At 41.3% G+C, this 279,229-nt stretch overlaps 1 protein-coding gene and 3 long non-coding RNA genes across 9 annotated transcripts; 2 read left to right on the forward strand and 2 right to left on the reverse strand.

Annotated features, from left to right (window-relative positions):
• Positions 1 to 11,595: 11,595 nt before the first annotated feature.
• LOC139081152 (uncharacterized) lies at positions 11,596 to 194,479 on the forward strand. Of its 6 annotated transcripts, none has more exons than XR_011536213.1 (5): positions 11,596 to 11,684; positions 190,951 to 191,036; positions 191,505 to 191,613; positions 193,084 to 193,210; positions 194,360 to 194,479. It is a non-coding gene; the product is annotated as an uncharacterized lncRNA (long non-coding RNA). The 6 variants fall into 6 exon arrangements; XR_011536209.1 differs by lacking the exon at positions 11,596 to 11,684 and adding an exon at positions 12,561 to 12,660; XR_011536208.1 differs by lacking the exon at positions 11,596 to 11,684 and adding an exon at positions 188,769 to 188,861.
• Positions 99,955 to 102,085, reverse strand: LOC139081153 (uncharacterized). Its single transcript, XR_011536214.1, has 2 exons — positions 101,946 to 102,085; positions 99,955 to 100,046 (listed from the first exon to the last, which is right to left on the reverse strand). It is a non-coding gene; the product is annotated as an uncharacterized lncRNA (long non-coding RNA).
• A 40,997-nt stretch (positions 194,480 to 235,476) lies between the features above and the next one.
• LOC139081201 (uncharacterized) lies at positions 235,477 to 238,828 on the reverse strand. Its single transcript, XR_011536326.1, has 2 exons — positions 238,448 to 238,828; positions 235,477 to 237,171 (listed from the first exon to the last, which is right to left on the reverse strand). It is a non-coding gene; the product is annotated as an uncharacterized lncRNA (long non-coding RNA).
• A 585-nt stretch (positions 238,829 to 239,413) lies between these two features.
• On the forward strand, positions 239,414 to 241,856 carry USP27X (ubiquitin specific peptidase 27 X-linked). Its single transcript, XM_008507096.2, has one exon. The coding sequence runs from the start codon at positions 239,668 to 239,670 to the stop codon at positions 240,967 to 240,969; it is 1,302 nt and encodes a 433-aa protein (XP_008505318.2). The 5' UTR covers positions 239,414 to 239,667; the 3' UTR covers positions 240,970 to 241,856.
• The last annotated feature ends 37,373 nt before the right edge of the window (positions 241,857 to 279,229 follow it).

Raw genomic sequence — 279,229 nt, forward strand, 5'->3', positions numbered from 1 at the left:
ATTTGACACAGTTGATCATCTCCTCAACCTTGAAATCCTTTCTTCACTTGGTTTCGAGGACACCACACTCTCCTAGTTTTCCTCTTTCCTCACTGGCCACTCTTCTAGAACAGTGCCTGGCACATAGTGGGTGCTCAATAAATACCTATTGAATGAAATAAATGGAGGAACAAACAAATGTGTGTGGGAAAATGCAGAGACATCGCTAGAGAACTTAGTTGGTCATTCAGTGGTTACAAGCTTAGTTCAGTTCTGCAATTGTTGACTGACCACCTCTGCTCTGCTCTGAGGACACACAGGAAGGAGCTTACAGTCTCGTGGGGGAAGACAGACACAGAGAAAGTATTTCAGTGCAGTAAGGTTAGTGCATTAACAATGATGGATCCAGTGTGCTGTTGGGGCCCCAGGACAGATGCCCAGCCCAGTGCGGGGACTCTGGACGTCTTCTTGGAGGATCTGGTGCCTGAACTGAGTTTTAAAAACACAAAGGAATCCACCAGGTAACGAAGGGGAAGAGAGGGCGGTCCATTCAGAAGGAATAGCATTGTAGAGGTCTGGAAGTGGAAAACAGCTAGTGAAAACAAATTCAATGCACCCATATTTCACTTGTCTTTCAGTGAAGACATTCCTACTTTGTTAAATATCGAAGTCCAGACATGTGTCTGTAGCCCTCCACGATGTGATAATTTGCTCAATGTCTAAAAAGTCAACTTTATGACAATTGGGTTGAAAAACTAAATAAAGTGGACAAATTACTACAGCCATATGACTTGCCAAAACTGTCTCCAAAAGAGAGGAAAACTTGAGTAGTGTTATAACCATTAAAACAGCAGAACCTGTAGCCAAAAGTTTTCCCATACAGAAACTCTGGGCCCAGATTGGCTTCACTGGTGAAACACTCAAGGGACAAATAATTCCAATTTTACAAAAGCAATTCCAGAGTGTAGAAAAAAAGAGAGCGTTCCTAGTTCATTTTATGGGGCTGATAGAACCTTGATACTAAAACCTGATGAATGAAAAAAGAATATTACAGAACAATCTCAAGAAAATAGATGCAAATATTTTAAACTAAATGATAACTGCCTGTCTTAGTCCTTTCAGGCTGCTGTAACAAAACAGTGTAGACCAGATGGCTAATAAACAATATTTATTTCTCACAGTTCTGGAGGCTGGGAAGTGCAAGATCAAGGGACTGGCAGATTTGGTGTCTGGTGAGGGCCCTCTTCCTGGTTCATAGACAGCTGTCTTCTTGCTGTGTCCTCACATGGTGAAGGGGCAAGGTTGCTCTATGGGGTCTCTTTTATAAAGGCACTAATCCCATTTGTGAGGGCTCCACCCTCATGACCTAATCACCTCTTAAAGGCCCTCTGTCCTAATACCTTCACATTGGGGATTAGGTTTCAACATATGAATTTTGAGGGGACACAAACTTTCAGTCTATAGCACTGCCTGAGTCCAATATATTAAAAAAGTATAATATGACCCAATTGGATTTACTTCAAAACTGCAATGTGTTTTAACATTTGAAACCAATAAGCATAATTTGCCTCATTAGCAGATTAAAGGAGAAAAACCATGATCATCTCAATAGATGTAGAGAGAGAGATAAAATTCGACATCTATTCATGATTTAAAAAATCTTAGATTAGTTGAATACATTTTCTTAACACAAAGGGTATCTACAAAGACTTGCAGTAAACTACATACAGTACTTAAAAGTAAAATATTAAGAGCTTTGACATTTGGAACGTCACAAGGATGCCTGCTGTCACCATTTCTTCTCAGCATTGTACTGTAGGTCTTAGCAAGCCAAATAAAGCAAGAAAAGAAAGAAAACATTTAAAGACTGGAAATGAAGAGTAGAATTGCCATTATTTGTAGATGATACCACTGTGTATATAGAAACTCCAAAATAATCCATGGATAAATTATTAGAATTATTAAGAATGTAAAAAGATTTCTGATACAAAATTCATATTTAAAAATCTATTGCTTTTATATGCTAACAACAAACAGAAAACTTTAATAAAGATACCATTTATGAACTACTTAGAGTAACAAAAGAGGGCAAGATCTTTCTGGAAAAAAATATAAAACCTTACTGAAACATTTTAAAAGACTAAATAGATATACATGTTCATCAAATGGAAGAGTCAATGTCTAAAGCTTTCAGTTACCTCTAAACTGTTTTGTAGGTTCAATGCAAATCCAGTCACAATTTCAGTAGATTTATGTGTGTGTGTGTTTAACAGGTTTAACAGTTAAGAAGGTGTGCAAGGGTAGACAAATGACCAATGAAAGACAAGTAGACCAACGAAAGAAAGTCTCAGGAACAGACCCACTCATATATAGACACAGAATAGGTGGCCAAGGAGGTATTGTGAGACCAGTGGAGAATGGTTGGACTTTCAATACATGGAACAATCAGTTATCTATATTGAAAAAATGAATTGGATCCTTACATCACAACACAAAAATAATTCTAGGTGGATTCAGAACCTAAATGTGAAAGGCAGAACCAAAGGGCTTTAAGAATTTAGTATAGAGGAATACCTTTGTATACTCATGGTAGAAAAGTTTTTCTTAAAGAAGACATGAAAGCGCTAAGCATAAATGACAATTATAAAACATTCAATTACATTAAAATTAAGAATGTCTGTTGATCAAAGAACACCATAAAGAGAGTGAAAACCACAAATAGGGAGAAGATAATTGAAACACATATAATTGATGAAAGGCTCAAACCTAGAATATATTAAAAACTACAAATAGAAAAACCAGATGTGCCAATAAGTGTATAAATAAATTGTATATTCACAGAATGGAATATTGTATAACGAGAATGAAAGATCTACCACTACATGGAGCATCCTGGATGAATCATACAGACATGATGTTGAGCAAAAGAAGCCCAACGCAAATGGTTACACACTGTATGACCCATTTACACAAAGTTCAAAAACAGGCAAGACGAACCCATTACTAGTGGTAAAATTATAAAGAAAAGCAAGAAAATGATTATCACCAAGTCATGATAGTGTTTACTTCTACGGGAGGAGGGGATATGATTGGGAAGGGATCCAGGAGACTTTTGGAATGGTAATAATAGTCTATTGCTTCACCTAGGTGCTTGTTCATGGATGTGCAATTCATTAATATTCATTAAAATGTAAATTTCTCGGGCAAAATAAGAAATTGCGACTAAAACAAAATGCAGTGAGAAATGAGAGTAACGTGGCTCTCCAGGACTCCTCCACACAGGCTCTGAGCAACTCGGTTTCCTTGTCTAGACTAGGAAGTGTAGGTGGCCTACTTCCTTCAGAACCTTCCCTGGGGTCAGGGTCTTGCCTTCAATCCTGGAAGTTACTGAGGCTCCCTCAGCCCTCTCTGTGGAAATCATGTTTTGGGAAATTATTTATTCTGTGTCTCCAGGCACCAGCTATGCAGTGGGGACATCGTCTTTCAGGGGATGGATAGGATCTGCCCATTTTGTCCTCAGACATTGGAGTCCATCTGCCCTTGGACCTCATTCGCACCCATAGTAACTGAGGACACATGGTTTTAGAGCCTGGCCAATCTTATTTAAAAGCCAGAACCACCAAGTCCTGGTTGTGTGACCTTGGGTGAGTAGCCTCAGTTCCTCATTCATAAAAGAGGGCTAAGTGCTCACTGGGCTTTGGGGAAAGCCATGGCCCTCACTCGAGACCGCATTTGATTGATCTAGTAATGCAGTCAGTGTAGCGGGGTGGGCAAGAGGAGGGGCTCTAGAGTGACACAGTCTAGGACTAAATTGCCACCATGTCACCACGGGCAAGTTCCTCAAGCTCTCTGTGTCTCCCTTTGCTCCTCTGTCATCATGGGTAACAACTTTCCCTCCTCACAGGGTTGCGTGAGGGTTGAGTGACATAACACGTCAGTCACCTAGGGCAATGCCTGGCACAGAGCAAGCACTGAGTAAACGTCAGCTGTTATCAGCCCCCTCTGGAACTCTTACAATCACTGTCACCTGTCCCCACGCTCAAGTGTGTGTATTATTATAGTGGTGGATAACGTGCAGGGTGAGGGTCTCCTTCTACCCCAGGCCCCTTCCCAGCCTGCCCCCTTGAGATCCCCACACACCCTCCCCAGGGGACGTGCACCCTCCTCAGTCTCCCCCATCTCTGAGGCTGACTGAGGGTACAGAACCACCACCTCATCCCAGGGCCACCACCTCATAGGGGCTGCAAGACTGGGCATTTCTGATAGCAGTGGAGGCCTGAGAGGGAAGAAGGAAGGAAGGGAGTGGGGAGGACATGTGTATCCCCGTCTAGTATTTCCTATTAATGATGTAACAAATTAACAGCAAACTTAGTGGCTTAAAACAACATGAATGTATTATCTTCCAGTTGTGGAGGTCAGAAGTCTCACAAGGTGCCCTCAGGGCTGCGTTCCTTTTGGAGGCTCTAGGGGATAACTCACTCCCTTGCCTTTCCCGGCTTCTACAGGCCTCCTGAAGGCCTTGGCTCGTGCCCCCTTCCTCCATCTTTAAAGAGCAGTAGCCAGTTGAATCTTTCACGTCAAATCACTCAGACTCTCCCTTTCCTGCCTTTCTCTTTCACTTATAAGGACTGCTGTGAGTACACCGGGCCCACCCAGATAATCCAGGATCGTCTCCCCATCTCAAAAAGCTTAAATTTAAGCACATCTGCAAAGTCCCTTTTGTCATGTAAGGTGACATATTCCAGGTCCCGTGGTTTAGGATGTGGACATCTTTTGGGGGCCATTATTCTACCTATCAAACACCCCCTCCCTCACCAGGCCTCTGTGGTGAATGCCAGTGTCCCCACAGAGGTGGACAGATGGGGCTTACCCTCGAAGGGAGCAAGGTGCCCATCCCGTGGGAAGAAGAGCATATCAACAGTTAATTAAGATCGAGTGATTCTTGTAATAGTAACAATAACAATACATCAGCATTTACCTCACAGTCACTCCGTGCCAGACACTGGCAGATGGCTTTCCATGAATCATGCTCTTCTCACACCAACTCCGTGATGTAAATTCAACTATTATCACCAGTGTACAGATGAGGAAACTGAGGCCCTGAGTGCCTTCTGTGTTCTCATCAGCCCAGAGCACAGTCCTTTGCAGGGGCCTTCCTGATCTTTTGGGATCCTCCTCCTCCTTGTTTTTTTTTGTAAGTATGGTTTTTGGTGAGGAAGATTGGCCCTGAGCTAATATCTGTTGCCAATCTTCCTCTTTTTTTTTCTCCCCAAAGCCCCAATACATAGTTGTAAGTCCTTCTAGTTCTTCTATGTGGGATGCCACCACAGCGTGGCTTGATGAGCAGTGTGTAGGTCCGCACCCAGGATCCAAACCGGCAAACCCTGGGCCACCAAAGTGGAGTGCCCAAACTTAACCACTACTCCACTGGGCCAGCCCCCGCCTCCTTGTTACTGGGCCCAGTATCTTCATCTTACTGTGGCCCCTGCTCTGAGCCCTCAGCCTGGCTGTCACCCAACCACATGGAGCAACCCTTGCACTTCCCATTCTGGATGTCTATGGTCCAGAGTGAGTCCAGGCCCAAATCTGAACTTCCTGCTAAGTCAACGTGGACTTTTCCTCTCATTCAGGGAAGCCTGACTGAAGCCTTGGTCTCATGGTGAGGTCTTGGTGTCACCAGGCACAGCTCAGCCGTGGACTGTCTACATTACAGCAACACCTGTCTTTGCCAGCAGGGAGCGTCTCATCTCCAAGGCCAAGAAGGCTTCAGAGAAGACAGAGGAGGGACAGAGGCTTAAAATTCACACCTGAGAAGGTACAGGCCTCTGGGTGCATGAGCTCCAGGCCTGAGTGTCCCTCGGAGCCTCCCTCTCTGCGTGTGGACAGCTGGGGACAGCCGGGGGCCAGCTCTGCCTCATCCTCCTGGAGGACCCTGGTCTTAGTGCTGTATAGAGTCTTCTGTAGCTGGCCTTTTCCCCCCACCTGCTCTTCTTCCTCTTACCGGAAGCTCATTTTCATGGTTAAAGAGAAGTTTTCATATTTTTAATCTTCTTTTTTCTCATTGAAAGTTTGCATTGTATACCTTTTTTCCCCACAAGATGGACTGGCTCTGTGGCCTGGACCCAGGGGCAGGTTAGGCCACAGCTCGGCCTGTCCCGAGGGCTTTGCCCTCGATCCTGAAGGCACTGGGGGCAGCTCCAACAGAGCCTGGGTGTTAGGAAAAGGCCGCTAAATTCTCATTTAGATCCTGGCCAGCTGCCAGCTCTGCCTCCACCCAGTCCCCTCCCAGGGCCTGAATGCTGGGTCTAGAACCCCTAGCTGGAGAGAGTAGATGCACCAGGGCTGCTGGTCTGGAGGAGACACGGCAGGGAGGGCCCCTCAGAGGAGGAGGCAGCAGAGAAACTCCGTACGGCGTCACGGGATATACGGCTGTGGGGTGAGGTTTGGCCCACCCACAACCTGCCCACTGATCTGCGTGGGGCTGCAGGCCCAGCTCCTGCCCTCTCTGGGCCTCACTCTCCTCACCCGCACAATGGGCACAATTACACTCCCAGCGTGCAAGGGATGCTCATGAATGGAGGGGGATCTGAAGCAATGAGAAGCAGATTTGGCCAAGAGGAGGAGGAGCTGCTCAGAGTCGGTGGGGAAGTACTGACTTGAGCCGCCTCAGCTATGGCCTCGGGCTGCTTTCTTGGAAGTACTCAGGGCAGTCAGGCAGGTGGGGGAGCTCTGAGATCAGAACCCTGGGCCAGGGACCAGTTGAGGTCCTCTCTGTAGTGCTCTGTGATGGCTGGCTGTCTGTGTCACAGGCTCCAGGTTTGTCCTCATCTCTGCCCTCAGGGAGCCCTGAGATGAGCTCAGTGCCCCATCTGCTGTCGTTAGAGCCGTGAGTCATCATCTTAACACCCCCGGTGAGCACTAGCGTCGCTTATCCAAATTGGGGCTCAGATGTTTTGAAGTGATTTCAATGACATGTCACACTTATTATAGCCGGAGTTTATTTAGTCATTCTTCTACTGGATGGTTAGGTTTACTAACCATTTGCTTGATTTACTTTTTTGCTACCCTAAACTAGCTGTAGTGAGCATTCTTCAACATACAGGTAAACCTGGGAGAGATACACGAATATTCTTATAGTAAAACTATTTGTAATAGCAAAAAACTGGAAACGACTCGATTAAACATCAACAGGAAATGCATAAATAAATTGTGTTCTATTGACACCATGGAATACTACACAGCTATGAGATGAAATGAACTAAACCACACACAGACAAAATATTAACTGAAAGAAGTCAGATACAGAGAGGACGTGCTATGGGATTCCCTTTATATATAAGCTCAAAAGCAAACAAAACTACCATTGAGGCATATATACACCTGTGTTACATACAGTTTTACAGAAAGCAAGGATTCCCACCTACTTGATTGACAAAATTTTTAAAAATTTAATTTTAAAAATTATCATACCATAAAATTGGCTTTGGAGGTTCTGTGAATGTTAACACACGTATAGATTCATGTAACCACCACCACATTCATGATACACGACTGTTCCATCACCTTACGGCATCCTCTTGTGCTGCCCCTTTCTAGTCATGCCCTCACACACAAATACGGTCAATTGATATTTTACAAAAGTCTGTCTATCCCTTTGCCAATACCACACTGTCTTGATAACTGTTTGTTGTTAGTGCCATCAAGTCGATTCCAACTCCTAGTGACCTAGTACGGCGGAGTAGAACTCTGCCCGGTCTTTTTGCGCCATCCTCTCACTTTCTGTGCTGTATCGGACAATAGTCCACTGCCATTCATAGGGTTTTCATGGCCAATCTTTTTGGAAGTGGGTGGCCAGGTCCTTCTTCCTAGTCTGTGTTAGTCTGGAAGCTCCATTGAAACCTGTCCACCACGGGTGACCCTGCTGGTATTTGAAATATGATGGCACAGCTTTCAGCATCACAGCAACAGGCAGCCGCCACAGTATAGCGACCAACAGACAGGTGGTGTGGTTCCTAGACCAGAAACAAACCCGGCCGTAGCAGTGAGTGCGCCCAATCTTAACCATTAGACTGCCAGGGCTGGCTTTGATTACTGTAGCTTTACAGCAATTCTTAAAATCCGAGTTAGTCCTCCAATTTTGTTCTTCCTTTTCAAAATTATTTTGACAATTCTAGTTCCTTTGTTTTTCCGCATACGTTTTAGAATCGATTAGTCTGTATCCACAGAAACACTCTGCTGGGATTTTGACTGGAATTACATTAAATCTGTAGATCAATTTGGGGACAACTGACACGTTAACTATATTGAATCTGTCAACCCATGAACATAGTGTCTCTTCATTTATTTAGGTCTTCTTTTATTTCTTTCATCAGCTTCTTATGGCTTTCAACATCCACAGATCCTGCACATGTTTTGTTGGATTTTTTGAGGAGCTACTGTAAAATAGTATTGTGTGTATGTGTGTTTCAAATTTTGGTTTTCTTTGTTCTATTGCTGGTGTTTCGAAATATGCTTGATTTTTGTGTGTTGAACTTGTATTCTGCTATGTTGCTAAACTCACTTATCAGTTCGAGTATCTTTTAACATAAATTCTGTGGATTTTTCTGCAGAGAACCATGTCATCTGAGAATCGGAGTGGTTTTATTTCTTCCTTCCCAATCTGCAAGCCGTTGATGTCTTTTTCTTGCTTCGCTGAACTGGCTAGGACTTCCAATACAGTGTTAAATAATAAGGATGAGAGCAGACATTCTTGCCTCATTCCCGATCTCAGGGAGGAAGCGGTGCGTATCTAATGAGCTGCCCTGGTAGACAACACTGCACACATGTTATCACGATTCATTGCTAGAGGAATGAATTGTGTGACTCCACTGGGAAAGGACTCTTTGAAGCTTGCACTGCTCTCCTCTGGACTTCACCCCATGCACTTTTTTCCCTTTGCTGATTTTTCTTAGTATTCTTAAGTTGCAATAAATTTTAGCCATGAGTATAGCCACATGCTGAGTTCTGTGAATCCTCTTTACAAATAACTGAACCTGGGGTGGTCTTGGGGAATCCCAACACAAGTGCACACACATTTTAGATTATTACGTATTCTTGGTGAATTTTTATCAGTTTGTAATATCTCTCTTTATGCCTGGTAATTTTTGTTCTGTAGTTTGTCAGATATCAGTGGAGTCACTTGAGCTTTCTTTTTATTAGTGTTTATCTGGTATATCTTTTTCCATCCTTTTATTTTAACCTACCTATATCATTATATTTGAAGTTAGTTTATTTTATATAGCATATAGTTGGGTCATCTTGCCTTTTTTTAAAGAAAAAAATCCATCTTTACAATCTTTCACTTTTACTTGCATTTAATGTAATTACTAGTATGGATTTATGTGTATCATTTGTTTTCTGTTTCTTTCCTCTGTTTTTTGTCTCTCTGCTTTCTTGCTTTCCTTTGGGTTATTTGAACATCTTTTAGTATTCTTTTTAAATTTATCTATTGTGCTTTTGACTGTATCTCTTTGTATGCTTTTTAAAGTGATTCGTCTGGGAACTAAAATATGCATACTTAAATCTTCATTGACTACTCAGAGTCAGTATTTTTACCATTTCCCATGGAAGTAGAAACCTTACCACCATATAGGTCCCTTTAGTCTCCCCTCTCTTTATGTTATAGTTATCTTATATATCACATCCACATACAGTGAAACCCCATGAGACAGTTTTAATTTTTGCTTTCAATCCTCAAATATACTTTAATTAATTCAAATTAAAGGAGAAGAATAGTCTATTATATCTGAGCAAATATTTACCCTTTTCTGCTGCTTTTCCTTCATTCCTGATGTCCAAGTTTCCTTTTGGTGTCATTTTTCTTCTGTCTGAAGAATTTCAATTGCATTCTTTTAGATCTGCTAACAATACATTCTCTTTGTTTTCCTTCATCTGTGAATGTCTTTTTTACACGTTCATTCCTGAAGGATACTTTGCTGAATGTAGAATTCTGGGTTGACAGTTATTTTCTTTCAGCACTTTAAAAATGTTGAGACACTTCCTACTGGCCTCCGTGATTTCTGATGAGAATTCTGCAGTCATTTGATTCATTGTTCCTCTATAAGTAATGCATCCTTCTTCTCTGGCTGCTTTCAAGATTATTTTTCTTCTTCTTCTTCTTTTTTGGTGAGGAAGATTGGCCCTGAGCTAACATCTATGCTGATCCTCTTCTATTTTTTTTTCTATGTGGGATGCTGCCATAGCATGGCTTGATGAGCAGTGTGTAGGTCTGTGCCCAGGATCTGAACCTGTGAACTTCAGGCTGCCCAAGCGGAGTGGGTGAACTTAACCACTATGCCACTGTGCCAGCCCAAGATTTTTTCTATGTCTTCAGTTTTCAGCAGTTTCATTATGATATGTCTAGGCACGGATTTTTTGGGGGAGTCTATCCTATTTGGTGTTTGCTGAGCTTCTTGAATCTGTAGGTTTATGTCTTTTGCCAAATTTGTGAAGTTTCCAGTGATTATTGCTTCAAAAAATATATTTTTAATCACTATACTTTTTCACTTTTTCTTCTGTTTCTGATGGTAAAAATTATGAGTGTTTTAGTATTTTCCCCTAAGTCCTTGAGATTCTGTTCATTTTTATTTCAATCTCTTTTTCTCTGAGTTGCTTGGATTGAATAATTTCTATTGCTCTATCTTCAAGTTCACTATTTTCTCGTCTCCATTCTACTACTGAACTCATCTGGTGAAGTTTTTATTTTATCATATTTTTTTACTTCTAAAATTTCCATTTGTTTCTTATTTAAATATTCTCTATTTTTTTTGGTGCCAAGACTCTATTTTTATGTTTATTTCAAAAGTGTTCATGGGGCTGGCCAGTGGCTGAGTGGTTGGGTTCCCACCCTCCGCTTCCGCAGCCCAGGATTTGGATCCTGGGCAACGACATGGCACCACTCATTAGGCCATGTTGAAGCGGCGTCCCACATGCCACAACTAGAAGGGCCCACAACTAAAATATACAACTATGTACTGGGGGCATTTGGGCAGAAAAAAGCAGGAAAAAAAAAAAGAAGATTGGCAACAGTTAGCTCAGGTGCCAATCTTTAAAAAAAATTAAAAAAAATGCTTGCTGAAGCATTTTTACAATAGTTGCTCTAAAGACTTAGATAATCCCAACACCTGTCTTCTCTGCGTTGGTGTGCATTGGTTGTCTTTCCCATGTGAGTTGAGATGTTCCTGGTTCTTCATATTCTGAGTAATTTTGAATTGTATGCTGGACATCTTGAATATTAGGTATGGACTCTTGGTCTTGTGTAAATCCTATGGAGTGTGTTGCCATTTCTGTTTTAGGAGGCATTCTCTTCACATGCAGCCACCATAGCTCTTGTCGTCGTGGCGGGGTCAGGACAAGGGAGGAAGGTGGGCCGTGGACGGGAAGGGGTCAGATGGAGTGGGGTGAGTCTTTTGGGGGCATTACTGGAGGTATCTGGGTCCTGGGGGCACCAGGAACTGCCAACACAGGACAGACTCGAGAGTCCTCAGGGGGGCCCGGGTGAGGGTCGGAGAACCCAGCCCGCCGGGCACAGGCGGACGCAATGCGCATGCCCGGTGCCGCGCTTTCCCAGCAGCCCTCAGCGTCCGGGGCGCGTAACGGTCGGGGCGCCGGGCTGTGCGGGTTAGTCTTGCGGTCGTGCTTCTTTCCTGTTGGCTGAGGCTCAGTCCGTAGGTCCACGGAGCAGTCCTTCCAGGAGTCTAACCATGAGTGAGTGTGAGGAGGGAGCCAGCGGGCTTCGGCAGGTCGGGGCGGCGTGGTTCCTGGCCCGGAGGAGGAAGGTCCTCGAGGTCGTCGTCCTTGTCCTCACAGGCATCGATCGCAGCCGCCATGACCTTTGTTGTGGCGGTGCCGGGACGGGACGAGGGAGGACGGTGGGCCGCGGAGGGGGGGTGGGTCCGAGGAAGACGGGGTGAGTCCTGGGGGCAGCTGGGACTGCCGACAGAGCACGGACTCCGGAGTCCTCAGTGGGGCCCTGGAGACTGGGCGGGGAATCCAGCCCGCCAAGCACACGCGGGACGCAGTGCGCATGACCAGTGCTGTGCCTTCGTATCGGCTGTCAGCGTTGGGGCTGCATAACCTTCTGGGCGCTGAGCTGTGCAGGTCGTGTCTTAAGTCGTGTGGGTTCTGTTTTGTTGGCTGAGACTGTCGGTAGGTCTGGAGATGAGTCCTCTTGGGAGTTTAAGTGTGAGTGAGTGTGAGGAGGGAGCCAGTGGGCTTTGGAAGATCTGGGTGGCGCGATGTGTGGTCCCCGAGGAGGAAGGCCTTCAAGGCCCTAGTCCTCCCGGGCATCGCAGCCGCCATGACCCTTGTCGTCGTAGTGGGCCAGGACAAGGCAGGACGGTGGGGCTGAGGATGGGACAGGGTCAGGTGGAGAGGGGGTGAGTCGTGGGGGCGTTACTGGAGGTATCTGGGTCCTGGGGGCACCAGGAACTGTTCATAGAGGACAGACTCGAGAGTCCTCAGGGGGGCCCGGGTGAGGGTCGGAGAACCCAGCCCGCCGGGCACAGGCGGACGCAACGCGCATGCCTGGTGCCGCGCTTTCCCAGCAGCCCTCAGCGTCCGGGGTGCGTAACGTTCCAGGCGCCGGGCTGTGCGGGTTCGTCTTGCGGTCGTGCTTCTTTCCTGTTGGCTGAGGCTCAGTCGGTAGGTCCGCGGAGCAGTCCTTCCAGGAGTCTAACCGTGAGTGAGTGTGAGGAGGGAGCCAGCGGGCTTCGGCAGGTCGGGGCGGCGTGGTTCCTGGCCCGGAGGAGGAAGGTCCTCGAGGTCGTCGTCCTTGTCCTCACAGGCATCGCAGCCGCCATGACCCTTGTCGTAGTGGTGCTGGGACGAGGGAGGACGGTGGGCCGCGGAAGGGGGGTCTCCGAGGAAGACGAGGTGAATCCAGGGGGCAGCCGGGACTGCCGACAGAGCACGGACTCCGGAGTCCTCGTGGGGCCTGGGCAGTGGGCGGGTTGGTAAATCTCCCGGTGCCAGCTGGTCTACTCTGCCCTTGGAGCGCGAAAACCGCCGCAGCCCGTATGGGAAGGCTTGAGACTTTCCCTGTGTTCCAACCGAACTTGGTGGAAGGGGGAAGAGTGGGCCTAGGAAATGGGAGTGTGACCAAAGCAGTGGTCACTCAGGTTGTCACTTTCCAGCGATGTTTTCCTAAATGTCTTCGCGGTGGGGAATCCAGTTGGGAAACCAAACCTCTTCAGAAATGTACTCCTGTCTTTTATCACGTGCCTTGAGGTGATTTCTTTGTTAGCTTGGTCATGACATGAACAGTTGGCTTTGCAAGCTGCCAGATTTAGTGTGATTGGAAAGCATGCCCATTTAAATTACCTTAAGACTTATTTTGTTGTTGTTATGTTTGTTTTTAAAAAAATTAATGAGGTCCCATTGGTTTACCTTGAGAGTTACTTTGAAAATATTTTCAATATTAAGAAAAAGTACACATCACCATTTGCCCACAGAAGTGGTCAAATATAGGTCTCCTCTTAAGTGCATTTTCCAAATCACAATATTCTGTTTTCAGTGTGGAATATGAGTGGGCGAATAACATTAACATTCCAACCTAGAGGAAGAAGAGATGATCAAGAATCTTCCCCGCTAGTTGGGCCTGTGGTTGTAAGTACTTTTACGTTTGATGCTTTTTATTAGTAGAAATTTATTTTTGTGCCAATGTTGTTGAACTCGTATAGATACACTGATAAAGGGTCTTCCATACCGATAAGGAACATTGATCCAGGAGAGTTACATTCTGGTATTGTCTGGATGGATGTTGTCATGTTCCTGGGCAGTACACCTGACGACGTCCTTCTCATGCTTGTTAACCATCGATTGCACACATCCATCCAAATGTAAATTAAAATAGCTTCCAAAGTCCTTGTGGGTAACTCTTTTCTTGGAGCAGCCTTTCTGTGGGAAGAGTAACTTCATTAGGAGTAAGTAATTGAATAGTTTTGGGGAAATCTCTTTAGATTTGCTTATGATCAAATATATCTGTGTATTCTGTATATTTATATTATTGACATGTATTGGTAACAAAATTTTTTTTAAACAAAACTTGTTATTTGCACACCCCCCCCCCCAGACCCAGCAGCCCGGTGATGTGCGACCTCAAGAAGAGGAACCACTAACTGAGAGTCAGGATGTTGCACCTGATCATGAGAAGGAAGATGAAGGCGCACTTGTGGTTCAAGGTGAAGGGAAAGGCAAGAAGAGCGCCTCTTGCATGTTTATGTGGGCGTGTTCATGCATTATGTTATACCAGTAACAAGAGGAAAGAAAACAATAGAAAGGGATCTCAAACATGGCCTGCAAATTGGCTGGAAAAGTAAACGGAGTGTACTTTGCAGCTTAGGGCAATACTGCATTGTAAGGAATTTCTCCCATTTTATAAATGAGCAAATTGAGGCTCAAGGATTGTATTTCTCAAAGAGCACTTGACTGTTGATTACAAAATCTGTATTTCATTCCAAAGTTTGTGTCTGCCTACCACCTATGTTGCTGTAAAAAAATGTGAATGATTTTACTTAAAATGCTTAAGACTCAATTGTCTGTACTGTAAGGGAGCTCGGTACTGGCCCAGAGGTAAATACAGTACAGCGGAGCAGGATGGAGACTCCAGAAAAGAGCTCAGTGAATGATAGGCACTGTTTCCTTTGATTGATATTGTGATGTGTAAGTTTGGTAAAAGCTGACTAATTCAGGATACTGGCATATAGGTAGCTGGCTTAGTATTATTTTTTAAGTGGCTTTTAAAAGGTGGGTAAATCATTCTATGGTTAGAAAAATCAAAAAGTGAATTTCCTAATATTAACATGAGACATAAATTATTTCTCCCAGATATATAGAGTATTTTGAAGCAAAATATTTACATAACTCAGGCCACTGTTAAAGGTTTCTGGAATATGACTGACAACAATGCCCATTCATGTGTTTCCACCCCACTTCCTTTATTCTCACTGTAAGACAATATATTTGCGATTGTTCACAAACAATTTTGCTGTTATTTTTGGTGCTTTGTTCTACATGGGATTCATTTATGGAACTTTACACTTAGGGCCTCTGGCTCTAAATAGAACTTTCTGGTTACCCCAGTAGGGGACAGGTGTCACACTATAAGATTTATCATAGGCCTGCAAATCCACTCAGCTAATCTTTCAGAAAATTGCATTTTAATTGTAATTGAAATCCTATCCATGCTGTAGACTTCATAGATAGCTGATGCTCACTGCTGTTTGTACCCTATGGCAAAATACAGGAATTATACATGTATTATGGTTTATCCTTATATTGTCATTTAAAATAAAGGTTTCATAATACAGGAAAACAAATATGGCGTCCATTCCTAGTTCCTGCTTATGCTGCAAAAATAACTCCTTATTGAACTGTACACTTAAAAATGGTTAAGATGGCGAATTTTATGTTCTGTGTTGTTAAACCACAATTAAAAATAACTCCTGTCTTCCTGAAGTACAATGTAGTTGTCATATATTCTTTTTAATTTTTACTTTATATTTCCAAAACAAAAAATTTACAGAAGTTACAAGAATAGTACAATTAATGCATATACTTTTCACCTAGATTCACTTATTAATAGTTTGTACCATATTGGTTTCATATCCTCTTCCCTCCCTCCCCATATACACACTTAGCGATATGTTTACTGTTATTAACGCTGAATCATTTAGATGAAGTTTCAGTATATCCTAAGAACAAAGAAAAAGTCATTCTCTTGGCTAACCACTGTACAATTATCAAAATCATGAAATTTGACAATGAGAAAATGCATTCATTTAATATGTAGTGTGTATTCAAATTTCCTCAATTGTCCCGATAATTTCCTTCATAGAATTTTTTTTGATCCAGAGTCCAGTCTAGGATCATGCATTGCATTTAGTTGTCATGTCTATTTAGTCTCCTTTAATCTGGACTAGTTCTTTTATTTTTCTTTGTCATTCATGGTACATTTCTGAAGAGGATGGACCAGTTGGTCTGGGAAATGTTTATCAATTTGGGCTTTTTCCTGTATTTTTTTGAGTTTTTTTTCACTCGGCATTTATAGGTGTCTACTCATGCCATGTAACATGCTAAGTACTCGTGAGAGACATGATTTCAACCTTCGGTTTACAGTCTAGTTAGACTCAAACAAATAACTAATAAGTAAAATCACAAGTACAATACACGTAAGTACACAGGGAGCGCCTGTGTTGTCTGAGGGCAGTCTTGGGAAAGGAAGAGGGTACTAGAATCCTGCTTTCCTAGTTTCTGGTAATAGACTCCAGAAATAATGCTCTTGCGATTCTTATGCATCACATTTATTACTACACAGCCTAAAACTTTTATTTAATAACACTGAGGGAATGGATATTATCACTTCCTTATTCATATCTCATGTTTTACTTCTTAAATTAATAAGCTTTTTATTTGCAAGGGCTTGCCCTGGAAACTAGTCAATAGGAACTGGCTCAGCCAAAGACTGGGCGTGAGCGTGGTGACGGTCCTGATGTCAAGGGAAAGAAACTCCCAAATCCAGAGCCCATGAAAATGCCGGAAGCAGGTGTGTTATCCATTAAGTGTGCAAATTGTAGAGTGTCTATTTTTCCACAATACTTTATTTTTAATAATATGGAAGTATGATTACTCCTACTATAACAGCAGAGTTCACATTTAAAGATGATTTCAAATGTACTTCAGACCTTAAATGCCTGACTTATAGACTAACAGGTATAGAAACAAATTGGGTCAAAGATATATTGAATTATAAAATAGGAAAGCATGTTCTTAATTTTAAGTATAGGTCCTTTAATCAACAGCTAATCATTTTCAGATACTCTTATAGAGATCTTCTTTTAACAAATACATAATGCGTTTGTGACACACATCAGTTTGTGTGAAATAGCTGAGGCCCTGAAGTAGGTTCTGGGACCAGCTCTAATATAATTTGTGTGACTCTGGACAAATCTCTTAACGTCTAAACCCGTCTTTGCTCTTATAAAAATGGTGAATTCAAATCAGATATTTAAAAATTATTTTAATGATTTTTGCGTACTCTGGTTCTGTTGAATAGAGTACAAAGATAATTTGCTTTGTGTGATTTGTTTCTCATAAATCATCAGAGCCTGGCCTGAGTCAAATTACAATATCTGAATTGAGGTTTCATGACTACTAAGAAAATGAACAAACACTCTGCTTGATGTTTGTTTTTCTGTCCAGAGTCCCGAGTGCCTGTTGTCAGACTCTGTCAGATTCTGAATTCTCTTGCCCTTAAAGAACAATTGCATTTTAAATCCTTTCCCCAATGAAGCCTCAAATGACTGAATAATAAAATGGCAAGACGTAGTCTAGTTTCTGGTTTCTGTGGCTGATCAAGTAGAGAGAGTGCGTAGTCACTGATGCTCAAGGCGGCTGTGAGTAGGATGCCCATGCCAAGCACACGCCCTGTCCCCGCTGTTGGTCTTAAGGAGCCACTGTTCCTAATCAAAATGTGGACACGGTGATACCATCACCTCTCATCATATCAAAAGTGGCATCTTAGAAGTTTCTGCCTTGAGACATCTAGTGATAAGATTTGAAGTTCGAAGACCATAACCTTAATAATTCCCGAGTAATCAACTTAAGTATGTTTTACATATGTGTTTTCCCAGTTGCTGACTATTAATTACAAAGAGCTTTTTTTTTTTTTTAAAGATTGGCACCTCAGCTAACATCTGTTGCCAATCTTTTTCTTTTTTTTTCTTCTCCCCAAAGCCTTAGTACACAGTTGTATATTCTGGTTCTGCTGTGTGGGATGCCACCTCAGCATGGCTTGATGAGCGGGGCTAGGTCCGTGCCCAGGATCCGAACCTGCGAACCCCAGGCTGCTGAAGTGGAGCACGTGAACTTAACCAGTCGGCCATGGGCCTGGCCCCAATTGGAAGAGCTTCTGAATTTCAAGGAAGCACTTGATGTTTAGGGAAGAAATTACCTTGCATTAGTCTTCTAAAGTTTTTTACTGTACATGGCTGGACCATTCTATTAGACTATTGACATTAAGAGAGAGTTTTCAGATTACTTCCAGGAACCTATTGGACATGGCTAGAATGTACTCATAGGAAGATCATAGCCTTAAATACGTATGTTATTAAAAAAAGATAAATTACGTGAGCATCTAATATAAAAAAATAATAAAAAGCAACAAAAAAGAAAAAGATTCTTTTTTTTTTAAAATATTTTTTACCTTTTTCTCCCCAAAGCCCCCTGGTACATAGTTGTATATTCTTCATTGTGGGTCCTTCTAGTTGTGGCATGTGGGACGCTGCCTCAGCGTGGTCTGATGAGCAGTGCCATGTCCGCACCCAGGATTTGAACCAACGAAACACTGGGCCACCTGCAGTGGAGTGCACGAACTTAACCACTCGGCCACGGGGCCAGCCCTGAGATTCTTAATAAAAGATATATATGAATCATTGGGAGAAGGAAAAATAATCCAACTAATAAATAGATCAAAGAGATAGCTCTTTGAGAAAATATTTATGAATAGAGGATCTACTAGTTTACATAATCTTGAAGAAAATAAAGGTCAAGTATATATAATAAGGAATATGAACAAGACACTAATAGATATTGAGTATGTTATATAATTATATATATTTATCTGTGTATTTGGCTTTCCAAGTTTTTTTCTTTCTTTCTTTTTCTCCCCCCACTGTCCTTCCTTTTTCTTTTTTGGCCAGACTGTGAGAAATGGTACTATTTCTCCTTGACAATTTGATGTTACCTTTGATGGTAATGGCTTAAAACTAGTGTGACCGTATAATTTATTGTACAAACTGGAACGGTTTTCAGTGTGTAGTGAGTCACTATTCATAAGTACAGCAGGAGTCTAGTTGAAAACAGGGACAAATGCTTGCCCTGCTTATAAGGGCTAAACTAGCTCAAAGAAACAGTTTTGCACTTTTCCACACTAGGAGCCAAAACAAACGTAATGCCAGCCTTTCTGTTTATTTCACTCAAGCAATTCCAAATGTGATATTACTGTTGTAGATATCCTACATGTATTCAGAATATTTTTTCAAATCAAGATATTTAAATGATTCTTTTGAAAGGTTTCTTTCGTTTCTTAGTTTTTTCATTTGTTGTTTGGGTGGATTTTTACTAAAAGTATAAAGAATTTTTGCTTTCTCCTTAAAACTACCTCTGAATAGATGCATTCATTGGGTTTAACCTGTTCTGAACTTGAGCAGTCTCTGTTTCTTTGCACCACTAGAGAGCGGTGTGTTTAACAGATTTTGTTAGTGTGCCTCAGAGTCTCGCTTCAAAGGCTCTGCAGACGTTTGACTGGATATAAGCCGAAGGGTCACCCTTAGGGTTCTGCTTTTAGTCCATTCTATAAAACTAAGACTGTCGCGTCCTTTGTACGCCTTTAGTGTCATCTAAATAAAGTTCTAAGTAATGTTCCCCACTGTTATGTTTGTCTTACAGGTGAGGGGCAACCACAGGTTTAAAGGACGACAAGCTGAAACCACACAGGCTGTTCTTGCGTTGGAAATTTGACTGTTAAAATTCTCTCAATAAAGTTTGCAATTTTGTCCAAAGAAGTCTTGCACATCTTTTGTTAAGTTTATTCCTAGGTATTTGATGCTATTGGAAATTGTATCTTCTTCTGAAATTTTATATTTTGTTTGAGCTAGTATAGAGAGATGTAATTTTTGCATGTTGCTTTTTCTATCCAGCAACCTTGCTAAATTTATGCTTAATTCCAAAAGTTTATCTTTAGATCCTTTTCATCTTTCAACATATATAGTCATACCATCTTTGAATAATAATAACAATTTTGTTCCTGCCATTTTAAACATTATATCTTTTATTTCCTTTTCTCATTTTACGGCATTGGGCAGACGCACCCAGTACAATGTTGAATAGAACTGGTGATAGTGGACATCCTTGTCTTAGCCCTGATCAGAAATGGGAAATCGTCCACATTTCACTGTGATGTTTACTGTCCCTTTTTGTAGATACACTTAATCAGAGTAAAGTCATTCTATTCCTAGTTTTCTGAGAGTATTCATCTTGAATGTATGTGGAATTACATCAGACACTTATGGTACATTTATTGAGATGATCATAAGATTTTTTCCTCTATTAATCTGTTAATGTGGTGAATTACATTGATAAGTTTCTGTGTTTAAGCCAACTTTAAATTCCTAAAGCTAACACAATTTGGTCATGAGTAATCTATGTCCTAATAATTTGTTTAGGATTTTTATGTATGTCCTGATGGGTGACCTTAGTCTGTACTTTTATTTCATGTACTCTCTTTCTTGGATTTTTTTATCAAGATTACACTAGCTTCAGAAAATGAATTGGTATGTAGAAGCTCTTTTTCTATTCTCTGGAACTTATGTCTCTGTAGGGCTCTGAGGAATGTAGGGCTAGGCTTTCCGATGTTCAGCCATGTCTAGATTGTGTCTCTTTCTTTTACTATGGGACCCTACTTAACGGGCGGTGACTGAAGGGGAAGCTCCAGGTTCCCATCTCTTCATACTTTGTGAGGCGCCCATCTTCCCTGCCAGGTACCGCTAATGATGCTATCACTCTGAAAGCTACCTGCTCCTGTCTCTGCGCTGACATTAGTCTTCTATACACAGAAAGTTAAAAGTCATGGCTCTGTTAACTTGCCTAGATAGTTTTGATCTGTGCTGTGTGGTTGTAAATGGCTGACCAACCCTGGAGCTGTATGCATACAGTTATGACAATAGCTCCATTTATCGGGTTTTTAATCTAATGATAACAGAAATTATTATAAAAACTCACATTTATAGAGTGTGTACTGTTAACCACTTCTTTGTGTTAGATTCTGTACATGTCTGACCTCAAATCCTCACAAAGAGGATAAGTCAGAGTTTCCACAAAATTGACAGTCTCACTCTAGTGAGAAGCAGATTTGAGGATTCAAGTTCTAAGTTCAAAACCCTTGCTCTTTTCTCAGAATAAAAGCTCCTAAAAGGGTTGGCTACGGAAGAACTGATGGTGTATGTGATGACTTTAGTTGTAATTTGATGTTTTTATAAAATTATATATATAATTGTTTGACTTAAAAGGTTTTGTTCTTCCCTCGAAGAGAGGGTTTCCCAGTATGTGGCACACAGACCTCACGTGGTGTTCCAGGTGAAATCATTGATACAAAAACAAACATTTACAAACAATAGGCTTATCCTCTCATGCTACAGAAAAATGTAACTAGAATACTAAATCTATTTGGGACAGTTTATGGGGAGACAGAGAAAAGAACTTCTGCCGCAAGCGTCATGGCAAAATGCCACAACTCCCCTGCAAACACGCCTGTTCTTCAAAGTTCTTCAGAGGTGGGGAGGGAGCAGCCACAAATCTCTTTATTTCCTCTATAGATTCCTCCATTGGCCTGACAGTCACAGACCTCACTCAAAGCCCCGCAACTGCTTGAGTCTAGCCTTATACCCCTGTTACTATACAAAATGGCAGCAAGTTACATCTCTGAGCCCTCATTTGTATCTTCACACGCCAAAAAACAGTTCTGAAAAAAAGGCCCTACTCAGAATCCAGCCTGGTTAAGGAGTGGCAGGGTATTATAAACGGTAATTATTTCTCCTTCTTACAGGGGTTTAAAAATATTTCCTAGCCCCGAAGGACTGAAAAATCTTTGGTTCAAATAACAAGTGAGACTAAATGTAGGGTATCCTAATTTGCCACAAAATATGTGCGAAGTCCCTAGGCTGTAGAGCTGGCTGAAAGGATTAGAACCTATGCAGAAGAGGAAAAGGAACCAGGGCAACCTGCTGAGGCAAAATGCCTTGCTCCTACCTACTCTGTCTCCTTACAGGCCATGGCATGGAATAGCCATAGGCCTCAATCCTGGCTCTGACACAGACAGACTGTGTGATGGTGGGAAAGGTGTCTACATCCTTTGGGTCTGTTTCCCCATTTCTAAAATAGGACTTACAATATTTACACTAAATGATTGCTATGAAGAATAAGTGAGATGACATACTGGTACATACGGTGTTTGCCATGGGGATACGATATATCACACTGGTGGGACAGACAGACACATAGATAGAAGAGCAGTTGAAGTGCAAAGGAGGAGCACAGGGAAGGGGCCTAGATAAAAAAAGCAGTGAGTGAGATGACCACAAAGCAGGAGGAAAACAAGGAGAGGAGACTTGTGAAGGTGAAAGAGGTCAACTGGGCCTTCCCATGTGCACTGATCACTGGGCTCACACACTCGATTTTGTTGATGTAAGGCTGGGTGACATCTATGCCTCACACTCACAACTAAAATAACCAGATTGGCAGTGTTGCATTTATTCACAAAGTATTTATTGATAGCCTTGTCTGTTTATCAGCCCTTTGTATATGGGAAGACTTTAGTGAATTAGCCAGCGCAGCCCCTAACTGAGGGCTGACCTGAGAAAGTAGCAGTAACCAAGATTCATTATAAATATAAAAGTAGGCAATACACTGCTACTAGATGCTTCTGGAAACAGTGTGGGGTAAAGGGCACAAGCTCCCTGTGCCAGAGAGCCCCAAGACCATCCTCAGGCCTGATGATCTGCTAGGACTCACAGGATTCAGAAGCTGTTATACTCATGGTTTGGTTTATTACAGTGAAAGGATGCACATTAGAATCAGCAAAGGGAAAAGGCGCATGGGGTGAAGTCCAGGAGAGACCAGGTGCAAGACTTCTTTCCTGGGTGTCCCTTCCCAGTAGAGTTGCATGGGTACATGCTTATATATTCTCCCAGCAATGATGTGCGACAACACGTGAAGTATTGCCAACCAGGGCAGCTCATCTGAGCCTTGGTGTCCACGGTTTTTATTAGGAGTCAGTCACATAGGCATGCTGAGCTTGTGTGACTGGCCTCAGCTACTCAGACCCCATCCCCCAGAGCAGAAACAGACATTCACCGTAAATCACATTGTTAGGATAAACTTACCTGGTACCACTGGTACAGCATGGCCTAAGGCATGAAGCATGCAAAAACTCCTATTGGGCAAAATATTCCAAGGGCTCAGAGGTTATCTCTTAGGGAGCCTGCCAAGGGCCAGTCCTGGAGATGGCTTTTCTTTGGAATGTGCAGAATTTGAGCAACCCAGGCCTGCTGAGTTAGCTCTGTCCTACGCAACCCCCTCTAAGAGAACAGAAGTTTGCAAAGAGAGATTTCCTATGATCTCTTATTTACAATGTATTATTTCCAGTAAACAAAATGATGGTTTAATAATGGTGTAGGGAGGAAAAATATATTTTTCCTCTATCCTTCTAAGTTCTTGGCTAGGGCCCCTGTAACAAAAGACGGATTAGCAAGAGAAAAGCATACAAATTTATTTAATCTAATGAGTTTCATTTGTTTGGGTTTTTTTTGTGAAGAATATTGGCCTTGAGCTAACATTTTTTGCCAGTCTTCCTCTATTTTTTGTATGTGGGACGCTGCCACAGCATGGCTTGATGAGCAGTGTGTAGGTCCACGCCTGGGATCTGAACCCACAAACCCTGGGCCGCCAAAGTGGAGCACATGAACTTAACCACTGCCTCACCAGGCTGGCCACTTAATATAATAAGTTTTATCTGACTCAAAGAAGTAGTTAAACCTGAGCATTTTATGCTAGATTTGATGAAGAGTGGAAAGTCATGGAAAAATGTGATAGAACAGAAAGGGTATGAGCCAAGTATAGTAAGCTAGGGGGAACAGCAAGGCCTGTTCCTTCGGATTCCTGTCAGTGTCCCTGTGTCTTCAGAGACAAGGATGCTCCTTTCCTCTGGGTGTAAGGAGGGCACCTCTCACACGAGGGTCTTACAACCTGCTTCAGGGAAAGGTCAGAAAGTCCTGTTTGCACCTGCCATTTCTCAAATACCTTCAGCTTGAAATATTCAATATGCTAAGGTGCCATATTTTGAGGTAGCATGTCCTGAACTCCATCATTGGCTATACTTGATTAAGTGAGTAGCATGTGTCATCATCACTCAGACAAACAAAACAAAACAAAAAACCAAACCCAAATCCCAAACCGCAAAAACCTTGTCTAAGCACCTGCTGAGAATCAGTCTCCTTGCTCTGTGCTAGGCAGGCTCTGAGGACACAGGAATGATTCATGCAGGATATAAGTTCTCAAAGAGCTCAGTGTTAATGAGCAGAGAACCATCCAGAAGATAGTGACAGAACAGGTGTGATGAGAGCCATGGCAGTGGAGAGCCAGGGGACACTCGGAACACAGAGGATAGCCTGTAGCCCAGGTGGTCAGGAAAGGATTCCCCCAGGGGAAGTTGTATGTTCTAGATGCTGCTTCATTATAAATACATTTCAATCCCTCTATTATTATTCCTCTTTCATTAAAAAAGCTCACTGCTCAATTATCCTCATTTTATAGATGAAGTAATTGAGGATAAGAGAAGTATCTTATTCAAGGTCAAATCACTAGTCCTTGGTGTGGCTAGTTTTCAACCCAGGACCCTTAGAACCCCTGTGTACTTCTCATTACAACCATGTTTTTGCTTTTATTATTGTCTTATGCCTTAATTCAAGTTCACCATAAATACTTTCTCTTGCTCTGCTTGTCTCATAAGTTATTTTTCTTTAATTAATCTGGAGTTTTCTTTTTTTGCAGCTTTATTGCCAAACTGCCAAAATATCTTTCAAAGTGGCTATACAATTTTACATCCCTACCAGCAGTGTGTGAGGGTTCTAGTTGCTCCACATCCTCACCAACACTTGGGGTGGCCAGTCTCTTTAATTGCAGCCATTCTGATAGGTGCATACTGATGTCTCCTTGAGGTTTTACTTTGCATTTCAACATGTTGAGCATATTCTCATGTGCTAAATTTCATCCATATATATTCTTCTCTGATCAAATTTCTTGTACATGTTTTATTGGATGGTTTGTCTTCTTTTTTCTTTTTAGGATTTATTATTTATTTTTATTTATTTATTTTTTTGGTATTCTGAAATTTTACAATAATATACCTATGTCTATGTCTTTATTCATTTGTGCTGGATACTCATGCCCTTCGTTTTTTAGGAGCATCCTTGCATTATTTCTTTGATAATTTTCTCTCCTTTTTTTCTGTTCTCAGTATCTGGAAATTTTCTTAATCTGATCCTAGACCACCTTTATTAAGACTTTAATCTTTTAAATTGTTTCACTACTTTTGTCTATTTATTCAACTTTCTGGAAGATTTGCTCAACTTGCTTTTTCAGGTCTTCCATTGAATGCTTTTTATTAACTACCTGATTTTAAAGAGAAATTTCTGAGAGATTTTTAGAAGTCTACTTTTCTTTCACTTCAATAACAACTTTTAAAAGATAAAAAGCAAAAAAAAAAAATCCACTTTTGTACTTTTTCTTAATGGATGCCTGGAATATAAACATACAGCTTAACCAATCAACTCTCCTTGTTGAGTTCTGATACAATATTATGACAACTTCTTACAAAATATTGGAAACTCATTCTTTCCCTCCCCAGTGGAAGGGTTTACGGAGCACTGGAGTTGTATGTTGCCCATAGACTTACAAGTCTTGACATCCCCCCAACATGACAATAATAACTTAAATGTTTTTGAAAAGGACAAAAGACAGCCTATGGGGAGCAGGAATTCTTAAGTTGTCTCAACTTTAATTGGAATGTTTTCACTGAGCTAATCTGAATTCATGGCAAGCTGAAACCAGGGAAAACTGGCTGATTTCTGTTATTCTCTCCAAGACACTTGATGACTGTCTTTGATTCAGAAATTTAGGTGAGGAGGCACTCAAAGGGAAGACAGAAAATACAGGCAATGAAGAAAGGAGAAAAGATTTTTTTTTCTTATAGAAATAGATAAATCCCTAATGTCCAGTCTGTTTAGTCTTGAGTCTCCTCATTAAAAGTATTTGGAAATCTCTTTTTATTGCTTAGGCCTTGGATCACAGAACTTTGTCAGGAGCTATGTGACTGGGTTTTCCCTCTCAGCCAAGGCACCTAGGGGAAGAGATATTTATTTAGGCCCTGGGTAAGGCACATAGTTGCACAGATTGGTCTATGTCACAGGGATATAGGCAATTACCTGCCTTCTCTGGGCCTGAGTGTCCTCATTGGTGACAGGGCTAACAGGGTTTTCTTCCCAGGGGCCTAGTGAGGATTAAGTGAGATGGCACTTAAGAAGTGCTTGGGATAAGCCACAAAAAAGAAGGAAATCCTGCCATTTGCAACAACATGAATGGACCTAGAGGGCATTATACTAAGTGAAATAAGTCAGACAGAGAAAGACAAATACTGTATGATCTCACTTATATGTGGAATCTCAAAAAACAAACTCATAGAAACAGAGAACAGACTGGTGGCTGCTGGAAGCAGGGGGTGTTCCTAAAAACCATCCAACTACATTATCTTCAATTTGCTTCTTTATATCAGGGAGAAGATTTCCAACTAAAACGGAGGTGGAGTTTGGGGGCTGGGGGATGAGTGAAGGGGGTCAAAAGGCACAAACTTCCAATTATAAAATAAATAAGTCATGGAGATGTAATGAACAACATGGTGACTATAGTTAACAATACTGTATTGTGTATTCGAAAGTCACTAAGAGAGTAGATCTTAAAAGTTCTCATCACAAGAAAAACATTGTAACTATGTGAGATGATGGATGTTAACTAAACCTATTGTGGTAGTCATTTAACAATAACATGCATATATCAAATCATTATGTTGTACACTTTAAACATATACAATAAACATATACAATGTTATATACTAATTATATCTCAACAAAGCTGGAAAATAAAGAAGTGGTTAGGATACCTCAAATCAGATAGATCTAGGATTACCTAAAACAAAGTTACTCTTTAAATTTAAAATTTGAAATTTCATAACATTTTTACCATATCTCATCAAATCTGAGATGCTATAGATTGTGTGTCACACTATTATTTTAGGTAACCCTGAAGAAAGAAAAGATGCTGCTAATTAAACTATGACCTGCTACCCTCTCATCTCAGTGATTGTAAGATGCATTCCTGGAGTGATGTCAGCATCATGGTGGAATGAGCTGTTCCCTTAGGTTCTCCCCGCTAAGATACAGTGAAAAGGATATTCATTAACCAACAGAGGACGTCCACACAACACAATAGACACCTGAGAGATCCACACACCCATATGTCTGAAGGTGGGGGTGTTGGACTCCCTGGGAGGCAGTGGAAGGAGGCAAGTGGATCTTCTCCCCCCTTTTCCAGCAGTAGTTATCTAGGGTGTGGGACCTCACACAGTGGCTGGCACATGACTCTGAAAGGAGAGAGGGGAGAAGGTAGCCCTCCACAGGATCGTTTTTGCTCCCAGAATTGCTTCCCAGCCCATGGGAACACACCACACACAGGTGGCTAAACCACCAAGGGGGCTCCCCCACCAAGCTGAGCAGGCCAGGTGGGCTGCCAGTGACTGCAGAGTGGGAGCTTGGGCAGGAAAGAAAGTGCCCCCTATTCCCCCATCCCACCTGGTGTGCCAGCTCGGCCAGTTGCCCAGGGCAGGGAATCTCTGCCAGATTGCCTGTGCCTGTGTGTGTGAAGTAACAGTGGCCAGATGTCGAAAGCCCTATTGGCACAACTTCCACCGGATGGGCACAACTGCCAAGAGTCATGGTGGGCTCAGAAAACATAGCTCCTGCTTCCCCAGTGGTGTCAGGTGGAATCTCTGACCAGATACTACCACTATGCACTGGCAAAGGTCCACCCCATAAAACAGTATGAAGAACTACATCAACACTCCAGACCAGAAGGAAAATGACAAGTACCCAGAAACCACTCCTGAAGTCACAGAAATTTACAATCTAAATGACAGAGACTTCAAAATAGTTATAAAGAAACTCAATGAGTTACAAGAAAACTCAGAAAGACAGTTCAATGAACTCAGGAATAAAATTAATGAACAGAGGGAATCCTTCAAAAGACAGATTGAACTCTAAAAAAAGAAAAAGAAAAACCAAACAGAAATGTTGGAGATGAAGACCACAATTAATGAGATAAAAAAAAATCTAGAATCCTTAAAAAACAGAGCTGACAATATAGAGGACAGTATTTGTAATTTAGAGGACAGAAATACAGAAATGCTTCAGGTGGAGGAGAGAGAACTAAAGACTAGAAAGAAATGAAGAAATTCTCCAAGAAATATCTGACTCAATTAGGAAATGCAACATAAGGATTATAGGTATTCCAGAGGAAGAAGTGAGGGAGACAAGAGCAGAGAGCTTGTTCAAAGATATAAGAGCTGAGAACTTCCTAAACCTGGGGATGGACCTCGAATTACATGTAAATTAAGCTAATAAAACTCCTAATTACTTCAGTGTAAAAAGACCTTCTCCAAGGCATACATTAGTAAAACTGGCAAGAGTCAATGACAAAGAAAAAATATTAAGGGCAGCAAGGCAGAAGAAAATAACCTACAAAGGAACTCCTATCAGGCTTTCAGCAGATTTCTCAGCAGAAAATTTGCAGGCTAAGAGAGGGAGGAATTATATGTCCAAAATTCTGAAAGACAAAAACTTTCAGCCATGAATATTCTATCCAGTGAAACTATCCTTCAGATACAATGGAGAAACAAAAACTTCCCCAGATAAACAAAAGCTGAGGGAGTTCATTGCCACAAGACCCTCCCCCCAACACACAAGAAATGATCAAGAAGGCCTTCATACCTGAAAAAACAGAAAGGACTTACAAGGCCTTGAGCACGCAGATACACAGACAAAATCAGAAAATTGCCTCTCTCTATCAGAACAGGTTAGCAAAAAATTATAACATCAAAGATAAAAGGAAAGAAAGCATAAAAAATAACTATAATCACTTCATTTTAACCACAAACTCACAACACAAAATGGAATAAGTTGTGACAACAATAATCTAGATGAGGAAGAGGAAAGGGATGGAACTTGCTTAGGCTAAGGAGATAAGAGGCTATGAGAAAATGGACTATCTCATCTACGAGATCTTTTATACAAACCTCACAGTAACCACTAAACACAAAATCAGAACAGAGATACAAATGATAAATTAAGAGAAAACTGAGAAAACCATCATAGAAAATCACCAAACTGAAATGGCCCTTGGAAATACACAGGGCGAGAAACAAGGGAAATACAGAAACAACTGGGAAATAAGAGATAAAATGGCAGCATTATGCCCTCATATATCAATAATCACTCTAAATGTAAACAGATTGAATTCTCCAATCAAAAGACACAGAGTGGATGGATGGATTAAAAAACAAAACCCAACAATATGCTGCCTCCAGCAAACACATCTCAGCTCTAAAGACAAACACAGGCTCAGAGTGAAGTGATGGAAGATGATACTCCAGGCTAACGGCAAGCAAAAGAAAGCAGGTGTTGCCGTACTTATATCAGAGAAAGTAGACTTAAAGATAAAAAAGGCAATGAGAGACAGAGAGGGGCAGTATATAATGATAAAAGGGACACTCCACCAAGAGGATGTAACACATAAATATATATGCACCTAACACAGGAGCACCAAAGTACATAAAGCAACTATTAACAGACCCAAAAGGAGAAATTAACAGCAACACAATAATAGTAGGGGATCCCATCACCCCACTGACATCAATGGATAGATCATCCAGACAGAAAGTCAACAAGGAAATAGTGGAATTAAACGAAAAACTAGACCAGATGGACTTCATAGATATATATAGAGAGCACTCCATCCAAAATCAGCAGAACACACATTCTTCTCAAGTGCACATGGAATATTCTCAAAGGTAGACATATGTTGGGAAACAAGGCAAGCCTCAATAAATTTAAGAAGATTGAAATCGTATCAAGCATCTTTTCCAACCACAATGCTATGAAACTAGAAATCAACTGCAAGAAAAAAGCTGGGAAAGTGACAAATATGTGGAGACTAAACAACATGCTACCAAAAAACCAATGGATCATTGAAGAAATTAAAGGAGGAATCAAACAATATCTGGAGACAAATGAAAATGAAAATACACCATACCAACTCATATGGGAGGTAGCAAAAGTGGTCCTAAGAGAGAAATTCATAGTAATACAGGCTCACCTTAAGAAACAAGAAAAATCTCAAATAAGTAATCTTAAACTACACCTAACAGAACTAGAAAAAGAAGAACAAACAAAGCCCAAAGTCAGCAGAAGGAGGGAAATAATAAAAATTAGAGCAGAAATAAATGAAATTGAAACAATAAAAAAAAAAACAGTAGAAGGGATAAATGAAACTAAGAGCTCCCAAAACTGAATCAAGAAGAAATAGAGAATCTGAACAGACTAATCACAAGTAAAGAGATTGAAACAGTAATCAAAAATCTCCCAAAAAACAAAAGTCCAGGACCACATGGCCTCTCTGGAGAATTCTACCAAACATTCAAAGAAGACTTAATATCTATCCTTCTCAAACTATTCCAAAAAATTGAAGAAGATAGAACACTTTCTAACTCATTCCACAAGACCAGTATCACCCTAACGCCAAAGCCAGAGAAGGACAACACAGAGATGGAAAATTACAGGCCAATGTTACTGATGAACATAGATGCAATAATCCTCAACAAAATATTGGCAAGCCTAATACAGCAATACATTAAGAGGATCATATACCACGATCAAGTGAGATTTATCCCAGCAATGCAGGAATGGTTCAACATCTGCAAATCAGTCAATGTGATACACCACATTAACAAAAGGAAGAATAAAAACCACATGATCATCTCAATAGATGTAGAGAAAGCATTTGACAAGATCCAACATTCATTTATGATAAAAACTCTCAATAAAATGGGTATAGAAAGAAAGTAGAAAGTATGACAAACCCACAGCCAATGTCATACTTAATGGTGAAAAACTAAAAGCCAACCCTCTGAGAACAGGAACAAGACAATGGTGCCCACCCTCACCACTGGTATTCAACATAGTACTGGAGGTTTTGGCCAGAGCAATTAGGCAAGAAAAAGAAATAAAAGGGATCCTAATGGCAAGGAAGAAGTGAAACTCTCACTGCTTGCAGATGACATGATTCTCTCTATATAGAAAACCCTAAAGAATCCACCAGAAAACTATTAGAAATAATCGACAACTACAGTAAAGTTGCAGGGTACAAAATCAACTTACAAAAATCAGTTGCAATTCTATATTCTAATAACAAGCTAACAGAAAGAGAAGTCAAGAATACAATCCCATTTACAACTGCAACGAAAAGAATAAAATATCTAGGAATAAATTTAATTAAGGAGGTGAAAGACCTATACGTTGAAAACTATAAGACATTATTGAAAGAAATCGAGGATGACATAAAGAAATGGAAAGATAGTCCATGCACACGGATTGGAAGAATAAACATAGTTAAAATGCCCATACTACCCAAAGCAATCTACAGATTCAATGCAATCCCAGTCAGAATCCCAATGACATTCTTCACAGAAATAGAACAAAGAATCCTAAAATCCATATGGAGCAACAAAAGATCCCGAATAGCTAAAGGAATCCTGAAAATCACAATCCCTGACTTCCAAATATACTACAAAGCTATAGTAATCAAAACAGTATGGTACTGATACAAAAACAGGCACACAGATCAATGGAACAGAATTGAAAGCCCAGAAATAAACCACACATCTATGGACAGCTAATCTTCAACAGGAGCCAAGAACATACAATGGAGAAAGGAAAGTCTCTTCAATAAACGATCTTGGGAAAACTGGACAGCCACATGCAAAAGAATGAAAGTAGACCATTATCTTATATACCATACACAAAAATTAACTCAAAATGGATTAAAGACTTGAAGGTAAGACGTGAAACCATAAAACTCCTAGAAGAAAATACAGGCAGCACACTCTTTGACTTCAGTCTTAGTAGCATCTTTTCGAATACCATATCTACTCAGACAAGGGAAATAAAAGAAAAAATAAACAAATGGGACTTCATCAGACTAAAGAGCTTCTGCAAGGCAAAGGAAACCAGGATCAAAACAAAAAGACAACCCACCAACTGGGAGAAAATATTTGCAAATCATGTATCTGACAGGGGGTTAATCTCCAAAATATATAAAGAATGCGCACAACTCAACAACAACAAAAAAAAAACAAACAACCTGATCAAAAAATGAGCAGAGGATATGAACAGGAATTTTTCCAAAGAAGATATACAGATGGCCAACAGGCACATGAAAAGATGTTCAACATCACTAATCTTTAGGGAAATGCAAATCAAAACTACAATGAGATATCACCTTACATCTGTTTGAATGGCTATAATCACTAAGACAAAAAATAGCAAATGTTGGAGAGGATGTGGAGAAAAGGGAACCCTCATACACTGCTGGTAGGAATGCAAATTGGTGTGGCCACATGGAAAACGGTATGGAGATTTCTCAAAAAATTAGAAATACCATACAACCCAGCTATCCCACTACTGGGTATTTATCCAAAGAAGTTGACATCAACAATTCAAAGAGACTTATGCACCCATATGTTCATTGCAGCGTTATTCACCATAGCCAAGACATGGAAGCAACCCAAGTGCCCACTGACTGATGAATGGATAAAGAAGATGTGGTGTGTATGTATATACAGTGGAATACTACTCAGCCACAAAAAGACAAAATCATCCCATTTGCAACAACATTGATAGATCTTGAGGGTATTATGTTAAGTGAAATAAGCCAGAAAGACAAAGACAAACACCGTATGATTTTACTCATATGTGGAAGATACACAAACACACGGACAAAGAGAATAGATTAGTGATTACCAGAGAGGAATGGGATTGGGGGTGGGCATAAGGGGTAAAGGGGCATATTTGTTTGGTGACTGACTAACAATAATGTACAACTGGAATTTCACAGTGTTATAATATATTATGACCTCAATTAAAATAAAAGATGCATTTTTGATTTCTGATACATTGAAACGTAAAAAAAGGGCATTTTAGAATTGATAAAATATGGTATTTTTCATTGTTTATTTTTACAGTTACCTTCTGTGGGAATATATTGTTTCTAATTTTGTGTAGTGATATAATCTTTTCAAAATATGTAAGAACAAAAGCGATTCAATACTACTAGTCTGAATGGAGTCTTGGCCCCTCAGCTTCTCCCAGCTGCCCAGAAGGGTCTCCCTGGGGTCAGAGGCAAAGAAACTCACACCCCTTAGTGCCCACCCTGAGGGCACTCCGGAAACCCACTCCAGGATGGAAGGGGCAAGGTTAATCCACTAAATAAGCATCTGCTCAGGGTTGCCCACGCTATGTCAGGTACATCCTGACTGCTGGAAACCTGGTAGTTACACAGGCACCACCGAAACCCTCAGGTGGCACAGTCTGGTGAGGGAGGCCGACACACACACACAAACACCACAGAAAGAAAAAGAAAAGGCACTGCAGTATGTGGTTCTGAGGATAGAACTCTGGATCCAGATAGCCTTGGTTCAAATCCTGGCTCCACGATTCCCCAGCTGTGTGACCTCTGGCAGGTTACTAAACCTCTCTGTTTCCCAGGTGCCTCACTTGTAAAACGGAGAAAACAACATTACCTACCTCATTAGGTTGTTGTGAGGAATATTACATGAGTTAACATTTGTAAAGAATTTAGAACAGGTCCTGACATATAATAAATGTTCAATAAGTGCTTGCTACAGAAAACATTTTAAAGCATTGAATTAGTAAGTTCATTGAAGCTCAAGAAGGGACACGGGTGAAATAGACATAATGGTGAAGCGGAAATGATAAGAACACCGCCCTTCAAAGTTTATCGTGCTTATTTCGTCACATCTTTCTTGAAGTGTGGTCCAAGGGCTAAGGCCTCATCCCTTAGCAGGGGGCCTGTCCCCTCCTCTATTCTGGATGGCACTCTGTTAATGTGGCCCCACGTCGTAAGATTTCCCTATGGCTCCCGGGGGTTCCTCCCCAAACTGACATGGAAGCCCCTTTCCCTGCCATGCAAGGGCCCAACTGGGTGTCAGGGCGTCACACAGGCCACCCCAGGAAGCCTGGCTCCCTCCAGACTGTTAGGACTGGGGATTCCTGTCCTCTCATTGGTGGTCTGGATGAGCTTCTCATTGCATCTTCATGCAAATCACAAAGGTAAATGTCAGCGCATTGCATTTGTGAGTGAATGGACGAAGCTGAAAGGAATGGTTCATCCGCTGCCTGCCGGCTCGGGAGCCAGTCCTCCCCCAGCCCAGTCATCAGAGAGAGCCCTGGGAGGGAGCGCGGAGGAGCCAGCCCCAAGGTAAACAGAGCCCAGCTCCCTCTCCTCCCCCAGGGATCAGGCGCGAGCCCCTTGGGGTCGGACACTTTCCTCTGCCCGCACACATGTTCCACCTGCTTTTCTCTGTTAACATCGTGTCCTGTGCAAGGCACGCCCCCTCAGCCCTGCAGGTACACACAGGTCCCATTCATTTCGTATCATATCCAGCAGGTGCTCTCTGGTGTAACATGAACTCCAATCATACTCTGCAAGTCACTAGCTATAAACGGTCATTTAGAGTCCTTCCCCTCCACCCCCGCCCTGTAGTTTGCTGGTACATCCTTGTGCACACAGCTATGTGCACATGTGTGAGTGTTTCTTTAGCACACAATCTTAGAAGTGGAATTGCTGAGTCAAAGGAGTCAGTCAGTCAACAAACACCTAATGAGTGCCTACTTTATGCCAGACACTGCTCTAGGCGTTGGGGAGACATCAGGGAACTAGAAAGCCACAAGTTCCTGCTGTGGTGGAGCTGACATTCCAGTAGAGGATGTTCCCAGTTTTTATTTTGATAGATGCTGCCACATTGCTGTCCAAATATGGACATCCTCAACCCACTCCTCAGGCAGGAGCTTTGAGGCAGGTGGATGGACTCCTTGCCCTTTGCCCTCTGCAAGATCTTCAGGGTCAGGGCCTCGGAAGGTCCATCTGGGGACGTGGGTGTGGAGTGGCGGGAGACAGAGATGGAAGTGTCGAGGGAATGGGAGGAGGCTGATAAGGGACGGCTCACCGGGCAAGTCTCCTTGACCACACCACTAGGGGGCCTACGGGACGTAGGGATGAAGAGTCGAGAATAAATTTGTCCTCCCAGCTTAGACCACTGTGGGAGGCACAGATGGAACAGTCGGCTCTGGGAGGTACCACTGGGTAGGAGGCGTCTATTTTGGAACAAACCACTCTGTGAGTTGGAGGGGACACTAAGGGCCGCTACCACCTCTGTGCAGGGAGTTCCAGCAGAAGCCCCTGATGGAGGCAGGAATGGCACTACTTTGACTGCCTGCAGCCCCCACTCATCCTCCCGGTTCCTATCTGAGTCCCAGGCAGGTATGCACTTTTGGACTGAGGCCTCCACCTCCCCCCCCGGCTTCAGCCTCAGCTTCTCGGGCTCCGCCCTTCTTGGTTCTTTGATTTTTGAATCGGTGGCTTGCGCGGGGGCAAGCGATTGGATCCAAGGAGAAGGGGGCGGGCGTCAAGGCTCGTTTTGGGATCCGATTGGCCAATGAGAGCTTTCACCGATTTCAAGCTTTTCCTGTGCGCCGAGGGGCCATTAGCCCCGCCCCTAGGCGCGCGCTGAGCTCTAATTGGCCGCTGGCTTGGCGCAGGAGCAAAGATTGCTTGGCCAGAGTTGCGGGCTGTGCGGGCGGGGCTTTAGGGATGGAGGCTGGTGCCAATTCCGTCACCGTACCTCAGTCCGTTCACTCCTCAAAGGGGCTGAAGATGACCTGTGCCGACTTCACAGAGATCGCTGGCTCGTAGTCATGCTCTGCCTCGTAGCGCAGCGTTGATGTGGTTTGACCTTGTGTGAGCAACTCTAGTTTCATGTTCGCCGTTCAACTCTAAACTCAGTCACAAGCCCAGCAGGCGCCTCTGCCTCCTTGCAGTGCATTCATTCATTTATTAATTCCCTCCATTGCTAAAACTGCATCTTCAGATTTGAGATTTAGAGACTACTTTATTAAGCAGAAGTCCTGCCCTGGTGGAGGACCCCTGATTCCAGGAACATAGAACAGGGCTCCTTAGAGAACCCAGCAGTTGGTGCTTTTGAGATTAAATATTTTCCCATGCGGGTTTCTTTTTGTTAATTCCAGAAGTACGTTAAGGACCTGGAACCAGGCTTATCTGGAATCTGTACTGCAACCTAGTTTTAAAACACAACAGAAATCTTTATCTAAAGGCAACAACAAACACTTGCATTTGCAGCATGTATTTCCACTATTTCCTCTTGTGATGCACAGGAAAGTGGGGAAAGCTACACAGTCCAAAAATAAATGTGGGAGTATGGGAGGAAAAGGCAAGCCCTAAAAGTGAATACAACATACACAAGGAACATAACTCTTGATCAAATTGATAACCCACAGAGACAAGTATTCTCCCAGATAACGTTCTCTGGCCGGGTCAATATTGGTCATCACACAGAGAAAGGGCTCCACGTGCACAGCCTTCAGGATTCAATTTTATTTTCTTTTTGTCAAGATTTCTGTTTGTTTTAATGAGGATGCTGTTATTTATCTGAAGCCAATTTCTCCAAGACAAGGCCAGACTGGACAAATAGTCTGTTTATATCAATTGCTTGTCTGGAATTGCCTAGAAATACAAGAGTCGGAACTCAGTAACAAGGTGGCTGGAGCAGTCTCACTCTCCTCCCAGGTGCCTTCACCATTCCTCCAGCCTCTGGAGTAGCCCAGGTGACTCTAGCTGCTGAGGGCCATAACCCAGAATGGTGCTTGTCATTAACCCCTTCTTAGAATCCCACTCTGATCTCTGTCTTTCCATATCGAAGTGGCTGCTGAGAAGTCACAACTTGTGGCTGCCTCTACTTACGACTGTCTGTCCTACTGGCCCTAATATGGCTCTAAAATCCCCACAATATACTCCTCTTCTGGAAAAAGCATAGGAACAGGACTGTTTTCATTGCTACTAGGAGCTATAAATAGCCTGGTTGATCAGATTAATGAGTCCCTTTCTTAGCACATGTCTAAGGGGATGTGACCCATAGGGATAATGAAGAATGGATTACTTTTAGTGGGCAGGGGAGTTTGATGGGGGAAAAGGTCCTGGAGGTTTTCTGGGGATCCAGGTCACAGTGAGAATTCACGTGCTTAATGGAGGAGAAGGAGGAAGGTGCAGGGGGGGTGCCAAAAGGGAGGAGGGAAAGCCCTGAAGGAACACAACATATTTTACAATTGATGATGATAATAATAATAATAATGTTTCCACATATTGAGGTATATGGGGAAGCCCTTCTGCTTTAACCCTGATTGGACCTAAAGCTTGTTTTTCCCAGAGCAGCCTGACTTACAGCCTGCCAAACACGCATTGTACATCTGCTTCCAACTTTTCCCAAAGCAAAGAAGGCACTCTTTAAAGATAGGGGTGTAATGTCCCCCTTTCTCTGACGCCAATACCAGCACTTCTTTGAAGATAAGCTTTTCTTCCCAGAGAACCAAGGTCAAGCCGACCTGCCGTGTCCGTGCTAAACTGCAGCAAAACATCTCCTTGTGACTTTGGGGAACGAATTGTATCCCTGTCATGCTTGATGTATGTTCTTTGTTCTGAAATGGTATATAACCACGCTGTGAACCTTGCTTCTCCGGAGTGCTTTCTTCCCTGGGGAAGATAACACTTCTGGGCTAGTCCTCAGCATTGGCTCAATAGCTATCACTCTGTCTTTCTAATCTATAGATTGGTTATTGATTATTTGCGTTGGCACAGTGTTACTGAAGTTGTTTCTCTTCCCTTTACATTCTTTGGTGTAGCTCCCTCTCTACGCATGACTCCACATGTTCCCAAGGAAAGGAACCCAGAAAATAAATTTTGCTTGAGATAATAGTAAAGACATCAATTGACTTCACACAGCTCTTAGTAAAGAACTGATTCTGTGTCCTGTCCAGGGGCTTGCACTTGTAAATTCCTATACTGCCTGTGAAATCTGTTAAGGTACAATTTTCAAAAAGTTAAAAACATGACTCTAATACAAATATAGAACCAATATGTGTGTTGCATGTTGTATTCTACAGAGACAGTAGGGGGCAAGACATTTATTAAGGACAAACATCTGCAGTGCTGGAGGCTGGAAGTCCAAAATCAGGGTGTCAGCATGGTCAGAGTCTGGTGAGAGCCCTCTTCTGGGTTGCAGACTGCCGTCTTCTCATTGTGTCCTCCCATGGCAGAAAGAGAGTGAGCTAGGTCTTTGGGCTCTTTTATAAGACCACTAATCCCACTCATGAGGGCTCCACTCTCATGACCTGTTCACCTCCCACAGCCCACCTCTAAAAACCATCACATCGGGATTAGGGTTTCAATATATGAATTTTGGGGGGACACAGACATTCAATCCATTGCAGTAGATATTGCCTGTCAGAGTGCCTTGTGTTGGGCCAAGCTGGCCCCACCTTTATCCCCCCTACCTTGCTCAGTCACTGCTTGTGGGATGTCCTGGGCAGGCTGTAACCTCAGGCCAGGTGACTCTCTGAAGCTGAGGCAGACCCTGAAGGAGCTTGAAGGGGGCTCGGGTGGTACATGTTTGTGTCTGCACAGCCTACCCCTCGTGCCACACGATCCACTTCTCCATATGTGATGGAGGAGCTGCTTCTCCAGAATTCTGGTGGGTTTCTGTTCCTGAAGGGCGACTTAGAAGAGGGAGATTAGTGGGATGAACTAGAGCCCCCGCCATTGTAGCTGGTCTTGGACGATTACACTGGCGGAGGAAAATATCCAGACTTTTTAAGGACTGTTGCACACTCACACAGTCTGAGTTGACATTGATATCTGGAGACTTGAAGTGTCATCGTGGCCCCACTATTAGAGTGGGGGTGTACAAGGACCAGGTAATAAATGGAGTCCTGGCCCAAGTCCAGCTGACAGTGAGCCTGTCTGCTGTATAGTTGGGCACTGAGTCCACAGTCCCAACCAGTGGTCGTTTTACCAGTCTTTGAATGTATAATTGGGATTGACATTATGGGTAGTTGGCACAACTTCTACATTGGCTCCTTCGCCTCTAGGGTAAGAGCTATGATAGTGGAGAAGGCTAAGTGGAAACCTCTGGAAATACCTGTATTTGTTTCCTGGGGCTGCTGTAACAAAGTACCACAAACTGGGTGGCTCACATAACAGAAATTTATTGCCCCACAGTTTTGGAGGCTAGGAGTACAAAATCAAGATGTCAGCATGGTAGGTTCCTTCTGAGGCTGTGAGAGAGAACCTGTTTGTGCCTCTTCCTAGATTCTGGCGACTGCTGGCAACCTTGGCGTTCCTTGGCTTCGGCCGTATCACCCCACGCCTGCCTTTATCTTCACGTGGCTTTCTTCCTGTGTTTGTGTGTGTGTCTGTCTTGTGTGTCAAATTTCCCCTTTTCATAAGGACACCAGTCGTTTTGGATTAAGGACCCACTCTACTCCACTATGACCACATCTTGACTAATTACATCTGAAAGAACCCTATTGCCACATAAGGTCACATTCTGAGGTACTGGGGGTTAGGACTTCAACATATGAATTTTAGGTGGACACAATTCAACCCCTAACACTACCCTTCACTCAGCAAAGATAATACATCAAAAGCAACATTGCATTCTGGGAGTATGGCCGAGATTAGTGCCACCTTTAAGGACGTAAAGGATGCAGGAATGGTGATCCCTGTCGTATCTCCATCTAATTTGCCAGTCTGGCTCCTGCAGAAACTGGCTGGATTCTGAAGGTTGGCAGTGGACTGCCATAAGCTCCAACAAATAGCAGCAGTCCCAGTGGCAGCCAGATATAGTCTCATTGCTAGAGAAGATTAATATGGCCTCAGGTACATGGTATGTGGCCCTCAATTTTGTTGAATACGTTCTCTTCTATCCCTATCAGATAATAAGATCAAAAACAGTTTACAGTCATACAGAACAGACAATAATATTAATTTACAGTTTTGCCCCAAAGCTTTTTTTTTAACTCTCCTGCCTTTTGTCATAATTAGTACAAGATAATCAGGACTGACTGGACACCTCAGAGAGCATCACATTGATTCATTACGTCAATTACCGTTGAGGTAGCCAGCATGCTGGAGGACTCGTTAAGACACATGCGCTTCAGAGGGTGAGAGATGAGCATTGTGAAAATTCAGGAAACTGTCACTTGCCTAAAAATGTTAGAAGTTCAGTGATCCGGAGCTCAGTGCCAGAAGGTGCCTTCCAAAGGGGAAGATGAATTATTGTATCTTGCATCTCTCACTATGGAGGAAGGACGATGCCTGGTGGAACTCTTCAGATTCTGCAGGCAGCTTATTTGACAACTGGGGTTATTGCTTTGGCCCATATGCCAGGTGACATAGAAGATTACCAGATCTGAATGGAACTCAGAGCAGGAAAGGGCCCCGTGGCAGGTTCAGGACGTAGTTCAAGCAGCTCTGGTGCTTGGTCTATGACCCAGCAGACACTAGGATGTTGGAAATATTAGTGGTGGGAAAAAATGGTGGAGTATTTGCAGCAAGCCCCAGTGGGACAATCCCAACTCAGACTCCTGGGGTTCTGGAGCAAGTCCATGACGTCTACAGAGGAGAATTATATGTTAAAAAAAAATAGGTCTTGAGCCAGCCCTGATGGCCTAGTGGTTAAAGTTTGGCACTTCCACTGCTTTGGGGGCCTGGGTTCGTTTCCCAGTCTCAGAACCACACCACTGGTCTGTCAGTTGCCATGCTGTGGCAGAGGCTCATATAGAAGAACTAGAAGGACTTACAACTAGGATAGACAGCCATGCACTGGGGCTTTGGGGAAAAAAACAATAGGTCCTGGCAAATCCTGACACATGCTACAACATGGATGAACCTTGAGGACATTATGCTAAGTGGAAGTAAGCCAGCCACAAGAAGACAAATACTGCATGATTCCACTTATATGAAGTTTCTAGAGGAGTCACATTCATAGAGATAGAAAGTGGGATGGTGATAGCCAGGGGTTGGGGGGAGGGGGATGAGGACTTGTTGTTTAACGGGTATAGAGTTTCGGTTTTGTAAGATGAAAAAGTTCTGGAGGTCTGTTGCACTACAATGTTAATATACTTATATTAACACTACTGAGCTGTACACTTAAATGGTTAAGATAGTGAAAAAAAGAGAGAGATTTTAGAATCTTGTAAATAAAAATGACACATTGTTCCTTCTATCAAAAGGAAAATAAAAGGTCCTGATATGTTGCTGGGCTCTGGCAGACACAGAATACTTGACCACGGAACACCAAGCAGTCATACATCTAGAACTGCCCATTGTGATCTGGGATTTTGAACGCGGTCAAGGAGGCCCTCTGGCTCTCACACCAGGCTTTCTTTTGTTTGTTATAGTTCAGTTGTCTAACCGCATTATCTTTTTGTAGAGCATCAGTGGTACTTAGCAATAGCATCCAATCCTTTTATCCTTGTATCCTTGTGTCTACTATTTCCCCCTTATGTCTCAAATGCCTGCTAAATCTTGTCCAGCAGTGCATTCTTTTCCACCTGAATACCCTTCTGACTCACCATCAGTGAGAGCTTTAACAATCGGACCACCATCTTGCACCAGAGACTGTCTGTGCTCCACCTGCCGCCAGGGATGGGACCCTCATTGCCAGCAGATGGCGAATGATCAAGCTCTAAATGCCCATCTTATCTCCTACTTTCCCAAACCACTCTGAGTATTATCTCACAAAGTGGTTCTCCAGAAGCAGTTGCTGAGATGGAGTTTGAGATATAAGATGCTTATGAGGGATTGATTCCTGTGCGGGGAAGCAGGAGGAAGCGGGATTGGGTGGAGGGACAGTTGAGCTGTGGTGCAGGCCCTGCAAAGCCTTGGCCGGCCCAGTGGGTAGCTCTGGAGCAAGAGTTGCCCGTCAGAGCACCCTTTTTGGGAGGAAAGACCGGGCTTTATACCTCTGTCTCACCCAGTCGCCAGATGTGGGCTGGCCTGGGCAGGGCATGACCTCGGGGAGGTGGGTCTCCAAAGCTGAGGGCCCCTACGACAGTTGGAGGTAGAGAGCTTCCTTGAAAGGGGGTCTGGGTGGTGCATCTCTGTGTTTACCACAAAATGTCAAATATTTTATTCAACTTATTATTGAAGAACCAGTAGTATGGAAAGCTAGTTCAAAAAGCACTTGAGGAACTGGGTTTGTGTAATCCTTTATATAAAAGAATATTAGATTAACATTGTTGGTTAAATACAAAGCTGGCTAATGTCTCACAGGGCAATAAAACCATCTCCTATGGGGTTATCTTTTCTACAGGACAGAAGTCATTTGTTTCTCTACTGGACAAATATCTACAAGTTAATATGAAACTTCACAGAGTCTGGGCTTTCAATCAATAGTAAATAGTCAAACAAAGGTACATTTCCCTAGAGAACTTTCAGTAATCCTAGGGAGACCGGTTAAACAATGCTTCAATATGACATTAAATAGACATACTGCTCTCCATTTGCCTTATTTCCAAGTTTTGGAATAAATTTTCTTAACATCTCTAAGGCAGAAGCTCTCCGCCTGTGGGAGAGCCAGCCTCCCCCTGCCCCTTACGGTTCTTCATCCATAAGCTGAACCTGCTGTGAAGTGCAGCTGTGATGGAAGGTTTGCGTTCTTGCCCTTGGAATTGGACCTTTATTTTCAATCAGGAACTGGCTGCTGTCTTCCAGGAGTTTTGAAGAGTTGAATACACAGCGCTTTCCATGGCACCCCAGAGTTTCCTTATCTCCTTTTCTCAAATCTTAGCAGTAAAACTGAAGCTAAGCTCCCTTTCTTGAGATCACAATTTCTTATTTTTATCAGAAACCTTCTCACAAAATGGTGGCTAAGGAAGACCTTCCGGCGGACCTCAACATCTCCTTAGACAGAAATTAATCTTTCTGTAAATCTACAGAAATTTCCTTTATAGCTCTTTTATCATCTTTTTACTCTTAAAAATCCTATCTGGGGTCGTGCCCACAGAATGGCCGTTCACAAATTCTTACTTACTGTATGTCTAATTCTCTGAACACATTTTGCATTTGTCATCATCTATGTTTTTCATGTTGTTCAGGTCACTAGTAGTATCTTCTTCCCACCTTACCCTCTGCCCCGGTTCTCCATACCTGTGCAAGTGCTCCTCATCTCTCAAGTTTCAGCACATCCTTCATTTCCTACACGAATAATATTTCCCCAAGGATCCTGTGTGCTCTTTGAAGGTAGTAGCTGTGTCCTTTATAATTTTTTACTGTCTCTTGAGGTAACGGACATACAATAAACTGCATACGTTTAAATTGTGCAATTTAATGAATCTTGTCATATATATGCAACATGAAACCATCACCACAATCAATATAGTGAACATACCCATCAGCCCCAAAGTAGCCTCACGCCCCTTTGCTATCCCTCCCCCCAGGCCTTCCCTGACACCCCCCCATGGATCTTCTTTCTATCAATATAGATTAGTTTGCATTTTCTAGAATTTTATATAAATGGAACCATGCAGTATGCATTCTTTTTTCTCTTTCACTCAGCATACTATTTTAAGATCCATCCAAGTTGTTGCATGTATCAATAGTTTGTGTATTTTTATTGCTGAATATTCCATTGTATGGATATACCACAATTATTTTATTGATTCATCTGTTGATAGACATTGGGTTGTTTCCAGTTTTTGGCTATTACAAATAAAACTACTGTGAACATTTGTGTCTTTGTGTGGACGTATGCTTTCATTTCTTTGGGGTAAATACCTAGGAGTGGGATGGCTGGATCATATGTGTATGTTTAACATTTTAAGAAACTCCCAAATAATTTTCCAAAGTGGCTGTATCATTTCACATTCCCAGCAGCGGTGTATGAGAGTTCCAGTTTTTCCACATCCTCAGTAGCATGCAGTATGGCCAGTCATTTTAATTTTAGCCTTTCTAATAGGTGTGTCCCTGTGGGACGGTACCTCACTGTGGTTTTAATTTGCATTTCCCTACTGACTAATGATGTTGAGCATCTTTCCGTGTGCTTTGTTTTCATCTGCTTATTTGCCAATTGAGTATCTTTTTTTGGTGAAGTTTCCTCTCATTCTTTGCCCATTTTTTTTATTAGGTTGCTTGTTTTCTCATTCTTAAGTTTTGAGAGGTCTTTATATATTCTAGATGCAAGTCCTTTATCAGATACATGATTTTCTCCCAGTCTGTGGCTTGTCATTTCAGTATCTTTTGAAAAGCACAAATGTTCAATTTTGATGAAGTCATATTTATTAACTTGCTATTTTAGGCTGATCCTTTTGGTGTCATATCTAAAAAGTCTTTACCTAATCCAAGGTCATAGAAGTTTTATCCTAGAAGTTTTATAGTTTGAGGTTTTATGTTTAGGTCTGTGATCCATTTTGAGTTATTTTTATGCGTGGTATGGGGTATGGATTGAGGTCCTTTGTTCTTTTTTTTTGCATACGGATATCCAATTATTCCACCACCATTTGTTGTAAAGATTATCCTTTCTCCACTGTATTTCCTTTGTACTTTTGTAAAATTTCAGTTGTACATGTCCATGTGAGTTTATTTCTAGACTCTATTCTGTCACATTGATCTTTTGTCTACCTTGATGCCCAGACGACACTCTTTTGATTCCTATAACTTTCTGTTGTAGGCAGAATGACATCCCAAAGATATCCATGCTCTAGCCCCTGAGCAAAGGGGACTTCGCAGATGTAATTAAGATTATGGACTTTAAGATAGGGAGATCCTTTTAGATTATTTGAGTGGGCCCAATCTAAGTACATAAGTTTTTAAAGCAGAGAATTTCTCTGGCTGGTGACAAAGAGATGAGGTGGAAGAGTCAGGCAGGAGAAATGAGGCAGAGATGGAGGAAGTCAGGGAGATTCCAAGAGTAAGAAGGATTCCAACACCATTGCTGACTCTGAGATGGAGGAGTCTACACGTGAGGACCAAAGAAAGGACTCTAGGAGCAAAGGGCAACTTCTAGCTGACAGTCAGCAAAGAAACAGAGGCTTCATTTCTACAATCATAAGGAACTAAGTTCTGCCGACAACCCGAATAAGCTTGGAAATAGATTCTTCTCTAGAGTTTCCAGTAAGTAACTGGACTTCTGACCTACAGAAACTGTGAGATAATACATTTGTGTTGTTTTATGTCGCCAACTTTGTGGTAATTTGCTATGGCAGCAATGGAAAACTAACACACTTTATGACGTCTTGAAATCAGGTGGTGATAGCCCTCTAACTTTGTTTTTCTTTTTCAAAGCTCTTTTGGCTATTTTCATTCCATTGCGCTTCCATATGAATTTTAGATTCTGCTTGTTAATTTCTACAAAAACAAGAAACTGCTGAGATTTTGACTGGATCGTGTCGAATCTATCTTGACTAAATTTTATTGAATCTATAGATCAGTCTGGTAACAATTGATATCTTAACAATATTGAGTATTCTGATCCATAGACAAGGTATAATTCTCCATTTATTGATGTCTTTTTTTTCCTAAAGATTGGCACCTGAGCTAACAACTGTTGCCAATCTTCTTTTTATGGCTTTTTCTCCCCAAATTCCCCCAGTACATAGTTGTACACTTTAGTTGTGGGCTCTTCTAGTTGTGGTGTGTGGGATGCCGCCACAACGTGGCTTGATGAGTGGTTCCATGTCCGCGCCCAGGATCCATGGACCGCAGAAGCGGAGCACGTGGACTTAACCACTTGGCCACGGGGCCGGCCCCTGATGTCTTCTTTAATTTCTCTCAGCAATGTTTTATAGTTTTCAGTGTGTAGGTCTTACACATCTTTTGTCAGATTTACCCCTAAATTTTTCATATTTTTGATGCTATTGTGAGTGGAATTGTTTTATTAATTCCATTTTTATTTATTTATTTGTTTGTTTATTTTATTTTATTTTATCTTTTTTGAGGAAGATTAGCCCTGAGCTAACTGCTGCCAATCTTCTTCTTTTTGTTGAGGAAGACTGGCCCTGAGCTAACATCCGTGCCCATCTTCCTCTACTTTATATGTGGGACGACTGCCACAGCATGGCTTGCCCAGCAGTGCCATGTCCATACCTGGGATCCAAACCGGCGAACCCCGGGCCGCCAGAGTGGAACGTGTGAACTTAACTGCTGTGCCACTGGGCCAGCCCCAATTTCATTTTTAAATTTGCTAAAATTTTGTTTATAATTTTGCATTTTGGTAGCTTTTTCATAGATTCCATTGTATTTTCTACATAGACGATCATGTAGATGATCATAATGACTTTTTACTTTCCATTCTGGATGACTTTTCTTTCTTTTTCTTACCTGATTGCAGTGGCTGGAACCTCCAGTACAATAGTGAATACAAGTGGCAAGAGTAGACATCCCTGTCTTATCCCTGATCTCAGGGAGAAAACATTCAGTCTTTCACCATTAAGTAGGGTGTTAGCTGTAGATTTTCCATAGATGCCTATTATTAAGTTGAGGAATTTTTATTCTATTCCTCATTTGCTGAGAGGTTTTTTTTTTTTTTTAATCAGAAATCAATGTTAAGGCTTTTTAAATGCTTTTTTCTACTTCTATTGAGATGATCATATTTTTTTTTCTCTTTTAGTTTGTTATATCGGAGAATTACATTGGTTTTCAAATGTTAAACCAGCTCTGCATTCCTGGGATAAACCCCAGCTGTCATGATGTATTGTCCTTTTAATATATTGTATTTGATGTGCTAAAATTTTGTTTAAAATTTTGTGTCATGATCACAAAAATATCAGTCTGTAGTTTTCTTTTCTAATAATGTCTTTGTCTGATTTTTGTATTGGGGTAATGTCGGCCTCATAGAGTGAGTTGGGAAGTATTTCCTTCTCTTCAGTTTTATGGAAGAGTTTGTGTAGAATTGGTATTATTTTTCCCCCCTTAAATATTTAGTAAAACTCACCAGTGAAGACATCAAGTTATCTATTTCTTCCTGAGTGAGTTCAGGTAATTTTTTCTTTCATTGAATTCATCTATTTCATCTAAATTGTCAAATTTATTGATATAAAGTTGTTAATAATATTCCCTTAATTATCCTTTTAATATCTGTAGAATTGGTAATGATGTCACCTCTCTCAGCCCTTTGAGAAAATCACCCTTTTTGAGGCAATGAGAAGAGAGCTATGGGAAATCTGCTCTCAGATCCATTCGGGGACCCCCTGATGATTCCCCAGACTGGGGGCTGGGCTGCTGTTATGGAGCCTGCAGGAAAGCAGGAACTTCTGGTTCTAGTTGCTTCTTACCAAAGCCTCGAGATGTTTGAAGGAGGTGAGGTGCTGGCATCAAGAAGGAGAGAGCTTTAGGGGCCGTCCCGGTGGCGCAGCAGTTAAGTGCGCATGTTCCACTCCGGGGGCCCGGGGTTCGCCAGTTTGGATCCCGGGTGCAGACATGGCACCACTTGGCATGTCACGCTGTGGCAGGCGTCCCACGTATAAAGCAGAGGAAGATGGGCATGGATGTTCGCTCAGGGCCAGTCTTCCTCAGCAAAAAGAGGAGGATCGGTAGCAGTTATCTCAGGGCTAATCTTCCTAAAAAAAAAAAGAAAAAAGAAGAAGAAGAGAGCTTTCGTGCGGGTTAGAGCATGGCACTGAATGAATAGCAGAATAGGCAACCACAGAGGAAAGTGTTGTCAGTATCCCAGAGAGATCCTGAAGGGCCAGACCCACCTGCAACGTGCCACGCAGCTACTTGGTACAGTTGAGGGGATGAAAAGATGTATGTGTCACGCTCTCTTCTCTCCATTTATCAGTCCAAGAGTGATAAACCATTCCAGGCAAATGCTCTGTAAGTCACCTTTTGATCATTTCCACAACCAGGATTTTGGGAGGACAGAATTAGTTGGTGCTTTTGAGCCAATCCTTGAAATGAGTTTCCATGCGAGGTCTCAAAAAGAATACCTAGGCAAGTGGAACAGCATTGACTTCCCCAAGGAGAGATACTGGGTTTACCAGATGGCATCAGCCTAGCTACTTTGCCGTTACCAGTCTCCCTGTTGTGTAGGTATTCAGTGCAGGACTGTGCTAACTGCTTTTCAGAAATGCTCTCACTTAATTCTTACAACATCCTTTGGGGAGGTGTGGGCCATTATTAGCCCTGTCTTACAGATTAGGAAACTGGGGCACACAGAGGACATGTGACTTGCTTTCAGGTCACACTACTAGTAGATGATGGAGCCAAGGCTTAAACCTTGTCTGTCTGTGTCCTGAAGCCTTTGTCCTTCATTAACAGTAACAGCTAGCTCTTAATGAGCACTTAGGTTCCGTTATAGACACTTCAGATGTGCTAACTCATTTTATCCTCACAGCAATACTGTCAGTTAGGTGCCATTATTTTCCCATTTTACAGAGAGGGAAACCGAGGTACAGAAAGGTTAGGTAACTTGCTCAAAGTTACATGGCTCATAAGTGCTTTGAAACCCTGGCAATCTAGTGCTGGAGCCCAAGTTCCTAAGCCCCATTCTGTAATGTCTTCCAAGGTCACATTACACGAAATGTTTGCCCAGCATCAACAGCCTGCTCTGCAGCATAACCTGAGTGTTAAGATGAGCCTTAGCAGAAGTGACGATGAGATTCCAACTCTACTGAGTTCTGCCACAAATCACATTGCTGGGTGATTTGCAGAGTCAGGAATATAACCCTGCTTGTCTGACCAGGGGTGGGGTGGGGTTAGCATGTAGAGAATAATCCAAGAGCCCTAAAAGGCCCTAACTGCTCGAAAACTTCTCTCTCTCTTCTATCTCCTGTGAATTACTCTTTGGACTAAAGTCTCTCTCCCTTAAGATCATAACTGAAGAAGAAATGTGGTGCTGGATTTACTCCTTAGCTGTGGTCAGCTTACTAGACTGGCCCTGAGGGTGTGGGATACAGGACAGGGCAGTTTGGATGAGGCAAGGAGAATGGGGAGGTCCTAGAAGGAAACACACCCAGGAGGCAGTGAGCAGGACACTGGGCACCGAGCAGGAAGAGTGAGGATGGAGAGGAAATCTGCTAAGAGAGGAAAGACTCTTTGGGGACTCCAAAGGAGGACAAATAGGAGACCCCCAGCACTCACCATTTCTTTCATCATTGCCCCAAGGCCTGACTCCGATCTGAGGAAGCCCTCATGCCCAGCACCCAGCTGGGGAGTAGGGGTAAATGGGCGCCACATACCATCAAAACCCAGCTGTGGAAGGAAAACAAAACCACCTTGTTCCTTTGTGAAGGAATTTCAGGCATATTCAGCTGGTGGCTTGGGGTTTTTGCAAGGGTAGTGACAAGTTAGAGCTTGTTTCTGGAGTTTCCCTGGGGTCTCACAAAAAGCTTGCTCTGCTAGGTGCCCAGAAGCCTGACTATTCTCAAGAGTAGAAGTGGCAACAACATGGACTGTATTTCTGATTCTATTTGCTGCTGTTTGCAGCGCTACATGCATCCCATCTTGTTGTGAGTATGGGCTGGGGGATGTGCATTTCAGTGGGATTTGTGAGCAACAGCCTTTGCAACATCAGCCTTTGCAACATTGCAGGTCCTGTTCCACTTTATGAGAAGCTTGGGGAGGGGGTATTCTGTCCCCGGGCTGAGGAGCCCCAGACCAACATGTCATTTATAGGCATACATGTCTAGATGCAGAGGGAAAGGAGCCATTTCTCCTGACCCTATGTCAGTGGGGCCGCCTGAGAGACCCTGTGCCTGGGCTCCAGTGCCTCCACCCTGAACCTTGGCTGAGCCCCACACAAATATATAGACCACAGCTGGGAATGCGGCCCCTCAAACTCTCCACCTTCACGTGGAACTCTTTGTAGCAGAGCCAAGAACTGTAAATTTGCCGGAACTTCAGTGGCCTCAGTACGAGTAGTGTCACTATTTGGGACCACTACTCTGTTCCTGCTGCTTCTCAACCTCCTGAGTGAAATCTGCAAGATATCCATGAAGCTTGATTTTAAGACGCCTGGGCTGTCATCTAGGTGGCATAAATGAGAGACGGTTGTCTAGGTGTGCCTTGGACACTGGTTACTCAGTGGTAGACTTTGTCCTGTTCAGTTCCCCATCTGCATCCAACTCTTCATGACCCTCTTGTAATCTCTTGATTACAGGGGACCTGAGGTCAGGGTGCTGAGTAGAATGGAGGGGGAGGAGCTTGGGAACTGATTTGGGGTTCAGAAGAGAACAATGTAAGCCCGCTGAACCAGCAAGGGAGGGAATTATCTCAAGCCTCAACCCAAGGTTTACTTCAGTTTTATTAAGCTCTAGCAATGCCTACTAGATTTCGCTCTTGCAGTGTAATACAGATTAATTTTTTTTCAGTTGGGATGAAATTTAGAACAACGTGTTTTTAGGACATAATCTTGCTTTGCCATCCCTATAACTTGCAAGTTTAACTTTCCTTTGGAAATTGCACATTGCTCTTTTCTAAGAAAAATATTGTAAGCTTAATTTTTTCCTACCATTTTATTGATTATAATTGATGTTCAATAAACTGCACATTTAAAGTGTACGTAATAAGATGAGTTTGGCATAGGTACACACCTGTGAAGCCATTGCCATGATCAGGATAGTGAACATATGCATCACCCCCAACAGTTTCCTCATGCCCCTTTGTAATCCCTCTTTCCCACCCGATCTTCCCACTGTCCCATCCCTGTGCAACCACCATCTGTTTTCTGTTTATATTTCCTAGAATTTTATATAAATGGAATCTTTTACAGCATACAAGCTTTTGTATACTGTATAGGCAGTATACAATCTTTTTCGTCTGGCTTCATTTACTCAGCATAATTATTTGGAGATTCATCCATATTATTGCTTTGATGTGCTAATTCCATAGCCCCATCTAGCAAGTCTTAAGTTTCCAATTTTATACTCTCATTCCCTTGGCTAAAGGCTCTGATAGCTTTTATAACACACACACTCTTGGGAAAATAAAATTTAGACATTATGAACCATGTACACTTCCAGGTGAAGATCTTGCCAGAATTTTTTCTGAGAATTGCTTTTGTTAGAAGTGTGGTAGGAGGAAGGCGGAAAGAATAAAGCTTCTAGCATCTGAGCGGTGTCCCTGAAGGAAACCAAGAAAGCCGGTGAGGGAGGCTCTGACCGCTGAAAACAAATGTTTCCGGCCTCCCAGTGTTGTAGAGAGCTAGCCCAGTACAGGGCTTTTTTCCATGAACTTCAACTTGCCTGCCACAAAGTTTTTCCATAGGTGCTCGCCCTCATTTGGATCTGGCCTGTAAATACCTGCCTAGTCTCACCAGATCCTGTAGCTTTATAATGCATCTTTTGTATAAAGATATATTGATAAATAAAAAACTTGCTGACTTGTGTATGAATTTCATGTAAGTTCTCTTTTTAAAGCATAGATTTAAATTTTATAGACCATATAATATGGATGTTGCTTTACTTTCTAAAATATGGTACTTTATTTAGAATGTTAGGATATGCCCTGTCTATTTTGTAGAACCATAATTATCTTGAAAAATTGTTTGTCGCATAAATATTTTCAAGAGCTCTGACTGTAATCCTAAAGTGGTTTCTAACCATTTTGAGAGGGGAGGAGCTGATCACTGTAATAAACACAGGAATTCGAGCATCCTAGTGGCCACTTTAGCCCTGAGAGGCCAGTTATGAAAGATGTGGAACAACTCCAGAGACCCAGGGGTGTGCAGGGGATGGTGGGTAGCAAGTGCCTAATAGAGCAACAGTAGCAAACTTTGGTAAGAGTATTGGCAACAGTCATCTTTATTTTAAAGCACTTAAACCCTACATCAGCGTCTCTCAGCCATGGCTCTATTGACATTTGGGGCCAGATCATGCTCTGTTGTGGGGCATCTGGGCACTGCAGGAGGTTTAGCAGCAGCCCTGGTCTCTACTCACTAGATGCCGGTGGCACCTCCCTGGTTATGACAATCAACAATGTCTCTAGATATTGCCGAATGTTCCCTGGGGGACAAAATCACCTCCTTGCTCCCAGTTGAGGACCACTGCCCTAGAGCAAAAGATTCTAAAAATTTTTTTTTCTGCTTTATCTCCTCAAACCCCCCCGTATATAGTTGTATATCTTAGTTGCAGGTCCTTCTAGTTGTGGGATGTGGGACATCGCCTCAACGTGGCCTGACGAGCGGTGCCATGTCTGCGCCCAGGATCCGAACCCTGGGCCACTGCAGCGGAGCGCGCAAACTTAACCACTCAGCCACGGAGCCGGCCCTAAGATTTTTAAATTGAAAAAAACCCTCAACTTTATTGAGATATAATTCACATACCATACAATTCACTTTTTAAAGTTTTTTTTTTAATGTATTCACAGGTCAAGCAACTATCACCACAATCTAATTTTAGAACAACTTTGTCTCCCCTAAAAGAAACCTTGTGCCCATTAGAAGTCATTCCTTACCTCCCCAACCCTGGCAACCACTAATTTACTTTCTGTCTCTATGGATTTGCCTATTCTGGACATTTCATATGAACAGAATCATACAATACACGACTCTTGTGACGGGCTTCTGTTACACAGCATAATATTTCCAAGGTTCACCTGTTTTTAGCACGTAGCAGCACTTCATTCCTTTTTAAGGCTGAATAACATCTCATTGCCTGGCTAAGCCCCATTTTGTTTATCCATTCATCAGCTGATGGACATTTGACTTGCATCTACCTTTTGGCTGTTATTAATAGTGCTGCTATGAACATTCATGTACAAGTTTTTGTGTGGACATATATTTTCATTTCTCTTGAATGAAATTGCTGAGTCACAAAAAGCACTTTTTTAAACAGTAAATTCTTCTTTTCGAGATACATCTTACGGCAAATCCCCAAATATAAGCTAAACTGAAGTGGAGTGTTTGAAGTGAGGTTAATTGCTGGCCTGGAGACGTCTCCACAGAGCAGGGGTGTGGGGAGGAAGGAGGCGTGGCAGGCTTCCTGGGGACAAAGCCTGCATACCTGTGCCTCAGAGACTTCCAAGACCTCTCAGCTAAATTTAAAAAAGTGAATGATTATCAACTAAGTTCAGACCTTTCATCAAGAAGGAGAAAAACGCAAAACAGTTTGGCAATTGCTGTCTGCTGATTTGTGCCTCGGGCACCTCCATGTTTAATCTCCCAGGATGAAACCTGACCCTTCCGTGTCTTGGCTTGTAACGCCTTTCCTGTTTGCTCTTTCCGTCCAGGCACAGTTCTACTGTCTGGATCTCTACTTTTATCTCCTCACTCTGTGATAATCACAGGTCCCTTAGTTGGTTCCTCTCCAGCCTCCAACTGGTTTCTCCTTCTCTGGCCCATCTAGCCTGCCCCAGCCAGGCTAAACTTTGGAACAGCACCATTTTGATTTGGTCTCCACCTTTCTGTCAACAACATGAATTCAAGTTAATTCATTTCAGTTCATTCATTCATCATCAGATATTTACGATGCCCAGAATTTACTGCGCTGGGAGTGTTGGAGGAGTTCCGGATATGCATTAGAGTCCCTGTCTTTCATTAGGACAGATAAGACAGTTACAAAATATCCATCTGGGAAGGTGGTATGTGGTAAGAGCCATTTGAACGGTACAAGCACAAAAATAGCTAGAGATCTTTGCCGGTGGGTGAGATTGGGGATGACTTTGTGAATGGGACAGCACTGAAGAATTGGTAGGAGTTCTTTATATAGAGATGGTGGTAGTAGAGGCTCTGGTGGAGAGGACGGCATGAGCAAGGGCACGGAAATAGGAAAGCACAGATGATATTCTGGGAATGATGAGTCAAATAATTGAAGTAGATGAGTAATGAAAAATCAAGTAGTACAGTTATATAGACCAAAGAGAGTGGAAGACTTTGAAAGCCAGGCCAGGGGGTTTGACCTTTGTGAAGTGGACATTGGAGAACAAATGACCTGGGGTTTCTCCGTTGTTATAGCCCCCCTGGCTTATTGTTAGGAGATGCTGTGCTGCAGTGGAAGGGGTTTGACCAGAAGGTTGGGGAACCCATGAACTGTCATGAACTCCCTTCATAATTTTGTCCAATTGCTTTATCTCTTTGGGCTTGATTTTCCTTATCAATAAATCAAAGGATATTGGACAAAACCATCTTGCCAGCATCTCTACTCCTGACTGTAAGCGTGGACCAAGAAGCCCTGATGCCGTTTGAAGACTTAGGGATGAGTTGGGCTAAGGGCTGTGGGGAGATAGCAAGGATCATCTGTGGGATTGCCATGGAGAAATGAGTCATATTTGGGAACACTGGAAAATAAGAAAATATTTGTCTCTAATCTATCTAGCTTCCCTCTTGCACATCTTTTTTTTCCTTTTAGTGGCTTCCTTCCCACCTTGAATCTAGAAAGTTATACAGCTCTCCAGGGATGAAGCACACGTACTTTGCCTCATCTTTGTATCCCTGGTTCACAGCACAGTGCCTTGCTCTTAGCCTCTCAGTAAGACTCTGCTGTATGAATAATTCCTTCCGCCCTCCATCAATACCTGCTCTCAGGAAGGAAATGTGTAAGCAAATTCATTCTAAGCCATAAATGGCTGATAATTATTTAAATTATGACCCATATACTAATACGAATTTTTCTTATGAATGGAAAAACAGTGCTAAAAACAAGATCCAGTTCTAGAGCTGGCATACATAGAACCGAGGGAGGTTTCAGGATGGTGGCAGTGACATTTCCAGCTGGGTTCTTAGTCACTATTATCCTTTTTTCTTAAAGTGACCCCTCCATTCCCACCTAGAGGCTAAATCTTGCTTCATTCTCTACAACAAATGCTGTCTGTTCTCAGCAGAAATTTCTGGAGCTCTATTTTAACATTCTGGGGCTCAGCATTGGGCTCTGCTTGCTTCTAAATTGGTTCTGGGTCTTTATAGCCCATTTTATAGAATTGGCTCCTGTCTTGTTTCTTTAGTCCGGGTATCTGCCATGACAATACACCCCCAGATGCTCTCAGATTAGAGCTCTGTACTTGTCTCTTTCTAGCATATCCTAACACCTTTCCACAATTTCTCTTTCCAGTGTATCCTAACACTTTTTCCCCAATCTGGCTAGCCATGGAGTCAAGTTTTGGTTTCCATAGCCAGTTCAGTACCCGTAGTCTTGCTCCCTGTTGTAAGATGTTCCTGAGGCTTACTGCCAACTGCTTAGACTCCCAAGAATCACTATCCCTGTATAGCCTGCTCCTTGATACCCTGCCACCATACCCTGGGAACTAGCCAGAATTCTTGGCACTTCAAATAGGAGCTTCCTCCACCCCGTCACTCAACTAACCTAACTACTGACCTGGACTACTCTCTGCCATTTGCTCCCACAGCTCCTGGACATTATATTCATCCTGCCTCCACATCTGAAGTTGAGCCAGCTCCCTTTTAAGGACAGCTTAGTGAGTCTATTTCTAGCCTCTGGCTTGTCTTAATTGAACTTACGCTGCCATGTCCTGGAAGATGGCAAACAAGGGCTCATTTATCTGGAGCTCCTGATGTCAGACCCTGGAGATAACAGCCTATCCTGCCAGGTTATGAAGAAAGCCACATGGCTAACTGTTTCTGTAGGAGTCACCTAGGCAACTGAGGCTGCCTTGTTGTCACAAGATAATAATCTTACATTTGGGTATTCTTCTCCAGTTAGATACCTTTTACTCGATTCAGCTCTGGGTTGCACTTGTCTAAAATTCTCTTCCTTGGCTTATAGGAAAGTTGGCTTAACTGCTGACTATGATGTTCCATCTGCCTCCTTGTATTATATGCTTACTGCGTTCAACTTAGGCAGAAATGAATTTCACTGGCAGAGGGGCCATATATCTGCACAGGGTGTGTAGATTCCAATATGGTGTAATTTCAAGCATTCACAGAAAGTTTTTACATCTGAGCATTACATCGACGTTAACTGTGCCATCATTATTTCCATCCAAGCTGTCCAATGGATATGGCTGAATTTCTACTCTATGTTTTCAAAGACTCAGAATGACCTGGATAGAAGGACACAGAAACAAGGCAAAAACTATAGTTAGTAATTATGATGACTGTTGGTCTTTTGGATCCTCTCTATCAAACACCAAAGATTTTAGAGGAATTTATTGGCTCATACAACTGGGAAATGCAGTGTTCTATGTTTTGTGGTACAGCTAGATCTAGGGACTCAAATAGCATTATCAGGGCTCTCCCACAGTATTTTCCTTGGGAGGCAAAAAAGGTCTTGGGGAGGACTGTGATTGGCTGATTTGTGTAATGTGCCCTCCCTTCATCCAGTACTATGCTGAGGAGGGAGGTCAATGCTGATTGGCCAGCTTAGATCACAGGAGGCCCAGCCCTATGGTCAGGAGGGGCCGGTGGTTTCAACTCCAACCAAACTGCAAGGATAATGGTTTCTCTGCAGGATAAAGGGGTTCTCATTCCAGACTGGGGTAAAGAGTCTCTGAGAACAATCATAGTCAGATGTCCATTTCAGGGATCAGGTGGATAAAGGGACCACATCACATATTTGCTTAGACCCAAACCCCTTTGGGTGATGCATTGCTCACTTCAGCGTCTTCTTTTAGAATTTAAAGGTGATAGTGGGGGTAAGCGCCCTGGGTCGTATCTCAGTGTGAAAGAGTTTGTTGGAAATGTTCCCCTTATCCAGGCGATAGAACATTTTGGAGAGCAAGTCAGAAAGCCTAAAATAGGAGGGTCTCAAAAAAGCAGAGAGGGATACCAAGAATGAGGTAGATACTCCTGGCCTGCCCTATGTTCTGGCCCAGGGCCAAGGGCCAGCCTGAGGATTCCCACGTCTGCATGTCAGTGGACGCTGGGTTCCGTTGCTCATCTTGGAGCAGCAGCATGCCGTGTGTTGGGGCCTGTCCTTCCCTGTTTGTCTACTCCCTCTCTCCTGAGTGCCTTTCCACTTCAGGAGCTATTCACAGCTCTTTCTTCAGGAGTCTCCTCTCTCCTCGGGCAAGATGGCTTTGTCCCATTGGCCCTGCAGAGTAGGCCATCCAAGGACAGTGGCACTTAACACATCTGGACAGAATTCATGATCACACCTTGATGAATGATGCCATTTTACTGAAAAGCACACTCTGCATGTCAATCTAAGGGCAGAAATTAAACTCTAAACCAACACAAACACATTACAAGTCAGTAGTGTCATTAAAAAGGACTGTATCATTAAAACATTTGTGTATTGTAGCTTAGGGGTTTAACCATGGTAAGACATTTTAGCTGTTTCTGGGGGATAAGTTTTGGATAAAAAGAAATTGAATGTTCTCTTCTCTTCCCACCAGAAACCCCATTCCTACCAATTTCTAAGAGCCAAACTGTCATTAGCTTCAGCAAACTAATAATGATTCTTAGTGGCTATGACCACTTCAGGGTTTTACTCTGATGGTATCCTTTCTATTCCTTGAAAATCGTATTTATCAGAATTACCTCTTTTGTGTCCTTTCCTTAATATCAAAGACTTTGCCATCAGTGTTGAAGGAAGGGGCCATCACACCTAAGCATTCATCAAGTTGTCAGAAGTATGTCTCCCCGGGCTACCTTTAATACGTTCTGTCTCAGAGCTTCTTGCTTTATTTCACAGGCGCTTCACTAACTTTTCATGCATAGAATCCCTTCATGACCAGGCTCTATAAAACACAGAGCAATTGGAATGTAAGAAACGTTGCTCACCCTTTCTACTCACAATACACATATTTCCCTTTCCTCAGCCCCTCACGCTTGATCTCCCCAGACAAACTCTTGTTCTCTCCCCAAACTCTGTGTGGCCTGGTTTTAGATGCCAGTAGACGAGACAACTGAGTGGGTCAGCAGTTAGATTGACATTTCCCCACCTCTGGCATTCAATTGTAACAGTGGTCTTTCTTTCTGAATTAATGGCCTGCTGTTGTCAGAACCAGAATCCTTCTGAATGTTGGGGTTTCTCTTGCCTTGATGCTGGGCAATTCACATGTAGCCCTCAAGAAAAATGGGGTGATGTTTGCTATGCGCTTCTGTCTGTTTGGCAGAGGAATAGCTTCTCAGTGACTCCTTAAGCCCTGCGGCTTAGGAGCAAGAGATCAGACTGACAGGAGGAACCTGTTGAATGCTGAAGAATTTGGAGACTGCCATCTCCAATTCAGAAGCCTTTCTGTGACAAGCTCAGACCTTAAATCCCTCAGAAATCCCAAGCTACTCTAATTATCTAAAGCTTACAATTATAATACTTTGAAAATTCTTCTTTAGTCCATTTATTCCAAGTTACCATGGCACAATGGCATGACTCTTTTCTTCATAAGAGAAACCTAGGCATACAGCAAGCATCAGGCAGATGTGGGAGCAGAGCAAACTTTGAGAATTGTAGACTAACTTCTGATGCACCATTTCTGTGTGGATGAAACCAATGGATCTTGGCGGAGATATTGAGACTGGGATGGCTCATGTTGGATGAGGATTGGAAGAAAATGTGGTGGTTGACACATTAACCCCTCCTTGTGAGGCCCCCCATTCTCCTGAGGCTCCCTCCTTCTGTCTCCTGAAGCATCCATGATACAGTTCAATATGCTCTCAGGGCAGGAAATCACCTAAAAAGCTGAGCTGGATAAAGCTATAGCTTGGAAGCAATTGCTTAAGGAATTTTTCCATCTCAGGGATATTTGTATTTTAGCAGTAGACTCTTTAAGACCAAAAAGAGTTTTTTTGGGATATATTTCTTAAAGTTTAAAGAAATTTTATTTTGAAATAATTATAGACACAGGAGATTGCAAAAATAGCACACTTTCAGTCTTCACCCAGCTTCCCCCAATGGTGACATCTTATATAGCTCTAGTATAATATGAAAACTAGGAAATTGACATTGGTACATTACTCTTAATTAGACTACAGATCACATTCAGTTTTCACCATTTTTTAAAACTGCATTTGTGTGTGCGTGTGCATGCGTGTGTGTAGATCTATGCCACTCCCACAATCAAGATACAGAACTGGTCCATCACCACAAAAGATCTCTCTCATGTTATCTGTTTGTATTCACTCTACCCCCAACTCTTCTCCAGACTGGCTGCACTATTTTACATTCCCACCAGCAATGTATGAAGATCCAGTTTCTCTGTGTCTTCACTAGCGTTTGGTATTTACCACTTTTTAAAAAAATTTCAACTGTTCTAATAGGTGCCTAGTGATATCTCCTTGTGGTCTTAATTTACATTTCCCTAATGGCTAGCGATGTTGAACATCTTTTCAGACTTTTATTAGCCACTCATATCTCCTCTTTGGTGAAATGTATGTTCATGTCTTTTGCCCAGATTCTAGTTGGGATTGCTTAATTTTTCACTGTTGAGTTCCGAAAGTTCTTTATGTATTCAAGATATAAGGCCTTTGTCACATGTGTGGTGGGCAAATATTTTCCCCCAGTTTGTAACTTGTCTTTTCATCTTCTTAACAGAGTCTTTCAATGAAACAACTGTCCTTAGTTTTGATAAAGTTCAATTCATTAATTTTTCCTTTTAAGGATTGTGCTTTTGGTGTGACGTCTAAGAGCTCTTCACCTGGTCCTAGGTCCCAAAGATTTTTTTCCTATGTTTTTTTTCCTAAAAGTTTTAGAGTTTTACATTAATTCCATGACTCATTTTGAGTTAATTGTGTAAGGTTTGAGGTTTAGGTCAAGGTTCATTTGTTTGCCTATGGATATCCACTTGCTCCAGCAGCAGTTTTTGAAAAGGCTATCCTTCCTCCATTGGATTGCTTTTGCATCTTTGTCTAAAATAAGTTGTGCGTATTTGTGTGGATCTATTTATGGGTTTTTGATTCTGTTCCATTGATCTATGTTGATCTCTCTGCTAATACAATAATTACCTTGATTACTGTAGCTATATAGTAAGCCATCAGGTAGAGTGATTCCTCCCAATTTGTTCTTCTTTTTAAAAATTGCTTTACTTTTAATATTTTAAAAATTAAATTAAAATAAAAAATTGTGTGTTTTATTTTAATATTGCTATTCTAGGGCTTGTGCATTTCCATATAAATTTTAGAATGAGCTTGTCTATGTCTACGAAAAACCTTGATAGGAACTGCATTAAACCTATAGATTTATTTGGAGAGAACTGACATCTCTACTATTTTGAGTCTTCCAATCCATGAACATGATGTGTCTCTCCATTTATTTAGGTCTTTGATTTCTTTCATCAGCATTTTGTAATTTTCAGCATACAGATCCTGTACATGCTTTTAGATTTATACCTAAGTGTTTCATTTTCTTTGGCACAATTGTAAATGGTATTGTGTTTTTAATTTCGGATTCCACAAGTTTGCTGTCAATATATAGAAATGCAATTAATTTCTGAGTGTTGATTTTGTATTCTGAAACCTTGTTGAACTCACTTATTTGTTCTAAGAGGGCTTTTCTGGGGTAGATTTCTTGGAATTTCCTATATAGACATCTGTGGATAGGGACTGTTTTATTTCTTCTTTTAAAAAACCTGTATCACTTTTATTTATTGTAGTCTTTTCTTTCTTTCTTTTTTTTTGAGAAAGATTAGCCCTGAACTAACATCTGCTGCCAATCCTTCTCTTTTTGCTGAGGAAGACTGGCCCTGAGCTAACATCCGTGCCCATCTTCCTCTACTTTATATGTGGGACCCCTGCCACAGCATGGCGTGCCAAACGGTGCTGTGTCCGCACCCGGGATCCGAACCAGCGAACCCTGGGCCGCTGAAGCAGAACATGTGAACTTAACCGCTGTGCCACCGGGCCGGCCCCATCTTTTTTTTTTCAAATTTTTTTGTTTTGGTCTTATTCCACTAGCTAAGGCTTCCAGTAATATACTGAATAAGATTGGTGAGGTACATACGCCCTTGCCTTGTTCTCTATCGTAGGAGTGAAGCATTCAGTCATTCACCATTAAGGACAATATTAACTGTACGTTTTTTGTAGATGCTCTTTATCCCCTCTATTCCTAGTTTGCAGAGAGTTTTCTAAAAAAAATCATGAATGGGTGTTGGATTTTGCAGATCCTTTTGCTGTCTCAATATCTCTTCTTGGTGACTTGATCCTTTTATCACTACATAATGTCTCTCTTTGTTTCTAGTAATTTTCTTTGCTCTGAAGTCTACTTTAATGCATTTTTGAAAAAATTAATGTTTGCATTGTATATATTTTTCTGTTCTTTCACTTTCCATCTACCTATGTGGTTGTATTTGAAGTGAGTTTCTTATAAGACAGTATATGGTTTGATTAATTTTTTTTATCCACTCTGCTAATCTCTGTCTTTTAATTGGCATATTTAAACTGTTTATATTTAAGGTAATTATTGACATATTAGGGCTTAAGTATGACACTTTATTATATTTATATAGTCATAAATGTGTTAACACTGAATATTTCTTTAACCACAAACCATGATATAACTATGCTGGGAAGATGGGAGGAGGGGAAACTTTTGTGTGCAAAATGCTGAAAGAAGAGAGGTAGACCTCCGCCTCCCATAGGAGGAAGTCCACTCATAATAAACACATTTGAAAATAAATACGATCTATCACTATAATAGTAGCACCGATGAATAGAGGTAAATAATTTAAGGAAATAGTTAAAAGGGTTCAATGTGGTTGCCTCTGGAGAATGAGAATCAGGGATGGGGAGGGGTGGATCAAGAAATTGCTTTTTTTAAAAGCCTCGTGGTAAGTACCATTTGACTTCTTAGAACTTTATAACTATATTACTCAATAAAAATGGAATTAGTAAATCTAAAGTTTAAAAATAATCAATTCTATTTTAGTGCAGTTTTCATCAACTCTGGCTGCCCATTGGACTCACTTAGGGGAACTTTTAAAAAATATTAATTTTCAAGGCACACTCTATAGCAATCAAGCTGGATCTGAGACTAAGGCATCAACATTCAAAAATTATTTCCCAGGTTATTCGAATGTGTATGTGGAGTTGAGGTAGTTATGGGTAGATTTTTGGTAAGATGTTAGTGGCAGTGAGAAAGGTAAAACATGAAGCTCTCGCCATTTTAAAATCAACCAGCTTATCGGAGATTGGTAGATCAGACACTCAGAAGGCCCCGCTTGAGGGAAAACAAACACAAGCTAAATATTTGTAAGTGGCGAAGCAGAGAGCTAAGGGGCATTAGAGCTGAAATTTAAGGCCTTCCTGGTTTACCTCACGTGATTAAAACTAACCAGAAGCCATGGCAATTACATTTTCTAAGTCCGCAGAGAGAATAAAAGCAGAAGGGAAGGAAAGAAGAAAACATAACTCCTAAATTAGGATATTTTTGAAATGGTTTATTATACAAAATGGCCCATGATACCTTCTCACGTCCTCTATTTGGGTCTCCATCGGCACTTGGCAGTCATAACTAAGGGACTCAGATACCAAGACAGAAGACATTGAAGCTGTGTCTGCAGAAGAACATGGTACAAGGACAGGAGACCAAAAGAAGGTCCATTTTGTGCAGGTGTCCAGAAGGATGTACATTCAGGAAGGCTGCAGAAGTTATAAGACATGCCTCATTCATCACAAGAGATGACTAGAAAATATGCCTTTAAATATAATCATATCATTTTTAAAAATCGTACAATTCAGTGTTTTTTAGTGTATTCACAAAGTTGTGCAACCATTACTACTGTCTAATTCTAGAACATTTTCATCGTCCTCCAAAGAAACTCTGTACCCATTAGCAGTCACTCTCCATTCTCCCCTCCTCCCAGGCCCTAGCAAACATTAATCTATTTTCTGTCTCTATGGATGTGCTTATTTTGGCCATTTCATATAAATGAAATTGTACAATAAGTAGCCTTTTGTGTCTGGCTTCTTTCGCTTTGCACAGTGTTTTCAAGGTTCAACTGTTTCACATCATGTATTAGTACTTCATTCTTTACTATGGCTGAATAATATTCCATTGTATTGACATACCACGGTGTGTTTATCCATTCATCAGCTGATGGACATTAGGCTATTTCCATTTTTGGCTATTGTGAATGGTGCTGCTATGAACATTCAAGTTTTTTGTGTGGACATAAATTTTTAATTCCTGTGAGTATATACCCAGGAGTAGAATGCTGGGTCATATGGTAATTCTATGTTTAACTTTTTTTATTTTTAAAGGTTCAAACATATACGAATTTATTTATTTTATTTTATTGTTTATTCTTTTTTCCTTTTTCTCCCCAAAGCCCCCCGGTACATAGTTGTATATTCTTTGTTGTGGATCCTTCCAGTTGTGGCACGTGGGACGCCGCCTCAGCGTGGTTTGATGAGCTGTGCGATGTCTGCATCCAGGATTCAAACCAACGAAACACTGGGCTGCCTGCAGCAGAGGGCGCAAACTTAACCACTCGGCCACGGGGCCAGCTCCTCTCTGTTTAACTTTTTGAGGAACTACTAAACTGTTTTCTATTGCAGCTGCACCACTTTACATTCCCACCAGCAATGTATGAGGGTTCCCATTTCTCTACCTCTTTGCCAATACTTGTTACTATCTGTCTTTCAAATTATAGCCATCCTAGTGGATGTGAAGTGGTATCTCATTGTAGTTTTGATTTGCATTTTCACTGATGACTAAGGATTTTGGCCATCTCTTCATGTTACTTGTTGGTCATTTGTGTGTCTTCTTTGGGGAAATGTCTATTCAGGTCCTTTGCCAAATCATCACCTCTGTCGCAAACTGCTGGGCAGGCCAAGCCACAACCTCTGCAGCAGTTGGCCTCAAACCATCAGGATTTCATCAACAACAGCCAGCTTCCCCGTTTTTGGCCCAAGCTTGCAACTCAGGACTGACCAGAGTAAGCCAAATCTGCTCCCCAAACCAATCAGAAGATGCCCTGCTTCAAGTTAGCCTACCTCCAGCTTCCCCTGCCAATAGCCTCCAATCAGGCCTGAGAGACTGAATATACAAATGGAAAATAGCCAGACCATATATAAAAATAGAACTTTGACCCACAACCTGCAGCAAGCTGCCCAGGAAACCAACCTCTTATCTACAATAAGCAACCCAGGAAGCCAGCCTGCTGTAAATCAGACCTGCAGGAAGCCAGATTGTTATCTCCAGCGACAATGCAGGAAGCTAAATGATAACTTTTGTAACAATCAGCACGTAATGGCAAAGACTTGATTAATAACTGACAGCTTCCCTAATTTCTGTCCCTGGTTCCAACTTAGGACCAATGGGAGAAAGCGAAACATGCACCCTAAACCAATCACATAGGGTGCCCTGCTTCTAGTTAGCCTGCCTCCAGCTTCCCCGGGCCAACAGCCTCCAATCAGAGCACTCCTGAAGCCTTCCCTTTTATCACGATGAAGCTTTCCCATTCCTCTGGCTGCCTTTGAGTCTCTGCCATAAGGCAAATGACAGCGTCTGACTCCCTTGCTGTAGCAAGCTCAGAATAAGTAGGCTTTGCTTTTCTCACTTGGTTGGTCTTCATTTATTTCCACAGGGCATACCTGAAGTCTTCCATTTTTTCACTATAAAGCTTTCCCACTCCTCTGCCTGCCTTTGAATCTCCTCCAAACACAAGTGATGGCGCCTGACTTCTTGCTATATAGCAAGGTGTGAAAAAATAGCCTCTTTTTGTTCTCATTTGGGTGGTCTTTGTTTATTTCCACAGTAGGGCTGCCAGATAAAATATAGGATGTGCAGTTAATGTGCAGTTAAATTTGAATTTCAGATAAACGACAAACAATTTTTTAGTATAACTATGTCCCAAATATTGGATAATTGTAATTTGCTAGATCTGGAACCCTAAGCATGTGTAAAAACATAAGTCCACACAGAATTCTCAGAGACGGGTATCAGATACTGGCTTTCTTAACACAAAGCAGCTGAATACTTCTGCTCAGCTAAACTCTCTGGTTTGTTAAGTGCCAATTAAATGACATTTCTATTTTCTGTTTTGCTTTGTTGTGTTTCTGTACCAGACCAGAGCTTATCCTCCAATCAATACATGCTTTGATTTGCCTTTGTCAGACTGGAGGACTGTCAAATTATTGTCTGGGTTTTAGCCCCAGACAATACGAGGCATTTCATTCTAAAGCCCTTTGCTCCATGTGTGTTAATTAGAATCGTTTCAATGGTCTCCGCTGCCAGTTTCCTTTGCTCTTCAATCTGAGTAATGTTAATTCAGTCGCCCAAGTCCCTGGAGATTTATTCAGGGTTAATTGCTGATTTATTTTTGTCCTGACCAGATGGCTCCAGGTTCCTTGATGATCAGGAGTCTTTTGGATTATCCTGTTTATCTTTCTCAGTGCCTAAGGTAAGGGTCGATCCTCATGAAGCACATTTGTCAGCAAGATAAGTAAGCCATTCACCACCACTGCTTTTGGGACACCATTACCAAAGATATTAGATTTAATATATGTTTTCATAAACTCCATAGCAAAAGCTGGAAGAGGATCATGGCTTGTTTTTTGATGCAGCCAGTGGAAAGATAGTGGCTGGCAGGACTCAGCAGAGAGGGGGGATCTCTACAGGGGCCTCTGAAGGCCCTGCCTGAGCCCTTCTTTGCCTTTAAGGAGGTGGACATGAAAAAGATAAGCAGAATATCTTTAATGAAACTAATCAACATGCAAAGGAAGATGTGATGTTTAAAGAGACAATAAATGAAAACTGACATATGCACTATTTCACTGTGAGATTGAAGAAGTCAATTCATCCAAAGAGAATACTTGGCTTTTGTTAAAAAGTAATCCCACATGTTCCCACACAATGAAAGCTCTTATATCAGCCCAGGATAAAGCTGAATACACTCTGGTTAGTGAAAGTTTTGAAACCTTGAAAAACTTGCAGGAAGCTGTCCAATATAGAGGTTTGTGGCATTTGGACTCACACACATGTGCATGTGTACACACGCACACACACACATGCACTGCAGAACACTTACAAATCCAAGAATTAAGAATTATCGTAGTCAGGGGCTTCAGTCACGAAAAATGTTTGTCATTCAAAATGCTGAATGTCGTTCAAAAGGCCTCATAATGAACACAGATTGTCAGGTTGTTGGCTCTCATCCCCAGATCACTTCCTCTTACGGCCTACCCATCCAATGAAGAACCCAAGAGAACTCTGAAAGCACGGCAGCTACTTGGCCTTTATCCTGGAGAAGCCAAATCAAGAATTTCTGACTTTTGGAGTCTAGCTAGCCTGCTATGTGCCTTGTTTTGGCTGGTCCTAGGGAACTCAAAGGTTAATAAAGCAGTGTGCTTGCCTCATAAGCCAATTAGAAGCTTTTGCCTACAAAAGCAATTATAACACAATGCTATCTGTGAAGAGTGCTGTATAAAGGTAAAAACATGCAATTGAGTGGCGGGCTAATAAATCTGAGACTACTTTCCCAATTTAATCTATACCTTGAAAGCTGAGAACAGCTGTGATAGGTAGAGGAGTTGTGTGTGTGTTTGGGAGGGCTATGAGTTGGGGGAGGGAGTTATGGTATATTCAGCATAAACAAAGATAGAAGCCAGAAAGTGCAAGGAATTTTTATGAAACTGGGAGCAAAGTGATGTTTTGCAACATGGTTGCAGAGGAGATGTGAGTGAAGACTAGAAAGGCAATGTCAACAATAGGTAACTGAAATCACGATGACAACCGCTCAATATTGCCTACTTCATATTGGCACTTCGCTAAAGCTTTTCATTCATCACATTTAAAGCACACAACTCTCTGAAGTAAGTATTGTTATTCCTATTTTACAGGTGAGGAAACTGAGGCACAGAGAGTTTATATAACTCAAGGTTTCAATCTAGGGTATTGGCCTGTGACACGTGGTGCTGAGGAACTCTGTTGGGTACCAGAAGGAGCTAAGACGGAGGGTTCCGATTATCTGGTTGGTCTGATTCTGCTCGTCCACAACTTCATGCATTCTTGCATTAAGTACCCTCACCCCCCCTTTGCCTTTCCACAGTTTATGCAAATTGTTAAGTTCCACCATGGCCATGTTCTTGAAGTATTGTGTGTATTTCTTCATGTGTGTATTTTATCTCCCCAACTCATCTATTTCTTTAAAGGAAGGAACCTTGTCTGTCCTTTTGTATCTTCCCCGGAGTGTGGAGCTTAACACACATGACAGCTGATTGATTGATTAGGATTCCATCAACCATTTCGCTTAAGTTCCTTCCTATCTGTAATCCTTATTGACTGCCCGATTGAATGCCTTCACCATCAACTTCATGTGGGCAGGCAGCTTTTCAGCATATGTGCCAGATGCAGTCCTGGGCACTGGGACTTTCATGACTTCACTAATTTTCTCTAGGTGTGTCTTGTATATTGCCATTTTACAAGATAAGGAAACTGAGGCTCACAAAGTTTAGGTAATGTGTCTAATAACTCAATGACATATTAATTATTAACACTGATTTACTCGAATACAAAAAACTAATAATAGATTGCTTTTATCTAACAAAGGATTTATCTACAAGAAAGATGAGCAAAGAAAGAGGAGAATCCACAGCCATATTTGGAAATGGTGAACTTTGCCTTCCTCTTGTTGGATAAGCTGGCACCCAGCAAAGGGACAGGTGGGGTTTTCTGTCCTTGGGCAGCAGACTGGATCCTCAAGGAAAACAAGTTCAGTTGATTATGGATTCCCTAGAAGCCCTTGGGAGTTTAACTCTGAGCAATGCATAACAGGTTGTGTCTGTGCTCTGTCCGTCACTGTCTTCAGTTAGGACCTCCACCTCAGCTCTGCCAGCCCTGCACCAGCAACCTTCCCAGAATTTCTCAACTACCCATCTCAGTCACTCAGCACCCGAGCTGGGTTGACTATGCAGGTTCCTTTTGATGCTGATCTTGAGTTAACTGCTGCTTTGGGATCATGGCTGTGCAGCAACATTTAAGAAGCTGAATGTTAGACAGTGGAGGAGGGAAAAAAGCCTCAGGACAATCATAATAATAAGAAATATTGAAATCCACTTCATATCCAATTTCTTAATTTGCCTGAGCCCAATCAGGAGAGCAATTCAGAAGGATTAGTTTGGTTAATATTAGGCAAGCAAGTGGCTTTTTAATTAATTGGTTAATTGTTCTACTTCTCCTAAAGTATTTATTCAGGTACAATAAGATGTGCTACCCATTGCCTAACTGCACCTTGGCTGGTGAGAAAATAAAAATTCTATCTGATAAATTTATGCCCATCTATTTTACTTCTAATGCTTCAGCTATTTCTTTTGCTATTTGAGCCAGAGTCTGATATAAATTATGGATAACATGATCTATTTCAGGAACTCTTAGCCAGAGTATAAATCCTTGCATAAATCAGTGAAATAGTGGCTTGGATACCTCCTGGTAATATAACACGTCAAAATGTTAATAAAATGAGAGCGCTGGGAAGTTCTGTTTTGAATGCTTAGAGAGGCCGAATGAGTATACCCAAAGTGTATGGCATATTTTAATGTGACAAGCATAGGAAATCCATTTGATTACACCAAAAGGAAATCCCAGGGGTGCACACTGAAAAGGAAGAAATGTGTTATTTATGGTATCATTGATGCTGGCTTACATGTACCCATGGGTGCATACCCTGGAGTTTAAATATAGTACTTACAGTTTAAAGGACCTGATATGGTCATGTCCAGTTCTAAGGCAGACTTTCATTGGTGTTTTTTCCCAGTAACCCCAGTCTCCTGACTGCAAATCATGGAAGGCTGTATCTGGTGATAATTCTCTTTGAGAATGCAGCTTGCACCTGTTGACCATATGATGTCGTTTTTGACAATATTTGATGAGCTCGAAGTGTTAATGAGGTGGAGCCTGAGAGAGGAGGAGTCACCACAGTCTCATGGGTCCTCCTGGAATCATTTCACATGAGGAGGGCCCCCAAGGATTTTGAGATGAAGATTGCACCATCATTAGATCTAATGGTTAGATTTTAAATCAGGGGAAATTCAACTCTTGTGCAAATTGGGATAATTTTTATTTTGAAAATCATTAGCTCATTTAATTTTGCCAAAATTTTACAGGTCAATATGAACAAGGAAGGTTTTGTTTTAATGGGCGTATCTTACACAGTTTCTTAAGTATTTCACCTGTAAAGTGAGGTTCTCTATCACTAGAGAATAATGAATATACTATCCAGTTGGGGAAAACAAAATCTATTATCTTTTTTTTGTGTGATGCAGTATTAGCCTTTTAGCAAGGGAAGATTTCAATCCAAGCATAAAACTAACAAACGTGTTGTCGGGGAGGAAAAACTTTTCTTCTGCCCTCTTAGATTTAGTCACTGAGGGCTTGCGAATTAAACTGAAAAAAATTAGCAAGAGAAAAAAACAGTTTATATACATGTGCAATGTGCATACATGTGAGAGTGCTCAGTGATAAGTAAACTCAAAGGAGTGGTTAGAATTTGGGGGCTTATATACCTAACTTAGTAGGGAAAAGAGAGGGGGCAGAAGAGGCTCTTATGGAAAGAACAAATAGGTTTCTTTATGAAAGACAAATGGTTTTTTAGGAGAACAAACATGAGATAAGAAAGTTTGTGATGTTTGTTTATGCAAATGTGAGTGACATTTCCCTCTTCTTCATGGCCATGAAACTTCCCTGGAGAGGAGATTTATGGTAGGTTTACTCTTGGTTGCTGCTTTTAGTCATACATGGGAAGCTCTGAGAAGGGGTCTTTCTGCATCTGTTGATTCTTAACTGCTTTCAGCTCTCCTTATGCCAAAGTGGCAGATTTTGACATGGCATATCCTAACCCCCTCAGTGTTATTCAAAATTTTGTGATTTGGGCTGAAGTGTAGCAGAATATGCCACCCTAAAATATGCCTTTTTGGCATTTAGATTATTTTGATCTGATTATTTTTTTAGGAAAAGGCAGACATAGGAGAATCTCTGAAAACAAGAAGTTACTCTTTTGTAAAGGAAATTAACATTTGCAAGGATGTCTCCCTCTCTGTACCAGGAAGCAAAGGATGACTAAATCACAAGAAACTCTCATCAATAGAGAATGCACTAGATTTAATTCTGCATAACAACCAAACTGTATTTTTCCTGGTAACCTCCCATAACTGGCCTCCTCCCTACCCCCAACGTCTTTCTTTTTCTTTAGCTGAAGATGGTATTTAAAAGGTGGTGGCTTGGGCCATTTTGGGGAGTTACCCAGTTTTCCTGGGTATCTCCCATGTATACAGGAAGTATAGCTGTTATTAAACTTCAGTTTGTTTTTCTCTTGTTAACCTGTCTTTTATTACAGGGTGGTCTCAGTCAAGAACCTAGAAGGGTAGAGGGAAAATTATTTTTCCTCCCCTCCAGGGCAATTGAATGAAATCCATTTGGAGGTGTTCAAATGGTTTTTGAGGCAGGGGTTCTGAGCTTTGCCTAGTTTTTCCTAGGTTATGATAATAAGGCAAGATTTGGCCACTTTTCTTGAGTAAAATTTCCTCACCAATATTTTTGTTAAGTTTGGACAAATTTGTCTTTACCATTGTGAATAATTCCACAGACAAAGTGGCAAACATCTGGAGCTGGTCTCTGGCAACATAAAGCATCCATCTTGGCAAAACCAATACGCATCATTGTACATGTGACAGTTTTGAGATGGCTACTATTTCTCTTCTTCTCAGAGGGCAGATTATCATATTTGAATAAGCCTTTCAGGATTCATGAAATCGGATTGAGCAAGTGTCTTTAGAATATCTTTGGTAGCAAAACCAGAAGGGACATAATTTTACATAATAGTCAGCTAGGAAATTCCCTTTTGCTTTAATTCCCTTTTTATATTTTCTTTAGAATAAGCTTCTGCTTATAACTGATACTTCATTTGGATATTGTATTGCCTCCAATAAATTATTAATTTTCCATTTTAAATGAGGTGCCTGAAGAAGTTAGAAAACCTCCTTGTTTACAAAAAGTACTCAAATCACGAACATCTCCAAAGATATATCTATTAATATAGATGTGTACTCAAATCTTTAGCAAAGTGACGGGCTTGTGATGGAGCTGTTGTTCAACTATTTGAGCAAAGTTATCTGTAAAGGAGCAACTTCAATAGCAGAATATTCAAAAGTTATAGCATAGCCAGCACAAAATATGCCTTGATTATTCTCAAGATGTGAGCCATCAACAAACATATCAGGGTTGTCTAGGGGGGTGGTTCTCAACCTTAGCTTACATCAGAAGCACCTGGAGGGCTTGTTAAACCATAGACCACTGGGCTCCACTCCCAGAGTTTCTGATTCAGAAGATCTGGAGTGGGGTCCAAGACTTTGCATTTCTAAAAAGTGCCGGATGATGCTGGGGACCACACTTGGGGAACCACTGCTGTAAAGGACCATCAGTCAGGTCAGGATGAAGACTACTTAGAACTTAGGTGGCTGATAGACAGCCATGAGATTCAGTCATTCAGAAGCAGAAGTAGGATATCAGCATTTAGATCAGAGCAACATTTAAGAGTTTTGTGTGAAGCAGACCACGGAAGAATTTCATAGGAGGCAATGTGACTAGCTGTTCTGAAGTGACAAGGCTTCTACCCCTAGGGAATCCATAGGGTCAGGAGAGGCTAAGAGATGTCTGCTGTAGCTTCCACCAGTCTAGCTGCTGCCCTACAGCATGGAAACAAGGTCTTGGTTGATGAGCCTTGATTACAAGGGCCAGAGATATAAGTGATGGTCTTGTGATAAGCCCTTGATTTATTTTTACTTTTTTATTGAGGTCACATTGGTTTATAACAGTAAATAAATTTCAGGTGTACATCATTATATTTCAGCTTCTGTATAGACTGCGTTGTGTTCACCACCAAAAGTCTAGTTTGCATCTATCACCATAAAGATATGCCCCTTTACCCCTTTTGCCCCCCCCAACCCCTTCCCCTCTGGTAACCACCAATCTGTTCTCTGTATCTATGTGTTTGTTTGTTTTTCTTCCACATATGAGTGAAATCATAGAGCATTTTTCTTTCTCTGTCTGACTTATTTGCTTAGAATAATACCTCAAGGTCCATCCATGTTGTCACAAATGGCAAGATTTCATCTTTTTTATGGCTGAGTAGTATTCCATTATATATATATATAATGTCTTCTTTATCCATTCATCTGTTGATGGGCACTTTAGGTTGCTTCTAAATCTTGGCTATTGTGAATAATGCTGCAATGAACATAGGGGTGCATATATCTTTTTGAATTAGTGTTTCGTGTTGTTTGATAAATACCCAGAAGTGGAATAGCTGGATCATAGGGTATTTCCATTTTTAATTTTTTGAGGAATCTCAATACTGCTTTCCATAGTGTCTGCACCAGTTTGTGTTCCCGCCAGCAGCGTATGAGGGTTCCCTTTTCTCCACATCTTCTCCAACACTTGTAATCCTTGTCTTTTTAATTATAGCCATTCCTATGGGTGTCAGGTTGATATCTCATTGTAGTTTTGATTGCATTTCCCTAATAATTAGCGATGTTGAACATCTTTTCATGTGCCTGTTGGCTATCTGTATATCTTCTTTGGAAAAATGTCTGATCAAATCCTCTGCCTATTTTTTGATTAGGTTGTTTGTTTTTTTTGTTGTTGAGTTGTATGAGTTCTTGATATATTTTGGATATTAACTCTTTATCAGATATATGATTTACAAATATCTTCTCCCAATCAGTAGGTTATTTTTCATTTTTCTGATGATTTCCTTTATTGTGCAGAAGCTTTTTAGTTTCATGTAGTTCCATTTGTTTATTTTTTCTTTTGTTTCTCTTGCCTGAGGAGACATATTAAAAAAGATACTACTAAGACTAATGTCAAAGGGTGTACTGCCCATGATTTCTTCTAGGAGTTTTATGGTTTCAGGTCTTACATTCAAGTCTTTAATCCATTTTGAGTTACGTTTTGTGTGTGGTGTAAGATAATGGTTTCCTTTCATTCTTTTGTATATGGCTGTCCAGTTTTCCAAACACCATTTATAGAAGAGACTTTCCTTTATCCATTGTATGTTCTAGGCGCCTTTGTCAAAAATTAGCTGTCTATAGATGTGTAGATTTATTTCTGGGATCTCAATTCTGTTCCATTGATCTTTGTGTCTCTTTTTGTACCAGTACAATGCTGTTTTGATTACTACAGCTTTGTAGTATATTTTGAAATTAGGGATTGTGATGCCTCCAGCCTCATTCTTTTTTCTCAGGATTGCTTTGGCTGTTTGGGGGCTTTTTTTGTGCCATATAAATTTTAGGATTCTTTGTTCTATTTGCATGAAAAATGTCATTGGAATTCTGATTGGAATTGCATTGAATCTGTAGACTGCTTTAGGTAATATGGACATTTTAATTATGTTCATTCTTCCAATTCATGAGCATGGAATATCTTTCTATTTCTTTGTCATCTTCAATTTCTTTCAACAATGTCTTATACATTTCAGTGTACAGGTCTTTCACCTCCTTGGTTAAATTTATTCCTAGGTATTTTATTATTTTTGTTGTGATTGTAGTCTTGATTTCTCTATCTGCTAGTTCATTTTTGTATGTTGACTTTGTACCCTGAAACTTTACTGTATCTGTTAATTATTTCTAATAGTTTTTTTGTGGCTTCTTTAGGGCTTTCTATATACAAAATTAGGTCATCCACAAATAGTGGCAGTTTTACTTCTTCCTTGCCAATTTGGATACCTTTTACTTCTTTTTCTTGCCTAATTGCTCTGGACAAAACCTCCAGTACTATGTTGAATAGGAGTGGTGAGAGTGGGCACACTTGTCTTGTTCCTGTTCTTAGAGGGATGGCTTTCAGTTTTTCACCATTGAGTATTATGTTGGTTGTGGGTTTGTCATATATGGCCTTTATTATGTCAAGGTGATTTCCTTCTGTGCCCATTTTGTTGAGAGTTTTTTTAATCATAAGTGGATGCTGTATCTTGTTGAATGCTTTCTCTGCATCTACAGAGATGATCATGTGATTTTTATTCTTCATTTTGTTAATGTGGTATATCACATTGACTGATTTGTGGATGTTGAACCATCCCTGTGTCCCTGGAATAAATTCCACTTGATCATGGTGTGTGATCCTTTTAATATATTGTTGTATTCGATTTGCTAATATTCTGTTGAGATTTTTGCATTTATGATCATCAGGGGTATTGGCCTGTAATTTTCCTTTTTTTGTGTTGTCCTTATCTGGTTTTGGTATTAGGGTAATGTTTGCCTCATAGAACGAGTTAGGAAGTGTTCCATCCTCTTCAATTTTTTGGAAGAATTTGAGAAGGATAGGTATTAAATCTTTGAATGTTTGGTAGAATTCACCAGAGAAGCCATCTGGGTCCTAGACTTTTTCTTTTCAGGAGGTTTTTGATTCCTCTTTCAATCTCTTTACTAGTGATGGATCTATTCAGATTCTTTATTTCTTCTTGATTCAGTTTTGGGAGGTTATATGATTCTAAAAATTTATCAGTTTCTGTGTATTCTGTATTTGTATTTCTGTGGTATTGTTGTAATTTCTCCTCTTTCACTTCTGATTTTATTTATTTGAGCTTCTCTCTTTTTTTCTTAGTGAGTCTGGCTAAGGGTTTGTTAATTTTGTTTATCTTTTCAGAGAATCAGCTCTCAGTTTCATTAATCTTTTCTACTGTGTTTTTAGTCTCTATTTCATTTATTTCTGCTCTGATTTTTACTATTCCTTCTTTATATTGACTTTGGGCTTTGTTTGTTCTTCTTTTTCTAGTTCTTTTAGATGTAATATTGTTTGTAGATTGTTTATTTGAGATTTTTCTTATTTCTTCAGGTAGGCCTGTATTGCTATAAACCTCCCTCTTAGTAACACTTTTGCTTCATACCATAGACTTTTGTATGTTGTGTTTTCATTTTCATTTGTCTCCAGGTGTTTTTTGATTTCTCCTTTGATTTCTTCATTGATCCAGTAGTTGTTCAGTAGCATGTAGTTTAGTCTCCACATATTTGTGACTTTTCCAGCTTCTTCTTGTAGTTGATTTCTAGTTTCATACCATTGTATTCAGAAAAGATTCTTGATATGATTTCAATCTTCTTAAATTTATTGAGACTTGTTCTGTTTACCAACATATGGTCTATCTTTGAGAATGTTCCATGTGTACTTGAAAAGAATGTGTATTCTGCTGCTTTTGGATGGAATGTTCTGTATGTATCTATTAAGTCCATCTGGCCTAGTGTTTCATTTAAGGCCAATGTTTCCTTGTTGACTCTCTGTCTGGATGATCTGTCCGTTGATGTTAGTTAGGTATTAAAGTCCCCTACTATTATTGTGTTGCTTTCAATTTCTCCCTTTAGATCCATTAATAGTTGCTTTATGTACTTTGGTGCTGCTATGTTAGGGGCATATATATTAATAAATGTTATTCTTCTTGGTGGATTGTCCCCTTTATCATTATATAATGTCCATCTTTGTCTCTGTTATCTTTTTTGGCTTGAAGTCTATTTTCTGATATAAGTATAGCTGCACCCACTTTGGTTGCTATTTGCTTTGAATACCATCTTTTATCCTTTCACTCTGAGCATATGTTTGTCTTTTTTTAATTTATTTTTTTATTACAGTAACATTGGGTTATAACATTATATAACTTTCAGGCATACATTGTAATATATTTCAAATTCTGTGAAGATTACATCATGTTCACCACCCAAAGACTAATTACAATCTATCACCACACACATGTGCCTAATCACTCCTTTCACCCTCCTCCCTCCCCCCTTCCCCTCTGGTAACCACTAATCCAATCTCTGTTGTTGTGTCTTTGTTTGTCACTGTTTTTATCTTCTACTTATGAGTGAGATCATACAGTATTTGACTTTCTCCCTCTCACTTATTTTACTAAGCATAATACTCTCAAGGTTTGTCCATATTGTCACAAATGGCTGGATTTCATCATTTCTTATGGCTGAGTAGTAGTCCATTGTGTATATATACCACATCTTCTTTATCCATTTGTTCCTTGATGGGCACCTAGGTTGCTTCCAAGTCTTGGCTGTTGTGAATAATGCTGTGATGAACACGGGGTGCATGTATCTTTATGTATTTGTGTTTTCATGTTCTTTGGATAAATACCAAGCAGTGGAATAGCTGGATTATATGGTAGATCTATTTGTAATTTTCTGAGGAAACTCCATACTGTTTTCCATAGTGGCTGCACCAATTTGCACTCCCACCAGCAGTGTACAAGTATTCCCTTTCCTCCATATCCTCTCCAACACTTATTGTTTCCTGTCTTGTTAATTATAGCCATTCTGATGGCAGTGAGGTGATGTCATATTGTATATTGTAGTTTTTTTTTTTTTAAGATTTTATTTTTCCTTTTGCTCCCCAAAGCCCCCTGGTACATAGTTGTGTATTTTTAGTTGTGGGTCCTTCTAATTGTGGTATGTGGGATGCTGCCTCAGCATGGCTTGATAAGTGGTGCCATGTCTGCACCCAGGATTTGAACTGGTAAAACCCTGGGCTACCGAAATGGAGCCTGCAAACTTAACCACTTGGCCATGGGGCCAGCCCCCACATTGTAGTTTTGATTTGCATTTCGCTGATAGTTGATGGTATTTAACATCTTTTCATGTGCCTGTTGGCCATCTGTATATCTTGTTTGGAGAAATGTCTGTTCAGATCTTTTGCCCAACTTTTAATTGGGTTGTTGGTTTTTTCTTGTTGAGATGTATGTGTTCTTTGTATGTTTTTGATATTAATCCCTTATCTGATATATGGTTTGCAAATATCTTATCCCAATTGTTAGGTTATCTTTTCATTTTGCTGATGGCTTCCTTTGCTGTGCAGAAGCTTTTTAGTTTGATGTAGTCCCATTTGTTTATTTTTTCTATTGTTTCCCTTGCCCAGTCAGACATGTTATTTGAAAAAAATGCTGCTAAGACTGATGTTGAAGAGCATACTGCCTATGTTTTCTTCTAGAAGTTTCATGGTTTCAGGTCTTACATTCAAGTCTTTAATTCATTCTGAGTTGATTTTTGTGCATGGTGTAAGGTAATGGTCTACATTCATTCTTTTGCATGTGGCTGTCCCATATGTTTGTCTTTATTCCTGAGATGGGTCTCCTGGAGGTAGCATATTTTTGTGTCTTGTTTTTTAATCCATCTAGCCACTCTGTGTCTTTTGACTGGTGAATTCAATCCATTTGCATTTAGGGTGATTATTGATATATGAGGACTTAATGTTGCCATTTTCTCTTTTGTTTTCTGGTTATTCTATATTTTTCCCTGTTTCTTTTTCCTTGTGTTTCTGTCTGCCATTTCAGTTTGGTGGTTTTCTGTGATGTGTTTCTCAATTTCCTCTTTTTTAATGTTTTGTGACTTTGCTCTGATTTTTTGTTTTGTGGTTATCATGAGATAAAAGAGCTCATAGATGGGATAGTCCTTTTTCTGCTGATAGCATCTTGTCTCCATTTGCCTATGTAGGTTCTGCCCTTTCCACTTCTCCTTCTAGGTTTTTGTTGTCATGAATTACCCCTTTTTGTATTGTGAGTTCATTAACAAATTGAAATTGTTATAGTTATTTTTAATGCTTTCTTTCCTTTTAGCCTTTATGTTATAATTGTTTACTAACCTATTCTGAAATAGAGTTGTAGTTTTCTGATTCTGTCTATTTATCACCTTGCTCAAAACTTTGTATACCTTTGCCTTTTCATTTCAGGAAGGAGAGCTCTTTTCAAGATTTCTTATAAGGCAGGTCTAGTGGCAATGAACTCCTTCAACTTTTGTTTGTCTGGGAAAGCCTTTATGTCTCCTTCATATTTGAAAGATAACTTTGCTGGATAGAGTATTCTTGGCTGACAGCATTTATCTTTCAATATTTTGAATATATCATTCCATTTTCTCCTGGCCTGTAGAGTTTCTACTGAGGAATTCACTGGTAGCCTAATGGGGGTTCCTTTGTAGGTTATTATTTTCTTCTCTCTGGCAGCCCTTAGTATTCTTTCTTTATCATTGCCTTTTGACAGTTTTAATGTAATGTGCCTAGGAGAAAGTCTTTTTGCATTAAGATAATTAGGTGTTCTATTAGCTTCATGTACTTGTATATCTAGTTCCTTCCCCAGGTTTGGGAAGTTCTTAGCTGTTATTTCTTTAAATAAGCTCTCTGCTCCTCTCTCCCTCTCTTCTCCTTCTGGGATACCCATTATCCTTGTGTTGCTTTTCCTAATTGAGTCAGATATTTCTCATAGAATTTCTCCATTTAAAATAAATCAGTTCTATCTCCTCTTCCACCTGAAGCATTTCTAGATTTCTATCTTTGGGCTCACAAATTCTTTCTTCCATATGGTCTGCTCTATTTCCAATGCTTTCTACTTTATTCTTCATCTCATTTATTGTGTTCTTCTCCAGCTCCAGAATTTCTGTGTAGTTCTTTTTTAGAGTTTCAACCTCTTTGGTGAAGTACTTTTTCTGTTCATTAATTTTATTCCTGAGCTAATTGAACTGTTGTTTTGAGTTTTCTTGTAGCTCCATTGAGTTTTTTCATGACATCTGTTTTGAATTCTCTATCAGTTAGATCACAGTCTTCCAGGACTGCAAGTTTGGTTTTTGGAGAATTGTCTTTTTTTTTTTTTTTTTGTGATGCCATGTTACTGTAATTTTTCATGGTTCTTGATGAGTTGTTCCTCTGCTCATGCATTTGTGGTAGTAAACAGCTTTCTTATTTCAGTAAGGCTTTTTTTTTTACTTTGATTCTGAGCTGCTTCTGGTTGTATTTGAGAGCCTGCACTTCCCACACTCCATTGCCTTTGCCAGAGGTGTCATCAGTGCCCTCACTGTGCTGCTTGTGCCTCTGAGGTTGCTGGTGCCTTGCTGCATATGATGTTTCTGTAGTCTCAGGTGTCATCACTGGGCTGGCAAGCACCTCTGTTTCTTCTGGGGTCATCTGGGTCACAGGTTACCATACTGTGGCAAGGGAGAGGGGAAGAGTGGGGCAGGAGCTGGGGTCAAGGGCACCTTCCCCATATCTGGGTTTGTTGGATCTACAGGCGCTGCTGCTATGGATTGGGGGGCTGAAGTTGCAGGCACCATTGCAGCTGGGAGGACCAGGGTCATGGGCTTTTGCTGTTGCCTGGCTCTCCACAGGCTCAGGTGCTGCTGCCATGTGTGCTGCCTGAACTGCTGCTCCCAGGTTTTCTAGGGGCTTGGCAACACAGCTTCTGGTGGTGCTGGGTTCACAGGTGTCACTACCACTGCTGGGTGGGCCGGGGTTGTGGGCAATACCACTACCACAATGGGAGGAGGGGAACCTGGATCATAAGCACTGCCAGCATTCCTGAACCCTCTGGTCTTGGGCATCTGTGTGGCTCCTGGAACCTCAGATCATGGGCACTATTGCTGCTGCCAGGGGCCTGGGGTCTTGTGTGTGGCCCCCACTGCTGGAAGGGCCAGTGTCGGGATGCCACTGCCAGGGGAGGGGAAGGGGGCTGAATTGTGAATGCTGCTGTGGTTCTTGCACCCTCTGGTCTCGAGTGCCAGTGTGATTCTTGGAACCTAAGGTCACAGGTGCTACCACTGCTGCTGTGGGGTATTGGGGTCTTGGATGCAGCCTTCACTGCTAGGAGGGCTGGGGTCAAAGGCACCACTGCCAGGGAAAGGGGCTCGGTCACAGATATTGTCATGGTTCCCAGAGCCTCTGGTTGTGGCCCCATAGCAGTTCCTGGTGCCTCTGGAAGCGTGGACTACCTGGGTTCCTGGGGCTTCTATTCTCGGCATTACCTCAGTTCCTTGGGCCTCTGGTCTCAGGCATGGCCACAGTTCCTAGAGCCTCCAGCCTTGGTAGTGTGGACACAGCTCTCTTGGTTCCACCACGTCCAGGAGGTCCAGTCTACCCACCTTCACATGTATAGATGTATGGATCTCTCAGGAGTTCTTGTGTGTTTGCAGGCAGTCCTTTGTTGGTCAATGGATGTCCTGCTGTTTGTAACTTAGAGAGGAGAGACAAAGGGAACTGCACCTGATGTTGATGTCCAAGCCCCTGATTTTTCAGCAAGTTTGCTTTCATGAGAAGAGCTTAACAGTTAGGAATGCCCAAAGTCAGGCTTGCTGTAAGGCCTGATCAGGGGAAGAAAAAGCCTGCTGTAATCTGAACTCCAAAGCAGGGACTCTGGGATGTTGGCCTTAGACAATTCATCAGTAGTAAGGTTTAGCAACAGTACCTGACTACAAGATAGGTCTCCAACAGTTGTTTTTTCTAAGATCAGTGTTTCTTCCGAAATTCTAATCATTAGACTCTAATGCAAGTGCATTAGCAGCTAGTGATTTCATGATAATATTAACCAAACAATAATTTGGATGTATTCTCTATCTTTGAGTAACAGCAAATCTATCTGATATGGTTATGAATGGAGATGTCATATATATGAATACTTCACACGTATGAAGTACATCTACCAAAAATATATTATACTTTGCCCTACATTTAGCAGATGATATTATACACAGGTCCAAACTCTTTTCTATTGACTTCTACTTTTTAAAACTGCCCAGCAATATAGTGATTCATTTTATTTGATTTACTCCTTTTTTTAATCTCTTCTCTCAGTTACACAGCAGCTGTCCCTTACCCTTCTGTCATCATGCCTGTTTCTAAGAGCCCACTCTTAGGTCATTGCTTCTAATCTGCTGTAGGAAGGGACTAGACAAGTAAGCTTGTTAGTAAGTGTTGTGTGGAGGGAGGAATTTCACATCTGAATAAGGGCCCGGGGCAATGAAACAGTGCAGCTTTAGAGCATGGGCTGTGTTAATGGCTGTTTCTGAGCTCCATCACTTTGCTTGGATGATTCCTGCCTCCCACCTTTGTAGAAGTGGCTGTCAGACAACCACCCCAGGAGGACATCACTGTGAAAATAAATTCCACCAGAGTCTTGTGCAAGGTCCTTGTCTGGGAATATCAAAGAAACACATGACTCTCTGGATTCTTGGGAATTCAATCTAACTGGGGATAGTAAATCCTCCCAAGAACAAAGAAACACCTCACTCATTCATCACATAAGGAGTAGTTCAACACTGAAGGAACACATAATAAAGATATCCTGGAAGAGATATGTACATAATCAATTTTCCTTTGCAGAAGTGACAGATATGCTTTGGTGGGAGCAGGAGAAGGCTGTTAAAATATAATTTTCAGAAAAAGGTAAAATCATGACTCTCATACAGATATAAAAATGAACATATGTTAAAGAATTAATTTTACTCCTATTAAAGAGAACTGGAGCCTGACAGTAGTTAAAGCAGTAAAAATAGACTTTATTCAGGAACTATTGCATTAGGGGAAAAGAGACCTCAGTATAGAACTGGGCTCAATTCTGAATACAACAAAGACAGCTGGGGATTTATAGCATAGGAACAGAATAAGGAGTCGGTGGAAGGAAAATTACTAAGAAGAGACATCAAGGGTAGAGATATTCTTGCTAAACTGACCTGACAGGATTCTTGCTGAAGGCAGGCATGACGATAGGATTATCAAGGATGGGAGCATTCTCGATAAACTGACTTATCAGGATTCTTGCTACAGTTGGGCTATGCAGGCACCCCAAGGATTCGGGGCCAACATCAAGGCATAGCTGAGAAGATGGCTCAGGGAAGCCTGACCAACTTGGTCAAGGACAAAGTCTTTGACACCTCTATGATATGAGAGAACCAAGCAGATGTTGTGACCAGTTCAAAGGAAAAGTCAAAATGGCACAGATTTATATAATGTAAAGAAATCTTGAAGTGAATTACAAATGTCCACAAAAATGGTTTGCCACAAAGGGGAGGAAGTTAATTAGAATTACTAACAAAAAGGGCAGAATTAACATATCTATCAGTTACCTATAGCTTACAAAGATTTGCAAAGTAGCTCAAAGACAATGAACAGGACAGACTCTAGAACTGGATAGCCCTTGCAGGATAACCCAGAAAGGCATCCTATAGATGATACAGAGTTTTCCGCCTAAACACAAATAGTTCTTTGCAAGGAGCTTCTGGCAAGGTGAATGGAAGGGTTAAGGGCAGGAAAGTTAGAGTAGGAATTTAGGAAGAGTAAGAATGTCACAAAAGGTTAACCCATTTAGTTGGACTTGCAATATGATCAGCATGAGGCGCAGTGATTTTTTTTAGGGTGAAAGAGTAGGTTTGACTTCAGATACTCTAAGTCTTTAATGCATGGAGTTCCTGTGTGTGCCTACTTAATTCTAATGGCTTTAGGATTCCTATCAGTGATTCTAGATGCTTCCAGATCCTGTGGCTACAGACCTTTTCAGTGAGCCAGGTATTCTCTGCAGTTGTTCATTATGAGGTTTTTTGAAAACTTTGGACAGCTTTGAACTGTATGGGGGGATGGGGAGAGAAAGAAGATGAGAAATTTGGTATATTTTATCTTTCTGTGTTGGCTTTTATTTTTAAAATAACTCTGTACTTCTTGTCAATTTCCCCCTCAGAATAGTTTTTCCTCTGCAAACTCTCTTTTTCTTCAATATTTTAATGGCTAAAACTTTGCTCGGGTGAGTCAAAAGGAGTGGTCAGAGCTTCAGGAACCACCTGCTGGAACAGAGGAACCAAGTTACATAGGAGGGGCCCCCAGAGGGGATAATAAGGTTAGAGGAGGAATGGGGATACAATTAAGCATGGTGGGGGGCAGGGGGGCTGTGGGAGGAGACATAAAAGACAAGACAGCTAGGAAGGCTCATCACAATAAATGGTTTAGTCAGGAAACGGGAGCCAAAGTTCCATTTTGGCTAGAATACGCCCATGCTAATTTTCCTCAAAAGCTTCCTGAATGCAGCTATACAGGAAGAAATTTTCCTTGACCCTCTTAGGGTCCCTGGGTGGGTCTGAAAATTAAACTGACAAAGACAGATTAATAGGAGAAAAGCACACACATTTATTTAATGTAAGTTTTATATGACTTGGGAGACTTTATAAGGAAATGAAGACCTGAAGAAACAGACCTGAGTATTTTTATGCTGGGTTTGATGAAGAGTAGACAGTCATGGAGGAACATGAGAGGTCAAGGAGTATGAGGTAAGTGTAGTAAACTGAAGGAAATTTAGCAAGGCCTGTTGGTTAGGATTTTGCTTGGCGTCCCTGTATCCTCAGAGATAAAGACGCTCCTTTCTTCTGGGTATAGGGAGGGCACTTCTCACATGAGGGTTTTAAAACCTGCTTCAGGGGAGAAGGGGGGGAAGGTGCTTCTGCTGTCTTCTCAAACTCCTTCAGCTTAAAATATTCAATATGCCAAGGTGCCATTTTTTGGAGTAGCATGTCCTGATCCCCATCACAGCCTAGAATCTTTGCTCCCTCTTTTATTCAAAAATAATTTTTTATTAAAAATAATCTTTATATTTTCTTCTACAACAGAATTCCCACAGAAACTTTAGGTTTTATAAGATTTGAGGGGATATTTATGAACACTCATTGGGTCATTTTCTTAAAATTGAGATAGAATTGACACATAACATTGTGTAAGTTTAGGGTGTACAACGTGTTGATTTGATACGTTTATATACTGCAGTATGATGACCACCATAGCGTTAGCTAACACCTCTATCACGTCACATTATTATCATTTCTTTTTTGTGGTCAGAACATTTAAGATCTAGTCTCTTAGGAATTTGAAGTATATAGTACAGCGTTGTTGACTATGATCACTATGCTGTGCATTAGATCTCCAAAACTTATTCATCCTACATAACTGCAACTTTGTACTCTTTGATCAACTTCTCCCCAACGCACCCCCCACCCCCCCCGCCCTCAGCCCCTGGTAACCGCTATTCTACTCTCTGTGTCTATGAGTTTGGCTTTTTTAGATTCCACATATAAGTGAGGTCATATAGTCTTTCTCTGTCTGACATCTCACTTAGCATAATGTCCTTAAGGTCCATTCATGTTGTTGCAAATGGCAAGATTTCCTTCCTTCTCATGGCTGAATAATATTCCATTGTGTATATATGTATGACATCTTCTTTATCCATTCGTCTGTTGATGGGCGCTTAGGTTGTTTCCATATATTGTCTATTATGAATAATGCTGTAACAAACGCGAGAGTGCAGACATCTTTTCAATATCTTATTTTCCTTTGCTTCAGATATATACCCCGGAGTAGGATTGCTGGATCATAGGGTAGTTCTATTTTTAATTTTTTGAGGAATCTCTATACCGTTTTTCATAGTGACTGTACCAATTTACATTCCCACCAACAGTGCACAAGGGTTCCCTTTTCTCATATCCTCACCAACACTTGTTCTCTCTTGTATTCTTGATAATAGCCATTCTAACAGGTGTGAGGTGATAGCTCACTGTGGTTTTGATTTGCATTTCCCTGATGATTAGTGATGTTGAGCACCTTATCACATACCTGTTGGCCATTTGAATGTCTTTCTTAGAAAAATGTCTATTCTATTCTGCTCACTTTTTAATTGGATTGTTTGGGGTTTTGGTTATTGAGTTGCATGAGTTCTTTACATTCTTTGGATATTAACCCCTTATCAGATATATGGTTTGCAAATATTTTCTCCCATTTCATAGGTTGTCTCAGTCATTTTTGGTTAGAGGACATTTCTCCTTTAATTTTTGTGAGTAGAGTAAGAAAAGCAACACAGAACTAAAATATAAAGCCACAAGGCTCAGATGCCATATTTGTGTCTTTGGCTCCATTTAGGCCATGGTCACACAGTGCCCTTGGAGTTCAGATGACACCTGATAAATACTATGGTCAGCTTCACTTTGAGTTCAGAAGTGATAAAGTCTCTCTCCTTGACCAAACTTTAGTCAAGCTCCTCTGAGTCCTCTTTTCAACTACACCTTGCCCTTGGGCCTTGTCCTTTGCCTGCCTAGTCCAGTTGTAGCAAGAATCCTGCTAAGTCAGTTTAGTGAGAATCTCTTGCTATCTCCTCACCCTGGTTTGCCTTCAGTAAGAATCCTGTTGAGTTGGTTTAGCAAGAATCCCCCTACACTTGATGTCTCTTTTCAGTAATTTTCCATCTATTGACCCCTTATTCTGATGATTGACTATAAATCCCCACTTGTCCTTGTTATATTTGGAGTTGAGCCCAATCTCTCTCCTCTACTGTGATAGTCTCGACACTTGAAGGGGTCCAGAATAAGTTACTGTGGCGTAAAAATCATTTCAAGAAGAAAGCATTTGAGTTCCTGAAATCTCTTATCTGCCTAAAAGCAGAACCTCCCAAAAGAACTCAACTGTCCCTCTTCCTGGGAACAACCAGGGAAGATTAACCCTTATCACTGGAGATGAGAGGTTCCACACCATGCCTAAACAGGCATTGTCTGCAAAGCTACCATATCTCCCATCTATTCTCCTAATGGCCCATTTATCTTCCCAAAAAGTCATTTGTTTTCCTGTAACTACCTTTTCCCCTTACCCCTTCCCCTATTAAGATGGTATTTAAGCCACAAATTCTAAATGCCTCCTTGAGTCACACTTTTCTGTGAACTCCTGTATGTACATACAGAAATAAAAATCTGTTTTTTCTCTTGCTAATCAGTTGTGGGAGAGGAAAAAAATCTGTTTCCTCTACCCATCCTAGGGTCATTGGCTGGAGTCCTGCTAATTGGACTGACAAAAGACAGATTAACAAGAGAAAACCAAACAGAAGCTTATTAATGTGTGCATTGTGCATACACATGAGAATATTCAGTGATGAGTAACTCAAAGGGGTAGTTAGAAATTGGGCTTATATAGCATCTTAACAAAAGAACAATACATTTTTAGAGAAGTGACAAAGGAAAGGAAAAGAACTTTGAGTTTCTAAGGGTGGAAAATTGTGGAAAGGTAAATATATGGGGGAAACAAATGGAAGACAAGGGCTGGTTAGTAACGTTTGTTATGTAGATTCCTCTGGTGCCCTCTCTGGGCTGACAAGAGTCTAGAGTTGTCTCTGGTGATTAACTTCTGTCCTTCCTGTTATAGAGGGGACGGGGGATCCCTTTACAAATTTTTGTCCTACTTTTAGGCAAATAGAGGGAGAGCAGAGAGCTTTTCTTGATCTGCTTCTTCTTAATTGCTTTCAGCTCAAAATAATTCTTGTGCCAAAGTGTATATTTTGGGATGGCATATTCTGCTACTGTTCACTGTATTTTGTAAGTTTAATTTGCAGGCTCCAAGCACTGAAACTAGAAGGACAGAGGGAAAGTTTTTCCTCTGTCAAATTAATAAACAGAAACTTCATTAAATTGGAGTCAGGAGGCCAAAAGGGGGAGCTCTCACGTCCTACATGGATAGCAGAGCCCAACAGGAAGAAGAAAGACTTCCTTTTTGACTGGCAAGGAACTCAGCCAACGAGAGACTGTCACAACTCGGCCAATGAAAAGCCACTACATCTGGAACTCTTTGTTTACAATAGCCCTCCCAACTTCCTCTTCCCCTCTAGAAAAGAGTTTCTCCTCCCTTTGCTGCTGGGGGACTTGCACATGGCTCGCTGTGGTTGTAGACTCTGAATTGCAATTTTTTGCTGATCTCAAATAAACTCATTTTTTGCTGGGGAAATAACTGGCTATTTAAGTTCAACTCACTGACAAACCTATTGCAATAGTCCTGAATAAAGTCTTCTTTACCATTTTAACGAGTGTTAGAATAATTTTTTCTTTAACAGAATGGATTTTAAGAGTCTATGTTACCTCCCACCTCAGCTTCTTCCTTTCCCTTGAAAAAAATCTTTTTATTATAAAAGCTTATTGTCATATCTCTGTATTATGCTACTGAGGGCATTAGGTCGTTTACATTGGCCAGCTCATTTTATTGAAGTAAATTCTGGTATTTTTTAAGCTGTTATTTTTGATGCCTTTGCTTACTGAGCCTTCCCAAACCTGAGATACTAAAGAGTGTAGAAAGAACAATTTCCACCCATTTCTCTTGCTTTTTTGAGTTGATAACAATGGTTCAAAACATATTTCAAGTTCCAGACAAACAGTATTTACTGAGAAATTAAGTGCAGAGTTATTTCCATGCTGGATTTTTTTTGGAATTCAATTTTATGCATTCATGCAAGGGTGACTTTTGAGCACCTGTTTGCCAGTCCTTGTGTTAGGCATTGGGATTAGAGTTGAGAATGAGACCAACATGGTCTCTGCCCTTCATAATGCCTCTAGTCTAGACTCGAGACAAATTAAAGCCCAGGCCTCTGTTCAGGCAATCTCTGTGGGCATGTGCCGTGTACTGAGATACAAACATGAGTAAAGACTCCTCCTAGCCTTTCAGGAGCTTCCCCTGTAGGGTAAACAGACCAAGACCCAGAAAGAGATGATTTCATTACATTAGGGTAAAGTCTAAATACAAAAAAGATATGGATAGAATTTTCAGCCAAGGCTCCTAAAGGAGGTGACACTCAAGATTGATAGGTAAAAAAAAGAAAGGAAAGGGTATAATAGAAGGAAAGTCATAAACAAAGTCTTTGAGGAAAGAAACAGCATGGTGTATAGGGAGAACTACAAAAATCCAGTATAACCATTAAAATGGAGCATGGGGTTCCTGGAGATGGTACTGAAGAGCAGGAAAAGCAAGGCCCTGGAAGTTCTTGTATGCCAGGCTTAGGCTTTTGCTTGTAGCCAATGAAGGGTTTTAACTACTGGAGTGACCAGGTTCCAGGTTAGCTTGGTGGATAAATCATTCTGGTCATACCATAGAGGACAGATTTAAGAAGGCTGTGCTGGTTATCTTCTGTGTACTCCCCTAGATTCACTTTCTGCTCTTTCTCTGTGCCCAAAAGGCTTTCACAGACTGCATCACCTGGGTTCTCAGAGTTCCAGTTATCTATAATTGCATAACAAACCACCCCAAACCTAGTGACATAAAGCATCACAATCATTTTTTATTATTTCTTACATATCTGGGGGTTGACTGGGCTCAGCTGGGCAGCTGTCAGTTGGGGGTCTCTCATGTGGTTTTAGTCAGACAGCTGACTGGTGCTGAAGTCATCTTGAAGGCTTCCTCACTCACTTGTCTGGTGGTTGTGCTGGCTGCCAGCTGAGGCTTCTGCAGGGGCTTTTGCCAGAATACAACCTATACGTGGGCTCTCTAGGTAGCTTGGGCTTCCTCACAGCATGGCTGTGTTCCAAGGGCAAGCATCCCAAGAGAGAGAGGCAGGCAGAAGCTGTATTGCTTTATGGCCTAGTTTGAGAAATTATGTAGCATTACTTCCGTCACATTCTATTTGTTAGAGGTGAGTCCTTAAGGCCAGCCCATATTTAAGTGGAGGAGAATTAGACTCCACCCCTTCATGAGAAACATTAAAAGAATTCGAAGACATTTAAAACCACTATATCCTCTAACTTCTGCTTGAATTTGGACAATGCATGTGTGGGAAGGGTGGGTGGGAAGAAGCGGACATCAGCAGATCAGAGTGTGGCTAGAGAGAGAGTTTGCGGGGGTATTTATCTGTCCACCCCTCACTCCCTCCCTGCCTGGTTGTGGATCCTTCATGACTGTGGTTCTCTACTCGCAGCCACAGCTCCTGTCTGCTGGCCCCTCTTCCACTGCTCTAGTTCTCACTGGGTTCTGGTCACATTGCTGTTTCCCCTTGCCTCTTCACATGTAGGGATGGTAATAGCTTCTCCCTGTTGCTGTTCCCTGGGTGTCTCACCCTCCTCAGTTGGTTCCTTTAACTCTGCCAAAATGTCTCTGAATGAACCATTAGTTCAACTCTTTAAATGTAGACACTTTGAATGAACCATATTTTTTATTGCCATGAAGCTGACTAAATCAAGGGGCCAAATTGGAGGTAGAGAGACTAGTTGGAAGGACGTTATAGTACTACAAGTGAGAAATGATAAAGGCCTGAGAGTAGTAGATGGACTCCAGATAGATTATTAAGTAAATTTTGCAAAACTTTGTGCTGGATCATAGATTATGGGAACTAGGTACTGTCAATGGCAAGAGGAGCAGATAGAAGATTAGGACAGATCAGGCAGTTACCAATGTTCAATGTTTTGGAGGTCACAAGGCAGAGCTGATGACTTCCGGAGCCAGAGATGCCCACATGAGCACTGATCCTAAGCCAGAAGTTGTTTGGCTCAGTCTTGTCTTCTTGTTAGAGTTGCAAGAATTAAATGAACACAAAAGTGCTCTGAATATTGTAAAGCACTATACATGTGTGAAATCCAATGGTAATTAGTATTATACTTATGATAATTATTATAATTCTTTCTGAGTATTCATATATCAAGATTAATAAGGGAATTTGAACTCAATTGAAGAAGTGATAGAAATGGTATTTCTCCATGACTCTTCTGGTTAAACTGGAGAGATTCTATAATTTAAAATCCCCTCTTTCCCACAAATGCTCATTCTTGTGTCTCTGTCTACTCTTTGTTCTTTTTCTTTAAGGAAGGGAACAATAACACAGATGATCCTCAACAATCATGTTAGTCTCCTTGCAATTTCTAACTCTCATTCTAGGGGGTGGATGCTGCCTCTGAGTAATTGTGAGTAAGCAATTTGACAGCGTATTTAGGAGGACCTACAGGTTGGTCCAAGGTGAACAATCAAGCAGATAATGCAGAGATCCAGTTAATATTCCCAATCCTTATATTTATAATTGTGATAAAATACACATAATATAAAATTTACCATCTCAACTATTTTTAAATGTACAGTTCATTAAGTACATTCACGCTGTTGTGCAACAGATCTCCAGAACTTTTTCATCTTCCCAAACTGAAACTCTGTACCCATTGAACACTAACTCCCCACTTTCCCCTACCCCCAGTCCCTGGCAAGTCACCATTCCACTTTCTGTCTACAAATTTGACTACTCTAAGTATCTCATATAAGTGAAATCATACAGTATTTGTCCTTTTGTGACTGGCTTCACTTAGCATATTGTCCTCAAGCTTCATCCGTGTTGCAGCGTGTGTCAGGATTTTCTTCCTTTTTAAGGCTGAATAATATTCCCTTGTATGTCTATATCACATTTTGTTTCTCTGTTCATTCTCAATGGACATTTGAGTTGCTTCTGCCTTCTGGTTATTGTAAATAATGCTGCTCTCCGCACTTTTATAGGGTCTTTATCCCAAATTTTGTGTGTGACGTATTTTTGGTATGTGTTCAGGTGTGGGGTCTCTGAAATCTTTGAGGGTCTATATACCAAGGTATGACTCGGAGGTATTTGGACTCTTTTTCACTATATGAGGTTTTAAAATGCTTTGATGGTCTATGTTCCAAGGTTTGAGTCTGAGGTAATTAGGTTCTGTAATCAGTGTCTGTGGTCACTGAGATCCTTCAGAGTCGGTGCTCCATGGTTTAGGTCTGATTTATTTGGGAGGTCTGGGTTTAGGGTCTGAAGTCTTAGAACTTTTAGAGCATCTGTCCAAATTTGGTTCTGAGGTATTTGGTGTTGGAAATCAGAGTGTGAGATCCTTGAACTCTCTGAGTATCTGTGCTCCAAAGTTTGAATCTGAGATATGTGGGGTTTGTGTTCAGGGTGTGCGGTCTCTGAAAACTTTGATGGTCTGTGTTTTAAGATATCAGTCTGAGGTGTTTGGAAATTTGTGTTTAGGGCCTCCTGTCTCCAAACTCTTGAGGCTCTGTCCCATCGTAGTGTTCGGGTATTTGAGTGTCTGTGTTCATGGTGTGAAGTCTCTGAATATTTGAGAGTTTGTTTTACAAGGTTTGAGGCTGAGGTATTTGTGCTTCTCTGTTTAAGGTGTGAGGTCTCTGAAATTTTAGATGGTCTGTTTTCTGAGTGTGGATCTGAGGATTTGGGGGTCTGCTTTCAGGGAGGGAGCTTTCCAAACTCTTGGAGGCTCTCATCCAAGGTTTGAATCTGATATATTTGAGATTTCTGTTCTAGGTGTGAAGTTCCTGAACTGTATGAGGCTTCATGTCGCAAGGTTTTAGTCTGAGGTATCTGGTGGCAGGGAGGTTTATAGTCAGGGTGTGAAGTCTCTGGATTCTTTGAGGCTCTCTCCTAAGGTTTGAATCTGAGGTATTTGGGGGTCTTTTTCAGGGTCTAATGTTTCAAACTACTTTGATGGTGTATGTTCTAAGGTTTAACTCTGAGGTATTTAGATGTCTGTGTTCAGGGTGTGAGGTCCCTAAATTCTTTGAGGATGTGTGTCCCACGGTTGGAGTCTTAGTTAACTAGGGGTCTTAGTTCATGGTGTGTGGTAAGTGAACTCTTTGAGGTTTTGTCCCATGGTTTGAATCTGAAGTATTATGGACTTCAAGTTCAGGATGTGAGTTTGTTGAAGTATTTCAGAGTCTGTTTTCTAAGTTTTGAGTCTGAGGTGTTTGGGTCTGCATTCAGCATTTGAATCCTCTGAACTCTTTGAGGGTCTGTGTCCCAAGTATTGAGTCTGAAGTATCTGGAAGTCCATGTTCTTGGTGTGAGGTCTACGAACTTTTTATTGTCTACAATATTTCAGCTTCTTCATTGAGTGTGTAAAGTTTCTAAACTCTTTGAGTGTGTTTATCCTCAAGATTCAGTGTGACGTATTTGGGGTCTGAGTTTAGGGTTTGTGCTTCCTAAATGCTTTGGTGATCTTTGTTCCAGGGTTTGAGTTTGAGGTACCTGGGGATCTGTGTCCAGGGCATTAGGTCTCTGAACTCATTGAGGGTTTGTGTTCCAAGTTTTGAATCTGAAGTATTTCTAGGGTCTTTATTCAAGATATGAGGTCTCTGAAATCTTTGAGAATCTGTTTTTCCAAGTTTATGTCTGAGGTAATTTGGAGTCTGTGTTCCGTGTATGAGGTCTCTGAAGTCTTTCAGGATCTGTTCCAAGGTTCAGCCTGAGGTACAGTATTTTGGTGTCTGTGTTCAGGGTGTGAGGTCTCTAAACTCTGAGAGTCTGTGTACCAAAATTTGAGACTTAATTGTCCATGTTACTCCGGTCAGGGTATGAGTCCTGAACTCCTCAAAGGTCTGCTCTTCAAGATTTGAGTCTGAGGCGTCTGAGAGGTCTGTGGTCAAGGTGTGAGGTTCCTGAAAATCTTCGAGGTTCTGTCTTTGAAGGTTTATATCTCAGGTTTTTGTGATGTGTTCAAGGTGAGAGGTCCCTGAACTTTTGAGGTCTATGTACCAAGTGTTAAGTCTTAAGTATTTAGTGTGCTCTGGTTAGGGTGTGAGTTCTCTGATTTCATTGGAATTCTATGCCCCAAGGATTGAGTTTGAGGCAATTGGGGGTCCATGATCAGGGTATGAAATCTCTAAAGTTTTAGAGGGTCTCTTCCCCAAGGGTTGAGTCTGAGGTATTTGGTGAGTCCGTATTCAGGATATGAGATCTCTGAAGTCTCTAAGGAGTCTGTGCTTCAATGTTTGAGTATGAGGTGTTTGGGTGTTCGTCTTCAAGGGGTGAGTTCTCTGACCTTGTAGACGTTCTATGTCCTAAGTTTTGTTTGAATTATTTGGAGTCTAAGTTCAGAATGTGAGGTCTTTGAACTTTTTCATTGTCTTTTTTTCAATTTTTAATCTGAGACTTTGGGATTTGTGTTCAAGATGTGAGGCCTTTGAACTCTTTGAGGGTATGTATCCTAAAGATTGTGTCTGAGGTATTTGGGGTTCAGGGGTTCAGACATTTCTTTCTTTTTTTTTTTCAAACATCTTTATATTCTACCTCTTTTTTTTTTTAGGAAGATTAGCCCTGAGCTAACATCTGCTGCCAATTCTCCTCTTTTTGCTGAGGAAGACTGGCCCTGAGGTAACATCCGTGCCCATCTTCCTCTACTTTATATGTAGGACGCCTACCACAGCATGGCCTGTCAAGTGGTGCCATGTCCGCACCTGGGATCCGAACTGGCAAACCCCGGGCCGCCAAAGCAGAACGTGTGCACTTAACCACTGCACCACCAGGCCAGCCCTGGGTGTGACATTTCTAAACCCTTTGATAGTCTGTGTTCCAAGGTTTAAGTCTGAGTTATTCAGGGGGTGGTTTTCAAGCCATGATGTCTCTGCACTCTATATGTTCTATTTCCCAATATTTTACTCAGAGATATTTAGGTATCTGTGTTCAGGGCATGGTCTGTGAATTCTCTGAGGGTCTATGTCCTCAGGTTTGAGTCTCAGGTAGATTTGGGTCTGTCTTCTTGGCATGAGGTCTCTGACCTCTTTAAGTATCTGCCCCAAGGTTTGAATCTGATGTGTTTGGAATTCTGTTTTTAGGGTATGATGTCTCTGAATTGTTTCATGATCTGTCCTAATGTTTAAGTTGAGGTATTTGGGCATCTATGTTCAAGATGTGAGGACTCTGAACTCTTTGAGGGCTTGTGTCTAGTAAAGGTCTGTCAAATGAGAATGAATCTAAAAAGGACCCAATCCTCACCTGAAGGTTGTCCTATCTATCTCACATATATTTCTCTGTTGAATTATGAAAAGCACCCACCTAAAATGGGAGAGCACACCCATTGGAGCAGCACAGAGCCACTCTGAAGCCCCAAATGCCACCCCACGGTGCAGTCTTTGGGTTCAATCCATGTGACAGGCTTCTCTGAGAACTTAAACCACCACTTAACACTGGAGCCTCTGGCATCTTGGAGAGGTTAACTTGGGGGTGGGTCTCAGACGACTAAGGAGCCATCTGAGCTCTGCTCGTTAGCAGATTGTGTGCTAATGATTTCTGGGGGCACAGCCCAAACTGAACCAAGAGAAAAATCAACACACTTAACACCTTAGCTAAAGCCAAAGCTAATATTACATGGAAATGTCCAAATGAATGCAGAGTCTAGTCCTGACAGCCCCAGTACTTGGCATCCAGCGGGTGTTCAATACATACAGGATAAATGAGTGAATCTGAGGGGCAGCAGAGTGTGGGACAAGAGCTCTTATTTGCCAGTAAAGGGCTCCGAGTGTACAGTCTAGCTCTGCCTCTTATATGTTATGTGACACTGTGTAGGTTAATTCATGCCTCTGAGCCTCAATGACATTTTTACCTGTAAAAAAGGCATCATCATACCTATCAGACAGGTTTATTGAGAGGTGTGAGGATGACTTATTTACACAAATGGAGGCCCTAGTGACAGTGCCTGGGCCAGAGCAAGGCAGTGCTGAAGGTCATTGTTAAGAAGAAATTATCACAACGCATGCTGCTAGGCACTGCTGTGCCCTTGGAGGCCATGAATGCATGGTGCTCACTCAACCAATGGTTTGCACTCCTCACTTCTGCACTTCTGAGGGCTGGCATTCATCTCCTGGAGCACCACACCAAACTTGAGCACATAATAACCACTCTCTTCCAAGATCAGCTATCATCATTTCTGCAGTAACTCCAACAGTCACAACACTGCACATATATTGTTTCTAATTCTTACAATAGTAAAACAAGGTAGGGATATGAGGTGCACTTAGAGATTTGGAAAGTGAGCTCAGAGAGGCTAATAAGTAACTGTCTTCAAGTTACATAGCCTGTAAAGGGCAGCAATAGGGGGAAGGGCTGCATCAAAACTCTTGCATGTCCATAGTAGATGCCCTCTCAGAAGGGACCACAAAACAGGACCCAGGAGTAAGTTTATATTTTTCAGCTAGTGTGTGGAGCCCCATTTTCAGAGCTACCCAAGATTGGATGAATTGAGACCAGTGAGAAACAATGCAGTGTCAAGAGACTGGAGTACGCTTATATTTCTTTTTCTGCTTTCAAGATTTTCTCTTTGGCTTTGGTTGTCAGTGTTTTTATTATGACATGCCTTGGTGTGGATTTCTTCATATTTATCCTACTTGTAGTTTGCTGAGCTTTATGGGTGTGTAGATTAATGGTTTGCATCATGTTTAGGAAATTTTCAGTAGTTATTTCTTCAAATAGTTTTTCTGTTCATTTCTCCCTCTCCTCTCCTTCTGGTACTCCCACTATTTTCATGTGGGTGCATGTTATTTTGTCCCATGAGTCTCTGAGGCTCTGCTCATTTTTCTTCATTCTTTTATTTTTTCTATTTTTCAGATTGTATAATCTTGAATGATCTATCTTCAAGTTCACTAATTCTTTTTTTCTGCCAGCTCAAATCTACTGTTGAGCCCCTCTGGTGATTTTCTTTTTCATTTCAGTTGTAATTTTCAACTCCAGAATTTCCATTTGGTTCTTTTTTCATAACTTCTATCTCTTTATTTATGTTCTTTATTTGATGAATCATTGTCATGAAACTTTCCTTTAATTGTTTACACATGGTTTCCTTTAATTCTTTGAACATATTTATAATAGCTGCTTTGAGGTCTTTGTCTTCTAAGTCCCACATCTGGGTTCCCTTAAGGTGGTTTCTGCTGCCTGTTTTTTTTTAACTGTACAAGAATCACACTCTCTTGTTTTGTTGCATGGCTCATAACTCTCTGTTGAACACTAGGCATTTTAGATAATATATTGTAGCAACTCTTGATTCTAATTTGCTTCACACTCCCTCTGAGGCTTCTTGATGTTGCTGTTTTTTTGTTAGTTTATTTGTTTAATGTCTTGCCTAGACTAATTCTATGAAGTATATTTTCCTTGCAGTATGCAGTCTCTGATGTCACTGCTCAGATTTTTTTCCTCCTTGTTTTTATTTTTAAGCCTAGTTTCCTAGAATATATTCTAGGTCAGCATAGCTTAATATTCAATCATGATTATTTAGAGGTTGTGCTTATGCTTCTTTAGCCAGTGATGGGGATCAGGACACACTATCCCAAAATATGGCACCTTGGCATACTGAATATTTTAAACTGAAAGACTGAGAAAATAGTAGAAACAGGAAGGTCACTCTGACCTTCACTTCACCCTTCTCCCCTGAAGCAGGTTATAAAACTCTCATGTGAGAGGTGCCCTCCCTATACCTGAGGAAAGGAGCATCCTTATCTTGAGGACAAGGGGACACCAAGAAGAATCCTAACAAACCGGCCTTGCTAAGTTTCCTTCAGTTTACTATACTTACCTCATACTCCTTGACCTCTCATGTTCCTCCACAACTGTCGACTTTTCATCAAACTTAGCATAAAAATACTCAGGTCTGTTTCTTTGGGTCTTCATTTCCTTATAAAGGCTCCTAAGTCACATAAAACTTACATTAAATAAATGTGTATGCTTTTCTCCTGTTAATCTGTCTTTGTCAGTTTAATTCTCAAACCCAGACAGGGACCCTAAGAGGGTTGAGGAAAACTTTCCTCCCCTAAACCAGTGTAGGGGAGGAAGACATTTCCTCTACCCACTCTGAGTCCTTCTGGCCAGATTACAAATTAAATTGACATGAGACAGAATAACAGGAGAAAATTAAACAAAGCTTTGTAACATGTATACGTGGGAGAGACTCAGGAAAACTGAGTAACTCACCAAAATGGTGGAAGCTTTCACCTTAAACACCATCCTCAGCTAAAGACAAAGGAGGATTTTGGGGGTTGAGGGAGCCAGTTATGGGAGATTACCAGAAAAGCACAGTAAACAAGAGTAAGGTTATCATGCAGATTTAGGTCCTTCCCTTCTGCATTGCTGAGAGTTTTTAGAGATAAGGTCATCCCCCCTTCTTCCTGGTACAGAGATGGAAATACCTTTACTGATGGAGATTTCCTTTACAAATGTAAATGTCTCTTAACAAAGGGTAACATCTACTTTTCAGAGTGTCTTTCATGTCTGAAGTTTTTTTGAGGAAGATTAGCCCTGAGCTAAGACCTGTGCCCATCTTCCTCTATTTTATATGTGGGATGCCTACCACAGCATGGCTTAGAAAGTGGTGCATAGGTCCACACCCTGGATCCGAACTGGCATACCCCAGGCCGCCAAAGCAGACCGTGCAAACTTAATCGCTGTGCCATGGGGCCAGCCCCTCATGTCTGCAGTTTTTAAAAGTAACCAGCTCCAAATAATCCTCATGCCAAAGAGATATACTTTGGGGTGGCCAATTCCAATCCCCCACAGTCCTGCCTTTGAAACTTTTAAGTTTCACAGTCCTTTGAAACTTTAGGAAGTTTCATAGTCCAGAAGCTGGGTGGTAGATTGTTTCATCTCACTGAACATATTTCTTAGTCCTGATAATAGATCAGTCCAGTTAAATTCATTTTAAAAGGCAGTGATGCAGGTGGCTCCCAAAGTTAGGCCTATATTGTGGAAGCAAGCAATCAGGTATCTAATAAGAAGTATTTATATGGAAATAAAAAAAAAAAACAAGGTTAATGGTTGGAGCAAATTATAAACCAGTTCCTGAGCCCAGGGAACAGCCAGTCAAGATCTCTAGATGTCAGGGTTGAAGCATCTTTTGCAGCTTGAGATTTCTGTGATGATGTCATTGGGTGTATCTTTCTGAGTGGCTTACAGCTTACACAAGCAACAGACATGAATCTCTTTTAAGTTTATATCAAGTTGTTCAGTTTCAGTTTGCAAAGCTTCAGGAAAAAGGGCAGGTTCAGTTCTCAATGATTCCAAATGAAAATGAGGGAAACAATTGAAAACATTAGTTTGGAGATTCGTAGCCAGATATTTAAGGGGACTAGAAGAATTCAGGATCCAGTCCAGTTCACAGATAGAAAATAAAACCCTCAAGGACAGTTATCAGAACTAGAACCTAAAATCCATGAATGTGTACTGTAGTTTTTATTGAAACATAACTTTTCTCTCTAAATCACCCTCATTTTTACCAAAGATAGCCAAATTAAGACTAACTGGTTTGCAAAGTAAGTTTAGTTTCAATAAACTTGGCCAAATTATTTACATAAGTACAGCAAGAATAGCCATTGGTCATATAGGCGCTTTTAAATCTGCTTTGCTAGAACTTCTTATAAGGAATCTCAGATTGAACTTTAAAGGCCTCTCAAGGCCAGGAAAGGAAGCCAAGGATTTGTCATCAGGCCTTGCCTGCACTACTTATATTTGGATGAATTCCTCTTTTCTCTTGAGTTTCCCAAAATATTTCAAGGTTCCAGGCATCTGCCAGATAAGTGAGCTTCCTTACTTACTAGGTAAGATTGCTGGAATCTCTGTAGACAAGGTATTAGGCCAATAGTTCCAAGGGGCTTTATTCCAGAAAGTCAACCTTATTCCTCGAAGGCTGTATTGTCATATCTGAGTCTGTACCTGTTTCTCTCAAATGTGACATTCCAGTCAAAGCCTTGGTAAGATAACCAATGTTTCCAATTGTGTCCTGTTATAAGGAGAATAGATTCTTATTGAACTTATGCAAATAACTATTTTGCCATGAAATAACCATACTCACTCACTCAGTAAGTTTCCAAATTCTGGAGGGATCGGATAGGGAGAAAAAGATAAATGTTTCAATTTTGTTTACAAAAACATAATTTACCAAATTGCTATAAGTCATAGTTAGAATAAGAGGAAACATTTTCCTTAAATCCTAAAACAAATCAAAACATTTAAAAAATCAGCCATATTTTAAACAAAAAATCCTAAAATTATAATCATCCTCATCAGTTCATTCAGTCCTGTGTAATCGATTTTTTGAATCTTAACCATCTGTTAGCAGTTTTATGGGGTCATCAGTTTCTCCATTAGAATTCCGTAATTTTTTAACTAGTTCAGTTTTATAATCTAAAAGTTTATCAGAAATGTGCATTCCAGAGTAAATGTCAGAGTCCTTTCCGTGAATCTCTCTGAAGATGAAACACATTTGCAAAAGATTCAGAGTAAAACAATAATTGTCTGCAAAGGACAAAAGACTCAAAAGGGCAACTGACAAACCTGGCTACTTCTGTGACATACATTTCAAGATAATAACTAGAATTATGGCTGACAACCAGGACAGATCAGAATGTTAGGAATGTTATATAATTTTTAAACACCTATATCAACAGCATTCACCCACATAATGCATACATCAGTTTATCGCCACTCATCTTACAGTGCTTCCCATGTCATTTAACATACCAAATAAGCCTAATTAGTGTAGTATTTTCCTCCTTATAGGAAGAGAAAATCTCTTTGAGAAGTCTCAGGGGCCCTCTGAAAATCCTCAGAGAAATTCTCTTCCTTCTTCCAAGTCAAAACAAAGCCTTTATTCAGGACTTGAACTTTTTTTTGGAGGGGGGCGCTTGTCAAAAGTATCAAAAGGTTTTAAAACATTTGGTCAAATACGAAACAAGGCTCACTCTATTCAATCAAAGTGACAACAGAAACAGTCAAGGGGAAACAGTTAAAACAGTCAAAAAATCTTAATAGAGAGACCTCAGTCTTTCTGAACATAGGAAATTATTTTAGTGAAACAGATTTTCTTTTAGGTAGACTTAGAGCAGGCCAAAAGCTCAAGAAAATTATCCTTTGAGAGAAAACCAAATTTTAATTTTTGCACCAGCTTATTTTTAACATTAAAACTAATTTACTTAATTGGATTTACTTTAATCTTAGTTAACTTGACCAGCATAAAACTCCTTTCAGAATTTCTCCTTCACAAACTTTCTATAACTTTCTTTTTACATTCAGAGTTTGTCCCATGCTTTTCTTCTTCCCTTTTAGTGCTTTAGGACAAATTTATCTTTCCTAACCCAACAAACGAAAATACTTCCATTTTTTTACCTTCTTTACTGAAAACATACATTTTACTTTCCTTGAATACAAAGATGTTTGTCTTATTTTTAGTAACTGTAATGACATATATTAATTAGAATTTTAACTCTCACAGACCCTAACAAAAACTAAAAGGGTAAGCAACTACGAACTGTCTTTTATATCAGTATTCTAAACACTTTTCATAATTTCTAGGAAACATGCTACTTCAAGTAATAAATCACAAGGCGTGTTTACTAATAGACCCAAACACTTTTAGCCTCTCTGCAACAAGAAGCCAAAAGTAGATGAACTTGCATTTAATAATTAGTCTAATATCTCATCTTATTTGGAAATGATCTAGATACTCAGTGAGTTTTATCATTTAAATTAACCTAGCAAAAGTTCAAAGTTTCAAGTTACCAAAGAGATTTTGGAAGTTATTTTAGATACACGTCATAACATAATTTTTGTTAAAAGTTCACCTAACACTCTTATCTTTTCCACATCTGTTTAGTTTACCTGTTTCCAATAATTATTTAGATTGCCCATAAAGACTTTGAGACATCAGACAAAATCAGCTATCATTTTAAGTTATCATGCTGATAACTTTGTAACGAGGAAAACATGAGGTGTTTTTTTAAACTAGTGAACCCAGGCTGCATGTCTGCATTGTATCCAATGCTGATAATTCTGAGAACATGTCTATTTTAATCAAACCAACAAACTAAAACAAGCTTTCATTTACCGAAGATTATTTCATATCATCTTAACTTGAGAGACACGTAAGCACTTACTAACGGTCAATTAAACCGAGCTCTTGATTTTGGCCATACCGTCCAGGGATAAAATATCACACATGGACACACATAAACACACAGGTAGACACAGACGGAGATGTTAAATTTTTGTTATGAATTAGGTGCAATACAAAACTCACCAGTTTCTGAGAAACATTTGCATTTCAAAAGAATGGCTCTCAGGTCCTAGAGAAAATGAGAGCAGAAAATTTACATCATAAAGGCACAGAGAAACCAGCCAGGTTTTCTTCAAGATGGAGTTTCTGGGGCATATTTGCCTTATCTGTTTCTAATGTCTCAATCTTTTGTCTCTATATCTAGGAGCATTTTGGGAGGAACAAGGTAGGCCCTGGGGTTGGCAAAAAGACAGGTGAACCTTAAACTGCCCTCTAGAACCATCCCTCTGGCCTTGCAGGGATTTGCAAGACAAAGATGGTTGCTTCCAATTCCCCAAAGAACTGGATTACAGCCTGAACATGAAGAAAGAGGCTGACTCACCCCCTCCAGCTACACCTTTCTAATTGCTTCTTTATATCAGGGAAATTTTTAACTTGAGGTGAATCAAATATTTGTATGTTCTAAAATCTTTCAGGACAATATATCACACCTTTAAATGTCTTACAGTCAGGCAGGGGAAACATTCCCCAGTGAGACAATGTCTATCCACACAATACAATCAAGCAAAAAGAGATACAATCACTTTACATAAAACCTGTAAATATATCAATTTTCTACAAAATTACATCTGAATTCCATCAACTCTTATACCTCTTATTATAGTTTTCATTAGGACTTTATCAATAGGTCTTGGTCTTATAATTTCGGATAGGGGAAACGTTCTCAGTCGGACATTTTAAAACATACTCAGGCAAAGTTGATATAACCTCTTTATAAAAAAATCAGCTCAACCATTCCAACCTGTATAATCTTATCAACACTTACACTTTTATATTTTCTCAATTCAATTGTAACCTGAGTCAGGCTCTTAAGACTAGTCATTTTTTTTGTGTGTGTATTTCCTTTTTAATTTGGCCTTTTCATAGCTACCAATAAAAATTATGATGGGAGCTCCCACAAATTTTTCTCCAGTTTAGAAGTTTTTCCAATTTAAATGATCCATCGTCTGGGCACATTGATGAGCAGGATCTTAACAGTGACTCATACCAACAAGCTTAACTATGGACACAAGAGGCATCCCCACAAGAGATCCAGAAAGTTCACTCCCAAAAATAGTCTAAGTAAAGGCCTTCATTGCACAGCAAGCAACGAAGGTTGAGACGACAAAGGCCCCTTATGAAAGCAATTGGGACCACTTGTGACAGACTCCCCTGAGAGCCGACACTGCCAGACAAAGAGAATGTGTCCCAGAACCCCAGTCTACTCGACTGGCTGCCAAGATGTGTGCTGGTACATGCATCCTCCAGATGGCGGAGACCGGAAAGGTCATAAAGCCAAGCTCTTAAGACACAGAACAAGACAGAAGAACGAAGCTCATCTAATATGCACATTACCAGCTTTAGCTAAGCCTTGGGTCTCTTGGAGCCAGAATACCACCTAGGAGGGAGGTGCCATGGGGTTGGGGTTTGTGTGTGTTTTACAGAGTACCTCGTCATTGCACGGACATTTTCCTGAAGTTGGCGGGGGAACTGTGTCATCTACCCTGTTCTGTGACTAACTCACCCTTTCACTTGAGAATTCTTGAGGTGGTGAGTGCCCTAATGGCTCTTAACTGCTCGACCCATGCCCACCAAAGTTGCAGCCTTTTTGGCTTCCAATATGCCCTTAGCAACAGCTTCCACCTATGCGCATATTCCCAGACAACAGGCTTATACGGATGCCTGTGCCTTAGGACAAACAACAAAAAAAGACAGAGACAAGGAAAAATACTATCTCTGGGAGGAAAAGGATCTACAACCAATGAGTAATCAATCAAATCCTAGAGTCACTGAGTCCAAGAAGCTAGCCTCACCAAAATTTTCTCCTGCTAATCTAAATTTAGAAACGCAAAAAAACCCCTCACTACTCTCACTTCCATTGGACCCTGCAGGCAGAGATCCAGGAGACTGATGTGGTAAGAATTCTTACCTTTTGCTGGTTCTTGTCAGGGGTCCAGGATCTCTTGGCTGCAGCAGTCCAGGAGTGAGCAGTGTCCAGGCAGTGAAATTTTATCCCGTTTAAGTTGCTAAACTGTAGGAGAGGAAGACATTTCCTCTACCCACTCTAAGTCCTTCTGGCCAGACTACAAATTAAATTGACATGAGACAGAATAACAGGAGAAAATTAAACAAGCTTTATAACATGTATACGTGGGAGAGACTCAGGAAAATTGAGTAACTCACCAAAATGGCAGAAGCTCTTACCTTAAATACCATCCTCAGCTAAAGACAAAGGAGGATGTTGGGGGTGGGAGGAGCCAGTTATGGGAGATTGCCAGAAAAGCACAGTAAACAAGAGTGAGGTTATTATGCAGATTTAAGTCCTTGCCTTCCACATTGATAAGAGTTTCTAGAGATAAGCTCATCCCCCTTCTTCCTGGTACAGAGAGGGAGACATCTTTACTGATGGAGATTTCCTTTACAAATGTAAATGTCTCTTAACAAAGGGTAACTTATACTTTTCAGAGTTTCTCTCAAGTCTGCAGTTTTTAAAAGTAATCAGCCCCAAATCATCCTCATGCCAAAGAAACATATCTTGGGGTGGCCAATTTCAGTCCCCCACACCAGTAAGGGATGAGGCCTTTGTTGATGGATCTGTGAGTGGTATGGGGGACACTTTACATTCTGCCACATTTTCTAGTGGAGACTAGTGGCTCTCATGTGCCCACAGGGGTTGCTCTTTAGTGGGTGCAGCCTGGCACATATGCACAGCTTCCCTGATCCCCAGGGAGATGTATGATCTTAATAGGGTACAATTGAGCTGTCTATTTCCCTGGTTCTCTGTTAAACTTCTAGCTGATTTGCTGTTTTGTCTTTTGGTACTGGTTTCAAAAACCTATTAGCCTTCTCTTAATTGTCTTACAGTAGTAAGATTATTACTGTTTTTGACTACACCTTAAGACATGAGTTCCTCGTTCAGGAGAGGAAAGTATTTTCCTTCTATCCTTCTAAGTTCTTGGCTGGGGCCCCTATCACAAAAGACAGATAAACAGGAGAAAAACAAACAAAAGTTTATTCCATGTATACCTCATGTATACATGGGAAGTATCCAGGGAAAAATGAGTCACTCAGAGATGGCTTAGAATTCAGGCCTAAATACCATCAACTAAAGACAAAAGAAAGAAAGGCGTAGGGGAAGCCAGTTATGGGGAGGTGGCCAGGAAAAGTATGGTAAACAAGGATAAGGTTTGTCATGGAAATTTAAGTCAGTGCTTTCTCCACTGATGAGAGTCTGTTGTGACTCAGAGTCATCCTTCCCTTCCTGGTACAGAGAGGGAGACACCCTGACAAATGGAGATTTGCTTTATAAATGGAAATGTCTTTTACAAAAGGGTAACTTCTACTCTGTTTTCAGAGCTTCTCCTGTGTCTGCTGTTTTTCAAAATAATCAGCTCAAAATACATATTCCAAATATACCAAACAGGTGTATTTGGGGGTGGATTTTCTGGTCTCCTATACTCAACACTTTTAAGTAAAATCAGCCCCTCAGCAGAGCTGTGGAGCTGCCAGTCCTCCAATCTTACCTCTCCCCTTGGGTAGAACCTCTGTGCTTCTGCACTAGAGACAGGGCTGGAGACAGGGATGGTGTCCTGCTTCTCCCAGAGTGACACCTCTGTCCTGCAAGTGGGAGCTGAAGGGACTATAGCCCCTGTCTTCTCTGCTTGCCCCTCCCTGCATAAAGCTTCCACCTTATGAGTGGGATCTGGGGCTGGTTGTTGCTCTTAGGACCCCAGCGTTGTCCTGCCTGGTGTACAGCCTCCACCCCATGAGTGGGGCTGGGAGGGGGAAGGGAGCTCTGCTCTTCTCTGTCATGGAATAGAGCTTCTGTAACACAGAGCTTGTGGGTGGGTGGTGGGGATGGATGAGAGATGCCTGTGACCTGCCCCTCCCAGGAAACTGTAGCCCTAAAACTGGGAGCTGTGGGTGAAGGGAGCCCCCATCTTCTCGGCTTGCTTTCCTGGAGTAAGAGCTTCTGTGACATGGAGCTGGGAGTGGGGGGTTGGAGGGGGAGAGAGGAAAGCAGTCGTGCCACAGACTCTCCCTGTTCTTACCAATTTTGTTAGATTTTTTTGAATAAATGTTTCTCATTTTGCTGTATGATCTTAGATCAACTTCCAGAAACATTAAATGGTTGTGTTTTATAATTTTCACCAGTTAAATATTTTTGTCTTTTTTTTTTAACTGGGGTGAGGGTCCACTGAGCTCCTCACACTGTCCAGAAGTCCCACTCCATCTCACTATTCTTGGTGAAAGCACCGTGATCCAAGTAAATTAACAGACAAAATGCAGCAAATATAACAAAGGCCTGCATTTAGCAAGACTTTTTACTATAATTGCATCCATGCCTCAGCTATACCTGCTGACACTGTTCTCTGTCCCATTGGTGACTCATGCTCTCTTTTGTCCTTGGAGGCTTGAGAACCTTTGTTTAAGGCCAGAGCAGCCTAAGACAAGTTGTCCTGAAACTGCCCACATGTGCACTCCTGCCTCTATCGCAAGAGTTCCTCACTTGCCCAAGGATAAAGCCATCACAAGCTGTAGTCCAGTTGTCAAGGAAAAGACACCCATGGCACTGTCATGAAGACCAGCCTGCATGCTGTTTCACCCCTTCCCCTTGCTCATGCCACACCTCGTCTCTTCAGTCACTCAGCAAATGGCTGTGGTGCATGGATGAAGCATGGCCCTGGGGCACAGCAGGGAAGCTCACAAAGTTCTGCTCTTGTGGGCTAACATGCTGTCTCCTAATGGGAATGAATTCTCTTCTACTTTTTGCCTTCCCATTCATCTGTGACCTAACTGACCATTTCCCAATTCTCTGAAATTCTACATTTCCTAAGATTAAAACCAAGCGTTCAACCTTTGTCACCGGATGCTCCTGTGGTGGATGAGCTCGCCTGGGCTTGCTCACTGTTCTCTGCAGCTTGATGCCTGTTCTGCAATGAAGAGATCCTGTCCTAGTTCTTTACTATCTCTAGAGCACCTGTCAGAATTTTGTTTTGGAATTTTTGTTTTTGAGGAAGATTAGACCTGAGCTAACATCTGCCACCAATCCTCCTCTTTTTGCTGAGGAAGTCTGGCCCTGAGCTAACATCCATGCCCATCTTCCTCTACTTTATATGTGGGGTGCCTACCACAGCATGGCTTGTCAAGAAGTGTGTAGGTCCATGCCCGGTATCTGAACCAGTAAACCCCAGCCTGCTGAAAGACAGCATGCAAACTTAACCTCTATGCCACTGGGCCGGCCCCTGTTTTGGAATTTTTTTTTTTTTGAGGAAGATTAGCCCTGTGCTAACATCTGTGTCCATCTTCCTCTACTTTATATGTGGGATGCCTGCCACAGCATGGCTTGATAAGCAGTGCATAGGTCCACACCAGGGATCTGAACCAGCGAACCCTGGGCCACCAAAGTGGAATGTGCAAACTTAACCACTGCGCCACCAGGCTGGCCCCCCTGGTTTGGAATCTTTTGACTGATTATCACATGTGTTATTCTGTCCTAAAACAGCTCCTACAGACAGTCTTAAGAAAATACCTTGCATTTGTATGGCACTTTAGTCATTTGTGTTAACATATGTTATCCTGGTGCATTCTTATGATAACTCTATGATTTGGTGAGGCAAGTAGGTATGGGTATTATTTCCTCTTTTACATAAGAGAGGGTTGATCCCACAAAAGGTAATTTCAGGGACTTTTCTAGAGTCACAAAGCACAAGAGTCCTAAAGTAAGAATGGATCTGAGGTTTCCCAGCTCCTAGCCTAATGCCTACTTCCTTCCACAGGACTCTAGAATTAGGAAATACACTCCCATCAAGAGCAATCAGGTTAAAACAGAATTTGCTGTGCTGAGAATTCTCAGTCACTTGAGATGAGGCAAGAGACATTCAGCTGTTGACTGAACTCTGTAGGTAATTTGCAGACTTCCATTTCCTTCCAGTGTCCTCCTCTACAAAATCAGTAGTGGAACAAATAGGGCTTCCCTCTAATCTTGGCATTTATTGTTGCTAGCAGTCATTCCAGCTCCACTGCCCAGCCGTATGGGTTCCCACCTTCTGGGCTGGCTTGCACTGTGATATTAAGTCACCAAACTTACCTCCTTTCACCTTGACTTTCTTATATGTAAAATGGGGCTAATACCCCTTTCCCTCCAGTATCCTTTTGTTGATACTTCAACAAATCATAGGTTATAATGTGGATGTTCTGGAATAATACACATTGACCCAAAAGTCAAGGACAAATGGAAGATCAAGACAAATGGAAAACCCCACTCTAGCTCCATCTCTGACAAGGATTATTCTCCAACTACCAAGTCGTGGAGTGATTTTTTGCTGTGTAGCCTTGCGGAGGACCTATGTCTGAATCTGTTAATTTGGCGCATAGCATTTATATACAGCCTTATGCTGATCACAATCTTGTTTCTCTTTCCTTATTGGATTATACTAATATATTTGCATACTCCACTATTTTTGAAGTAGTGCCTTCTACATTATCTCACACAATTCCTAAAATAACTCTTGTGACTTAGGCAGGCCAGGCGTCGTCATTTCCATTTCTCTCCCTGTAGCTTCTTCACCCCATCAGCACCAGTCACCTCATGGAGCCTCAGTGCACAACTTTTTCAGAAGTTAGCCTGGGAGAGCATAGCACTCTGTGCAGAGGAGGGGGTCTGAGAAACTTGAATGAATGAATGAATGAATTCGTGACTTCCTAGTAGCACCACTGTCACTTGGCAATAAAAAATAGAGGTTCTGACCTTTTTGTTTTTCTGCTTTACCTAAGTACAAAATGCTAAGGTTTAAAAAACACGAGCATATCTGACATTTGGGGAATGGGTACCATGAAAATTCTTACCATGTGATTACCTCCTTATTACATCAGTGTCATTTATTTTTACATAAAAGGGAAGAAATGGGCAACTGCAAGCTTTTTGTTTCTATTTAAAGCCTAGATGCTTTTAAGCAGCACTCGCTGATGTGGCTCAAGGCTGCCCCAGGAAGAGAAGCCCAAGGTGTCCTGGCCCACATGCCAATCTATGTCATCCTCTGGGATATACGGGACGTCCTGATTGATTCATATGTAAAGTTATAGGATCACCCGATAACCAGACCCCACCTGCTCTGATACCATTTTAACAACTTTTTTTACATGATCTTTCCTTTGTCTTATAAATAAATAACTCACATACCCATGCCTTATAAATTGAGCCCTACCCTCAATCCATTGCAGCTCTTCACTGCCCGTGGGTCCTGTCCCCATGCTATTCTCTGAATTAAAGAGCACTACTACCAGACCTTGAGAGTCCAAGAAGTCTTTCTGTTGACGACTCAGCTTGCCGAGCCCACATCATTTCTTCTGGTGTCCCGTACGGGGATCTTGCTTCACTGGCTTGTGAGCTGAAGTTCTGGCAAGTGTGCTTTTCTTCCTTGTGCCTTCCTCTTTTTCAAGGATGGATCTAAATTCACTTATTCATTGGAAACCTTCTTGGACAGCTGTATGAATCCAACTTTGCTGCCCGTGGCTACTCTATGGGGAAAACCATGGCATTCAGCCCAAAGAGAATTAGTATCTTAAGCCTGAGGGTGATGAAGAATGAATTAATCCATTCCCTCTTAATCCTATCTCTAATATATGAATTTTACATGGGCGCAGGTCGACCACTTAAGTCATTAGGACGGTCGCCAATCTCCAAGACTCTCATGGCAGGTTTCTTTTCCTAAGGCTGGATTGGGATTCCTCCCTATGGCTCCTGACCACATTCCAAACTGCAGGAAGGTCCCAATTGAGACTCCAGTCCAAGGAAAGTGCCAGACTCTAAGCTTTGGTTGAGTATGGGAACACCTTCCTGGGAGAACGGCTCCAGGACGCAATTGGGTAGAATGTCTCCCAGACCGGCAGAAAATTCTTCACTATTTTTCTCTATACTTCTTTTATCTCTGGGACTATTCATCAGGCATCTATTACTGCCAGGTATAATAGGGAAGATATACAAGGGATGCAATGCAGGGGGACGTCCACATCACCCTTTGCTATAGGAACCCCATGGGCAGAACAACGGGTAGGACACTGTCCTAGGTTCAGGGGGGATTTCAAGGTAATGGAACCTTTTCTTTCATCTCTCTTAAAGTTACAGTGGCCATTTTGGTCTCCTTTTGAGCTCTGCAACCGAGAAACAAAGAAATCTTTAAAGAGTCAAAGGCTCCATCTCTGGGAGTCCCCCCACTCTGGTTTCTGGACCTGATCACCCTGGCAACCCCAAGTGGGGTGCCCTCTCTTGGCAGTTGACTTGTTGAGTATTTTAGGCACCTACTGAGTCACTTATGAGGATAGGGGACCTGTGATTTGTTCTGTGAACTGTCCTGCTGGGTTGTGTGCCTGGCACAGGAACTGTTATGTGACCCTTATCTTGATAACCCTGGCGAAGAGGCCATGAGGGCAAGGCATAATCCCCTCTTTTCCTTTCTTTGTCTGTCTTGTTCGTCATCTTCTCTGTTGTCATCAAGTTGGGGTTAAGTTCAGGCTAGACCTGAATAGAACGTAGACCTTCTGTAAAATTGAAAACTTCAAAAAACTTTTTGCCAGGGACTTAACTCTCAACCCTGGCACTGGGAGCCCCAGTCCCCCAGCCCACTCCAGGCCTTCTCCTCCTGCTTCCCTGGCTTACCTGGTGCTGGCTCAGGGACTAAGTGCCCAGGCTGAGTGGGACTTGATTAAATCTTATAACTATGTTGATACTCGCAGTCGGGCTCTGCACCCTTCTCTGGCCGGCTGTCAACCAGACACTGATGGTGCTTTACCACCATGGGGAATGCCCCAAGCATCCCTGGAGACTCACCCCTTGGGTGCATTTTAACTAATTGGAAACACTTTCAACTGGATGGGTCATGCCCCAGAAACTCCATCTTGGAGAAAACTTGAGGGCTTTCTCTGTGCCTTTGTGATGTAGTTAACTCTAGGACTGAAAAAAAAGGGAAAAAGGAAAAACAGCCATAAGAGCGCCCTTGCCAAAAATCTAGCATCTTGAGTGTCTTCTCCACAAATATAGGTAAAAAGGCTTAAAACAAAATTTGGATTCATAACTGGTGAACTTTGTATTACTGTATCTGATTCATGGAAGTAATTTAAAAAAAAATAGCTGTGGAGACTCTGTGTTATGTATGTCTATATGTATGTCAGATGTGTGTGATATTTTTACTTCTGGATGGTATGGCCAAAATTAAGAGGTCTGTTTAATTGGCTTAAATTAAGTGCTTACATAAATTCTAAATGTAATAGAAATTAACCCAGTGTCTTTCAAGTTAACATGAGATAAATTAATCTTTGGTAAACAAAAGCTTGTTTAAGATTGTTGGTTTGGTTGAAATAGGCATGTCCTTAGAATTGTCAGTATTTCGATATGATGCAGACATGTAGCCTGGGTTTACTAGTCAAATAAGCTCATGTTGTCTTTTAGAAATTCATCAGCAAAATAATAGCTTTAAATGATAGCTAATTTTGTCTAATGTCTCATGAAGTTTTCATGGATAATCTGAACATAATTGTTGGAAACAAGTGATTTAAACAAATAAAAATGGGTAAGAGTTTTTGGGTACAATAATTATGTTTTATGGTCTGTATACTTGGGGGAAATAACAGCTTCCAAATTCTTTTTGGTAACTTAAAACTTTAGAGTTTTGCCAAGTTAAGTTAAATGATAAAAATCTGTTGAATATCTGGGTCATTTTTGGATAGGATAGAACACTGAAACATTATTGCTGAACATGTCTAAGTTTATGTACTTTTGGCTTCTTATTGCAGAGAGGCTAAAGGATGTCTGGATCTATTAGCAAACATACCTGTATTTTATTACTGTGAAGTAGCATGTTTCCTAGTAATTATGAAAAGTGTTTAAGATGCTGATATAAAAAGTGGTTCATAATTGCTCAGTTTTTTAGTTTTTACTAGGGTCTGTTAAGGGTTAAAAATTCTAATTAATATATGTAGTTAAAGCTACTGGAAATTAATAAGGAAAACAGCTCTGTAAGGAAATTAAAATGTATGTTATCAGTAAAGAGGGTACAAAGAATGGAAGTGTCTTTGTTTGTTGGATTAAGAAAGAAAAATTTGTCCTAAAGTACTAGAAGGGAAGAAAGAAAGCATGGGACAAATTCCAAATGTAAAAAGAAAGTTGTTAGAATGTTGTGAAGGAGAAATTCTGAAGGGAGTTTTATGCTGGTCAAGTTGGCTAAGATTAAAGTAAATCCAATTAATTGAGTTTTAATGCTAAAAATAAGCTGGTGGAAAAATCAAAATTTGGTTTTCTCTCTCAAAACGATAATTTTCTTGAACTTTTTGTCTGCTCCTGATAAAGAGGTTATAAAAGGTGTTTCTTTGAGTAAGTCTACCTAAAAGACAGAAAATCTATGTTTTGTTAAAATAATTCCGTATGTTCAGAAGACTGAGCTCTCTCTAAGATTTTTTGACTGTTTCTGTTGTCATTTTGAATATATACCTGAGCATTGTTTTGCAGTGAGCAAGTGTTTTAAAACCTTTTGATATTCTTGACAAGCTTCTCCCTCAAAAAAATATTCAAATCCTGAATGAAGGCTTTCTTTTGACCTGGTAGAAAGAAGAAAATTTCTCTGAGGATTTTGAGGGCCCCTGAGACTTCTCAAAGAAATTTGCTCTGTCTTCCTATAAGGAAGAAAATACTAAACTAATTAAGCTTATTTGGTCTATAAAACTACATGGGAAGCACTGTCAAAGAAGTGATGATAAACTTTCTTAGGTGGTATTATGTGGGTGAATGCTATTGATATAAATGTTTTAAAATTATATAACATTCCTAAAATTCTGATCTGTCCTGGTAGTCAGCCATAATTATAATTATTATCTTAAAGTGTTGTATGTAACAGAAATAACCAAGTTTCTTTGTCAATTGTCATTTTTAAGTCTTTTCTCATTTACCGACAGTTATTGTTTTACTCTGAAGCTTTTGCAAATATGTTTCATCTTCAGAGAGATTCATGGAAAGGACTCTGACATTTACTCTGGAATGTAAGTTTCTGATAAACTTTCAGATGGTAAAACTGAACTGGGTAAGAAATTACAGAATTCTAATGGAGAAACCGATGACCTCATAAATCTGCTAGCAGAAGATTAAGATCAAGAATTCATTATAAAGGACTGTATGAACTGATGAGGATGATTATAATTTTTTATGACTTTTGTTTGAAATATTGGTGTTTTTGATGTTTTGCTTTGTTTTCTCAGATTTAAGGAAATCTTTTTCTCTTTTCTCTTATGCTATGACTTTTAGCAATTTGGTGAAATTATACCTTTGTGAGCAGACTTGAAACATTTATCTTTTTCTCCTTACCTGATTCCTCCAGAGTTTGGAAACTTAGTGAGTGAGCATGGTTATTTCATGGCAAAATAGTTATTTGCATAAGTTCAATGAGAATCTGTTCTCCTTATGACAGGACGCATTTGGAAACATTGGTTATCTTACCAAGGCTTTGAGTGGAATGTCATATTTGAGAGAAACATACAGACTCAGATATGACAATACAGCCTTGAGGAGTATGGTTGACTTTCTGGAATAAAGCCCCTAGGAACTATTGGCCTGGAACCTTGTTTACAGAGATTCCAGAAATCTTACCTGGTAAGTAAGGAATGTCGCTTATCTGGCAGGTGCCTGGAACCTCGAAATATTCTGGGGGACCTCGAGAAGACAGGAATCCACCCAAATCTGTAGGTATTGCAGGAAAAATCTGATGCAAGTCCTTGGTTTGGCTTTTGTGGCCTCAAGATGTCTTTAAAGTTCAATCTGAGATTCCTCATAAAAAATTCCAGCAAAGCAGATTTAAAAGAGCCTATCTGATCAATTCCTATTCTTGCTGTACTTATGTAAATAATTTGACCAACTTTTATTGGAACTACACTTATTTTGCAAATGAGTTAATCTTAATTTGGCTATCTTTTGTAGAAATGAGGGTGATTTTAGAGAGAAAAATTATGTTTCAGTAGAAGTATAGTCTCTTCTCTTCTATAAGATTCATCTATTGATAATCATAATGTCTCCTTGTGGCCATCTGTGTCTGACACCTGGGAGCTCCCTGGCCACAATAAAACCTTTTCCTTCAACTCTACTTCCCAAATGCTAAATAAATTTGCCTTGTCACAGGTGGATCATAAACAACGAGTTCCTAAGGCAAAGTCCCCAACCTATCGATACACACAGGATGGACTATATCAAATTTGGAACGAATATATTTGGCTCACTCCTACTAGTGGTCAACTCAGTAAAAGGCCACTCTATGTTGGGAACAAACCAATCATACTTGTGATATGTGGCCTAATAGCACCCGACCTATGGGACAAATTCCCCGTTACATGTATTCTCATATAATAACCTTAAAAAATACTGATTGGTTTGGGACTGATTGGGATAGACAGCCCAGCATACATTGGTTAGCCCCTAACAGCACTCAGTGGTTATGTGGCTCCAACTTATGGCCTTGGTTGCCACCTGGATGGATTGGACGATGTACCCTAGGCTTCATCTGGATACAAGGTAGAACTATATTTACTATATCCTCCTGCTAACCTACCCAACCTACAAGAATGCTGGACCTATTCTGTCTTCCACTGGTATGATCACCTTGCCTCAATTTTCCTTCCCCAATTAGGAATTGAAAGTGTCATCTGGCACATGGAAGCCCTGAACAAATTTGCCATGAAGGCATTAAATGATACACAACATAGACTTTCGCTGCTTGATTTAGAAGTATCCCAAATGCATAGGATGGTCCTCCAAAACCGAATGGCACTGGATGTCTTGATGGCAACACAGGGGGGCACTTGTGCCATTATAAAAACTGAATGTTTTGTCTATATTCCTGGCTACCATCAAAATATCCCTGGCCTCCTATCTGATATGAGTCACAAAATGAAATCCATGTCTGACTCTACCTATCCCTAAATGATTGGTTGGACTCCTGGTCAGGTCCAGGTCTCCGGACTACTATCAAAGCCTTATTCATTGGGTTAATCATATTGCTTATATTTCTTATTATAATTTGTTGTCTATTTCATTGTCTTCCACATGTCAACAAAGTTTTGCCTCCTGGACCACTTCTCATCAAACGATTCTCTCATCTCCAGAGGATCTATATACCTTGTCAGCCTTGGACTCCGCGAGCGCAACCTTCCAGTTCACTGAACTTCCTGCCTGTACCCCTATGGCCCCATTTAGGGACAGCTCTGCTTGTACAGCCAGAAGTAGTTATAGAAGATGGACCCTTGTCCATATCCCCAAAGGATTTTGGGGCCAAATGGGTTCAGGGGGGATTTTATGATGAGGATCAAGGCTGCCCCAGGGAGAGAAGCCCAAGGCATCCTGGTCCACATGCCAATCTATACTATCCTCCGAGATGTACAGGACATCTTGACTGATTCAGGTTATAGGACCACCTGATAACCAGACCCCCCACCTGCTCTGATACCATTTTAACAACTTTTTTACATGATCTTTCCTTTGTCTTGTAAAGAAATAACTCACATACCCATGCCTTATAAATTGAGCCCTGTCCTCAACCCATTGCAGCTCTTCACTGCCCATGGGGCCTGTCCTCATGCTATTCTCTGAATTAAAGAGCACTACTACCAGACCTTGAGAGTCCAAGAAATCTTTCTTTTGACTCCTTGGCTTGCTGAGCAAGCATCACTTACTACTTTCTTTAAATGTGCTGAGAGGATGGAAAGCTTGGAGACCTGGAGGCCATCTTTCAGCTTTGCTTTGAAGGAACTATGCGATATTGTCTGAGATTTTGTGGGTTTTTTTCCCCAGGAGGTTAAAATAATACCTTTTTGTATAGTGTCTATGCCCATGAAATGAGAGATGTGTTTTAGAAACTTGAGGAGCAAAGGCAATTATTCAGATGATTCAGGCTAAAATTCATCCTGCCACGAAGGAGGAAAACAGAGTGTGCAGCTGGGCCTGAGCTATCTAGATTGTCGTTTGACTTTTCTCAAATTCACAGAATAAATTATTCCTTCACTTATGTTACTAAAGTACCTTTAGGAGCTCTATTAGTTTGTTAAGACTCATGAGTGAATCACTAATGACTTCAGACTACTGACCTTATAGCCAAAGAATAGCAGAGACTGGAGGAAGCTCTGAATCCCTGGAGTTTCTAGCTTTCTAAAGGACTTCCACCTTCCAAGGGCACCCCCTAAATTAGTATTGAAAGGGAAGGCAGGAGAAAAGGAGCACTCACTTGGCTGAGTACCCCAGAGTGCTGGACATTGTGCTGTGTTTTACATAACTTCTCCCCCCTTTAATTCTCATGACAATACTCTAAGATCAGAATTTACCGATGAGAAAACCATGGTTCAGAGAAATTAAAGTGCCCCAAACAGCTGGCCAACTGGGTGAGAACCCCTGAAACTTTGCTAGTTCCCAAAGCCCCCGAGCCATCTACTACAATTACATCTACTTCTCGAGCATTCTAGATATGACACAAGTTAGTTCATTAATAGTTAGATTCATTATTGAGCACCTACAGTGTGCAGGCATAAAAGCAGAAGCTGAAGACACTAAGATCAATAAGGTGAGGCTGGACCTGTCAAGGAATCTGATACAGTACTGAGTGAGCCTGATACACATCTTTACGACAGTAGTTGAATGTGAACAAATCGCTGTGAGATTGCAAAGGAGGCACTGATCAGCCGTTTCCTAGGAAAGCCTTTAAGGGCCACCATAGGAGGGAGCAGTCGAAAACCCTAGGGTCACCTGGACCCAGAGTCTATGCTCCTCCCGCACTAGGCCATGCAGTTAGATGGAGAACCCTCATATAGGTTAGTTCACAGTGAGAGGCAATACTGGAGACCAGAAGGAGTCTGGCATTTGAACACATGGGAGACTGGGCTCGAATCCCAGCTCTGGCATTTATCATGTGTGTCACATGGCACAAGTTATTCAACCTCTCCGAGTCTTGGGGCTTGCCTTTGTAAAAATATTAAGATAAAAATGCCAGCTTTATGGGATTGTTGTGAAGCAGAAATCTCAGGGTCCTTTATATTTTGGGCCTACTCTCTTCACAAGTGTGAAAATACATGCCAATTCCCACCTCAGGTCTTCCAGACAGAGGGCACTCTGAGGACACAATCGGTGGGAAACCAGGCCAATATGCTCTGCAACCTCGAGTGAAAAGAGAACAGGCCCAGGAGGCAGACAAGCAGGTGGGCACCATAAAGTAAATCAGAGAAAGATCAGCTCCCAGGTCTGGCCAGGATGCTCAGGTGTAACATCTCAATGATCTGTTGGAAAACAAAATGGGAATTATATTTGCCAGTGATAATGTTTGAGTCCTAATGAGGAGGGGCAGACCATTAATATTAACAAACTGGGGCCGGGAAGACAGACAGAAAGGGTTTAATATTCACTCTAGTCAGGAAGAAGGCCAGCCCTGGAATGAGGCACACTCCCCAAAGGTCCCAGGCTTTGCTCTCTGAGCTACTGAGACAGATGGTTACCATGCTGTGCTGCAGCTTGGAAAGGAGCTAATAAGACTGCAGATCACCTGTCCATGGGCCAGCAGTAGCATGTGTCAACCAAATAAGTGTTACCAGCTCTTAGTTAATATTAGCTCTGATATTGGTTCCCCTACAGTGAACCCAGCGTATATGGGGTTAAAACTAAAAGCACACATTCCGTTTTCCCTGGTTCTTTAGTTACACTCATATGTAAATATCCGTTTCTTTAACCTCTGACTCCATGAACTTTGCAACCAAATAGAAGTTACAAATTGTTAAAGCCCAGATGGCCTCAAGCTGGGCTCCCACTAAAGCTGTAGCTAATCACAGGTCCTTCAAGTTTCTTTTTTACAGAGAAACCAATGTCCAGAGAATATCAAGAAACCGAAGCTTCCCAGGCCCAACTCCTTGGCTTCCTGACATCAGAGTCTACCTTCCACCATGGAGATAAACAGCCAAGGACACTCCTCTGAGAAATCCTTTGTCTCCTCCACTGGAAGCAGCCCCAGACACAGGCTGATGGGAAAACACTGACCAAGAAATCCACGCCCCCTGCCCCTTTCCTACCTAAAACCCCAAATAAAAACCCCTATCTGTTTCCTAAAAGGGAGATAGCAATTCTGGAGGTACTAGCCCTTGCTGTGCTACCCCTGCCTGGCAAAGTAAAGCCTTTCCTTTTCCACTCAAGATTCTGTTCTTGTTATTTGGATTGGCATTGGGATGAGAGACCGAACTTTTGGTAACATAAGGAGGCCACTGCCCTTCTTACAACCATTCATCTGAAACTGTAGTTGTGATGTGGTGTTTGCTTCTCAGCTGGTTAATAGTGACACTGTCTCTTTATCTTGGCTAGGCTGCAACAGGGGACAGGGACCTGATTAACTGGTTGAAGGGAGATGCCTCTTGGGAAGGTCACAGGGAGACTGTGGTTGGGACAGGGAGACATGGGCACATGGGCACAGTGAGAAGATAGATACTCTCTGGGCTCTGCAGCACGGACCCTAGGTGAAGGGCACAGCCTAGGCTCCTGGATTTAGATGGATGGTGCAGGCAGGGGTGTATGAATATCTGAATTTTTGCCAAGCAAACAACAGTCTGGCTTTATAAGTGACCTTGGCCATAATTATAATTGTATTTGGGGATCCCCAAGAGGGGGTCCCTCTTAGGTTCAGTGATTTGCTAGGAGGACTCACAGAACTCAGCAAAGCTGTTATATTCATAGTTATGGTTTATACCAGTGAAAGGATACAGATTAAAATCAGCAATGGGAAAAAGCTCATAGGACAGAGTCTGGAAGAGACCAGGTGCAAGCTTCCAGTCGTTCTGTCCCAGTGAAGTTGTATGCACAGCACTTAATTCTCCCAGAAATGATGTGCAACAACATGTATGCAGTATTGTCAACCAGGAAAGCTCACAGGAGCCTTGGCGTACAGGGTTTTTACAGGGGGCCAATCATATAGGCATAGACATCCACATGACTGACCTTAGTGACTCAGTCTCCAGCTCCCCAGAGTTCAAACTGATACCACACAGCCCAAGGCCCCCACCATAAATCACACTGTTGGCATAAACTATCTGGCATGGCTAAGGCCTCAAATAAACAAAAACAGTTTTAACAGGAATGATAGTCCAAGCACTTAGAGGTTCTCCACCAAGAGCTGGGGGCAAATGACCAAATGTTTCTTTGGGGTTGCTACAGAGACCAACAAAAGTAGTGACTTTTATTTTTCTCCTTCAAGAAAGCATCATAAAAGAATAACAGTCCCACACAATTTGCAAAAAAGGCAATGGGTTTGATTTGTGATACTTGAAGGACTAACAAGACCTTCAGAACACCTTGGCCATGCATTTTAGTAAGTGAGTTTGGTCTCCTAGCATTTTGTTCATTTTGTGTATTTCAATTATTTTTTATCTTTGCTAATTCCTGGAAGTATGTTCTTCTCCTCATGCTTCCGCTGCTGTATTTGAAGTCACCCCCGCCCCTGTTGCTGGATCTCCTCTTCTCCTGTTCTACTCATCTTGCTAATTTCTAAGATCCCAGATGCAGAGCCAGGGAATGCATAGGAGACCACTGAGGGTCGGACCAGTCAGCATACAACGTCCTTTAAAGGGGGTGTGCGGACAACTGTGCTGGACTCTGAGTCACAAATCTTCTTTATATACACAAAGACTGGCAATTGCAGTATCTAAATGACAAGACAAGTTGCATTTCTTTCCTTTTCTCAAAGACACATCCTGAAACACTTATGAAGTCAAGGGAGGAGGCATATCCGCTTTTGTTTTTCCTTTTAAAAGTACTGCTGTCTTCTGCCCTCCTCCACCAACTCTCTCACAGTCCCAACATCATCATCTAATCATCTTTAAAATATAAATACTCACCCCTCCAAGGATCAAGAGGAGGAAAGAAAAAAGCAAAAGAGAAAGGGAAGATGCCAGGAAAGGCACTGACATCCTAAGGGAGAATTTGTTTTTCCTCAGGAGAACTGACTTACCAGAGAAAGCAAATTAAATTATCTTCCTCATCTTTGTGCTGTGACCTCATTAAAGTGCACATCACACACCAATACCCCTTGCTTTGTATTCAGAACATTAAACCAAAATTAATCTGTTGTCACAGGGAGTTAGTACGTTTGTTAATGGCGACTGACCAAAAGCCTGAATTGTTTAAGAAAAGCAGTTTTGGATATAAACAACAACAGAGAGAATTACCTAGTGGTCATGGAACATTCTCCTGCTTGCAGAGGAATAACACTTCCCATCCTTTGTTTCTCGGAACTTTGGCTCTGCTGTCTGAAGTGAGGTTTGAGTGCCTAGAGAGAAGAGGATCCTCAATTAATATGGAGCAGAACCTACACAGTCTCACCAATGCATTCATTTAGCTAGTGAGCATTTATTAAGCACTGATTTTGAGTCCAGACCCTTACCATACATTTTTCCATTCATACGGTTATTGGGAACATACGACTTGTGAGTATCTGCTGAGGAGACATTTATGAAAAATTCACGGTCACTGCGAAAATAAATCAGCAGCCATGTGTATGACACAGTGTGACCACACAGGGTGCTACAGGAGTATAGAGAAGGAGTGTCAAATGCGGCCTTGGGCAATCAAGGAAGGTGAGAAAGTGGTGTCTAAGCTGAACCCAGGAGGACTGCATACAACAGGTAGGGGTTAGCCTGGTGAAGAAGGTGGGCGATGCCATTTCAGGTGTAGGGAACGGCAGTGCAAAGGCCTGGGACTGAATTATGAGTGTAGAGAGCTTTGGGAGGCCATGCAGAGCCATTTTAGGAAGCTTTCTCTAGCTTCAACGTGGAAAGTTGACCGTGGAAAGTTGACCATGGAAAGGCAAGCCTGGAAAGAGAGAAACGAAGTTAGTGGTCTTCATGCCCCCTGTGAAGGATGGTTGTGGCTGGCTGGAAGGTAATGGAGTCAAGGATAGAGAGAAATCAACATCTTTAATATATATTTAGGAGAAGGAAGAGTCAACTAGATTGGCTGGGTGATTAGATGTGGAGCAGGGGCAGATGCGGGAAAGACAGAAGTCAAGTGCAGAGCTTCTGCCCTCCAGGAGCTTACAGAATGCTTGAAAGACATAACTTGTTAATGTAAATCTTGGGGGCCAGCCCCGTGGCTGAGTGGTTAAGTTCGTGTGCTCCGCTTGAGCCGCCTGAGGTTTGCAGGTTTGGATCCTGGGCGTGGACCTACACAGGTCTGCCATGTGTGGTGGCATCCCACATAGAAGAACTAGAATGACTTACAACTAGGATATGCAACTATGTACTGGGGCTTTGGGGAGAAAAAAAAGAAAAAAGAGGAAGTGGCAACAGATGTTAGCTCAGGGCCAATCTTACTCACCAAAAAAACCCCCAAAACCCTAAACCTTGGACATTTCAGGCAGTTTAATGTAGGGGAAAGCGTCTTGGCTTTGAAGTCAGCCAAACTTTCCTTGAATTCCTGTTACACCATTGATTAGCCACACGATAGAGATAGATCACTGGAACACACTGCATCTCAGTCTTCTTACTACCTTGCAGGTGCTTATGAGCATGTATCAAAAGTGTGTGGCACCTAAGAGATGTTCTATAAATATTAGTAAATATTTCTATAAAATAATCATTATAATGATTACTATAACATTAGGAAAATAGTACCAGATATGATTATGTAAAACTGTTAAAAACAAATATGAGTTAATATATATTTTTGGGGGGGATCAAATATATATTAAAGGATATTTTTGCTCCTAAAAGATTCTGAGGAAGAGAAAACTCCTTCTCTTGTGCAATTAGGACACCAAATAGAAATATGTATCATGTTTCTGAATATCTCTGGGCAATGGCTTCCAGACCTCCCTGGATCAACATTTTATCCCTATGATGGTCAGGAAGTTCTTTCACATATCTGACTGCAATCCCTCCTGTTTTATTTTAGCCTGTTTGCTTTTGTGCAATTCCCTTAGATTTCTTCTTGCTATTCCAAGTGTAGTTATTCTCTTGTTATGGCGTGGTTTATCAATGTTGTCTCAGATGTTTTTGTGCTGGGACTTTATATTGCTCTGATTTCCTAGCTCTGCCTAAAGAATATGTTAACTTATTTCCTGGAATTGGCATTATCTTCTCTACATACCTTGCTCATCACTTTTGTATTTAGAGAAACTATTTACACATTTAAATTCTTTTTCAAAATGTTCTGTTCTCCGATGGAAATGTTCTGGAATTAGATAGTGGCAACGGTTGCACAACATAGTGAATACACTAAAACCACTGAATTGTACTCTTTTAAATGGTGAATTTTATGTTATGTGAACTGTATCTCAATAAAAAAAGAAACAAAAAGATTTGGTTTAAAAAATGTTTCCTTCTCCTTCTAATGTCTTTTTGGTGCCCTAACTTGAGTTTGTCCCCTGGATCAAGGTATACGACCTGTGTTTCCATGTCAAACATTGCCCAAGCCATCTGTGGAAATGTTTATCCCCACTTTATAGAAGGGAACCTGAGTCAAAAAGAGTTGGCCTGATTGACCCAGAATCACCCAGCTACCAGACACACACACAGAACCGATCAGACAGCACAAGCTGGCCGCTGCAGGCCAACTGGACTTGACAATTTCTGTCTTTAGAGTGTTGGCAGCCTCCTTCTTCAGGGGGATCTGCAGCCAGCCCTTGTCTCTTGTATTTTTCCTTCTTCTGATCACATTTGCTTCCGGAAAGGATCTGGTCTACTTTCAGCACATATTTCAGAGCAGGTGCTGCCGCTGTCTGGGAGATTTTTGTTTAAATACACGTCTGTACTTGAGAATTGGAAGGAGTTGTTCCCTGTAGAGGAAAGCAGACACTAACAAGCTGGGGGGAAGCTCAGGGAGGGGACGGTCTGGGTCTTCCCCAGAGCTCTTCCAGTGCTGCCACATCACTTCCATCTATTCTGTCTCTACCTAAAGCCAACTGAACATCTGATAATGACTCCTTCTTCCCTATCAATGATGTTGACTCTGAGGCTACATTGCTCAGTGTGTGCGACACACACAGTGTATGAGGCCAGGTGGTCAGACAGACCCAGTCTCCAACCTCCCGCCCTCAGATTGCTGGCCGACCTTGGCCAGGTTATTCTGAGCTTCAGTATCCTCGTCTGCAGTCTGGCCACAGTGATCCCTATTTTATAGGATTGAATGGAAGCAAGTGTGGAGTTTCTAGCCTAGCAGAGCGCCCTGATCACAGGGCTTTGCAAATTCCCTTTCCTCCCTGCTTCTAAGTCAAAACCTCTGAGCATGGCCCATATTTTCATGGAAGTTCCTGTCTTCAGTCCTAGTCCCTGAGGCAAAAAAGAAAAAGAAAAAGAAAAAAAAAACCGAAAGTGATCTTGGGATGGCTACAATTTGTAATGAGTCAATGTGCCACAGGAAATCTTGGATCTGCTGCCTGTAGTGGGTTGAATTGTGTCCCTCAAAATGATATGTCCAAGTCCTCCACCAGTACTTGTGAATGTGAATTTATGTGAACATAGGCTCTTTGCAGAGGTAATTAAGTATGAGGCAATTAAGGTAATTAAGATGAGATCATCCTGGACTTAGGTTGGGCCCTAAATCCAATGATTGATGTCTTTATAAGAGAAAGGACAGAGAGGTTTGAGACAGAGACACAGAGGAGAAAACCTTGTGAACATAGAGGCAGATTGCAGTTATGTTGCTACAAGACAAGGAACGTCTGGGGCTACCCTAAGCTGGCAAGGGCAAGGGATGATTCTCCCCTAGAGCCTTGAGAGGGAGCGTGGGTCTGCTGACACCTTGATTTCAGACTTCTGGCCTCCAGAACTGTGAGAGAATAAATTTTGTTGTTTTAAGCCACCAAACAACAAGTTGTTAATTTGTTATGGCAGCCACAGGAAACTAATACATTGCCTGGAGGAAGGACAATTATTTGTGTGTTGACATGCCCAGAGAAACTAGTATGCGAGTTTGCTAGTGCATTCCCTTCTGGGTGGATCCAGAGCATCAGGAGAGGCAGGAAGCCTCCCAGCAGCCATCTGGTCTCTCTCCTCACCTCCAGGCAGAGCTGGCACCTGCAAATGAATGGTCTCACCCCACGCCAAGATTGCACGTGATGGAGTTACCAACTGTGCATTATGTGGGGGGCGTCTGTGCACTTCTTCACACGGAGGCAGAATACACACATGGCTCTACAAATGTTCTCCCAGAAAGGTCTGGCCTGAAGTGCAGTGGCAGGTGTGGTAATTGCATATCCTCAGGAACACAAATTGCCAGTTACCATAGAGTTAAGCAGTAGCTGACAACTTTCTTCTTTGACCAAAAGATTTCTTGAAATTGCTTTTGATGAAATAGGAACAACATTAACTTCCTTTTTATGCATTGTGTCTATCAATTGAAATGGAAGAAGAAAGCCATTACCAGCTTTCATAGATAGATAGATTGATTGAGATATTTACGGTTTTTCACAGAAGCAAATGGAAAGGAAAAGTTGCAATAGTAAGTGTACATACTTTGAGGGGAAGACAAATAAGAACAAGGCCCTGCTGGCTCACATGGACAGCTTTGTGTGTCTGTCTGCGGGGCTGTGGGGTTGTGTGTGCCAGAGAGAACCCGAGGTGGCCACCTCTTCCCAACTTCTGTCCCACAGACAGTTGCTTACCCCACCACTCCCCACTGGAATAAAATTATTTGAAATATATAGCATCAGAAAGTGCTAAGATGCACAGTGAGCCTATGTAGCAGTGATTTATGCTTATGAGGCCCTACAGCCAAATCAACAAGGAGGGAGCTGGGCTGCTGTGAGCGTCACAGTGGCTCAATTGTCTCCACACCAAAGGCAATACCACAGAGGCAGGGACATTTGTGCCATCCTACTTCCTGGAAGCCACTTTGCTACCTCAGCTCTAAGGTTTTCTTTGAAAAAAGAGGGAGTAGAATGTGTGCAAGTTTTGACAGTGAACTCAACCTTCTCTCCTCAGCAGAGCTACAGGGCCTACTTTCCAGAATGATCCCATCCGGCATTTAGATAACACTGGATTCAGTGCATTTCTCTCAGAGAGAGGTTATAAGTCAGGCCTCCACCCAGAGCAGAACACCCAGCTTGTTTTCTCACACAGAACTCTGAGTAGTACTCAGGCTGGACATGCTCCCATTTATTGCCCTTTACTGGCACAAATTCGTGTTTGGTAATAAGCAGGAAGTAGATCTGGTATGCATTGTGCCATCTTTAGCCAATCCCTGGATGAGTTTTCAAAATCTTATTGAAGGGGCTGGCCCCGTGGCCGAGTGGTAGAGTTCGTGCACTCTGCTTTCGCAGCCCAGGGTTTTGCTGGTTCGAATCCTGGGCGTGGACATGGCACAGCTCATCAAACCATGCTGAGGCAGCATCCTACATGCCACAACTAGAAGGACCCACAATTAAAAATATATACAACTATGTACTGGGGGTCTTTGGGGAGAAGAAGGAAAAATAAAATCTTGAAAAAAAATCTTATTGAAGAGAAATGTTTAGACAAGATCAGGGAGTTGGAACTCAGGTTTCTCTTTGAATTTTTGCTTAGGAGCAATCAAGGAAAACTGAATGCCTTTAGAGTTTTAGTCTTGTCCATGAAATATCTGACAATCCAGTCCGTGCGTTTGTGTGCACGCACACAAGTGTACATGTGCGCCCATACTGGAGGATACAGTGAGTGTTTGAGTACTTATATCTTGTAGCTACTGACGCAAGATCACTTAAAGACTTGAAATTTTTCATCCATACAAGTAATATATTAGTTCAAATTGAACAAAGTATGGAGAAGAGCCATAGCAATGATTGGAAGAATGAGGTGAGGTTAAAAGAATTTAGAGTGTGTAGCTCAGGGAAACTGCTGCTAAGGAGAGTTGGGAATGTGCCTCTGCCTCAGGGCTGTTAGTCCCCAAAGAGGAATTTGCAGGGCAGTAAAAGGGCACTACAGAGGAGCAAATGGGCAGAAAGGAGTTGGGGTGTGTCTTGGTCAGCTCAGGATGCCATAACAAAATACAATATACTGGGTGGCTCAAACTAAAGAAATTAACTTTCTTATAGTTCTGGAGGCCAGGTGCCTGAGATAAGGGTGTCAGCATGGTCAGTTTCTGGTGAGGACTCCCTTCCTGGCTTGCAGACGGCCACCTTCTTGTTGTGTGCTCACCTGGCCTCTTTTTCGTAAGTGCGGAGAGAGAGGGAGAAAGAGCTCTCTGGCGTCTCTTAGAAGGGCATTAATCCATTGGGTCAGAGCCCTGTTCTTATGACCTTATTTAACCTTAATAACCTCCTTGTAGGCCCCATCTCCAAATACTCTCACACTGGGGGTTAGGGCTTCAACATATCAATTTGGTGGGCATAGTTAGTCCATGGCAGAGTGGACACTATAGGCAGTGGAACAACCTACCAGGGGAACTGTGGGGACAATGACTCCATTCTTGGGGAAATAAAAGCTCATTGGGCTTATCCAGTTCCACAATATGCTGCAGGGAGGGCCTACTTCTGGCCCTTTGGAGATGTGAGGAAGGGAAGGGCAGACTAAAGGCTTTAGGGTGCTTGGGAAACATCATTTGATGAATGCTTTGATCTGGCAACCTGTGTCTCTCTCCTTCCTAATGAATACTAGTATATTCTTGTTAGACTGATACAACTAGGTTAGGAAGGAAGGAAGAAACTGGAGCTAGTAGGACTATGGGGTTGCAGCCACAACCCCCTGGGGGAAAAACGGGGACGGAGAAGCAATGCTTTCTCTTGATCATGCAAGCAGTTACTGGCAATTTGTTCCGGGCAGCAAAACTTCTGACATCATGACTCCAGGTGACTGTGTGATAACCAATCTAGGAACAGAAATAGAAAAGGTATTTTTTCTGCCTGAAAAAATGTTTTTCTATCATTTGATTTAAAGGCCAAAGGCTAGTCACCATGTCACTGAAATTAGAAAACGCTTATAAAATGCTCATCAAAGTTTTGAATTGAATGTGTGATAGAGAGGAAAGCTGGGCTAATTCAAATCCCTACCAGACCAGTCTTAAAGAGGTAAAATGAGATATAAAAATTATAACAGCAAACAGTCGTGTGGAAGCCACCACATTCAATGTTGTGAGCTCACAGGATAGCCACTAATTTTCATCTCTCTGATGGCTGAATGGGAATCAGACAGCGGCCAAAGGGGATGCAAAGAAATGTTCCTCTCTTACGATGATTGTGTAGATCTCATAAGCTTTTCAAACGGCATGTGGATCAGTGCTTCCTGGAGCCTGTACTAGCACACCTTCCTTCTGGTATCTTAAGAGAAATAATCTCCAGGCTTGGTAGAAGTCCTTGACCTTCTTGCTTAGAAAAGTGAGAGGCCAATGAATATTCACATCACTGTCTCACTTTCACCCTGATTTGCTAACCTGATCCTTGCCAAATTAGGCCTAAAAGAAAGCAGTTAGCACCTTGACCTTTCATTTCTAAACAAGTACCAACCTCTATATTAAGGGCTACACAAATATTTGTGTATTTATCATTGGGACACAGAACTGGTACATATCTCCAGGTGATCCTCTTCTCTTAGCATGTGTATTTATATATAAAGCGTAAATCATTTATAACGATATAGATAGAGAGATAGGTAGATCAGTTGCTGTGACGAACAGAGGAGCGAAAGAGAAACAAATTCATCAGGCTGGGTCACATCATGGGAGAACACAAGGCTGGAATGTAGGTTCCACCCTGTTGAAACACAGCTAGTCTGACCTTGGGAAGGGTTTCCTCTCATTGAGTCTCAGGGCCTCCATCTGCAAATCCGGAGAATGAATTCATCTTTACTAAGGACCCATGCAATCTTGTCATTCTGTAATCATAAGTACATTGATAAGATGCTCTTCTGTACATAGGCTGCCTTCTGTACATAGGCTGTGCATTCTGCTTTTATTTCCCATTTTGGTGATGGGGAATTTGAAGCCAGGCAAGGTTGTGAGAAGTGCAGAGCAATTGGTGATGGAATCTCATCTCTAATTCATGGCTTTGGTTCCTGGCTTCCTCTTGCATTAACTGCCTTTTAGGTTGTATGTTGGCATCATATTGGTCTGTTCAAAATGCCATTCTGAATGACACTATTGACTGGGCAGAAATGTTATATTATTAAAATATTTTGCAGAGTCTTCTTAATGAGACATATTCCTAGTGAGCAGAGATATTAGCAAGCATATAAGGCATATATAGTATTTCTTTGTTTGGTTCCTGCCTATTACCAAGAATTTCGAAGCAGTTCACACTAAAAACATAGGAATAGCGATCTTAACCACGCAGGAAGAAAATCCGGGCAGAGACGTCTTTGCGAATCATCCTAAAACTTAAGGCTGCCGAAAATAAACCTTTCCTTCTCTCTCCTTTTTTTCCCTTCTCCCTCTCTTCTTGATTTGTATTAAGTTTTCTCTGTTATTTTCTGTTTTCTATCTCTTTTTTCTTTCCTATCTACCTGGTGTGAGATGAATTGAGCCAGGTTTCTGAAACTTAAAGCCAAAAGCATCCTAATGGATACATCAGTTAATTCTCAAGGCAACTCACCAGGTATGAACTATTATTACCCCCATTTTACAGATGAAGAAACTGAGGCACGGAGGGGTTGAAAAAATTGCCTAAAGTCACACAACTGATAAATACATGGAGCCAGGATTTTGATCAAGCGTCTGAATCTAGTGGCTACACTATTAACCACTCTAGTCTATGCTGGTAAGTGTGAAGTCAGATTTTAAGCCAGGTCTGTTTGACTCAAACCCCACTGATCTTGACTACTAGACTATGCTATCTGTGATAAAATGATCATGATCATAATAGCAACAGCAGTAATAATTACTATATCTGACATTTCTTGAGCTTTTATAGTGCGCCAGCATTAGTCTATACAAATTAACTCATTTAATCTTCAAAAAACCCTATGAGGTGGGTACTACTATTGTTCTCGTTTTAGAAATGCTTACTTCTATTCATATTCATAAACTGAGGAACAGAGAATTTATTTTTAAGAATTTTAAATTAAGACATAATTCACATACCATAAAATTTACCCTTTTAAAGTGTAAAATTTAGTGATTTTTAGTATATCCACTATGTTGCACAACCATCACCACTATATAATTCTAGAACATTTTCATTACCCCAAAAAGAAAGCCCATAAGCATTAGCAGTCACTCTCTGTTCTCCCCTGCCTCAGCCCCTGGCAACCACTAATCTACTTTCTGTCTCTATGGATTTGCCCATTTTGGACATTTCGTATAAATGGAAGCATACAATATGTGGCCTTTTGTGTCTGACTTCTTTCACTTGGAATAGAGAAAAACAGCTACCGTTTACTGGTTGCCATGACTACCATGTCCTAAGCACTGTTATTCAGAGCTTTATGTGCATTATCTCTAATCCTCTCAATAACCTTGTGGCGGAGTAAAACTATTATCCTCATTTTAACGAGGAGACTGAGTCACCGAGCTGTTCAGTAACTCGCATAAAGTGCAACAGCTCATAATGGCAAAGTGAAAATGCAAGCCCAGGTCTATCTGTATCTAAATCCCATACCCTTTGCACTCTATCCCTCTGCCTCAAGGTCACATGAATGTGGGCTAGTAATGTGGTGGTCTTGAAGCCAGGGCAAAGGAGTCCATTCAGTCCGACGGTGGTGGAAAGTGCAGCCTCAAGCTCTCCTGGGCTTGGTGCCCAGTAGTGGGGTGCCGGGAGGGGGCACCTCCTTCTGAGTCTGTGCTCTAGACTTCAGCAAATTTGTCTGCTGAAGTCCTGCTTGACCTCTTCTCTCTGGAGCTCCCTTGAGGCCCCAGCTGCACTCTTTGGTTTCATTCACTTTGGACATGTAGGTTGAAGAGCTTGTATGGTAGAATTTCTGTATTTCTTTATCTGGCTTTGGGTTACACATAGAATCATGATGAAGCAACTCAAGACTTCTACAGAGGGGCCAGCCCAGTGGTGCAGCAGTTAAGTTCGCACGTTCCGCTTCGGCGGCCCTGGGTTCGCCGGTTCGGATCCTGGGTGCGGACCCATGGTACCGCTTGGCAAGGCATGCTGTGGTAGGCGTCCCACATATAAAGTAGAGGAAGATGGGCATGGATGTTAGCTCAGGGCCAGGCTTCCTCAGCAAAAAGAGAAGGATTGGCAGCAGTTAGCTCAGGGCTAATCTTCCTCGAAAAAAAAAATTAAAAAAAAGACTTCTACAGAGGGAAGAAAAAATATCAATGGAATTTCTTCAAGCATTCCCCAAAATCTGCAGCTTGGGCACATTTCCTTCTGGGGCTCACTGAATGGGCAACAGCCCCCTTTCTATGGAGGGACGCCTAAGGCTGACAGCTCATATATGCTTCCACAAGAGGAGGTTTTGGAGTTGCCCAATGTTTTGGTGCACAGAGACCCATTTATGCTCTTGACCTATACTGACACTTTTGTAAAGGTCTTCAAGGTGTGGGCTGGTGGGATCTGGGGTAACAGACTTTGAAAAGAGAGGATTGTATCTGATTGATAAAGCTGAGATTTGCACTGTGCAGTGGTGATAATTATTATTTGATGGCTTTGGAGGATTTCGTGTAAAAGAGAAAATCATATCTCAAAGATCAGATTCCTAGAATGTTAGAGCTGGAAGTGACCTTCAAGACTAAGTATTCAGCCCTTCTTTTTAGAGACAAATACAACTATCAAGTCCAAGAAAGGAGTGTGGCACAGAGCTGGAGTGTGTGTGGTATCCATGGGTGCCAATGGGACAGCCCACAGGGGTGACGGTGCTCTGGTTGCTTCACCTGGTGAAGCCTTGGCCTCAGTGATCCCTGAATTTCACTGATACACAAACATATCAGGTGGTGCCTGTTGTATCATAGACTCTTTTGGCCCTCAGTGCTGCCACATCACATTTTCTTTCATGAAATGTGCACAGAGTGGGCCCTGATCACCACCCAGAACAATGAGGATGATGATGACGGTGATGATGATGATGATGACAATGATGACATCATCTCAGAAAACCCACAGAGTGTTGGAAATGACTTGTGCTCTAGTGATTTGCAAGGATGCCTTGGGGTACCAGATCCCCCCAGCTGCCACCTCAAAGCCACCCAACTGATGTGCCCCCTTCTTCCTCTTAAAGGACCCAACACTACAACTAGCTCTCCCCGTGGACTAGCCCCAAGAGCTCTTTTTAAAATATGCTGTACAAAAGCAGATGTTTATATTAACACTTATGGACAATGAAGAATTAAGTAGTGTTTTCTATGCTCAGTATAAGAAGGCAGAAATGGACGCTATTTTTCTAGGAATAGTGCCTTCCAAACACGTTTATTTCAATGATTTAGAAAATGCAGGTCCAAATAGTTCATTTTTTCAGATTGTTGAAATGATTTGCTGGTACTGAGGCTAGAGGACTTTAAGAGTCACTGTTGAGTTCTCAGAGGAAGTAAGAAGCTGGCAGGAAAGAGGGTGTCTGGAGGGACATCTTTGTCTTTTTGACGTTGGGGACAGTGTGTCTCAGCTCTCCCTTTTAGCTTTTTATCTTGAGATAATTTTAGACTTATAAAAGGGTTGTGAAAATAGTACAGAGAGTTCCTGCAGGCCCTTCATCCAGCTTCCCCTTATGTTAACATCTTACATAACCATAGAATATTTATCAAAAGGAAGGCATTAACCTTGATACAATACAATTAACCAAACTACAAAATTTATTCAGGTTTCATAAATTTTTCCACTAACGTCCATTTTCTATTCCAGGGTCCAATCTAGGACTCCACATTGCATTTGTTGCCTTAGTCACATCATGTCTCCTCAGTCCCCTCCTGTCTGTGACACTTCCTCAGTCTTTCCTTGTCTTTCATGACCTTCACATTTTTGAAGATAGTGGTCAGGAATTTTGTAGAATATCCCTCAATTTGTGTTTGTCTGATGTCTGCTCATGATTAGAATAAGATAGAAATTTCTCATGATTAGATTAAAATAGATTGAAGTTAGGAGGGCCCTTTTGGGGCTAAACTTAAGAAAGGCAAGTTACTTTTCTCTGGCCTCCTGCACCCTCCCTCAATGCTCTCTGTTCATCCCAAGTTCTCTTCTTTCCGCCCTCAGTGGCCAGGACTTTATAAGCACTTGCTCCGTGTCCAACCCAATAGTGGAGGCATGGTGCACTGCAGAAGAAAGGTGACTTTTTTCTTTTCTTTTCTTTTCTTTTTTTACAAGTGTCCTCAAACTCTAGGAAGGAATTCCAACCTCGTATGTTGAGACCACAAGGGGGCAGCACAGTGCTCCTTTTGAAACTGAGCCGAGGGGCAACTCCTCCTGAAGCTGGGATTTATTACTACATCATTATTGTGTGAAAAACAGCGATGTCCTGGGGCTGGCCTAGTGGCATAATGGTTGGGTTCATGTACGCTCTGCTTTGGTGGCCTGGGGTTCGTAGATTCAGATCCTGGGTGTGGACCTACTACACAGCTCATCAAGTCATGCTGTGGCGGCATCCCATATACAAAATGGAGGAAGACTGGCACAGATATTAGCTCAGGGCTAATCTTCCTCAACAAAAACAAAAACAAAAAACCCCAATGATGTCCTATTAGCAAAATATTAAACTGGCAATGTTTGTACCAAATTCTGGGGAACCTTCCTCAGGTTGCCTCCCCAACTGGGTGATATGATGTTTCATCTCAGAGGTTCTGATATTTCTTGCTTTCGGTGGAGGGAGAAACAGTAACTCTTAGTATTCTGGAGTTTGCAGAAAGATGAGAAGTATTATGATATCATCAACATTATAGCTCAGAACATGATCCTTCCAATTTATGCCAGTGGCTAAGATTTGTTGTCTTTTTCTGATAGAAGTTGAGTGCTTTTTTTTCATAGCTCTATTGAGCATCAAAGCTAGAAGAAGTAGTTCACAGTTCTGCCATTTTACAGATGAGATCACTGAGGCCAGAGAGGGAAAACAACCAATTGCTCCCTCAATCAATGAAATCTTTATTGCCTGTTTTCTAGGTGCTCAGTTCTGTACTGGTTGGTATAAGGGAATAAAGGTTTATAGGACATAGTCCCTATCCTTAAAAAGCTTAAACATCTAGTATGGGAGTGATTACTACTCCATTTAAAGTGACAGTGAACAAGGCAGGACAGTGTGTTATGGTGTTCATGCTAAATGTCATAAGAATTCATAGACAAGTCCAGTAAAGGCTTGAAAAGGCCTTGAAGGGGAGGATCTTTAAAACTGAGCTGGAGCTTTAACAATTGATAGGATTTAGAGAGATAAAAAGGCAGACTGTGGAAGGCCCCAAAAGCTAGGCAGAAGAGGTTGGAGGATTTGGGGCACATGAGTGACATGAGGGAAGTAGTGTTTACAGAAGTTTAATCTGCCTGAGATGTGCAGTGGGACTAATTGTTGCTGACTAGAGAGTCATTGACAGGCAAGCGTGACATTTATTCTGGGTCCCCCAGAGGCAGCACCAAAGCACTGTGGTTCACCAGTGAGACTAGGAATCAGGGAGGAAAGGAAAACTGCTGTAAGGAGCAAGTGGGAGAGACATGTACAGGGCACATGTATCCCTGAGTGTTTCTTAAATTTTAATTGAAAAAGTATCTTGGTTAACATATTTGAAGTGCTTACTATGCGCCAGCCATTGCTTTATGTGCACTAGTTCACGTAATCTCTCTTCTATAGAGGAGGAAACTGAGGCTTTGAAAAGAAATCATTTCTCCAAAATCACAGGGCCAGCAAATAGCAAAGAAAAGTTTCTCAAATAGGCCCGTCTGATTTCAGAGCCCCTATCTGTCCTGACACTCTGCACACAGCTGCATTATTTCTTCTATGTTAAAGCCGGAGGAGCCTTTGGATTCTATTCCAAACTCTCATTTTAATGAAGAGCTGGCCAAAGCCCAAAAGAGGGAGAGTGGTACACCTAATCCCTAATCACTTAGCTCCTTGCAAAATCTCGGTGCCTCTGATGCTGGTTATCCCGGTGCTGGGGATGGAATGTCTGGTTCTGAATGCTTTGTGACTTGGGGAACGAACCCTCTCTAAAAGAGCTCAGCCCTTAGACTTTGCTGATTAGAATCAGAGTCCTCACATCCTTTGGTGACTCCTCCCTCTCCAGTTGTAACTAGAGATCTGACTCAGGAAGGGGCTGAAAGGGAGCTTTCCTGGCAGGAGCCCAGGACTGCATACTCCATGCACCTGGAGCTGGGAAGTCAGTGGTGGAGATGATGGGCATAGACGTCATTCCATCTTCGGATTTTGATTCCCATGACTCTGAAGGCTTTTCTGTTTGGCCAAGTGTCTTTTATAACATGGCCAATGTGTGTCCTCGGGCAAATTCCTTACCCTTTTTGAATGTCAGCATTTTCATTTGTAAAGTGAGAATAGTGATCATTCTTGCCTTTTTAGGGCTATAGGTGTGAGAATGAAATAGCTTTGGTTGAGTACACAGAGTAGGCCCTCAATGAATATTAGCTCTCTGAAATACCTTGGTAGGATAAGCAGCAGGTGGCAGAGTGGCAAGATCACTTACTTTGGAATCAGACAACACTGATGATACATTCAGAATCTAACTTGGGTGCGGTCTTTGGCAAAGCAGATAGTCTCTCATTTGAAAACGAAGGAGTTCATTCTAAATGGACCAAGTGGCAATCATTAAGAAGGCACATGGCCTGCAAAGCTGTGGGGAAGGAGAAGTAGACAAAAAAGGGAAAGGAAAAGGGAACTGTCCAGAAATCCACTTTACTTTTTTGCATCTCAAATATTTGCCAAAAACCTTTGTTTCATGGAGAACACAAGCCCCATAAAAATATAACTACAAACTACAGGTAGTTTTAGAGAAACTTAACCATAATAGTAGTGATAACATGCACCATTTATTGAAAGTCTGATATGACCAAGAACAGTGCTGGATGCTTTGCACAGAGTATGTCCATTTTTCCCTAAAAGTCCTGCAAGGTAAGAATTACTGAGCACAGTTTCCAGGTGAGGAAACCGAGTTTCAGATATGTTGAGCTAATGGTCCAGGTCCCGCAGAGAGGGAGCAGTGGAGATGAGATCCTAACTTGGGTTTCTTGGGCTTCAAATGGCTTGTTCTTTGCCCTATGCCTAGAAGTTTCTCATTTTCACTAGGTGCTGGCCTTTCAAGTCGGTCTGGTTAGGAGGCTACATTTATTTTCGGAAGCTATAGCCAGACCAGAAAGCCTTCCTTATGTTCCTTTTTTAGAAGTGGGTTTCAGAAATACACAAAGAAATCAGCCCTGCTCCTTTTCAGCCACAGTCTGTTTAGGGTCTAGTGGTATTTTACCTTTGGATTCCCTACCTTTTGGACCAGGTATGATTCTAAACATCATCTGAATAGTTCCAAAAATTAAAGTTCATACTCAAAAACACACTTTTGCCACAGTTTTAAATATTTGGAATACTTATGCTTTGATATTTGAAGGCAGTTTCAAAGAGAGGAGTTCCAGAGATGGCTTTAGTACTGGTAACACCATTGAGATCCTAAGATCACTGCTTTAAAAATGAACAAACCCGTGTGGAAGTTGAAGTACTGACATGGCAACTAAAAACAATATAATCCCTCCCCACCCATCTCCTACCCCCACCAAGGTATTCCATATCTGTAAAAGGAATGGGGTGTATACTGGTGTGTGTGTGTAGGGGAAGTCCTCCAACATAATGGACAACAGGAGACTAGGAGAGACATGTGGAGTTTCCCCCCAAATCTTCTACTACCTGAGTTCCTTGCCCTAAATCTAGACCAAAGTTTTTTTTTTTCTTCTTTTTTCGTGAGGAACATTGTCACTGAGCTAACACCGGTGCCAATCGTTGTCTATTTTTTGTATGTGGGATGCCACCACAGCATGGCTTAATGAGCAGTGTGTAGGTCTGCACCCAAGATCTGAACCCGAGAACCCTGGCCACGAAAGCGAAGCACGTGAACTTAACCACTATACCACGGGCTGGCCCCTAGACCAAAGGTGTTTAACCTGTATTTTTTGCCATATGAAATCTATCTGAGACCCTCCAGCTGCTGCTCTTATTGATATGGAAACAGGAGTAGGGGGAGGTCAAGCCTCACACACACAGACTCTCTCTAGCTGTGGGCAATAGGCCCGGGAAAGCTGCAGAGGACCTAGGAGGCGCTCGTAGGACATACTTTAAAAACCATTGCTGAGATAACTCATGAGGTTTCCTAGTGATTTTTTTCCATAAAGGATTCTTGTATATCAGTTCCCACACTGTTGGACTTCAGTTTCCTCACCTAAAAATGAAGAATCTCTAAGGTCTCTTAAAATTCTAATAATTTGGATTTCTAGTGTCATCTGATGACCAGGACTGGGCAATGAGGGCAAAAACCCTGCTGACAGACCCTCCCATACAGGGCTTCAACTCACTCCTGGTGGGGGCTGAGGGCCGTGCTCTGTGGAGTTGAAATGCACCACCTTTCCTCCTGGCTCCCTTCCTCCCTGCAGCTCCTAATGTATCAGAAGGCTCACTCCGTTATGCACAGGATTCCTCAGGAAGTCCCCTGTCATGGTCTATTGCTTTGGAATTGCTCAAGTGATGTATTGTGTTTCTTGCCTTGGCTCATTTCTTTCATTCAACAACAAAGATGGCAACTCCTGCCACGTAAACAGAATGCAATTAAATATGCCACAAATTATGCAGCACATTCAACAAGTATTTGCCTAGCACATATTACATGTTCATGAGGCAGCAGCTCCAAAAGGAGTTGAAAAACCAAAGTTCTGTCTACACTGTGGCCACTAACAGGCTATATGACCTGGAGCAAGTTACATTGTCTGGCACCAGAAATGTCCAGTTAGGGCTATATGAACCTTAAAGCTCAGGTTCCAGAATTCTCTTGATTTCTTTATTGCCTTAAACAAAGAAGTATATAAAAACATGTGTCTTAGGGGCCGGCCCCGGGGCCGAGTGGTTAAGTTTGCACGCTCTACTTTGGTGGCTCAGGGTTTCATGGGTTCAGATCCTGGGCGCAGACCTAGCACCGCTCACTGAGCCATGCTGAGGTGGTGTCCCACATAGCACAACCAGAAGGACCTACAACTAGAATATACAACTGTGTACTGGGGGGCTTTGGGGAGGAGAAGAAGAAGAAAAAAAGATTGGCAACAGATGTTAGCTCAGGTGCCAATATTTTAAAAAAAGAAAAAGGAAAAAAAGATGTGTCTTAGAAAAAGTAACATCATGCATAGCCTTGCTCCTGAAGAGGGGTGGAGAATTGGGTTGAAAGGCAGGTTGGGGCTACATTGTGAATGGCCTCGAAGGACAATTGATTGAAGATGTTTGGACATTAGCTTATTGCCATGGGAACCACTGAATGTTTTAGACCATGGTAGTAGTCCTGAGGAAACGTTTAGGTAATAAAAAAATAAATCCCCAGGAAGAAAGAGTAATAAGATAAGAACAGAATGGAATGAATCAGGAAGGTCTTCCTGGAAGAGTCTAAAAGATTTGAATTTTACGTCTTCTGCTATCACAGATGCATTTGTTTTGTTTTTAATAATGTAGCATTTAATATCATGATTTACAAGTTTTCAGTTAAAAAATAAAAAAGCGAGAAGGTTGAAGAACTCTGTTTCCTCCTTTTTACACTCTTTTTTGATAAATGGTGTATTTTAAATGTCTTCTCAGAAAGGAGGAGCCGTTCAGTATAAGCCTGTCAGCATTGCTGTCCCCAGGGAAGTAGGAACTCTAGAGGCTGAATGCTCCAGATCCTTTATGGGAATCTATTATGTTCGAGGGATAAAATAAAGTGATATGCTTAACATTTATTTAATAGAAGTAAGGGTTACTGACAACTTCTAAAACAAAGCCTGGCTCCACTCCTTGCCAAACTATTTACCCTTTCTATGCCTCCATTTTCTCATCTGCAGGACTGAGCTCATGAGAGCACCTACCTCACAGGGTTATGAGGATTCAGTAATGTAATTTTTTTAAAACTGGATTTTTCATTGTCCAATAAATGCTTATGGGAACACAGTTTAATTGTTTACAAAAAAAAAATAAATACAAACTTTTAGGATTATATTTATACCTTATACCAGAATAAATACCAGATGAATTAACAATGAACAGATGTTTTAAGATACTTAATATATAAAGCATCTTTACTGACAGAGGAGAAAAAGAACAGAAAAATGGGCTAAGGACACAGACAGTTCACCAAGTACAAACAGTTATTCTGTGAAGTACACAGCCCTTTAACTCGGAAATGTCACTTCTGAGGAAATGGGGACGCACAGGATGTACTCACAGAATTTCATTCTAAAACATTAACAGCATACATTGTGGAATTATGGCTGAGGGTTTTTAAAATTGACTTGGATCTTCTTCCTCTGCTTCTTCTAACAATAAATATGTATTACTTGTATAATAGTTCTTTTTTTTTTTTTTAAAAGAAAAGTGGTCCTGGACAAAATGGTGGAAATGAAGTTTTGCTTCACTTTGTGAAATCTGTTTCTTTTTCTACACCACCCGTTCCCTCTTGCCAGTCCAATTCTCCACATGGTTTCAAAGATTCAGCCCTGTTAGGCACACCTGGTTCCTAGTCAAAGTCACACACAGTTTCACCAGCTCTCAGCCATCATGGTACCTCTGAACTTTACCAACCGCCTCCACTACTCGTTGCTATTGGCTAAAAGGAGTGGATGTAGTTACAGGAGGCAATCACTATTAGTCTATAGATAAGTTAGGACACAATTTATGCTGATGAGGGAAAGGGGGTCAGTTGTTTCAACTTTGCATGGGAAAAATGGCACTGGTGCATTATGATCAGGTGATTCACATATCCTGAGTAAAGTGGCGCATTTCCAAAGGGATGCATTATGGGAAACACCTGGCGTTTCTGCCAGCTGCCTCCATGGCTATTCCCTTGGAGGACATGACAAGTCTATTAGAGTAGTCTTTCCAGCTGAGCCCTAGTGCAGCCTCAGAATCCTGACCCAGGATTCCAGAGCATAGTGCTTTACCCTAGCTCCTTAAAGTATGGCCTAGCTTGCTAGAGATGCAATTCTCAGGCCCCACTCCAAATTTACTGAATCAGAATCTGGGCCTCATTTTCAGGAATTCTTGCAGAGTATACAACTGTGGCACAGAATTACCTAAATATAACCCAAAGACCCACTGCATTGTTTTGTTGAGTGTGGTTTGAGGTCAGTTTGTATTAAATCATCTAAGATGTTTATTACAAAAGCTGATTCCTAGGTTCCTCCTGAGAACATAAGATGATGCCAGGAATCTATATTTTAAATAAATGCCCCAGAGAATTCTTGAATGTAAACTGGATGGGAGGAGGATGTTCAAATCTAACCTGGCTGGTCCTATGGAATGTAGTGCATTCCTTCTAACACACAGGGTGGACAGGGTCGGGTGGGGCTGGGGTGTCCCTGAGTATATGTTGATAAAGTTCCTGGCCTCGCTGGAGACAGGCCAACGGATAAATCACCCAGTGCGCAAATGTGGAAAACAAAGGCTGTAGAGTAATACACCATTTACTAGGCAGATGTAGCTTTGCTGAACTGTAACTCCAACATAATGATAATCATACCTGAATTGAAAAATCAAGGGGAGGATTCCATTAAAGTTTCTGGTGCGTGGTAGGCACTCAAGCTTTTGTGTCTATTGATGTATCCTATTATTTTCACTTATTCATCATTCTGAATATATGATAAATAATAAAAATAAATCACAGCTAATATTATTAATTATATACCAGGTACTATATGAAGCATTTTATATATATTATCTCATTTTTTCTTCACAATAACCCTACTGGGGTGATGCTATTATTCTCTTCCTTAGACAGAGGAAATTGAGACATGAGGAGGGGCCAAATATTCTGAAGGTCTCAGCCTAGACTCTGTCAAATATTCTAGGCAACACGTGAGCTTCGTGAAGGAAAATGATGTATGAGACAAGGTCTTGGAATAAAACTTTTTAGAATCTTGAAGCATGCCCACAAATAACTAAGATGAAGAAGTATCCGGAAGTTTCAAGGGGTACACAGAGAATGTCATACACTTTCAAAGGAAAAAGAGGTCACTTTCAAGTACAATGATCAGGGCAGATTTCATGAAGAAGGTGCGTCTTCAATGGAGCCTTAAAAGATGTAAAGGTCTTGGTAGGAAGAGATTAAATGAGTTACTACATGCAAAGTATAAAGCTCTTAAAAAGGATCTGGCATAGAGGAAATACTTAGTAAATATCAGGTATTATAATGTATCTTTACTACTGCTGTTACTATTATTATTAACATTACCCTTAGGGTGTGTGTGTGTGTGTGTGTGAATGTATTTTAACAGTTTATAATGTATATGGTGAGGGCTTCTACGGAAGTCACATGGTGGGTACAAATCTGCCAAATTCACCCCTCCGAATTCATCTGTCTCTCCAGGAGGTCATTTTGAGAAACTTCATCAAAGATCACTTTCCAGATATGAGTGCCCTCCTCCTGACATGCCAGTCTGGTCACTGTCCAAAAAGACCATGAGAGGTGTGTGTGATGTGACTTTTTGTAAACTCATCCACATCTTGCTGCCTAGACCATGTAGGTGACTACATGGAAGCAGGTGACTATTTCTTTCAGATCATCCCTTGGGATTGGGGGGTCACACCCGCTGTCCAGGAGGTCACAGGATCTCCCCTGAACTGCTTTGTGGAGATCTCATTGTGGGGAATTTCTTCTGTGTCTCTTGACATCAGACACAAAATAGGTCTCCATCTCACAGGGGATAGATACCTCCTGCCCATCTTGTCCTCACATGTTGATGTCCATCTAGCCTAAAGCCTCACTGACACCCCAAACAATCCAGGACTTGTAGGTTTGGGAGCCTGGTAGACCTCATTTCAACCCTGGAGCCCTGGTTTTGTGACCTTGGGCAAATCGCCTGTCCTCTCCGAGTCTCAGTAAAATGCCCGCCTTGGAGGATATCTGTACATCTTAGTGTTGCGTGCCAAGTGCCTGGCCCCCAGCCACCTTCAGCAAGAATTTTATGAGCACCTACTATATGCCTGGGTACCATTCTGGGTGCTGGGGATACAACAGAGAACAAACGAACAGAATCTTTGATTTCATAGAGTAGGTCGATAAATATATAGCACATCAGAGGGTGGCAAGTGCTACCTAGAAAGATAAGTGAGGGTCAGGGGAAAGGGTATACTGGGAGTGGGGGGATTATATTTAGGGTGGGCAGGGAAGGCCTCAGTGATAGGGTCACTTGAGCAGAGACCAGAGGGAAGTGACGCTAGAGAGTCACACTCGGACCTCAGGGTTTTTGTCCTGGATGCTTCCCCTGCCTGGCACACTCTACCCCAAATAGCCCCGTGGCTGACTCCCTCACCTCCTTCAGGTCTATCTGCTTCATATTTCCTTCTTGGAAAAATGCTTTCTCAGACATTTCCTCTGGAAAATATTTGCACACCACAGTTGGTCTCCACCCTCTCACCCTATTTAATTTCTCTCCATAGCACTCATCACCACTTGGCATATATTTATTATGTATTTGTTTAATTCCTGTCTCTAGAAGAGGGTTTGGCAAACTATAGCCCATGGGCCAAAACTGGCCCACTGTCTGTTTTTGTAGATAAAATTTTATTAGAATACAGCCACACTCGTCCCTTTACGTATTGTCTATGGCTGCTTTCACACTACAACAGCAGAGTTGAATAGTTGTGAAAGAGACAATATGACCCTGTTAGCTTAAACTATTGGCTATCTGGCCCTTCACAGAAAAAGTTTGCCGATCCCTGTTCTAGAATATAAGCCCCATAGAAGCAGGAACTTTGTTTTGTTCATAGCTGTATTCTCGGATCCTAGCACAGTGCTTGGCATACAGTGGACCCTCAATAAACATTAGTTTACTGAATTAGTGAAAGAATGTAGGAGAAGAGTGATTGGAATAACCAGAAAAATAGGCCAGGCTTGAATCAGATCTTGAACGCTGTGGTAAAGGGCTTTGCTGTTCTGACGGTGATGGCCGTGACCTAAGAGGAGAGTGAGTTCTCCTCTCTGAGTTCTGTCAGTGAAGAGGTTAGACAGCTATTTTTACCATGAGATGACTATTATTCATGACATCCTGTGTAAAGTATGGGCATGCAGGCACCATTTATGGGCATCTGCTACTATGAATCTACACAGAATAGAGGTTATTTAAAGGCAGGACACCTAGGGTCACAAAGTGCAGCGCATGACCCCTGCTTCCCCCACAAACTAGCTGTAGAGCCTGGAGAATTGAATGAACTTCTCCATACTTCAGCATTCCTCATCTTTAAAAGAGAATATTAACAGGCCCACCCTCATTGGGTTGTTTGTGGATTTAAGGGGTTAATTACGTAAAGTGTTTGGGTTAGTGTCTGGCACTTGATAAATTCTTAGTGAATATTAGCTGATATTAGTGGTTCTCCATTATTAACAACTTTCCATGATGACCCCTTATGTGGGTATTATTATAACAGTGTATAATGTTGTGTAGTAAAGAATTTAACTGTACCCAGAGAGAGGTCTGGACTTTGCCTTCAGCTTCTGGGAGGTAACCTCTAGGCCTTGGGATGTCACGCCTGATAGGAGAGTCTTTGCTTGGGAGTCTTTGTCCAGCCAGATAGTAACTATGTGATTTAGAGTTGGGGCTTTGAGCCACATCAACAATGTGATTTAGCGTGGGGGACTTGGTCCAGCCAGACACTAACTACGTGATATACGTGGAGACTCAGAGCCATACCAACAACATGATGCAGGGGGGAAGGCGGCTTTGGATCATGAAGCTTGACCTCCCGATGGGTGGAAACTGAGACAGCCATGTGAGCAGTCAACTGTGCCTACATGATGGAGCCCCATTGAAGACTCTGGACACCAAGGCTCAGGTGCATTTCCTGGGTGGCAACACTCCATGCTATTGTCACACATCGATTCCAGGAGAGCAACACTGCCCTGAGTCCATGGGGAGAGAACTTGAAGCTCTGCATTTGGTGTCCTCCCGGACCCTGCCCTGTTTGTCTCTTCCCTTGGCTGAATTTAATTTTAATCCGTATCATTTCCCTGTAATAATAAACTGTAAACATGAGTATAACAGCTTGCAGTAAGTTCTGTGAGACCTTCCAGCAAATTATTGAAACTGAGGGTGGTTTTGGGAATCCCCTTAACTTGCAATTGCTGTTAGTAGTGACAGTGGTCCTGTGTGGACTGCTCCTTCTAACTTTGCAGTTGGCTGTCTTTTGCAAATGTGCAGGGTGAGGGGCTCCACAGATCCCAGGTCCCTTCGCAGTCTGCCCACTTGAGAGGTGTTGGGTTCCCACACACCCTCCCCAGGGCACCTGCACCTTCCTCAGCCTCTCCCTGTCTCTGAGGCTGACAGAGGGGACCACCTTATCCCAGGGGCACATCGCATAGGGGCCTCAGGACTGGGTATTTCTGATGGAAATGGGGGTCTGGGAGAGAGGAGGATTCACGTTTCCCTTCTTTCTTTTCTAGACCTTTGTGGTGAATACCTCTGTTCTCATACTGGGGCCTCACACTGGGGCCACAGAGGTAGATAGACGGGGCCTACCCCAAGGGTAGTGAGGTCCCTATCTTGTAGGGGAGAAAAACACATCAATACATGATAATAACAATAATGAGAATATTAACCATTAATAAAACAGTTTGCTCCCCCTGTTCTTGTGCACACAGTTCTGTGCACACATGTAAGTGTTTCTTTAGGACACATTCTTAGAATTGCTGCATCAAGGAAGTCATTCATTCAACAGACACCTAATGAGCATGTGCTGTGCACCGAGCGCTGTTCTAGGCAGTGGGCAAGTGTTCTTCTCTTGGGAGTGAGGTCCCTAAGCCCTTTGCAATTTTTTCTCTAGAGTGTAGTAAGGACCCTGAGCAGCTTGAGGGTCTCTGTTCAGAGTTTGCAATATCTAAGCTGTTATGGGGTCTGTGTCCTGGGTATAACATCTCTGAACTGTGGGGGTCTGTGTCCTAGGGGGTGAGGTCTCTGAGCTGTTTGGGGGATTTTTTTCTCCAGTGCATGAGGTCTCTAAGATTTGGGGGGATCTTTTTCAGGGTATGAGTTTTCGTTTTTTCCAAGCTTTATTGAGATATAATTGACTTACAACATTGTGTAAGTTACAAGTGTACACCGTGTTGATTTGATACATTTATGTATTGGAAAATGATGATCACTATAGCATTAGCTAACATCTCCATCTTGTCATATAATTACCACTTCTTTTTTGTGGTGAGAACATCGAAGATTCGTTCTCTTAGCAACTTTCAGCTATATGATACAGTATTGTTAGATATAATCACCATGCTGTGCATTAGATCCCCAGAACTTATTCATCTTATAACTGGAAGCTTGTACTCTTTGACCAACATCTCCCCACTTCTCCCACTCCCCAGCACCTGGTAACCATCACTCTACTCTGTTTCTATGAGCTTGACTTTTTTTTTTTTTTTAATAATATACTAGCTTTTTTTTTTTTTAAAGATTTTATTTTTTCCTTTTTCTCCCCAAAGCCCCCCGTACATAGTTGTATATTCTTCGTTGTGGGTCCTTCTAGTTGTGGCATGTGGGACGCTGCCTCAGCGTGGTCTGATGAGCAGTGCCATGTCGGCGCCCAGGATTCGAACCAATGAAACACTGGGCCACCTGCAGCGGAGCGCGCGAACTTAACCACTCGGCCACGGGGCCAGCCCCTGAGCTTGACTTTTTAAAATCCCACATGTGAGTGTCTTTCTCTGTCTGACTTATTTCACTTATAGTGAATAACTGCCTAGAACAGCGCTCGGTACACAGCACATGCTCATTAGGTGTCTGTTGAATGAATGACTTCCTTGATGCAGCACTTCTAAGAATGTGTCCTAAAGAAACACTTACACATGTGCACAGAACTGTGTGCACAAGAACACAGTATACTGTGCTCTTGTGATATAGATAAATAAGTGATATATAGAGTATAGTGCCCTCAAGTTCCATCCAAGTTGCTGCAAATGGCAGGGTTTTCTTCTTTCTCATGGTTGAATTATATTCCATTATATATAATAGAATTATATATAATTTTTTTCACATGTTCTTTATCCATTCATCCATTGACAGACACTTAGGTTGTTTCCATATATTGGCTATTGTGACTAATGCTGCAATTGAACATAGGGTGCAGATGTCTCTTCAAGATCTCGTTTTCATTTCCTTTGGATACATACCCAGAAGTGGGATTACTGGATCATATGGTAGCTCTATTTTGAATTGTTTGAGGAACTTCCATACTGTTTTCTCTAGTGGAATGGTGACTGTACCAATTTACATTCCCACCAACAGTGCCCAAGGGTGCCATTTTCTCCACATCCTCACCAACACTTGTTATCTCTTGTCTTTTTGATGACAATCATTCTAACAGGTGTGAGGTGATAGCTCATTGTGGTTTTGGTTTGCATTTCTCAGCATGTGAGGTTTCCAAATGGTTTTGGGGATTTGTTTCACAGTGTGTGAGGTCTCTGAGTTCCTTGAGTGTCTGTGTCCCTGGGTGTAATGTTTCTGAACTGTTTGGGGGTCTGTATCCCAGGGTGTGAGATCTCTGCATTCTTGGAGAGTCTGTGTCACAGTATGTCAGGGATGTTGGCAGGTCTCTGTTGACATTATGAGCTGTTTGGCTATTTGGGGGGCTGTATCACAAGTTTGAGGTTTCCCAGCTATTTGGTGTGGTCTGGGTGCAAGATTGGCGGTCTCCAGACTCTTTGTGGGTTGTGTATCCAGGATTTGTGGTCCCTGAACTCAGAGTGTGAGTTCCCTGAGCTGTTTAGGGGTCTGTGTCAATGTGTGAGATTTATTGGCTGGTTGGATTCTTTGTTCTTGACGGCCCTGAACTGGTTGGCTGTTTTCCAGGGTGTGAGGTCTCTGGCTGCTTGGGAGTTTATATTCTTGGTGTATGGTCTGTGAGAGAGTTTCGGGTATGTGTCCAAGATATGTCTGTCTGCAGGTCTTGGAGATGTCTTTGTATCTATTTTCAGGCTGTGAGGTCTGAGGTCTGAGTGTGTCGTTTCTGAATGCTTTGGGTATTTGTGTTCGGCGGAGTGAATCCCCTGAGCCGTTTGAAGCTCTCTGTTTATGAGCTGTGTGGGCATCTTTGCCCAGAGTATGAGATCTCTGAGCAATTTGGGGGCCCATGTCCAAGGTGTGAGTTGTCTGAGCAGTTTGAGGGTCCTCATATCAGAATATGAGGTCTCTAAGTTGTTTGTTTGTTAAATGTTTAATGTCTGACTGCTGTTTGGGGATTTGTACTCACTAGTGAGGTCTCTGAACTCTTTGGTGGTCTGTGTTTCAAGGTATGAGTCTGAAATATTTCAAAGTCTGTGCTCAGGGTGTGAAATCTCCAAACTCTTTGAAGGTCTATGTTCCAAGTTTGAACCTACGGTATTTGGGGCACTGTATTTCAGGGTGTGAGGTCTCTGAACTCATTAAGGATGTGGGTTCCAAAGTTTGAGTCTGAAGTATTTCAAGTCTGTGTTTAGGGTGTGAGGCCTCTGAAATCCTTGATGTTTGTCCCAAGGTTTGAGTCTGAACATTTTTGGGGTCTGAGTTCAGGATCTGAGGTTTTAAGCCCTTGAACGATCTGTGTTCTAAGGTCTGAATCTGAGGTAATGGGGGATCTGTGTTCAGGACGTGTAGTTTATGAAGTCTTTGAGCATCTGTTTCTTGCAGTTTGAATACAGGATACCTGGGAGTCTGTTTCAGAGCATGAGGTCTCTGAACTCTTAAAGACGGAATGACAAGGCCTGAATTGGAGATATTTGCAGTCTGTATTCAGGCTGTGAGGTCTCCGAACTTTTAAAGGGTCTGTATCCAAAGGTTTTAGTGTGTTATTTGGGACCTCTGCCAAGGGTGTGAGGTCCTTGAACTTTAGAGGGTCTATATCCCAAAGATCATGTCTAAGGTGTTTGGGCATCTGTGTCCACGGTGTGAGGACAAATTTTTAGAGTGCCTGTGTTCCAAGTTTGGGTTGGAGGTGTTCGGGGTCTGAGTCAGTGTTTGATATCCTTGCTCTTTAAGGGTCTGTATTCCGTTTTGAGTCTGGAGTACTTAGAGGTCTGTGTTCAGAGTGCCAGGTCTCTGAACCCTTTGATGGTTTCTGTCCTGAGGTTTGAGTCTAAAGTATTTGTGCTCTGTGTTCAGAGTGTGAGGTTGCTGAACTCATTGAGAATCTCTGTTTCAAAGTTTGAGCCTTAAGTATTTAGTGTATGTTCAGGGTGTGATGTCTCTGAACTCTAAGGTCTGTGTCACCTTTCTGTTTAAGTCAGAGATATCTATGGGTCTGTTTTCGGGGTTTGTCTCTACATTCTCTGCGGGTCTATGTCCCAAAGTATGAGAGTGGGGTAACTGAGGGTCTGTGTTCAGAGCTTGAGGTCTCTCAACTCCTTAAGCATGTCCCAAAGTTTGCGTCTGAAGGAGTCTGTGTTCACGGTGTGAGGTCTCTGAAATCTGCGCAGTCTGCATTGTAAGTTTTGAATCTGAAGTACTTGTGGATCTGTGATCAGGGTATGAGATCCCTCAAATTTTTGTGGGTCTATGTTTTAATGTTTGAGTCTGAGGTATTTTCAGGTTTGTGTTTAGGGTGTGAAGTTTCTGAACTCCTTGAGAGTCTGTACCAAAGTTTGAATCTGAGGTATTTGGGGGTCTGTGTTCAGAGCTTGAGGTGTCTGAACTTTCAGATGGTCCTTATCTCAATATTTGAGTCTGAGGGATGTGGGTCTGAACTCTTTGATGATTTGTGTCCCAAGAATTGAGTCTGAGGTATTTGGGGCCCTTGTTCAGGCTTTGAGGTCTCTGATTTCTTCAAAAGTCTGAGTACTAAGGTTTTTATCTGGGGGGTCTCTGTTCCAATTTTTGAGTCTGAAGTATTTGGGGGTCCATATTCAGGGTGTGCTTTGGTTGAATTCACTGAGGTCTGTGTTCCAATGTTTGAGGTATGTGGGGGTCAGTTTCAGGATGCGAGGGTCTCTAAATTTTTATAAGACTTCATGTTCCAAAGTTTTAGCGTGAATCATTTGGTGTCTGAATTCAGCACGTGAAGTTTATGATTTTTAGAGGGCCTTTTCTCCCACTTTTTGACAGTGGTATGTGTGGTCTGTGTTCAGTGTATGAGGTCTCTGAGCTTTTTGAAAGTCTGAGTCCCAAGGTTTGAAATTGAGGTACTTGGGGGTTCAGTTCATGAGAGCTCTAAAATCTCTGAGGGTCTGTATTTTAATTTTTGAGTCCAATATATTTGGGAATTTGTATTCAGGGTGTGAGGTCTCTGAATTATTGAGGTTCTGTGTCCCATGGTATGCACCTGTTTGGGGGTCTTTTTCAGAGTGTCAGGTCTCTGAATTCTGGAGGATCTGGGTATAAGGTTTGACTCTGAAGTATTTGCGGATCTATGTTCAGGGTGTGAAGTTTCTGAACTCTTTGAGGATGTATCCCAGTGTATGAGTCTGATGTATTTAGGGTCTGTGTTCAGAGCTTCAGGTCTGTGAACTTCTACAGGGTCTGTATCCCAATATTTGAACTGAGATATTTGTGGGTCTGTGCTTAGGGTGTGAATTCTCTGAACTCTTTGAGGGTCTGAGTCCCAAGGTTTGAATCTGAGGTATATGTGTGTCTGTATTCATGGGCTGAATCCTCTGAACTATTTAAGGGTCTGTGTTCCACCGTTTGAGTTGAAGAATTTGGTTGTCTGTGTTTAAGATGTGAAGTCTCTGGGTTGTTTGAGAGCCTGTGTTCCAAGCTTTGAATATGAGTTACCTGGGGGTCTGTTTTCAGCATGCGAAGCCTCCAGAGTCTTTGGTGTCTGTGTTCCAAGGTTTGCAGTTGAGGTATTCTGAGGCCTGTATTCAGGGTGTGAGTTCTCTGAACTCACTGAGGTGTGGTCTCCCGAATTTGAGTCTGAGCTGTTTCAGGACTGCATCTGGGCGTGAGCTTTCTGACTCAGAATCTGTGTTCAGGGTGTGAAGTCTCTTAACTCATTGAGGGTCTGTGTTCCAAGACTGGAGGTCTTAGAACGCTTTGAGGCCAGTGTTTTAAGGTTTGAGTTTGAATACTGGGAATTTGTATTCAAGGTGTGATGTCTCTGATATCTAGATGGGGGTCCTTGTTCCAGAATATAAGGATGCTGAGGTGTTTAGGGCTTTGCGTTCAGGGTATGAGGTCTGTGATCTGTGTATAGGTTTCTGTCTGGTTTGAGATCTCTGGGCTATTTGGGAATTTGTTTTTAGCATGAGAAGTTTCTGAGCTCTTTTTGGTGTCTTTGTGCCGAGTGTGAAGTCTCTGTACTCTTAGATTGGTCTCAGAGTGTGAGGTCTCTGAGTACTTGGGAGCTCTTTAAGCCAGGGTTGGAGATGGGTTCCTGTTTGTGGGCCTGGTTCCAGAGCATGTAGTCTGGATGTTATTTTGGAATCTCTAAGGTATGAGTTCTTGGAGCTGTCTTTGGATTCACGTTTAAAGTGTAAGGTCTCTGAACATTTTTAGAATCTGAGTCCCAGGCTTTGAGGTTTCTAAATTCTTTGGAACACTGTGTCCCAGGGTGGCAGGCTCTTAGATTAGGGGATTCTTTGTCTAGGTTGTGAGGTCTTTGTCTTGCTTATGGGTCTGTGTGTCTGTATGCAAGGTGTGAGGTCTTTTAGCTTTAGAGTTCATTGTTCAGAGAATGAATTATGTGGAGTTTTGAAGGTCTCTGAACAGCATGGGAGTCTGTGTCCAGGGTGTAAAGTCCATGATTTCTTTTGTGGTCTGTGTCCCAGAGGGTGACATGTTTGAGCTGTTTCAGGGGTCTATCACCATGGTGTGAGTTGCCTAAGCACTTTGACAAAGTAGTCCAAGGTGTGACTTGTCCCTATTGTGGGTCTATTTCCCAATGTCTACAGTCTTTCACCTATTTGGAGAATCTGTGTTCAGGCTCTGAGGTTTGTAAATCTGCTTTTGGGTCTTTGCCCAGGATGTTAGGTCTCTGAACTGTTTGCCTCTTTCTTCATGTGAGGTCTTTCAGCTTTTTGGAGGTTTGTCTTCAGGGTGTGATGTCTCTGAGCTCTTTGGGGGTCTGTGCCCCAAGTTTTGAGGTCTCTGAGTCTTCTGGGTCTGCATGCTTGGTGTGAGATCTTAGAACTCTGTAGGGATCCTTGTCCCAGGGTGTAAGGATGCTGAGCTGTTTGGGAGTTTGTATTTACGGTGTGAGGTCTGTCCATTGTTTCAAGGTCTGTGTGCAGGACATGTGGTCTCTGAGTTCATTAGTCGTCTGAGTCTATGCACTGATTGTGGGTGAGGTCCCTGAGCTCCATGGGGGTCTCTCAGGCCGTATACAGTTCTGTGTCTAAGATGTAAGATCTATTTACTGTTCAGCAGTCGGATTCCTAGGGTGTGAGTTCTGTGGCTTTTAGGGGGTCTGAGGTCAAGGTGTGGATTCTCTGAGCTCTTTCTTTGGGAGGGTCTGTGTAAAGGGTTTGAGGACTCCAAGCTGTAAGGGTCCATTGTGAGCTTTCAAAGTATTTGATGGTCCCTTGTGTTTTCTGTGGCTGTTTCAAGGTCTGTGCCCCAGGATGCGAGGTATCTGAACTTTTGGTGAATCTGTTTAGCGTGCGAGGCTGTGAGATATTTGGAGGTCTATTCTGAGGGTGTGAGGTCCCTGAATTCTTTGGTGTTCTGTGTTTAGGATATGAGCTCTCTGAGCTGTTCACATGTCTGTGTCCCGAGCGTCAGTTGTTGGAGCTGCTTGGATGAAGTGGTGCATGGATAGCTCTCTGAGGTCTTCGAGGGTCTGTGTCCAGGATTTTAGGTCTCTCACCTGTTTAGGGATCTTCACCTAGGCTTGGAGGTCACTGAACTCTTTGGGGAATCTATTCCCCAGGTTGTGAGGTCTGTGGATACTTAGAGGGTCTATATCCCCGGTGTCAAATGGCCTAATTCTAAGAGCGTGTTTGTCCCAGGTGTGAGACCTCTGAGCTGTTTGGGTATGTGTGACCGAAGGTGTGATGTTAGTAGGCTGGCTGAGGGTCTGTGCCAGGGTATGAAGACTCTTTACTGTTTGGGACTTTCTGTTCTGGATGTGAAGTCTGTGAGCTGCTTAGGGGCCTGTGTCCAGTTCTGGGTGTGTGGTCTCTGTTATTTGTGGATCTGTATCCACAGTGTGAGGTCTATGGGGGTGTCCTTCCATAGTGTGGGGTCTCTAAGCTGCTTGGGGGTGTTTATCCCAAGGTATGAAGTCTAAGAACTGTTTTGAGGTCTAAATCTAGGGCATAAAGTTCTTTGTCTTCAGCTCCTGATGGACACTATCTTCATGATAATTGCTATCTCACTGCTGTGTGACATCTCAGTTGCCTAAACCTCTCGCAGCTTATCTGTCCTCATTTTTACCCAGGGAAATCCACACTCCCCTTAGAGTGACTGCTCTGAGGATTAAGTGTGCCGGGGCTTTGTGAAGCCCTTGGCACAGAGCCCAGGACCTCAGTGGCCTTCAACAAAGAGGCTCCCTTAATTATGTTTACTGCACTCTCACTTCACTCCTGACGAGATCAGCACCTACAGGTCCACGGGACAAGGTTTCTTCAGTGCAGGCAAAAGTTCTTTTTTGTCCTTCTGAAGGACATCTGTGTCTGTCCAGCGGGTGGCTGTCCTTCCTCACCCTGTCCTGGCTTTCCCCACGTCCATCCATTCATCTATCCCAGGATGGCCCAACCCCTCTTCTGACCCTTCCTGTGCCCCAGTCAGGGTGGGGGTAGGGGTGGTCCAGTGGACTCATGAATAATTCTGGACTGGTTTTGGGCCTGAGCAGGTATTTGTGTGAGGATTTTAATATTCTTGGAGCATGAGCTTGGGTTCTTTTGCTTCATCAGGTTGATGTTCAAGCCCCACCATTGTTAGAACTAAATAATAATAACCATTTTAATAGGTAATAAACTCACACATGTACACATTGTACAAAACACAAACGCAACAGGAAAGAATACAGTGAAAATGCTTCCTTCCCCTGCCCTATCATGGTGACCAGTTTCTTGTGAGTCTCTCCTGAGATGATCTCTGCACACACTAGCGTGTGTGTACACATGTGACCACCCACTCCCACTTCATTTTGTCCCCAAGTGGAGACATACTGTCTGTCCTCTGGTGGTCTCACTGAACAATGTGCTTTGGAGACTGTTCCTCAGCAGCCCATAGATTAACCTCTGCCCACTGTCCCCCATGTTGCGAGGATGAAAATCCACCATTTGCTCCTCATCCCCCATGCACGGACAAGCAGGCTGTCTCCTGTCTTCTGCTGTGACAAGCAGAACAATCAGATTATTATCATTGTTGAGTGCTGGTCTGAGAGGGGATTCCTTGAGCCCAGGGGTCTGTGAAAGAGGAGCCAAGTGAGGTGGCAAAAGCAGGCCTAATCCTCAAGATGACAGGAACACATCAGAAAGATGAGGGGGACTCTCTGCACATGGTTGAGAACCAGACTGGTCAGGGCAAGGAGAGAAACCTTCTGGGGGCTCTGAGGGAGGAGGGACTCACGTTGGATGCTTCAGAAGGTGGAGTGAGGGAGGAGACCCCAGTAAATCAGACCTCCCCCATTCCTGCACACATTGTTCCTGGCCTGCAGATGTGGAGACCCTGAGCCTGGGACCTGTTCCACACAGGAGTATGACCTCGAGTGACAAGACATTATTATTCTCAGAGAAGCAGGCAAGGACTCGGGTAAACTGGGATGCTCTCGTTATGCAGCCCTCAGGAGCTGGCTCTGTGGGGAGAGTGCCCCCTGTGAGGAAGCCTGTGCCACAGGCAACATGCTGGTCAGAGAGAGTTTATTTGTGTGTCCACATCTGTTCACACCTCTGGCCATGCCTTCTTCTCCACCCGTCTGTCATGAGCCACACCAACACCCAGGTCTAGAGCTCACGATTCTCTGAGACTTTTTTTTACAGACCTCCAGCCCCAAAGGCTTTAGCAGACCCAGTCCCAGCTGTTGGACTGTTGGAGTGTGTGTCCACTAGGGGAGGGTGAAGAACCCAAGATCCTAAGGTTGATAACAAAACTGAGTACCCACAGTGCTCCAGGATCCTGAGAATGGGCAGAGGGGATGTTCCACCTGGGGGCCTGACTCTCTGCCCACAACACCCTCCACAACTGTCCCACGGGCCCCCTTCAGCTCCTTAGTGCCCCCTGTTCTGCAGCAGCCCCAAGATGGGGGGGGTGGGGACAGGGAGAGGTCTCACTCCTCACCCACCACCTTCCTGGATCTTGGGGCCAGTGGCCTCTGGGCCTCATTACTCTCATCTCTATAATAGGGACAAGCCACCACTGTGTCTCAGCCACGTCTACCCTCCTTCCCCACTCAGGTCTAGGCCCTGGACTTCTGAGATAACACCTAACCCCAAGTGATGTCCAATATGATTCATGTTCTTATTGGTAAAAGGGCCAGACAAGAGCTCTACCACGCCACCTCGCAGAAATCCAACCTTCTTCAGCTGGCCCCAAATATCTGGCCCTTGCTCTGGGGCTGAGTGTAGAAGAGGGGAGAAGAGGAAATAAAACATGCTTAAGGGGACAACAAGGGATGATGTGAGGTATTGTATATTTTATTTGGGGTGATCATGAAGAGACTCTCAGATCAGGTGATGTTTGAACAGAGCCCTGAAAAAGAGTAGACAATGAGCCAAGTGCAGGGCTGTGTAAAGGATGGACTAGACACAGGGCCCAGCCACTGCAAAGACTCTGAAGCTTGATGGCCTTGGGCAGGAACATTGGGTTCCTCTTTTGGACCCTGGGCTTAAGTTCTGTGGAAGGGGCTCTGAACCACATGCTAGGATGAAGTTCTGACGCAAGGGACTGGAAGCTTGGTCTTTGTTTTCTATAAAATATTCAGGGTTTGGGACAATTCATTTCCAGACGCTGGGATGGGGAAACAGGAAGGGATAGTCTAGGGTGCATGAGGGTTGATGTGGATAGAGGACTCATTGGAGTGACTGGGAAGGGAGCTGCAGATGGAGCACTCCACTAGTGTAGCATGGTGGCAGAACACAAGGAGAGAAGAGTTCACTGGGAGGAGGGGCTACACTGGACCTGTGAACTGTAGGTCAGGGAGGAGGGGGAATCAACCCTATTCCTGGTGGAGGCAGGAATCTGACCACCTCATCCTCCAGGCTTCCACTTGGGATCTATGCAGACACCTGCTTTCCAGCTTTGGTGTTCATCTGCTCTGCAGCCTCCATCATGGTTCTCAGTACCCCTCTTCACCCATTTGTCCACTTTGAATTGGCCTTAAGACCATGAGCCCTGGGGCAGACATTGGCTCTGGGATGAGGGGAACAGGAATCAAGGACCCTCCTGGGCTCTCATTGGTCCTAAAGAACTTTCATGCCCCAGTTCTACCCAGCTGCAGGGGATCTCCAGAAGTCCCTGTAAGTCTCACCCGCTTCCTTGCATGCTGTGCTCTCACTGGCTCCTAGTTCGGTACAGGTGATTGGTTGCTGGGTAGGCCTTCACAACTAAGGAGACGGGGCTTTGGCACTGGAACGTGATAAGTGCTAGAAGCGATCTTGGAGCATCTGTGGTCCTCCTGTAAAGGATATTATCCCTGACTCCTCCCTGCACCCCTACCCCTGCAGGGATCAGATAGCTCATCAACCGCAGCCATGCTCTGGTCATGGGGGCTGACCTCGTGTGAACTCCTACAGTCATGTGTTCTCCATTCACCCCTAAACTCACCAGCCCAGCAGGCACCTCTGCCTCCAATAAGTCATCCCTGAAGTGCACTCATACATTCAACCATTCTCTTCTTTACTCGAAACAAAAATTGGATTTGTGCTTTAGGGTAACTTCACAGAAGTCACTTCCTTAGACAGGAATTCTGCCCTGGTGGGAGAAGTATGGCAGGCAGCCCAGGGTGCCAGATCCCAGGACACAGAGCCAAGAGGGGTCAGTTTGCAACAGAATGTGAGTGGGGGATGTGAGAGTGTGGGGGACAGGGCAAGGGGGGTGAGGAGATAAGAGGGAGGGAGGAAGAAGCAATACAGGCAGAAAGGACATGTTAAGAGACATCAGAGCAAAAGCCACACTTATAGATGCTTAATATAGGCCAAGCATTGTTTTTAGCAATGTATAGCAAAAGCCTAGAAGGAAATGAAGGGGATCATGGTATGCCACTCCAAAATATGCCACTTTGGCATAAGAATTATTTTGAGCTGAAGGCATCTGGATTTCTGAAATCCCTTATATGCTTAAAAGCAGAGCCTCTCTAAAGAACTCAATTGTCATAGATACCCTCCCTAGGAGCAACTCTTATCTTCTCTGAGAGAAAAGTCAAGTCAGCACCACATCCAAAAAGACATTGTCACAAGACTATTATGTCTCCCATCTATTCTCCTAAAGGCCCATTTATCTTTCCAAAAAGTCATTTGCTTTTCCATAAGTGCTCTTTCTCCCCCTCCCTTTTCCACACTACTTTAGGTATACAGACTTCAAATTCAACCTTCCCTTTGAGTTACTCATTAATGAATGCTCCCAAGCAATGCAGGTGTTAATAAACTTTTGTTTGTTTTTCTCTTGTTAATCTGTCTTTTGTCATTCTAATTTGTAGGGCCCCAGGCAGAGAACCTAAGAGTATAGGGGAAAGTTTTTCCTCTCTTGCAGAAAGTACACCATTTCTTAAGTGGTATTCTCAAGGGAGAAATTTTGGATAATTTTTTAATAATTATTTTCCTTATTTTATTTGCATTTTCTTAGTTTATATTAATTAGTCATTGTTTTGTTTATAACTTTAAAAAATTATTTTTATAAGTAGTTGTTCTCTTAGCCCTTTAAATGTTTTAGGGTAGCAAGTTGTTTTGTCATCTCTGTCAGGTTAGAATCAGTGCGTGACCAGGAATAGCATTTACAGCATAAGAAAGATTTGAGATGCGGTATTGACTGCTGGCAGGGGGAAGAATTGTGGAGGGGATGGAAGGTCAGCAAAAGTCTGCAAGTGTTTTGGAAAATGCCAAGGCTATAAAGACAAAACACAGGTCCCTAAGAACAGACTGCACACTACCAAGATAAGTGTCTTTATTAAGGCTTTCTAGACTTTCCCCCCAGTTTTGGCTCCAGTGGCTCATTTGATTAGGTTGCAGTATGCACAATGCAGTACTACTTGTGAGCAATGCTGAGATTGTGGGTTCAAGCCTCACCTAGAGCACTTTTACTTTAGCAATGCTGAGGTTGCGATCACCTGGAACACTTTTCTTGCTTTCTGGAAGGCTATAGATTGAGAAAGGAAAAAACAGGAAATCAGTACATAGTGAGATAGTTAGACCCAACTCTCCCCCCAACATCTGTAAAGCCATAAGTAGAAAGTGAAATATGATACCAGTTGTTGTGGCAGTGAATTATGAATTACAGGATTCAATTTGATCACTCTAAAAAGAAACGTGGAAGTGAATGCAAATATGAGAAAACACATTATTAGGGGGCAAATAAACTAAAACTGAGTTAGAAGGCTATTAGACTATTTTGGCAATTAAAGGGAGAGATGGTGATAAATGCTCCGGACTAAGTGGACATAGCAGACATGGAAAGAAATGGGCATATTTGACAGGTATTTGAAAAGTAAAATGGACAGACCTCGGCAAGGATTTGGACTTGGGTTAAAAGAGAGGGAGTTGTAAAATATTGGGACCAGGTTTCTGTTTTGGGTAATAAGATGGGTGATGGTGCTATCCGTTGACATGGAGGACACCGGAAAAGGACTGTTTGTAAAGAATTCCAAAATAGGAGTTTTTCTCAAAGGGATCACAGTTCAAATGGAAGTCAAAATGAGGGGTTTCTCTCATGATCTATAGTTACATGTCCCTGTGAGTTTGAGACCCTGTTCCTCTACACTCCTCATATCCTCAATTTCACGCAGCCCTGTAGTGCCAGTATTGTTTTCCGTATATGCTTTTCCTTTATAAATACATACACAGATAATACATGCATATGGCCTAGTGCCAAAGCTTCAAACAACATCTAAGTATATGGACAACATTAGGCCATTATCACCTATCCCATTCTCCCTCACCTCACAGGTGACAGGTGGAGTCAGTTATGGGTGTTTTATTCCAGACATTTTTCTCTGCACTCACACATCACACACACAAACAAGGTTCCATTATGAGCGGTACCCACTTGTCCTCCATTAATAATGTGTCATGAAGAAATCCTTCTGGCCAGTACAGATGGAGACCCCTCATTCTGTTTTGCAGCTTGCTTATGCTCCATGGTGTAACATGAACCCCCATTACTTACTTACCCTCCAATGTGCATTGGCTATTATGTTTTTACAGGTTGGTTGCTCCTTCTGTCTTGTGCACACAGCTCTGTGTGTATGTGAGGGTTTATTATACATTCTTAGAAGTAGGATTGCTTGGTCAAAGAGTGCAGTCATTCAACAAACCCTTATTGAGCACCTATTTTGTGGCTAGGGCTTGTTTTAGGAGTTGGGGAAACATCAGTGAACAAAACAGACAAATATCCCTAAGGATGGATTGACCATTTTTTTATTTTGATGAATGTTCCCACATTGTTACCTCTCATTGGTGCAGGGGAGTTAATGCCTGTTTACTGCTATCCTAAATACCACTCCTGGTTTGGGGTTTCTGCAGCAGATCAAAAATACTCAAATAATCCAAAAGAAGGCAAGAAAGGGGGAAGAGAACAGATAAGCAAACAAAAACAAAACAAAACAAAAACTAGAGGGGATAAACAGAACAACCTCCCTTCCCAATAACCTGATAGCCCTAAATACAACCCTGTCAATTATTACATTAAATGTTAATGGTATCAAAAATTCAATTAACATGCAGAGATGCACGGCGTGGATAAAAAGCAAGGCCCTACTAAACGCTACATACAAGACAGATACTTTAAATATAAAGATACAGAAAGTTCAAAAGCAAATGAATGGAAAAACTTACACTATCCACATGAAAAACATAAGAAAGATGGAGTGGATATTATAAATCAGATAAAATAGACTTGAAGACAGTATTACCACAGATAAAAGGGAAATGTTATAATGATAAAGGGGACAGTTCCTTAGAAAGATATAACAATTATAAATATGTATGTACCTAATAATAGAGTGTCAATATACATGAAGCAAAAATTGACAGAATCATAGTAGGAGATTTTAACACTCCTCTCTAGCTGATAGAATGGCTAGATCAAAAAAAAAACATCAGTAAAGACATAGAAGGTCTGAACAGCACTATCAACTACCTTGACCTAATTGACATCTATAGAACACTCCATCCAACAACTGTAGAATATACAGTCTTTTCAAGTGCACATGGTACATTTCACCACAATAGACCATAGGCTAGACCTTAAAACATATCTCAATACATTTTAAAGGACCAAGATAATACAAAATATGTTCTATGATTACAGTTGAATTAGATTAGAATTCAATTACGATATGATATACTGGAAACCCCCAAATATCTGGAAATTAAACAACATACTTTCAAATGATTCATGGATCAAAGATGAAATCACGGGGGAAATTAGAGAATATTTTGAGCCGAATGACAATAAAAGTAGAACAGGTCAAAATTTATGGGACTGAACTAAAGGAATACTTAGAGTGAAATTTATAGCTTTAAATGATAATATTAGAAAAGAAGTATATAAAATCAATAACCTAACATTTCCCTTTAAGAAGCTAGAAAGAGAAGAGCAAAGTTAATCCTTGGTAACAAGAAGGAAGGAAATAATAAAGAGCAGAAATCAACTGTATTGGAAACAGACAGTAGAGAACATTAATAAAATTGAAAGTCAGATCTTTGAAAAGATCAACAAAATTGACAGACCTCTAGCTAGACTGAAAAAGAAAACTAGGGAGAGGAAACAAATCACTGATATCAGGAACATACACGGGGTCATCAACAGAGACCCTACAGACATTAAAAGGATAACAGAGTTATCCCAGCTTGGGCCTAAGTGGCCATGCCTTATACCCCTATACTGATCAGTCACTAAATGTGGGCCACCCGGGGAAGGAGTGTCACCTTGAGTGAGGCAGCTCTCTGCAGTTGAGACAATCCCTGAAGAGGCTGACAACTGTCTGCCAATAGCACACCCAGCAGCTGAGGGACTTAAGCCCTTCATCAAAGGGGCATCTGGGTGGTGCATCACAGTGTCCACCCCAGGTACCTTTAGGAATGCTTCCTTTCAAACCAGTTTAACACTGTCAGTGACATGACAGAGTGACTTGAGGTAGAGAGGATTTTATAAAGGCATGATGACTTGTTAGAATAACAGATGAAAAATACCAGCATTAATATTTACCACTCACTGTGGGTCAGGCACCATGGTAGGAACCAAAGATACTGAGAGAAGATATAGTCCCTGTCTCTGCCCTCAGTGGGAGGAGGCACAGTAGACAGTGTGAAATGAAATCTCACATAAAATAGGTGTTATGATAATGCTGCAGGAATGAAGGAGGGTGAACAATTCACTTTGCCTTTGGCTAGTCATGGGGGTGTGTGTGAGTGGACTGGATTTCCAGAAAGGTTTCAGGTAACATTCTAGCATCTACAAGACCAAGAAGATTTTGTATGGGATGTGGCGTTTGAGGCGTTCTTTAAACATAGTCCTGATTTTTTTTTAATGTACTCAGAGTTAATTTGGTTTAGAAAATATGATATGCTTAAGAGTTCTTCTTCTAAAACAACTGCTAATGGAAGACATATCTGTGTTACTATAAACACTATATTTTTCCCAGAAACATTCTTCCTACCAATTATATGCTATGTTTTAAAAACAACCATTGCAATATCTTCAGGACAAACTTTTCTTTTTCTTGGAAGATATAATGGAAATCTATAACAAGCAAGGTTTATTTAGGATATTTTAATTTACAGACACTATTTTGGAAATGTGCTTAAGATGGAAAAAAATGAAGTTCCCTCCACCCTTTGGCTATGTATATATAGGACCTCTCAATAGGAAATGGCACTTCATTCAGTTACCTCAGATTCAAATCTTGGAACACAGAATCCCAAAGAATTCAGAGACCTCACACCATGAGTACAGACCCCTGAAACCTCACCTTCAACCTTGGAATGAAGGCCCTCAAAGATTGCAGAGACTTCACATCCTGAACGCAAACCGACAAATACCAAAGACGCTATCTCAAACACAAACACTTAATGAGTTCGGAGACCTCATACCTTGACAGGAACCCCTAAATACCTCAGATTAGAAACTTGAGACACAGAAACTCAAACACACCTCACACACTAAATGTAGGCTCCAAATACCTCAGAATCAAACTTGGGACAAAGACCCTGAAAGAGTTCAGACACCTCCCACACTGAATACAGACCTCCAATTACCTCATACCCCAAAATTCTGAAACACAGAATCTCAAAGACTTCAGAGACCACACATCCTGAATATAAACCTCAAATACCTCAGACTCAAATCTTGGGGCACAGACCCTCTAAAAGTTCAGAGACTTCACCCTGAACGGAGTCCTTAAGTATCTCAGACTCAAACCTTGGAAGAGGCTCTAAATGAGTTTAGAAACCTCATTTCCTAAAAACAGATCCCCAATTACTTCAGAATCAAATCTTGGCACACAGAATCCTCAAGAGCTCAGAGTCCTCACACCCAACACAGACCCCCAAAACCTCAGCATCAAACCTTGGAATATAGATCCTGAAAGAGTTCAGAGGCAATACACACTAAAAACTGACCACCTTGGGACAGAGCCTCAAAGAGTTCAAGTACTACACACATTCCATTAACTGAGATCTCCAGTTACATAGAATTGAAGGCTGAGGACATGACAAGGTTTCAAAAAATTTAGAGACCTCACACTCTAAACAAAGATACTTAAATAGCAAATAGCTCAGAGGCAAATCTTGAGACACAGAGTCCACAGATTTCAGAGACCTCCCAACCTAAACACAGACTCCCAAATACTTCAGACTAAAACTCTAGAACACAGACCCTCAAAGATTTCAGAGACCTCATATTCTGAATATGGACTAAACAAATACTTCAGACTCAAACCTCGGACACAGACCCCCTAAAAGTTCAAAGACTAATACTCTGAACGCAGTCCCTAAATATCTCAGTATCAGATCTTGGAAAGGGCCCTAAATGAGTTCAGAAATCTCACTCCCTGAACACAGACCTCCAATTACCTCCCAATCAAACATGGGAACACAACCCCAAGGGATTCAGAGACCTTAGACCACAAATACAGGTCCCCAAAACCTTAGCTTCAAAACTTGGGACACACAACCCCAAAGAATTCAGAGAGCTCCCAAGCTGAACACAGACAGCAAACACCTAAGATTTAAATCTTAGAAAACAGACCCTCAAAGATTTTCAGGGACCTAACACCTTAAACACAGATGCCCCAAACACCTCATACTGAATCTTCAGCACAGATCTTGAAAGAGTTCAGAGACCACAAATCCTGACCAGAGTACCAAATACTTAAGACTTAAAGCTTGATATACACACCCTCAAACATGCAGAGATGACACACCTGGCCTCAGATCCCCAAAGCCTCAGATTCAAACCACGAGACACGTACCCATTAAAAAATCCAGGGACTTCACACACTGAGTACAGACCACAAAAACCTGAGACTGAAACCTTGGAAAACAGACCCTCAAAGATTTTCAGGGACCTGATACCTTGAACACAGACTGCCCAACACCTCAGACTCAAATTTGGAAACACAGACCCTCAAAAAGTTCAGATAACTCACACCCTGACCAGAGTATGCCAAACATTTAAGTCTTGAAACTTGGCACATAGACCCTGAAAGGGTCCAGAGGCCTCACATACTGAACACAGACCCCCAAATACTTAAGACCAAAATGTAGAAAAACAGGCCCTCAAAGATTTCACAAACACCCAAATACCTAATACTAGAATCTGGGGCATAGCACATCTAAAAGTTCACAGTCTTTGTACCTTAAACTCAGTCTCTAATACCTCAGGCTCAAATTTTGGAAGAAGCCATAAATGAGTTCAGAAACCTTACTTCCTGAAAACTCCCCAATTACCTCAGAATCAAACCTTGGAACACAGACTCTGAAAGAAGTCAGAGACTTTATACCCTGAAAACAAATGACTAAATACCTCAGACTCAAATCTTGGGAGAAAGCCTCAAAGATTTGAGAGGTCACACCCTGAAAAGAGATCCCCAGGTACCTCAAACTCAAACTTTAGAACACAGACCCTCAAAGAACTCATATAAACCTCCCTCCTAAACTAAAGCCCCAATACCACACATCTCTTGGAACATAGGCCCTCAAAGTGTTCAGAGACATCATTTCCCAAATATAAACTCCTTTACCTCAGATTCAAACCTTGGGACACAGAACCCTACAGATTTCTGAGACTGCACATCTGGAACAATGCCCCAGTATCTAAGATTCTAAACCTTGGGAAGGAACCTCAAAGATGTCAGAGACCTCGCCCTCCAAAAGCAGACCCCAAATCCTCTACCCACACATGGGACACAGATGATTTAAAATTTCAGAGACTTTACACCTTGAAGAGAGACCCACAAAGTATTCAGAGAACCTGTACCCCGAGTGCAAACCTACAAACACCTCAGACTCAAACCTTGTGACATAGACTCTGAAGTGTTCAGAGACTTCACATCCTGAACACAAATGCTCAAATACCTGAAATCAAACAATGGGACAGACTGTCAAAGAGTTTAGAGACTTCATGCCCTGAACAGAGACTCTAACTACCTAAGACTCAAATCACGTGAGACAGATTCTCAAAGATTTCAGACTTAACACCTTTAACAGAGATTCTAAATACCGAGATACAAAATTTAGAGCAGATACTCAAAGATGTCAAGGACCTCATACTCCAAACTCAGACACCAAATACTTCAGATGAGAACTTGGGGCACAGACCCTCTGAGTTCAGAGACTGAACACCCTGAATACAGACCCACCCAAATAAATTAGACTTAAATCATGGAAAACATAATCTCACAGATTTCAGTGACCATAGGCCTGGATGATGGACCCTAAATATCTCAGTCTTCAACTTTGGAAACAGATCATCAAAGCCCTTAGAAATCCCACACCATGAACAAGACTCCAAATACCTCAGAGTCATACCTTAGGACACAGATTCCCAAAGATTTCAGAGATCTAACACCCCAAACACAGACTCTCAAACACCTCAGATTCACAACTTGGAGCAAAGACACTTAAAGAGTTCAAGGACCTCACATTCTAAATTTGGACCCCAAACACCTCAGACCCAAATATGAAACTCAGATCCTCTAAAAATTCATTTACCTCACACCTTGAACACAGACACCAAATAATTCAGACTCACAACTTGAAATGCACACTCTCAAAGAGTTGAGAGATATAAGACCTGGAACACAGACCACCTAATACCACAGGCTCAAATCTTTGGAAACAGGCCCTTTAAAAGTGCAGAGACCTCACACCCTGATCACAGAACCTCCCAAAATTTGGAGTCAATATTTGCAATAGAGAACCTTATGGAGTTCAAAGCCTCTCATCATGAACACAGACTAAATACCTAAATACCTCAGATTTAAATTTAAACCTTGGGACATACAGTCTCCTTTGTGAGGTTCCGAGACCTCATATCCTGAACACACACCGAAACACCTCACACAAAAACCTTGGGACACAGGTCCCTTAAAAGTTCAGAGACATCATACCTAGGACATTGACACCAAAATAGCTCATATTCAAACCTTGGGACACACACCTCAAAGTGTTCATGACTTCACACATAACTAAGAAACCCCCCAGCATGAAGACAGACCCTCCACATACCTCAGGCTAGATCCTTGTAACACAGATCCTCAGAGGTCAATGAATACCTCAGAGTCAAATCTTGTGATAGACCCTCAAAAAACTCAGAGACCTCATAGCCTGAGCATAGACCTCTAATGATCTCAGACATAAATTCAGCACACAGACATTCAAAGAATTCAGATCCCTTACATCTTCATCATACATACTCAAATCCTTTTGACTCAAACCTTGGAACACAGACAATCAAAGAGTTCAAACTCTGAACTCAGACCCGAAACACCTCAGATTCAATCTTTGGGACACAGACCCTCAAAAAGTTCAGAGATTTCCAACTCTGAACACAGTATCCAAAATACTTTAAATCAAATATTGGAACACAGGATCTCAAAGAATTCAGACTGCACACTCTGAACACCAAACCCCCAAATACCACAGATTCAATTGTTAGAATACAGATGCTCAATGATTTCAGAGACCTGACACAATGGACATAGTCCAAATACCTAAGACTCAAAACTTGGAACGTAGACCCTCGAAGAGTTAAGTATCTCACATCCCGATCCCAAAACACCCAAACACCAGTCTCAAACTATGGAATAGATTGCCAACAATTTCAGAGACATCACACATTGAAGATAGACCCCAAATACCTCATCTCAAATGTTGAGACAAAGACGGTCTAAAAGTTCAGAGCCCTCACATGCTGAACACAGATTCCCAAATATCTCAGACCTTAACCCTGTGAAACAGACCCCATCAAATTCCGAATGCTTCACTGCTTGAGCACCATACCTGGATACCCCAGATTTACACCTTGAAATAGAGACTGCAAAATGTTCAGAGACCTCATACCCTGAACACAGAAACAAATACATCCAACTCAAACCTTGGGACACAGACCCCGAAAGAATTAAGAGAACCCACAGCCTGACCACAAACCCTCATATACCACACAATCAAATCTTGGAACACAGACCCTTGAAGTGTCCAGAGACCTTACACTCAACCCAGACCAACAAATATCTCAGACTCCAACTTTGGAACACAGGCTGTCAAAGAGTTCAGAGATCGTACACATTGAACACTGAATGCCAAACACCTGGGAATAAATCCATGAAAAACAGATCATCCATGAGTTCAGAGGCCATGTGCACTTAACACAGATCCTCCATTGCCTCAGAATAAAACTTTGGTCAAAGATCATGAAAGTGTTTAGAAACTTCTAATCCTGAACTCACACGCCCATACATCAGAATTAAACCTTGGGAAAAACACATTGAAAGAGTTCAGAGACTTCTCATCTGAACACAGACTCCAAAATCCTTCAGATTCAGTCCCCGGAGCATGTACAATGAATTAAAACATCTCCCACTCCATGAACCAGAACTCCAAATATCTCTAATTCAAAACTTGGAACAAAGACCTACAAGGATTTTAGAGATTTACATTCTCAACACAAATCTTCAAATACCACACACTCAAATCTTGGAACACAAATTCTCAAAGTGTTCAGAGATCTCACGTTCCAAACACAGATCCCAAACACCACAGACTTCAACCTTACAACACAAACTCTGCAGTATTCTGCAGCCTTGCAACCTGAAGAAACACTTCCAAATATCTCAGACACAACATTTGGAACACAGGCCCTCAAGGAGTTCATAGATCTCACACCCAAAACATGAATTTCCAAATACCTGAGACTCAAACCTTGTGACAAAAACCCTCAAGGAGATTGGAAACCTAGAAACCTGAATGTAGGTCCCCTCAAATAGCTGAGACTCAAACTCGGGTCATCGAACCTCAACAAGGTCAGAGATCTCACTGACTGAACACAGAACTCGAATTCACTAAACACAGAACCTCTCATTCAAACTTTAAACCACAGATCCTAAAAGATTTGTGAGTGCTTATCACTCGAACATAGACCCTGACACAAGAAACTCAAAATATGGAATACAGCTGCTCAAAGCTTTCAGAAACCTGACATCTTAAACACAAACTTGCAAATATATCAAGTTGAAATCTTAGGACACAGACCTCAAAGACTTCAAAGACCTCACACTTTAAAGATGATCCCCAAATACCCCAGAGTCAATTCTAAGAAAAAGACCTTCAAGGACTCAGAGACCTTATACCTTGTACACACACCTTCAAAGATCTCAGACTCTGACCTTGCAACATAGTCCCTCAATGAGTTCAGAGACCACATGTCCTAGACACAGATTCCCAAATCCACCAGTTAAATGACAGACTTCCAAAATGTCCAGGGACATCACAGTCTAAACACAGATTCTCAAATACCTCAGACTCAAACCTTGGAACACAGACCTTTAAAGAATTCCAAGGCTTCCCAAACTGTACATCCTAAGACACACTCACAAATACATGAGACCTCACACCCTAACACAGATCTGCACATACATCAAGCTCAGAATTTTAGGACACAGATCCTCAAAGAGGTCGAAGACCTCACACTCTAAATAAAGACCTCCACATACTTTAGAATCAATTGTGCAAAAAAAGACCTTCAAAGAACCAGAGATTCTCACTCTAACAGATACCTCCAAATACCTCAGATCTTGTAACAGAGATGCTTAAAGAGTTCAGAGCTCTCACATCCTGAATACAGATGCCTAAACATGTTAATTAAAATTTTAATATACAGAACCTCAAAGAGTTCAGAACCCACAGTCTAAACACAGACTCCCAAACTTCAGACTCAAACCTTGGGACACAGAACCTCAGAAAGATCAAGGGCCTCACATCCTGAACTGAGACATCAAAAAACTCATAAGCAAATTTAGGACATAGATCCTTTGAGAGTTCAGAGACCTCTCGTCTCAAATGCCTCAGACTAAAACCTTGAAAACTAGACCCTCCATGAGTTCATAGAGCACACACTCCAAAATACTTCAGACTCAGACATTGGCAGACAGATTCTTAAATGAGATAAGGGGCTGTACACCCTCAATTCAGATCCCCAAATTCATAAGATTTAATCTTGGAACACAGACACACAAAGATTTCAGAGCCATCACAATTTGAACACAGATCCTAAATATTTCACACCCAAATCTTGGGACACAGCCCTCTAAAATTTTAGAGACCTAATGTCCTGAATCCAGCCTCCCAAATATCTCACTATCAACCCTTGGGAAACAGACTCTATAAAATTTCACATATGTCACAGCTTGAACAATGACAACCAATACCTCCAACTCAAATCTTGGAACACAGGCTCTGTGAGATTTTAGAGACTTCATACGGCGAACACAAATCTCCAGATACCATTGACTCAACAACTTGGAACACAGACCATCAAAGAGTTTAGAGACCTCCCATCTTGGATACAGAGCCCCAAGAGTTCGCACTCAAAATTGAAATGCATACACTCTAAAATTCAGAGATGTCATACCGGAACACATACCCACCATCACCTCAGACTGAAAATATGGGACACAGATCCTCAAGGTGTTCAGAGACCTAAAAGTCTGCACAGCAACCCTAAACACATCTAACTAAACTACCGAAATACAGACAATTATTACAGAGACCTAACTCACTGAACACAGCCCTCCCATTACCTCAGAGACTCAAACTTGGAACACAGATCATCAGTGTGTTTCGAGACCTCGAACTATGAACTGATGCCCCCACACGGAATCAAACCTTGGGACAAACTCCCTCAAAGAAGTCAGAAATCGCTCGCCCTGACTGAAGGCCCCAAAATACTTCAGATTCAAACCGTGCAGCATAGACAATAAGTCCACACATATCTCACTCCTTGAACACAGACCTGCAAATATCTCTGATTCTAACACTGGAACACAGGCCCTCAAAGAATTCAGAGACTTCATATCCAAACATAAATCCCCAAATGCCACAAACTTAAATCCTGGAACACAGACACTCCAAGAGTTCAGGAAATTCATACCTTGAGCAGAGACACCAAAAAGCTCAGAAGAAAACTTAGGACACAAACTCTCAAAGATTTCAGAGACCTCACACCATGAACACTGACCCAAACACCTCACACTCCAACCTTGGAACACAGACCCTGAAAGAGTTCTGTGGCCACTCAACCCGTACACACTCCTCCAAATACTTCAGACTCAATATTTGGAACCTGGTGCCCCAAATGTTCATAGACCTCAGACCCAGAACACGAACTTCCAAACACCTCAGACTCAAATGTTGTGACACAAAGCCTGAAAGAATTCAGAAGACCTCTTGACTGAACACAGTCTGCAAATTAACTCAGATTCAAATATTGATCACAGTCCCTCAACAAGTTAAGGGACCTCAGCCCTGCTCATAGAACCCATATACCTCATATTCAAATATTAAAACACAGGTCCTGAAGATTTGTGAATACCCACATCCTGAATACAGACCCATACCTTTAACTCAAGCTTAGGAACACAGACTCTCAAAGAGTTCAAGACTTTACACTCCAAACACAGACCACAGATACCTCAGATGCAATTCTGTGAATAAAAGACCTTCAGAGAGTTCAGAGACCTCATACTCTGAACATGGACCCCAAAACACTTTACACCTTAAACAGATTTAAACCTTGGAGCATAGACACTTAATAAATTCACACTCCTCTCACTCCTTGAACACAGTCCTGAAAGTATCTCAGAGTCAAACCCTGGAACACAGTCCCTCAAATAAGTCATAGGCTTCACATCTTAAATATAAATCCCCAAACACCACCCTCAAATACTAAACACAGAACCTCCCAGAGTTCAGAGTCCTCATACGCTGAAGAGAGACACTAAAACCTCAGAAGCAAACTCAGGCCAAAAACCCTAAAAGAGTTCAGAGACCTCACACTCTGAATACTGACCCAAACACCTCAGATGCCAACCTTGGAACACAGACCCTGAAAGAGTTCTGTACCTTGCAACTTGAATACACAATCCAAATATCTTAGATGCAATATTTGGAATGTAGACCTTCTAGAGTTCATAGACCTCATACGCAGAACAGGAATTTCCAAACACCTCAGACTCCAACCTTATGACACAAACCTTCAAAGAATTCAGAGATCTCACACTCTGAACACAGAATCCATATGCCTCATATTTAAATACTAAAACACAGATCCCAAAATATTTGTAAATGCTTATTGTGAATACAGACCCCAAATGCCTCAGACTCACTCACACGAAAAAAAAGATCTTCAAAAGGCAGAGACCTCACACTCTGAACACAGACCCCAAAATAATTCACATTCAAACACTGGAGCACACTTAATTAGCCCAGAGACCTCCAAACACATCTGATTCTAAAGTTAGAACACAGGCCCTCAAAGATTTCAGAGATTGCACATCCTGAACATAACTACCCAAATACCACACATGCAAATCTTGGAGTACTGATCCTCGAAGGTTTAGAGACTTTACACTCTGAACTTAGACACCAAAAAACCCCTCAGAAGCAAACTTAGGAAACAAACCTCAAAGAGGTCAGACATCTCCAACCTTGAAAAGAGACCCCAAACACCTCAGACTCCAACCTTGGGACACATATCATGAGAGTGTTCTGTATCATCACAACATGAACACATACCTCCAAACACTGGTAATTCAGTATTTGGAACCCAGAGCCTCAATGAATTCATAGACCTCATACTCAGTACTTCATCTTAGAAACACCTGAGACTCCAACCTCGGGCCACATACCTTCAATGAATTCGGAGAACCTACTCCTTCCAAAAATAACCCATATATGTCATATAAACATTAAAACACAGACCCTAAAAGATTTGTGAGTGCTCACACCCAGAACACAGACATAAAACACCTCAAATCTTGGAACACAGATCCTCAAAGATTTCACAGAACTGAAACTCTAAATACAGATGCACAAGTACATCAAATTCATTATCATGGGACACAGACTTCATAGGCCTCAAAGACTACACTCCAAATACAGATGTGCAAATACCTCAGACTCAATCCTATAAAAAAAGATCTTTGAAGAATCAGGTATCTCATACCCTGAATATGCACCACCAAACACCTACTCCAACCCGGCAACACAGACCCTCAAAGAGCTCATAACCCTCACACCCTAAACATAGACCCCAGAAGCTCAGATTCAAAATTTGTACCACAGACCCTCAGAGATTTCAGAGCCCTCACACTCTAAACACAAATCCCTAAATACATCAATTAAAACTTTAAGACACAGACCCTCAACGAGTTTAGAGATATCATACTCTAAATATAGAGTCCCAAACACCTCAGACTCACACTTTGGATCACAGAACCTCAAAAAAAAAAAAAAAAATCAAGGACCTCATGCCCTGAAATTAGATGTCAAATAACACAGAAGCAAACTTAGGACACATCTCCTCAAAGAGTTCAGAGACTTCACATCTTGAACACTTGCCCTAAACACCTTAGACAAAACCTTTGAAAAACAGACCCTCAACGAGTTCAGAGACCTCTCACTCTAAACACCAACCCCAAAATACTTCATACTTAGACAACTGAAGACAAACCCTCAATCATATTACAGTCTTCTAACCTTGAATGCAGAACCCCAAATGTCTTAGATTGAGCCTTGAAACACAGATAGAGGATACATGAAAACACAGACACTAAAAGAGCTGTGAGTGTTTACAACCTGAATATTGACTCCAAATACCCGAGACTCAAAATTGGAACACAGATTCTCAAAGGTTTCAGAGAACTCACACCCTGAACAAAGATCTGCAAATACACCAGACTCCACCCTTAGAACATAAATCCTTATAGAGTTCTAAGACCTTACATTCTAAATCCAGAACCCAATACCTCAGACTCAATCCTATGAAAAAACTACTTCAACAAATCAGAGGTCTCACAGTGTACAAACACTACAAAATAGCTCAAACTCCAACCTCACAATACAGACCCTCAAAGATTTTGGAGCTCTGCCACCCTGAATACAGACTTCCAAATAGCTCAGATTCAAAATCCGTACCAAAGACGTTCAACAATTTCAGAGCCCTCACACGCTAAACACGCATCTCCAAATACATCAATTACAATTTTAAGATACAAACTCTCAGTGAGTTCAGAGACATCACATTCTAAATAGAGTTCCAAACGCTTCAGACTTAAACCTCAAGACACAGAACCTCAAAAAAGACCCCTGAACTCACACACAAAATAACACAGAAGCAAACTTAGGACACAAGCCCTCAAAGGGATCAGAGATCTCACAGATTGAACACTTTCCCCAAATACCTCAGAGTAAAACTTTGAAAAATAGACCTTCAATGAGTTCAGAGACCTCTTACCCTGAACAGTCAGTCCAAAATACTTTATACTCAAACAACGGAAGACAAACCCTCAGTGATATCACAGACTTCGAGTCTGCATTCAGAACCCCAAATCCCTCAGATTTGGCCTTGGAACACACAGGGAAAGACTTTATAGACCTCACACTCTGAACACAGACGATAAACATCTCCCACTCAAACTTCAGAGACCTCACATGTTGAACTCAGACTCCCAAATATCTCAAGATTAATGCTTGGGAAACAGATCCCATAAAATTCCAGACACCTCGCAGCTTGAACACTGACACTCAATACCTCCTCCAACTCAAACACTGGAACACAGACAGTATAAGATGTCAGAGATTTCACACCCCCAATACAAGTCTCCTAATACCACAAACTCAACACTTGCAACAGAGACCCTAAAAGTATCCAGAGGCTTCACACCCTGCTCACTGACTTCCAAACACTTAAGACCAAAAGGCCGAAACAGAGTCGTTCAATAATTTCAGAGACCTAACACATGAACCCAGATCCCCTGTTACGTCAGACCGAAGCCTGAGAATGCAGATCATCAAAGTGTTTCAGAACTTCCAACCCTGAACTCACAGCCCCATAGAACATAATCAAAACCTTGGTACTAACACCCTTAAATTAAAGTACTGAGAGACTCCACACCCAGATCACAGACCCCCAAATACTTCAGCTCAAACCTTGGAGCACAGACAGTTAAATTCAGACACCTCTTATGCCTTGATCACAGGCCCCAGAACCCCTGATTCAAACCTTGGAACACAGACCCTGAAAGAATTCAGAGAGCTCACACCCTGAACATTGATCCCCACATACCTCACATTCAAACCTGAGGACACAGGCCTCAAACAGCTCTGAGAATGTACACACATAACATAGACCTTCAAATCCCTCACACTCAAACCTGAGAGACTCTCAAAATCTCAGACAGCCCTCTCCCTGAACACAGACCTCCCTCCCCAAATACCTCAGATCCAAACCTTTGAACATGGATTCTCAAGGAGTTCAGAGACCTCACATCCTGAACAGGGACGTCTAAACAACTCAGACAAAAGCTTGGAACCCAGATCTTAAGATTTCAAGGACCTCGCTCTTTGGACACAGAGAAAAAAATATCTCTGAAGCTTGGAATCCGAGCCTACAATTTCAAAGACTTCACATCTTGATCACGGACTCCCAACTACCTCAGATTCAAAATCTTACAGTGCAGACCCTGAAAAATTTCAGAGACCTCACACCCTGAACATAGAGCAGCAGTTACCTTAGACTCAAGTCTTTGGACTGATCATGAAAAATTTCAGAGAATATGAGCACATACCTCTAAGTGTTTCAAACTCAAAATGTGGAACATACGCCCCTTAGAGAGATCAGAGACCTCATACCCTGAACATGGACTTCCAAACACCTCAGGCAAAAAACTCGGAACAAAGACCTTCAAAGAACTCATGGACCTCACTTCCTGAATAAAGACCCCCAAATATCTCAGGCCCGAATGCAGGGCTCAAGACTTTCTAAAAGTTCAAAGACTACACGCCCTGAACCCAGGCCTCCTAATCCCTAAGACTAAAACCTTGGAACAGAAATTGAAAATCTTAGAGGCCTCAAACCCTGAATACAGACCCCTAAATAACTTAGGCTCAATAGTTGGGATACAGATCCTGTAAAAGTACAGAGACCTCATGCCACGAATGCGGACCTCCAAATATAAGAAACTTAAACTTTTGGAAACAGACCCTTATAGATTTCAGAGACTTCTCACCCTGAACAGAGACCTCCAAACACCTCAGACTCAAACTTTAAAACAAAGATACCAAAAAATTTGAGAGGCCCTACACCCTGAACACAGACCCACAATGACCTTAGATTCAAACCTTACAACACAAATCCTCGAAGACTTCAGAGGGCTCACACTGTGGATACAGATCACCAAATACTTTGGAGTCAAAACCTTGAGTCATAGACCTTAAAGAGTTCAGAGACCTCACACCTTGAACATAGACCTCCAAACCCCTCAGAATCAAACCTTAGAACAGAGACTCTCAAAATTTCAGAGACCTCGCACTCTGACTCTAGATGCCCAAATAACTCCAACTGAATCCTTGGGACACAGACCCTCCAAAATTTCACAGACTTCACACTCTGAAAATAGACCCCAAATACCTCATATTCAAAACTTGGGACACAGATCTTCTAAAAGTTCAGATTTCACATGATCAATACAGATCCCTGAATGTCTCAGACTTAAACCTTCAGACACAGACCTCCACTGATTTCAGACACATTTCTCACTGACCTGATACCTCCCAAAACCTCAGAGTTAAACCTTGAGTCACGGACCCAAAAACAGTTCAGAGACCTCACACTCCATACAGACTCCTGGTTGCCTCATATTCAAACACTGGGACAAACTCTGAAAGTCAGTGAGCTCATCCCTTGAGCACAGATTCCTAACTATCTCAGGCTCAAACTTCCAAACATATACCCTCAAAGAGTTGAAAGACCTTACAACCTGAATGCAGACAGCCAAATAACTCAGACAAAAAGCTTGCAACGCACACCCTCAGAGAGTTTAAGGACTTCACCCCTTGAACGAAGATCTTAAATACTTTAGACCCAAAGTTGGGACATAGACCCACTAAAACTTTACGGACTTCACACCTTGAATACAGACCCTCAAAGTATTCATAGACCTCATACCCTGAACATTCTCTCTATATTAATCAGACTAAACCTTAGGGCACACCTCAAAGATTTCAGTATCATACGGTGAACACAGACACCCAAATACCTCTAACCCAGACCTTGAGCCACAGATTCTCAGAGTTTGGAAACCTGATACCCTGACCACAGACCCACAATGACCTCAGATTCAAACCTTGAGCAGACCCTCAAAAAATTCAGGGAGCTCACCCCTGAGCACAGGCCCCTAAGTATCTCAGACTTAAACTGTGGAACCGTCGAAGAGTTCAGAGACATCACTCCTGAACATAGACTTCCAAACACTTCAGATAAAAAATTGGAAAACAGAACTTCAAAAACTTCAAGGCCCCAGTCCTTGAGCACGGACTTAAATACCTCAGACCAAAATTTGGGACAGATACCCTTCAAGATTTCAGAGACCTCACACCTTGATCAAAAAGCCCAAGTACCTCAGATTCAAATCTTACAACACAGATCTTCAAAATTTCAGAGACATTACACATTGAATATTGATCCACATAATTCAGACTCAAACCTTGGGATACAGACCTCGAAGAGTTCAGAGATCCCACCTCTTGAACACGAACTCCAAACACTTCAGACAAAATCTTGGAGCATAGGCATTCAAAGTGTTCAGGGGCCATACTCGAGCACAGATACCCAGATGACTCAAACCTAAACTTGGAACACAGACCCTCTAAAATTTCAGAGACCTCACATCCTGAATACAAATCCCCATGTGCCTCGTATTCAAACCTTATAAAACAGACCTCAAAGATCTGAAGGGCCTCACACCCTAAACACAGATAAAGAACACAGATTCTGAGGCCTCACACTCTTAACACTGAGAGCACATAACTCAGATTCGAACCGAGGGACCAGAAATGGTAAATATCTGGGTAAATATAATAGATAATTCTCCTCCTCCTGGGTTCTATAAAATATGTTTGGCACTTAAAAGTAAAATTTTAACATTGTCTGATGCAGTTCTCAATGTATGCAGATGTAATATATATAAGACAACTATAGCATAAAGAGGGGAGGCCTATAAGACGGCAAGGTTCCTACATTTCAACTTAAGTGATAAAACAGTGATTTTAAGTAGAATGTGAAAAGTATGTATTTTGTAATTCCTAGAGCAACCACTAGAAAACAAAGTCAAAATCATAACAGATATATTAAAATGGAATACTGAAAGTTTTAACCCAGAACAAGGCAGGAAAGGTGAACTAGGAATGAAAAACAGAGGGAACAAACAGAAAACAATAAAATTGTAGGTCTAAATCCAAACATGTCAATAATACATTAAATTTAAATGGTCTAAAAACATCAATTAAAAGAGATTGTCAAAATTAAGAACCGTGACCTAACTATATGCTGTCTGCAAATGTGACGATAGAGGTAGGATAAAAGTAAAAGGATGGTTGGTTTCAGCGCGGAGATACAGAGAGCTGGACAGAGGATCACTTCCATCCTTCACGACAAGAAAAAGCTGGACAAATCTCAAATTAAATACTTTTCTGGAAACCATCAATGAAGTGAGTTTTCTGGAAAACAACTAACCTGAAATCTGGAGAGCAGGTGCCTATAGGAAGACACAGCATCTAAGCATTTGATTATCTGGGACAGATGACTCCAAATGCCATGTAAATCGCTAAGAAAATTAAGGTAAAAATTTTTAACAAATTGCTAAAGGCTGAGTGTGGGCTAGTGTGAGAGTGTGAAGTTCTAGGGGCTGCAGATATGGGAATTTCACCCTTGCTTGTACGCTTTTACTCTAGAACACTACCAGGCACTGACAGGGGAAGTTGGGGAGAATCCTGAGAAAATTGAGGAAGGGATACAGGAGCCACGGCTGAAACTCTGCTCAGACCAGTCTCTTCAATCTCCCATACAAAACAAAAGCCCTAATTTGTATGCTGAGGACCATCAAAACCTGTTGTCTGCGGTCACTGGTGGAAACCCATTACAGCTGGGAGAAAAATATGGAGGCCGCCATTGAAACTCTGCTTGCTCATCTTCCCTATCTCCCCTAAGAAACAAAAGCCTTTATCTTTAGGGGGAAAGACATCAAAGCTGTATCCTATGTGCACAGGTGGAAACCTACCACAGCTGGGAGAAGGGAAGGGGGGGCGGCGGAAGAATCTCTATCCCTGGAGTAATAAGCGTGCTAGGCTCAGCACAATATCTGGAAAAGGGGCAGAAATACGTGTGAAGGCCACACACCTGAGACCCAGGTCCACAATGCCTGCCTAAGACTGAGGCTTATTCAGAACATCAGGGAACATACTTCCTTCCATTCCCTACCATGCTAACAAGCCTCCAATAAAAAAATAAACATGGGGGCCGCCCGGTGGTGCAGCGGTTAAGTGCGCACGTTCCACTTCGGGGCCCAGGGTTCACCGGTTCGGATCCGGGAGCGGACATGGCACTGCTTGGCAAGCCATGCTGTGGCAGGCGTCCCACGTATAAAGTAGAGGAAGATGGGCACACATGTTAGCTCAGGGCCAGTCTTCCTCAGCAAAAAGAGGACTGGCAGACGTTAGCTCAGGGCTAATCTTCCTCAAAAAAATAAAATAAAATAAAATAAAGAAAATAAACATGGAACACAGCTAAGAAAACTGTAAGAGAGAGACTTTCTCTGGGAAACAACTCAGTGCGAAGACTCAAAGCCAAGTCGGGAGAACAAAACAAGGCATCACTAGAAGGATTTGAAGGCTCTGGTGCACTGAGAGTAACCATAGCAGCAACAAACTTCAAATTTAAGTACAACTCCTGACTAGATTAACACTAAATCCTAGGAGAAGTACCCATACCAAAAGCCTAAGAGAAGTTACTGAGCGCTCTTCTCCAAACATGAAAAAACTTTACTTTAGTATTTACTGTCCTATACAACAGGTTAGACTTCCGACATGGAATTATTATGCATACAAAAAGGCAAGAAACAGTCTGAAGAGACAATCATCAGAACCAAACTCTGATATAATACAGATGATGAAACTGTCAGAGAATTTAAGATAATTGTAGTTAATATGTTAAAGGCTCTAATGAAAATTGGGGTGGGAGAGAGAGTCTTCTCTGCGGTTTTGATTAAGTCTCATTCTTAGGCAAGCACTATGGGTAGGTATCTTGGGGAAGTGGACTTCATAATGTTCCTGTCCTTCCTCCGTGGGTAGAGCCTTTTTCCCCCTATTCCCTTCTCTCAGCTGCATGGCTACCCACCCATGCACTCTGGCTACACCTTTTATGCCCTGGCTCCTGAAGATGGAAACTTTTGTTACTTAGGGGAGGTAGGGAAGACGGGTCGGGGCCAAGTTTCCTTGATGGCCTCCATTGCCTTCCCCTAGTTGCAGCAGAATTCTCCAACGCCTGCAGATGAAGCTTTTTTTTGATCTGTAAGGGAGATAGGGGAAATAGGTCTGGGAGGATTTAGGCAGTGGCTGCTGTTCTCCTCCTCTCGCCAGTACCATGTGGGACGTTTCTCTGGATCCTCTGTGTGACCCTAGTGGTATTCCTAGAGGAAAAGCCTGCAAGAGGGTGGAAGTCCCCTGGGAGCTTCACATTCTCATGCTAGCCCACACTTGGTCCTCAGGAATTCATCAAAATTTCTCGTTTAATCTTCATATTGGCTTCTGTCCATGGTAAGCAAATGCTCCAGTCCTGTGTCTCCCTGACGGTGCCTGTCTCCCTCCAGATTTTGCGATGGCATTTACTCTATGACCTCTGTTCTCTGATGAGTCCAAGAAAACTCATTAATTTGCAGTATATCCAGATTTTTTCTTGGATAGGATAGGCAACATCTTTCCAGCTCTCCATCTCTGAACTGAACTTCTGGGCCATATGGTATGTGTATATTTAACATTATAGGAAACTGTCAAACCATCTTCCAGAATGGCTGTATAATTTTGCATTCACGCCAGCAACAGACGAGAGATCCAGGGGTTCCACATCATCACCAGTACTTGGTATTGTCAATACTTTTTCTTTTAGTCATTTAATAGGTGTGTAATGGTATCTTTTGTGGTTGTAATTTGCATTTCCCAAATGGCCAATGATGTGGTATATCTTTTCATGTGCTAATTTTCCATCTGTATATCCTCTTTGGTTTAATGACCATGACTTTTGCCAATCTAGAAATTTATGTTTTCTTGTTATTGAGTTTGGAGAGTTCTTTATATATTCTGGATGGAAGTCCTTTGTCAGATATATGATTTGCAAATATTTTCTCCCTGTCTGTAGCTGCCTTTTTTTCTAAGTTAGTATTCTGTTGTTCTAAGAATATTGAAGGGGCCAGCCCCACAGCCGAGTGTTTAAGTTCCCACGCTCTGCTTTGGTGGCTCAGGGTTTCACCAGTTCAAATCCTGAGCATGGACATGGCACTGCTCATTAAGCCATGCTGAGGTGGCATCCCGCATGCCACAACTAGAAGGACCCACAACTAAAAAATACACAACTATGTACTGGGGGGCTTTGGGAGAAAAAGGAAAAAAATAAAATCTTTAAAAGAATGTTGAAGAGCCCTCATGAAAATTCAAACATCACATAGGACTTTGTAATACACACATACATCTTCAAAATCATGGCCTAATCCTCTCTAACTCTTGCATGATCATAAGCCAGTCACCTTATCTTGGACACTTTTAAGATACCTTGAACAAAGAATCAAGTGCTTTGTAGTTCTAAGGTCAGAATATTAGCCAGTAATGTGTTCAACCTTGTAAAGGGAAGATTATATCAATTCAAATTAATTCTCTTCTATGATAGAGGTGTGAAAATTAATAAAGGGAAACCTCATTTAAAATGGAGTCAGGAGGCCAGAAGGGGGAGCTCCCATGCAGTACCCTTCAATGTCAATTACAGGAAAGATAGTCAATCACAGACCCCAATAGAAAGTTGTCAACAGGAAAGAATCATCAATTACAGGAAGAAACGTACATTCCATCCCAAGCAGAAATCACTACCCCAGCAACTCAGCCAATAAGAAACCATCACCACCCTGAACTCTTGCTTTTCTCCAATGGACTTTTGTTCAAAACAACCCCTTGCAATTTCCTCCTTTTCCTCTATAAAATAACATTCCTCTCCTCGTTTGTTAGATTTGCCTATGGCCTGCCATAGCATGCACATCCCAAATTGCTATTCTTGAATAAACTCATTTTGTCGGTATGATAACTACCTGTTTTATTTTTAAGGTTAACAGAGGAAAAGGCCTTAAAGATAAAGAGAAACTAATAGATTTTCATTTATTCAGGACTAAGGTAGGCTTCTATTTATATCCTCTAGTCTTATTAACAATTAGTCCTATGGTTTAGAAATCAGACTCCAAGGGATCCAGAAGTTCTGTAGAGGAACCCCCCTAGAGGCTGCCTAAGAGAATGGGGGTTCAGGGACAGAGATGATGAGCCACCGAGAGCCTCTCCTCTCTGGCTTCAAGCACAGCAGCTCTGATTTTTTATTATTAGGTTTGGCAATATTTTTTGTTTAATAAACATTTTTATTTTGAAATGATTTTAGACTTACAGAACACTTGCAAAGATAATACAGAGAGTTCCTATAGACTTTTCACTCAGATTCACCTAATGTTAACATCTAATATAACCATGGCACATTTGTCAAAACTGAAAAATTAACATTCATATTATGCTTGGAGTACTGCTAACTAAACTACAGACTCTAGTCAGATTTAATTAATTTTCCCACTAATATTCTTTTAATCCAATCCAGGATACTACATTGCATTTAGAGAAGATTTTCTTTTCATTATTTTAACAGTGTCCTTTCACAAAGCAAAGGTTTTAAATTTTGATGAAGATTGATTTATCAATTTTTTCTTGTATGGATTGTGCTTTTAGTATCATGTCTAAGAATTCATGGACAAATCCAAGGTCTCCTAAGTTCTTTTTTTAAGTTCTATAGTTTCAAATTCTATGTTTAGATATATGATCCATTTTGTGTTAATTTTTGTATATGGTGTAAAGTTTAAGCAGAGGTTCATTTTTGTTGCATATCACCGTCCGCTTGTCCCCATACCATTTACTGAAAATAGTACCCTTTATCCACTGAATTGCTTTTGCACTTTTGTCAAAAAACAGTTGGCCACGGGGCCGGTGCCATGGCCAAGTGGTTAAGTTCGTGTGCTCTGCTGAGGTGGCCCAGGGTTCCACCACTTCGGATCCTGGGCACGGACATGGCACCATTCATCAAGCCACGTTGAGGTGGTGTCCCACATGCCGCAACTAGAAGGACCCACAACTCAAAATATACAACTATGTATCAGGGGGGCTTTGGGGAGAAAAAGGAAAAATAAAATCTTAAAAAAAAAATTGGCCATATTTGTGTGGGCCAATTTCTGTACTTTATTCTATCCCATTGATAAATGTGTCTTGATTATTGTCATTTTATAATCATTCTTAAAGTCAGATAGTTCGGCACCCAGATCTTAGTTTCTAAATACCATTTCTCAATAAAAGGAACTAAGAACCCTGGACAAATGGCTGATTCTAGGGCAGAAGGTGAACCTGTATTATCTTGCAGTGCCAGAAAGTAAGGGAAAGCTAAAAAACAAACAAACAAAAAAACTCCAAAACAACAAAAGAAGATGAAGTCCATGTCAAAAGTACATAAGAGCCAGTCTGAAAGGGGTCCCAATGACTAAACTAGAATTTGAGTCACAAAATACAGAACAATTGTATTGGAATAGAACCTAAAAAATAAAATAAATATCCTTGAGTCCATATCGATATAAATAAATGATTGAATAAATAAGTAAATGGGAGAAAAGGAACAAATTTTCCCTACAGAAGAATTTTAAATAATAAATGTAGAAGGAACGAGTGAAACAGAAAATCACTATTAGAACAGCACAGTAATAATTGCTCTAGGCAAGATCCATGGATTAATACTAAAATCACAGCCTCAAATTATTTTTGTCCAAATATTTATTAGTTCCTGTAGAGATTTTAACATATATCCACAAATTCTTTTATGTTCTTTCCTCCAAGGTGGAGCTTAACTCTCCTCCCCTTGAGTATGGGCTGGACTTAGTAATGAACTTTTTTTTTTTTTAAAGATTTTATTTTTTCCTTTTTCTCCCCAAAGCCCCAAGGTACATAGTCGTATATTCTTCGTTGTGGGTCCTTCTAGTTGTGGCATGTGGGACGCCGCCTCAGCGTGGTTTGATGAGCAGTGCCATGTCCGCGCCCAGGATTCGAAACAACCAAACACTGGGCCACCTGCTGCGGAGCGCACAAACTTAACCACTCCGCCACGGGGCCAGCCCCGAACTTTTTTTTTTTAAAGATTGGCCCTGAGCTAACATCTGTTGCCAATTTTTTTTCTTCTTCTCCCCAAAGTCCCCCAGCACATAGTTGTATATTCTAGTTGCAGGTCCTTCTAGTTATGCTATGTGGGATGCTGCTCCAGCATGGCCTGATGAGTGGTGCTAGGTCTATATCCAGGATCCAAACCGGCGAAACCCTGGGTCACTGAAGTGGAGCATGTGAACTTAACCACTTAGCCACGGGGCCAGCCCCAGTGATGCACTTCTAATGAAGAGAGTATGGAAAGGGAAAAATAGTAATTTTATAGTGGAGAAATCTGACAGACACCACCTTAACCAAGTGATCAAGGCTAACATCACCAGTAACAAGTCATATTTATATCGTGTATCCTCTGATATGATGTAATGAAGAGGGCATTTCACTTGAATGGTATTCTTCTCAAAAACTATTATTCTAGTTCAATCCTGAGAAAATATCAAACCCAAATTGAGGGACAGTCTGAAAATGACCCGATAAATACTCTACAAAACCAGGTAGTGTGATTCCTCCAACTTTCTTCTTTTTTTCAGAATTGCTTTAGCTATTGCAATTCTTTTGCCTTTCTTTATACGTTTTAGAACCAGCTTGTCTATATGTACAAAAAAATTCTGCTAGGATTTTATTCGGTGTTGTGTTAAAGGTCTGTATCAATTTGGAGATAGTTGGCATCTTTACTATGTTGGGTTTTCAAATCCATGAACACAATATGTATTCCCATTTACTTAGGTCTTCCTTGATTTCTTTGACCACTGTTTTGTAGTTTTCAATATACAGATCCTGTACATGTTTTGTGAGATTTACATCTAAGTATGTCAATGGTTTTGTGGGGGATCAGAATTGGCCACCCCAAAATGTGTCTCTTTGGCTTATTTTTAAGAACAAAAGACTCTGAAAAAAACTTTGACCTCCCACCAAAGAAAGAATTTAAAATAGAAGGGCCTGTTCCAGGGAGGAGCTGATACCATCAGATAAATGTAATGTAATGTAAAGTAAAACGTGTCTCTCAGGTCACATTGTCTATAGTTGGCCCATTTGCAGCTCCATCTCCATGTAAACTGCCTTCCTCCTCTTGAAGTCCCAAAGCACTACCCCCAACACCCTCCTTTGTCTTTAGCTAAAAATGGTATTTAAGGTGGTGACCTCAGCCATTCTGGCGAGATGCTCGGTTTTCCTGCATTTCTCCCATGAATACATGTTATAAACTTTTGTTTGATTTTCTCCTGTTATTCTGTCTCATGTCAATTTAATTCTTAGGCTATCCAGAAGGAGCTAGAGATGGTAGAGGAACTGTCTTCCTCCTCTACATTTTAAATGATTATAAATGTTTTTAAAAAATAATTTTGGTTTTCAATTGTACATTGCTCATGTATAGAAATTCAATTGCTTTTGGTGTGTTGGTCTTGTTTTCTGCTGTCTTTTAAACTCATTTATTAGTTCTAAGAGGGATTTTTTGGGTAGATTCCTTGGGATTTCCTATGTAGACAAACATGTCTGCAAATAGGGTGATTTTTATTTCTTCCTTTCTAAACTGAATGCCTTTTTTCTTTCTTATTCTTGCCTTATTATACTGTGGGGGATTGGCATTGGCCACCCCAAGATATGTGTCTTTGGCATGATAATCTGAGGATTATTTTGGGCTGATTACTTTTAAAAACTGCAGACATGAGAGAAACTCTGAAAAGTAGAAGTTACCCTCTGCTAAGAGACATTTACGTTTGTAAGGGAAATCTCCATCTGTAAAGGTGTCTCCCTCTCTGTACCAGGAAGAAAGGGGGATGACCTTCTCTCCAGAAACTCTTATCAATGTGGAAGGCAAGGACTTAAATCTGCATAATAACCTTACTCTTGTTTACTGTGCTTTTCTGGTAATCTCCCATAACTGACTCCCCCCACTCCCAACATCCTCCTTTGTCTTTAGCTGAGGATGGTATTTAAGGTGAGAGCTTCTGCCATTTTGGCGAGTTGCTTGGTTTTCCCTGAGTCTCTCCCACGTATACATGTTATAAAGCTTTGTTTAATTTTCTTCTGCTATTCTGTCTCATGTCAATTTAATTTGTAGTCTAGCCAGAAGGACCGAGAGTGGATAGAGGAAATGTCTTCCTCCCCTACAATACTGATTAAGACTTCCAGCATGTTGTTGAATAGGAGTGGGGAGAATGGAAATTTTTGCCTCATTCATGATCTTCGGAGGACAGCATTCAGTCTTTTAACATCAAATATGATGTTAGTTGTAGGATTTTTGTAGATACGCTTTACCAAATTCAGGAAATTTCCTTCTAGTTCTAGTTGGCTGAGAGTTTTTATCATGAAAGGATGTTGTAGTGTCAAATGCCTCTTCTGCATCAATTGACATAATCATGTAGTTTTCTTCTTTAGACTGTTAATATGGAGAATTATACTGATTGATTTTTGAATATTGCATTAGCCTTGCATTCCTGGAATAAACCTTCCTTGGCTGTGGTTTTATTATTCTTCTTATATATTGCTAGATTCAGTTTGCTGATATTTTGTTGAAGATTTTTACATTTACGCTTATGACAATCCTAACAATCCTAAATTTTTATGCATCTAATAACATAGCTACAAACTATATGAAGCTAAAACTGACAGAACTGCAAGGAAAAATAGACAAATCCACAATTATAGTCTGAGATTTTCATATCCTGTTTTCAATAATTGATAGAACATGTGGGCAGAAAATCAGCAAGGATACAATAAACAATCTGAAGGACTTAACCTACCAAGGCTCACCTAAGAAGAAATAAATAACCTGAATAACCCTTTATCTATTAAAAAAACTGAAATTTTAGTGAAAAAATGTTCCCACAAAGAAAACTCCAAGCTTAGATGGCATCACTGGAGAATTTTACCAAATATTTAAGGAATAAATAATAACAATTCTACACAAACTCTTCCAAAACTTGAAAAGGAAAGAATATTTGCTTACTCATTCTATAAGGCCAGAATTTCCTTGATTCCAAAACCGGATAAAGACATTAATAGAAAAGGAAACTACAGATCAATGTCTCTCATAAATATAGATGCAAAAATTCTAAAGAAGATTTTAACAAATTAAATCTAACAATATGTTAAATGGATATTATGTTAAATATGTTTTGCTAAAAGGATAAGTTAAAAGGATAATACATCATGTCAAAAGGATATGTTAAAAGGATAATAAATCATGACTGAATGGAATTTATCTCAGTAATGCAGGGCTGGTTTAATATTTGAAAATCAATCCATGAAATTTACCATATTAACAAGCTAAGAAGGAAAAACCCATATAATTGTCTCAATAGATGCAGAATGTTGAATGCTTTGACCCTAACTAAGATCAGGAACAAGACAGGGATATCCACTCTCACCAGTTGTATTCAACATTGTACTCGAGTTTCTAGGCAGTGTAATCAGGGAAGATAAAGAAATAAAATACATCCAGATTGGAAATGAAGAAGTAAAACTGTCTACTCACAGATAACATGATCATTTACCTAGAAAATGTGATGGTATTTAATTAAAAGTTACTAAAACCAACAAGTGAGTCTAGCCAAGTTGCAGCATACAAGCTCACTATAAAGACACCAATTGTATTTCTATATACTAGCAACAACCAAAAATTGAAATAAAAGCTAATATAATTTACAATAGCATAAAACATATGAAATACATAGGGATAAATCTGACAAAAGAAGTGAAAGATTAGTACACTGAAAACTACAAAATATTGCTGAGAGAAATTAAGACCTAAGTAAATGGAGAGCTATATCTTGTTCATGGGTCTTAAGACTCAAAATTGTTAAGGTGTCAATTCTCCCCAAAGTAACTATAAATTTAATGCATTCCCAATCAAAATCCCAAGCTGATTGTAAGACTGTATGGAAATGCAAAGGACCTAGATTAGCCAAAACAACAGTTTGAGAATTATTATAAAACTATATCACAATAGTCTAGTATTGGCAAAAAGACAGATAGATCAATGGAACAGAACCAAGAGTCCAGAAATAAAACCACATATACATGGACAACAGATTTTTGGCAAAGGTATATAGGGAGCGGCATAACAGCTAGCAACGGCCAGCATGACCAAGGTACCCTCACCAATTGCCTGACTACTAGGGTATACAGGCATAAGAGGAAACTCATCCAAGAGAGAGAAGTCCAGAGCCAAATAAGCTTTCTAGCACACATGAAAAGCCTGCATATTATCAATGAAGATTGAAGGCACAATTATAAACTGGGGATTGGTTGGCATAGAAAGGCAAACCTGCAGGCTTCTGTGTAAGGAGGATGGGGAAAAAAAGGCAATTCCTTTAGGTGATGGAGGTGTCAAGAGGGACAGAACCTTCCTTCCTTCCTCTCTACTATTTCAAGTGAACCACTCAGATATGCTGACACTAAGTAATAGCTATCTGAATAAATGTGAGTGTGTGTATAACAACTAAATGTGCATGAGTAGTATCTGAAGGAGTTGAGATTGTTGGAGTCAAAGTTTAAAATGACATAGTTTGTCAATCAGATTTACAGGAATTCTCTTTTGCAATAATGTAAACTTCCTTCATGTTTACCAGGCAGTGATTTAGAAAAATTACCCCGGCTGGCCCCATGGCTGAGTGGTTCGGTTCACACACTCCACTTCAGGGCCCCAGGGTTTGCCAGTTCGGATCCTGGGTGCAGACCTACATACTGCTCATCAAGCCATGCTGTGGTGGCGTCCCACATAGAAGAATCAGAATGACTTACAACTAGGATATACAACTATGTACTGGGGCTTTGGAGAGAAAAAAAGAAAAATTACCTCACAGAATATTTATATTCAGAGTCTATTTGGGCACTTATTGTGGTCTATTGTTGGCCAAGAACACCAAAGAAAGATCCACCTCTCACCCATAGCCTCACTCCAGCCTCAGTGGACTCTGTAGTTTCCAAGCGTGTTCTGACCTACCAGCTTCCATGACTTAGCTCATGAGGTTCCTTCTGCCAGTGCTGCATCCCGCATGTTTGGGTACTTATACCACATCACCTCCACATCACCTCTTGTGGATGGTGGACAGGGGGTTGCTAAGCTTCTTCTTGAGCTAAAGGATTCAAGGGAACTAGTAGATTCTTGAGGCAGCACAAGGTAAAGAAATGAGTGAAGTCAGTGGAATCAGAAAGACATAGGTTTAATTCCTGGAATACCTCGCCAGAGGGTGTGATGTTGGACAAGTCGCAAATACTCTCAAGCCTCTATTTCCTCATATAAGAATTTTTTTCCTGAAAAGATTATTAAGGAAGTGGGCAGGGAATGATCCATGAGGATGTTTGCTGCAGCATGGATGATAATCTAGAATGAATGTGTAATATATTTTCATATATATGAAAATACATGCACTAAAACGACAAATAGAGGAGAGGTTTTTAATGAATGTTGGAATTCCAAGGTTGTTTCTTAGTTCTTCTCTTTCTGATTTTATGAATTTTTTACTATGAGCATGAATTACTTGAATAATAATGTTCAACATTATTTAGCAAAATGCAAATTCAGATACTAGTGTGGTATTATTTTCTCCTATCAAAATAGCAGAAAAAGAAATAATGTTACACCCAACAATTGCAAGGTTGGAAGAAAATGAGCATTCTTATTCTCAAGCTGGAGTGTAAAATGGATTCTCAAAACCATTTTATGAGATTCTAGATGCTAGAATCACCTAGCAATATACATCAAAACCTTTAAATCCCTCACTTTCCTTTCACCCAGCAATTCAATTTCCAGGAATATATCCTAAGAAAATACGAGAAAAGTGTGCTACAGTGCAAGTATAAGATGTTCATTCCTATTTTACTTATAATGGTAAAAGGCCATGAACAATCAACATAAAGCACACCCACAGATACTTTTTTGTATTATTTAACCTTAATTAATGAACATCAGTCTAGATCAATACATGTTAATTTATCTAATTCTTCAATGGCTGCAAAACTTCCATTATCTAGGTTTTTTTTGTGTGAGGAAGATTAGCCCTAAGCTAATATCTGTTGCCAATCTTCCTCTTTTTGCTTAAGGAAGATTGTCGCTGAGCTAACACCTGTGCCAGTCTTCCTCTATTTTATGTGAGATGCCGCCACAGCATGGCTCGACCAGTGGTGCTAGGTCCATGCCTAGGATCTGAACCCATGAACCCCAGGCTGCCAAAGCAGAGTATGTGAACTTAACTACTGCACCACCAGGCTGGCCCCCCAACTGCCTAGTTTTACTGCAATTCATATGAGCAAGTACATTACTGAACACACAGGCACTTTTGAGTTTTCACTTTTGTAACTGTTGTGAATATACTGCAGTCTTCTTGGATGATTATAACTTCAGGATGAATCCCAAAGGGAGACTGCTAGGAAAGGATGCTTAGGGCATTACTAATTGAGATACTTGAGAGCATTAGGAGTTTCTCATGAACCTCTAAACTTGCTCCCTCTCCCTCCATTGAAAGGGGTGGGATGGGTTGCACAAGCTGTTGGGACTCAATACAGAACCCCTCACATACCCCAACTGCAGCCTCTATTGCTCTCTCTCCAAGGCTGGCTGTTGGGATTTCCCCCAACTGTGGGTGAGGGTGAGGGTTGTGGGCAGTAACTCTCCCAGGTCTGGCCCATCCCCAGACTTACAGGGGCAGTACCCGAGGCCAGACAGGGAAGAACAGAGTGGTCCCTACCACCATGGCCTCCCTCTGGAGCATACATCTGCAGTCAGCATGTGACCCTGAATCTTTCCCTCCTCCAGGTATTGGTAATGGGCTGGATCATCACGCCATGCACTGTATAATCACAGCTGCCACCTCACCACAGCTTCACCATGGCCTTGTGTCTGTGCATCCCACTCACAGCTGGCTCAGGTAGCATTTCCCATATTTCTTCCATTGGGTTTCAGGACAGTCTGCATAGAGCTCACCTTTGGCCCAGGCACCACTTGGGCCTTGCCTGGTGTTCGACCTTGACACCTGCTCCACTCCAGACTGGGCACAGTCGCCAGTCCCCACACATGGTTATCACCTCTGGCCATGGGAAATGGAAGAACAAAGGGTCTCTTTTTCGTCTGCTATGGTGAGGGAAAGGAGGGGGTGGTGGGGCAGGAGGGGATGCCCTGTGGCTCCCCTCAGTGGTCCTAGCAACACCACCATTACTGCCAGGTGTTCATTCTATCCAGAATTAGGTAACTTATACTGGGATTTAAATGATAATGACAAGACAGTGAGACTGGCCAATTGTTAGTGACTGAATTATTTGTAAGGAGCAGATAGTACTTGTGCCATGAAATAAATAAAATGAAATGATATCTACAATCATCAGAATGATACAAACAAGGGCTTGGGAGTACCTGATTGTCCTTGGTCAGAGTGCTTGCTCTGCACTAGTGTTGCCTGAGGATGAGGTTACCCGGGAAGGCTTGCTGCACTGGGCAAATCAGGGTTTCTTTTTCAGTTCAGACTCCAAGCTCTCACACAGAAAGGATCCTATCTTCCCTCTAACTTCTTCACGGTGTCCTGGAGAAACTTGATCCTACCCAGAGAACACAGCTGCTGCCAAAAGACAAAGCACCAAGGTCAGGGAGACAGCTGGGCAGCAAAGAGCCTTTCCAAGAGATAACAGGAAATTACTAAGAGCCAATGAAAAGACTGAGGAGAAACACGAGATGGAGGTCAGAGCCCCAATTTATGTTGATTGAAGAGTGTGAGAACTCAGTCCTTCTCAATAAATTTTTATCTCATATACATAAAGATCAGAGCTGTAGGAGCAGCTCCTGATTAGATATTAAAAGTAGTTATCCCTGATTGGTGAGATCAAGGAAGAATTATATGTTCTTTACACTCGGCTCTAAAATGACTACATATCTTGTCTGTAATAGGGAGGGAGGGAGGAAGAGGGGAAAGGAGAGAGGGAAGGAGCGTGAAAGGGAAGGAGGGAGAGAGCGAGGGATGTGGCAATTCTACTTTTGCTACAGGGGATCTTTCTAACTCTCAAAGAATGTGTGCTCCTCTAAAGGTAATCTGCAGGGTCTGGGGACAGTCCTGGACATGCAAAGACAGAAAGGTTTTTTGGAGGGAGTAGGGGTAGGGAAGGGCAAGGCAAACTCCCTTCTGTCCTGAAGGTACCCCAAAGCAGGTGTAGCGGGCTGCTGTCCTTCCTCTCACTTCCCCTCATCCCACCTCTTTCCTGACAGCAGAGGACCAGACTGCTTAGGTGGTGGCAAAGCCCTGTGAGATGCACCAGGTGCAGGAGACCTACAACCCCGAGGACTACATTTTATCTGCTGGGTTACCCTTGCAGAATCATGTGTCTTTGGAGACTCAGAACGTGCTGGCTTCAGGAAAACAAAGCATATATACTGTCGGAGAGGACGGTTGGTGGTGTAGTAGTGCTGGTGAACTTTTCCAAAGCCTCCCTCTTTTATTGGGATCATGCCGCACGTATACAGTGCTACAGAAGTGGCTGTTTCAAGTTAATAACTTACTGTGAGCAGCACCACTAGGACAGCAAACATTATTCAGCATTAGTTTCAATGGGCAGCCATATTCCCTTTTCAAATGAGCTGCGGTTTACTTATGTGGCAAGTTCATGACCATGCTTTTATAAATTAAGCTGCTTTGGAAGTCCCATGTATTTAAATCTTTATTCACATCCAAGATAGTTTCCTTAATACAAAGTTCTAGAAGTAGAAATGCTGGGTCACAGGATGTCTGCAAGTTTTAAGGCTTATGTATTTGGATTTATCAATCCTTTACATTTTCTGAATCTCTGTCATACTTTAAATGGCTTTGCACTCTTTCAGAGGCTAAAAGCTTTCACACATCTCTGGGGAGACTAAAGACTCTCTTGAGGGCCACTGAAAGGAAAATTTGGAAGGTCAATTGGCAGGTGAAATGCAGGGCTGGGAACACTCCTAGACACAAAAGGCCTGAAAGTTTTTTGCGGGTGGAGAAGGCAAGGACAAGTCCCTTTGGGACTGGGAAGCAACGCCCCGCTCTAGGTAGGGCAGAGCCTCTACCTGGTGGGGGAGGACTGGAACCACAGCCCATGTGACACACACATCACTGTTGCATGCACACGGGTGCTACCTTGCACACCTCTGAGGCTTGGGATTGGCTGGTGAATTTGACCCCGCAGAGGTTGTGTTTAGCCGGCAACGTTAGGTAGACAACCATTTTCATTCGCCTTCTGATTCTCCACCAGGCTCTCGGCTGTTTCTCGGCAAGTCTAAGTGTGAACAGGTATGAAAGAGTGTGAGGAGGGACCCAGCGGGCTTCAGGCGGGTGGGGGTGGCACAACCTATGGCCCCCAAGGAGGAAGGTCCCCGAGGTCGTCATCCTTACCCTCACAAGAGTCGCAGCTGCTACGACCCTTGTCGTCGTGGCGGGGTCGGGACAAGGGAGGAAGGTGGGCCGTGGACGGGAAGGGGTCAGGTGGAGAGGGGGTGAGTCGTGGGGGCGTTACTGGAGGTATCTGGGTCCTGGGGGCACCAGGAACTGTTCATAGAGGACAGACTCGAGAGTCCTCACGGGGGCCCGGGTGAGGGTCAGAGAACCCAGCCGGCCGGGCACAGGTGCACGCAACGCGCATGCCCGGTGCCGCGCTTTCCCAGCAGCCCTCAGGGTCCGGGGTGCATAACGTTCCAGGCGCCGGGCTGTGCGGGTTCGTCTTGCGGTCGTGCTTCTTTTCCTCTTGGCTGAGGCTCAGTCGGTAGGTCCGCGGAGCAGTCCTTCCAGGAGTCTAACCGTGAGTGAGTGTGAGGAGGGAGCCAGCGGGCTTCGGCAGGTCGGGACGGCGTGGTTCCTGGCCCGGAGGAGGAAGGTCCTCGAGGTCGTCGTCCTTGTCCTCACAGGCATCGCAGCCGCCATGACCCTTGTCGTAGTGGTGCTGGGACGAGGGAGGACGGTGGGCCGCGGAAGGGGGGGTCTCCGAGGAAGACGAGGTGAATCCAGGGGGCAGCTGGGACTGCCGACAGAGCACGGACTCCGGAGTCCTCAGTGGGGCCCTGGAGACTGGGCGGGGAATCCAGCCCGCCAAGCACACGCGGGACGCAGTGCGCATGCCCAGTGCTGTGCCTTCGTATCGGCTGTCAGCGTTGGGGCTGCATAACCTGGGCGCTGAGCTGTGCAGGTCGTGTCTTAAGTCGTGTGGGTTCTGTTTTGTTGGCTGAGACTGTCGGTAGGTCTGGAGATGAGTCCTCTTGGGAGTTTAAGTGTGAGTGAGTGTGAGGAGGGAGCCAGTGGGCTTTGGAAGGTCTGGGTGGCGCGATGTGTGGTCCCCGAGGAGGAAGGCCTTCAAGGCCCTAGTCCTCCCGGGCATCGCAGTCGCCATGACCCTTGTCGTCGTAGTGGGCCAGGACAAGGCAGGACGGTGGGGCTGAGGATGGGATGGGGTCAGATGGAGAGGGGGTGAGTCGTGGGGGCGTTACTGGAGGTATCTGGGTCCTGGGGGCACCAGGAACTGTTCATAGAGGACGGACTCGAGAGTCCTCAGTGGGGCCGGAGTGAAGGGGCGGGGAATCCAGCCCGCCGGGCACAGGCGCGACACAGTGCGCATGCCCAATGCCGCGTGCTTGCCCGTGGGGGTCAGCGTCTGGGGTGCATAATGTTCCGGGCGGCGAGCTGGGCGGGTGATGTCTTAAATTGTCTGGGTTCTTTTTTGTTGTCTGATATTGTTGCTAGGTCAGTAGATCAGTTCTCCCAGGAGTCTGTCAGTGAGTGTGAGGAGGGAGCCAGTGGGCTTCAGAGGATCTGGGTGGCGCGATTTGTGGCCCCCTCAGAGGAAGGTTTTCGAGGACTACCAGGTGTTGTAGCCGCTATGACCCTTGTCATCGTGGTGGTGCTGGGACAAGGCAGGACGGTGGGCTGAGGAGGGGAGGGGGTTCAGGGGACACGGGGTGAGTCTTGGGGGCGTTATTGGAGGTATCTGGGTCCTGGGGGCACCAGGAACTGCTGGTGGAAGACATACTGGAGAGTCCTCAGTGGGGCTCCGGTGAGGGGGCGGGGAACACACCTCGCCAGGCACAGGCGGGATGCAGTGCGCATGCCCAGTGCTGCATACTTTCTCAGCAGCTGTCTGCGTCGGGGGCGCGTAACGTTCTGGGAGCTGAGCTTTGCAGGTCGCGTCTTACTATTTGGGTTCTCTTTAGTGGGCTTGGACTCAATCGGGGGTCTGGAGATCAGTCTTCCCAGGAGTTTAAGTGTGAATGAGTGATGACAGAGCCAGCAGGCTTGAGCGGGTCGTGGAAGTGCAATCTGTGGCCCCAGAGGAGGAGGGTCCTCGAGGTCCTAGTCCTCCTTACAGGCATCACAGCTGCCATGCCCGTTGTTGTTGTGTTGGGGTGTGGACAAGGGAAGATGGCGGGCCGCGAGGGGAGCGGATCCGATGAAGATGGAGTGAGTCTTAGGGGCGTTATTGGAGGTATCTGGGTCCTGGAGGTACCTGGGACTTCCGACAGAGCACAGACTCCGGAGTCCTCGGTGGGAACTGGATGTGGCTGTTTAGTACAAAATCTCTTCATACTGGAGAGTCCAGTTGTGAAACTAAATCTCTTTAGGAAATTAAGTACTTAAAGGTTCCTTCTCCCCGAATTAGCTGTGAGAGAAACAAGGATTTGCGGACAGCCTTATTTGCTGTGATTGGAAAACAGGCAGTTATCAATTCAAGACTTAAGTCTCACCAAATGTAAAGAAGAGTTTTTTGGGGGTTTTTTGAACCATCAGCAGCTGGCTATGGAAATAGTCTAGTATAATTATTCTTTTTTTATTACATTCTCCAGTTCACACTTTTCTGCTTTCAGGGTGAAATATGAGTGCACGAGTAAGATCAAGATCTCGAGAAAGGGGAAATGGTCAAGAGTCTTCCAATCTGGTTGAACCTGTGCTTGTGAGTGCTTTAACATCTTACTTCCATTGTCAGAAATTAATTTTGGGGGAAAAGTTGTTAAACTAATATAGATCTGTTGTATCAGGGATTTCCTTGCCAAAAATGGGTGAAAAGTGAATCCCATGAATGAGACATTGAGCAAGGAGACTTATATTCTGGTGTTGCCTAGGTATGTATATTGATATGAGCCTAGAAATCACCCCTATGGCTTTCCTATTGTGCTTATTAAACAACACACAGCCCAGAAAAGATTGAAAAGGTTTCCAGAATTGTTGATCCTTGCAGATAATTCCTTTCTTAGAGTATTTTCTGTATAAAATAAGTTTATTAAGAGTACTTACAGAGAAGAGTATAGGAAAAACCTCTTCAGCTTTGTGGTTAGTTACGTCCAATAGTATGTATATTTGTGCCTTCTATTGTCGTAGTATTAGTAACAATACTTTTTATTTGCACCTCCCCTCCCCCAAGGCCCAGCAAGCAGGTGACAAAAATTCTCAACAAGAGAAACCACCAGCTGAGAATCCAGATATTGAACTTGGACAGGAGAGAGAAGAAGGAGGAGCACCTGCAGTTCAAGGTGAAGGGGGGAAGGAGGGACATTTTGTGTATCATTTATGTTATACTAGTAACAGGAGTGGATAAAGCATCCCCTGCAGAGTGGCTGGAAATCTGTTTGGTAAGGGAGAGGTAGAGTTTGCAGCTAACTGCAGTCCCTCTTGGTGATGAGTTTTCCCTTTGTCAGCCTTTTACCCTTTCTAAATTTTAAATTATTTGGCATGCTTGGAAAAAATAATTCTTGCCAAGGCTCTATGTTAGCAAATCAAAAGAAAGAACATTAAATTTAGACAAAATTGTACACTATTTCACTGGTTAAACTTGGTCTTCTTGGAACGTTGTTTTCTGGGCTTCTTAAGTCATTGCATCAAAAGTTTCAGTAGACCTAAATATATTTTGGTTAGCTCTTAAGATTGTAATTTTTAAAAATTTTCATAATATAGAGAAATCGAAGTGTGAAATCCTTTCCTAGTTGCTCTTAAAGTCTTCAATATTTTTGTCCTCCTAAACCATAATCAAGTTGTCACATATTCTTGTTTTTAACTTTTTACTTAGAAAAGATTTAAAACTTACAGAAGAGTTAGAAGAAAGTACGGTGTACTTCTGTATCCTCTTTACCTTGATTCACCAATTGCTAACATTTTGCCACATACCACCCTCTCTTTAGCTATCAATACATACATTATTATCGCTAAACCATTTGAGAGTAGATTTCAAATATTACTCTTTACTCTCTAATTCAGTATGTATCTCCTAAAAACAAGGAAATTCTCTTACATAACCCCAGTACAATGATCAAATTCAGGAAATTTGACATTGAGAAAACATTATTATCTAATATGTAGACAGTTGACTTAGTAATAGCTAGTTTTGTTAGTTGGCCTATTAATATCCTTTATAGCATTATATTTTGCTGATCCAGGATCCAATCCAAGACCACCTATTGCATTTAGTTGTCATCTCTCTTTGGACTCCTTTAACCTGGAATTATTCCTCAGTTTTTGCCTTTCATGATTGACATTTTTTGGAGGTCAAACAAGTTGTTTTGTGAAATGTTCTGCAGTTTGGGTTTATCTCATTTTACTATCTTTAAAGACATTTTTCACTCATTTATTGGGGCCTGCTTGGTGGTAGATAATGTACTAGGTGCTGAGGATATAAATATAAATGAGAGAATAATTTCTGTCTTGAGCTCACAGTCTTATCAAATTCATGTAAACATACAGCTGATCTAATGAGATAAGTGCAGTAATAGAAATGTCTATAGGTTACAAAGGTGACAACTAAGTTGTCTGAAACAGTTTTAGAAAAAGAAACTTCATAGAAGAGAGAATATATGAGAAACACAACTTCTCTACTTTGTAGCAGAAAACTCTAATACTCATTGCATTGTTATGCATCACATTTACTGCAATACTAACTTTCAGAGCCTTATTTAATAACATTGATTTATGGTTTACTGCTTACATTAATACCTCTTTATTTATATAAGAAGCTGAATTGGAAGATGATAGCCAGGTATTGGGTCTGGAAAAGCCTGACGGCAAGCTTGGAGATGGCCTTGATGAGAAAGGGAAGACTCCACCTAATCCTAGTGCTTGCTAAAATTCCAGAAACAGGTATGTTATCCATTAAGAATGCAAGTTGTGGAGTTGCTCTTTTCTACAGTATTACACTCTCTTAACAAATTGCACAAAGATTATTTGAAAGGTAGTTCAGACGCCAAATGCTTGATTCAAAGACAGTGTCAGGGAAAAAAATGAATTAAGTCAGTCATGTTGTTGAATTATAAAACATGGAAGTATTATTACTTTGGAGTGGAAGTCCTTTAAAACCCAAGGCAAGTGATCAAATACTTCTTAAAGTACATAAATTATTTAACATACCTCAGTATAACTGGATATCTAAACAACACAATTGTATTATTATTTTTTTTAATTTGCCAGAACTGTTTCTCAAAAATCAGTTTATCTTTTGGACACCTAAAAATCATATGGATCTGTATGTTTTGGCTTTTCTAGGTTGGTTTGTTGGGTTTTTAAAAATTGTGAGCCAGGCTGAGAAATGGTAGTATTTCCCCTCACATTTTAATGTATCTATGATAGTAGTGGCTTAAAACTAGTGACCATGTCGTTTTTATCATCCAAAGCGGGACACTCTTGAGAATTAAAGGGGGCACTATGACTGCTTAGACCAGGACAACAAGTGCAAATGGAGTAAATGGCCACCCTGCTATAAATAGACCGTATGTAAAGGCTGAATTCAAAAATGAAATATTTTTGCACAAAAGAGACAAACCAAATGGAGTGCTGTTCTTTGCTTTCTCTTTAGTTAGGCACTTGCAAGTATGACATTATTTTAGCTAATACAAATAATTAGAAGACTATTTCAAGTCAATGTGTTTGAATAACACTGGGTTTGCTTGCTTGTTTCGCTCTTTGAGTTTTTGTTTGGTTGATTTTAACTGAAATCACTGGCAGTTTTTGCTGTCTACTTAAAATTACTTTAAATAGGGCTCATGGGATTTAATCTGTTCTGGGCTTGAGAAATCTATGTTTCTTCATACCACCAAAAAGAGTGACGCATTTAAGAAATTTGTGCTCAGATGGCTAAAAGTGTACATTAGCATGGAAGTCTGTGCAGTGGTTAAGAGTTCTGGTGTTAGTCTCGTCTTACAAAACCAAAACTAGTGTCCTTTGTGTACCTTTATTATCGTCTAAGTAAAGTTCTCTCAAGTAATGCATCTCACTGTTATGTTTATATTTTAGATGGTGGACAAATAACAAGTTAAAAAGAAGACAAGCTGAAGCCACACATGCTGTTAGTTATATTGATAATTTGACATGTTAAATTCTTTCAATAAAGTTTTACAGTTTTCTCAGAAGTCATACACATCTTTTGTTAAGTCTGTTCCTAGCTTGATACTATTGTAAATGGTTATCTTAAAAAACTCTTCATGTTCTGTTTAGAGCTGGAGGAAAGAGTCAGGTGGAGGGGTGATGTCAGCTGCTAACCAAGGAGAACTCTGCTAGGGTAAAATCAGGCAGCAAAGCCCCACAAGCCGGGCAGTAGGTACTGGGCCAAGGCCAGCCATCCCCAGGACTCGGGGACCAGACTCTTCCTAGAACACACTCCCTCATCCTCGAGCACTGGCTGGCCTCTACTTCTGAGCCAGGTCCTGAAGCCTGCCCTGGGCAGCACTCCCTCCCGGGGACCGGCACTTGGGGCTGCTTCCCGACATGCCCCAGTGTGCCCAAGACCCGAGCCACTTGTTCTGGGCTCCCTCCTCTTGGGCTCCGTGGTGCGGCTGCCCACTGCCAGCAGCTCTCAGCACAGGGGCTTCCAGAGGTCCTCAGACCCACACCCGCCCGTTCCCTCCACTGGCAGCCCCACGACCGAAGCTGCTTCCCTCCCAGTCCCACCTGCTGCCCGACCCGGGCCTCTGCTAGGGCTTCAGGGGCTTGAGGCGGTGTCCTGTAGTTCAGGCCCCTCTCTGGGCCATAGGGGAGGTGCCAGCTGTAGGCATGGCCTTGTAGTGCCTTGTCCCTCCCGCTGCCCCCGGGTTCTCAGCGTCTGCTGGGCCAGAAGGCTGGCTGCCAAATCCTCAACCCACCTGTGGCCTTGGGAGCCCGAGCAGGAGGCGAGGAGCAGGCACAGACTGTGCAGAGCACCAATAAGATGGGCAAAGGGACGTGACTCTTTAGGCCCAGTGGCCTTGGGAGCTCTGCCCCTCCGGATCTGGGGTCCAGGCCTGCCCCAGAATGGAGCTGGGGCTTCATCCTTATCTGGCAGAGCAGAAGCTGGGGTGGGAGGGGAGCCTGGGACACGGCTGGGGGCAGGCTCAGCCACAGAGATGATGGCCTATCACAGCTTCTGACTGCTCTCCTCAGGACCCACCCTCTGAGGGGACATTTCACAGCCCCAGAGACGCTTCTGGACTAGGCTACCCCTCTGTCCCTGGCTCTGCATTACCAAAGGGAAGGATGGGGGAAGAAGATCAGGGTTGTACAAGGAGATGCAGTGCCTCAACTCCAGGAATACTGTGTGGAGTACAAGGTAATGTTTCCCCAGAGGCCTTTGCTGGAGTGCAGTGGACAGTGCCCCGGATGAGAATCAAAAGAACTGAGTTGGCTCTTGGTTCTACTTTTAAGAAGTGTGTGTCTATCTGTAACACATAGTTGATCCTCTTTGGGTCTTAGCTTTGTTGCCTGTAAAATGGAGACAATTCCTACGTCACAGGGATTCCACACAGATTAAATGAATTAAAAAGTGGCAGTTTTCAAAGGAAAGAGCTAGGGTTGTTCTAAAGGCACTGTGAATGTTGGTTGTATCGAAATCTGAATTTCCTCTGGGACCAGGGCTAGATGCCAGAATACACCAGAGGTGAGGGCCAGCCACTTGAGAACCACTCACAGATCCTGTCACATCATTACCTCATACCCTGTCACATCTCCCCACCCCCTGCAACCTGTCAACTCCCTTCCTCTCCAACACTCATGTCACCTGGGGCTCCAGTGCACCAGACTACACTACTTTCTCTCTAGTGCACAGGTGAGTGCAGCCAATTTTCATACCCAAGGCCTATAAAAGAGGCTCTCAGGCAGGAGCCATCCCAGCCTGCATCTGATGTCCAAGATGAAGTGCTAAACAGAGAAGCATGCTGTAGAACAGCGTGTGGGCTATGCTCCCATGTGCGTGTGTGTGTGTGTAAAGGATATGTGCATAAAATATGCTTGCATATTTATTTTCTATGAATATGGAAGAGTAAATAATTTTCATTTCTGTGAAAATTTATGGTCGAGTACACAAGAAGCTGTTAACAGTGGTTATCGCTAGGCGGTGGAACTGGGATGATGGGCTGGGAGGAGACGGCTTCTTTTCTTTTTACCAGTCATTATCATTTGAATATTTTTACCATGAGCATGTGTTAATTTTATAGTAAGGAAAACTTTAAATCAAAAGATATAGATAATAAGTTGATATGTAGATATAGATGATAGGAAATGGATAGAGATAAATGATATATAAATAAGAGATGAGCTAGATTCAGACAGGTAGACAGACACACAGATATCTCCACACCTCAATTTTCTCACATATGAAATGGTACCTATTTCATAGAGTTATTGTGAGGACTAAATGACTTAATGCATTGGAGCCCTTGGAACAGTTTCTGGCACACAGTAAGTGCTCAATAAGTGTTCTCTTTAATGATGGTGCAGAGGAAGACAGGCTGGCTTGATGTGAAAATCTCTTTCGCCATCTTGTGGTCAGTGTATGCCGTGCAAGAACATCAATGCAATAAGAAGCATGTTTTCAACCCTCTTTTCTAGGTGAGTGTATTAGTTCAGGCCTTAGTGGAGTGGTGGACCTATGACTTTTAAAATTGAAAAAGAATTTAAATAAATAAATAATTGTATAAATAGGTAGCTAGATGAGACTTAGAGTCCTCTACTCTTTAGTCATCTTTGCTCCCAGATCTGGATCCCCAGCCCTGACAGTGTCAAGGAGAAACAGCACATTGACTGGTTCCTGTTTGTTTTCAAGTCTCTCTTTATCCATCAGACTTCTTAGTTGCAAGCAACAGAACCCATTCTAGCTTCTTTAAGCAGAAAAGGGATTTTTCTTTTAAACAGCTATTAGGTAGAGCTCAAGGAAATCTCCAAAAGGTAAGAGAATCTGGCTTGGGTGCTAGGTAGTCAGAAGTTGGTGCAATCCCACCTCCACTGGGGACAGGCACTGCTGAGGCTGAGCCCAGCACCATGCCATTAGGACATCCACCACAGCTGCCTGTGAAAAGTCGGCATCTCTCGGCCACGCTCCAACGTTTTCACCAGGCATGGATTCCAGTGGACCATTGTCTCCTCACTTGTTTCTCTCACCTGACCCAAAGTCTTGATGGGGAACACCTGATTGGTGGAGCCTAGGGCTCACACTTCTCCACTAGGCCGAGTTCTGATTTCCACCTTAGGGAGGCAGGACTCTTAACTTGGGGATTCCGCAAATTTAGAAAGGCTATTCAGAAGAGGCTGGGCAGGGCAGAGGGTGACGATCTCCCTAGGGGGGGGATTTTGAGCATGTGTGCTTCAGAATCCCACGTCCCTTCCTGTCTCGCAGTAGATTCTAGACATAGTCCAGGCACTACTGGAAATCCAGGCCTGTCTGATTCTGTGGTCAGAGTCCATACTGATTATCCAGGGGGCAGACCATGGCAATACCAGATGAGAGAGTTCTTTTAGGCTGGGCACTCCATGGCTGCAGGGACCATGTCTGTCTGGTTTACCACGGTATTCCCCAGCAGCTAGGTCGGTGACTCAATACATGAATGAACAAATGATGGAATGAACAAACAAATTAAGCTGGCTGCTTTCCTTGCGTAGTTGTAAATATTCACTGACACTTAGGGCCCCTAATCTCAGGAGAAGCCTAAGAGATGCTGATTTGGGGATGTCTTGTTAAATAAGATCAAAAGAGAGGTAGCAACACTCTTAACAAACCACAACTTCATGAAATAGGGTTTCTGACTCCCCTCCAGGAGGATTCTGCCTGAACAGACACATTCAGTGTCTCCATTCCGAGTGAAATGTCCAATCAATTGTGTGCCACCAGATTTTACTGTCCAAACAGATACTTTCCAGAAAAAATTCTGTGCTCAGGAAATATTTCCAGGAGGAATGCATGCAATATTTCAACAGTGGAATTGCTCAAGATTGCTGGGTCTGAAGGCCTATTGGAGTTGACCTTTTACATCTAGCGGTAAGCTCAGCCAGCAGCTTCAGTGTTTGCTTTACCCATCACTGAGTGGCGAGTTCCCGTCTTCAGCAGAGACTGTTGAAAGGCACAGACCACCAGAGGGAGCAGGTGTGCCTCTACTGTGGTGGATCATGGCACTTCCTGTTTGGACCCCCTCCCCCCGCCCCCCAACAACTCCCACCTCCTCTGCTCTGGAAAGCACCACTGTTGCTGAGCAACAGAGAAGCCAGTCGTGCAGGGCCCCATGCCTCCGCCAGTCACCAGCCCTAAGTGAGACATGGAATGTAAGAAAAAAGCCTGCCTTCAGATCACATCTACTGTAGCACTTTGGAATTTACTGGCCACTCAAAATGTGGCCTGTTATCCCTCATTATTTCAGGAGTCCCCAAGACCATCTACACGTTTAGTGAATTTTCTAGAAGGACTCAAGGGACTTAGTATATAACTGTATTCACGGCTAAGGTTTATTACAGCAACAGGATATACAATAAGATGAGCATGGAAAAAAAAGACATGGGTAGGGTCCGGAGGAATCACAGGCTTCCTTATGCTCGCTCCCTTCTGAGAGGGGGCACACCAAGCACACTCTTCCCTAGGAATGAAAACACAAATATGTGGGCAATGTTTTTGCCCAAGAACGCTCACTCAGTGCCCAAGGGCTTTTTTTTTGTTTTGATTAGGGGATAGTCACTAGGCACCCTCTGGCTAGCATGTAGCAAAATTCCAGATTATCAGAAGGAAAGTAGATGTTCAACATAAATGACATTGTACAAACAGATTAGACACTGAACTACCCTTATCAACTAGGGAACAAGTCAAGTGCTGTAATGGTTTCTATTGCTGCTGTGACAAATTATCACAAAGTTAGAGGCTTAAACTATACAAATTTATTATCTTACAGTCCTGTAGGTCAGAAGTCCAGCACATGTCTCCCCAGGATAAAATCAAGGTGTCAGCAGGGCTGCATTCCTTTCTGGAGGCTCCAGGGAGGATCCATTTCCAGGTTGTTAGCAGAAGTCAGTTCAGAGGTCCCTGTTTTCTTGTGGGCTACAAACTGAGGGTCATTCCTAGCTTCTAGAGACCACTACATTCCTTGGCTTGTGGCCCCTTCCTCCATCTTTAAAGCCCGAATGGTGAGTTGAATCCTTCTCAAGTCAGATCTTTCTTGCCCCGCTTTCATCATCTCATCTCTTTGGCCACAACTAAGAAAGGTTCTCCACTTTTGAGGACTCACGTGATCAGTTTGGGCTCACCCAGATACTCCAGGATCATCTCCCCATCTCAAAGTCCTTAACCTTAATCACATCTGCAAAATCTCTTTTGCAATGTAAAGTAACATATTTCTAGGTTCCAGAGATTAGGACATGGACATCTTTAGGCAGCCAGTATTCTGCCCACAAGTGCCAAGTTCCCAGATGCCAGCCAAGGGCCAACCTCGAAAGCAGGCCTTTCTGAAGACAAGAGTCTCAAGTCTGCTGTATTAACTATTTTCTGCACACTCATGCATATCTAAAGGAAGGTGACATCATGAGTGATAGGCTATACCACCTTCCAATAGCATGTGGCCCCTCTTGTGCTTGTAATGTCTTGGAATTCGTAGACAACTGGACCCAGAGCCCAGCCCACAAAGAAGCCTTTGTGTTGCAGACACACTGGAACCTCGGGGCTGCACAGGGCTGTCTCTTACCCCGCTTCAACCCTGATAGGAGCCAAGGTCAAAGAAACTGTTTAGGCAGTTGGGCTTGGCAGAAAATACATTCCTGTTTAAATTCTTAGCTATGTATCAAGAGCAAGTTACTTATTCTCTCTGATTCTCATTTCCTCGTCTGCTTATAGTTATAACACCACTATCTTATACATTTAAATGAGAGACTGCACATGATGCATGTGTAAGACAATACCTTCCAGGTCATAATGGCTAGTGTGCCAGGAGATGGAACTTCTAATGGGAGCAAAAACAAGATTAAAATCTCCTATTTCCACATGGGGCCTCCTCTTGGGAGAGAAATAAGAGGTGGAGGCTCACTTTTAGGATCTACCTTGGTCTTTTTTTCCTCTTGAACCCTTATCTCTTTATTGACAAATTTATTTCTCTTTCTTCCTGTGAAAGTGTGGCATTGTGAATTATTAACCTTTGTTTTTCACCCCCAGCTCCAGTTTGCCCTTGTACTCCTGGCCCTGCCTCAGACATGGCAGGTCCAAGGCTTCTGCCCCAGGGTAGAGTTGTTTTAGCAGAAATGCAAATAGAATCAAAGAGCCCAAGATCAGCTTTTGAGTTTCAGAAGAGACTTCAGAAAATTTACACAGAGAAAATCGGACTGAAAGAAAGGCTTTTTGAGTTGTAGGATCTTGGGTCTTTTGAATACCAAGAGATAAGGACCTGGCGTAGAAGAATATGTGGTCTGTCCAAAGGACTTCCAGCCATCCCAGACTAGATAAAGATCCCACAGACTGAACGGAGGGCTGAGAAGGAGGCAGAGAGATACTGACAACTTTCAAGGCCAGGGGACTCCAACCCCATTTCAGACTCCACTGAAGCCTTAAGGAGAAACACTGCTCTCTCTTTCTCTCTCTCTCTCTCTCCACACACACTGAATTTTGTTTCCCTCTCATCTCATATGGTGTGACCTGGAGAACCAGAAAGAACACTCAATTAGCTTTTAGTCTGGGCCTTAGGAATGAGAGAGGAAAAGAGTCTGTGGCGTTCATAGAATGTCCAGCACCAACTATCAGGGTAGAAGGGATTTGCAGCCAAAGGCCTGTATCATTAAAGCCTTAGAGTTTGCCTAAGTTTCCCTTTGTGGGTCCTCAGCAAACCACTTTAGGTCCTCTGAGAAAAAAGACACTGCCCTACTGGCTTGGTAGTCACTATCAGGTGAAGACCCCATTCCTCCCACTACCAGAACAGACGTGAGGTTTCCTGACAACAAGATGACAATGTTCAGGTCACAAGAGATAAACAAAATGGCTCAATGCACCCAGACAGACACAGAGCCTCTTGCTCTGGGGTCAGTTGTTCACTGAAACATGTCAGGTCCCCCCATTTCTGGTGGATGTGTGTCTGGCCGAGACAGCGAGCAAAGGATGATGTCAGGATGGAATTCTGAGGGACCAAAATTGGGGTAAATCAAAATTATTAACAACTCAGTGACGTCCAATCCTTTCTGCGTACAACTAGTAACATTCCTTGGCTTCTAGTTTAACAAACCTCTGAACTTTGGGGAGACTTCATGTAACCACTGAAGAAAAGAAATTAAAAATCCCCTGAGAGCACTGTGTATCATGGTTAAAAACAAATGAATAGTGTTCTTCTAGCTGGGTTGCATGGATATACATCAGGGGGAACCATGAGTCCCACTGAACTGCAGGCAAACTATAGTATACAAGTTGATTTTTGTGCATTTTTTTACTGTAGATGTGATCAGCTTCTCAGAGGGTTCTGAGGCTTATGACGTTTTTGTAGGAGAGTGTCCTGGATCTGTGCTTTATTATCTGTGCAGCCTATGAAAACTCATTTACAATCCCCACTTCATGCTTCTCCTGCCTGTGGAGTGGGAAAAACAATACCGAGCACACAGAGTTATTGTGAGGAATTAATTAGAAGGTGCTTTGTAAATAAATTGATTTTTAAATGAGGGGTTTCATGTGTTAGCCCTTCTTACCACCCCCAAATGAATAGCTCTATTAAATAAAGGTGATCAGTTGAGATTTTGGATATCAGAGATACACATTTTTCAAAAGTGTATGCATACAGTTTATATGTGACATAATGATGTGTTTAATCCTATATTTTTTCAAGGAATCATTTTCATAGATTATTTGATATTGTATGCTTTAAAAATAATGATGATGATGAAGATAATTCCTTGTACTTGCATAGCTGGTAGTCTTCTCATTTATCTCATCAGTTGTTGACAAAGCCCTCCTCTTACTCTTGTAAATGAAATGAGGCTGTTGCTGGGTCCGCAGCATTTGGTTGCCATGGTTTGAGTTCATTTCATAAGCTGTTGCTTGGCAATCCCACGCGTCAGCTGGCTTTTTTCCCCTCAACTCTCTCACCACACACTGTCTGAAGTATAATGAGACTGAGTCTGGGCAAAGGAGGATGCCGGTCCCCAAGCACTTTCTATCTTCCCCCACAGTGCTTTTACCATGATTCCTGATAAATGTGGCAGACCAGAGCAACGAGGTGGTTACGTACATGGGATTTAGAGTCACACAGCCCTGAGTTCAAATTCTGGCTCAAGATCTGGCTCGGTGTGTCCTTTAGCTATTCCCTTAGAAGGCTGTCTGAGTCTCAGTGTCCCCATGTGTAAAGTGGGGGGTGATAAGACCCAGCTTCTAGGGTAGTTTCAAGGATTGAGGGAGAAAATCAATTTAAAGCACCTGCACACAGTCCCTGTTCAGTAGCTGTGACCTATACTAAAAAGGGAGATGGGAGGTGGTGGAACCATAACTTCCCTTGCTCTGCAGTAAAATGCTCTGATGTAGCAGTAAGTTTGGATTTAATTTGTATAGTTATGTCCCACTTTCCTTTATACATAGAATGAGTGGGTCCACTGCAAATCCATGGAGTAAAACAGGAATTTATAAGTAATCAGGACCAAGAACGGGGGTATTAGTCCAAATAAATACAAGTAGGGATGCAGCAGGCAGAAAATCTCAACAGGAGATGTCCACTCCAGGTAGTGGGTGAGTAGGTGCTATGCATTTGAAGGGGCTTACATGGAGAAGACCTGTCTCCTCCCTAGAAAAACACATCCAAAGGCAGTGCTGTGCTGGTAAAACAGTTCTCAGGGGGAGAAAAGCCCTGGTTTATAGCATTTGCCTATTTCCATGGAGTAAATACTCCTACTATAGTCAATTTCAAGCTACCAACGTGATGTCTTTGAAAGGAATGTGGAGTTGGAAAGAGATGCCCACAATCCACTCTCAGGAGCCCATTGGAGCTTGCTCTAGCACAGGACTAATCCCATCCCCAGGGGCAGTTTTATTAGTTTTTTCTCATTGGCAGACATGTTTGTATAACAGTTTAGGGAGGTCGGTTCTCAAGACTGCTCTTCTGGCCTTCAATTTTCCCAGACTGGAAGGATTAACTGAGGCAATCTTTGCTGTGCGGTCACATCCCACACCTTTATAGGCTGGCTCCTGTGCCCTTTCTGCCTCAGAACTGGGACTCCATGACATTTGCAGGATCGAGAGGAGACTTGGGAGCCAAGTGTCCTATTTGAGGCAGTGTCTTCTTTCAAAGTTATCTTCTCTTATCTCTTTTTACATAACTTGACTCAATCATTCTGCCCTCGTCGTAGTCTTTCATATTCTTAGTCAGTTCTACAATGTATATGACCTTAGTATTTTTATATTGGTCACCAACCAGTTTTAAAATTAATCACTTATATTAATCTGTGCCACCGTACAACTTCACCTACTAGAACTTCAGTGTAGTTGTCTGACTCTGATAGCTGGAGTAGACAAACAACTGTGGGGGTTTGAATTCCCTTATGGACTGATCGGTTTCAAGTGTCAGTCAGTGATTTCCATTTACAAGAGTAGACACATTGACCAGATTTTGATAAAAAATATGTTGTACGTGTTTTACATTTTATTTGGTGCATAATTTGTATTTCCTCCCCACTCAGTATCTGACAATGTCCCGTTGAATGGCTTCTGCAGTTACAGTGTCCCAAAACATAGTGTTTCCCCTAGAAATCAGCTAAAAAATACCAGGATGTTTATGTTGTACAGGCAGGCAGAAGGGAAACTTAGATATAATACCCTACAACTTTCCAAGGAAGATAGGCTCTATTAATGGAAGATTTTTTGGGGGGGCGCGGCTAGGTACAAAGTCATCAAACTCAATATAATTAACGGCCTGTCACAGACCTGAGGGGAATTTTCAGTAGTGGGTGGAGTGTACCAGTTTGGAGGGAGCAGCTAGAAGAGACTTAAATTTCCTTGAAAGAATAAGAGGAGAGATCAGAAGGACCTGGGTAAGATCCCTGAGGGAGAAAATGAAGCCAGGGAAAATGGAAGGTTGTTTGGGAGATGGTGCAGGTGGCAGGGAGGAGGGGGAATCTGCTCCATAAAGACTAAAAAGAAAGATTTGGAATAATAAATAATGCCTAATGGGGACTTTCTAGTTAAATTCTGCAAGGGACAACACCCCTAGCATAACCCCCGCCCCCAGGAAATCTTCCTTTAATTCTACAACGCTCGTTGATGGGAATGGATTCTCTATGGTGAATGTGAACACAACTTGGCTTTAAGATTTAGATATGGAGAAAAACAGAGCCTATGGGTCAGGGAAGCAGACATGTGGCTTATATACACTCTTGTGAGCTTTGCCTGAAAAGGTCTAGTGTTCACCATGCACTGGTTAGGCTGGGGTGGAATGTATTTACTGTGCCTGACTGGAGGACCATAGGCTGGAGAGGCATAAGGAGGACTGGGATGGAGTACCCCGCAATGCGAGCCCACAAGCTCCTGGAACTCCTTCTGGAGTTGACCACCTAGAAGTAGGCCTGGGCTTCATGTTCCCCAAAGATGTTTCCCAGGGGGAACAGACTGCTGCTGGGGGATAGTCTTGCCAGATTTGGAAGAGCAGCTTATCAGCAGGAATGAGCATACATTCTGTCTTAAAAAAAGAAACCACAAAGAGTCAACAATTATTTCATTACCCATGTTTTTCAAATATTTGAAAAATGTGTATACTAAGAGGGAGCTTGAGGACTTTTACTCTTAATAATTTGTGCCTTTCAGCCTTTGTGCCCAATTATTTAAATGTTGGTAAAGAGTAAGGGTGCTAGTTTTTATGCACTATGAAAAAGTCTTAAAAAATTTCAAGTCCACTTTTACATTTCGGGCCAATTTTCAGATTCTAAGAGGGTTTATTCCTGATTTATTTTCAGGAATTTTTGCCTCACTGCTTTTTAATACAATTTAAAATTTTATCTCCAGCTATGATTTATTTAGAAGCTAATTGCTTGGAAAGGAATAAGGAGGGTGTGGCCGAGATGGCTCGGTGGCTACCTAAGATTCATGCTCTCCTTCCGTGGCATGGGTGGTGGCTAGGAGCAGCTGCCCAGCCAGGGATTACAGTTCAGCGCCCCCAACCCACCCCCAGCTCCATCCAGGTGACCAGTTCTTGAAAGTGGAAATGAGAGTTACTACATGGCCAAACAAGGGGCTGTGCCTTCTCTATGGTCTCTTTCCCAATCTGCCACCTAAATGGAGGGAACACCGGGGCCCAGAGAAGATTGAGGTCACAAGATAGGAGGAGGCCACCACCAGGCAAGAACGTCGTCACTGAGTTGATGGAACAAGAATTAACCTTCTATTGTGTTTAGTCACTACAACTGTTTCAGAGTTTCTCTGTTCTAGTAGCTGGTGTTATTTTAACTCGTAGAGAGGGATATCACGGATTTCTCCAATCAGTCATCAATCTTGTGTGTGGAGCGTAACCTTGGAATACATTCTGCCTTTCCAAACCCTCCAACTTTGAAATACATTTCAGAAAACCATACAAAAATAATGCGTGGGGTGATGGTTGGGCTGTTCTTTACTAAGCCCTCAGTCTGAGCTGGGTCAGGTCCCATCAGGGTGGCCTTCCAGGAAATGGCACAGGCAAGAGGACTCAGGACTGGGCCCCGAAGGGGGTGCTTAGGAATTTATCAGTTGGAAAAGGCACAATGCTAAGAGGCAGGTGGTTTATAGAAGCCCAGGAAATGCAGCCAAAAGGTAGAAAACTCAGAGTGTAGGTTAGACAGGAGTATCAGCCTGAACAAGAGAAGCTTGAAAAGACAGAAGAAAGCTAAGTAACAAAATGGCTGGGGATGATATGAATTGCAGATGTGAGGGAAGGCGGGTTAGGACCTGATTTGGTGGAACTGCCATTTGTGTAGTTGTCTGCATGGCCTCGCACCTCCTGTGTATTTTCTTTTGGGCTTCCCAGGCCCCTCCCAACATACCAGGCCTTTAGCTAACATCTGGAAGCGTTGCACATACAAGCATTCTATAAAGGAGTGTGCCTTCCTCATTCTCGGATTGTTGGGACACACTCTGGGAATGCGAGGATGCAAAGTAAGCAGGGAGCAGGACTGGTGAGCAGGCTGTCTTGGTCACCCAGAAAGGGCTCAGCACGTTGACTCTTTGGAGTTTGGTGCAGTTCCAGGTGGCCCCAATGAGATGGGTGGAGCCTGCTGTCCAGCTCCTACATCTGGAACCATTGGAGCTTACAACTCTTGCTCTTTTTCCTTTGATGGCCTGCTAAAGACAATCTGTAGATCCTACTCTTTTCCTTTCATCTCTTCCCTTTTTGGACCTAAGCCTCCGGTCAGAGTCCTGGGCAAAAAATAGAGTGAGGCATTTCCCTATTAAGTCAGTTTATTCTGAGAGGGGAGATGCAGTAACTAAAAGCAAATTCCGTTGAGGATAAGGAGTTCTAATTTCCCAGGGAAAGTAATTCCTCCGCCAACATATGATAGATTTCTTTCATCTGGTCACTAGCCTGATGAAAGAGGCATTGTGCCTGAGCTGCCTTAATGAGGGCTCCTAAAAACAGGAACAAGTTGTTGGGAGTAGTTGTCTTAAAGGACACTAGTCTTGGTGTTCCTAGTAGAGAGTGTTCTTATGGGAAGAACTTTATTTTGATCAGCACGTGTGTTAGTCAAAGTTCAGTTGCCCATAACAGAAATCATTCTAGTCACTTTAACAGGATACAGATTTAACACAGGGAATAAGGTGCTCACAAAATCATCAGAAGGGCTGATGGAGCAACCTCTAGGCTTGGCTGCCAGGGGTGACTACTAGAACAACAAAATAAACTGTCCCGCCAGGAAGACTGCTACCTCTGCCACAGTCAGGAAGCTGGGGAATCAGGAAGTTTCCTTCCCGACAGCTAGGTTCAGGATTACACTACCTTAGCAACAATCCTGGGCTCAGGAATCTGCCACCACAGCCACTGGCTCTAGGAACATACTGTGCTCCTGAGATCAGAATGCTGCCATCATATCTGCTGTTCCAGAGCCATCCCGTGCCTGCTAGATTCACAGCAGCAGAATGGAAGCCTCTCATATTGCCACCTTTCTCTTCACTTAACTGCATTTTCAAAGATCATTCTCACACGAGTATATCTGATTAGCAGAACCTAAATTACATCCATTTCCTCGTTTCAAAGGAGTAAGAAAATAGAGCTTTCAGCTTTCCAGCCTTATTCATAAAGGAAGGGACACTAGAGAGTGGTTAGAGGAGATGTTCAGCAAGCCAAGCTACAGAGTTCACTACCAGTCATTCCCTGCCCAGAAAAAGACCCTCATTGCTGCCCTTGATGCTCTGAGACTGGCCTTTTGTGATATGAAACAGGCCCAATTAGATAAAAGCTTCCATTCTGAAAGCAAAACAAATAGTAGCAATATAATGACATTGGGCTGAGGAACATTATGCTGAGTAAAACGTGCATTGACATAAATGCTACAGATAATCAAAAATATAACAAGGCTAGATCAAAAAGTGAATATTACTGTCTGAAAAGGAAACTAAAACTTGGAAAATGATTTTTGTGAAAGAATGTATTAAAATGTTGTGACATCCAGCAACGCTATATACTTCTTAAAGATACAAACATATCCAGGACATATTTCAGATAAATTTAGAGTGTCTTTTTGTGGTGGTGGAAAGAGGGGAATGAAAGTAGGGATTTGGAGTCAAGGAGAAAAAAAATGATAAAATAAAATTAGAGAAGAGAATAGCCTGGACTGACCGATGATAAAAGTACACCATAATCTGTGTGGTATGAATAGTTCAGCTCCAGATTTTGTAACATCTAAATAGGATACATAAAAATTACCAGAAGTGTTAGCTGGTGCTTGAAGGCATGCATTATAAATGAATTTGCAACTGAAAACTTCTTGAAAACAATGCCAAACAGAACAGGAATAATTGACTTAAATAAATTATATTTAAAATATAAAAATTGCAACCTACAGAATGGGAAAAAAATATTTGCAAACCATATATTGAATAAGGGGTTAATATCCAAAATATTCAAAGAACTCATACAACTCAATATAACAACAACAAAATACCCAAACTAATTACAAAACAGGTAGAGGAATGAAATATGAATTTTTCCGAAGACATCTAAATGTGCAACAGGTACATGAAAAGATGCTCAACATCACTAATCATCAGGGAAATGCAAATCAAAAACACAAGGAGATATCACCTCACACCTGTTAGAATGGCCATCATAAAGAAGACAAGAAATAACAAGTCTTGGTGACGATGTGGAGAAAAGGGAACCCTCATGCACTGTTGGTGGGAATGTAAATTGGTGCAGCCACTATGGAAAACAGTATGGAGGTTCCTCAAAAAATTAAACATAGAATTATCCTGTGATCCAGCAATTCCACTTCTGGGTATATATCCAAAGGAAATGAGAACAGGATCTCAAAGAGATATTTGCACTCCTATGTTTACTGCAGCATTACTCACAATAGTCAAGATATGGAAACAACCTAAGTGTCTGTCAACTGATGGATGAATAAAGAAAATGTGAAATATATATATATATATATATATGTATTGCCCAGGGAAAGTAATTTTATATCCATATCTATATCTATAGATACATACACACACAATGGAACATTATTCAGCCATGAGAAAAAGGGAAATCCTGCCATTTATGACAACATGGATGGATCTTAACGACATTATGCTAAGTGAGATGTCAGACAGAGAAGGACAACTACTGTGTGGCATCACTTATAGGTGGAATCTAAAAAAGCTAAACTTGTAACAACAGAGTAGAATGATGGTTACCAGGGGCTGCGTGGTGGGGAATAGGAGAGATGTTGTTTAAGGGTGCAAACTTGCGACTAGCAGATAAATAAATCCAGAGATCTAATGAACAGTGTAGTGGTTATAGACAATAAAACTGTATTATAAACACCAAACTTGCTAAGAGACTAGATTTTAATTATTTCCACTAGATTTAATTATTTACATAATATGTAAATGTATCAAATCAACATGTCGTACACCTTAAGCTTACACAATGTTATATGCCAATTATATTTCAGTGAAAAATAAAAATAAAATACAAAAATTGAAAGAAAGATAAATCACTCCTAAAATTCTGAAAGATATGCAAATATATAATTTTTAAAAACCTTAGAAAATGCCACACAGGATTTAAAAATTAATCAAATGTCCAAATGGAAGCCTAGGAACATTCTCATCCTCAATTCTGGTAGAAAAGCATATGGTACCAAAATAATAGCAGAGACTGATAAACTCTATGAAATGAAAAGCTTATTGAATATGAAAGAAATATATAATGCAATATCATTGAAACATTTTAAATGAGTTTTTAAGAATTCACAAACCAAAAAAATGTTTTGATGCCAGAACAGTAACAAAATGGTTTAAAAATGAATACAGTCAATAGCTACAAAAGTATAAACTGCTGTTGGGAGATATTTTGTTTTCAGCCAGTTTGCAAACTTTAAAGGTTTATGAAAGCTTTAAAAACCAAACAGACAGGATGTAATTACTCACCTTAAAATGAAATTGAAATAAAAACAAGAATATCAAAAGAACCACAACAAGGAAACAACTCTTAAAAAACCTAAAGCAAATCTACTTGACTCATAAAATCATTGAAAACTGCATCCAAAGTTATTTGAATTTACTGAAAGATCCTAGTTATTGATTAGAAACATTTAATTTTAACGCAATTTGAAATTTTATAATTTTGTACAATACCACCTCCTAAAATTTCTTCTTTCCCGGGTTCTCCTGTATTCTATTCAAACTAAGTTCTGCACACAATTAGGCAGCTGCTGAGCAGGCCAGGAGGCCTCCCTTTGGCACTTACAAACAAAAACAGTCCCCACAAAGATCACGGCTCTCCCTTCTGCCTTTCACACTGAGACAACTTTGCCAAACCAAAACTCTCAGGTCTGCTCTTCACATCATGAAATAGCCTGTGCCCCCAGCAAGGCCCAAGAGAGATCCCAACAGTTCCCAGCCAGACCTAGGGTCCCCCTCCTCCTCCTCAGTAGCATTCTCTCTCCCTGAATTGGACCAGGAGCTTCTTCTAGAGCTTGTGGTACTTCCAGATGATACTGATGTGATGGGAAGAAAACCCTACCTGCTTCCCCTCCTGGATGGCTGCTCCATCTGGGTGATGATGGTCATCCTTAGCCTTTTCCCTGTTTGTTGGCTATTGGAGGTGACTCACAGATCCTTTTGTTTGTTGTGAATGTCTTCCACGTACAGGCCAAAGGCTGGAACAACTGGCTAGGGTGTTTATGGAGAAAAAGTGAGGTCCCTGGTCTGGAGGTTGAAGCAGGTCGAAGAGGGCAAGTGCTTCGTATTGTGGGGAGCAGACACCAGGGCTCTGGCCTAGAATGGAGCTATGTCATGGTGAGGTGAAGATTGTCTCGGATGGGCTGTCTCATTCCAGGAGTGGCCGACATGTGAATCCTGATCTATGCATGAGCATCCTCAAGGTGAAAAGGGCAGAGGTGAACACCATGGTCAGAGCTGAGCTGTAGGGGGCAAAGATGTTCACCCAGCTCTGGCCAGGGACTATCCCCAGATACTGTACTTCATCAAATATAAGATGCCATCGAATGTAAGATGTACCATTATTTTATGTATCACTAAGTAAAAAGGCTACCAATTAAACCATGCCATAATGTTTTCCTTGCACTTATAATTTTTTATTTTTACTTAGTGAAAGTTATTTTAGGCCTATATAGAGATACTATCTTTTAATATATCACTCTTATGGGTACATAAAAATAAAAGCAATATAAATTGCCTTAAGTATTTCTAAAATTTCTTCACGTCTAGAACATGACTATTCTGAATCACTGCAGCTCACAGCTGGAATTGTCCATGTTTTTCCACACAATATTGTCCTCTGTGCCATCAGGATTGTTGATAATGCAGCATTTCTTAAAAGAGTGACTGACTACTGTCCAGGGGATTTTCTTCCAAGTTGCTTCCAAGCTACAAGTTTTGACATGGGCTTTCTTGCTTGGCTTGTGAAAAGCAACCCTAGTGAACAGATCTCAGTAATAAAGCATAACAAAAGTTTCAGCTACTTGTAGGTATCTTCCTTGCTTTGGACTCAAAGTGCACTTGGTTATTGCTCTGCATGAAAATGTGGAACTGCAATAACTCCTCCACGTTTCAGGTATCTATTGCTTCATAACAAACCATAGCTACACAAATGACCATTTCCAGCCAGAGGGCTGCAATTACTTTTTATTCTAACACGCCTCTTTCTTTTTTTCTAACCTTTGAAATAATTATGGACTCACAAGAAGTTCCAAAAATAATAGAGAGAGGTCCCATGTACCCATCATCCAGCTTCCCTCAATGGTGACATCTTACACAACTTATAGTGCGTTATCAAAATCAGGAAATCAATTGGCACAATACAATTAACTAGACTATGGATCTTAACTCAGGTTCTACCAGTTTTTGCTTGCACTCATTTATTTTCTATGTTTGTGGATCATTCAATGACATTTTAGCACATGTATATATTTGTATAACCACTACCACAATCAAAATACAGAAACGTTCTGTCACCACAAAGATCTCCCTCATGCTACCCCTTTATAATTACATTTTTGGGGGGACAACTGCCCTCAGCATCCTCCTCCATTCTTGGCTTTTCCTGGTTGTAGATGCTCAGCAGCACCTTTGTTGGCTGCCTGTCTGTTTTGCTTCCTAAGCATTCCATGTTTTATTAACCATCTCCACAACACCCTACCTAGCAAGCCCTCTTGGCTCCTCTTCTGACTTAAAGTATTACCAGTCATTATAGTGACTGTAGCCTTCTGGCTTCTGGCAGTTAATTGCTGCCACCTGGCCTCTATTACTTCAAGGCTCCATGATCCCCGTGAACATTAATGAGCCCAGCTCTGTGACCATCTCTCTTACCCTCAGCCCTAGCCATCGGGTGAAAGCCATCACAAAACTTCTTAGTGATGCTGGTGCCTCCTCTCACCAGTACGTTCCTGGTGGCTTTGGTGAATAGAAAGTTTTCTGCCCGCCCTCCCCCGCCATGAACATAATCTTCTGGTGGTATTTCTGACTTCATATTACATATCCATTCCAGTGTGTCGAGTTCCTTCAGCCTCTTTATTCCTTCCTCTACCATCCTCCAGGCAACTCAGGCATTTCCACTTCACTTAGTCTGGGCCTTTGCCTACTCCAGGCTTCTAAGAGCCCCCCTAGCAGTGAGTTTGCCCCACCCCTGAGGTGCTTTCCAGGGTGTTAAATCCACCTCCCAAGAAAGCACCCTCAAATGGATAAATTCTTGCTTATTCAATGTTATGTTCTAGCTGCCTTGATCAAGCACCTCAAAATCCCATCCCAGGGGTACTCACCTGGCTAATGGCACTATGTGTTAGCTAATTTTTACAGCTCCTTTAGTATGTAATTTCTTTCCTTCTCTATCAGGCCCAGCATATCTCCAGTTGGGTTATACTGGGATTTAACCCAGGTTATTAGCCTGGCGCCAGGAGAAGAGATTGAGGCAGCTCCTGAAAGGGAAACCATTTGCTTTGTGAGGTGAAGCCTCACTGGTATCTTCCAGCATGAGACAAGTACTAGCCATTACTAGGGAAGGGTGGGCCACCTCTGCAGTTTCTGAGAGTTCAGGGAAATCTTTGGAGCCAACATCTCAGGAGTATCCATCCAGATGGCTCCATTCTATTTTTCAGGCCCCAGGTTTTTCCAACCAGAGCTCTGACTTTAGCGTGACAGACTTGCCTGGGATGAGCATTTAATCATCTCGAGGCTCTTACTATCAAGCCCTGAGTCTGCTCCTCTGATGTGTCTGCTCTTCTACTGAAGGAGAAAAGGGCATCTTTATAAGCCATCAACATGATCCTTTGGCTCTTATACTTAGCCATTAATTGCTTGTTAACAGCTCTCAATCTCATTACCACTTTGTAGGGCATCAATACAAATTAGTAATAACCAGCCATGACCTATCTTTGCTGACCTATCTTTCAAATGCTGGAATCATTGTACCTGCAAGGGCATCCCCTTCCACCAGACATTTTCCCTAGTCACTACTGGTGAAATCTTCAGCATTTGAGTTAACACCTTGTGGAAAGGAATATCTATCCCCATCTACGACTCAGGATGGCATCCTCTTTACCCAAAAGGTCAGGAGTGACCCAGTCTCCAAACCCCAACCCATCATCTGCTTTCTTGGATCGCATTGACAGTACAATTTATGTCTGTTCAAAACCTTCAAGAAGCAGGTGGCAAGATGGGATTAGATGTGCAAGAAATTTATGAGGAGAAATGCCTGTGGGTGATAAAGAGGTAGAAGTAGAGGGACGCAGGGAGAGCCTTCAGACTGCAATTCATGTCTGACATCTGTGAAAGGAGACGGGGAAGGAAGGAGGATTGGCTAGAAAGAGTTCCAGTCTGTAGCACAGTTTAGAGAAAGTTTGAGCCGGCAGATGGGTTAGAGGAATCTTGTGTCCCACAAGAATGGGCCAGCACTAGTACTTTCACCATGCTCATTCAGTGGCAATTGGTAGCCTGGGGAATCATGGTCTTGGTGCAAACATGGTGGTGGACCAAGTCAGGTGGAAGCTGGGGCTATTAGTCAACTATGCTTCCTGCAGCAGGAGGTCTCAGTGGCACATTTTTATCACTATTACAGGTAGCATTCTAGGAGCAAGCCTTGCATGGGTCTCTGGTTTTGACCCCTGGGGAAAGGGTTGAGGGCTTCTGCCCATGCCTTATTAACTGCAATGCATGGACAAACCGGGGCTGATTGATCCTCTTATCCGATGTGTATACACCCAGTACAAGCTTGCACATTACTGAGAAAGTCTCCCTCATCCTCCACCCTTCACTCAAGTTTGGGAACAGGAATGGAACCTGGCAACGTGCAATGACCAATTCTTAATCATTTTAGGGCCTTCTCTTTGGCCTGAGTAGAGTCCTGGCTTGGACCTTAGATTATAGCAAATAGCTGATTGATTTAAAATGTAAAACCCCGGACTAGCTGTTGTAACTCTATGCCAAACTGTATTTGACCTCCGACCCCCACTCTTGGACCCCCAATGGATTAAGGCCTCCATACAAACTTACCAGTCAGGCCTTAATATGTATACTTCTTGCTTCCTCAGGCTCATCAACCTAAAGAGAAAGGCATTAGCCCAATTAGACCCTATGACATTGCAGCCCTTAGGCAGCTCAACCTTTAGACCTGATTCATTCTCTCTGCAATGTCCACAGGGTCGGAGATGTAAGATACGTGTGGCTGCCCATCCATATCTGCTAGGTTTGCTATTTACCACGTCATTTCTTAGTTGGAAGTACCCTCCTTGCCTTAGCAGCAAAACATGTTAATTGGAGGGTTTCCAGTGGTGGGGGCATCCTCCTTCATAGTTGGAATGACCTCAACTCAACGAGAGTAGCTGTGAACTACCACCAAGAAGAGTCAACCTCAAGCAGTAATTTGCAAAGTTCACTTAAAGTTATGCCTCCAACTAGAGGTCGCCTGAAAGGAATTCTTAGAGAGGCTGGTGTGGGACCATCATGGGGAGCATTCTAGGCAAGCAGAAAAAGAGTCCTCCCCTTCAACGTTTACTTCTTTCCACTAGCCAATGTGTGTGACAGCACCATGGTTTCAGGTATACTGAAATGTTTTATTGTCTTAGATCCTGTCATGGGTTGAACTGTGTCCCCAAAAAGATATTTTGAAGTCTTAATCCCTAGTACTTGTGAATGTGACTTTCTTTGGAAATAGAATCTTTGCAGATGTAATCAAGTTAAGACGTGGTCATTAGGGTGAGCCCTCAATCCTGTATGACTCATCTCCTTATAAGAAGAGGAGAAGAGACACAGAGACAGAGATCCATAGGGAGAATGCCATGTGACAACAGAGGGAGAGATTGGAGTGATGTGTCTACAAGCCCAGGAATGCCAAGGATTGCTGGCAACACCAGAAGCTAGGAGAAAGGCATGGAACAGATTCTCTCCTAGAGCCCTCAGAGAGAGCATGGCACTGCTGACACCTTGATTTACCTCCAGAACTATGAGAGAATAAATTTATGTTGTCTAAAATCACCCACTTTGTGGTAATTTGTTATGGCAGTCCTAGGAGACTAATATAGATCCCTATACTGACTTTGGTTAGTTATGGCAGGAGTTTCCAGAAATATAAAAGGGAAAAGTTGGGACCTACCCATCAGAGAGGGGTGTGTGCAATACTTTGGTGTTCCTGGTCCTGCTCTAAGATGTATTGGCCAGGAACATAAATGAGAGAAGAGGGTCCAGCTCATGTCTCTAGTTCTGAAGTCTTAATAGTTAAATCTCACTGCACTTTGGCCAAGGCATCCAATGTTCCCAATTCTTATTTCTCCACTCATTTTTATACTTTGGGCTCCTGGAAATGAAAATAGTAATACTAATAGATAATACAGGAGCTCTTGCTTGTTCTGAGTGCTTTTACATTTATGAAGTCATCACTTACAACAATGCTAAAATGGAGTCATTTATTGTTACTATATCTATTTTTACAGATGAAGAAATTGAAATACAGAGATGTTAAATAATCTGCCAAAGGTCCCATAGCTAGGAAATGGCAGAGATAAGATTTGAACACTAGTAACAAAGGCTCCAGAATTTGTGTGCTTAAGTGTTACGCCAGACTGCTTCCTTCTCTAATACATAGCATGGCAGAGGCAGTGCCGAATAGAGTTTGCCTAGTACTGGATGTCCCACTAGCCCACAACCTACTGACTGTCAGAATAAATAGGGCTACTTTGTTAGCATGGTGTCTGGACTTCCTCAAAATGGATTGCTCTTTTGGAAGCCCAAAGGCTGCAGTTTCAACTTCCTAGACCCAATTCCATTTTCCAAGGTATCTCATTTAGATCCCAGGTCCCTGGACCCCCATTCCAGCTTTGCCTTGTGCAAAAGAGTTATCCTCTAAGTATAATTTGTTTTCTCCTGCAGTTAGTATTTCTCTCACAAGACTATTTAGAGGATAAAAATGAGTAAGTTAGAGACACATAGACGTTAATTGATATTGATACAACTATTTCCCGTGGAGAAGTTGGAGGCTTGAAATTTCTCGTCTCAATTAATAGTCATAGGCTACTATTAGTGCCAGGGATTTTATGGACAAATTGAAGCCTCCATAACAGAGCATAGTTGTTCACCAAGTTCCATTTGGTTTCCAAATCAGAAAGGAATGTTTATGGATGAACCTTGGTAATAGCTCTACTTCCAAGCCAACAATTTTTGAACTATTATCTTCATTTCTTCTATGACATCGACAGCAGTGGGGTTACGTTTTTATTGGAGTTTGAGGTAGCCATAGTCCTTACACCAACTTGAGCTCAAGTATGAATGCATGACCCTGTTGATGGATTTTACCATCCAACCAACTCCTCTGTCAAAATTAATTGCATTGTGGCAGTCGTTTCTTCCTCTAGACCCTATTTAAAAACTGATGACTGTTAGGATTAGGAAAAAAAAAGAAGGGCAAAAGGGGTGATTAGGCTCAGATGTGGTGATGGACTATAATTAGTTTTTGGGTGTTGAACATGATATAATCTACACAATTTGGAATATATTACAATGTACATCTGAAAGCTATATAATGTTATAATCTAATGTTACTGCAATAAAAAAATAAAATTAAAAAAAAAGAAGACAAGAGATCCTTGAGCTTCTTAAGACATGCCCACTTTAAACCCTGTTCAATCTTGGGTGCTGCTTGTGGGATTTCAGGTATTTCTGAAAATTCTCCCATCCCATAAACAATGCCTACAGTTGAAGAGTTTTTAATAAATTAGATCTGTACCCAGAGTTTAGTGGGAAAGTCCAGCCATCGACTCCCAGTGTGGCCTTGGGAAGTAATTATGTGCTGGGAACTCAGTACTCTTGCCTTCTTAGTTTAAAATTTGTGAAAGTGGAATAGTCGGATGATTCTGAATATTCCTAGTTCAGAAGCAAAACAACTTCTTCCATTTCCCCCTGGATTCAGAGTTCCATGTGTAAAGTACAATAACAGGCAGGCAAAATGTATTGCTCATCATAGTGCCTCAGGACACACCAATTCTCCCTAAAGAGTAGAGACACTGGTCTCTTCCCAGAGATGATAGGTGAGTTCATGTGAGTTTTTTTGTTTGTGGCCCTGCCCTTGATCTGAAACTGGTTTCAAACAGGAACCAAGCAGATTGGCCTATTTGCTCCAATGTATCCTTTTTGGATAGTCAGTTTAAAATTTTTTTTTACTCAGCACTTTTTAAAGTCAGGTTTATTAAAATAGAATTTACATACAGTAAGCTTCACCCTTTTCAGAAGTACAGTCACATGAGTTTTGACAAATGTATACAGTTGCGTAACCACTATCACAATCAAGATATAGAAAATTTCCATACCACAACATGCCCCCTTGTGTCCCTTGGTAGTCAACTCCTCCTTTTGCCCGCAAGCTTCTGGCAACCACCGATCTGTTTTCTATCCCCATAGTTTTGCCTTTTCCAGAACATAAATACAATTATACAGCATGTAGTTTTCTATTTTGGTTTCTTCTACTCAGCATAATGCATTTGAGATTCATCCATGTTATTGTGTGTATCAATAGTTCATTCCTTTCTATTGCAGACAATTATTGTCCTTTTATTGTATGGACACAGGAAAATCTGTTTACCCATTTACCCATGAAGGACATTTGGGTTGTTTTCAGTTTGGAGCTTCTATAAACATTCATGTACAGGTTTTTGTGTGAACATAAAGTTTCACTTCTTTAGGGTAAATACCTAGGAATGCGATTGGAGGGTCATACGGCAAGTGTATACCTGACTTTATAAGAAATTTGAAGTCCTCTCATTCTTCCCCAGTCTCTGCCCATTCGTCTCTGAAATGGTAACTACCATTGGTTGGTTGCAGGGATTCACCATCCCCAAGCCTTAGTTCACCACCAAAAGTTTGTTTTCTGGAAAGCAATTGGCATCAATCATTTTGTTTTGACTTTCTAGTTCTTTTGGTTGTAATAATTGGAAAGTCGTATAGTCTTTCCATATTTCACATGATGGAGCCAGGTGCCGAATTTTCAAGTTTGTTTTTTTTATTTTGGAGTGGCTATTGCCCTTCCTAGGTTTGGGAAGCCCAGGAGCTCCATCCTAATTAAATGGAGTGGCTGTCCAGGGTCTAGCCTTTGTGATGACCAGCAAAAAGTTCTCCTAGTGATTCTCATGACGACCGCTCTCTCTCTCTCCTGATTTACTATTGCCTTCTAATTGATCCAATCCCTAAATGCCCCCTGTATGTTCTCTGACCTCCTTCTACATATCCCCATATCAACTGTCCAAGCAAAGGCCCCCACACTTCTTCTGTCTCCAGGGTTATGTTGCCGCACACCTTAGCTCATCTCCATCAGCCAGGTGGAAAACTTTTCAGTCCTTAGAACATCTTCCATGGTCTTGAAAACATTCTTAGACTCACTGGACTTCAGGATTTTCTATGGTAAATGTTCATTCCACTTCAGGGTAGGTGGATGGCTGAGCAGGGTAGGTTTTTTTGGGTTGCCCCAGGCTGCCCTGTCCCTCCTCCCACCTGCAGGTTTATCGTCTGCATTCCAAATCATCTTCCTTGTTTGATTCACCTTGACAGCCCCGTGTGCAGACTTGCCCTCTTAGTGAAGCTCAACTGGTGGTGGGTGCACCGTAATGAAAGGGGTTTGTTCCTTGCCTTAGCATTCCTCAAATACCTCATCACTTTCAGACAGATTCTTTCCATTTACTTCTTAGGGTGGAGTCCCTAGCGAATCACTGAGAATCACTATCTTTACAGCTCTCCACAATTTTCTTTCCATTTGTTAGAGCTGTTGCCCTTTGACCTGTAGAACTGAAACAGTCTGGCCTGCCACTTTCCTTTGTCCACAAAAAATAGGTCAGTGCTGTACCACACTTTATTCAGTTTGTTGATCCTCTCTCTCCCCCACCTCATAGAAAGAGAAAGCTGTCACAAATTCCGGTAATGTGATCCTTTTCTCTCTGATTTTAACCTTCTTGGTTTCCTGTTGCTCCACTCGGGATAAAATTGTCTTCACCCAAGAGAATGTAGTCCCAGAATGTTCTGCCCCTCTCTCCCCAATCTTTCTTAATCTGACTTTTAAGTAAAGTGAGCTCATTTTCGGAACAAATCTTTCTTAAGAAACTCCATCCCAGCTGATCCATCCACTCATAAAACACTCTCCCAAAATTTCCCCAGGATGACGGACTCCCCCCAACCCCGCCACGTCACATTTCTTGACAGCATATTTTTCTGGCGTACGTAGGGCTTCCCAAACTTGTACTGACAGTGTGAAGGCGTTAGAGGTCTTTCCAATTCTGTGGGAGGTGTCTTCCTGATATATTTGCTGACTCAAAGCTTGCCTAACTCTGATCTGTTGCCACTGTTGTTTCCACTCAAAAATAATAATCTTTTTTTAAGAAGATGAATTTATAACTGGGAAACGAAATTTTTAAAAATAAAAGTCACAGAGGCCTAAATAATGGTAGACAGAAAGAGCAGCATCTGAATCTTCTACTGCTTGCAACTCCAGGCCCTGAGGTTTGGGTTAAATATCTTTCTTAAGCTCACCTACAGTGTGACTTCATGAAACTAGTTCCACAGTTCATCCCTCCCAGCAGGATGGCTCGTGGTGGCCAAGCAGGATATTGGCCAAGCAGGCTCATTTTCTCAGCAGGACAACACACGGTGGCCAAGAAATAACAGAGTGCCAGCAAGGATAGCAGACATGGGAGTTATATTTAATTTATACAAATCACTGTTGTGTGAATGAAGGAGCATGTTCATACAAAAAGATTTTGTATTCACCAGCCACTGGTTAGGCTGGGGTGAAGCATAGTTAACTCTGATTTAGCTGGAGGCCTATGGTCTAGAGAAGAACAGAAGAAACCTGAGTCAAGTCCACTATGTCTCCTTATTGTGGAGACACGTCCAGTGAGAGCCCACAGAGTCCTGGGGACTCCTCCTATAGCTGTGATCCTGGATGAAGTCCTGGGCTTCTTATATTCCACCAATGTTGCCCAGGGGAGCAGGAAAAGACGTTTGTCACATAGATCCCTATGAGATCAGTCTTATTAAAGCCTCTGGGGACACTTGGGAACCTCCACATTCAGGAAAAAACCTTGCCATTCTGGTTGAAAACAATATGGTACAAAATTATTGCTGAGAATTCAATTTCATCCTATTTTTATTTGAAATTCCTTCTTCAAGAGCTTGTATTTGTTTTGTTTTGTGTAACCTTCACCTAGTTTCCCCCAAAACTTACATCTTGTGTAATAGAAAATTGGCATTGGGACAACGTGTGTGCATAGTTCTATGTCATTTCATAACGTGTAGATTGGTGTAACAACCACCACAATCAAGATACAGAACTATTCCATCTCTGTGAAGATCTTCCTGCTGCCTTTTATAGTCACACCCACTCCCCCCACCCATCCCTAACCCCTGGCAACCACTAATCTGTTTTCTATCTCTTAATTTTTTTGCTTCAGGAATGTTATACAAATGGAATCATACAGTTTACGATCTTTTAAGATTGGCGCTCTCCACTCAGTGCAGTGCCCTTGAGATCCATCCAAATTATTGTGTGTATAATTTGTCTTTTGTATTGCTGAATAGTATTCCATAGCATGAATGTACTACAGTTTGTTTAACCAACTTAAAGGACATTTTGGTTGTTTCCAAATTTAGCTATTACAAATAAAGCTGCTATGAACATTCAAGTACACATTTTTGTGTGGACATAAGTTTTCATTTTTCTGGGAGTGAGATTACTGGCTCATATGGCAGTTTAATTGTTTAAGAAACTACTTGGGGCTTGCCCCCGTGGCCGAGTGGTTAAGTTCACGCATTCTGCTATGGCGGCCCAGGGTTTCGCTGGTTCAGATCCTGGGCACGGACATGGCACCGCTCATCAGGCCATGTTGAGGTGGTATCCCACGTACCACAACTAGAAGGACCCACAACTAAAATATACAACTATGTACTGGGAGGATTTGGGGAGAAAAAGCAGAAAGAAAAAAAAGAAACTACTAAATTATTTTCCAGAATGTACGTTCCCACCAGCAACGCATGAAAGGTCTGGTTTCTCTGCATCCTTATCAGTAGCGGTATTGTCACTATTCTTTATTTTAGTTGTTCTATTAGGTGTGTGGTGATACCTCTATCTACGAGATAGAAAACAGATTAGTGGTTGCCAGGGGTTAGGGATGGGTGGGGGGAGTGGGTGTGACTATAAAAGGTGTGTGCTTTTCCCTAATGGCTGGTAATGTTGAACATCTTTTGATGTGTTTATTTGTCATCTGTTTATTCTCTTCAGTGAAATAGCTCTTCAAGTCTTTTATCTATTTTCTAATTGGATTAGTTTTTACTGTTGACTTTTATATATTTTAGTTATGAGTCCCTTGTCAGATGTGTGATTTGCAAATATTTTTTCCAAGTCGGTAACTTATCTTTTCATTTTCCTAACAGACTTTCACAAAATAAAAGTTTTTTATTTTGATGCAGTACAATTTATCATTTTTTAATTTTATGGATCATACTTTTGGCATTGTCTAAGAATTCTTCACCAAGCCCTAGGGTCTGAAGATTTTCTCCTGTTTTCTTCTAAGGGTTTTATAGTTTTACATTTAAATCTATGATTCATTCTGAGTTAATTTCTGTATAAGACTTGAGGTCTAGGTAGAGGTTCGTGTTTTTGCCTATAGATATCCAATTGCTCCAGCACCATTTGCTGAAAAGACTATCCTTCCTCCATTGAATTACTTTTGCGTCTTTGTCAAAGATCAGTTGGCCATACTTGTGTGGGTCTATTTCTGGGTTCTCAATTCTATTCCACTGATCAGCAATTATCTGTCATTGATCTCTATTCTTTTCCATTGATTTGTCCATCTCTCCACCAACACCACATATTCTGTAGCTATATAGGAAGTTTTAAAATAGGGCAGTGTGATTTCTCCAACTTTATTTCTCTATTTTGATATTGTTTTAGCTATTCTAGTTCCTTTGACTTTTTAGATATGTTTCAGAATAACCTTGCCTATATCTGTAAAAAGTCTTGCTGAAATTTTCATAGGAATTGTATTAAAGCTGTATATAAATTTGGGGAGAGAATAGACATTTTTATATGTTGAGTCTTCCAACCTGCGAACATAGTATGCCTCTCTATTTATTTAGATCTTCTTTGATTTCTTTTATCAGAATGTTGAAATTTTCAACGTACACATCCTGTATGTGTTTTGTTAGATATATGCCTTGGCATTTCATTTTTTGGAGCAATTGAAAATGGTATTGTGTTTGTAATTTTGGTTTCCATATATTTGATGGTAATATATAGAAATATGATTGACATTTTTGTGTTAATCTTGTATCCTTCAAACTTGCTGAACTCACTTATTAGTTCTAGGAGTTTTGTAGATTCCTTGGGATTTTCTATCTAGACGATCATGTCATCTGAAAATAGAGACAGTTTTATTTGTTCTTTCTGGTCTCCATTCCTTTTATTTTCTTTCTTGACTTATTGCACTGGCTAAACTTCCAGTACTATGTTAAATAGTTGTAGTGAGAATGAACAGCCTTGCCTTGTTCCCAATCTTAGGGGGAAAAGATTCAGTCTTTCACCATTAAGTATGTTACCTATAGATTTTTTGTAGATGTTCTTTATAAAGTTTAGGATGTTTCTCTGTGTTCCTAATTTTCTGAAATTTTTTATTGTGAATGGATGTTGAATTTTGTTGAATATTTTTCTGCATAAATTGATCTGACATGATTTTATGATTTTTCTTCTTTAGTCTGTTGACTTGGTAGATTACATTGATTGATTTTCAAATTTTGAAGCATTCTTGCATTCCTGGAACAAACTCTATTTGGTCATTGTGTATAATTATTTTTATATATTGCTGGATTTATATATTACTGAGTTTGCTAATACCGTATTTTGTTAAGGATTTTTGTGTCTATGTTCATGAAGGATATTGGTCTGCAGTTTTCTTTTCTGACTGTCTTGGGTTAGTTTTGGTATTGTGGTAACAGTGGCCTCATAGAATGAAATGTAAGTATTTCTTCCTCTTGTATTTTCTATAAGAGATTATATAAAATTGGTAATTCCCCTTTAAACATTTGGTAGAATTCTCCAGTGAAAGCATCTGGGCCTAAGATTTCTGTTTTGGGAGTTTTTATAATTACAAATTCAGTTTCGTTAATAGTTATAGGTCTATTCAAATTATTTATTTTCTATTTAGTTAGTTGTGGTAGTTTGTACTTTTTGAGGAATTGGTCCATTTCATCTAAATTCTCAAATTTATGTGTGTAGAGTCGTTAGCAGTATTCTCTTGTTATTATTATTATTTCTTTGATGTCTACAGGGTCTATAGTGATATCTTTTGCTTCATTCTTGATACTGGTAATTTGTGTCTCTTTTTCTTTGTCAGTATTACTAGAGGTTTGTCAATTTTATTGATCTTTCAAATAACCAGCTTTTTGTTTCATTGATTTTCTTTATTGTTTTCCCATTCTCAGTTTTATTGATTTCTGCTGTTTATTATTTCCTGCCTTAAGCCTGCTAGTTTCTATTTTCTTGGGGTAGGAGCTTAGATTATTGATTTGAGACTTTTTCTTTTTTCTATTGTAAGTATTTAATGCTGTAAATTTCTCTCTCAGCAGCTCTGGTAGCTGTGTCCCACAAATTTTGATATATTGTGTTTTTATTTTCATTTAGTTATATATATTTGTAAAAAATTGTTCCTTAAGACTTCCTCTTTGATCCATGGATTATTTAGAAGTGTGTTCTTAAGTTTCCAAGTGTTTGGAAATTTTCCTATTATCTTTCTGTTATTGATTTCTAGTTTGATTTCACTGTAGTCAGAGAACACAGTGTGTATGATTTTAATTCTTTTAAATTTGTTGAGGTTTTTTAATGGCTCAGGTTATGGTCTATCTTGGTAACTGTTCTGTGGATGCTTGCAAGGAATGTGTATTCTGCTGTGGTTGGGTGGAGTGTTGTATAAATGCTAGTTAGATCCTGTTGTTTGATAGTGTTTTTGAGATCTTCCTATATCCTTGCTGATTTTCATGTAGTTGTTGAAATCAGCGTATGTTGAAGTCTCCAACTTTAATTATGCATTTGTCTGTTTCTTTCTTCAGTTCTGTTAGTTTTTGCTTAATGAATTTGCAGCTCCGCTATTTGGTTTGTACATATTTATGATTGCTATGCCTTCTTGGTAGATTAATCCTTTTATAATTATGTAATGCCCCTGATAATTTTTTAATTAATAGACTTAATTTTTTAAGAATAGTTTTAGATTTACAAAAAAATGAGCAGATAGTACAGAGAGTTCCCATATACTCCTTGAACACAGTTTCCCCTATTATTAACATATTACATTAGTCTGGTACATTTGTTACAATTAATGTACCAATAGTGATACATTATTATTGACTAAAGTCCATACTTTACTCAGATTTCCTTAGTTTTTACTTAATGCCCTTTTCCCGTCCCAGCATCTGATCCAGGATACCACATTACAATTAGTCATTGTGTCTCTTTAAGCTCCTCTTTGCTGGCTGTAACAGCTTCTCGGACTTTCCTTGTTTTTGGTGACCTTGACAGTTTTGTGGAGTACTGGTCAGGCATATTGTAGGATGCTCCTCTTTTGGAATTTGTCTGATGTTTTTCTTATGATTAGTCTGAGATTATGGACTTTAGGGAGGGACATCACAGAAGTAAATTGCCATTCTTATCACATCATATCAAGATTACAATTATCAACATGGTGTTGGCTTTGATCACCCAGCTGAAGTAGCGTTTGTCAGGTTTCTCCACTGTTTCACTCTTCCCATACTATCCTCTTCAGAAGGAAGTCACTATGCGCAACCCACAGTTGAGGGGGGAGCGCTTGGCCTCCTTGAGAGCAGAGTATCTACATAAATTATTTGGAATTCTGCAAGGGAGACTTGTTTCTTCTCTCTATTTATTAATTCATTTAAGCTTTTATTTATATCAGTAGGGACTCATGGATATTTATCCCTGGTAATTTTCTTTGCTCTGAAGTCTACTTTATCTGATATTAGTATAGCCATTCCTGCTTTCTTTTGATTAATATTTGCATGGCATATATTTTTATATCCTTTTACTTTCAAACTACCGATTCTGCTATATTTGAAGTGAGTTTCTTGTAGATAGCATATAGTTGGGTCATGTTTTTTATCCACTCTACCAATCTCTTACTTTTAATTAATGGTATTTTGACCATGTTGATCATTACATTACACTTTAACTTAATTATTGATATGTTAGCTTAAGCCTGACATTTATTTTTTTTTGATCTTTCTGTTTCTTGTTTCTCTGTATTCTTTTTCCTGCCTTCCTGTGTGTTACTTGAACTTTTTTTAAGGATTGAATTTTTATTTACCTAAAGTGTTTTTGAAGTGTATCTCTTTGTATCACTTTTTAAATTTTTGTATTACATTATATTACATAGAACTTTTATATACATACACATAGAGCTTTTACTCTAGGTATTACATTATATACACATACATATCTTATCACAGTCTACTGGTGTCAACATTTTACCATTTTGGGTGAAGTGTAGAAACCTTATGCCCCCTTACTCTACTTCATTTATAATATAATTGCCTTATATATTTCCTCTGCAGATATTGAGAACCACATCAGATATTGTTACAATTTTTGCTTCAACCATCAAACACGAAAACTTGAGAGTAGAAGGAAAATCTATTGTATTTACCCATATTTTTACTTTCTGTTATGCTTTTTCTCTTTCCTGATATTCCAAGATTCCCTCTTTTATGATTTTTTTTCTGTTTAGAGAACTTCATTTCTAGTCGTTCTTTCAGGGTAGGTTTGCTACCCTGGCAAATTCTCTTAATTTTTCTTTATCTGAGAATGTCTTGATTTCCCCATCATTCCTGAAAGATATTTTCACTGGACATGGAATCCTGGATTGACAGTTATTTCTTTCAGCACTTGAAAAATGTGCCAGTTCCTTCTGACCTCCATGGTTTCTGATGAGAAATCCTCTGTGATTCAAATTGTTTTTCCCCATAGGCAAGGTGTCATTTCTCTATTGTTTCCTTTTTCTTTTGTCCTTTGTTTTTAGAAGTTTGAGTATGATGGGTCTTGGCATGGGTTTATTTATGTTTATACAGTTTGGGGTTTGTTCAGCTTCTTGAGTTTGTAGGGTTATGTCTTTTGGGAAATTTTCAGCCATTATTTCTTTGAATACTTTTTCAGCTCCACCTTTTTTCTCCTCTCCTTTCCTAACTTTGATGACACAGATGTTCAATCTTTTGCTATAGTTCCACTTGTTCCTTAGGATCTGTTCATTTTTTCCCCTAGTCTATTTTCTTTCTGTTGTTCACACTGGATAATTTCTATTGTTCTATTTTCAAGTCCACTGATCCTTTCCTCTGTCTCTTCCATTCCACTGTTGAGCCCATCTATTATTTTTTTTTTAAATTTAGCTATTGCATTTTTAGTTTTAAAAATTCCATTTAGTTCTCTTTTCTGTCTTCTATTTCTTTGATGAGGCCTTTTATTATTTTTCATTTGTTTCTATTATGCTTGTAAATGCTTGTTGAAGCATCTTTATGAACAACTATGCTGTCTTGTTGTTGGTGTCTTTTCTCATTCAAGTGGAGATTTTCCTGGCTTTTGATATGATGAGTGATTTTTAATTGAAACCTGGACATTTTGGGTATTATGTTATGAGACTCTGGATCTTATTTAAACCTTTTTTTTCATGCTTCTTCTGACACTGCTTTGGCAGGGGAAGGGGAATGCCACTTCATTGCTGCCAGGTGGAGTGGAAGTCCAGGTTCCTCATTCAGCCTTCATTGATACCTGGGGGGGAGGGTCTCCTCATTACTGCTTGGCAAGGTGGGAGTTCAGGCTCTCCTCCATGCCTCTGCTGATACCACCCTGGCTGAGAGGAGCAGGGATGCCTTGTTATAGTTCCTTTCATGACCCCCACTGATGCCACAGTTTGGGGGGAGATGCTTGTTACTGCTGGATGGTAGTGAAAGTGCTGATTCTCCACTGGGACTCCTCTGACACCACCCCAGTGGGAGAAGAGGAGGGACCCCTTATTATCACCAAGTGAGCATGAATTCCAGGCTTCCCATGTATTCTCCACTGACACTATGCCAGAGGGGGCTTGTTACTGCCCAGGAGGAATGAAAGTTCTGGCTCCCAATTTGCTCTTTTCTGACACTGTCCCAGCAGGAGGGGTTTTGCTCTTTATCATGTCCTGCCAAGGGTGGAAATCTAAGTTCTCCACTTGGCCTTTGTTGGTATGGGTGGTGCTGCAATTTTTTCTGTGGTGTTTGATTGGAAGAGAGCGGTTAGTATCTAAAACTTTTCTGTCTTGCAAGGTTGCCCGTTTTGTGGTCCTTTGCCTAGAGAGAGCAGGCTTTTCTTGGGGCTGTGTATTTTTGCCTATGTCCATTGATGTTTCTAGGTTTTCAGCTTCTCCAGCACTCAGTCTAGGATATATTAGGCAAAGCAAAACAAAACAAAACCTCAGGGAACTCACTGCTGTGTCATTCCTTGGGTTCTGAGGTCTATAACCAGTCTGCTGCTTTTGTCTACTTTCTAGAGTCTTCTTCTGTTTGTTTTATATACAATGTCCAGAGTTTTTAACTGTACATAGCAGGAGGAATAGAGAGGTACATCTACTACTTCTTTCCATAAGCAGAAGTCTCACTTGCTTTGTTTTTAAATTTCATTTTATTATGGAAAAATTTAAACATACACAAGAGTAGAGAGATTAGTAGAATGAATCCTCTTTACTCAGCATCAACAACTTTCAACATTTTCCCAATCTTTTTTCATTTATTCTCCCCACTCTAAGGTTTGTTGGAGTCTCTTAAGTCAAATCCTAGATATATTATCTCACTCAACGTGTATGCATCTCTAACAGAAAAATATTATTTTTACATAACCACAATGACATTATCACAATTGACTCATTAACAATAATTCCTTAATGTAATTCAATACTAGTGCATATTCAAGTTTCCATGATTGTTTCAAGAAGTGTTTTTAAAGTTGACCTTTTCTAAAATAGGATCCAAACCAAACGTAACATTGCATTTATTTATTTCTCTTAAGTCTCTTTAAAAAACCCATAAATTTCCTAAGCCAGACACAGAAAGACAAACACTGCATATTACTTATATGTGGAATCTAAAAAAGTCCAACTCATAGAAGCAGAGAATAGAATGGTGGTTACCAGGGGCTTGGGGGAGGGGGAAGCGGAGAAATGTTGGTCAAAGGGTACAAAGTTTTATTATGCAGGATGAATAAGTTCTGGAGTTCTAACGTACAGCATAGTGAATATAGTTAATAATACTGTACGGTATACTTGACATTCGCTAAGAGTAAATCTTAATTGTTCTCACATAAAAAAAGGTAACTAGGTGAGGTGATGGATATGTTAATTAGCTCCATTGTGGCAATCACTTCACAACGTATATGTTTACCAAGACATCATGTTGTACAGCTTAAATACATACAATTTTTATTTGTCAATCATACCTCAATAAAGCTGGAAAAGAATCAGTAAGTTTCCCATTTTTCTTTTCCTCATCCCCTTTTAAATGCCATTTGTCATTGAAGAAAACAGGTAATTCTTCCTATAAAATAGTCCACATTCTGGATTTGGCCGATTTTTTCCTAGTGGTGACGTTAAACTTGTTCTTCTATCTCCTATATTCACCATAAACTTGGAGTTATAGCTTGACACTTGATTAGATTTAAGTTCAGTGTTTATTTCTGGCATCAATATATCCTAGGTGGTGCTGTATGCTTCCTATTCCGTCACATCAGGAGGCACATAATATCTAGCTGCATACGATATTGTGTAATATCTTAGTGATGCTAAAATGGACCAGTGGGTTCAGCTGTTATTAGTGCGATCCCTCCATTGCAAAGTTCCCCACTATCATTTTCCCTAATCTTTTTTTATCCATTCATGATCATTGTCCTAAATTAGTGATTCTCAACCAGAGATGATTTTACGTCCCCCTGCAGGGGACATTTGACAATGTCTGAAGATATTGTTGATTGTCACAACTGGGGGTGTGTGTGCTAATGGCATTTAGTGAGAAGGGGCCAGAGATGCTGCTAAATATCCTACAATGCATAGAACAGCCACCAAACAAAGAATTATCTAGCCCCAAACGTCAATAGTGCTGAGGTTGAGAAACTGTAGCCTAGATTTATTATTTCATTAGGGATTGTAAGTGGTGAAATACTAATTCCATCATTCCTTCTGCATTTTCTATCTGGAATTGTTGCATAAAGAAGACTATCATTAACTATTTGATTACCCTGAAATACAGTTCACACAGGAAGGGTGGGATAAATTCTTGATTTTTTCCTTAACTAATTTTTACAATAATAATTTGGCGCCCTAGCATCAACCAGGGATGACCAATGTTTTTTAAAGTCATTATAAAATCATGTACTTTATACATTTAATGCTTGATTAATTGCAGATTTTTTTAATGCTCTAATTGTCTCAATATAGGCAAGGGGAAACTCCCTTTCACTTTGGATCCCATGTTCTTTTGACTGGACTACATTAGTCTTTGACACCTCCCCTGCTTTTTGGCAAAACAAGATGTCCTAGGTTCATTTTGTACATTTACCGCTACAGGCCGGTAAACAATTATTTCTTCAAGGAGGATTGGCTCCACTTGATAAGAAATGATATTTAGAGACCACAGTCTGGGCATTAGACACACTCATTGCTACTAGGTTGCTATTGCTGCTACGTGTTTTCAGAGGAAAGAGCTAGGAAATATTTACTTTTTAGAGAGAGAAAAATAAATCATAAGTTCATAATGTTGCTGTAAATATTTGTGTTTCTCCAACTTTCTTACACAAAAGGTGGTATACAATATAAGATGTTCTATACTTTGTTTTTTCCCCTTAATAATATATCCTAGATATTACTCCTAATTATATAGAAATCTATCTAATTCCATAGTATTCTATTTTATTTTATTAAATTTTTTTTTCCAGCTTTCCATTTTATGACTCGACTATAATTTATTCAACTGGCCCCCTACTGGTGGACATTTGTTGTTTTTTCCCCAGTCTTTTGTTGCAATGAATGTTGAATGAATATGGTGTTGCAATGAATGACCTTCTGCATATGTCAGTTTGTACTTTTGCTGGTGTATCTTTGGGTTAGATTCCTAGAAGTGGGATTACTGAGTCAAATAGTGTATACGTATGTAATTTTGTTAGACATTACTAAATTTCCCTCTATTAATTTCAAAATTGTATGTAATTTTTGCTATATTGATTTTTGTGGTTTTAAAAGGAATAAGATTTACTTGCAACTAGTAGTAAATAAGCACTAGAGACCTAATGCATAGTATAGTCAATATAGACAATAATGCTATATTACAATCACCAAGCTTGCTAAGAGACTAGATATTAATTATTCCTACCACAAAAATGATAATTATGTGACATGATAGAGGTGCTAACTATCACCACAATGGCAATCATATTACAATATATAAATGTATCAAATCAACATGTTGCACACCTTAAATTTACACAATGTTATATGTCAAATACATTTCAGTAAAAATAAAGAAGAAAAATACAGTCATGTGTCACTTAACGACGGGCACACATTCTGAGAAACGTGTTGTTAGGTGATTTCATCATTGTGTGAATATCATAGAGAGTACACAAATCTAGATGCCAGAGCCTACTACACACCCAGGCTGTATGGTACTAATCTTATGGAACCCCTGTCATACATGCAGTCTTTTGTCAACTGAAACGTTGTTATGTGGTACACGACTGTAAAATAATATAAGAGATAAGATTTTGAAAAAGAATAAAAAGTGTGAGTAGTATTTTTTTTGTGGTGAGGAAGATTGGTCCTGAGCTAACATTTGTTGCCCATCTTCCTCTTTTTGCTTGAGGAATATTGTTGCTGAGCTAACATCTGTGCCAATCTTCCTCTATTTTATATGTGGGATGCCACCATAGCATGGCTTGATGAGCAGTGTGTAGGTCTGAGCCTGTGATCTGAACCCATGAACCCTGGGCCGCTGAAGTGGAGCTTGAGAACTTAACCTACGCCACCAGGCTGACCCCTGATTAGGATTTTTAACTACCAGTGTTGGTACAATATAACAACATCTACCCTTCTCACCATTCAAATTTCATAGAGACACTTTTAGGACAGGAAGTACAAGAAGTTAGAGTCCACATTTTGGTGATTAAAATTTGAGAATTTGTTCTTCATTGTGCCTCTTAGCTCAGGCCCAGGGCCATGCCATATCCCACAGGGCCAATCTCCAGCATTGGACACAGATTTTGGGATTCCAGGGTTTTCCTAAAAGGCTGGGGTAAGATGGGTAGTTGGCCAGATGCTGTGCCAGCACTCAGGAGGCTAATCAGCACTCATGTTATGAAGCAGACAGGTAAAGAGAATCAAAAGTGTAGGTCAAATGGGGAAGCAGTCTAAAGGGGTATAGTCAGAGTTGCTGAAGACAGAGGGAGGCTATCAAACAGACTCCCGGAGGCAATATGTGGTGAAAACTGGGAAGATGGCTGGTTAGGATATGATGCGGTGTAACCTACAGCTTTGTTTTCATCCCTCACAAGCATGACTTTGCTCTGTCTGTGAGCCTTTCCTTTCTTTCAGCTAGAGAAGGGCCCAGGCCATTGGAATCACATGGGTATAGACTACCCATGGCAAGATGTGTGCTTGAAGGAGGCCTTGAGCTCCTCCATTCTCTGCCCCTTCCACACCAGTAAGCTTGCTGCTTCCCTCTATAGGCCTGGCATCTCCTGGAAGCCTGTGGTGGATCCTAATGAGCCAGTTCCTGGTTGCTGGTATGGCTATGGGAATGCAGAGTGCAAGGCCTTGTCTTGCTCTAATGGCAAGCATGGGCTGGTAAGCTGGTTACTTTGGTCATCATGAATGGGTCTGCAAGCTAGCTATTCCCGAGCTTAGGGCACCTTGGCATGGTTCAAATGGGATGGGTCTTCCCACTGACCAGCTCCAAGACCTAAGGGCCCTGGTGCTGAGTGGACTTGCCATTTCCCTTTCTTTAGCCCAGTGAAGACTTGCAGACCACTAGTGGGACATCAGGGGACCTGGGCAAAGAAGGTGTTAGACATCTCATTGTCGATAGTAGGTCTGAGTAGGAACAGGGATAGAAGCAGAGAGTAAGAATTAGCAAATTCAAGGTACTTGATGTTTTTGTGCCTCAGTTTCATTTGTATAGTAAGAATAATACTGGGATCTACCTCATCAGGGTGTTGTGAGGTTTAAATAACTTAGTAAAGTACTTATAAAATAGTGCCTGGCATATCATAAACAATCAATAAATGTTAGTTACTATTATCATTATTTGATTATAATTATTGTATGTAAATCATAAATCATATCATGTCATTCCCTTGCTAAACCCCCTAAATGATTCCAATTGCAATTGGGATAATATTCAAATTCTACACAGTGGTCTACAAGGCTCCAGGGGATCTGATCCCTTCCTGCATGTCTATCCTCACCCTCCTCTTGTGGATATCTATATCTATATGTATATAGATATAGATACTAGACCATGACAGACAAAGGGCTCATACTTTAGTAGTTAAGAGACCAAACTCTAGATTCTGACTGCTGGGTTTGAATTCCAGGTTCATCATTTACTAGCTGTGTGACCTTGGGTGCCACTCAATCTCTCTCTGCCTCAGTTTTCTCACCTATAAGATGGAGATCGTAACAGTACCTACTTCTTCATGTTGTAGCGAGGATTAAGCAATTTAATAGAACAACTCTTGGCATACTTCAAGTGCTATATGTGTTACTTATTATTATGGTTAATAAGAACCCAAAAGAAAAGTAGGCAAAAGATGTGAACAGGCAGTTCACAAATAAAGGCAATACAAAATGACCAATAAACACGAAAATATGGTTGACCTCACTCATGATGAAAAGCAGTCATTTCTTTATTGCACAAATATTGAAGTATGTATTAACTGCTAAAGAGGCATTGGGAATAGAATACTGAACATCTTACTCTCATGGAGTTTACATTATGGTAATTTTACGTGTGTGTGCATGTGTGTGTAATATTTAATACATCATGTGGTGATAGTGTTTTGAAGATAAATAAAGCAAGGATGGGGTGTTATTTTATATAGAGGTCAAGGAAAGACTCTGAGGTAAGGTGACATTTAAGCAGGGGTCTGAAGAAGTGAGGGAGAACGCCATGAGGATTTCCAGGAGAAGAGTTTTCAAGCAGAGAAAACAATAAGGGCAGAGGCCTGGAAGCAGGAGCCAGCCTAGCTTACTCAAGGACAGCAGCAAATCTAGTTTGTTTCAGGCAAGGTCTAAGTGACCAAGGCCAAATTGTGTAGGGCTTTAAAGGCGGGGGTGAGGACTTGGGACTTGAGTAGGAGTGAAACAGAAAGCCTGCTATCTCTTAGGAATTGTATTCAGCTACACGTAACTGGGCTCCAAATAACAAAGGCTCAAACAGGATGATGTTTCAAGTGTTACATTGATTCAAAGACAGTATTAACTGTAAGACACACCATTATTTTATGTGCCACTAAGAAAGAAAAAAATGCTGCCAAATACAATCCTAAACTGTCATTCAAAGATTTCAGAGATGCTGAAACATGAAAAGACGTACTTCTTAGAGTTGGTAAAATATGGCTTTTTTTTTTCTCATGTAAGAACAGGTCCAGAGGTAATCACTTTTTTGGTTGCAAGATGGCTACTCAGCTATAGCCATTAAATCCTTATTTCTGGGAGAAAAAAAGGAGAAATGAGAAAGGGGGGAAATGCCTTTTATTCTTCCATATTAATTTTGTAAAAGTCTCCCCCCAAAAACTCATTGTAATTTTTCTTGGCATTGCCCTGGATGTGCAGATCGACTTGCAGAAAGCAGCCTGATGACTGATATATACCGCTAAGTGGTAGGTCAGTACGTATATTACAGTCACATTTATATTTCATAAAAGGATAAATGTATAAAACATGCTTGGATTTGCATAGAAAATCCCTTAAAGGCTACTGTTAACGAGACACTGTTAACGAGCACTTATTCCAGGGGAATAGAATGGGGTGTGATTGGCAGAGGAGAGAGGGGCTTTAACTTTTCATGTTATGCTCTCTTCTGTACCTCTTTTTAAAACTACAAATATTGTATACATTACTTTTATAGTTATAAACATAAACCAGCAACCTTAAAAGTGGAGTGTGCATTACCCTGGGGGTACAGACAGAGTTTCCATGGGGTAAATAAGCACTTAGAGGTTTTCTGTTGTTGTTTTTTTGGTGAGGAAGATTGGCCCTGAGCTAACATCCATTGCCAATCTTCCTCTTTTTGCTTGAGGAAGATTGCCTCTGAGCTAACATCTGTGCCAATCTTCCTCTATTTTATGCGGGATGTGGCCACAGCATGGCTTGATGAGTGGTGCTACGTCTGTGCCTGGGATCTGAACCTGCGAACCCTGGGCCACCAAAGCGGAGCACGTGAACTTAACCACTATGCCACTGGGCCAGCCTCAGCACTTAGAGTTTTAAGGGGATCAATTTCTACAACCTCAAATTTCATATTTCGTATTTCCTCAAATTGATCTGCCAGAGAACACACTTGTGGTGGAGGAGTCAAGCTGCTTCTCTTTTTCCATCTGCCTTTTTACAATAGCCCTTTATGCACTTTACAAAAGAAAAGCATATTTTTACCCAACTTGAATCTTACCTGGGTACACTGCCCTGTGGTGTAAATCCTCAGGGCACCAGAAAAACAGTTCCAAACCCTGCTGTCAGTGGAGAAGAAACAAATTGCTCTAACAAATGAATAGGTATCAAACCCTTTAGCAACTGAGATGGCTTCCAATAAAACTGAAGGAGAACCCAACGGAGCTGTCAGCTGATAAATCATGAAAAATAATTCTCAAGATAAATCATTGTGTAATTTCCCCCTATATATCTCCAAAGGAATTCAAAGACTCAAGTGACATTGCTGAAACAAAATGTCCATTCCCATTTACTTATTTATATAAACAAGGCTTCTGTGCGCTAACATTTAACCAAACAAAAAATAGGAAGACAATTGATGCTGAATCCTGTCTCATTCTAAAAATACGCAATATTTATCCACAGATACACCCACTAACTTTTTTCCAAAAAAGACTTACTAATAAATTTTTGTCTTTATGTTTAATAATTACCTATCAAAATTTGTAATATATTTATAATGTTTTGATCCATCGGATCCTAATACAAATTGTCATAACTCAAATGAGAGTGAAATTTTAAACAACACATAGAGCTTTAGAATCACAGGAAATTTAAAAGGCACTTAAATAGCAAAATACATACATATTTTTGCTGCAGGGAAATAGGATAATCAACAAAATCATTTCAAGTGCAAAAATATAAATTATTGGGATAAAATTCTGTTAGAAGAATAGAATGGAATTAAGAACTCAGGGAGAAAAGGGAAAATGTACAATTTCCAACCATCAAAGAGGAGCTCAGTTATGAATTTTTAAAACTGATGATGGTGGCTCTCAAATCACTCAAGGATTTAGGTTTCACCAGTTTTATGTAAAATCATGACATAACAGTTTTGTTTGTGAATATTAATATTTGTCAGAAATCACATTATTTTTTCAGCTGACATTTCTGATGCAAAATTTTAGATGTCAACCTAAAAATGTGTGAAGGAGCACAACGTTAAAACATATTTTTAGAGAGTATTTTGATATAAACCAATAGTTTTATATAAACATATAAAACAAACATAAAAAGAAGTGTCATATACTCTTTTGCCACCTTGTGGTCAGAGCTGTATTCAACCCTAGGAGCCACAACTGCGATGAGGAGGGGTCTCTCCTTAGGTCAGTCCCTCCTGCTAGACTTCAGTGGGGTCTTTGTGAGGCAGAGATGGTGACATTTGCCCAGGACTGAATCCAGACCCATACAAGCACAAGCATCAAAAGGATTATGCTGACACTCCCCCACACGTGATTCAGAGCAAAAGCAACATGCAATCAGGAAATGAATGGAAGGAAGTACAACAAAATTCTGACTTTTCCCATGAGGACTACTTTAAAAAAAATCAAATGTCAAACTGTTTCCGAGATTTTTTTCTTGATTCTTTTGTTTTTGGTGCCTCTTCTCTGCTGGTGACCTAGACACTTCCTTAGTCTGCCTTCTGGGGAATCCAGCCTTGATTCTGGCCCTGGAGCAGGTTTGTTTGGTTCAGTGCTGTGTCCACAGCTCCTAGTACAACTCCTGGCACTGGGTTGGAGCTGAATCTACTCATTTGTTGAGTGAATGATGGCAGAGCCCCCCACTTCTAGAACATGCTGGACCTGTGAGCTTCTGCAGGAAGTTGATCAGTAAGGCAGTCAGGTCGCCATGCTTAGTCTTCAGTCATAGACTGTCCCAGGTATACAGAGATCTTTAGGTCTCTTTGATGTCTGTTATTCTGTGGAGGTGGGATGAGAGTACCTCCCATTCCCTGGTCCCACTCCATGACCTCAGTCATTTGCAGCAGCAGCAGCAGGAGCAAGATTCCTTCACTGAATGCACTAGTTGCAGTTCCTCTGGTTGCAAGGCACAAAGGGCAGGCGTTGACTGGAAGGATGCTGAGGTGCTTCAAGGAATTGAAGTGAGAGTTGGCTTAGGAAGGGGAGGCACCAGGGCAGCTCTGGGAACCTCAGCTGTATGGGAATCAGACATCCTATTCTCCCTAAGGGCTCCTGATTCCTGACAACCAACTCCTGCTGCTAACCCCAGGAGGCCTAGTCACCCCCCTCCCTGGAGGGAAGGGTCAGGTCGAGGGGTGATGTCAGCTGCTAACCAAGGAGAACTCTGCTAGGGTAAAATCAGGCAGCAAAGCCCCACAAGCCGGGCAGTAGGTACTGGGCCAAGGCCAGCCATCCCCAGGACTCGGGGACCAGACTCTTCCTAGAACACACTCCCTCATCCTCGAGCACTGGCTGGCCTCTACTTCTGAGCCAGGTCCTGAAGCCTGCCCTGGGCAGCACTCCCTCCCGGGGACCGGCACTTGGGGCTGCTTCCCGACATGCCCCAGTGTGCCCAAGACCCGAGCCACTTGTTCTGGGCTCCCTCCTCTTGGGCTCCGTGGTGCGGCTGCCCACTGCCAGCAGCTCTCAGCACAGGGGCCACAGGGGCTTCCAGAGGTCCTCAGACCCATGCCTGCCCGTTCCCTCCACTGGCAGCTCCATGACCGAAGCTGCTTCCCTCCCAGTCCCACCTGCTGCCCGACCCGGGCCTCTGCTAGGGCTTCAGGGGCTTGAGGCGGTGTCCTGTAGTTCAGGCCCCTCTCTGGGCCATAGGGGAGGTGCCAGCTGTAGGCATGGCCTTGTAGTGCCTTGTCCCTCCCGCTGCCCCCGAGTTCTCAGCGTCTGCTGGGCCAGAAGGCTGGCTGCCAAATCCTCAACCCACCCGTGGCCTTGGGAGCCCGAGCAGGAGGCGAGGAGCAGGCACAGACTGTGCAGAGCACCAATAAGATGGGCAAAGGGACGTGACTCTTTAGGCCCAGTGGCCTTGGGAGCTCTGCCCCTCCGGATCTGGGGTCCAGGCCTGACCCAGAATGGAGCTGGGACTTCATCCTTATCTGGCAGAGCAGAAGCTGGGGTGGGAGGGGAGCCTGGGACACGGCTGGGGGCAGGCTCAGCCACAGAGATGATGGCCTATCACAGCTTCTGACTGCTCTCCTCAGGACCCACCCTCTGAGGGGACATTTCACAGCCCCAGAGACACTTCTGGACTAGGCTACCCCTCCGTCCGCAGCCCCACAGCGCTGGGGAAGCCGCACAGACGAAGGGAAGGACGAGGAGAGGGGAGGAGACGATGAAGGGGGTCAGAGCAGCGATTGGAGCCGAGAACTGGAAGCGCCTTAAAGAGACTGCGCGGTCCCCGCCCCCCTTCCCGCCAGCCTCAATGAATTAGAGCTGTGTTTCCCAAACTTGCCTGATCATAAGAATCCTTTCGGGCCCTAGTTAAAGATACAGGTTCCGGAGCGCCTCCCTTCGAGATTCTGATTCAGTAGGTCTGCGGGTGGAGCCGAGGAATCTGTAATTTTAACACGCTCCCCACGTGATTCTCGTGAACAAGCAAGTTTGGGAAATATTGAATTAAAGGAAACGGGGCCTGGCTGCAGAAGCGGCCTCCGCTAGGGGGCTACGGCGGGAGGATTCCCGGGGGCGTCGCCTGCTTCCGCCGCCGCCTCCTTCAGTGAAAGTCCCTTTTGGGTCCAGCTGCCACAGCCACCGCGCTCCCTCAGGCCGGGCGGGGGACACCCCAGGTCTGCGTGGCCCCCGCGCCGCCACGCCCAGTGGCCGCCCGAGCCCTGCGAGCAGGGGGAGGAGCCGCCGCCAGTGGAGGCGGAGGAGGTAGAGGAGGCGGAGACGGCGGAGACGGCGGAGAAGGCGGAGAGGAAGGTGGAGGCGGAGGCGAAGGTGGAGGGGAAGGTGGAGGCGGTGGGGAAGGTGGACGCCGCCGAGAAGGTGGAGGCGGCGGGGAAGGTGGACGCCGCCGGGAAGGTGGAGACGGCGGAGGGTCCGGGCCGCCGGGTTGAGCTCAAGCTGGAGCCCGAACCCCAGCCGGTACGGGAGGCGGAGCAGGAGCCGAAGGGGGAGCCGAAGCAGGAGCTGGAGGATGAGAACCCAGCGCGGAGCGGCGGTGGCGGCAGCAGCGACGAGGTTCCTCCCCCTACCCTTCCCTCCGACCCCCCGCGGCCCCCCGATCCCTCTCCGCGGCGCAGTCGTGCCCCCCGCCGCCGACCCCGGCCGCGGCCACAGACCCGGCTCCGTACCCCGCCGCAGCCTAGGCCACGGCCCCCGCCCCGGCCCCGGCCCCGGCGCGGCCCTGGGGGCGGATGCCTGGATGTGGATTTCACTGTGGGTCCACCAGGCTGTTCCCACGTGAACAGCTTTAAGGTGGGAGAGAACTGGAGGCAGGAACTGCGGGTGATCTACCAGTGCTTCGTGTGGTGTGGAACCCCAGAGACCAGGAAAAGCAAGGCAAAGTCGTGCATCTGCCATGTGTGTGGCACCCATTTGAACAGACTCCACTCTTGCCTTTCCTGTGTCTTCTTTGGCTGCTTCACAGAGAAACACATTCATGAGCACGCTGAGACAAAACAACACAACTTAGCCGTAGACCTTTATTATGGAGGTATATACTGCTTTATGTGTAAGGATTATGTATATGACAAAGACATTGAGCAAATTGCCAAAGAAGAGCAAGGGGAAGCTTTGAAATTACAAGCCTCCACCTCAACTGAGGTTTCTCACCAGCAGTGTTCAATGCCAGGCCTCGGTGAGAAATATCCAACCTGGGAGACAACCAAACCCGAGTTAGAACTGCTGGGACACAACCCGAGAAGAAGGAGAATCACCGGTTTAAGAGGACTAATCAATCTTGGCAACACGTGCTTTATGAACTGCATCGTCCAGGCCCTTACCCATACTCCGATACTGAGAGATTTCTTCCTCTCTGACAGGCACAGATGTGAAATGCCAAGTCCCGAGTTGTGTCTGGTCTGTGAGATGTCTTCGCTTTTTCGAGAGTTGTATTCTGGAAACCCATCTCCTCACGTTCCCTATAAATTACTGCACCTGGTGTGGATCCATGCGCGTCATTTAGCAGGGTACAGGCAGCAGGACGCCCATGAGTTCCTCATTGCAGCGTTAGATGTCCTGCACAGGCACTGCAAAGGTGATGATGCCGGGAAGGCGGCCAACAATCCCAACCACTGTAACTGCATCATAGACCAAATCTTCACGGGTGGCATGCAGTCTGATGTCACCTGTCAAGCCTGCCATGGTGTCTCCACCACGATAGACCCGTGCTGGGACATCAGTTTGGACTTGCCTGGCTCTTGCACCTCCTTCTGGCCCATGAGCCCAGGGAGGGAGAGCAGTGTGAATGGGGAAAGCCACATACCAGGAATTACCACCCTCACGGACTGTTTGCGAAGGTTTACGAGGCCAGAGCACTTAGGAAGCAGTGCCAAAATCAAATGTGGTAGTTGCCAAAGCTACCAGGAATCCACCAAACAGCTCACAATGAATAAATTACCTGTTGTTGCCTGTTTTCATTTCAAACGGTTTGAACACTCTGCCAAACAGAGGCGCAAGATCACTACATACATATCTTTTCCTCTGGAGCTGGATATGACACCGTTTATGGCCTCGAGTAAAGAGAGCAGGATGAATGGACAGTTGCAGCTGCCAACCAATAGTGGAAACGACGAGAATAAGTATTCCTTGTTTGCTGTGGTTAATCACCAAGGAACCTTGGAGAGTGGCCACTACACCAGCTTCATCCGGCACCACAAGGACCAGTGGTTCAAGTGTGATGATGCTGTCATCACCAAGGCCAGTATTAAGGACGTCCTGGACAGTGAAGGGTATTTACTGTTCTATCACAAACAGGTCCTGGAACATGAGTCAGAAAAAGTGAAAGAAATGAATACGCAAGCCTATTGAAGTGACACACAGACCTACCTGTAATGGAAGATGACGACACCCATACTACAACTGGCATCGAGATTTTAAAGGACCTACTTGCATGGCCCATGGGCCTGACAGAGTAAGAATTGAACAGTACCCAGTGTCTAACAGGTCCTGATTGGAAGAGAAGTAGAAGGGGTGGGAGAAGAGGCTCTAGTCTAAGCAGTCCCTTAAAGGAAAATTAAATGGCAGGAATGCTCTGAGTGGGCGAGGCAGGAGCAGGGAAATCCTGACACTGGTACATATCCTATATTCCTCCAAAAGATTGTGTGGGAAAGTGTGGGGTGGGAGGGGGGGTGTGGGGGGGGTGTGTGCCCTTGTAACCGTAAAACATCTTTCTCCATGGGTGTTTCAGCTTCAACTGACCAATCACATAACAGTTACATGTTTTGGGGGGAAAAAGAAAAGTTTATAAAAATGTAGCCCATTACATATATGGGTATGAAAGCGGAAAAGTGGAGGAGGCAGGGATATCTCATTGACAAACACCTTTGCCAGTTTCTTTGTATTCGTGATTTTTTGTGCTATTAAATGCAGTATTAAAAAAAGAAAAGCCCACGTGGGCTAGTGAAAGGAGAAGACAGAAGGGGGCTTGTATAAGGGGAGCAACTGCTCCAAAAGTAGAGAAGACAAGAAATACTGTAAGATAAGCAACCAGCACAGACAGGCCTCAGCTAAGAGTATAGCGTGTGAGTGTTAAAAAAAAAAAAAAGCTGTATGATATACTTGAGCAAATCAATGAACCTCTTTGCGATTGTTTTCTCATCTGTACAATGCAGATAATTCCTACCTTAAAGGGTTATTGTTAAAGATTAAATGATATAAAATGTGTCGAAGTATAAAGTAAAAGGCTTGGAACTTTGTAGGGGCTCAGTAAACGTTTGTTGGATCTGAAACTTCTTTGAACCAGGACCAGAGTGCATTAGAGGTGAGGTCAGTCCCACCTGAGACCCATGGACAGAAGGGACACACATTGTGTCACATGCAGTCACACACACTCTTACAACTCCTTCCCAACGCTGTCTCCTCGGAGCCCCAGGGCACTGGACTCCGCTATTGTCCCTGTGTACAGGGCATCACAGTCGGTGCCACACGAGGGTGGGGGGTAGAACCACACTTGTCCCCAAAAGTCATTATTCTGTCCATTTGGAAGACAATCATGTTGTTTTCGTGACTCAGCACCCCACTGATGGGACTCAGGGCCAGGAGGCTGCCAGGCTTCCACATGAGAGTGTTGGTGGTCTTTGCCTTCCAAAAGCATTATAGGCATAGCTGCTACATTCACATGAAGGCATAGATCAGTTGAAACACTGTTTTCCGAAGCTCACTGGCTCACCAGCTCAGGGATAGGGATGGGGTGGCATGTTGGCCTCTCCCCTGAGTCTCACAGAGGGCAGAGCAGCCTGCAGAGAGCTAAGCCGAAACAGATGGGATGCCTCCAGGATGGGGTAAGCACTGGTGGTTCCTTCTTTTCCCCTCAGCATCAGATACAAAAATACCTATAACCTAGAAAATCCAGAGGTGGGGTTGGGGGGTGCTGATTGTATATCAGCCCCATGGGGCTTGGATCCATTGGCTCTGGTCAAAGGCTGGGCTCCCCCAGGGCTTCCCAAGTCTGCTTCATGGTCAACTCATTTGGAAATAGACATTTATTTATGTGGTTGTGGGTTCATCCCCAGCTAGCTCATAGGCTTTTTGGGACAGGGGTTGTGTCTCCTCTGAGGGACATCCTCAGCCCCTAGCACAGTTCCTGGCACAAAGTAAGTAGATATGCAAAACATTTATTAGATGGATGAATGAACCAGTACACCTTACTTTCGTAACCAAATTTTCACCAACACCCAGGGCCGATAACCCTTAGGAGAGAATGTAAAAAGTGTTATTTTTGATATCTTGTATGATGGAGGAGGTCAAGAGGTGAATGGCTTCAGATGCCACTTTGCAACTTCATGCGGGGCATCTGACTACTTTTTGGGATGTGTCTGGTAGCCCTGCCCGGGAAGACAGCCATCAACCCTCATCCCTGCCTCAGTCAGGCATGTGCCACCAGATTCTGACTGCTTGCACAGAAACCGCCTTTTACATTTTTTAAACATTTTTATTTGGAAATAATTTTAAACTTACGGGAAAGTTGCAAAACTAAAAATAGTATAAAGGACATCTGGATACCCTTTACCAGATTCACCTTTTGCTGACATTTTACCCCATTTGCTTTATCGTTTGCATGTATGCACTCTCTCATAAGTGTGTGTGTGTGTGTGTATTTGAACCATATGAGGGCAAAGTTTACATACATACATCATGGCCCTTCGTGTCTGAGTACTTCGGCGTGCATTTCCTAAGAATAGGCATATCCTCTACATCGTGGTATAGTTAACAGCCTCTGTAAATTTAACATTGATGATCTAGTCTACCATTTGTACTCCAGTTGTGTCTGTTGACCCGCTAACGTCCTTCACAGCATTTTCCCTCTCCATCACAGGATCTAGTCTAGGGCGAGGGATTGCTGTTAGTGTTGTGTCTCTTTAGCCTCCTTTAATATGGAATATTTCCACAACCTTTCTTTTTGGTCTTGTATGGCATTAGCATTTTTTAATAGAATGTACCTCATTTTGGGTTTGTCTGATACAGAAACTGTCTTTTAAATACCCTGCACTCAGGACTAGTTCTAAGAAATATGAATGGCGCGAGACTGCTGAAGCTGACCTCCCTGTCTGCACTGGTGGAAGGCACAGACCACCAGAGGGAGCAGCTGTGCCTGGCACTTCCTGATTGAAGCACGCACCTTCTCTGGAAAACACCATTGTCCCTCAGCAACAGGGGAGCCATTCAAGCCCAGCCCTATGCCCCTATCCATCACCAACCCCCATATTGAGCCATGGAATGTAACAGCAGCCAGGGCCTGCTTTCAGATCTCACCACCGTGGGACCCGGGGCATCACGTATTCAGCAGGTATGTATTACCTTGAGCTCACATGGAGATTCAGGCCTGTTTGAGCATGTCTGGCACATGGGTGGGCACCTCCACGGTTGGGGCCTTTAGGGGGATCAGGAAGTAACACCCTTGGCACCTTTATCAACATTCCCATGGTGGGCACAGCAGCAGTTGAGGGGGCAGGGAAGGGGCGCGTACTTTTTAAGCAGCTTCATGGGCAGAGGACACAAAGATGGGGCCCAGAATAAGTAAGAAAGAACGTGAGAGATACCAAAAACAGATTGGTTTGTGACCTGCTGGGAACTTTCAGACACAATCGGACTATTTTACCTGAGGACTGGAATTCCTGTGTAAGTACATGTGGGCATGAGATGGTGAAATTTAAGTTAATTCTTTAACTAAGATTCCATCTCACCCTGTAAGGCCAGGGCGACTCAGTTCACATGTAGATTTATAGTCTAGGTCCAGAAGGGCACAGGTTAAAGATGGGTGCTCACAACTGGGGGCCTTATCTACCCTAAGAGCTCAGAATGAGGGGCCAAACAATGGGGTACTTCCTTTTCACCCATTACACGTGCTTCCCATGTGTTTCTTGGCCTAACCTGGTTGAAAATCTGGAACTCTACCACTTCCCATTTCCTGGAGTAGCCAGATGCTGAAACTTATTCTGGCCCACAGTTCACATAGGTAACTGCCTCACTTCTTCCCCATCCACAGGGAATCCTGATCAGGGATGCCATCAACCAAGAGGTCTTTTCCAATCAAGAAACAGAGTGGCCCCCATTGAACTCATATTGTCATAATGCAGCAGACCTGGTGCCAGGAACCTGTGTTTGCACCAAATATGTTTTCACACCCAGCAGTGAAGGCCCAGGTCCTCTGAGAATATGAAGCACAGCGCCCACAGCAGTGTCATTACACACTGACCTTCCCCTGCAGGTGACCTGATACCATTTTTAAGCTCTTGTGTTGAAGTATATCAAATATACAGGAAAATGCATATATCATAAGGGTACAACTTAATTTCTAGAAAATGAACATATCCCTGTAAACGACAGATCAAGAAATAGAACATTACCCATAAGTTAGGCCCCCCTCCTGCTTCCTTCCAGTCAATAACCCCAAAGGCTAATCCCTATCCTGACTTCTTTCACTGTAGATTAGGGTCGCTTTTTTTATGCTTTCTATAAATGGAATTTTCAATATGTATACTTTTGCATCTGGCTTCTTTTGCTCAATATTATTTTATGAGCTTCAGATCTGAAGTATTTTTGTCAAAAAATCATGAGTGTCATTATTTCTGTTTAATGAACTAAAAGTCAGAATCCCTGCTCTTCCCAGTGATTTCTGACATATTGAACCAGTTCACAGGGACCCAGGCCATTGCAAAGTTGGACCGCGAGAGTGTTTATAATCTCACTCAGGTACAAGAAAATGGTGGATGAAAAACAGCCTTCCAGATAAGTTTGGGATAATTTAAGTACCCAGAAATGTTCATCTTGGCCCCTATTCTGTCCAGTAATATTGGACTGTGGCCCTGTTCCAATAGCTCCCGAATGGGAAACTCTATTCTAGTAAGTTCTCAAACTTTAATGCGCATCAGAATCACCTGGAGGGCTTGTTAACACACAGACTGCTGGGCCCCACCCCCAGAATTTCTTATTTCAGTAGATCTGGGATGGGGGCTTGGAAATTTGTATTTTTAACACATTCCCAGGTGACGTTCATGCTTCTGGTTCTGGGACCACACTTTGAGAACCACTGATCTATTCAACTTGTCTTCACACTGTGGAGCAAGGGGGAGGGTATGTTGGTGAAGCTCGGGAACTCTCAACCCCACTTCAACCAGAGCAGTTCCCCTCTTATTTTATATTTTGGGGTTCCAAGTAATATTTGAAGAAAGGGCTCTGCTACTAAAATCTTTAAAGGTTGGAAATCACGATGCTAAGGAATTTTAGACCACCAGGGAGTGATGTATTTAAACTACATGGCTAGTATATCTGGAAAATAATCCAACATGCTACAGAGACCTGGTCTCAAATGTACCTTTAACCTAGATGGTCCTGAGGGGACTTAAGTTCCTTGGAACTTAAAGAAGTATGTGTTTATGATGATGGAAGTGATAAGGAAAAATGCTTAATTATAAATAAGGTGAAACATCACACGTACAAAGTATGTTTTTTTCTGGCAATATAGCACACTAAGATGACACGAATAGCTCCTGCCCGACTACAAACACATATTAACACTAGATAAACTATAACAAAAATTTAAATTTATATCTGAACTTAAAAAAACAAAAAGTAAAATCTCCAGAGAAGCAAAAAGAAAAAGCCAGTCTAGTAATTGTAGACAGACACTGCATTAACCCCTTGTGGTATTGGTTCCAGATATCGGGACCGAGGGGCTGTGGGCTTAGAGCTGGGAATCTGATGCCCATGCAGTTACTGGCAGCACAGCCTCAAGTCCACCAGAGGCAGAGAAACTGCAACTGAAACCTCTGGAAAAAGCCTTTAGTAGCTTCTCTGTCCTTTACAAGGGGTTTTGGAAAGTAAGCAGTGAAAAGTCATGCTCTCTCTGGAGCCACTAGAAGAAATAAAATCCCCAGGCCTATGTCATATGTGGATGCGGGGTCTAAATTTTCCCTACTGTGTATTATGGGAACCGCATACTGAAAATTTATAATAAAAATTAGAGCAGAACCTTTGAAATCTCTAGAACTTCAGCAAAAGCAAATGCATTTTTACAATTCAGGGCACATGGAACCCCACAGAAAAAGAATATGTGCTGAAGATGTGCTCAGAAACAAACAATAAAAATATAGTACTTGCAGAGAAATGATACAACATGAAGGAGGTATCAGTTGCCACAAGGAGAACTAGTACCCCCATGAAGTACTCATGAGAAGAACTACTACTCTTTTTGAGAATGAAATGAGGACATTCAGAAAAAACAAACCTAAGAAAGTTTAGTAGTAACAGACTCTTACTAAAATAACTACTGAAAGATATACTTCAGGAGGAAGGAAATTGAAATCAGAGAAAAGGGGTGAATAGGAGGCAAAGAGCAGTGAGCAAAAATTGGTAAACATGGGGGAAATCCTTAAGTATATAAAACAATAATAATGTTGAGTAACATGGAGGTATGAAAACAAGCTGGCCCGAAAAACATGAGCACAAAAACATGTAAGACAACAGGGAACTATTAGTAGGTAAAGCATTCTAAGGTTCTTGTATTCTTTGGGAAGAGGGTAGGGATATTGCCTGAATTTAGACCTTGTTAAATCAAGTATGAATCTTTAAGCATTTAAGAATACGGACTTCTAGTTTCTGGCAATGGCAGGCTTGGTTATTTGATTCATCTTTCTTTATTGAAGTAATGAAATATGCTGGATAAAATCTTTCAAAACCACTTTAAAAGCAATGAAGAGCTGAGAGGACAGAGGGAAACTTCCAGGCCAATTTTTGGATGAAAGCTTGTAACCAGACAGGTAAGCAGAATATTGGTGCACCAAAGCCGATTTGCTCTGAGGGCATTTGCCTACATTGCATACCTGAGCTTTGACTCAGTGACCACACAGGGCGAGAAGGAGAGAAGTCAAGGCTCAGGGCAAGACCAATGTAGGAATTTAATAGGGGACCCTCTACACATCAGGCAGAGACCCCAAAAGGCTACACCAGCAGCATAAGGGCAAACCAGAATGAAGCCTGTCCCTTTTCCCAACAATCTCAGAGAACTGTACAGAAAGCTGCCTTGGCACTAAGCAGAGTGCTCCTGCTAAAAATAAAGGGTAAAACAAAGTGGGGGGGGGGGTAAAAAAAATCCATCCCTGAGAAAATGAGGCCACACTCCAGTACTCAAACAGATTTGCATCCCTGTCACCCATTGCCTGAATCAGCCAGGGAACTTGAAGCTACAAACTTGATTTTAGGTGGCTCCCAGACAGGTAGTATGCCCCAGTGCTTGGTAGAAGCAAATACAAAGGCTCTGGAGGAGAATGTATCCATTCCAGGCCTCAGCCTCACAAATAAATTTTCATGGGCAATGATCAGAAAGCAGACTAAAATAATCAGGCACACAAGGAAACAAGGGAACGTGAGTTAGAAACAGCAAGGATAAGAAACAACAGAAACAGACCCACACAGATTTCAGATAATAGAATTACCAGACACATATTTTAAAACAACTCTGTGAACCATGTTCAAAGAAGCAAACTATTAATTTGAAAATGTCTACAGGGAAGAGAAGTCTATAAAAAGTGGCATAGCATATTGGGGAAAAAAGAGCTTCTAAAAGTGAAAAATACCAACTCAATGAATGTCTCTGGCAGAAATGTAGATATAAGCAAAGAGAGTGTTAATGAACTAGAAGATAAACCTGAAGACATGAGCAAGAATGCAGTATGGAGAGAGGGAAAAAAAAAAGAAAATATAGGAGAGAGAGTAAGAGATGTAGAGATACAATGAGTAAATCTAGCACACATCTGACTACAGTGTGAGAGAAAGAGAATATGAAAATGAATATTAATGAGGCAGAGTCATATTTGAAGAGATAATGGCTGAGAATTTTTCTAGACCTAATGAAAGAAATCAATCCACACATTCAAGAAGCCCAACAAATCCTCCATAGGATAAATAGAGATCTACACCAGACACTGCAGAAAACCAAAGAGAAAGAGGAAATGGAGTCAGAGAAAGATGACAGATTGTGTCATAGAAACAGTGATTAGACTGACAGCTGACTTCTCAACAAACAGAAGATGGTGGAGTGATCTTCAATTTGCTGATTGTTAACTTAGTATACTCTACTCAGGAAAAATATTTTTAAAAGAATGAGAGTAAAATAAAGACATTTTCACACAAACATTGAGATAGTTCTTCACCAGCAAATCTTCACTAAAGGAAATCAAAAGAGTGTATTGTAAGTAAAAAGTAGAAGGAAAATGATCCCAAGCAGAAGATCTGTGATGAATGAAAGAATAAAAAGTAAAGATGATGGTAAATGCCTGGACAAATTTAAATAAATATGGAAGTATAAAACAATAATAATCATTGCTAGGGAGGTTTGAAAGCAATCTAGACTTAAAATACCAGACAACAATAAGCATATGCATTGGGAGGGTCAATGGAGTTAAAATGTTCTAAGCTCTTGTCTTATCTGGAAGGAAGGTAAAGGATTTTAAAAAAAATTTTAGACTTTTGTAAGTTAATTATGTGTGTCATTATTTCTGAGGTAACCATAAATAAATACAGAGCGCATAACTTACACACTAGTAGAGGGGGAAAATGGAATAATAAAAAAAGACAATATAACTTCCTAGCCACTGAAGGGAAAAAAGGGGGGTAACCCCATCAATCAAATTGAAGGCAGGAAAAGAGAGAAGACGTAAAGAAGCATTGAAAAACTAGGGTAAATAGAAAGCACAAATTGAAATGGTGGAAACAAATCCAAATGCCATAGAACAATGATAATAATAAAACTCTCATGAATTAAACTCTCCAGTTAATAGTGTCAGACTGGATTTTGAAAAATCCAGCCATGTGCTCTTTAAAAGAGACATATCTAAAACAGAAAGTCACAGACTGGAAGTATTAAGGAGTGAAAAAAGCTATTCAGGAAAATCCTAACCGAAAAAAAGCTAGTGTAGCTCTGTTTATAACATAAAAAATTGATCATAAGGCCAAAATCATTATTAGTGATAGAGAACATCACTATATAATGATAAAAGGAACAGTTCAGTAGGAAGATGTAAAAATTCTAAATTCTATAATATTTAGTAACGTAGCTTCAAAATATATAAGGCAAAAATAGACTCATGAAGAGAAACTGACAAATTTATAATTGTAGTGGGAGATTTTAACATACCTTCCTTAGAGACTGTTAGATTAATCAGACAAAAATGTCAATCAGAACATGGGTTTGAACAGCACAACTATCAAGTTCAATCTAATCAATGGATGTGTGTGTGTGTTTGTGTATGTATGTATACTATCTCCATGCACCTAAGTTAATACATACACTTTCTTTTCAAGCACACTTGGGATAGCGACCACATTCTTGGCCATAAAGTAAGTCTCAATAAATACCACAGAATTGATTTCACTCAGACCACATTCCCTGATCACAGTGTAATTTTAGTTAGAAATAAAAAGCAACAACAACAACAAAAACATTTAAAAAGTTGTTTGGAATGTTTAAAAAACACTTTTAAATAGCTCATGGGTTAAAGGAAAATCATAGAGTAAATTAGAAAGTATTTAGAACGGAATGATAATATAGATATCAAAACTTATGAGATACAGCTAAAGCAGAACTTAAAGGGAACTGTATGGCTTTGAATGCTTTTTATTAGAAGAGAAGGCTAAAATTTAATGATATAAGCATTTAATTCAAGAAGTTAGAAAACCGACAACAAATTAAACCTAATAAAATCAGAACGAAAGGCATCATCTATGTAAATCGATTCATAAATCGATGAGCTAGAAAACAAGGATGCAATAGAGAAAATCAATAAAACCAAAACTTGGTTCTTTGAAAAGACAAACCTCTGGCAAGATTGAACAAGAAAACAAAAGAGAAGGAACAAAGTGAATAATATTAAGAATGAATAGAGGGACAAAACTATAGATACAATAAAGATTTTAAAATAATTTAAAAATACTACTGACAACTTTCTACCAATAAATATAAAATTGTAGATGGAGTGAACAATTTTCCAGAGAAAAACTTTGCAAAACTTATTTAAGAAGAAATAGAAAAACTAAAAAATATATAAATATTTTAAAAAATTGAAATGATAGTTAAAAATCTCCTCTCTCCTAGACAATATTAAAAAAAAAATTTCTAAGGTGAGATCCACCAAACCTACCTAATATAAACTGTTCCAGGAAATATAAAAGGAGGAAACACTTCCACATCATTGAATCCAACTGATGTATAATCTTTATGGATAATAACCAGTCCCACTTACAAACCTAGTTATGAAAATCCTAAAAATACTAGCAAACTGAATTAGCAGTGTCTGTAAAAAAGATAGGTCATGACCAAATTTTATTTTTCTCAAGAATGCAAGGATGGCTTAATATTGGAAAATCTATTGAGACTTTTGGTTGAAGATGGAGGACTGAATCCCACAATAGCTTTTCCTCCTTCCCAAGACCTCACTAAATTGATGGTGAAGGGATTTTAAAAAGTAACAAATCCACAAAGACAAGGAGAATGAGAGTATATAAGAGCAATAAAATTGGGGGATCTAGAAAGCAGCTCTGGTTTCAGTTCCAACATGTAAAAAACTTGGAAGTTATCACTCCCATCCTTACAACAAGAAAGCTGGGCCAACTGAAAACAGGCAATTTTCTTAGACCCATCAGAGAACTGAAGTCGCAGGGAAAACTGCCACCTTGAAATCTGGAGAGGCAGGCAGATGCAAAGAGATTCAGCACCCAAGATGTGCTTACCTGGAATAGAAATCAGTGGAAGCCATAGTGGTAAGACGACTTACTTAACTAGTAATTTTGACATATTGCTGGAAACTGAGTATGGACTGGAATATATACATACATATATAGTGTGTGTATATATGCATATATAGTGTCTATACACACAGAGAATATAGCATATATGGATATATTTATCTGTATCTGTATCTATGTATAGAAAGACATCCTGTTGATCCTGTTTCTCTGAAGAACCCTGATTAATACAAGGGCAGGAGAAATATTTGAATCAATTTGAAACAATAATGGACAAAACTGGTCCAAAATTAATTACATAAAACCACAGTTCCAGGAAGCTCAGAGAAAAACAAGCAAGATAAACACCAAATAAATAAATAAATAAAATTCAAAACGCCCACACCTAGGTATATGCAAACTTCAGAAAACCAAAGACAGAGAAAGTCTTGAAAGAAGACAGAGAAAGCAGATGGATGAATAACTGACTTAGCAGTCCCAAGAAAGTTGAATCCTAAAATGACAGTGGAACAAGTAGAGAGACAACCCAGTTTACACCATGAGATTTTCCAAACACTTAGGAATTGATGGCACCAAGGATCTCTGAAAGGAGGGGTGATGGTGAGACTAAAAGAAGGAGGCTTGGTTGAAAATTTGTTTAAGAAGTAGTTAGTACACAAAGAAAAGCCCAGGAGCAAATGATTTCACTAGTGAATTCTACCAAATGTATAAGAAGAATTTACAACAATCCTTCACAGCTCTCCTCAAAAATACTAGAGGGTGGAGCACTTCCAAACTCGTTCTATGAGGCCTGTATTACCCTCACACCAATGCCAGGCAAAAACATTACAAGAAAACTATAGACCAATTTACTTTCTGAAAATAGATGTGAAAATCCTCAACAAAATACTAGTAAACCAAGTCCAGCAGCATATTAAAAGGATTACACACCATGACAAAGTGGGATTTATGCCCCAGCACAAGGTTGGGTCCACATATGAAAATCAATCACTGTAATACATCATATTAATAGAATGAAGGAAAAAAACACATGATTACCTCACTAGATGCAGAAAAGGCATTTGACAAAACAAAACAAAACAAAACAAAAAAAACCCGAGCAGAAAATAACAGGAGTTGGCAAGGATGTGGAGAAATTGCAACCCTTGTACATTGCTGGGGGGAATGTAAAATGATGCATCTGCTTGGAAAAGAGTTTGGCAGTTCCTCAAAAAGTTAAACACAGAGTTACCATATAACCCAGCAATTCCACTCCTAGGAATATACCTAAGAAATATGAAAACACATGTTCACACAAAAACTTGTACATGAATGGTCATGGCAGCATTATTCACAATAGCCAAAATCTGGAAACAACCCAAATGACCCTAAACTGATTAATGGAAAAAGAAAATGTGGTGTATCTATACAATGGAATATTATTCAGTTATAAAAAGAATAAAGTACTGATACATGCTACAACATGGGTGAATCTTGAAAACATTATGCTAAGCGAAAGAAGACAGACACAAAAGGTCGCATATTGTGTAATATATTTATATGAAATGTCCAGGATAGGCAAACCCATAAGGCAGAAATTAGATTAGTGGCTGCGGGGGCAGGGGTGGTTAGGGGGAGTGGAGAATTGGAGTGACTGCTAATGGGTACAGAGTTTCCTTTGGGGGTAATGAAAATGTTCTGGAATTAAATATTGGTGATTGTTACACAGTCTTGTCAATATACTAAAACCCACCTAATTGTATGCTTTAAAAGGGTGAATTTTATAGTATGTGAATTGTATCTCAATTTTAAAATGTAAATTATAATAATAGAATGTTTCCTAAAGAGTTGTGAAGATTCAAATGCATGTATTTCTGGCACCATCATAGGTGTTCAATAAATTAAAGGTGCAATTCTTTCAGAAAAAAAAGAAGCAGCAGTTAGACCCCAGAACCTGCCCTCTCTCCCAGTCTTCAGCCATACAACTTCCTCTCCCTCCCACCTAAGCTGAGAAGACTGGAAATTTGTTCTTTGGAGAGGGTTAAAAAAAGGATTTCTAGATTAGGGGACACAAAACATAGATGAAGCTATCTTGAAAGCAGGGGGTTAGATGAAATTTTACAAAATGAATGACCTACCTAATTGCAAGGGAAGCTGCAAAAATGCTGTGTGCCCAGCTAGATTTGGGTGAGCAAAACTAACAATCTCTGTCACAAGGTCAAAGCTGACAAAGTCTCTCCCCTTGACCAAACTTGAGTCGGGCTCCTCTGAGTCCTCTTTTCAACTACACCTTGCCCTTGGACCCTGTCCTTTGCCTGCCTAGTCCAGTTGTAGCAAGAATCCTGCTACGTCAGTTTCGCAAGAATCCCCCTACCCTTGCTATCTGCTCCCCCTGGTTTGCCTTCAGTAAGAATCCTGTTGAAAACTGGTGCAGCCACTATGGAAAACACTATGGAGATTCCTCAAAAAATTAAAAATAGAACTACCATACGATCCAGCCATCCCACTACTGGGTATCTATCCAAAGAGCTTGAAGTCAGCAATCCCAAAAGTCCTATGCACCCCAATGTTCATTGCAGCATTATTTACAATAGCCAAGACATGGAAGCAACCTAAGTGCCCAGCAACAGACGAATGGATAAAGAAGATGTGGTACATATATACAATGGAATACTACTCAGCTGTAAAACAGAACAAAATCATTCCATTTGCAATAACATGGCTGGACCTTGAGGGAATTATGTTAAGTGAAATAAGCCAGCGAGAGAAGGATAATCTGTGTATGACTCCACTCATATGAGGAATTTAAAATTATGGACCAAGAACAGTTTAGTGGCTACCAGGGGAAAGGTGGGGTGGGGGGTGGGCACAAAGGGTGAAGTGGTGCACCTACAACATGACTGACAAACATTAATGTACAACTGAAATTACACAAGATTGTAACCTATCATTAACTCAATAATAAAAAAAAAGTCAAGTAAACAAACAAACAAAAAAAGAATCCTGTTGAGTTGGTTTAGCAAGAATTCCCCTACACTTGATGTCTCCTCTCAGTAATTTCCTACCCATTGACCCCTCATTCTGCTTGTTGGCTATGAATTCCCATTTATCCTTGTTGTATTCGGAGTTGAGCCCAATCTCTCTTCCCTGTTGTGATAGTCTTGACACCTAGGACAATAGTCCTGAATAAACTCTTCCTTATCATTTTAACAAGTGTCAGAACAATTCTTTTAACAATATCAAAATAAAATAACATGAGTTGGAAGTGGTTGCCTCTGGGGAGTGGGAAATGGGTGAAGGCTGGAGAGGAATGTTGCTTTTCATAAGAAATCTTGTAGCATTATTTGACTCTAACTCAATGCTTGTATAATTTTGATAAGACATAAAGCTAAATTGAAAGGTTATTTAAAAGAAATCTATAATAACTCATCACATTAACAAGCTAAAGAAAAACAATATTTACAAATACATTAAAAACTTTTAATAAAACATAATACCCATTCACGACTTTAAAAAGTTCTCAAAGTTAGAAGAATTTTCCTTAGCTTTGTAGAGTACCAAAAATCTACAGCAGACATCATACATGAAAATAAAATGTTAGAAGCAGTCCCTATAATGTTGGAAATGAGACTAGGATGCCTTTATCACACTATTTTACATTCACGTTGTGGGGGCAGGCGTCCTAACCAGTATAGTAAAATCAGGAGAAAAAGGTATGAGGATTGGAAAAGAAGAAACAAAATTTTCATTATTTAAAGACTATAAGATTAACTAGATAAACCACTTAGGGTTCCTCTAAAAGCAGACCCTTAGAATAGGATTTGGAGGTAAGTAGTTTATTTAAGAGTTGATTCAAAGAAGCACAAGTGAGGGAGTGAGAAAGTTACATGGGAAAGGGAGAAAGGCCAATACAAGATGTATTCATATGGGCGGGCCCGGTGGCGCAGCGGTGAAGTCCGCACGTTCCACTTCTCGGCGGCCCGGGGTTGGTCGGTTCGGATCCCGGGTGCGGACACGGCACCGCTTGGCATGCTGTGGTAGGCGTCCCACATATAAAGTAGAGGAAGATGGGCACAGGTGTTAGCTCAGGGCCAGGCTTCCTCAGCAAAAAAGAGGAGGACTGACAGTAGTTAGCTCAGGGCTAATCTTCCTCCAAAAAAAAAAAAAAAGATGTATTCATGAGCTGGTTAGCACTGTACATATCTGGAAATCGACTTCATTAGGAGTACCTGAAAAACTATATGGCACATGTGTCAGAATCATCCTCCTGAAGGACAGGGAGACAGGAGCATTTATCCACTGACTACCCCCACTCATTGGTTGACTAGTACTCCCAGAGGTGTTATCTCCCCAACAACCTTCCCAGAGTATATTAGCTAGCCTCTTGTATTGTTGAACACAGCCCTCAAGCACAGAAGCAGACTCATGTGCTTCAGGTGGGAAGCAGTCAGCTTGATGAAACTTTCTATGACAGCTATAGATGAACTCAGAGGTGGGCCAAGGGGTATGAGACAGGGCATCAACAGCACCCCATTCAAGAGAGTTTACAACAAACTATTAGAACAAATAAAAGCGAGTTCAGCCATGTTGCTAGAGACGAGTGTACAAAAATTGAGCATTCCTATATGCCAGCAACAACCCGTTAGAAAATGTTTTTTAAAAAGGTATTTCACAATAGCAACAAAATGTATAAGGTTCCTAGGAATATCTAGGCAAAGATGCAAAACTTAATATGGAATGTGGTAAAAATTTTCATTGTAAAACATAAATATGGCCTAAGTAAGTGGAGAAATACAGCATGTTCACGGATTTTAAGAAATGTCACTAATGAGAAATTTAATGCAAATCCAATAAAAATCCCAAAAGGTTTTTTCATCTAGCTGGAAAAACAAATTTAAAATTTATATGGAAAAACAAAGGGCCAATGACAGCCAAGATAATTTTGAAGGACAAGGTACAGGAGATAGATCAATAGAGCAGAATAGGAATCCAGGGAAAATAATCCACATATATATGGAAACTTGGTATTTGACATAGGTAGCATTAAAAATTAGTGGGGAAAGATAGATCACTCAATAAATCTGTTGGGACAATTGGCTACCCACATGAAAAAATTAAATTAAGACGGTAATTGACATCATACCCTGGAAAAAAACTCAGGCAAAGACCTATATGTGAAAAACAGAACTTTAAAACTTTCAGAAGAAAATATAGGAGAATATTATAACCTCAGGATTTCTTAAACAGAACATAAAAAGCAAAAAACATAAAGGAGAAGATTCCAGATGTAAACTGCAGCCAAAAAAACTTACTCGTTTTATGTATTGAAATTTGATCAGTCCCTTGAAGAATAAATTTTTATTTATTGCAAGAGCAAATTCTGCAATAATTAATGATTGGACAGCCTGTTAATTTTATGTCAAAAAGAAATTAAGAAATTTCAAATAGTTAAATAGGGACATAGGTTGACCTTTAATGCCAATATTGAGAGAGTGTATTAGTTAGACAATTTTAGGAAAGGCATTATATGCTTTTTGACCTAACAGTTGTATATATTATTTTACATAATAATCCAAGGCAGAATGACAAATATTTGATTCTATAATAATTTTATTCTCTGTAAGAGTTATTTGCATACAGAGCATTCATAACATTAAACAAAATGAATTTTAAGAATTATATTTAATTTTTAGTTGCTTGATTTCATTTAAACTATAAATCTTTTCAGAAAAAGCCTTATTTAAGAATTCCTCATATCTTGTGAAGATGAATTAAAAGCAAAATGTCCTCTTTTCCACCTCAAAATTTTAAGTGGTGGAAAAACTCCCAAATAATGTATAACAACGTTCATTTTAAATCATCTTTAGTTCGGATGTAATAAAGATGATAAAGAGTTCAAAGAAAAGAAAAAAGTTTTAGAGGAAAATGAGAAGCCCACAAAATATCTTATTCTTTCACTGATCTCAATCAAAAGTGAGTATTTAGTGCTGAAAATGTGCATTCTAGTGAGCATAGGAGGAGTCTAGCTACTGACGGTGCTGAGAAATTCATATTCCTACATTATGATGTCAAATTGTTAAAAGTTCATTAATAAAATTATAATCGTGGGGCCAGCCTGGTCGTGCAGTGGTTAAGTTCGTGCACTTGACTTTGGTAGCCTGGGGTTCGCCAGTTTGAATCCTGGGCAAAGACCTACACACCACTCATAAGGCCATGCTGTGGTGGAGTCCCACATACAAAATAGAGGAAGACTGGCACAGATGTTAGCTCAGTGACAATCTTCCTCAAGCAAAAAGAAGAAGATTGGCAATGGATGTTAGCTCAGGGGACAATCTTCCCCACAATATCTATCTATCTATCTATCTATCTATCTATCTATCTATCTATCTATCTAAAAATATATAATTGTAAATATGCTTACTGATAAAATTTCAGAATTATTCTTGTATTCCAGGAGTTTATTCTATGAAAATAATATTCAGCTTTGGCCTTGGCTCTGACTGAACACAAATGTCATTCATGTGTGTTCTATGTACCTCTATTATCCAGAATATAGAAATCATTCTTATCAATCAATAAGGATGCACAAGCCAATGGGAAAAATGAGCAACAGATATGAACAGGCAATTTACAGAAGAGGAAATCCAGATGGATGATATTCAATTTTACTAGCAATTAGGAAATGCAGGGGGCCGGCCAAGTGGCTGAGTCGTTAAGTTCATGTGCTTCACTTTGGTGGCCCAGGGTTTCACTGGGTCAGATCCTGGGCACGGACCTAGCACCATTCATCAGGCCATGCTGAGGCAGCATCCCACATAGCACAACTTGAAGGACCTACAACTAGAATATACAACTATGTACTGAGGGGCTTTGGGGAGAAGAAGAAGAAAAAAAAGAAGATTGGCAACTGATGTTAGCTCAGGTGCCAACCTTTAAGAAAAAAAAGGAAATGCAAATTAAACAATATTGAGACACCATTTTCATACTGATCAGATTGGGAATTTTAAAAAGTCTGAAAATACCAAGTTGGCATTAGCAAGGATGTTAGAGTACCTGGGATTTTCATATGCTATGGATTGGAGTATAAATTAGTGATACCACTTTAGAGAGCAGTTTGGAGAGTTTGTTTGTTTTGCTCACAATTTTTGAGAGCGTGTGGTACCAGCCAGCAACTGTGCTTCTAGGTATAAAGCCTAGAGAACTCTTGCACACAGCGTATTGCTTTTTATAGTAAAATTTCCACCAGTGAAGAAAGGGACGAATAAATGTTGATATATTAATACAATGGAATGCTTTATAGAAATGAAAATCAATTAACTTGATCTATATATAGCCACATGGATAAACCCCACAAACATAATATTGAGTAAAAAAAGAAAGAAGGAGTTTGGGAGTGATACGTGCAGTTTGATATTATTCATGTAGATTTTTAAAATATACCAAACAGCACTAAGTACTGTATTTTTATTTTTTTGAGGAAGATTAGCCCTAAGTTAACATCTGCCGCCAATCCTCTTTTTGCTGAGGAAGACTGACCTTGAGCTAACATGCGTGCCCATCTTCCTCTACTTTATATGTGGGACGCCTACCACAGCATGGCTTGACAAGCAGTGCCATGTCTGCACCCGGGATCTGAACCAGCGAACCCTGGGCCACCAAAGTGGAACATGTGCACTTAACTGCTGTGCCACCGGGCTGGCCCTGTAGGTACTGTTTTTAAGGACACATACATATAGTGAAAGTATAGAAACGTTCATAGGAAGAGTAGAGACTAATTTCAGAATAGTGGTTACCGTGGGGAAAGGAGAGAAGGGAATGTATCCGGAAGGAGTACAAAGGGGGCTTCGTCTGTATTTGTAACATTTTATTTCTTTAAAAAGAAAAAGAATTTATGTAAACATGCCAAAATAACAAAATGTAAGGTACATGAGTATTTGTTATATTGTTCTGTGCACTTTTTCATGTGTTTGAAATATTTCATAATAAAAGTGTGATTTATTACTCTAACCTGCCATAAGCAATGCCAAAAGACTGATAAGAAACTGTGAAAAATAGTTACAACTCATTTTTCTAAAATACAAAGAACTCCTACAAATCCATCTGAAAAAGACCACAATAAAAATATGGGCAAAGAATATTGACAGTTCACGGAAAAAGAAAACAAACGGCTCTTATGCATAAACAATTCTCAACCTCAGTCATAAGAAGAGAAATGCAAATTATGACTAAGTTGAGATGCCATATTTATAATATCAGGTTGGCAAGGATAAAAAAATGTCTGCTAACTCACCATAGTGGTGAGAATGTGAAGAGACAGACACTGTCATATGTTGTTGGTAGTTGTTAAACTGGTACAGCCTCTCTATAGAACAATTAATATCTATCAAAATTACAAATTCATATACTTATACTAAGCATTTCCACTTCTAGGAATTCATCCTACAGATATACTCACACACATGTAAAATGATGTATAAGGTTATTTACCACAACATTGGAGACAACCTAAATATCTATCAATAGAGGACTGGTTAAATAAATTATGGTACTTCTATACAATGGACTAAAATGCAACTGTTTAAAAACAAATGAACTTTTTATGTACTCATATGGAAAATTGGCAAGATATACTAAGTGAAAAAAACCAAAGCGTGAGGGCTGGCCCTGTGGCTGAGTGGTTAAGTTTGTGTGCTCTGCTTTGGTGGCATGGGGTTTGTGTGTTCGGATCCCGAGCACAGACCTACACACCACTCATCAAGCCATGCTGTGGCAGCATCCCACATACAAAATAGAGGAAGACTAGCATAGATGTTAGCTCAGGGACAATCTTCCTCACCAAAAAAAAAAAAAAAAAGGCAAAGTGTGGAATAGTAAGCATGAAATTCTACCACTGCATGTGAATGTATTATCTCTTCCAAAGATATAGTTTCAATTATGTAAGCTATATATGTGTACCTGGTATTAATCTCCACCCATAAACTTGTGTGAAATAATTATACTTTATTTTCAATAATTCAACCTAATTTCCGTCTCTGAGCCACAGTTTCACCAGTAATACTATTTTAAACCTATCTCCCCATCTACCGCCAAGATGGTATCGCAATTCTGATATCATAGATAGTGCTAGGATATTGGGGATTGGCAGCTAATCCTCAATCACCTGTCTGCATAGTTCGCCGCTGAGAAAATCTTGGGCCTTGAGCCCCATGGAGTCTGGTGGCTATCTGATGAATCCTTGCCACATTGGGACATGTAACTCTTTCTTAATACTGCCTATGGTACCGTCTGCTGAGATGTACCACACCGCAATACAGATAAATGTATGATTGTGGCTGATGATAGATAGATAGATAGATAGATAGATAGATAGATATCATCTGCTATGTACCAGACACTGTACTGGACACTGGGGATATAGAGGTGAACAAAACAGATGAAAATCCCTGCCTTCTTGGAGCCTATGTTCTAGAGGAAGAGGAGAAGGAACCTAACTCCAGAGTACTTTTATGAGAAAACTGGAGTGGAGATTGAAGCCCATCTTGCCTATGGAATCCTAGACAGGATTTGAGGGTTGGTAGGAATGAGAAGTGGGGCTGAAAATAGGGGGATGGATTAAAGATTTGTCTATGGGACAGGTGAGTCTGTTGCCCTCACTCCCACCCCAAATATGCACACACAGCCCAGCAAACACTGGAAGTCTCTTTTCTAAAGATCCTGTGTCATAAAGGACTTGAATTCCATGGGGCTGATGAATCAGAGCCATGGGCAGGGAGGGGGTTGGGGGAGAGCAATGAGAGTATTCCCTGGGGGGAGGAGTATTTTATCACTGATATTATTTAGAATTGTTGATGCTTGGTGATAATAAAAAGCAGAATGACTTTTAGTTGTTTTTATTTTTTTTAATTATCTAAAAACAATACACCCCTTTATTGCTTTGCCACCCAGTGCAAAAAGCTGTTCCCACCACCCTTGCCCTTGGCACAGAATGACAAAGACAGAGGAGAGATGTTCTCCTAGAACAAATGAATTAATATAATTTGAGACAAGATATTTGATACAATAACCTACGTCAGGGATGTGGGCTGCTTTACAGTATTTTTCAACAGGTGAGTAGTAATCAAAAAGGAACCAGTTCAAGACCCATGCATAGAAACTGGGAGGAAATGAGGAAAAAGAGAATGAAACATAAGCAAAAGGCAAATGAAGAGCATACACAATGAGGAGGTTTACCAGAGAAACACTGGAAGTGTTATAGGTATCCGAATGGGATATAGATATTATAGGTATCATGATGGCTCTTTTAAAAGGGCACAATCAAGAAATACAAGCGTTCACAGAAGATATTTAAGACAGTAGGAGATTAAGAAAACAAGTTTATAAATCTCAAAACAAAATAGAAAAGAAAAATAAATTACAAAGCCACATTAGAAGTAAACAATCAAGCAAACCTCACAACTGAAAAGATAGAAGCATTGTGAAAAGGCTCAAGGAAATCATACCAAACAAAATGGAAAAGACAATAGGACCATGATTATAGAAAGAATTACAGCTGATAAGGTAAATGAAGCTGAGGTGAAAAATCCTTCATCCCACCTCAGACTCATAAATGCTGGATAAATGCAATGGAAACAAAACATATATAGCCATGTTTAGACTCAAGAAAGGGAAATCCCCAAGTACCAGAGACAAAGAGGGAAGGCCGAGTTAGATCAGTGACCCTGAACTGAAGCTGAAAATGACATAAGAGGGTATCAGATTTTGGCATACTCTAGCAGCAAGAATGAAAGAGAGGTCTGGGGACCCCTAGAGGCCCCTAAGATCCTGTTAGGGGTCCACAAAGTCAAAACTATTTTCACAATAATACTGAGATTTTATTTGAATCTATCAGTCTCATTTATTACGCTATCAAGTGCATAGCAGTTTTCCTGAAGCTACATGACCTATGACGTTGCAACAGATTGATGCAGAAGAAAGATATGAGAACCCAGCTGTCTTCTACTAAGCCAGACATTGAAGAGATTTGCAAAAATTTATTTTCTTACTGTTGAGTTGTGAGAATTCTTTATATATGCTGGATACAAGTTCCTTGTCAGATGCGGGAATTACAAATATTTTCTCCCAGTCTGTAGCTCCTCTTATCATTCTCTTAACAGTGTCTTCACAGAACAAAAAATTTAGACTTTGATAAAGTCCAATTTATCATTTTTTTCTTTTATGGATTATGCTTTTGGTGTCATATGAAAAAACTCTTTACCTAACCTCAGGTCATGAAGCTATTTTGCCTATGTTTCCTGTTAAAAGTTTCATATTTTTATGTTTTATACTTGGATCTACTTTTGATTTTGAGTTAATTTTTTATAAAGTATAAGGTTAAAGTTGAGTTCTTTTTTTTTTTTTTTGAGGAAGATTAGCCCTGAGCTAACTACTGCCAATCCTCCTCTTTTTGCTGAGGAAGACTGGCCCTGAGCTAACATTCATGCCCGTCTTCCTCTACTTTATATGTGGGACGCCTCCCACAGCATAGCTTGACAAGCAGTGCTGTGTCCGCACCTGGGATCCGAACTGGCGAACCCCGGGCCGCTGAGGAGTGGAACATGTGAACTTAACTGCTGCACCACCGGGCTGACCCCAAGTTCATTTTTTATGTACATGGAAATCCAGTTGTTCCGATGTCAATTGTTGAAAAGACTATCCTTTCTTCATTGAACTACCATTACACCTTTGTCAAAAATCAATTGGTCATATTGGTGTAGTTCTATTTCCAGACTATTTATTCTGCATTGATCTATGTGTGTGTTCCTTCACCAATACAAGACTGTCTTGATTTCTGTAACTTCATAGTAAGTCTTAAAATCAGGTGGTGTGATTACTTCAACTTTATTCCTTTCAAAAATTTTTAGCTATTCTCATTCCTTTGTCTTTTCATATAAATTTTGGTATTAGCATGTCAATATTGACAAAAAATATTGCTTGGATTTTTTAAATGGAATTGTGTTAAATGTATAGATTAATTTGGGGAGAACTGACATCTATACTATGTTGAATCTTCCAATCCATGAACATGATATGTCCCTTCCTTTATTTAGGCCTTTACTGGTTTCTTCCATCAGCATTTTATAATTTTCAGTATACACTTTTGGGTTTTGGACTTCCATGAGTCCATGCCAGTTATACCAGAAAAAATAAAGCAGTAAACTCATTGATAATTTGGTGATACTAAAAAATCTGGTCTTCTTCCCCAATCCACTCTCTTATTTACTTTCAGAGTACTCAAATAGCTGTTCCATGCATTCTGTCCAGGTTTTACAGCTGTATTTAGTGGGAGAGACAGTTTGGAGTTTGTTTACTCCATCTGTACCAGAACAAAACAATAATTTTTAAGTATAAATGAGTCCTCAAGTGAAAAAGTTTGAGAACCACTGCACTTTAGGGACTGCAGTTTTAGTACTCTCACAGAGATGGACGATGAGGTCATGAAACGGGAACTGAGTTCCACCCATTAAGCCATGAGCCACCCTTTCAAACATAGGAAACTAGTAAAATTTTACACACAGGGCCAAAAATATGGCAAGGAAGTTCACCATTTGTCCAGGACAATAGGTGGAAAAATATTCATCTCTAAAAGAAGGGGCATCTAACTTCAAAATCTTTAGAGAAATAGGGATTTTTTAAAGAAGTGATTAATCCAACAGAGGCAGAAAGGAGGGAGGAAAAGAAGAAAATATGGTTCAAACAAAACATAGGGAATTTCTCTTCCAATCATGATGGAGTAAAATGAACTGGGTTTACATTCTTGCCTTAAACAACTAAAAAAAGTTGATAAGTTATATGAAACACTAGTTTTCAGACATTGAACATCAGGCAGCAAAGGACACTGAACCTTGAGAGAAAGAAAACAAACAAAGTGAGCCCTATGATTACCTCAGCTTACTGCCTGGTGAGTTTTCAGGTCACAGCACAGGCAGGGGGAATCTAAACAGAGCCTGGCAGTCTCCCCGAGTCAAGAAGACAGAGCTAAAAATTCAAGGAGGACAAGGTGATTAGATTTACAGGGCAGAGTACTGGGGGTGTGGTGGGGTGAGGGAGAGCACGCTAGTGTTCTGGAAATATGCAGAGGGTTCTCCTAGAGTCTTCAGCTGAGTACTGATCAGCACATGTAGATAAGGAAGCTACTCAAGGCTAGGGACTGAATCACAAGAAATGTGCATGGAGAACAAGTTTTGGAGCTCAAACAGGCTGGGAAGAGTTCACATCCCCAATATCCAGAGTGGAGAAATCTTGTAATACAAGGAGTTTGCGTAGAGTCCTCAGAAGTGTAGTGTCTTATTAGAGGACAATATTAGCCTTAAACTGCTGCTCTGATCTGTTGGGGAAAAATTAAAAATAAATTTTTTTGCCAATCCCAGAAATTCTCTCCATGAATGCAGAAAAGAAAGAAAACAATTTTATTATTGAATAAGCATTAAACCAGACTGTGATGCATTATAGGCAATCTGCTAATGAGATTGCAAAGACAGAAATAAATCCCATTCTTATGTATGTAATGGATACATTACATATGTGGTCTTAAAATAAATGGTAAATTGTCCTTATGTAAGAGGACTTGAAGTCACTGTTCGCTATACATTCTTTCATAGTTCATTCTAAGTTCACCTGGTAATTGGAGTAGCCATCTGTGCTAGTTAATTGCCTTTATCTGAAGAAAAAATAAAACTTCTCATATCTCTACAACAAACAAGTGCTTACAAGTTTCTTGCAAGGCACCTCCGCTAAACTCCTAGGATGACAGAGAAATATAGGGGCACTATCTTCCTTGATGTTTGCATTTCAACGACATGGTTCCCAATCCTTTAAGAAAAACATTTCTGGGTTATAAGGCTGGCAAGAGGCTTATTTAATCCTTAAGAAGATTTACATACATATCAAAGGGACAGAGGAAGGATTCATAAATATTAGGTTTCTCAAGGAAATACTCTAAGGAAAGAGAGGGAGAAAAGGTCTCTTTCCTTTTTGGCAATAGGGAAAGTTCAATGTTATTTTTATTTACCCTTCCAGATTTTACCTTACAAAGATTAAAAGCAAGCCTCGAAGGATCAAACTCTTTTCAAGTAACTTAACTGCATCCCAGAAAAAGCTAAAAATTATTAAAAGAAATACAAAAAATTTAGTGCCAAACAACATAAAATTAACAATGTTTGGCATCCAATAAAAAACTACCAGGTATGCAAAAAATCAGGAAAATATGACTCATAATAAGGACAATATAACCAACTGTAACAGATCTAGAAATGGCACAGATAATAGAGTTAGTAGACAAGGCCATCAAAACAACTGTTATAAATATACTCTATATATGTTGAGGAAAGCATGAGTATGTTAAGGAGAGAAATGGAAGATATAAATAAAGATCCACATTGAAGTTATAGAGATGAAAATAAATGTAGAGATGAAAATAGAGTGATATAAAATACACTGGATGGGAATTAAGAGCAGATTAGATGCTCCAATAAAAAAGATTAGTGAACTTGAGGACATAGCAATAAAAACGATTCAAAAAGAAACACAGAGGAAAAGTCTGAGAATAAATGAATAGAATATTAGTGAGCTGTGGGGTGACTGCAAGCAGCCTAATATATGTATGATTCCCAGGAGAGGAGGGCACAGAAAAATTTTTAGGAGAAATAATGGCTAAAATGCTCCCAAATATGATAAATCTGTAAACCCACAAATCTAAGAAGCTCAGTGGTCTCTAGGCACAAGAAACATAAAGAAAACTACATTAAGGCATGCAAAAATTAAATGCTTAAAAAACAATAATAAAGAAAAAAAAAGAGCCTAAAAGGAATCAGGAAAAAGACACATCATGTAGAGGAATAAATATAAAAATGATACAGATTTTTCAGAAGAAACCATGTATGGCAGAAAACAGTGAAGCGACATCTTTAAAGGACTGAAAAGAAAAACCTGTGATTCTATACCCAGCAAAAATATTTTCAAAAATAAGGAAAAGTGAAGACCTTTGCAGAGACAGAGAAGCTGAAATAATTCATCACCGGTGGACCAGTACTACAAGAAGTGCTAAAGAAAATCTTTCAGGAAGAAAGAAAATACCAGGTTGAAACCTGGATCTACATAAAGAAATAAAAAGATTGAAAAAGGAAACTATGTGGGTAAATGGTTTCTTTTCCTTATTTTTAAAATCTCTTTAATAGATAATTGACAGCTTAAAGCAAAAAGGATACAATGTATTTTGGGGTTTATAACATGCAGAAACAAAATGTATGAAAACAGTTGCACAAAGGCAAGGAAAGGGAACATAGAAGGATACTGTTGTAAGTTTATATAACTGTTATAATATTACCTCAAGGTCTGTTGTGTTAAGTTAGAGATGTATACTGTAAATATATAAAAACAATCACTAAAGTAATGCAACAAAAATATATCTAATAAGCCAAAAAGGAGATAACGTGGAATCTAAAAAAAATACTCATTAATCCAAAAAGAAGACAATAAAAGGACAAAATGAGAACAAGGAACAGATGGGATAAAGAGAAAATAAATAGCAAGATGGCAGATTTAAATGTGGCCATATCAACAATCACATTAAAGGTAAGTGGTCCAAACAACCCAATTAAAAGGCAGAGATTGTCAGACTGGATGAAAAAGCGTGACCCAACTATAGGCTGTCTACAAGATATCCACTTCAAATATAAAGACACAAATAGATTAAAAATTAAAAAATAGAATAAGATATTCCATGATAATTAGGAGGAAGCTGAAGTGGATATATTATTATAGGACAAAATAGATTTCAGGGCAAAGAATATTATCAGAGATAGAGTGTTATTTCATAATGATAAAATGGTAAATTCATTAAACAACTGATCTTCAAAATGTGTGAAGTTAAAACTAATAGATCTGCAAGGAGAAATAGACAAATTCACAAGTATGAGATTTCAACACCTCTTTCTCAATAATCAATAGAACAAGTAGACAGAAAATCAATAAGGATACAGAAGACAAACAAAACTATCAATCAACATGACCTAATTAACATTTATAGAACACTTCAATCTTTAAAAAAAAAAAAAGGGGGGCTGGCCCCGTCGCCGAGTGGTTAAGTTCGCGTGCTCCGCTGCAGGCGGCTCAGTGTTTCGTTGGGTCGAATCCTGGGCGCGGACATGGCACTGCTCATCAAACCACGCTGAGGCAGCGTCCCACATACCACAACTAGAAGAACCCACAACGAAGAATATACAACTATGTACCGGGGGGCTTTGGGGAGAAAAAGGAAAAAATAAAATCTTAAAAAAAAAAGAACACTTCACCCCAAACAGCAGAATATGCATTATTTTCAAGAGTCATACAGAATATTTAACAAGACACCAAATTCTGAGCCATAAAAAGTCTCAATAAATTTAAATGTATTCAAGTAGTACAAAGTATGTTCTCCAACTGCAAAGGAATAAAATTGTAAATCACTAACAGAAAGATATCTATAAAATCCCCAAATATTTGGAAACTAATGAACGCACCTGTAAATAACCCATGGGTCAGAGAAGAGAAATCACAGGCGGAATTAGAAAGCATTTTGAGCTGAATGAAAATGAAAATATGTCTCATCAGAATATGAGGGCAACAACTAAGGCAGTGTTTAGTTGGAACCTTATAGCACTAAACACTTACACTAGAAAAGAAGAAAGGTCTCAAATAAATGACCTAAGCTTCCGTATTAGGAATCTAGAAAAAGAGAAGTAAACCCAAAACACATTGAACAGAAAACAGAAATAATAAATATTACAGCAGAAGTCACTGTAATGTAAAATAGAAAACAATCAATGAAACCAAAAGTAGGTTGTTTGAAAAAAAATCAATATAATTAATAAACCTCTATTCAGACTGCATAGGAAAAAAAAGAGAAGATACAATTTACTGGTATCACAAATGAAATAGGGGAACACCACTATAGATCCTAGACGTATTTAAAGGATAATGAGGGAATATTATGAACAACTTGATGCCAATAAATCCAGAAACATGGATAAAATGAACAAATGATCTGAAAGACGCAAACTACCAAAACTCACTCTAGAAGAAATAGATAATTGAATTTTTATTTACAAACCTTCCCACAAAGTAAACTCCTAGCACAGACGGCTTCGCGGATAAATTCTACCAAACATTTATGAAAAAAATAATATAAATTCTATACAAACTCTTCCAGAAGATAGAAGAGGAAGGAACACTTTCTAACTAATGGTATGTGGCCAGCATTACTCTGATACAAAAATGATACAAATAAATGTAAAAAGAAAGTAAAAGAAAAAGGAACTATAGACCAATACCCCTCATGAACATAAATGCAAAAATTCTTAACAAAATTTAAGCAAATAATCTAATATATCATGAACAAGTAATTTATTCCAAGAATACAAGGAGGGTTTAACATTTGGAAACCAATCAATCTAATTCACAATATTAAAAGAAGAAAAAAATAACAAACCATATGATCACTTCAACAGGTTCAAAAAAAGTATTTTACAAAATCCAACATCCATTCATGATAAAAATTCTCAGCAAACTAGGAAAAGAAGGGAACGTCCTCAATCTGTTAAAGACAGGCCCAAAAAACCTATATGTAACATCATACTTATGGTGAAAGACAGAGTGCTTTGATCCCAAAATCAGGAACAAGGCAAGAATATCTGCTCTCCACTTATATTTGTTATTCTATTGGAGGTCCTGGCCAAAACAATAAAGCAAGAGAAAGAAATGAAAGGTATATAGAATAGACAGGGAGAGGTAAAAATACTCAGATGACACGATGGGCTATGTAGAGAATGCTAAGAAATTCACAAAAGAAGCTACTAGGACTAATAAATAAGTTTAGCAATGTTGTAGGATACATGATCAATATACAAAAATCAATTGCATTTTATATACTAGCTTAAAACTACTGGAAATTGAATTTTAAACAAATCTATACCATAAAATACTTAGAGATAAAAATCTAACAGCATATGTGAAGATCTGTGCATTGAAAACTAGAAATTATTGCTGAAAGTAATTATAAAAGACCCAAATAAAGGTATATCATAATCATGGATATGAAGACTCAGTATTGCTAGGATGTTGGTTGTTCCCAAATTGATTTAAAGATTCAACACCTTCTCAATCAAAATCCTCAGAATTTTTAAGAAACTGACAAACAGATTCTAAAATTCATATGTTAATTCCAAGAACCTAGAATAGTCAAATACAACTTTTTAAGGGACATGAATTGATTGATTGATTGGTTGATTGCAGGGTCAGATCCTGTCTTTATTTAAAATTTTATATTTTGTTCAGTACAGATAGTTTACATCAATTTTGATTTTTAAAATTACTGCATTAAACTACTATTTTTTTGATTACTGAGTTTTTTGATGCCTGATTAAGTTTTTCCAGCTTTATTAAGATATAACTCAAGCATAACATTGTATAAGTTTAAGGTGTAGAATGTGATGATTTGATATACATATTCAAACACAATTTTGAAAAAGGAGACTAAAGTTGGAATACTTATAACCAATTTCAACACTTATTATAAAGGTACAGTAATCAAGACAGTGTGGTATTGGCATGAACATAGGTAAACAAATCAATGGAACAGAATAGAGAGTCTAAAAATTGGCCCACGGAATTGATGTTTCACAAAGATGCAAAGGCAATTTACTAGAGAAAGTATAGTATTTACAAAAAATGGTGCTCAAATGATTCGATATCCATATGCAAAAAAATAAATAAACTTTGATGCAGGCTTTTTTCGACTTATAAAAATTAACTCAAAATGGTCATATACCTAAATGGAAAACCTAAAGCTATAAAACTCCTTGAAGAAAACATAGTAGAAAATCTTTTTTTTTTTTTAACCTTGAGTTAGGCACATATTTCTCATATATAACACTGAAAGCATGGTCCATAAAAGAATAAATTGGTAAATTGGACTTCATCAAATTTAAATCTGTTCTTAGAAAGATCCTGTTAAGAGAATGAAAAGACAAACTTCAGCTTGGGATAAAATACTTGCAAGTCCATACTTAACAAAGAACTTGTATCCAAAATATATAAAGAACTTTAAAAATTCTTTATATAGACAAGTAACTATTAAATAAGTCAAATTGGTAGTGAAAAAAAATCCCCTTAAAGAAAGGTATGAGGCCAAAATGAATATACCACAGTAGTTTTTGTTGAACCAACTTTCAAAAATTATATAACTTCAACTTTCCTGGTGAATAGGAAAACCTTACTCATCATCTGAGGCTAGAATAATCTTGATGCCCAAACCTGACCACGACAGTGCATGAAAAAATTCAATAGGCCAATCTTGATTATAAACATAAATGAAAACCCCTAGCTAGAATACAAGCAGATTTATTCCCTAATGTATGTTAAAAAAATACCAACAAGTGGGGTTTATTACATTATTTCAAGAGTGGTTTAATTAGAGAATGTTAATGTGATTAACCACATTAATAGATAGAAAGGAGAAAAACCATATGATCATGTTAGTTGTAGAAAAAGCAACTGATAAAATTAAACATCCATTCATAATTTAAAAACAAACAATAAAACACAACAGATACACAGGTGAAAAAGGGTATCTACTCAAAACCAGCACCAAACTTAGTGCCATTATTATTCAACATTTTATTGGAGGTTCTATCAAATGAACTAAGACAATAAAAAGAAGAAATAAAGATTTAAAAAGAAGATAAAACATAATTCACAGATGATATGGCTGTGTAAAAAGTCTATGAGAATCTATAAACAAACTATTAGAATAAGAGAATTCAACAAAGTTGCTACATACAACAGTTTCATACAAACGTCAACAGAGTTCCTATATAGTAGCAATTAGCAGATAAAATGTAATTTTAAAGAAGGCTCTCATTTGCAATAGAAAAAAAACTATAAGGTATCTAGGAATAAATCTAAAACCAATATTTTACTTAAAATTATATATATACATATGATTTCATTTAAAATGTATTTCTATCTAATTATTTATACTTTTGTCTCCATTCAATCAAAATTTTGAGTACCTACTGTGTGCCAGGCACTTTTGTTAGGGCCAGAGATGTAGTGATGAATGAAACAAAGTTCTAGCCTTCATGAAGCTTACATTCTAGTAGGAGAAAGTGATAATACATAAAACGAGCAAAGTATATAGCCTTGTAAAAAGTGTTTGGAGAAAAAATCAAGTTAAGGGAATGGATGACAAAGGAGGTGGTATTTTTGAAAGAGTGGTAGAAGGGAAGGAGAAGATTTATAAACAGAGACCCAAATGAAATGGGGAGCTTGCCAAGGGGCTATCTGATGGGGTGGGGGAAGGAGAGCTTTCCAGGCAGAGAGAACAGCAAGTGCAAGGCCCCAAGGTGGGAAGAGCATGGCAGGTCTAAGGCAGCAACACAAGGTTCCTGTGGCTAAAGGAGAGTTATGCAGAGAACAGATCATAGGGCCTGTCTTGTAAACCATGATAAAGAGTATGGATTTTTGTTTGAGTAAGATGGAGAAGCCATTAAAGGGTTTTGAACACAGGAGTAGCATAATTTGACTTGTGTTATAAAAGGATCACTTTGACTTGTGTCTTGTGAATAGAATATAGGGTGTCAAGGGTAGAATCAGGGAGACTAGTTAGGAAAATATTATAGTAATCCAGATGAGCAATCATGATGTTTAGGAATGGTGTGGTAGCAATGAAGAAGGTGAGAAGTGGCGCAATTCTGGTTACATTTTGAAGAGAAAGCAAAAAGGATTTGCTAATAGATTGGCTGTGCATTGTGAGAAAAAGAGACAAACCAAAGAGAATTGGGGATAAAATTAGGGTCAAAGTTACAGCCAAGGTATTTTGGCTTGAGTAACTGGAAGGATAGTTTTCCATCAACTGCGATGGCGGCATGCTAGGGGTGGAGCAAATTTTTAAGAAAAACATCAGGGGTTCAGTGTTGAACATATTAAATTTGAGACATCTATTAGATATCCAAGTTGAGATGTCAAGAAGGCAGTTACATATAGGATCTGGAATTTAGGAGACATTATACAGTATGCCACTGCCCTGCCCAGTTTAACATTTGTCATTCTAAAAGTGGCCCCAATTGGATGATAAATTATACATATAGTCACCTTATCTAGAATTCAAAGACTCCCGCAAAATCCCCTATGTCCTTTCCCTGTCTGCGGAATGCTTCCCTTACCTTGATCTGGCTGAAATCTGGCTCTATCTAAGGACCTTAGAGCCCTCTCAAGCAGTGGCGATTTTTTCTCCCACAGCTTGAGATCCCTCACTGCCACTTCCAAATCATTCTCCCTTTCTCCTCCTTAAAAATCCCTGCCTTTGAATTCCTTGTCATAGAATATATTATATAATATATAATATAAATAATATGTATAATTATACATTTTTGTATCCTGCCTTGTAGTTGTTATCTATAGACCCTCAGGTGCGCCTCCAGTTTCTCAAAGATTTTAGCTTCTCAGTGTAACTCTCTCCAATGAATCCTGTCTTAATTCTTTGTGATTTCAATATCTCAATACCCGATCCTTCCAACACCCTAGCCTCTCAATTCCTTGAAATCCTCTCTTCCAGTTTTGTCCTCCACCTAACTGTAGTCACTTGCCTCCATCTTATCATTGCCAATAACTCCTGCCCCTCTCCTATACCCCTGGAGCTGAACATGGCTGGAGAGAAACACAAAATGACACTCTCGCTTTAAATTCAAGACCATGAACCTGAAGTGGGCACTTAATGTTGCCAGGAAATAACATAATAATATCCTAGTCCATTTACTGTCCCGGTTTCCTAGACAACTATTTCATACCTTCTCCTCTCCCTTCAAGCCTCTAACACCTCCGCACCCGTCCTCGCTCTCAGCTCATGACCTTGCTTCTGATTTCACTGAGAAAACAGAGGCAATCAGAAAACAAAGCCCACAAATCTCCCACTGCGTCTACCTAAATCTCTGTATATACTCTACCCTTTCTCCTATGACTGTGGATTAGCTGTCCCTGCTCCTAGCTAAGGCCAAGCCCTCCACTTTTTCACTGGATCCCATCCTCTTCTGGCAATTCTCTCCTGTCTTGCGTCTCGAGCACAAATTTTTTTCCCTCTACATGTTCTTTCCCATTAGCTTCAATCATGCTATTATTGCTCCCACTAAAAATTTAAAAAGTCTTACTTTGAGCCACCTTTCTTTGCTCACTACCCATCCCATTCCTCTGTTTCCCTACACAGCAAAATTCCTCACAGAATTGTCTCTACTCGATGTACAATTCCTCTTTTCCCATTCTTTTAAAAACTTTATTTTGGAATAGTTATAGATTCACAAGAAGTTGTAAAAATACGACAGAGAGGTCCTTTGTACACTTCACCCAGATTGCCCCCATAGTTACATTTACAAACTATAGTATAATATCTAATTCAGGAAACTGACATTGGGACAAAGTGTGTGAATAGGTCTATGACACTTTATCATATGTGTAGATTCGTGTAACCACCACTGCAATCAAGATACAAAACTGTTCCATACCCCAAGACCTCCCTCCTTTATAGTCACACCCACTCCCCTCCCTTCACCATCCCTAACCCATGGCAACCATTAATGTGTTCTCCATCTCTACAATTTTCTCATTTCAAAAATGTTAAGTAAACAGAATCCTACAATATGTGACCTTTGGAGATCCCATAACATCCTTGAGATCCATTAAAATTATTGCATGTAGCAATCTTTTCCCCCTCTTTTCCTTGTGTTTCATACAGAAAAAGGGGGTGGGAGGCAGTGCACAGGGGCAGCAGCAGCATCCATGGGGCTAGCAGTAGGCAGTGATGCCATTGGTCTCCAGGTCTTCTAGGACGATGTTGGGCTTTGGTGCTGATCTTCTTGGCCAGCGGTGCTGAGGCAAAGGCAGCGGTTGAGCAGCCAGGCGAGGATGGTCCGCATGGAGTTCTGTAGGCCTTTACTATTATCACTGTTTTTTCAGTTTCTCAGTTCTAGTAGATGTGTAGTGATGTCTCATCATAGTCTTAATTTGCGTTTCCCCAAAGGCTAGTGACGTCGAGCATCTTCTTATGTGTTTATTTGCTTTCTGTATATCCTCTTCAGTGAAATGCTTCTTCATGTTTTGCTCATTTTCTAATTGGATTGTTTTCTTTTACTGTTCAATTTTGAGTGTTCTTTACATATTCTATTTTTTTAGTGCTTGAAAAATGTTGTGCCACTTCCTTCTGGCCTCCATACTTTCTGATGAGAAATGTGTCTTCCTTCAAACAGTTTTTCTCCCCTAAGTAAGGTGTCATTTCTCACTTGGTGCTTTCAAGATTTTTTCTTTGTCTTTTGTTTTCAAAAGTTTGATTATGATGTATCTTGGCCTGGATTTCTTTGGGTTTACTCAGTTTACAGTTTGCTCAGCTATTGAATCTGTGGGTTTGTTTTTTTCCCAAATTTTGGAAATTTTTAGACATATTTTTCAGTTCTAAAATTTCCATTTGGTCCTCCTTTAATATCATCTACTTTTTTGCTGAGACTTCCGATTTATCTTTTTATTTTAAATCTGTTCAGAACTGCTCTTTGAAGCATTTTTATGTTGAACGCTTTAAAATCCTTCTAATATAATTCAAAAATCTGTGTCACATAGGTCTTAGTGTCTGTTGATTGATTTTTCTTATTTAAGTTGAGATTTTCCTGTTTCTTGTAATGACAAGTGATTTTCATTTGTAACCCGGACATTTTGGATCTTATGTGATGAGACTCAGGATCTTATTTCAGTCTTCTGTTTAGCTGACTTCCTGAGAAACCGTGTCAAGAAGGGAGCTCTGCCTGGTCACTGCCAGCTGCAGGTGGAAGACCATATTCCCCACCTGGTTTTCACTGTGAGGCAGGATAGACGCCTCATTACTATTGGGAAGGGGTGAAAATTCAAGCTCCCCTCTAGGCCTCCTCTGACACCTTTCCAGCACTGTGTCATTCCTCAGGTTGTAAGGTCCCTAGTTGGTTTTCCTTCTTCTCTTCATGTTTCAAAATCTTAGGTTTGTTTTATATATACTGTCCAGAATTTTTACTTAGCAGGAGGAATAGGGATAAGTGTGTTCTCTCCATTTTGTGAACTGGAAGTTCCTTCTCTTCCGTTTTCTCCTAAACCCATTCTTATCAACCTTCCATCTTTTATGGCTCTACCAAAACTGATCTTGTCAAAGTCACTGGGGATTCTGCATTGCCAAATTGAAGGTTGTCCCCATTTTATTTGACCCATCAGTAACATTAAACTCAGCTGATCACTCCCTCCTTCTTAAAACACTTTCTTCACTTGTTTCCAGGAGACCACACTGCCTTGGATTTTCTCCCATCACATGGCTACTCTTTCTTAGTTTTCTTTTCACTTCCTTCTTGACTTCCTGATTTCTTAATGTAGGAGTCGGCCAGGGCTCGATCCTGTCCTCTTCTCTCCTATAGCTCTACTTTCTCCCTTGGTCATCTCATCTGATCTCATGGCTTTAAATGTCATCTGCTGTCAACCCTCAAATTTGTATCTCCAGTCCAAACTTCTCCCCTAAACTACAACTTGCACGTCTAGCTGCCTATTTAGTATCTCCACTTGGATATCTAATACATATTTCAAATTTTAAATGTTAAAAACTGAATTTCTGATCTCCACCCTCCCCAAACTTATTTGTCTTTCATTATTCCCAATTGCTCAGGCCACAAACCTTGGGATCATTCTTGACTTTCCTCTTTCTCTAACACGTCACATTCAATCCATCAGCAAATCTTCAGGATGCTACCTTGAAAACAAATGCACAATCTGGCCATTTCTGATCATCCCCACTGCCATCACCTTGGTCCAAGCCACCATTATCTCTTGTCCAGATTGCTGTATAGCCTCCTAACTTGTGCTTCACTCTCTCACTTAACACAGTAACCAGAGCAATTCTTTTAAGAGAGGACTCAACCATAGCACCCCTTTTCTGAGACCCTCCCATGGCTCCAAAGCCATGGCTCAAGCAAGAGCAAAGGTCAAAGTCCTTACATTAGCCTACACAGCTGTACGTGATCCGGCCCACTGTGAGTTCTCTAACCTCACCACCAACTACTCTTCTCCTTGCTCACACTGTTTCCACCACACCAGCCCCCTCACTGTTCCTAGTCACACCAGGCATGCTCCCATCCAAGAGCCTTCACACCTGCTTTCCCTTTGCCTGAAATACCCTTCCTCTAGGTACCAGCATGGCCTACTCTGTCACTTCCTTCAAGTTCTTTCTCAAGCCTCACCTTCTCAAGTGTCACCTTCTCTTGAAGCCTTCTGTGACTACTCTATTTTAAATTGTAACTCTCCAGATCTCTCTATATCCATTCACAGCTTAATTTTTTTTCATAGCACTTACTTCCTACATATAACATATAATATTCTTATTTATCATGTTCATCATTTGTCTTTCCTATCTGCCCCCCAGAAAAGCGTAAGCTCAGTGAGGGCATGGACATTTGTCTTTCTGTTCACTGCTGTATTTTCTGTACCTGGAACAGTGTATGGCACATAGCAAGTACCCAGTGTGTAAAAAACTGAATTTATCACCTAACTCAGGTTGTAGTGTCCCAGTACTAATTGGTAGGGGCCATTTCAATTTTCACAGGCTTGGAGTCTTAAAGTTTTATTTTAAATTTGAATTACTTTTTTTTTTTTTACCTCCATTACATCTTAGAGTCAACTTATCTATTCTTGTACTTATTGTTAGATTCTGGAGGTCACCGGGATAATGGACTCACGGTAACCAAAACTAGAATGTATGCTTTTCATATTCTTATTCAGTTTAATGAATCACCATTCTGCATATTCTAAAGGGTATTTAAAATGATCTACAAAAGTATCTTAAAAAATGAGATAATTAAGCCAAGAGAAAAATACAGATAGGAAAAATAAAATGGAGCTAGAGGCGAGGTTGACAAAACACAATCTGTAAAGTACCGTTCAGTTGCGATGGGTGGGCCAAACATTTGGGTCCAAGCTTTCTAGCAGCTAAGAAAGACAAGAAGGGCATGATTCACTGAGCTCATTCCTACAGAAAGCAACGCTGTCTTCCCAGAGCCATGTTCTTTACTTCACCAGAAGATGGCGTGCGTTCCACGTGATTAGATTACAGAGCCAGCCCTTCAATGCAGGCTTTCTAAACTGAGCCTAATATTAATAATAACAATTCTTTCTGAACTACGTGCCTGGCTATTACACTCACCATTTAGTTCTCAGTACAAGTTTATGGAGAAGCTGTTATTATCCCCACTTTAGAGATAAGGAGACAGCTCAAAGGTAAAACCTCTTGCTCAAGCCTGGATTCCAAACAGGGTTTCTGATTCCAGAGTCTCTGCTCTTTCTATTACGCCACCCTGTCAACCTGCTGTCATGTGGAAAGCCTAAGGCAGGTTTTCTTTTTTCTACTTGGTGGAACTCTTTGGAAGCCCTCTTTGACTGGAGGGCTTTCTTAGGCCACTGCCACAAAATGCAATAGGAGGCAGAGACTAATTTGGGTTCTGACACTAAGTTGCTGTTTCAGACCAGGCAAATCACTTAATCCGCATGCCTCAATTTCCTCTTCTGTCAAATGTGAATGACACAATCTGCTCCACTTAACTCTGTAGGTAGTGTGAGGATAGAAGGAGAAAGAGATGTGAAAACATTCTACAAGGTAGAAAACTCTATACGGATGCTGTATTAAACCCAGCATTTGTCGAACGCCTACAATGAGCTGGGCACTGTGGTAGTGCTGTAAGACAGTACTACTCAAAGTGTGGTCGATGGCCCAGTGCCAGTCCACAAACTGTTTATTACTGGTCCACGACGAGAAACCGAGAGTAAATGCTTCAAAACCTTAACAACAATTTGACAGAGTAATTTTATGTCTGTTGAATATAATCATAGAAGAATTGGGCTTGTATTTTGTATGTTTTTGTTTTGATTTCATTTTTCTAGTAATTCATTTTTATTGTATTTTATAAAAGTATCGGTACAGGATGGATTTGGGGGAAAATGGTCCTTCCTCACAAATGATTTGAAGAGCCCTGCTGTGATGAATATAAAGGAAGTGTAGGACACGGTCTGTGCCCTCAAAGAGCTCTCACGCTAGTGGGTGAACAGGTATCACACTGCCACATTCCACATGTTTCAACCCCTTCATGGAACAGAAGGCTGTGCAGAGCTGGATGGACTTACAGATGACAGAGAGATCTGCAAAGCCTCAAAACCACTCGCTAAACAAACGTTCACATTTGTTCCCTGAGAATACTAGCAGCTCTAATCTAGAGAGAATCGGACTACTCTCAAATACAGGGCAATGTGATATGGGATTTCTAAAAAGTAAAATTTCTCATGAAAACCATTTGTCAAAAATTATGCTGGGCCCAATCAGAGAACTATAAAGACTGTGTTTGCATATCATAGACTTTATAATACATGCTCACAGGCTAACGGGGTCTTTCTTCAGCTGGCACTAAGGCCGTAAGCTAATCAACTGGCTCTTCAACCTAAACACTATCTTTGACAGGCTATTCAAAAGTTTTCTATATTGCTTTTTAAGATATATAATTGAATAGGTAATACACTTCCACGGCACAAAATTGAGGAAGTACACAGCTCCACATCTTGGTTTTTCCATAAAATTTTCCACATACATACATAAAGAACTTTCTCATTAGGTGGATGTGCCACTATTTATTTGATCAGTCCTCTGTTGATGGATATCTGGCTGTTTCTCATTTTTTGTTATTACAAACAATGCTAGAGTGAATAATCTTGAACATACAACAGTTTACACCTATGTAAACAT

This window comes from Equus przewalskii, chromosome X (assembly GCF_037783145.1).
Source record: "Equus przewalskii isolate Varuska chromosome X, EquPr2, whole genome shotgun sequence".
In the NCBI taxonomy this organism is placed as follows: domain Eukaryota; kingdom Metazoa; phylum Chordata; class Mammalia; order Perissodactyla; family Equidae; genus Equus; species Equus przewalskii.

Bases quoted from the DNA above. Each gene is read 5' to 3' on its own strand.
- USP27X (XM_008507096.2), top strand. From the start codon at position 239,668: ATGTGTAAGGATTATGTATATGACAAAGACATTGAGCAAATTGCCAAA.